Source organism: Aquarana catesbeiana, linkage group LG01 (genome assembly GCF_042186555.1).
Source record: "Aquarana catesbeiana isolate 2022-GZ linkage group LG01, ASM4218655v1, whole genome shotgun sequence".
In the NCBI taxonomy this organism is placed as follows: domain Eukaryota; kingdom Metazoa; phylum Chordata; class Amphibia; order Anura; family Ranidae; genus Aquarana; species Aquarana catesbeiana.
In genome coordinates this window covers 691,129,232-691,417,589 of record NC_133324.1, presented here as the reverse complement: position 1 = coordinate 691,417,589, position 288,358 = coordinate 691,129,232, and positions in this window count along the sequence as shown.

The following is a 288,358-nucleotide window of genomic DNA, read 5'->3' as shown; positions in this document are numbered from 1 at the left end:
TACCTTTTTGGTTACAGCAGACGTAAGTTCGCTGTACACCATCATTAGCCATAAGGACGCTATGTCTTCTGTAGAATGGGCTCATGGTGTTTTATATCCAATATATTCACACGTATAGTAGTATTCCTAGATCTATTTCCGTTGATTCATTTTGCCTCATATGGGGACACTTCCAGGATTGTATCCCTGTATAGTGTTCGCCGTCCATGGTTTATTTACAATTGCCATGGTAACTTACCTAGTATAAGGCGCGGGTGCCCACGTCATTTCCTCATCTACTGAAGAAGTCCCCGCCGACTGGGACGCAACGCTTCCAGAACGAGGAAGCGTCGTGACGTCACCCGCGGCCATCACGCATCCTTCACTGCTTACACACAATTTTTTCTGCTATTTTACCCGGCACTGGAGAAGTGCCTTACTTGTAAGTGTATTATCTGTTTTTATTCAATAAATTACATTATACAGAGAGCACTATTCTGTACCCTTTTCTGTTCCATATCAATTATAAACGCCCGGAAAGTGCCTTGATTCACCCTTCTGTGCCCTGCTACCTGACCGAAGTGACGGATGTTTATCTGCTGTGCTCCATCCTTAGTTGACCCGTAAGGGAACGCTTTTGTGACCCTCTATAATCAAAGGGTCCCTGTTATAAGGTGAGAGGCCATCCTTTGTACTGGTGGAGGGTTCACCAAAAAGTCACTGATGTCAGCATGCAGCTTCACCGCACCTGAGTGATTGGATTCACTGAATGTTCTATGGACTTTCTGTGTTGTTTTATTTAGCCTCACTGTACCTGAGTGATTGAATTCACTGAATGCTCTATGGACTATTTGTGTTGTTTTATTTAGCGCTGCACCATTTGCATATTTATTTATTTTAGGGATTTGATTGTTGACCCTGGTGTTCAGCTGCTGTGTTTTTTATATACTTATCTGCGCTGATTTATTCTCTTTTAGGTTAATAGGTAGGGCTACACATTTAGATTGATTTACTCCCAGACCCGTAAGTTGGTGAAATGTGGCTAAGGTAGAAAGTAGATTGGGGAGGGAGATTAAAGGATCTGAGAGGAATAGGAGGACATCATCCACGTACAAGCTCAGTTTATATTCTTGGCTAATCTTCATGTATCCTTTGATGTTGGGGTTAGAGTCGATTGAACGGGCCAGTGGTTTGATTGTGAAGGCGAACAACAGGGGGGAGATGGGACAGCCCTGTATAGTCCCTCTACCTAACGTGAAGTATTCCGAATTGCACCCAGGGAGCTTGATATGGGTTCGGGGCTTATGATAAAGTGTCTTAAAGCCATGGATAAACTTCCCAGTAATGCCAAATTTGGCCAAAATGAAGTCTAAATAAGGCCATAGGACGCTGTTGAAGGCCTTATTAATGTCCAAGCTAAGTAACAAGACCTTGTGGGAGTTAACGTCATTATCCTGGGTCACATTGGTGGCTAGCCGTATGTTGTCTGTAATTTGGCTACTGGGGATGAAATCTGTTTGGTCTGGGGAGACCAGGGAAGTGATAACCGATGCCAGACAATCCGCTAGTATACAGCCGAAAATCTTTAAGTCATTATTAATGACCGATATTGGGTGAAAGTTCTGTGGGAGGTTGTGATCCTTTGCAGACTTCGGCATTAAGGACATGTTTGCTAGTAACATGTCCTCGGGGAATGAGTCTCTGCCCAGGATACCGTTATATAGCTTGACCAGCTTAGGAACCAATAGGCCGGCAATTTTTTTGTAGTATGGCACAATATAGTCATCCGGGCCAGGGGATTTGGACCATTTTAGGGAGGAAATCATAGTGGCTATTTCTTCCTCTCTGCAAGGAGCATTGAGAGTTTGCAGCTGTTCTTCAGTGAGTTAAGGTAGCTAACCAAGTCTGAGGGGTGGGGGAGGATTGGGGAGGTGGGGATGACAGAGGTGGTATTGGTAGTAGGAGGAAAAAAATCTTTAAAATGTCTTTCGAGTGGGTGGTGAGGTTGCCATTACTATTTTTTTATTTGTATGAATGCTTGGGTTGGATGGATTGTTTCAACTTCCTGGCAAACATAGCCGAAGCTGAATTGCTGTGCAAGAGGAATCTGGCTTTAGACCAGCAAAGGGATTTTTCGGTGTGCTCTGAGAGTAAGGTGTCTAGGGCATTTCTCTTGCTGTTAATTTGATTCAGCAATTCCTGAGAGGGTGTTTGGCTGTGTCTGTGGTAAAGTTTCTCAAGATCCATCGTTAGTGAGCGAATATCTTCATGTTTTTGGCATTTTCTAGTAGTGGCTATTTCAATCAGATGACCTCTCATCACAGCCTTATGGGCCACCCATAAAGTCATGGGGGAAATCCCGTCAATGTCATTTTGGAGGAAATATTCAGTGAGGCATTCAGATAGTTGGCTAACTATGCTGGGGTCTGTGAGTAAGGGGTCCTTGAGGCGCCATGACCCTGTTGCTTTAGGGAGTCCCATGCATGAGAGGCTACATGACACTATGTGGTGATCTGACCAGGGGCATATGTGTATATTGGCAGATGTGGAGTTTGTGATTAGAATAGGGGAGCAAAATATGTAGTCTAGTCGGGAATAACTATCGTGAGGGTGGGAGTAAAACGTGTATCCTCAGGATCCCACATTATGGGCTCTCCAGGAGTCTAGGAGTCAGTTGGAGTGATCTGAGAGAATGTTGAGGGGTTTTAGGGAATGCATTATTTATGGGGCCTAGCCGACTTCTATCCAATTTGGAATGGGCCACTAAATTAAAATCCCCCCCCTATGAGGAGCTGAGGCGAGTGATAGCTGTCTAACACCTGGAAGAAAGATTTAAAGAAGGAAGCTTGGGATGTGTTCGGGGCATACACTGAGGCTAAGGTGACCATCTTACCCTGAAGTGATCCTCTGACTATTACAAATCTGCTATCCGGTTCTTTATAAGTCTTGTGTACATAGCCGAATTGTTAATCAGTATAGCCGCCCTTCTAGACCTGGACTTGTATGTGGTAAAGTAGCCCTGTTTAAAGGACTTGTCTAGGTAGGATGGGTGGTTGTGGGTGGAAAAATGCATTTCCTGAAGCAGTAGAATATCTTCCCCCAAGGTTTTATAGAGTCTGAATGCTTTTTTCCATTTGTGCGGGGAGTTCAAACCGTTAAGGTTATGGGAGATCACTTTAAGACCCATATCCTACTAGGGGGGGTGTAGCTAAGGAGTCCATAGGAGTCCAGGTCAAGGAGTAGGCCCATAAAACAGCTGACAGTGCATTTCTAAATAGATCAGACTGAGGAAATTAGAAAAAAATAAAAAGTCCATGAACCATAAAAACAAGCAAAAAAATTGCAAAAAATTAGTTAGTGGGGTCGGGGGGGAAAGGTACTCACCCCGACCAAGAGAACAACCTCAATTCGGACCAAAGGGTCCATTAATCTGATAAAGTGTAGCTGTGGAAAAAATTGTTCCAAGGAACTGAGTTTTCCAGATAACTGTAGGGGTCCTCCGGGACAGGATCTCCTGATCCACGGTGGAGCCCACAGGTAGGGACTGAATTAGAGTAGGGGGACAGTCAAACGAGCGCAACCGGACCTCAGCATTGCCAGTAGAGTGATCAGTGGTTAATGAGCATGCCTGCTTCATTTGGTCATCCATAACCTTAAGAGAGAGAAAGGGGGAGAAGAGAAAAAAAACAACAAGGGAGGAGGAGAAGCAAGTGTTAATGTTGGCTCAGACGATCCCAACTTGGAGATGGAGTGGCCCAGATGGGAACTGAGCATGGAGGGTAGCCTAGGAAGCACAGCTGTGTCGAGGAGGCCCAACTTCACCAAGAGCTCTTTCCCCTCTGGAACCGTGGTAACTGTGTATGTCGTGCCATTGTGGGGAACCTGTAGCTTGAATGGAAATCCCCAGCGATACTGTATCCTGGCGGATTGGAGAACAGAAGTGACCTCTTTCATCTTCCTGCATTTATCCAGGGTGGTAGGTGAAATGTCAGGGTATATTTGTATAGAGATGCCCTCAAGTTGTATGTTTGGAGTATTGCGAGAGGCCCTGAGGATTTCTTCCTTAATCAGGAAATCCTTATGGCAGAGCACAATATCCCTTGGGGGTTTTTCAGAGGGGGGGTTAGGCCGCAGGGCTCTGAGAATCCTGTCGCAGGTAAACGCAGACAAGGGAGAGTCAGGGAGCAGAGCATTGAACAGTTTTTGTACTGCAGGAAGCAGATCCAGTATAGTCTCTGGGACCCCTCGCACCCTGAGGTTGCTACGTCTATTCCTATTGACCAGGTTTTCCAGGTGGGCTTGGAGCTGTATCATAGTTTCAGAAAGGGACTTGTGGTCTTTCCTGAGATCAGTGTAGGCTAGGCTGAGCTCATCGTGTTTTGTTTCTAATAAGTCAGTCCTGGTGCCTAATGCTGTTATCTCCAGAGATAGGGTGTTAGTGGATTTGTGCAGCTCAGATTGGAACTTCTGTGCTATCTTGTCGTACATGACAGTAAGGCTTTCATCCAAATCAGCTTTAGTGAGTTGTACAATATACTCACTCTCATGCTCTCTACTCACTCTCATACTCTCCCATGCAGTGGAGTGCCTCTGCAGCATGAGAGCGTGGCTGTGTCTCCTCCGGCCGGGCGCCATCGTGGGACATGCTGCTCTGCTCCCTCACCCGAAGCAGGTAGTTAGTTAGGGATCTTTGAGCCGGTTTGTTACAGCAATTTCTGGATCCAGGCTTGCGCTGATCGTTCCGCCAGGGGTGCGGGCTACAATAATTGTAAAAGGGTGTCTGAAGCGCCGACAGTCTCCACTGTTCACAGAGCTCCTAGCCTCTGCTTCCTTCCTGCTTCGTGCCTCGCATGTGCCCAAAGGAAAAATCTTTCAATGGTGATACCTGTTCTGGTAACAAATATACGGCTAGGGCTACATGGGCAATTAAACCTTTTTGTTACTGAAAGATTAAACCACTTGTTGGCAGTCATTTCATTTTCAGTACATTGAAATCAATGTGATTCTAGATAACTGTCAAACAGCACTACCAAACCCAAGAACACAAAATGTAATATACTGCAGCTTACTAAACCTTATGCCCCATACACACGACCGGTTTAGCCATCGGAATAAACTCTGAAGGTTTCTCCGACGGAACTCCGACGGAATTCCATTCAAGAGGTCTTGCCTACACACGGTCAATCCAAAGTCCGACCAAAGTGCGACCGTCCAGAATGCGATGACGTACAGCACGTACAACGGGACTAGAAAAAGGAAGTTCAATAGCCAGTAGCCTATAGCTTCCGTCTCGTACTTGCTTCAGAGCAAGCGTAGTTTTTGGTCCTTCGGAACAGCATACAGACGAGCGGTTTTCCTGATAGGAATTGGTTCCGTCGGAAATATTTAGAGCATGTTCTATTTCTAGGTCCATCAGAATTTTCGAAAAAAGAGTCTGGTGAGGCATACACACGATCGGAATATACGATGAAAAGCTTTCGTCTGACTTTTTCTGTCGGACATTCCGCTCGTGTGTACGCGGCTTTAGATGTTCTGGTTGCATTTGTTTTCTTTTTTCAAGCTAAAAACATTACAGCAAGTATAGAAAATATCTGTTGACTCTTTCAGAAATCTTGTGCCCTTGTCACTTCCCATAAGTTGCACTAAAGAAAAAAGTTATATTTTTTTTTCTGTAAACTACTAATCCCATCAGCCACCATGTAACAGAGATACAAATGAAGGCATCTTAGTCTAGCCTGGGTGGCATTTATGACTCCCTCCCTCCATAGAAACAGTAAAGGAGTAAGTGTAGCCAGGAAGACAGGAAGTGTTTTATTCATACTAAGAGAAAATAAAGAGGATAGCCTGAAAAAAAGGAAATGAATGCAACAAACTCATCGAAGGACTGGAACGTTGCGATATATTACATTTTTGGTAATGGGTTTTAATAGGCTTTTAAGCAGCTAAGAGAATTATTCATCAGTGCATCCTCAGCCTAAGAAGGGATTTTCCCCTCACTGTAAAGATTTGTAGTGCAATTGGGACAGGAAGTGAAAGGAACTCTAACCAGTGAGACGTAGACAAACTAACATAAAATTTAACCATCCTATACTCTATCCAAAACTAAAAAAGTGTGGCTTTAGACATACTTTAAATAGAAAACGAGTTTCCAATTTAGCATTAATATACACTCACCAGCCACTTTATTAAGTATACCTTGCTAGTATTGGGTTGGACCCCCTTTTACCCTCAGGACTGCCTTAAGTCTTCATGGCATAGATTCAAAAAGGTGTTGGAAACATCCCCCAGAGATTTTGGTTCATATTGACATAGCATCACGTAGTTGCTGCAGATTTGTCAGCTGCACATTGATGATACCAATTTCCACCACATCTCAAAGGTACTCTATTGGATTGAGATCTGGTGACTGTGGAGCCAATTGGAGTACAGTGAACTCATTGTCATGTTCAAGAAACCAGTTTGAGATGATTTGAGCTTTTTGACATGGTGCATTATCCTGCTGGAAGTAGCCATCAGAAGGGATGGACATGGTCAACAACAATCAGGTTGGCCATGGTGTTTAAACAATGCTCAATTGATACTAAGGGGCCCAAAGTGTGCCAAGAAAATATCCCCCACACTATTACACCACCAGCCTGAACCGTTGATATAAGGCAGGGTGGATCTATGCTTTTATGTTGTTAATGCCAAATTCTGACCCTACCATCTGAGTGTTGCAGCTGAAGTTGAGACTCATCAGACCAGGCAACATTTTACCCTTGGTTGTAACTAATTGTAATTTGAGTTATTGCTGACTTTCTATCATCTCAAACCAGTTTGCCCAGTCTCCTCTGACCTCTGACATCAACAAGGTATTTTGTTCACACAACTGTCGCTCACTGGATATTTTCTTTTTTTCGGATCATTCTCTGTAAACCCTAGAGATGCCACGTTCAAAGTCACTTGAATCCCCTTTCTTCCCCATTCTGATGCTCAGTTTGAACTTAAGCAAGTAGTCTTTACCATGTCTAGATGCCTAAACGCATTGAGTTGCTGCCATGTGATTGGCTGATTAGCAATTTGTGCTACCAAGCACTTGAACAGGTGTACATAATAAAGTGGCCGGTGAGTGTAGATCAAACCTACATAATGCTGGATTATTGGAACACATACTGTATATCTTCTAAGGACTGGAGAGTCATCGAATGTGCCACTAAATTTTGTAAAGGGGAACTTCATGATCAACAGAGTAGAGTTGCTTTTAAAAATACACTAATGTCAAGTCATTGCATTAATTCTTTGCAGTTTTTTTTTTCAAATGGTAACAATATAACTTTCATTATATTACAGCCTTTAAAACACCACCAAGAGCATATTAAGTAACTATTTTTTAACATATTGTTAAGACACACCAGTAAATGGCAGTATTATTCCAGAGATAATAATCTCTGATGTATTTATCCCTAGTTTTCATTAGAAGGATTTAAAGCAGAGCATGATTTTTCAGTGAGTTTATTGCTCAAACTTCGGTCCAATGCCACAGATGTCAGCTCAATGCTTTGGCTGTTAATGATTCAGCCAGTGTTTACTCAAACCTTTATTGAGCATCAGGGAAGTCTCTCAACTTCTTACTGTTATGTGATCATGTTTTTAACATGTGAAATACATGTACAAAATGGAAAATGGTTTGTCCAGCTGCTGTATTTAACTGAAAAAAAATTCCAGAACGAAACGGAAATCCTTGCAAATATCCAGTAATTACAATTTTTTTGTTTTTTTTGCACGAGTCAATCACAATCATTATATTGCCTGTTTTACACACTGGTGAAATGCACACCACAGCTTAATTTGTTGTCAGTGTTTATCATCATTACAAACAAAGGCCAGATTCACATTTGTGCATTGTGGTAACGCAGACTAAACTGCATGTTTTACCATACTAACTGCCAGTGCCGGTCCAAGACATTCTGCTGCCTGGTACCAAGAATGAAATGCTGCCCCCCCAAAAAAAATCACACCCACCAAAATGCCCCCAAATCCATTATTTTATATCATGGTAACTAAAGTGGACCTGTCATGGCTCTATACATGTAAAGGAGTATAAAGAGGACATGTAAAAATACAAAGGTGATCAAATACCACCAAAAGAAAGCTCTATTTGTTTGTAAAAAAGGACGTAAATTTTGTTTGGGTGCAACATCGCATGGCCGCGCAATTGTCAGTTAAAGCGATGCAGTGCCGTATCGCAAAAAAAAAGATTGAAGTGCAATATTTCTATTATTACATTGTTATATAAAATAAAATAGTTCAACTCACCATAGTGCAGAATCAGTGGGAGCCCTAAGCATGTCACTTTTCAACGTCACCTGCCTTCAGTTGCAGATTGTCACTTGCCACGACGCCACCTACCACACATTGCGGATTGTCACTTGCCACAACGCCACCTGCCACACATTGCGGATTGTCACTTGCCACAACGCCACCCGCCACACATTGCATATTGCCACGACACCACCTGCCACACATTGCGGATTGCCACAACGCCACCTTCCACACATTGCGGATTGCAACGACGCCACCTGCCACACATTGCGGATTGTCACTTGCCATGACTCCACCTGCCACACATTGCGGATTGTCACTTGCCACATGTACCGGATTGTTGCTTGGCACGTCACCTGCCACACATACCAGATTGTCGCTTGCCACGTCACCTGCCACATGTACCGGATTGTCGCTTGCCACGTCACCTGCCACACGTACTGGATTGTCGCTTGCCATGTCACCTGCCACACGTACCGGATTGTAACTTGCCACGTCACCTGCCACACATTGTGGATTGTCACTTGCCACTGCTGCTGATCCCACTGTGAGGAGCCGATGTTCTGCTGAAAAAGGTCCCCCATCGGATAGTGTCTGCCCTGTACTGCGCTTGAGCAGTACGGAGGACAAAGGAGATGCCGAAAGTCTCCGAACATCATCAGCGGGAGCGTGTGGCACAATGTACTCTGAAGTGCAGGCGCCGTGTAGAGCTCATGAACAGCTGTTCATGTTCAGAGACTTTCGGCATCTCCTTTGTCCTCCATACGCCTGCGCAGTACAGGGCGGATAGTATCTGATGGAGCGGGCAGCGGGCAGCCAGCGGAGCGGGCAGAACAGGCTGGCTGGTTTGCCGCCCCCCTGAATGTGCCGCCTGGAACCATGGCTCCATCGGGTCCCATGGTAGGGCCGGCCCTGCTAACTGCAGTGCATTTTGATGTCATTTAATGTGGTAATGCATGAACGTATTGCTAGCATGGTCATTTAGCGAAAACATATTCTAAAAAGTAACACTTGTTCTGTAATTAGATTTTTTTTAAAACACATTTTGTTGATTGATTGAAAATGTTTCCTTTACAGACAAATAAATTACAAATTAAAAAAAGAGACTACAGGGATAGATTTACTAAAGCTGGAGCACGCAGAATGTGGTGCAGCTGTGCATGTTAGCCAATCAGCTTCCAACTTCAGCTTGTTTAGTTAATCGTTGACAATAAAACCTGCAAGCTGATTGGTTTCTATGCAGAGCTGCACCAGATTTTGCACTCTCCAGTTTTCGTAATTAACCCCCACAGTATCTATACTACAATTATACCTCCAGTACCAATATATCAATCATGGAATAGTATATAAAATTATATTATATAAAAAAAAGAGAAAGAAAAAAAATAGGAAGCAGAAGAAGAAGGATTAAAAGTGGGGGGATTAATTGTATAAATTGTTAATGAATTATCCTGATCTTTTACTGATCCATCTCTCTAAAACCCATCACCAAATTCTTTCCACAAAATTCTGATATATTTCCTTTACCATTATTTTCTTCTCGCAACTCTGTTATGCCATAAAAACATTTTTCAAAGGTATAGAAATCCAGAATCTAAAATATACACTATAAAGTCTTAGAGAGAGAAAAATATCATATTCTAGAATTACAACTTATATACACCCAAGTAAGTGATAACATATCCTTTTCCTGTGCTGTTAAAATTTTTTCCATATATAATGCCCAACGTTGATACATTTGTCTTTGAGTATTGCTCCCCCCATCGCCTATTTTGATTAATAGATTTTCTTAATACAGCAAGTTTTTTTATATCTTTCTGTACCATTTCTAGAGTTGGCAGAAATGGATTAGGCCATTATCTAAGTATACATCTTCTTGTTGTTATTAAATATATATGAAGCCATTCTATATTGCATTTCTCTGGCACCTTCTCCCAGTAGGTAAACAAAACTAGCATTGGGTCATGGTCAGGGCCGGACTGAGAATAAAAACCTGCCCTGGAAAAAATGTCATACCAGCCCATAGCATTATTATAGCAGCCCAGCATCATAACCATTATAACGTCATTACTTCCTTGTTCATGAAAAGGAAAACCATTTGAAGAGTGTAATATATATATATATATATATATATATATATATATATATATATATATATATATATATATTCCAGTTAAAAGTGGCCACCCCAGGAACGTGGGGGAGGGGGACTCCAGAGACTACCTTCCGCAGAAAGAATGGGGGGGGAGTTATTGATATAAGGGGGAAACCTTTATATCAGTGCCCCCTTATATTATTGTATTCACTCCCCCCTTATATCAGTGACCCCCCCACAGACTTGCCTGGCAGCGCTGTCACTGACCTCCTCTCGCGTGCACTGTGCAGGGCTCAGTTAGATGGCTCCAGGTTGGTGGTTCTGGTTTTATTCTATAGTCTCCTCTCCACAGTCACATCTGACTTCTCCAATGACCCCCATCCTGGCAGCACTCCCACTCTTAACTCCTCTCCAGACTCCCCCTCAGAGACTGCAGACATGATATAAGACAAGAGATGGTCAGAGGTTGTGGACATGGTACAAGAGATGGTTAGAGACTGAGGACATGATACAAGTGATGTTTAGAGACTGAGGACAGAATACAAGAGATGGCTAGAGACTGAGGACATGATACAAGGGATGGCTAGAGACTGAGGACATGATACAAGAGATGGTTAGAGGCTGCGGACATGATACAAGAGATGGTCAGAGGTTGCAGGCATGATACAGTAGATGTCAGAGGCTGCAGACATAATACAGGAGGTGTCAGAGGCTGCGGGCATGGTACAGGAGATAGTCAGAGGCTGCAGGCATGATATAGTAGATGTCAGAGGCTGCAGACATAATACAGGAGGTGTCAGAGGCTGCGGGCATGGTACAGGAGATGGTCAGAGGCTGCAGGCATGATACATTAGATGTCAGAGGCAGCAAACATGATACAGGAGGTGTCAGAGGCTACGGGCATGGTACAGGAGATGGTTAGAGACTGAGGACATCATACTAAAGATGGTCAGAGACTGCAGACATGATACAAGAGATCAATGCAGCCTCACTGTGCCAATCAATGCAGCCTCACTGTACCCATCATTGCAGCCTCACTGTGCCCATCATTTCAGCCTCACTGTGCCCATCAATGCACTCTCACTGTGCCCATCAATGCAGCCTCACCATGCCCATCAATGCAGCCTCGCCGTGTCCACCAATGCAGCCTCACTGTGCCCATCATTGCAGCCTCACTATTCCCATCACTGCAGCCTCAAGGTGCCCATCAAATGCAGCTTTACAGTGCCCATGAATGCAGTCTTACTGTGCCCACCAAATGCAGCCTCCCTGTGCCCACCAATGCAGCCTCCCTGTGCCCACCAATGCAGCCTCCCTGTACCCATCAATGCAGCCTCCCAGTACCCATTGATGCAGCCTCCCTGCACCCATCAGTGCAGCCTCACTGTGCCCATCATTGCAGCCTCACTGTGCCCATCATTGCAGCCTCATAGTGCCCATCAATGCAGCCTCTCTGTGCCCATCATTGCGTCCTCTCTGTGCCCATCATTGCAGCCTCACTGTGCCCATCAATGCAGTCTCACTGTGCCCACCAATGCACTCTCACTGTGCCCATGAATGCAGGCTCACCATGCCCATCAATGCAGCCTCGCAGTGTCCACCAATGCAGCCTCACTGTGCCCATCATTGCAGCCTCACTATTCCCATCACTGCAGCCTCAAGGTGCCCATCAAATGCAGCTTTACAGTGTCCATGAATGCAGTCTTACTGTGCCCACCAAATGCAGCCTCCCTGTGCCCACCAATGCAGCCTCCCTGTGCCCACCAATGCAGCCTCCCTGTGCCCACCAATACAGCCTCCCTGTACCCATCAATGCAGCCTCCCTGTACCCATTAATGCAGCCTCCCTGCACCCAGCAGTGCAGCCTCACTGTGCCCATCATTGCAGCCTCACTGTGCCCATCATTGCAGCCTCACAGTGCCCATCAATGCAGCCTCTCTGTGCCCATCATTGCATCCTCTCTGTGCCCATCATTGCAGCCTCACTGTGCCCATCAGTGCAGTCTCACTGTGCCCACCAATGCAGCCTCGCTGTGCCCACCAATGCAGCTTCACTGTGCCCACCAATGCAGCTTCTCTGTGCCCATTAATGCAGGCTCACTGTGCCTACAAATTGCAGCCTCTCTGTGCCCACCAATTGCAGCCTCTCTGTGCCCACCAATTGCAGCCTCACCATGCCCATCAATGCAGCCTCGCTGTGCCCATCAATGCAGCCTCAACGTGCCCACCAATGCAGCCTCACTCTGCCCATCATTGCAGCCTCACTGTGCCCATCATTGTAGCCTCACTGTGTCCATCATTGCAGCCTCACTGTGCCCATCAAATGCAGCTTTACGGTGCCCATGAATGCAGTCTCACTGCACCCACCAATTCAGCCTCCCTGTGCCCACCAATGCAGCCTCCCTGTGCCCACCAATGCAGCCTCACCATGCCCATCATTGCAGCCTCACTGTGACCATCATTGTAGCTTCATTGTGCCCATCAATGCAGCTTCTCTGTGCCCATCATTGCAGCCTCTCTGTGCCCATCATTGCAGCCTCATTGTGCCCATCAATGCAGCCTCACTGTGCCCACCAATGCAGCCTCTCTGTGCCCACCACTGCAGCCTCACTGTGCCCACCAATGCAGCTCCACTGTGCCTGCCAATGCAGCTTCACTTCATTGCAGCCTCACTGTGCCCATCAATGCAGCCTCACTGTGCCCACCAATGCAGCCTCTCTGTGCCCACCAATGAAGCCTTGCTGTGCCCACCAATGCAGCTTCACTGTGCCCACCAATGCAGCTTCTCTGTGCCCATGAATGCAGCCTCACTGTGCCCACCAATTGCAGCCTCTATGTGCCCACCAATCACAGCCTCTGTGTGCCCACCAATTGCAGCCTCTCTGCCCACCAATTGCAGCCTCTCTGTGCCCACCAATTGCAGCCTCTGTGTGCCCACCAATTGCAGCCTCTGTGTGCCCACCAATTGCAGCCTCTGTGTGCCCACCAATTGCAGCCTTTTTGCACACCACCACCAATTGCAGCCTCTCTATGCCCACCAATTGCAGCCTCTCTGTGTACACCAATTGCAGCCTCTGTGTGCCCACCAATTGCAGCCTATGTGTGCCCACCAATTGCAGCCTCTGTGCCCACCAATTTCAGCCCCTGTGTGCCCACCAATTGCAGCTTCTGTGCCCACTAATTGCAGCCACTGTGCCCACCAATTGCAGCCTCTGTGTGCCCACCAATTGCAGCCTCTGTGCCCACTAATTGCAGCCTCTGTGCCCACCAATTGCAGCCTCTGTGTGCCCACCAGTTGCAGCCTCTGCGCCCACTAATTGCAGCCTCTGTGTCCACCAATTGAAGCCTCTGTGTCCACCAATTGCAGCCTCTGTGCCCACTAATTGCAGCCTCTGTGCCCACTAATGTCAGCCTCACCATTTCCTGGATAACACACAGCGCTCCCCTCCCTCTGTCCTCCGGCGCTCGTATGTCACGGATCTGGGTCTGTGTGCAAGGTCCCGCCCCCCTAGCTAGACCGGCTCGTGTAATAGGCGAAACACTGATTTAATCAGTGTTCCTTCTAGAAGACTATCACATGAGCTGGTCTAGGGGGGCGAAACTTTGCACACACAGACCCAGCTCCGTGACATATGAGCGCCGGAGGACAGAGGGAGGAGAGTGCAGCAGTCGCCACTCAAAGCGCCCCCAGGTCAGGTGGCCTACCGGGAAATTTCCCTGTACCCAGGTAGGACAGTCCGGCCCTGGTCTTGGTATACTATAACCACAAATCTTAGATGCATAAGCTAATACTTGCTTCCAAAGCATATTAACTAAGGGACAATACCAAAAAATAGTGTGCTAATATGGTCTTTTTTTGTCACACTTTGGGCATCTATGGTCAAATCCTATCTGTGGGTCATGGCATTGAATTGGTAAATATGCGTAATGCATTATCTTGTATTGAGTCTAATGCCATGCTTCATTTATTATAATTTTGCAGACCCTTCTGTATCTATCAGAAGAGGTACTTACCGAGGCCGAAATGCTGAGAGCGGTTCACCCTTGCGACTAAGCGCAGTCCACCCCCTGGAGATGTGGCAGGGAATGAATGCACAAAGAGGCACAGGCTACCCAGGAAACAGGTGGTTGCTGGCGTGAAGTCCTTGTCAGAGAGGAGTAGCTGTGCAGCGACTGGCAAGTGGAGTATCACCAGAGCGGGTACAAGAGAAAGTGCAGAACCAGGCTGAGGGTCAAACACACAGGTTAGACTATCCAAAAACAGGCTGAGGTGTTGCGGCAGGTAGATACAAGAGAGGTCCAGGATACAGGCAATGGTTCAAGGGCAAGGAGACAGCAGGCAGGTCCAGGTCACAGGCAAAGGGTCAAACACTGGAGAAGGGCGGAATCCGTTAAACAAGCCAAGGGTCTGGTGCAGGAGACAAGCAGAGTAGGCGAGGTTAATCCGGGTCAAAAGCAGGTAATCAGGTAACAATCAGGAAGCAGAGATACACAGGAAGCTGAAGACAAACCAGCAAAGATACTGTGTGCCAAAGTCCTTTTTATAGGCAGCCTAAGGGTCACATGGGATGTGTGCTAGTGAGCATGTGCGTGCGCTGGATTGCCGGACCGCGAATGCGCATGAGCCAGAGCGCCGTTCCGCCGCACATACGCGCATACGCGCAGGAACACGGCTTTGATGCCTGGGAACACTATTTCCCTGACAGTGCCCCCCCCCCCCCCGAGGGCTGGCTTCCGGACACCCAAACTGGTCATCAATTCAGGATGTTCCTGATGAAAGATCTGGACTAAACGGAAGGCATGCACATTTTTAGAAGGTTCCCAGGAATTGTTTTCAGGGGGATACCCCTTTCACTTGATTAAGTACTTGAGCTGTCTTCCCTTCTTCCTGCAACTTAGTATGCTTTCTACTTCAAATTCGTCTTCACTGTCCACTTGGACCAGTGGAGGAGGTGTTTCTTCTCTGCCCAGGAAAGGACTAGGGACCCTAGGTTTCAGAAGAGATGTGTGAAAAACTGGGTGTATCTTGTACGAATTGGGCAGGGCCAATTCAAAAGCTACAGGATTGATCATCCTTTTGATCTTGAAGGGCCCTATGAATTTTGGTCCTAATTTCCGTGCTGGAACTGGCAATCTAAGGTTAACAGCTGACAGCCACACTTCTTCACCCACCTTGAAGACTGGATTCTCCTTCCTACCTCTGTTATAATACTTGCTGTAGTCCTCTTGGGCCTTTTGCATGGCTTCCTGGATCTTCCGAAAATTCAGCTGAATGGAGCTTACACGATCTTGTACCACAGGAACAGATGTTTCTGAAAGAGAACTCGAGAGAAATGAAGGATGAAAACTGAAATTAGACCAGAAAGGTGTTTGATTAGTGGCAGAATGAATGGAATTATTATACACAAACTCAGCGTATGGTAAGAGGGAGGACCAGTCATCTTGGGAGTTGGAACAAAAGCAGCGGAGATACTGCTCCAGAGTTTGGTTTGTTCTTTCCGTCTGTCCATTACTCTGTGGGTGATATGCGGAGGAGAGGCAACTTTTCATTTCTAAAGATTTACAGAGTTCCTTCCAAAACTTAGATGTGAACTGGACCCCTCTGTCAGAGGTGACACTGACAGGAACACCATGGAGCCTAACAACTTCTTTGAAAAAAATATCAGCTGTGGCTGAAGCAGAGGGAGTGCCCACCATGGGCAGGAAGTGTGCCATTTTGGAGAGACGGTCAATGATGACCAGGATAGTGGTGAACCCTCCTGAGGGTGGTAGATCCACAATGAAGTCCATGGAAATGTCTGCCCATGGACGTTCAGGAATGGGCGGTGGTCTTAACAAACCCCATGACTTCATATTCGGTCCTTTACTACGCTGACATGGGATACAGGAAGCCACATAGTCCTTACAATCTTGTCTCCAGCCAGGCCACCAGAAGGAACGGGATACTAATTCTACAGTCTTTAGTGTTCCAAAGTGGCCTGCCAGTTTATGGTCGTGACATGTCTTCAGAATTAGAGGTCTTGTCTCTGGTGGGACAAAGATCTTCCCCCGAGTCCAGAGAAGGTCATCTTTTTTCTGTAAAAAAGGCATTTTAGGGTCAGAAAAGTGACTGGATGCAATTTTAATCGTGGTCACCAGATCAGTCTGCGTGATCATACAAAAATTTTGTGGAGATAAAATGGTGCTGGCTTCAATTTCTTGGGTGGTTTCATGGAACATTCGAGACAGCGCATCTGCTTTACCGTTCTTCGAACCGGGCCTGTATACGATGTGGAAATTAAGTCTCGAGAAAAAGAGAGCCCACCGAGCTTGTCTGGGTCTTAAACGCTTGGCAGTTCTGAGGTGCTCCAAGTTTTTATGGTCTGTAAAAATCATGACAGGATGGGAAGCTCCCTCTAGTAGATACCTCCATTCTTCCAGAGCAAATTTAATGGCTTACAATTCTCTATCCCCAACATCGTAGTTTCTCTCTGGTGCACTTAACTTCCGGGAAGCAAAAGCTACAGGGTGCAGGAGGGCCTCGGGACCTTGCCTTTGGGAGAGAATGGCTCCAGTGGCTGTTTCAGAGGCGTCAACTTCGAGTACGAAGGGCAGGAGAGGATCAGGATGCCGTAGAAGAGAACAAGGTCTTCAGTTTGGTAAAAGCTTCCTGCGCTTCCGAGGACCACAGAAACTGGCTATGTTGGCGTGTGAGCTGGGTAATGGGTGCTACAATTGTTGAAAAGCCAGCGATAAATCTTCGGTAGAAGTTTGCAAATCCAATGAAACGCTGTATCCCTTTTTTATCCGTGGGGGCCGGCCATTCCTGAATCGCCTTGACCTTCTGAGAGTCCATAGCAACCCCATTGGTGAAGATGATGAATCCCAAGAACTGAACCGTTGTTTTCTCAAACTCACACTTTTCCGCTTTGAGGTACAACTTGTGTTTCCTAAGGATGGCAAGGACCAGCTTAACATGGACTTGGTGCAGCTCATTAGTGGCAGAGAAGATGAGAATATCATCTAAATACACGACTAGAAATTCATCAAGGTATTCCCGGAAAATGTAATTTACCAGGTGCTGGAAGGTCGCCGGGGCATTGCAGAGCCCAAACGGCATCACTAAATACTCATAATGCCCGAACCTGGATCTGAAGGCAGTCTTCCACTCATCGCCTGCCTGGATCCGGATGAGATTATAGGCCCCGCGAAGATCCAACTTGGAAAAGACCCTGGCGGACCGGAAGCGCTGAAACAATTCTGGGATAAGAGGGAGCAGGTACCGGTTTTTGATGGTAACTTTATTTAACTCTATGTAGTCAATGCAAGGTCTGAGGGAGCCGTATTTCTTTTCTACAAAGAAGATGCCGGCTCCGGCCGGTGATGAGGAATGACGAATAAATCTTTTCTCTAGGTTTTCGTCGATGTAAGCCTTAAGAGCCTTTAGTTCAGTTTCAGATAGTGGGAAGATGCGCCCAAACAGAATTTCAGAGCCTGGTAGAAGATCAATAGGGCAGTCATAGAACCGGTGGGGTGGTAGATGGTTAGCCTGTTGTTTATCGAAGACATCCCTATATTCCAGGTAGGCTGCAGGTACATGCTGAGGGCTGTCAGGTGCTGGTACAACAGTGGAACAAGAGGCTGGAACTGAGAGAAAACAGTGCTGAGAACAATATTCGGAGGAAAAGGAGACTTCCTTCTTTTTCCAAATGATTTGGGGTTCATGTGCTTGTAGCCAAGGAAGGCCCAAGATGATAGGGAACATAGATGACGGAATAATGTTGAAGCGCAGGAACTCCTGGTGGCCGGAGTCCGTGGTGACAAGTATGGGACTTGTTTCTTTGGTGATAAGTCCGGAACGGGGAAGAGACCCATCAGCCAGGTGTACCCGGAAACTTTGTTTCTTGGTTAGCAGAGGAATATGTAAGTTAGCAGCCAATGTGGCATCCAAGAAGCAGCTGCATTCTCCTGAGTCAATGATGGCTGGAAGGCTGGTTACCTCTTCCGTTAGCTGTAGGGAGATAGAGAGGTTTACATAAGTCTGTGAAAAACCAGAGGATTAAAAGTTCATAATAGCTGGTGAATAGGACTTACTGGGTCTCACAGGGCAGGTGCGGAGAAAATGGCCGACCCTCCACAGTAGAGGCACAGGTTGGCCTGACGCCTGCGCAGTCTTTCTTCAGAGGAAAGTGGTGCCCGGACCAGCTGGGAAAGCAGTACAAGGTGGGTGGATGGGCATTGGTTTAGGAAGCATCCAGCTGGGACGAGAAACCTGGAAGTGTTCTGAACGCCTTTCTCGCATGCGCCTGTCCAGCTTGGTGGCAGTTTGGATTAAGTCCTCTAAAGTTGCAGGAGTCTCCATTCTGGCCAGTTCATCTTTAAGGATTTCAGACAGCCCTTGGCGGAATTGATACTTAAGGGCCGACTCATTCCAACCGGTATCAGATGACCATTTTCGAAATTCGACGGTATAGTCTTCAACAGGTCTGCGCCCTTGGAACAAATTGTGTAAAGTGGCTTCAGCTGTAGCCATGCGTTGGGGGTCATTGTAGAGTTGCCCCATACTGTCAAAGAAAGAGTCTATGGTGTTTAATATTGGATTCCTTTGTTCCATCAAACTGTGGGCCCAGGCTTGTGGTTCATCAGTTAAAAGGGAGATGACAAAGCCTACTTTTACTACCTCAGAGGAGAAAGTCCTGGGCTGCAAGGCCAAGTACAAAGAGCAAGCATTTTTGAAGGCTCGGAATTTTTTGCGATCGCCAGAAAATCGCTCAGGTATGGGGACCCTGGGTTCAGGAGTAGCCATGACCACTGTAGGATTAGAAGCCACTTGAGAGGAGGACCCGCTGGTGGGTGCAGGAGCTGAAATAGGAGCTGCGGAAGGGCCAGCAAGTTGTTGAAGCCGACCATCTATCTGGGTGTAGCCATCTTGCAACTTTTGCACTGCATCCATAAGTGCTGATACTTGCTGACAGAGGATCTCAAGGGGTGAACGTGCTCTGTCGGCCTCAGACATGGCTGGTTTGTACTATCAGAAGAGGTACTTACCGAGGCCAAAATGCTGAGAGCGGTTCACCCTTGTGACTAAGCGCAGTCCACCTCCTGGAGATGTGACAGGGAATGAATGCACAAAGAGGCACAAGCTACCCAGGAAACAGGTGGTTGCTGGCGTGAAGTCCTTGTCAGAGAGGAGTAGCTGTGCAGCGACTGGCAAGTGGAGTATCACCAGAGCGGGTACAAGAGAAAGTCCAGAACCAGGCTGAGGGTCAAACACACAGGTTAGACTATCCAAAAACAGGCTGAGGTGTTGCGGCAGGTAGATACAAGAGAAATCCAGGATACAGGCAATGGTTCAAGGGCAAGGAGACAGCAGGCAGGTCCGGGTCACAGGCAGAGGGTCAAACACTGGAGAAGGGCGGAATCCGTTAAACCAGCCAAGGGTCTGGTGCAGGAGACAAGCAAAGTAGTCGAGGTCAATCCGGGTCAAAAGCAGGTGATCAGGTAACAATCAGGAAGCAGAGATACACAGGAAGCTGAAGACAAACCAGCAAAGATACTGTGTGCCAAAGTCCTTTTTATAGGCAGCCTAAGGGTCACATGGGACGTGTGCTAGTGCGCATGTGCGTGCGCTGGACCGCGAATGCGCATGCGCCGGAGCGCCGTTCCGCTGCGCATGCGTGCAGGAACACGGCTTTGATGCCTGGGAACACTATTTCCCTGACAGTATCCCTGGAGTATTTTAGATGTGTTAGATCTTTACATTTGTTCTATAAACAATATGATGCATAAGCAAACTATGATTTAAACTAAAAACTAAAACTAAAGCTATTGCTTGAACCTGTTCTTTAAATTCCTGACATCTGGCACTGTGAACAGGATTGTACCTTAAAAACCTCAAGTGGATCTGTGGACATGCTACCGACATGCAAATATGGGTATGTTCTTAACAAGCAGCATTTGAGCTTTACAAAAAGCTCTTACTGAGTTCTGTAGCTGAGGGCACTGTAAAGAAATTCATCCTCAAATTTTACAGCAGAAACACCTAAGTCATCTTGCTTGTGCTCTACCCATAGGCGTGCGCACAGGGTGTGCCAGGTGTGCCCAGGCACACCCTAATCACCCTGTGCAGCATAGATTCCCCCTACTGACCTAGCTCCCTCCCCCTTCCCCCCCCCCCCCCGCAAAGCTGCTTGCTTCCCTCCTCTCCTCTCCTGGTTGCTGATGCTGCAAGAATGTTTTAGGATGAACAGGGGAAGGGGCCAGTAAATATGTAATTTACTGACCCCTTCCCTTTCTGAATGAACACAGTGGGCGATCGGTAGTGTGTGTTTGAGCTTTGGGGTGCACACCCTAATGCAATAGGCTGCGCACACCTATGGCTCTACCTGTAGCTCAGCTCCCCCTGCTCTCCACTCCCAGCAAAGACTAATATTTTTTTATCTCTAAGGTAAATACAAAATTGTCTGGAAAGTAGAACAGAGTAAGCTCAACTGCTATAAGCATGTTATTACATCTGCTGTGAGTTTTTAGAAATAATTGCTCCACAGTGACTGCTGCTTCGGAGGTCATTGAGCACTTGTTTTAAAGCTCATTTACTTAGTAATATTTACTGTACATACTTGAAAGCCCAAGGCCTCACCATAGGTTCACTTTTGAGCCATTACATAAAAAGTGAGCCGATATCATCTTTGGCATATTCGCTTCTACAATGGTCCTCCAAGGCTGGTGGCTTTTATTTGTAAGATCTTTATTTTAAACATCATTTTCATGTTTTCCATACATTCAGAAAGAAAACACAAATGTGTTATAGTTACAACATTTGTATGGATATATATATATATATATATATATATATATATATATATATATATATATATATATATATATATATATATATAGTCATAATAACTACACCATATAAGGGGGCTGGAGATTAGGGTAAGAAAAGGAGGAAGAGAGGAGACACATAAATACGTGAACTCCATTTACCTGAGATATGTTTCCCTGCAATCTTTATGCCCTGTACACACGGTCGGATTTACTGACGGAAAATGTGCGATCAGAGCTTGTTGTCGGAAATTTCGACCGTGTGTGTGCTCCATCGGACTTTATCCATCGGATTTTCCGACACACAAAGTTTGAGAGCAGGCTATAAAATTTTCCGACAACAAAATCCGATCACGTCAATTCCGACCGTGTGTGGACAATTCCGACACACAAAGGTGTGTGGACAATTCCGACACACAAAGTGCCACGCATGCTCAGAAGAAATTCCGAGACGGAACTGCTCGGTCTGGTAAAATTAGCGTGCAGAATGGATATAGCACTTTCGTCAGGCTGCAATGTTTTAAATTGTTTAATGCAGCGCACTCTGTTCTTCTTTATAATGCTAGAAGAATGACGTTGTTTTGCTGCTCATATTCACACAGACTTCTCACAAACTTCTTTCTTTATTATTTATCGTGATTTCATCAATATAATATTTTTATTTGTCACATCTACCGAAAAAAAAAAAAAATTTAATGTTTTAAGATTACATTTTTTTTTTTTTTTTTAAAGCCTGATCTTGTGATTAATTTTTATTTTTTTTAACTCCAGAATAGTTTTGGGTGTGTTTTGTGTGTCAAGTTACCACAACACCATTATTATCTTGTATTATTTAATCTCAAGAAGATTGCTTGGTGTTGGTGTCTCTTGTTAATTTCACATTGTAGTTTTGAAATGTACCTGCCTCCTCACAAACAAACTGTCCTTTTAGAAGGAAAACACACGTATAATAAATCAAACCAAAAATGTATTAAGGGGTCATAACCAAAGAAAGAGGGAGGCAACGCTGGAGAAACAGCAGAAATTGTCAAAGCCTTTGGTCCCCAGAGCACACAACAACTATTTTAATGCAAAATTGGTGGCCTGAGGAGTCCATATATAAGGGAGTACAATCAGGTCCAGAAGTCCAAGAGATCATGAACAGCTGCAGATGACATGTATGTCCCCAGGCTGTGGTCATACTAGAGCCTGCATCTTTTGTCAGACCAGACTGAACCCAGGGCCATCACTCTCTTGTCTTCCTTCCACGCTTCCTTCCACGCTGTGTCTGTGGTGGTGGAGTTGTGGCAGGAGGAGGAGGAGGAGGAGGAGGATGGTCCAACTCAAACAGGTGGGTTTTGGGTGTGATTTCGTCCTTCACCCCCTTAGTTAATGTTTTATAAAGGATTTCCTCACACATGAGGCGTTGGCCCTCCTGCATGTCCTGCAGTTTTGTGGCAGCCATGCAAGCAAAGTCCTCTTCACGAGTGGGGGTGGCTCTGAGGGACACAGAAGCCTCCTGAATCAGCCTGAGTGCTGAATCCTGCACGTTACTCCCCTTCCTGGGTCTTTTGTTTGGAAGGAGGAAGGGAGGAACCTGGGATTCTGTGAAGCTCCTACTGGGCCCGGCCTTCTCCTGGCTGCCACTTACCCCAGCCTCCTCCTGGCTGCCACTAACCCCTGCCTCCTCCTGGCTGCCACATTCCACAGCCTCCTCCTGTGTGGCACATTCCACAGTCTCCTCCTGGCTGAGGTCTTCCTGTGTAGGAAAAAGGGACATAGTTTTATTTTTTTCTTCATCAACCACACTCAATTTTCATCTCATGACTGTTGCAAATTGAATGTGAAAAAATATAACAGACTATCATTCTGAGCCCAGCAGTTTTCATTCTTGTCCCAATTATTTTTGCCCACTACTGTCTATTGATATGTCAAACACTTTATTAAATCAGCAATTAGTGATCAATAATAACATCTAGTAAACATCATTTATTTATTGACCAGAAATCTGTAGAAGAATGCTACACCTGACTCCAGCTGGGCTCCTCCACTTCTTCCTGGCTGGAAGTCCCAGATTGGACATCGGAAGCCTCAGCTGGGGTGGAAGATAGGGTGGAAGGAAGAGTGGAAGGAAGAGTGGAGAGGGATTCCCTGACTTCAGTCTGGTCTGACAGAAAACGAAGTCTCTCATAGTACCAGAGCCTGGGGACATAAACGTCATCTGCTGCAGCTCCGGATCTCTGGCAATCCTGGACCTTCTTGTGCTCCCTAAGATAAGTGCTCCTCAGGCCACCAATTTTGGCTTTTAAATAGGGGGTGGTTGCCGTGGGGACCACCGGCTTCACCAACTCCAGCAGTTTCTCCAGCACTGCCTGCCTCTTTTGTTTATGATTATAATGCGGGTGTTTCACCTGCCGCAGACAGGGCGGCTCCCTGTATTTGTCTATGAACAGGGGGAGGAAGTTGTGGTCATTGAAGCCATCCATTTTATCTGCAATACACAAGACAAACCCTAATGTCAGGCTAAAGTCTCCTAATCTTGTCCCAATATAGGCCTCAATCTCTAAGCAGTATAGGCCCAGGTTTAAATGTTACCTTCGTTATCACGATCGGCGCTTCTGATACTCCTTCCTCTGCTCATAGATCGTACGTACTACGCACGCGAGTTACGCTTTATATACACTGCGCATGCGTGAAACTATGCCTGCCCCTGACGTTCTCTCTAGTCTATTCCCCGCCCCTTCTCGTTCGGCGCAGTGGGGAAGAGCATATGGTGGAGACAAAGCAGGTGTGTGCTAATTACACCAACGAGGAGGAGAAAAGCCCGGAGACAGAAACGTCACAATCCCGAGGGAGACGATTTAAGGCATCAAATATGGCCTTTGTTGAGATGGTGGAGATGATCGACATACTGAAGAGGGCCGACTATGACGGGAAGTATGGACCTTACCCCAACCCCAATGTCAGAAAGGCCAAGATCATGGCGAAAGTTGTGAAGAGTCTGCAGAAGAATTTTGGGGTACGGCGATCCAAGGATCAACTGAGGAAGCAGTGGTCGGACCTCAAAATCAGGGAGCACGATCAGTATAGAAGGATCAGGAGAGTGCTGCAAAAAAGCATTTAGTTGTGCTGTGTTCCTATTCGTTATTTTTAGAACGTTCGTGCTGCTCCATGTGCTTTTCTTTACTGTTGTATAGTTTAAAATGGCAACTTTCATGTTCATGGACACATTATTCGTTCGTAGGAAACATTGTTCGTTCGGCCAATAAAACACCATGTTTTGTCCAGATGCATTTGAATACATTTTTTATGGCCTACTTCTCTTAAAATAATTTTGGTGTCTAGATGGGTTTGTAACTAGAATGAAATGCAAACTAGATTCTGTGTAAGGAGAGGACACTCAGCAACTGTTTACACATCTGGACACTGGAGCACTAGTGTGGGACATAAGAACACCCTTTTTATTAGGGGGCCCATACAGGGGCTCCAATGGATAATATAGGGGTGACTCCATCTGTGAAGCTTGTACAAAAGAGGTAAGTATTCAAGCTAGACAAAGTGAAAAAATATTTCTTCATCTTGGAACTCTGCCAAAACAGACAATTGTACCTCACTTCCAAGCAATGTTTCATATTCCTATTTCTGAGATCAAATATCTGTGCTAAGTATACCTATTTTTTTTGACATAGGGGAGAAAAGACTCGGAGGACACCACTTATCAGAGGAGACAACGGACCCCCCACCTTATGAAGAAGTGGAAATCCCACAAACACAAGAGGAGGAGGAGAGAGACGTGGTGGAAATAGTCAGCACAACAGGTGAGTGTCTGCAACCACAGGCTCAGGTAAGAGAAGGATGACGGCATATTTATAATACATGGTGTGTGTGTTTTTTTCTATATTTTTAGGTGATCGTGATGCTGTGGATGAAGGTCATTTCATCAGTGAAAGTGCCCAGATCCTGATCAGGGAGATCATGGGGTGTAATAGGGACTTGAAAAACATCAAGCAAAACATCAATGATGTTCAAAACAAAATGAAGAACATCATTGATGGTTTAGGGAGAGTTTAAAACCCCTCGAAATCCCTAATTATTTCTGCTGTTTTTTTCCTGAAAATATTTTATACATTTTTTGACATATTCTCAAAAAGCCAAATTTTGAAGATGGACACAGTGTGTCAACATGTGCTATCTGCCATCACGGGAGATCAATGTACGTGTTTTGGGGGTGCAACCCCTTCCTCAATAGTAAAGTAGCTGAGAGGAAGGAGTTGCACCCACAAAACACGTCCATTGATCCCCCATGATGGCAGCTAGCACATGTTGACATTCAGTAATTTGTGTGCATCTTCAAAATTTGGCTTTTCCAGGGGTGACTTCACCCCATCTGCTGAACGCAATATCAAACACAGTTTATAAATACTTATGTCTGATATTGCCTTCAATTTCTACAAAAGTTGAACTTTGTAAGTTCCAGAGTTGTGTATTTCTTGTTGGTTTTAAACATGCATGTTTTACCTTAAAAGGAAATTTCTACTTTTTAATGTGACCTAAAAATTTGTTATACAACAAACATGTTGGTTTGTTTTAAAAACCTTTTATAAATGCACATGTAATTGTGCTTGGATTAAAAAGATTGATAATCAACAATGTGTGGCTTCTTATTTCAATGTTCAAAAGCATTTTTTGTTGTAAAATTGGTGTTTTCAGTGACAATGTGGGTTATTTACTAAAGGCAAATCCACTTTGCACTACAAGTGCAGTTTCTGTGCAGTCTCAAGTGCACTTGTAGTGCAAAGTGTATTTTCCTTTAGTAAATAACACCCACAGTGCTTTCTAATTTTACACAATCACGCCATTTTCAGGACTCCCCAAATTTCAGTCAGGGTCAGCTAAAAGAAAGACAAGCAGTAAATCTAAGCAAATATTTTTTCAGTTTAAATTTTTTTTTAATTTAAAAAATGTCTCAGACATTGTCTGGCATATTGATGGCCCCCCTACCCGCAAAGTATTCCATATATCTTGGACGGACCTCGCGGGCACTCTGGGGGGGCAAGCCAGGAGGGCCAGCTTCAGCAAGCCAGGATGATGTGATTGAGTTTATATTCCGCCATGTGTATCGGTGTAAGAAATAGGTGGAACCGGCTGGCCATTATTCCCAACGTGTTCTCCACCACTCTTCTGGCTCTGGCCAGCCGGTAATTAAAAACCCTCTGGTCTGGGGTGAGGGTCCTCATAGGGAATGGCCGCATAAGATGGTCCCCCAGCGCAAACACTTCATCTGCAACGAAGACGAATGGGAGTACATCCGCATTGTCTTATGGAGGTGGCATGTCCAAGCTGCCATTCTGGAGACGCCTGTAGAACTCCGTGTGGGTGATGACTCCACCATCTGACATCTGGCCATTCTTCCCCAGGTCCACATACAGGAACTCGTAAGTAGCCGACACCACCGCCAACATCACAATACTATTGAACCCCTTGTAGTTGTAACAGTATGACCCCGAGTTGGTTGGTGGGACGATGTGGATGTGTTTCCCATCAATTGCCCCTCCGCAGTTAGGAAAGTCCCACCGCTGGGCAAAGTGGGATGCCACAGTCTGCCATTCCTGTGGGTTGGAAGGAAACTGTGGAGTCAAACAAGAAAAATCAATTAATCATTTTGCACATAAACATGGAAAGCAGATTAGACACAAACATTCTTGGCCAACATCAGTATAACATTTATTTTAGGGAGTATTTAAAGACAAAGGTATAAGGTCCACCTATCAGATTCCCCCCCCCCCCCTGGGCCATTTTATAAATTTTAGAGGGGGGGAGATGTTTTGGACATGTAACCCTCCCCACTTCATTGAGAGATGAATGCCTAAATAATGTGTATTACTTTGGCCAGCCCCTCCTTACTTACACTATTGGCAGTCCACTGGACAGGTAAGAAGTGTCATAATACAAAAATACATACACATTGTACACATTTTTGCACATTTGGACATTCTGATAATAATAATTATTATTCTGATAATAATAGGATACAAAAACTTTAAACAGTACCATTTGAAAGTATTCCGGCAGGCCCTTGCACTACATGCTTTGGGAAATTCATCCATAAATCTGACCACAAAAGAGGTAGTTATATTGTGTATGGGTTTGGCAAAGTCAGCAGATAGAGGATTGGTAGCAGCTGAGTTAGAAGTTGGGGGGAGGGTTCCAAATGATTTTGGGACCCAAAAAAAAGCCTCACATTTTTACGCATTAACCAGCACAGGTTGTTTAGGGTAAAGCACTACTATGGAGCTGACAAAATACATTGTTAAGTGACACAACAGTGACCAGAACATGCGAACAGGAAAAAAGTTTGTTCGAACAGGCGAACATCGTTAAAGTCTATGGGACACGAACATGAATAATCAAAAGTGCTAATTTTAAAGGCTTATATGCAAGTTATTGTCATAAAAAGTGTTTGGGGACCTGGGTCCTGCCCCAGGGGACATGGATCAATGCAAAAAAAAGTTTTAAAACGGCCGTTTTTTCAGGAGCAGTGATTTTAATAATGCTTAAAGTGAAACAATAAAAGTGTAATATCCCTTTAAACTTCGTACCTGGGGGGTGTCTATAGTATTCCTGTAAAGGGGCGCATGTTTCCCGTGTTTAGAACAGTCTGACAGCAAAATGACATTTCAAAAGAAAAAAGTCATTTAAAACTACTCGCGGCTATTAATGCATTGCCGGTCCGACAATACACATAGAAGTTCATTGATAAAAACAGCATTGGAATTCCCCACAGGGGAACCCCGAACCAAAATTTAAAAAAAAAAATTACGTGGGGATCCCCCTAAATTCCATACCAGGCCCTTCAGGTCTGGTATGGATTTTAAGGGGAACCCCATGCATAAATTTAAAAAAAAAAAGGCGTGGGGTCCCCCCAAAAATCCATACCAGACCCTTATTCGAGCAGGAAAAGAGGGGGGACGAGAGAGCGCCCCCCCTCCTGAACCGTACCAGGCCACATGCCCTCAACATTGGGAGGGTGCTTTGGGGTAGCCCTCAAAACACCTTGTCCCCATGTTGATGAGGACAAGGGCCTCATCCCCACAACCCTGGCCGGTGGTTGTGGGGGTCTGCGGCCGGGGGGCTTATCGGAATCTGGAAGCCCCCTTTAACAAGGGGACCCCCAGATCCCGGCCCTCCCCCCTGTGTCAAATGGTAAGGGCCTACCATTTCACTAAAAAACTGTCAAAAATGTTAAAAATGACAAGAGACAGTTTTTGACAATTTCTTTATTTAAATGCTTCTTCTTTCTTCTTTCTTATATCTTCCTTCATCTTCTTCTTCTTCTGGTTCTGCTGGTTCTTCCTCCGGTGTTCTCGTCCAGCATCTCCTCCGCGGCGTCTTCTTCCCTTCTTCTCCTCGGGCCGCTCCGCATCCATGGCATGGAGGGAGGCTCCCACTCTTCTCTTCATCTTCTTCTTTTCTTCATCTTCTTCTCTTCTTCATCTTCTTCTCTTCTTCATCTTCTTCTCCAGGCAGCTCCGCATCTATGGCATGGAGGGTGGCTCCCGCTGTGTGACGCTTCTGCTCTTCTGACGGTTCATAAATAACGGGGGGTGGGGCCACCCGGTGACACCGCCCCCCTCTGACGCACGGTGATTTGACGGGACTTACCTGTGACGTCACGGGGAATGCCACAGGGAAGTCCCGTCATGTCCCATGCGTCAGACCCCGCCCCCCATTATTTAAAAACCGTCAGAAGAGGAGAAGCGTCACACAGCGGGAGCCTCCCTCCATGCCATGGATGTGGAGCGGCCCGGAGAAGAAGATGAAGAAGAGAAGAAGATGAAGAAGAGAAGAAGATGAAGAGCGGGAGCCTCCCTCCATGCCATGGATGCGGAGCGGCCCGAGGAGAAGAAGGGAAGAAGACGCCACGGAGGAGATGCTGGACGAGAACACCGGAGGAAGAACCAGAAGAACCAGAAGAAGAAGAAGAAGATGAAGAAAGATAGAAGAAAGAAGAAGCATTTAAATAAAGGAATTTATTTACTGTCTCTTGTCATTTTTAACATTTTTGACAGTTTTTTAGTGAAATGGTAGGGGTACTTTTGTACCCCCTTACCATTTCACACAGGGGGGAGGGCTGGGATCTGGGGGTCCCCTTGTTAAAAGGGGCTTCCAGATTCCGATAAGCCCCCCGCCCGCAGACCCCCACAACCACCGGCCAGGGTTGTGGGGATGAGGCCCTTGTCCTCATCAATATGGGGACAAGGTGTTTTGGGGGGCTACCCCAAAGCACCCTCCCAATGTTGAGGGCATGTGGCCTGGTACGGTTCAGGAGGGGGCGCGCTCTCTCGTCCCCCCCTCTTTTCCTGCGGTCTGCCAGGTTGCGTGCTTGGATAAGGGTCTGGTATGTATTTTTCGGGGGACCCCACGCCGTTTTTTTTTTTAATTTTTGCGCGGGGTTCCCCTTACTATCCATACCAGACCTGAAGGGTCTGGTATGGAATTTAGGGGGACCCCCACGTCATTTTTTTTTTTTAACTTTGGCCGGGGTTCCCCTTAATATCCATACCAGACCTGAAGGGCCTGGTATGGAATTTAGGGGGAACCCCCACGTCATTTTTTTTTTTTTAATTTTGGCCGTGGTTCCCCTTAATATCCATACCAGACCTGAAGGGCCTGGTATGGAATTTAGGGGGACCCCCCCACGTCATTTTTTTTTTTTTTAATTTTGGTTTGGGGTTCCCCTGTGGGGAATTCCCATGCCATTTTTATCAATGAACTTCTATGTGTATTTTTGGACCGGCAATGCATTAATAGCCGCGAGTAGTTTAAAATGTTTTTCTTTGAAATGTCACTTTGCTGTCAGACTGTTCTAAACACGGGAAACATGCGCCCCTTTACAGACATACTATAGACACCACCCAGCTATGAAATTTAAAGGGATATTACACTTTTATTGTTTCACTTTAAGCATTATTAAAATCACTGCTCCCGAAAAAAACGGCCGTTTTTAAAACTTTTTTTGCATTAATCCATGTCCCCTGGGGCAGGTCCCCAAACACTTTTTATGATAATACCATGCATATAAGCCTTTAAAATTAGCACTTTTGATTTCTGCCATAGACTTTTAAAGGGTGTTCCGTGGCATTCAAATTTGCCGCGAACACCCCAAATTGTTCGCTGTTGGGCGAACTAGCGAACAGCCGATGTTCGAGTCGAACATGAGTTCAACTCAAACTCGAAGCTCATCCCTAGAGGTGAATATAGGCCCAGGAGAGCATGCTGGGGAGGTAAGTGGAGGCAAATATGTATGAAGGACAAAAAAAAATTACATAAAAAACCAGCATGCATGAGGACAAAGGGGACATTCACAGCATATTACAATCATGGTAATTAGGGAATGAGGAAAGAAATACAATATATTAACAAACATTAAATGCAATAAAATGTGATGTAAAAGGACAAATCTTACCTTCATATACTCCTTCTGCAGGACCTGGATGATGGCAGAACAGGTCTCCGGGATAATGTTCCCCAGAGCCTGGGGGGAGATGCCTGTCGAGAACTTGAGGTCCTGCAGGCTTCTCCCCATTGCCAAGTACTGCAGGGTGGCGACTAGCCTCTGCTCCGGAGTGATGGCTTGCTTTATGCAGGTATCCTGCCTGCTAATATAAGGGGTCAGCAAAGCCAACAAATGGTGAAATACGGGGTCCGTCATCCGGAGAAAGTTCCTGAAATCGTCAGGATTATTCTCACGGATCTCACGGAGCAAAGGCATGTGACAGAACTGGTCACGCTGGAGCAACCAATTCTTGGTCCATGAACTCCTTCTTGTCCTGTTCATGGACTGGGCTTGTGTCAAACTAAGGACCCCAACACCAAGGCCCTGCACAGCATGAACTCTACAATGAGTATATACACGCAACATGGCTAGAAAATGGTCAGCTGCTCAGAACGAAGTAACAGAACGCACTGAAGAACAGCAAGGCCTGTGAAGAGCGACCTGAAAATCAGTAATGAACAAACAAGAACACAATGACAAAGTCAATGGTAACTCGTTGCACGCACCGAAGACCAGATACAAACCCACAAGCACAAACTGAACACCAGAAATACGATCTGAAAACCACGAGCCTGAAAAAGCATGAATCGTCTCTCACCCAACTTTTACTAACATGAGAATAGCAAAAGGAGCCCAAAGGGTGCCGCGCTTGGTACTGAACTGCCCTTTTATAGTCTCATCGTACGTGGTGTGCGTCACCGCGTTCTTGGCATTCAGAAATTCCGACAACTTTGTGCGACCGTGTGTATGCAAAACAAGTTTGAGTCAACATCCGTCTGAAAAAATCCATGGATTTTGTTGTCAGAATGTCCGATCAATGTCCAACCATGTGTACGGGGCATCAGAGTATATAAAATAGAGCAGCACATCTACCGTCAGCCTGGAAACTTTTATGGACATTTTATCCCACAAGTGATAAGAAGGGCACAGCTTGCCACATGACGGCCCTTCCCAACATGACAAAACTGTGCCTGAGGGCAGCTGTCACTTCTGCCCACCCCTTGACTCGGCCCAGTTCTCCTGTTATTTGCCATATTTGTGGTACACTATTAAGTCCTATGACACCATGGAATATATGAATATATACAATCTAACCAGGAATAGACTGCAGAGGTTCCCTGAGAAAATACATATATTTAATGCTACTGTTCGACATAAATTTTTCATGTTTCATATACACATTGGTGAAAAAAGGTATTTGATCCCCTGCAGATTTTGTAAGTTTGCCCATTTACAAAGAAATGAAGGGTCTATCTTTTTTTATAGGTGTATTTTAAATGATAGAGACGGAATATCAACCAAAAATCCAGAAAAAAACACATGATGTAACTGTTATAAATTTAGTTGCAGTTCAGTGAGTAAAATAAGTATTTGATCCCCAAGCAAAACATGTTTTGCTACTTGGTGGAGAAACCCTTGTTGGCAAGCAAAGAGGAAAGACATAGACGTATTTGGTTACCAGGTTTGCCCACATCTCAGAAGGGATTTTGGTTCACTCTTCTTCACAGATCTTCTCTAAATACTTCAGGTTTCTTGGCTGTTGCTTGGTAACTCCGAGTTTCAGCTCCCCCTATAAATTTTCCACAGAATTAAGTCTGGAGACTGGCTAGCCCACTCTTTGTCTTAGGCTTCTTCTTGAGCCACTCCTTTGTTGCCTTAGTGGTATGTTTTTGGTCATTGTCATTCTGGAAGACCTATCCACGATCCATCTTCAGTGTTCTGGCTGAGGGAAGAAGGTTCTCATCCAAGATTATAAAATATCTCTCAATGCGGCAAAGTCGGCCTATACTTTTAGCAGAAAACCAGCCTGAAAGCATAATGTTTCCACCTCCATGCTTGACTGTAATGCCCCGTACACATGATCGGACATTGATCGGACATTCCAACAACAAAATCCATGGATTTTTTCGGACAGATGTTGGCTCAAACTTGTCTTGCATACACACGGTTGCACAAAGTTGTCGGAATTTCCGATCGCCAAGAACGTGGTGACGTACACCACATATGATGAGACTAGAAAAAGGCAGTTCTGAACCAAGTGCGGCACCCTTTGGGCTCCTTTTGCTAATCTTGTGTTAGTAAAAGTTTGGTGAGAGACGATTCACGCTTTTTCAGACTCGTTCAGACACATTTTCTGCTGTTCAGTTTGTGCTTGTGGGTTTGTATCTGCTCTTCAGTGTGTGCAGTCAGTTCGTATTGGATTATTCTGTGCGATCTTGTCCGCTCGTTGCTGTTTTTCAGGTCGCTCTTCACAGGCTTTGCTGTTCTTCAGTGCGTTCTGTTACTTCGTTCTGAGCAGCCATGTTGCGTATACATACTCCTCATAGAGTTTGTGCTGTGTGGAGGCTTGGTGTTGGGGTCCTTACATTGGCACAAGCCCAGTCCATGAACAGGGTGGGGAGGAGTTCATGGACCAAGAATTGGATGCTTCAGCGTGACCAGTTCTGTCATATGCCTTTTCTCCGTGAGATCCGTGAGAATAATCCTGATGATTTCAGGAACTTTCTCCGGATGACAGACCCCATATTTCACTGTTTGTTGGCTTTGCTGACCCCTTATATTAGCAGGCAGGATACCTGCATGAGGCAAGCCATCACTCCGGAGCAGAGGCTTGTCACCACGTTTCGTTATTTGGTGACGGGGAGAAGCCTGCAGGACTTGAAGTTCTTGACAGGCATCTCCCCCCAGGCTCTGGGGATCATTATCCTGGAGACCTGTTCTGCCATCATTCAGGTCCTGCAGAAGGAGTATATTAAGGTAAGATCTTTAATATCACATTTTATTGTATTTAATGTTTGATAATATATTGTATTTCTTTCCTCATTCCCTAATTACCATGATTGTAATATGCTGTGAATGTCCCCTTTGTCCTCATGCATGCTGGTTTTTTATGTAATTATTTTTTTTTGTCCTTCATACATATTTGCCTTCACTTACCTCCCCAGCATGCTCTCCTGGCCTATATTCACCTCATGTAGTAACTTAACAGTGTATTTTGTTAGCTCCATAGTAGTGCTTTACCCTAAACAACCTGTGCTAGTTAATGTGTAAAAATGTGATTTGTGTTTGAAATTCTGGCAGAGTGCCAGAGGCTTTTTTTTGGGTCCCAAAATCATTTGGAACCCTCCCTTCCCCCAACTGCTAAGTCAGCTGATACCAATTCTCTATCTATCCTCAATCATCTATCTGCTGACTTTGCCAAACCCATACAAACTATACCCATCTCTTTTGTGGTCAGATGTATGGATGAATTCCCCAAAGCATGTAATGCAAGGGCCTGCCTGTATACTTTCAAATGGTACTGTTTAAAGTTTTTGTATACTATTATTATCTTGATAGGTAATAGCAGAATGTTCAAATGTGCTAAAATGTGTACAATGTGTATTTATATTTTTGTATTATGACACTTCTTACCTGTCCAGTGGGCTGCCAATAGTGTAAAGTAAGGAGGGGCTGGCCAAAGTAATACACATTATTTAGGCATTCATCTCTCAATGAAGTGGAGAGGGTTACCTGTCCAAAAGATCTTCCCCCCCCCCAAAATGTTAGAAATGGCCCATGGGGGGGAGGGGGAATCTGATAGGTGGACCTTATACCTTGTTCTTTCAAAACTCCCTAAAATAAATGTTATACTGATGTTGGGCAAGAATGTTTGTGTCTAATCTGCTTTCCCTGTTTAGGTGCAAAATGATTAATTTTTTTTCTTGTTTGACTCCACAGTTTCCTTCCAACCCACAGGAATGGCAGACTGTGGCCTCCCACTTTGCCCAGCAGTGGGACTTTCCAAACTGCGGAGGGACAGTTGATGGGAAACATGTCCACATCGTCCCACCACCCAACTCGGGCTCATAATATTATAATTATAAGGGGTTCAATAGTATTGTGATGTTGGCAGTGGTGTTGGCTACTTACGAGTTCCTGTATGTGGACGTGGGGAAGAATGGCCGGATGTCCAATGGTGGAGTCATCACCCAGACGGAGTTCTACAGGCGTCTCCAGAATGGCAGCTTGGACTTGCCACCTCCAGAAGACAATGTGGAAGGACCCCCATTTGTCTTCGTTGCTGATGAAGCATTTGCTCTGGGGGACCATCTTATGTGGCCATTCCCGATGAGGACCCTCACCCCAGACCAGAGGGTTTTTAATTACCAGCTGGCCAGAGCCAGAAGAGTGGTGGAGAACACATTTGGAATCATGGCCAGCCGGTTCCGCCTATTTCTTACACCCATACACATGGCGGAGTACAAACTGAATCATATAATCCTGGCGTGCTGTGTTCTACACAACTTTTTAAGGCAAAATTCTGCCAACTATGCTGCCTCAGTTGGGCCTGAGGCCGGAATTCAAACAAATGAACCAACCCTGACAGCGCTTGAAAGTGGCCGTCCTGGCTTGCCCCCCCTGAGTGCCCATGAGGTCCGTCTTAGATACCTTGATTACTTTGCGGGTAGGGGGGCCATCAATATGCCAGACAATGTCTGAAACATTTTTAAAATAAAAAAATCATTTTAACTATTAAAATCTTTGGTGACATTTACTGCTTTTATTCCTTTTAACTGACCCTGACAGAAATGTGGTGAGTCCTGAAAAAGGCGTGATTGTGTAACATTACAAAGCACTGTTGGGTGTTATTTACTAAAGGCAAAAACACTTTGCACTACAAGTGCAGTTGAAACTGCACTTGTAGTGCAAAGTGGATTTTCCCTTAGGAAATAACCCCCATTGTCACAGAAAACACCAATTTGAGCACAACAAAAGTTTTGGAGTGTTGAAACAATAATCCACACATTCTTGATCAATCTTTTTAATACCAGCACAATCACATGTGCATTTATAAAAGGTTTTTAAAACAAACAAACATGTTTGTTGTATAACAATTTTTTGGGTCACATTACTAAAAGTAGAAATGTCCATTTAAGGTAAAACAGGCATGTTTAAAACCAAAAAGAAAGACACAAATCTTGAACTTACAAAGTTCAAAGAAATTGAAGGCAATATCAGACATGAGTATTTCTAAACTGTGTTTGATATTGCGTTTAGATGGGGTGAAGTAACCCCTGGAAAAGCCAAATTTTGAAGATGCACACAAATTGCCGAATGTCAACATGTGCGACCTGCCATCACGGGGGATCAAGGGACGTGTTTTGGGGGTGCAACCCCTTCCTCCCATCTACTTTATTATTGCGGAAGGGGTTGCACCCCCAAAACGCATACATTGATCTCCCGTGATGGCAGATAGCACATGTTGAATATGTCAAAAAATGTTCGAAATTTTTAGATCCCAAAAAGCACAAAAAAGGGAAGGGATTTGGAGGTGTTTTAAACTCTCCCTAAAACATCAATAATGTTCTTAATTTTTTTTTTGAACATCATTGATGTTTTTCTGGATGTTTTCCAAGTCCCTATTACACCCCATGATCTCCCCGATCAGGATCTGTGCACTTTCAGAGGTGAAATGCCCTGGATCCACAACATCACGATCACCTAAAAAGATAGAAACAAAAACACACCATGTATTATAAATATGCCGGCATCCATCTCTTACCTGAGTCTATGGTCGCAGACACTCACCTGTTGTGGTGACAATTTCCACCACGTCTCCTTCCTCCTCCTCCTCCTGTTGTCTTTGGTGGGTCTCCACTTCTTCCTGAGGTGGGGGGTCTGTGGTCTCCTCGGATGAGGGGTGTCCCCCGAGTCTTTTATCCCCTATGTAAAAAAAAGGTATACTTAGCACACAGATATTTGATGGCAGAAATTGGAATATGAAACATTTCTTGGAAGTGGGGTACAATTGTCTGTTTGGTCAGAGTTCCAAGATGAAGAAATATTTTTGTCCTTTGTCAAGCTTGAATACTTACCTATTTTGTACAAGCTTCACAGATGGAGACACCCCTATAGTATACACTGGAGCACCTGTGTGGGGCCCCCTAATAAAAAGGGTGTTCTTGGGTCCCACACTAGTGCTCCAGCGTCCAGATGTGAAAACTGCTGCTGAGTGTCCTCTCCTTACACAGAATCTAGTTTGCATTTCATTCTAGTTACAAACCCATCTAAACAACCAAATTATTTTAAGAGAAGTAGGCCATAAAAAATGTATTCAAATGCATATGGTCAAAACAATGGTGTTTTCTAGGCCGAACGAACAATGTTTCATACGAACAAATAATGTGTCCATGAACATGAAAGTTGCCATTTTAAACTGTACAACAGTTAAGAAAAGCACATGGAGCAGCATGAACATAATAAAAATAAAGAATAGGAACACAGCACAACTACTTACTTTTTTGCAGCACTCTCCTGATCCTTCTGTACTGCTCGTGCTCCCTTAATTTGAGGTCCGACCACCGCTTCCTGAGCTGATCTTTCAATCGTCATACCCCGAAATTATTCTGCAGACTTTTGACCACTTTCGCCATGATCTTAGCCTTTCTGACATTGGGGTTGTGGTAAGGTCCATACTTCAACTCCAACATCTTCCCAAAGGACATATTTGATGCCTTAAATCGTCTCCTTCTGGATCGGGACGTTTCTGGCTCCGGGCTTTCCTCCACCTCCTCCTCGTTACTGTAATTAGCATGCACCTGTTGTGTCTCCGCCATGTGCTCTTCCCCCACTGTGCCGAACGAGAAGGGGCAGGAAATAGACTAGAAAGACTGTCAGGGGCGGGCGGAGTTTCACGCATGCGCAGTGTATATAAAGCGTAACACGCGTGCAAAGTACGTACGATCTGTGAGCGTAGGAAGGAGTATTGGAGGCGCCGATCGTGATAACGAAGGTAAGATCTAAACTTTGCCCTATACTGCTTCTAGATTGAGGACTATATTGTAACAAGATTAGGAGAGTTTCGCATGACATTAGGGTTTGTCTTGTGTTGTGTCTTGCAGATAAAATGGATGGCTTCAATGACCACAACTTCCTCCCCCTTTTCATAGATAAATACAGGGAGCTGCCCTGTCTGTGGCAGGTCAAACACCCGCATTATAATCATAAACAAAAGAGGCAGACAGCACTTGAGAAACTGCTGGAATTGGTGAAGCCGGTGGTCCCCACAGCAACCATCCCCTATTTAAAAGCCAAAATTGGTGGCCTGAGGAGCACTTATCTTAGGGAGCGCAAGAAGGTTTGTTTGCTGTTTGTTTGTTTTCTGTTTGTTTGTTTGCTGTTTGTTTGTTTGCTGTTTCCTTGCTGTTTGTTTGCTGTTTGTTTGTTTGCTGTTTGTTTGCTGGGTTGCATTTTTGGGGCTTTTCCTTTTAGTTTTTAATTTGCCTTTTGCTGTCACTTTTTAAATAGCTTTTTTTTTTTTTCTCTGGTTCCATCAATCTATCAATTAAGGGGGTGGTTAATTGCTCACAGGTGCCTATTTAACTGGTTGTAGGACTCAATCTGAGCGTGCTCAGTCTGAGGCTGTGGAACTTGGTGTAAGTGGAGCTGGTATAAGTGGGAGTTAAAAACAAGAGTTAGAGTGTACAAGTCTTGCTGTTTGTTTGCTGTTTGTTTGTTTGCTGTTTGTTTGTTTGCTGTTTGCTGTTTGCTGTTTGCTGTTTGTTTGTTTGCTGTTTGTTTGCTGTTTGTTTGTTTGCTGTTTGTTTGTTTGCTGTTTGTTTGCTGTTTGTTTGTTTGCTGTTTGTTTGTTTGCTGTTTGCTGGCTGTTTGTTTGTTTGCTGTTTGTTTGCTGCTTGTTTGTTTGCTGTTTGTTTGCTGGGTTGCATTTTTGGGGCTTTTCCTTTTAGTTTTTAATTTGCCTTTTGCTGTCACTTTTTAAATAGCTTTTTTTTTTTTTTCTCTGGTTCCATCAATCTATCAATTAAGGGGGGTGGTTAATTGCTCACAGGTGCCTATTTAACTGGTTGTAGGACTCAGTCTGAGCGTGCTCAGTCTGAGGCTGTGGAACTTGGTGTAAGTGGAACTGGTATAAGTGGGAGTTAAAAACCAGAGTTTAAAACAGGAGGTTATAACAGGGGTCATAGTACCTGTGTAGTGTGAGTATCTGAGTGTTGTCTGAGTAGTGTGTGTGGATCGTTAGTACTTGTGTATTGTGTACTGTATACTTGTGTATTGTGAGTGCATGTAGGTCTGTGAGTACCTGTGTATTGTCTTGTTGTGTACCTGTGTATTGTCTTGAGTATTAGTGCCAGGAAGCTAGCTGTTAGGTAATTTGGACAGGGTAAAATCCCCAAATCCTCACTAAATTTAATAGGTACGATGCCCGGCGGGTGTGGAGAGGCGACTCTTTGTACATCTTGCCGCATGTATGCGTTCCTTGATCATGCGATCGAGGGCGAATACTGCTGTGCAAAATGTAAGCACATTGTTTCCCTGGAAGCCCAGGTTCTGAATCTGGGGAAGCAACTGTCAGCACTGAGAAGTCCCTCCATACTAAAGGTGAGCCAGGAACGTACACGGCAGGTGCTGGCAGGGGCCAGCACAGAGGCGGGTGGAGACAAAGAGGTGCAGGCACTAGCAAAGAGTAGATGGGTGACAGTCAGGAGGGGTAGAGGGGGAAGTGCCAGAGAGGCCGATCCAGGACTGGAGCATCCCAATAAGTACGCTCCATTGAGTGACATTGGTGAAACCAGTCAGGGACCAGCACTGCTGGAGATGAGGGACTCTCCTAGCTGCCAGGGGAAGAACTCCTCCAGTGGGAGTGGGGGGGCAGCAAAGGGAAAGGAAAGACAGATTCTGGTGGTAGGGGACTCAATTCTTAGAAGGACAGAGAGGGCAATCTGTAACCAAGACCTGAAGCGCCGAACAGTATGTTGTCTACCGGGCGCTCGGGTTCGGCACATCACGGATCTTGTGGACAGATTACTGGGAGGGGCTGGGGAAGACCCGGCTGTCATGGTGCACGTTGGCACCAATGACAAAGTCAGAGACAGATGGAGTGTCCTAAAGAACTATTTTAGGGACTTAGGTGCTAAATTGAGGAAAAGGACCTCCAAGGTAGTGTTCTCAGGAATACTACCAGTACATCGAGCCACACCAGAAAGGCAGAGGGAGATTAGGGAAGTAAACAAGTGGCTGAAGAGCTGGTGTAGTAAGGAGGGGTTTGGGTTCCTGGAGGACTGGGCCGACTTCTCAGTCGGTAACCGGTACTATAGAAGGGACGGACTGCACCTAAATGAGGAGGGTGCAGATCTGCTGGGAATGAAGATGGCCAAAAAGTTAGAGGGGTTTTTAAACTAGGCGATGGGGGGGAGGGTCCAGAGACAGTGATAGCCAGCGCGGAAGATATTCCAGAGGGTAGTATTGGGGGCATTAGTGGTAGGTTAACCAAAGCACAAAAACACAAGGTGAGTATAGTAGCTATAAGTCCTAGTTGCAATCTTGAAACACCCAATACGAGGACAATATGCGACCGGTCTAAACTATGTGGCATGTTCACCAATGCCAGGAGCATGGCAGACAAGATGGGTGAACTAGAGATACTGTTGTACAAGGAGGATTTGGATTTTGTGGGAATTTCAGAGACCTGGTTCAACAGCTCTCATGATTGGCTGGCAAACATTCAAGGGTATACCCTATACCGCAAGGATAGAGAGGGTAAAAAAGGGGGAGGGGTATGCCTATATATCAAGAATAATGTACAAGTGAATGTGAGAGATGACATCACTGAGGGAGCTAGGGAGGAGGTGGAATCCTTATGGGTAGAGCTCCAAAGGGATGAAGCTAAGGAAAATAATACTGGGAGTATGCTATAGGCCCCCTAACCTGAGGGAGGAAGTGGAGACGGATCTCCTATCACAAATTGGATTAGCAGCAAGGATGGGAAGTGTTATCATAATGGGGGATTTTAATTATCCAGACATAGACTGGGCGGAGGGAACCGCGCATTCATTTAAGGCTCGCCAGTTCCTTAATGTCTTGCAGGACAATTTTATGGGTCAGATGGTAGACGCACCAACTAGAAATAAAACATTACTGGATCTACTGATTACCAACAATACAGACCTGATCACAGATGTGGAAATACGGGGCAATTTAGGTAACAGCGATCACAGGTCGATTAGTTTCAGTATAAATCACACAAATAGGAGACATGAAGGGAACACAAAGACACTGAATTTCAAAAGAGCCAACTTTCCTAAACTACAAACCTTGCTAAAAGGCATAAATTGGGATAAAATATTAGGAACAAAGAATACGGAGGAGAGATGGGTTTGCTTTAAGAGCATATTAAATAAGGGCATTAGCCAATGTATCCCATTGGGTAATAAATTTAAAAGAGCGAACAAAAATCCTGGATGGCTTAACTCCAATGTAAAAATGCATATAAAAGCAAAGGAGAAGGCCTTCAAAAAAATACAAGGTTGAGGGATCATCCTCAGCATTCAGACTTTATAAAGAATGCAATAAGAAATGTAAGGGTGCAATTAGGACGGTTAAGATAGAACATGAAAGACACATAGCGGAGGAGAGCAAAAAAAATCCCAAGAAATTCTTTAAGTATGTAAACAGTAAAAAAGGGAGGACAGACCATATTGGCCCCATAAAGAATGAGGAAGGACATCTGGTTACAAAGGATGGGGAGATGGCAAAGGTATTGAATTTATTCTTCTCCTCAGTATTCACGAGTAAATCGGGGGGCTTCAGTAACCAAAACTGCAGTGTTTATCCTCATGACACAACACAGGAAGCACCTACATGGTTAACAGAGGACGGAATAAAAATTAGACTTGAGAAACTTAACATTAATAAATCACCGGGACCAGATGGCTTGCATCCGAGGGTACTTAGGGAACTCAGTCAGGTGATTGCCAGACCGTTGTTCCTAATTTTTACAGACAGTCTATTGACTGGAATGGTACCAGCTGATTGGAGAAAAGCCAATGTAGCACCAATATTTAAAAAGGGCCCAAAAAACATCCCTAGGAATTACAGACCAGTTAGCCTAACATCAATAGTATGTAAACTCTTGGAGGGGATGATAAGGGACTATATACAAGATTTTAGTAATAAGAATGATATCATTAGCAGTAATCAGCATGGATTCATGAAGAATCGTTCTTGCCAAACCAATCTATTAACCTTCTATGAGGAGGTGAGTTGCCATCTAGATAAAGGAAGGCCCGTAGACGTGGTGTATCTGGATTTTGCAAAAGTATTTGACACAGTTCCCCATAAAAAGTTTACTGTACAAAATAAGGTGCGTTGGCATGGACCATAGGGTGAGTACATGGATTGAAAACTGGCTACAAGGGCGTGTTCAGAGGGTGGTGATAAATGGGGAGTACTCAGAATGGTCAGGGGTGGGTAGTGGGGTTCCCCAGGGTTCTGTGCTGGGACCAATCCTATTTAATTTGTTCATAAACGATCTGGAGGATGGGACAAACAGTTCAATCTCTGTATTTGCAGACGATACTAAGCTAAGCAGGGCAATAACTTCTCCGCAGGATGTGGAAATCTTGCAAAAAGACCTGAACAAATTAATGGGGTGGGCGACTACATGGCAAATGAGGTTCAATGTAGAAAAATGTAAAATAATGCATTTGGGTGGCAAAAATATGAATGCAATCTATACACTGGGGGGAGAACCTCTGGGGGTATCTAGGATGGAAAAGGACCTGGGGGTCCTAGTAGATGATAGGCTCAGCAATAGCATGCAATGCCAAGCTGCTGCTAATAAAGCAAACAGAATATTGGCATGCATTAAAAGGGGGATCAACTCCAGAGATAAAACGATAATTCTCCCGCTCTACAAGACTCTGGTCCGGCCGCACCTGGAGTATGCTGTCCAGTTCTGGGCACCAGTCCTCAGGAGGGATGTACTGGAAATGGAGCGAGTACAAAGAAGGGCAACAAAGCTAATAAAGGGTCTGGAGGATCTTAGTTATGAGGAAAGGTTGCGAGTTCTGAACTTATTCTCTCTGGAGAAGAGACGCTTGAGAGGGGATATGATTTCAATTTACAAATACTGTACTGGTGACCCCACAATAGGGATAAAACTTTTTCGCAGAAGAGAGTTTAATAAGACTCGTGGCCACTCATTACAATTAGAAGAAAAGAGGTTTAACCTTAAACTACGTAGAGGGTTTTTTACTGTAAGAGCGGCAAGGATGTGGAATTCCCTTCCACAGGCGGTGGTCTCAGCGGGGAGCATTGATAGCTTCAAGAAACTATTAGATAATCACCTGAATGACCGCAACATACAGGGATATGTAATGAAATACTGACACATAATCACACACATAGGTTGGATTTGATGGACTTGTGTCTTTTTTCAACCTCACCTACTATGTAACTATGTAACTATGTAAGGTCACGGATTCCCAGAGATCCGGAGCTGCAGCAGATGACGTTTATGTCCCCAGACTGTGGTACTATGAGAGACTGCGATTTCTGTCAGACCAGACTGAAGTCAGGGAATCCCTCTCCACTCTTCCTTCCACTCTTCCTTCCACCCCAGCTGAGGCTTCCGATGTCCAACCTGGGACTTCCAGCCAGGAAGAAGTGGAGGAGCCCAGCTGGAGTCAGGTATAGCATTCTTCTACAGATTTCTAGTCAATACATAAATGATGTTTACTAGATGTTATTATTGATCACTAATTGCTGATTTAATAAAGTGTTTGACATATCAATAGACAGTAGTGGGCAAAGATAATTGGGACAAGAAAAATGCTGGGCTCAGAATGATAGTCTGTTATATTTGTTAACATTCAGTTTGCAACAATCATGAGGTGAAAATTGTGTGTGATTGATGAATAAAAAATTCAAACTATGTCCCTTTTTCATACACAGGAAGACCGCAGCAAAGAGGAGGAGGCTGTGGAATGTGGTACACAGGAGGAGGCTGTGGAATGTGGCAGCCAGGAGGAGGGGGGGGTTAGTGGCAGCCAGGAGGAGGAGGGGCTAAGTGGCAGCCAGGAGAAGGCCGGGCCCAGTAGGAGCCTGACAGAATCGCAGGTTCCTCCCCTCCGCCTTCCAACCAACAGACCCAGGAAGGGGGGTCACGTGCAGGATTCAGCTGATTCAGCTGATTCAGGAGGCTTCTGCGTCCCTCAGAGCCACCCCCACTCCTGAAGAGGCCTTTGCCTGCATGGCTGCCACCAAACTGCAGGGCATGCAGCAGGGCCAACGCCTCCTGTGTGAGGACCTTATTTATAAAGTCTTAACTAAGGGGGTGAGGGGCGAAATCACACACAAAACCCACCTGAGTGAGTTGGATAATCCTCCTCCTCCTCCTCCTCCTCCTGCCACAACTCCACCACCAGAGCCACAGCGTGGAAGGAAGCGTGGAAGGAAGACCAGAGAGTGATGACCTGGGTTCAGTCTGATCTGGCAAAAGATGCAGGCTGTTGTATGACCACCACCTGGGGACACAGATGTCATCTGTTGCTGTTCAGGATGTCTGGGACTTCTGGACCAGACTGTACTCCCTTAGATATGGACTCATCAGGCCACCAATTTTGCAGTAAAATAATTGATGTCTGCCCTGGGGGCCAAAGGCTTCGCCAATTTTTGCTGTTTCTCCAGCATTGCCTCCCTCTTTGTTTGGTTCTGAGCCCTTAATAAAGGATTTTTTGTTTCGATTAGACTCGCCTATGTGTGTTTTCTTTCAAAAAGGACAGTTTGTTTGTGAGGAGGCAGGTACATTTGTAAACTACAATGTGAAATTAACAAGAGACACCAACACCAAGCAATCTCCTTGAGATTAAATAATACAAGATAATAATGGTGTTATGGTAACTTGACACACAAAACACACACAAAAATATTCAGGACGTAAAATAAAAAAATAAAAATAATTAACAACAAGATCAGGCGTGAAAACAATACAAACCAAAAAAAATAAATAAATAAATTCAGGCTTGAAAAAAATACAAACCAAAAAAAAAATAATATATATATTTTTTGTCAGATGTGACAAATCAAAATATATTGATAAAATGACGAGAAATAATAAAGAAAGAAGTTTGTGAGAAGTCTGTGTGAATATGAGCAGCAAAACTACTACTACTACTAGCATTATAAAGAAGAAGAGAGTGCGCTGCATTAAACTATTTTAAACATTGCAGCCTGACGAAAATGCTCTATCCATTCCGAACACTAATTTTACCAGACCGAGCTGTTCCGTCTCGGAATTTCTTCTGAGCATGCGTGGCACTTTGTGCGTCGGGACTGTCCACACACGGTCAGAATTGACGCGATCGGATTTTGTTGTCGGAAAATTTTATAGCCTGCTCTCAAACTTTGTGTGTCGGAAAATCCGATGGAAAATGTCCAATGGAGCCCACACACGGTCGGAATTTCCGACAACAAGCTCCAATCGCACATTTTCCGTCGGAAAGTCCAACCGTGTGTACAGGGCATTCGGATGGTGTTCTTAGAGTCATAGTCAGCATTTTTCTTCCTCCAAACACAACAAGTTGAGTCAATGCTAAAGAACTCAATTTTGGTCTCATCTGACCACAGCACTTTCTCCCAATCCTTCTCTGAATCATTTAGATGTTCATTGGCAAACTTCAGATGGGCCTGTACATGTGCCTTATTGAGGAGAGGGACCTTACGGGTGCTGCAGGATTTCAATTCATGGCGGCGTATTGTGTTACCAATGGTTTGTTTTGTGATTGTAGTCCCAAATACCCTGAAATCATTCACAAGCTCCTCCTGTTTAGTTCTGGGCTGATCTCTCACTTTTCTCATGGTCATCCTTACACCATGAGGTGAAACCTTGCATGGAGCTCCAGACCGAGGGCGATTCATGGTTATTTTGAATTTCTTCCATTTGCGAATAATCGCTCCAACAGTTGTCTCCTTCTCACCAAGCTTCTTGCTGATGGTCTTGTAGCCCATTCCAGCCTTGTGTAGGTCTACAATCTTGTCCCTGATGTCCTTTGACAGCTCTTAAGATTTGCCCATGATGGTGAGGTTTGAATGGAAAAAAGAGATTCTGTGGACAGGTGTCTTTTATACACATAACGAGTTGTCATTAGGAGCACCTTCCTAAATTGACAGGATTAATCTGTGTACCACATGAGCACATACTGTAGCCAGTCTGTGGAAGCCAGAATTATTGTTGGTTGGCAGGGGATTTAATACTTATTTTACTGCAACTCAATTTATACCATTTGTATCATGTCTTTTTTCAGAATTTTTGGTTGATATTCTGTCTCTATCATTTAAAATACACCTATGATAAAAACTATAGACCCTTAATATCTTTGTAAGTGGACAAACTTAAAAAATCTGCAGGGGATCAAATAATTGTTTTCCCCACTGTTTTGATGAGACACAAGCTAAGGAAGACGGGCATGTGCCTCGTCAAAACTTCAAAATAAAATCTTCATTGCGCATTTACCTCTCAAGACCCGTTAGTGCCACTCTTTCTTTTGGAATATATGAAATATATACAGTTTATATAATATATATATATATATATATATATATGTGTGTGTAGCATGTACCTCTTCAGGCTGATTGAATCCATGAGGGGAGAGCTGCCTGCTAGCAGCTGCATGGGCTTTTTCACCCCCCACTTCCTCTTTTCTTACACGAAGAAAGACACACAGATTTGCTTGCTCTGTAGCCTCCCTATTGGAAGAGACTGACAGCCAATCACCAGTAAACAGCAGCAAAGCATTGTGGGAGATGTAGTTTGGAGGAGGAAATGACTCTGTTAGCTGGATCAGCCCTGGACTACAAGACAGACAACGCAGAGAGCACAGAACTGCCTGCTGGGAGGAGTGATAAAAGGACAGGCACGGCCTGCTTTCAGTCTCTCTGGATGCCATTCAACACCTGCCAGCAAGAGGTCTGTGTATGACCGGGAGTGAGAGACTGCGGCCTATACAGCGGAGAGCCGGGTTGCCCGCCTCTGAGGGGTCTTGGAAGACAGCCCTGCTATTCTAGCAAGCGGACCAGCCTGCTCCTCAGAGCAACTGGAAACCACATGCACTTCAGTCCATTAGGTGCTACAGCATAACGTGGCGGCGCCATCTTCACCAGACAGAGACACCTGGAGGGGATTCCAGACGGAGCCTCATAGCCCTTGTAGTCTATTGGGGGGGGGGCACCTGCCCATTTCAGTAGAGATTACAGTATTGCTGAGTGAGTTCTTTTTACAGACTGCTGGTGAGACTTGTAGTTCCACGGAGGTGAATCTATTTTTCCACAGGCGTTATATAGCTGGGTTTGGTACTTTGTCTTTTTCCCCTGCGCTGTAAGGTCTGTACTGTATTGCACTCACATGTAAAGAAGAATCTACAAGTGGTGATATTTCTTCAGTTAAGCCATCATCAGCACATCTTTTGTTCTACAGTCATTTCTTTCCATTTGTCTCTGTGGATTATAAATACTGCAGTTTAAACATCAGGCTAGCTGAAGATATCCGGAGTTGAAAGAACTTTCACAATCTTCCTCTTTTACTAAGCATTGCTGCTTCACTCATAAGTTGACCTCTGAATTATAGCCTAGGGGGAGCCATTGGGTATATGTTAGACTTTACACCGTGTTTCAGAATGTAAAGATTATATGCTACAATTGGGTCTGTGTGTTGAGGCCTCAGTGGGAAGGTATTTAATATATGTTTTGAAGATACTGAGTACCTATCCCTTTGTGCACCTGTTCACATATACTCCTTAAAGCGGGAGTCCGGTGAAAATTTTTTTTTTAGATGTCAGCAGCTGCAAATACTGCAGCTGCTGACTTTTAAAATAAGGTCACTCACCTGTCCCGGGATCCAGCGATGTCGGCACCCAAGACCGAACCGTCCCTCGATCCTCGGGTGCTGGCGCCGCCATTCTCAGTGAGAGAATCAGGAAGTGAAGCGTTGCGGCTTCACTTCCCGATTCCCTACTGCGCATGCGCGAGTCGCGCTGCGCGTTCTCAATGGTCCCCGCTATCTCCTGGGACCTGTGTCTTTCCCAGGAGACAGCGGGGGGGTGCGGGAGGGGGCGTGACTCCCGCGGGAGTCTATTCACGGAAGTGGGTGCAGATACCTGTCTTAGACAGGTATCTGCACCCCCCTCCCCCCTGAAAGGTGCCAATTGTGACACCGGAGGGGGGGAGGAAGCTGATGAGCGGAAGTTCCACTTTTGGGTGGAACTCCGCTTTAAGGTAACCTTAAGGTTATAAGTTCTGTATATGTGCATTAAGTGATAACCGTTGTCAATCATAACTTGTGTTCATTCATGCTCTTTATTGTGTTCTATTACTTATCTCAGTAAACTTTTCTGAGTGGTTCAGTGATATTGTGTGAGATTCTTATTGTTAACATCACATTGCAGAATGGAACCTAAGGTGTCAGAGGTAAGAGAGGATCTGCAAAATGTATTTTGTTCCAAATAAACTTAGAGAATCGTGTTGTGTATTATTATCATGTTATTCCATTAACCATCTTGCTAGGTGTGCCAGAGGGGCTAGGACAGTTCTTTGGGGTTGAGAAGCAGAGTAACGGGCTGAACCAATAAAAGCAGCTCCTTCGAGGGTGCTGAGGTGCTGATATATATATATATATATATATATATATATATATATATATATATATATATATACAGTATCTCACAAAAGTGAGTATACCCCTCACATTTTTGTAAATATTTTATTAGATCTTTTCATGTGACAACACTGAAGAAATTACAGTTTGCTACAATGTAAAGTAGTGAGCGTACAGTGTACATTTGTACATTTGAACAGTGTAAATTTGAAGTCTAAACTGCTGGCAACAAAAGTGAGTACACCCCTAAGTGAAAATGTCGAAATTGGGCCCAATTAGCCATTTTCCCTCTCCGGTGTCATGTGCATCATTCGTGTTACAAGGTCTCAGGTGTGAATGGGGAGCAGGTGTGTTAAATTTGGTGTTATCGCTCTCACTCTCTCATACTGGTCACTGGAAGTTCAACATGGCACCTCATGGCAAAGAACTCTCTGAGGACCTGAAAAAAATAATTGTTGCTCTACATAAAGATGGCCTAGGCTATAAGAAGATTGCCAAGACCCTGAAACTGAGCTGCAGCACGCTGGCCAAGACTATACAGCGGTTTAACAGGACAGGTTCCACTCAGAACAGACCTCGCCATGGTCGACCAAAGAAGTTGAGTGCACATGCTCAGCGTCATATCCAGAGGTTGTCTTTGGGAAATAGACATATGAGTGCTGCCAGCATTCCTGCAGAGGTTGAAGGGGTGGGTTAGCCTGTAAGTGCTTAGACCATACGCCGCATGCTGCATCAAATTGGTCTACATGGCTGTCGTCCCAGAAGGAAGCCTCCTCTAAAGATGATGCACAAGAAAGCACACAAACAGTTTGCTGAAGACAAGCAGACTAAGGACATGGATTACTGGAACCATGTCCTGTGGTCTGATGAGACCAAGACAAATGTATTTGGTTCAGATGGTGTCAAGCGTGTGTGGCAGCAACCAGGTGAGGAGTACAAAGAAAAGTGTGTCTTGCCTACAGTCAAGCATGATGGTGGGAGCATCATGGTCTGGGGCTGCATGAGTGCTGCCGGCGCTGGGGAGCTACAGTTTATTGAGGGAACCATGAATGCCAACATATACTGTGACATACTGAAGCAGAGTGTAATCCCTTCCCTTCAGAGACTGGGCCACAGAGCAGTACATCAATATGATAATGACCCCAAATACACCTCCAAGATGACCACTGCCTTGCTAAAGAAGCTGAGGGTAAAGGCGATGGACTGGCCAAGCATGTCTCCAGACCTAAACCCTATTGAGCATCTGTGGCGCGTCCTCAAACGGAAGGTGGAGCAAGGTCTCTAACATGCACCAGCTCTGTGATGTCATCATGGAGGAGTGGAAGAGGACTTCAGTGGCAACCTGTGAAGCTCTGGTGAACTCCATGCTCAACAGGGTTAAGGTAGTGCTGGAAAATAATGGTGCACCACACAAAATATTGACACTTTGGGCCCAATTTGGACATTTTCACTTAGGGGTGTACTCACTTTTGTTGCCAGTGGTTTAGACATTAATGGCTGTGTGTTGAGTTATTTTGAAGGGACAGCAAATTTACACCGTTATACAAGCTGTACACTCACTACTTTACATTGTAGCAAAGTATCATTTCTTCAGTGTTGTCACATGAAAAGATATAATAAAATATTTACAAAAATGTGAGGGGTGTACTCACTTTTGTGAGATACTGTGTGTATATATATATATATATATATATATATATATATATATATATATATATATATATATATATAAATATATGAAAAAAAAGAGGAAAGAAATAAAACTAGGCTCACTTATCTCCTTCCAACCCAGCGCAATGAGTTTCCAAACAGATTAACACATGCTGGCACTGTGATTAATCACAATAAGAGAAATATAAAATCTGGCTGCCACTTAAACTAAAAAATAAATGAATGAATATGAGATACAACAGTCTGTCACATTAAACAAACAAATGTGAAAAGACACATAATATCAAAGCGGCGCTCCTGTCAAATTGCTCAGAATTGACACAATTGCATATAGGGTAAATGCACATAAAGTCGCTAAACATTGAATCGCAGATCTGACAAGTGCTGAAAATTGACACAATTGCGTGGATTTCCAAGCCGGCCCAGCAGTAAATCAGTGGGAGATCGTGAATGCTTATTATCTGCAACTTTGTGGTGAGTTTGAACCCCAGAGGGGAGTGTGGAGCACGGGTTTGAATATGGTGATTGGTGCACTATCCGACCATCTCCACTTCTTTATTCACTTATGAAGCTAGCCACGAGCTTTACCTTCACGTTTATCCACTTGTCAGATCTGCGATTTAATGTTTAGCGACTTTATGTGCATTTATCCTATATGTAATTGTGTCAATTCTCAGCACTTATCAGATCTGCGATTTAATGTTTAGCAACTTTATGTGCATTTACCCTATATGCAATTGTGTCAATTTTAAGCACTTGTCAGATCTGCGATTCAATGTTTAGCGACTTTATTTGCATTTACCCTATATGCAATTGTGTCAATTCTCAGCAATTTGACAGGAGCGCTGCTTTGATATTATGTGTCTTTTCACATTTGTTTGTCTAATGTGACAGACTGTTGTATCTCATATTCATTCATATATATATATATATATATATATATATATATATATATATATATATATATATATATACAGATAATGCAAACAAGGATAGGTTAATCTCTTTAAATGGCTATTACATTAGTATATAAACCAAAGAGTATTACAAAGCACAACCCGTGCCTTTGGCATTAAGGTATTTCTCAGTTAAGGAACTTTACAGTAAGCAAAGAAAGTGATCAAAATATTGACATTGGCCTCTAGCAATCTTTTTATTAGATAAAATCCTAATATCCTTCATCTAGCTTTTCAAACTACAAGCATTTGTTCAGGCAATAGCAGATTCTGACATTCAGCATATGTATATAGCATTTTTTATTAGTGTATTTCTTCCCAAGGGCATGAACCAAGGTCTCTTGATTAAACATGTTTCTTTGAAGCGCACGCATTAGGAAACAGATTCTTCTTGGCTTTATTTGCCTACATACATTTTGCTTCTTTACCTTAGTTTACACGATCAATTTCATTACAGTTTAAGATTTGTAAATTGTGAAACAGGTGGCCCTATCATGGGGGCATGCTTTCTCCTGTTTAATTGTAAAAAAAAAAAAAGAAAGAAAAATGCAATCAATGCAGTAAACAAAAGACAAACTTCACTCTTTCTGCTCATCCATTCACTAAAAAATACATACTTTCAGAAAAAAATGTACAATGTGCAATTACTGCCCTGTATTTAGTGTACTATTTTTGCAAACTCCACCCCCCCCCCCCCCCCCCCCCTGTTTTGTAAAGATATCCAGCATTCAGTGAACAATATCTGATGTAGCCTTGGTACAAAACTATACAATTATCTTTTCATACTGAAATTCAGCACAATGAGGCTTCTGTCAGGGCCATGGCTATCTGTGATAGGGCATCATAACAAATCCAGCAGTGTATTTTTTGTTTAGGTATCATTGCTTTGATAGGAAATTCATAATTGTATGGCTTTCAATGGAAAAGGGGGTGAGGAGAAGTCTTCCAATGTTCTGGAGACAGCTGTATAGGTGAGGCTTTTTCTGGAGAGTTTATTCTAACTTTAGAAACATAGAAGAATGAGAGCAGGTAAAGACCAAGTTGTTCATTGAGTCTGTCCTCATTGTTATCCCAAACATATTTAAATTAATTTTTCATTTACGTCTGCCAGTTGACTGTTCTAAGCATCTACTACTCTTTCAGTAGAATAATACTTGCTAAAGTTAGTTTTGAACTTTCCTTCTGCTGGTTTGTTGTCATGCCCCTGTGCTCTTGTCCCTGTGATCTTACCTTCATACGGAATACAGCCTCCTGAGCCTTATTCACACCCTTAACGTGGCATTAAAGGTTCAGATTTTTTTTAAAAACCATAACAAACATGTTATACATATCTTCTTGAATCCCTCACCGGCACTCCTGGCTTCTCCCCCTCGACCAGTGCCCCCAATAGCAAGCTGCTTGCTATCAGTGCAATGGTGTGTGCTCACTCTTGAGTCTGGCTCTGGTGTCCTTTTATGAAACTGAGATCAGCGGCGATCCCGAGTCTCACCGCTGATCTCAGCTCATTACCAGTTTATGAAACTGAGATAATCAGTGGAGAACATGTTCTCCGCTGATTATCTCAGCACAGTGAGAATTTGTAACTGACTTCACAGAAACGGTCAGTTTATGAAGGTGCGATCTCAGCACCTCACTGGCGATCTGTGACAGAATTCTCACTTTCTGATTCTTCATTTCAGAAGTGGAGATAGTGTGTATATATATATATATATGTATATATATATATATATATATATATATATATATATATGTGTGTATATATATGTGTGTATATATATGTGTGTATATATATATATACGTATATATAGAGATATATATATAGATATAGATATATATATCTATATCTATATATATAGATAGATAAATAGATATTTATTGATATGTATAGACTATATCTATCTATAGATATATCTATATATAGATACATCTATTATATATATTTTTACATATATATATATATATATATATATATATATATATAATATATATAGATAGATATAGATAGCTATATAGCTCTATATACAGTATATATATATATATATATATATATATATATATATATATATATATATATATATATAGATATATATAGATATATGTATATATTTTATTTTTAGATGTTCACGTCTCTGGCTGGGTTCACACTTGTGCGATGCGTGAACCAGCGTGATTCCTAAGTGGGTTTTCACATCGCACCTACATTGACATCTGCGCACCACTGCGGGTGTCAATGTAAAGTTAATGACACCCCCAGATCATTTCACAGATCGCAGTGCGAACTATGTAATGGTGCAGGAATCGGATCGCATGGGTGTTCACACTGCAGTGCAGTGCAGTGCAAAATCACATCCGATCTCTGTGCATACAGATAGTATTGCTAAATTTGCATTGCACTCGGACCAAACTCTTACAGGACCCTTTTTTTGGTCCACAGCAGAATCGGATCGCATGGGTGTTCACACCCATGCGATTCGATTACTGTCCGAGTTTGCAGATCACACTGCGATATGCGAACTGATTTGGGGGTGTTAACTTTTAGGCCCAGTTCACACTTGTGCGATGCCGGACATCGCACAGGCATCGCATGTAATTCGCAGCACACTGCCATTCACATTACATGCGATGTCTGTGCGTTGCGATATCAGCTGTACAGGTAGTATGGCTGATATCGCACTGCATTCGGTGCAAACACGCACAGGACCCTTTTTTCTGTTCGGACCAGAATCGGATCGAATGTCCGGACTGTCAGTTCGCAGTGCGATATGCAAGCTGAACTGGGGGTGTCCTTAACAATGTATTGACACTCCCCAGCGATTCGCATATGGCAGTGTGAACTGACATGCGAGTCGGTGCGATGCGGGAACCCGCAGTGGATTCGCAGTGTTCTCGCATTGCACCAGTTTATCAATTTTTATGTTTATCAATTATGAAATATATTTTAATTTATTAATAAATATTTATACTTGTATACTTTATTAAAATTATTTTTTTAATGATTATAAATGTATTTTGCATTTATATGAATGGTGTATAGCTGCATTACATATGTGCATTACATTCATTTACTATACACCATTCACATTTAAATAGGGACATGTATGATCTTTAAATATTGATAAAAACAATGTTTTTTTTATAATTAGGTTAATGTATATTGTGTAGGGGGAATTTAACTTTATTATTTTATTAATATGTTGGGGAATAATGTGTGCTGATTTGTGTTACACTTTGTATTTTATGGTTCCTCATACTGTAATCCCGCTATATCACGCGAGATTACAGTGAGAGGAGCCATTCTCAGGAGTTCTCGGCGTTTGTAGATCGCTCCTCAACTCAACTTGAGAAGCGATCTACACACTTTCATAAACAGGCACTCAGAGGAGAGCGATCTCCTCTGAGAATGCCTGAGAACTGAAAAGCGGTATTTTACCGCACTTTCATAAAAGGACACCTCAGTGCATCCAGAAGACACAAAGAGCCGTGGCTCAGGCCCCGCCCCTCACTCTTTCCTCACTGGCTCACTTGCTGTGATTGACTGTAGCAGGAGCCAATGGCACCAACTGTTGTCTCAGCCAGTGGGGAGAGGGAGTCCCAGTACAACCCAATCTCTTCTGCACCTCGCTTGATCGAGAAGGGGGCTCAGGTGACTATTAGGGGAGGCTGTGGGGGAAGCAGCACACAGAAGGTTTTTTTATGTTTATGCTTAGAATACAACCACTTTAATTTATCAATTTCAGGTTTCTGTCATGTCCCCCCTTTCCCGTCTTTCCCCAAGGCTGTTCATGTTAAAGTGACTTTGTCATGAGATAAGTTTTATGGCTGCCATTGCAGTCTTCCGTCTTAAAATGCTAGCTGTCTGCCTGTCTAACTTAGGCCATTTTCAGTCACAGTCCCAAAGCAAGCATGCTGTAAATAAGTTTTAGAAAAGTGTCATGACTACTGATCTCTATACTTGAACTGAGACAGCAATAACAGTCAGGGAAACTAGTATTCTCAAAGAAGTGTTCAGTAATGGCAGCCTCCACTAATCTTTCATGATAGTGTCTTTTGAGTTGCTCCAGTCTCTTGTAATGTTTTTATCCCTTAGACCCCACACCATTTTTGTTTCATGACTCTGGACAAGTTCTATCTTATCTTGGTTCTTGTCTATGTACTTTACATAAGTTAATAATTGTATCTGTTATCTTTATCAGTCCTAACAACTTAGTGATCCTAATAATATATGCATTTCCCTTCTCATAATATTGTAGGTCTGGGACTTTGTATGAGGCAATGAAAAATCGATTATTTTCGTTGAACTTCTATGAATGGATGAGTGTCCTTTTGTAACTACAATGCTTATTATGTTTTACAGTATCTTACTCTGTATAACTATTACATATTCATGCCAATGTATTACATTACATTGTGTCCTGTATTACAGATTGACACTCTCTATAATGTGATTTGTTATTAGTAAATACATTTATAAATGATTTGAATAAGGTATGCATTTCAGTGACTTAAAAAGCCTCATACAAAGTCCCATTTTTTTCCTTCTTTTGTTGTATACATATCAGGGATGGAGGCTTGTCATTATTACAATTAGGTTGTGTTAGGTCGCATTCATAATATTGTAGGTCTGTTTGTAATCCATAAACAGGTGGTGTAAATTGATATTGTATTCATCAAATTTTCCAGCATCATGTGTAACAAGAAAATTTGATCTGTGGTTGACTTGTTTTTCCCAAAAATTTTGCATTCTTTTAGAATTTGTTCCTCCTTCCATGCCACGATTTTCAGTTCATATTTACTTCTGCAAAGCTTGGCTTCCTTATACTTATACCAATCTCCTCTGGTTCTTTATTCTGTATTTGTTTAATGGCTATTTCTAATTGATTATATGATGTGACTTCCAATTGTATTACTGGACCATGAAAAAGCAGTTTGTATTTGCAGTCTGTACTTTTTTGATTAATAGTTCTTCAAAGTATTCAGCCCAGCATTTTAACATCTCCCTTTATTCCCAATAAGTCTTTATTTTTTTTCTCTAAACATCATCATCCATGGTTAAAATCCTTCTTAGCTTTACTAAGCTATTTGAACATATTTTTAACGTCTTTCTTTTCTGACAACTGTTTTCTTCTTTGGAACTTTTACCATTCGCTTTCCATATTATTTCTTGGGCAGGTTGGCTCTCTATTTGCCTTGGTGCCTACTATCAGAATTTGCTGCTGGTAATGCTATGTAGACTTCAGTAAAGATTTCTCTGACACCAAGACAGCAGCACTGCAAGTAGAGAGGACAACGGTTTCTGAATAAACTTTGCAAAGTGCATCACTTTGTCTTCGCCCAAATGTGGTTTTGACCCTAGCACTATGTTAAACATATGTATTCACCACATGTTTTGTACCAGTGTTTCATTATGTATTTTTATTTTTTTAGAGTATACATTCAAGCTCCTGAGGAAGTGCTTTGCCGCAAAACATGTTGAACTTCAATAAGCTACGTCTATACACGCCAATTCTTCCTGGATAGTAACAACCTTAGTTCCCTTTGGCTGAGATGAGTACACCTGTGTGTGATTTTTGTGGATCTTGTGACCATTAGTAGCTTATTTTGTATATATGTGTTTTTTGTGACAGGAGTCACTTTGGGCGGGGGGGGGGGGGGGCTTGTGGAACCCAGCTTACCTTGGAGAGCACTGGAATCTCCTTGTTCAGCTCCCCCGACCCCTCCTATGTATAAGTAACCCTGTGCCTATTAGGGGCACAGGGTGACAGAGAACCCCAGTCTCATCTGCACTAGTCAGACTAACTGTACAACCACACTGGAATATTGTATATATATATATATATATATATATATATATATATATATATATATATATATTGTCTCATATACTGTTCTAGACTCTTTACTAGATCCTTTGAGGTGTGGCTGTATCCCATTGGTCTATTGTTTGTGTCTGCCTTGGGAGCAACCTATTATGGGATATATATGTCTCTGTGGATTAGCTGTCAGGGGGGGGGGGTTTCTCCAGCAGTCCCTACCAAAGACAGTCTACTGATGAGAAGTTTGAATACACCTGTGTCATGCTACTGGTGGAGGTAAAGTCTACCCCGTCCTGTTTCATTATGCAAAGAAGGGGGGATTGTCCCCTGAGTATTTATCAGTATTTGTTCAAATAAGCATGTTCCAGCTTTACAGCCAAAACGAGTCCTGCCTTGTTCTTGGTTGTAATATGCGGCTATAATATCTATATTCAGACTGAAGGAAGCGGTATATGACGGAAGCACTCAAGTGGAGTGTGGGAAGCGGTTCTGTGACATTTTACTTATAAGATTTTATGATAATTTTTTGACTTAATAATTTTTTATTTTATTTTACATAACCGTAGTTGTGTTGGCGCCTATATAGTCCATGGTCTATGCATTCGATTGCATAGTCAGCTATGGACTTTTATCATTTTGTTCAGGTAATACACAACTTACTAAAGTTAAAACCATGGTCTACAATAGAGATAAATCCTCTGACTTCTCTTTTCTCTCCCTAAAGTTTGGTGATAATTAGTGACGAGCCAAACACACCTGCATTCAGGGCAGGTTCGTGAACGTTACTGGAGTTTAGGTGCTGAATCTGAACCCCTTTGGGGGGGTAAAAATCTATTTGGAAGCAGTGATTTTAACAATGATTAAAGAGCAAGATTAACGTGCAAAATGTACTTAAAGTGGTTGTAAACCCACTAACACCTGCAAGACAAAGGCATAATTAACTAGCCTGCCCATTAAGCCCTACAGGTGACATGCACAAAGGGGCAGAGATGCTTATGACATCATTGACCTAATATGAGACATGACCATATAAGCTCAAAGTCAATGACCTAATTTAAAGTGGTTGTAAACCCTTACACACCACTTTTACCTAAAGGTAAGTCTAATAAGGCTTACCTGTAGGTAGTGGAAATATCTCCTAAACCTGCATGGTTTAGGAGATATTTACTATATAATCTTGTGCCAATGTCATGGCATTGCGCACTAAAGAAAGGGCACGATCGTGCCATTTTTATAGGGCCCATGCCATGACCGTCGGCTCCTGTGTGCATGCGCGGAAGTGACGTAAAGCGACTCTGGCCAATGACAGAGCTGGAGTCCAAAGCCCCGGAAGGAAGAGGGGTGAATATGGATCGGCCACCAGCAGGGACATCACTGACATCCCGGGCTTCGTTTGCAGGTAAGTGCAACATAATGGATGCATACTAGCGATGCACACTAGCCCTTTATGCTTTTACTTAGCAGGGGAACAAAAAGGAAGTAAAACCCATCAGTTTTTACTTCCGCTTTAACTACCCAATACTATAGACTTTTGTTGCACTTTGCTGCTTATCAATTACTGCTAACAATGCTTGGATCAGTCACAATGCTAACATACATCAGATAATGTATAGCTCTCCTAAAAAAATGCATGTGTAGGCAAAAGGAACAAAACCTGACAAAGCTGGAAACAGACAGTGAATTGAAGAACAACTTCACAGCTAGGTCCCATAGCAATCTTCATTCACATCTCAAAATATGACAGGAATCAGGAAATATTACTTCAGGTTGCATGCTTCTGTCCTGGCCTATCAAACACACAGAGTAGTAATAGCAAATTACTGGAAACTGCACTTTGAACTTAGCCACTGGCAGGTATCCCAGTTAAACAAAATGTAAAGATTTCTTTCCTCTATGGGGCCTCCTGCACGGGGGTGTCCCTATAGACTCTCTATAGCTGGTTGCAACAGGTTGGAATGAGGCCCCAGGTCAGGAAAACAAGCCTTGACTAGCATTATTTCCTACAGATTATGTTGTTTATTAAAAAGAGACCTTTTGGCATGTCTGTTTTTGCTGGTTTGTGCAATGAAATTACAGCAGATTGTGCACATCGAGGAATACCGTCTCTGCAACACAAACTGCATTTATTTCAGTATTTAAAGTGGATACTCTGTATTTGTATGTGTTTCATTTTGTGTATGTGTTTTTCCACATAACTCTTGCACATGGTTCTAATAAATTACAACTGAAGGAGCCGGCATGGTAGGCTGGTAACGCTGCTGCTACTTAGCATTGTCAGCCTGCAATAGGAACTGTTGTTACTGGCAGGATCTCCAGGCAAGAAACTTTGCAATAGATGTAAAAAATATTTAAGGAAGCAATATACAGTTAGAAATGATGCAACATACTGAAAAATCTTAAAAAATATTTATGGTTTCCATATACTTTGAAGCAGATCTAAAGTCAAGTCTGATAACATTTAACATGGTGATATAATTTAAAAAGTAATTTTCAATCTTATCAAATCTAAAGCTTATATTAAAATAATATCATGTGATCCTCCCATGAAGGTCCATCTTCATTCACTTCTTGTTATAGGTGACAACTGTCTCCTAATTGTGCTGCTGTGTTGTCACACTGTTACACTGTGTCTAGTTGAGACTTTAAATGACTTTGCTGTCACACATTATGCAATTATGATTTACCCTTGTCATTATTAGGACCGAAGCAATGATGTGCAGCCAGCTGAAGCTGTAGCTGTACTATTTTCTAAAAGAAAAAGCTTGACCAATTATGATATACAGTGTGTCTGCAAGCTAAATGTAACCCAGTTAGGGTTTGCATGTATTCTAATACAGGGTACATCTACAACACTTTTACAGTATGTAGAACTTCCTAATAAAAATGCCTACTCACTTGTCAACTGCTCTGTTGTAAATAGACAGTTGTTTACAGAGCACAAACAGATCAAGCTGTAGTTAGCTCAAGCAAGCTCAATGGAGTGACTCATCCCTTATCAGATAGTTATTTTTGAGGGAAATCCAACAAACTATGCCTCCAGGCAGGACATTTCTGCTTGGTTGGCTCTTTAGCAAACCCATAGTATTTGGGGAATCCTTTGTACTGTACAGTTCTATTTCAATACCCAAGTTATATAACAAAAAATAGAAAATATATTTTAAAACATATAAATTAAACAATTTTTTAAACCCATTATAGCTTCCCAGCAGGGAGCGTGGATAAGGGGGGTCAGGGGTGTTCAACCACCCCCCCCACACACACACACAGAGTATCCTGGCAAAATTCGCAGACAGTGTCCCTGCTGTTTAGCCTTAGCATCAGCACAGTAAAAGCAATTAGAGTTTCGGAGTGCGGCAGCCAGCCCCCCTTCTATTGTGCCCCATCCCCTCAGTTTAATAAGAGGTCCCCCTGAAAAGCGTGAAATTACTGTGAAGTCTTAGACGCCAGCAATTGACAGTGCACTGTTGAGGGAACTCCTACACTCCTCCTCGAGGTATCATATCACACAGCCGAAGGAAGACTGGGGATGCAGGAGTTTTCCTACTCCTTTTTTCCATGCTGAATCTGAGGTATGGTAAGTGGGGAGGCATGAATGTTCTGTTTTGGGAAGGAAGAAGTGAATTCCAGCCTGGGGGAGTTTCTTTTGGTGGGGGGTTAAGGAAAGAGGGGTGGGTTCGCTTTTGGAGAAGGGGGGGTTTCTTGTAGAGAAGTTTACAAGGGGTGGTTAATGGCAGGGATTTGCTTCTGAGAGGGAGTTTGATTGGATGAAGGTAGATTATCTTAATAATTAGGAATATTTGCTGGGGTAGAGGGTGTTGACTGAGGGAGATATTTTTGCTTTGGGGGGTCGGTTTAGAGACATTTTAATTTTTGGAGGTATATTTGAGGGAGGGAGATATTTTACAGTGCGAATCTTTGCTTGGGGAGGGTTCTTAGGAGGGAGAGGGGTTTTTTTTCCTTTAAAAGAGATGTTTTTTTTAAAATTATACTTACCTAGGTGGATGGAGCATCGATCCAATGTTGCATCTGTCCCCAGCTGCTTCTAAGATCAACAACAGAGAGATTAAAGACTGCTGATCACTCAGTTCTCAGCCTTCAGTGAGCAAAGAGTGGTGACTGTCAGTCCCTGGCTCTGCCCCCTCCCCCCACGCTCACTGGAATGCCAGGCTGTGGAGGGGGCAGGAGCGGCTGTGGAGGGGTCCTTGCGGTTCACCGAGAGGCTGAGTGAGCAGGTCCAGGCATCTGGGTGAATCCTGACTTTAAAGTTAGGATCTTTCCACAGCCTGGAGCTGTTGAGCGATGTCAGCTGACAGCGAGCTATAGATGGCTGTTGGCTAAAAATGGGTCACAAAATTACAGAACGACTTGCACTCCTCCCCAGGAGAAGTACAACCAAGCGGTATGCTATCCGTACTTCCATCCAGATCGCATGCATCGGTGATATCACTGGCTGCTTTCCATGTGAATATCTCCTAAACACCACATGTTTAGGAGATATTCACTGTACCTACAGATAAGCATTATTACTTGTAAGTACAAGTTCAAAAGCTGGGTTTACTACATTAAGACTGAACAAAAAAACAACCATATTGACCAGGTGCAAAGGGCACCATCCTGTGGTAGACAGTGCACAATATTTTTTTTTTTGATCTCTTAAAACATTTCATAAAATTTCTTAGGACACAGTTTTTTAAGGTTTAAATAAATCACTGAATTTACTGCCTACACCAATATGTTGTCCCTTGCACCTGCTCAACTTTCAACGTAAGATTAGCTCAAATCCAGTCTTGGGTCTCATTCATACATCCTACATGACCGTGGTGCAGCAAGTATACTGCAAATACCTGTACCCGGGATCTCAGATGTTTCAATCTCTTTTCAGCCTATCACTCAGGTGAACAAGCTGAGCAGCTGACAAAAAAAAATAATCTGGGATCCTGGCTGTAGGTATTCATGGAATATTTCCCATTCCATGTGCATTTAGAATATGAATGATATCTAAAGCCTGGTTCACACAGTAAGTTTTTTTTAGTTAAACCCAGCGGGCTGAACGGAAAAAAAATAGGGAGCTTAGGAGGAGATTGCTGTACTAATGAGTACCGCACCACAACTGCGTGCATTGGGTTCTATTCAGTTGAATGGGGATCATTTTTGCTGCGCTGCATTGCAAAGCCTTATGGCCCCACTCTGCTGTCACATGTTTTTACTGTACCTCCCCCAACATAAAAGTGTAAATGATGCCTTTAAGTTTGAAAGACCTGAACCCCCCCCCCCAGGAAAAAAAAATATCTACGGAGTGCTTTAAAAGCTTGCATACTTTACAGAGATTGAAAAAAATACAGATATTCTGAAACATGGTTGAATGTAAACAAATTCTATTCCAGAGGGTTGATACAAGAGGATTGGTCAAGATGTGGTGATATACATGGTAAAGGGTGGAACTCATAACCAAAGTTTGGGAAATACGCAACTACAGTGCAACTACCATGCTCTATTTTCTTTGGTGCTCATTGAGAAAAGGTCCTCCAACTGTAATCTGTGGCTCTTATACAGTATATACTATATTCAGGAACAGAAAGATCAGCTTTCAGGTCTTTTGTCAAAGCTTAATTGAACAAGCTAAAGCTTTCCTTGTCAAATTTATTTATTGAAGTTTAACAAATTGCATAGATAAATACAAATGTGTACAAATGTGGTAGCAGAAAAATAACATATGAAGTTACAATAGGTTATTGTAGTTTCGAAGTTTAACTGGAGATGGCATATAACTTAACCTAATCAAACGTTTAATGCAAGGATATGCAATTAGCGTACCTCCAGCTGTTGCAAAACTACAAGTCCCATCATGCCTCTGCCTCTGGGTGTCACGCTTGTGGCTGTCAGAGTCTTGCTATGCCTCATGAGACTTGTAGTTCTGCAACAGCTGGAGGTCCGCTAATTGCATATCCCTGGTCTAATGTCTTAAGGAACACTTTTATATTTTATTCAATTCAGAAGAGGTTAAAATCAAATATGAGCAAGAAAAAATATAACACAGCCTCAGTTTAAGTATTAGTATTAATTATCAAAAAGTTTAACTTTAGACGAGCGTAGGAATACCATCTATATCTTAAAACTTATTGAAGCTCATATTAATAATACAGTGTAACTAAAGTAAGTAAATAAAGGTTCTACCACCTGAGTCAGACAAGAAGAAAGAAGGGAAAGGGTAATTGAGTTTAAAAATAGAAAGGGAATCGTGAGAAGGGAGGAGAAAGAGGAAAGAAGAAAGGGGGAAGGAAAGTAAAGATCCCCGGGGTAATGTGTGATCCCAGTCACACGGTATGCTTATAAATAATGAGAACACAAAATTACCAAGGCATTAGTAGGAACTCATCAAAATTAGGAGGCAAAACGTGTGTCATCCAAGGTCGCCATATTGTCTCAAAATTAGATACTTTATCACAAGTAATAGTCCCTATTTTGGCATGAATCATTGCTTGATTGATTCCTTTGCTTGGTTTCGACTAATATCAGGGTTGGGGATTTCCAGGCTTGGCAATTGTTTGCTTTGCAGCTGTAGTGATCTGCAGTAAGAGCTTAAATTGATAGAGGGAAAGAGAAGCCGGTTTTAAGTTTAAAAGTGCTATTGTAGGGAGAGATAGGTGATTCAAATAATGTTGAAATTAAATCTTTACAAAATTTTTTGACTACCAGACATTCCTACCAGGTATGGAGGTGTGATCCAAGATCAGTACAGCCTTGAAAGCAAGTCCTTTAGCATGAGGGTCACGTTTGCACATATCTTCAAAGCGTGATAGTTTATCAAGCTTATTTCCCTCTTGGGTATAGGGCATAAAAAAGTTTTTTACCTGGAGATACCGGAATAGTGCCGAATTGGGGAGCCGTGGTTTTTGCATAAGTCAGGGAACATTTTGAATGAAGTAGAAGATGTTAGATCGTATAGTCTTGTCAGATTAAAAGAGGTCCATGCTCTAAAAGAATTAGGAGAAGCCCAGGCAGGATAAAAAAAAAGATTTTTAAGAAATGATAAAAGTGGGACATGTGGAGATTGTAAACCATTTACCATTTTAAACCTGTGCCAGATGGCGAGAGAGTGCTTAGTAATTGGATTATTGAGTTTTTTACCGTCAGAGGAACGCATACATAGGAGATTAGCTATGGAAAATGGGTCACAATCTATAGATTCCAGTGCTACCCAAAGTGGGATTTCGTGAATTGTATGATATTTAGATATTTGTGCCAAATGTGCCACATGGTATTAGATGGAAAAATTAGGAAATCCAAGGCCGCCTTTGGATTTCAGAAGATAAAGGGTATGTTTAGGTAAACGGGGCCTTAAGGAGCCCCAAACAAAAGCTGATACTTTACGTTGTAAAATTCTCAAAAAGTATGCTGGAACAGAGATAGGGAGGACTCGGAAAAGATAGAGGATGTTAGGTAATATAGCCAATTTTATTATATTTATTTTACCTATCCATGATTATGGGGGGAGGACCATTGTGTTAATAGATTGGTTATTTGACATAAAATTGGTGGGGAGATTGCCAGTGAAAATTGCAGAAAGGTTGGGTGTAAGAGTGATGCCTAGGTAGGAGAGGTGAGCAGAGGACCATGAAAAAGGGAGAGATGCTTGTACTTGTTGTACTATGGGGGGGTAAAGATATATTTAATGTCATGGATTTTTGAGGATTAATGGTTAGACCAGAGATGTGGGCAAAGTGATCAAGTATACTAATAAGGTTAGGAGCAGAAATGTGTGGAGAGGACATAAAGATTAGGATGTCATCGGCGAATAGACAAAGCTTATGATGGTGGCCGGATAATTCAAGACCTTTAATGGATGGGTCAGAGTGAATTGATTGGGCAAGGGGCTCAATAAGTAGGTCAAATAAGAGAGGGGGAAGTGGGCAACCCTGGAGAGTGCCTTTACAAATATCAAATGGGCTTGATTTATAACCTGCATATTTTACATAAGCTCTAGGTTTATAATATATTGAAGAAATCCATCTAAGAAAATCCCCAGCATTATAGAACATACCGTATTTATCGATATATAACATGCGCCGGCGTATAACACGCACCCCAAGTTTAGGAGGGAATTTTAAGGAAAAAAAGTTTTAGGAGGGAAGTTTAGGGAAAAAAACTTATAATTAAATGCCCATCAATGCAGCCTTGTCTGTGTCCATCTATAGCCAGTGTCAGTGTAGCCAGTGTCCATCTGTAGCCAGTGTCCATCTGTAGCCTGTGTCCATCTGTAGCCTGTGTCCATCTGTAGCCTGTGTCAGTGTAGTCAGTGTCCATCTGTAGCCTTGTCCCTGTGTCATTTTCAAACTTGTCGTTTAAAAATGGCGCTGCCGTTCTCGGCGGCTTTCGGACACACTCGGTGTCTTTCGGCCGCTCTCGGCAGCTTTCGGATGCAGCGGGACTGCGAGAGCCGCCGAAAGCTGCCAAGAATGGCCGAAAGCGGCCGAGAGCCGCCAAGAATGGCCGAAAGCGGCCGAGAGTCGCCGAGAATGGCCAAAAGCCGCCGAGAACGACCAAAAGGGTCACAATCGGCGGGGGATCGGCGTATAACACACACCCATGATTTTCCCCTGATTTTAAGGGGAAAAAAGTGCGTGTTATACATGGATAAATACGGTAATTCAGGTAGGGTCATGAAACTGTATCAAAGCCTTTTTTGATATCTAGGGATAGGAGACATAAAGGTATTTGTTGTAATTTATTATCGGCATGGATCAATAGGGTAGTCCTACGTACATTATCTTCCGCCTGGCGCAGGGGGATGAAACCAACATGGTCCCTATGTAATAAAGAACCTATTATGTGGTTTAGGCAGGTTGCTAAAACTTTTTCTAAAACTTTAATGTCAAGGTAAGGTAATGAGATAGGTCTATAACCGGAGCAAGATGTATTATCTGAGTCGGCTTTGGAGATCATTGAGATTATTGCTGTTAAAGTTTCAGGTTGAAAAGAATGTCCATTAAGGAGGGAGTTAAGGGCATTGGTTAATAGTGGAGCAAGAATATGGGCAAATTTCTTAAAATATAGGGCTGAAAAGCCGTCTGGGCCTGGACGTTTACTCAATTTAAGGGAGTTAATAGCTATCATAATTTAATTAGAGCTAATGGGATTTTCAAGACAATCGTGTTGTGCTAAGGGAATAGTTGGAAGTGTTATATGTGAGAAAAAGGAATCTGCCGAAGCTTTATCTAAAGGGCCTTCCTTTTTGTATAGGGAAGCAAGATGTCTTTGGAAGGTGTGGAGGATCTTTACAGGATTACTAGTGTATGAATCAAGAGATCATTTCAGTCGTATCGGTTTAGAAGGGTGATTTAACTTTTTAAGGTCTCAAGCTAGAAGCGTGTCAGGTTTGTTGTCTTTGAGGTAAAATGTATGTCTAGATTTACATAACATTTTCTCTGCAGATTCTGTCAAGGTCAAGACGTGCTTTATCAAGTTGAAGTTTAGTCGCAGGGGTAGAATTGAATTGAAATTTTTCTTTTTACTTTTGCTGTAGCTGATATTTTTCTTTTTTGAGAAAGGAGGCTTGTCTAATACATCCACTTCAGAGTACAAGTTTATGTGCTTCCCAAAGGGTCAATGGGGAAATATCAGGAGTTGTGTTGTTGGCCACATAATCTTTTAGAGCTAATTCTAGATCTGGAGAATGGAATGGATGGGATAGCACAGAATCATTAATATGCCAAGTGGGGTCATGCATTTTAGGAATTAAAGAGGTAAAAGTAGTTAGTACAGCACAATGGTCAGTCCATGTAAAAGGAATAATAGATGAGGAAATGAGTTCAGGAGTTATGCCTATAGTGATCAGAATATGATCTATTTAGGAGAGTGATTTATGAGGATGAGAATAATAAGTTAAGTGGCATTTCACAGGGTTTGTTTCCTGCCAAGAGTTTAACAAGGAGTATTTCTGAAGTAACTGTTGGAATGTACAATTACGAGGACTATAAGCACTGGGAATTGGGGATTTGTCCAAAAAAGCATAAAGGACTTATTTTGAATCCCCACAAATTAAAAGTGTGCCCTTTTTATGAGTGTCAACCATCTGTAGTAAATGGGAAAGGAAACAGGTTGGAATTTTATTTGGGACATAATAAGACATAACTGTAATTAGTGTATCAAATAAATACCCCGTGAGTAAGAGATATCGTCCTTCATGGTCCTTTATCTCTGTCAGAAGGGAAAATAGCGTAGTACGATGGATTGCTATCAACACTCCTCTCTGTTTGGTATTAGCAGAGGCTGTAAAAACCTGAGGGTATAAGAAGCCAAAGTATTTAGGTGTCGCTGTTGTAGTAAAATGGGTTTCTTGCAGGCATACAACATGCACTTTAGTTGATGCCAAGGAGCGAAAAACTTTGGAACGCTTTTAGTGTAAGTACATTCAAGGGGGCCATAGGTACATTATGAAGAAAATATGATTATATATTGCATTCATGGATGTTGTAGCCATAGATACCCCAGGGAGGGGCAGGGACCAAAGGAGGAGTAGAGAAAAAGTTAAGAGAAGAAGGAAAAAAGCAAGAATCATGTAGATGATCAACACTAGATAGATTGCACAAATAGGAATAAAAAAAGAAAAGAAAAGTGGCGTGCTGAGTGCATGAAAAACATGAGCTCAGAGGTCAAGTAATTATCCGAGGAGGCCCTCCAAGAAAAAGATTGGAGGAGAATCCAAGGATAGAAAAAAAAAATGGGGGGGGGAGATTGACAAACCCTCAAGACTACAGCGGCTTTGGATTAAATATGGAGAGAGTGATGTACTTGGACACCCGAGATTGGTGATAAAATATAGTGAGTAGGGGGGAGGGGGGAAAAATAAAAACAAAAACAGCTTCCATTTGTGAGCTAGATAAACAGTCTTAATAGTAAACAGATAGAATAAATATAAACCATTGGAAGTTCCATATTTAAAAGAGCTTCTGGAACAACCACAAAAGTATATAGATGTAAATTAAGTAATTAGGGTTGCTATCAAGTTCACTAGTAACAATAACATGAAATGGATAAAGACTCCCGATAGCGTCAAAAACAGAACATGACGCATGAGAAAATAATATTGGGCACCATGGGCCTAATGGGCTTATCAGTCCAAAAAAAAAAATTAAGAGGGAGAGGGAGGTGTATAGGTAAAACACAGAGTGTAAATATCCTGTATAGCTGTGTTAAATGGATTAAAGAATAAAATAAAACCCTGGTAAACAGTAGCAGCCCGGTTAAGTGCAAACAAGATGTAGTGAGAGCAGTTGTTATTAAGTAGTCAAAGAAAGTCATGACATTAATGAAGTAAAAAGAAAAAACTTCAAGCGGAGTGATAGGCAATCAATCCATAGTGTCCACAGCAGTGTTAATTTTATCAACTAAAACATTTTCGTCAAAGATTTCGTCAGCGGCATTTTTACAATGACAAAAACGGAACAAAAAGTACAGCACATTTTCGTCCACTGCCGAAAACTATGACAAAAACTTGATCCGTTTTTGTTATCGGATGAAAACGAGGCGAAAATTGCAAGGAGGGCCGTTTACCAACTTCCGCTTTTTTACGGAGCTCCGCCTACTTACGCAATCTGTGACAAGTCCGACACCATTGTGAGTGAAGCGAGAGGAGAGCAGGACAGTCTGTGAGAGAGAGCCTTCCCGTTCCGAGTCCCGACGAGTCAGACTCCTCCTGATGCCGGGCCCGCCACCCAGAGGCAGAGAGAACTTCAGCTGAGACTGAGGGCAGACATCAGCAGAACTAGTCTTCTTAGTGTAGTACTTTGCACTGTGACTGCAGTACATAATTGTGGTACGAACACAACAGCCAGGCCTAAGGCCTCCCCCCTCCTACCTATGCATTTTTTCTTCTAATGCTTTTTTCTTCTAATGCCTTTTCCATTGAAATCAATTAGCCCTCACTGCCCTTAGATGACCTGCAACAGTGTGCAACAGTGCAACTGTATGTGCAGGGCAGGCCTCCTCTGACAGTGGCATCCAGGGCCAGGCCTTTTTGCAAATGTACTGTCGATTATTATAGGCCATCCCCTCAGACCACCATCCAGGCTCCAGACCAGCACCTTGTGTACTGTACTCACTGCATGCCATTTATTTCCTAATTTCACAGACCTACTCTACTCAGACCACTGTCGGTAGCAGCAGTCCCACTCCCGAGTCCAACTCCTCATGACGCCGGCACCGTGCCCGCCGCCCAGAGGTGAAGGAGCTTACTGGGAGGCTGAGAGCAGACTGAGCAGACATCAGCAATACAATAATTGTGGTACGTACAACAGGCCTAAGGCCAGGCCTCCCCCCTCCCCTCACTGCCCTTAGACGACCACCATCTGTGACCCTTCCAGAGCACACTGTGCAACTGTGCAAGTGCTGGCATCCAGGGCCAGGCCTTTTTGCAAATGCACTGTCAATTATTATAGGCCATCCCCTCAGACCACCATCCAGGCTCCAGCACCTTGTGTACTGTACTCACTGCATGCCATTTATTTCCTAATTTCACAGGCCTACTCTACTCAGACCTCCGTAGAGAGCACTGCAGCATACAGGCTTCCAGTTCCTCCCCACCGTACATCCAAGACTCCAAAGTCCAAACTATACCGGAAATGTCGGCTTCTGTGATTGTCACTGGTAGAAAGAGAAGAGAAGATCTATGGATGTATTTTATATTTGATGTTAAGGACAGCAAGACTCTTTGCAAACCATGTGGAGCGACACTTGCTGGTAAGAATACAACAAACTTAAAGCGTCATTTGCGGACAACTCATCCTGAAATTCATAAAAAGGTAAGCACAGCAACACGTGACAATGTAAAAATAAATAAAATGAATAAGAAAATTTCTTTTTTTTTAAAGCGTCGCCTATAGAGATTTTTAGGTACCGTACCGTACTTTGTCGCCATTCCACGAGTGACATGTTGGTTGGGTATCTATTTACTCAGCGTAACATTACCTTTCACATTATACAAAAAAATTGGGCTAAGTTTACTGTTTAGTTTTTTTTAATTCATGAAAGTGTATTTTTTCCTAAAAAAATGCGCTTGAAAGACAGCTGCCCAAATACAGTGTGACATAAACTATTGCAACGACTGCCATGCCATGTTAGGTTCTCTGCTAAATATATATATATAATGTTTGGGGGTTCTAAGTCATTTTCTAGCAAAAAATACGGATTTTAACTTGCAAGCAACAAATGTCAGAAATGAAAGTGGAAAGTGGCTGTGGAACTCGGTGTAAGTGGAGCTGGTATAAGTGGGAGTTAAAAACCAGAGTTAGAGTGTACAAGTCTTGCTGTTTGTTTGCTGTTTGTTTGCTGTTTGTTTGCTGTTTGTTTGCTGGGTTGTATTTTTGGGGCTTTTCCTTTTAGTTTTTCATTTGCTTTTTTCTGTCACTTTTTAAATAGCTTTTTTTTTTTTTTTTTTTTCCTCTGGTACCTTCAGACTATCAATTAAGGGGGGTGGTTAATTGCTCACAGGTGCCTATTTAACTGGGTGTAGAACTCAGTCTGAGCGTGCTCAGTCTGAGGCTGTGGAACTCGGTGTAAGTGGAGCTGGTATAAGTGGGAGTTAAAAACCAGAGTTTAAAACAGGAGGTTATAACAGGGGTCATAGTACCTGTGTAGTGTGAGTATCTGAGTGTTGTCTGAGTAGTGTGTGTGGATCGTTAGTACTTGTGTATTGTGTACTGTATACTTGAGTATTGCGAGTGCACGTAGGTCTGTGACTGTTCTGCGATTGCACGTAGGTCTGTGAGTACCTGTGTATTGTCTTGTTGTGTACCTGTGTATTGTCTTGAGTATTAGTGCCAGGAAGCTAGCTGTTAGGTAATTTGGACAGGGTAAAATCCCCAAATCCTCAATAAATTTAATAGGTACGATGCCCGGCGGGTGTGGAGAGGCGACTCTTTGTACATCTTGCCGCATGTATGCGTTCCTTGATCATCCAATCAAGGGCGAATACTGCTGTGCAAAATGTAAGCACATTGTTTCCCTGGAAGCCCAGGTTCTGAATCTGGGGAAGCAACTGTCAGCACTGAGAAGTCCCTCCATACTAAAGGTGAGCCAGGAACGTACACGGCAGGTGCTGGCAGGGGCCAGCACAGAGGCGGGTGGAGACAAAGAGGTGCAGGCACTAGCAAAGAGTAGATGGGTGACAGTCAGGAGGGGTAGAGGGGGAAGTGCCAGAGAGGCCGATCCAGGACTGGAGCATCCCAATAAGTACGCTCCATTGAGTGACATTGGTGAAACCAGTCAGGGACCAGCACTGCTGGAGATGAGGGACTCTCCTAGCTGCCAGGGGAAGAACTCCTCCAGTGAGAGTGGGGGGGGCAGCAAAGGGAAAGGAAAGACAGATTCTGGTGGTAGGGGACTCAATTCTTAGAAGGACAGAGGGGGCAATCTGTAACCAAGACCTGAAGCGCCGAACAGTATGTTGTCTACCGGGCGCTCGGGTTCGGCACATCACGGATCTTGTGGACAGATTACTGGGAGGGGCTGGGGAAGACCCGGCTGTCATGGTGCACGTTGGCACCAATGACAAAGTCAGAGGCAGATGGAGTGTCCTAAAGAACGATTTTAGGGACTTAGGTGCTAAATTGAGGAAAAGGACCTCCAAGGTAGTGTTCTCAGGAATACTACCGGTACATCGAGCCACACCAGAAAGGCAGAGGGAGATTAGGGAAGTAAACAAGTGGCTGAAGAGCTGGTGTAGTAAGGAGGGGTTTGGGTTCCTGGAGGACTGGGCCGACTTCTCAGTCGGTAACCGGTACTATAGAAGGGACGGACTGCACCTAAATGAGGAGGGTGCAGATCTGCTGGGAATGAAGATGGTCAAAAAGTTAGAGGGGTTTTTAAACTAGGCGATGGGGGGGAGGGTCCAGAGACAGTGATAGCCAGCGCGGAAGATATTCCAGAGGGTAGTATTGGGGGCATTAGTGGTAGATTAACCAAAGCACAAAAACACAAGGTGAGTATAGTAGCAAGTCCTAGTTGCAATCTTGAAACACCCAATAGGAGGACAATATGCGACCGGTCTAAACTATGTGGCATGTTCACCAATGCCAGGAGCATGGCGGACAAGATGGGTGAACTAGAGATACTGTTGTACAAGGATTTGGATTTTGTAGGAATTTCAGAGACCTGGTTCAACAGCTCTCATGATTGGCTGGCAAACATTCAAGGGTATACCCTATACCGCAAGGATAGAGAGGGTAAAAAAGGGGGAGGGGTATGCCTATATATCAAGAATAATGCACAAGTGAATGTGAGAGATGACATCACTGAGGGAGCTAGTGAGGAGGTGGAATCCTTATGGGTAGAGCTCCAAAGGGATGAAGCTAAGGGGAAAATAATACTGGGAGTATGCTATAGGCCCCCTAACCTGAGGGAGGAAGTGGAGATGGATCTCCTATCACAAATTGGATTAGCAGCACGGATGGGAATCATGGTGTTATCATAATGGGGGATTTTAATTATCCAGACATAGACTGGGCGGAGGGAAACGCGCATTCATTTAAGGCTTGCCAGTTCCTTAATGTCTTGCAGGACAATTTTATGGGTCAGATGGTAGACGCACCAACTAGAAATAAAACATTACTGGATCTACTGATTACCAACAATACAGACCTGATCACAGATGTGGAAATACGGGGCAATTTAGGTAACAGCGATCACAGGTCAATTAGTTTCAGTATAAATCACACAAATAGGAAACATGAAGGGAACACAAAGACACTGAATTTCAAAAGAGCCAACTTCCCTAAACTACAAACCTTGCTAAAAGGCATAAATTGGGATAAAATATTAGGAACAAAGAATACGGAGGAGAGATGGGTTTGCTTTAAGAGCAAATAAATAAGGGCATTAGCCAATGTATCCCATTGGGTAATACATTTAAAAGAGCGAACAAAAATCCTGGATGGCTTAACTCCAATGTAAAAATGCATATAAAAGCAAAGGAGAAGGCCTTCAAAAAATACAGGGTGGAGGGATCATCCTCAGCATTCAGACTTTATAAAGAATGCAATAAGAAATGTAAGGGTGCAATTAGGATGGCTAAGATAGAACATGAAAGACACATAGCGGAGGAGAGAAAAAAAAATCCCAAGAAATTCTTTAAGTATGTAAACAGTAAAAAAGGGAGGACAGACCATATTGGCCCCATAAAGAATGAGGAAGGACATCTGGTTACAAAGGATGGGGAGATGGCAAAGGTATTGAATTTATTCTTCTCCTCAGTCTTCACGAGTGAATCGGGGTGCTTCAGTAACCAAAACTGCAGTGTTTATCCTCATGACACAACACAGGAAGCACCTACATGGTTAACAGAGGACGGAATTAAAATTAGACTTGAGAAACTTAACATTAATAAATCACCGGGACCAGATGGCTTGCATCCGAGGGTACTTAGGGAACTCAGTCAGGTGATTGCCAGACCGTTGTTCCTAATTTTTACAGACAGTCTATTGACTGGAATAGTGCCAGCTGATTGGAGAAAAGCCAATGTAGCACCAATATTTAAAAAGGGCCCAAAAAACATCCCTGGGAATTACAGACCAGTTAGCCTAACATCAATAGTATGTAAACTCTTGGAGGGGATGATAAAGGACTATATACAAGATTTTAGTAATAAGAACGATATCATTAGCAGTAATCAGCATGGATTCATGAAGAATCGTTCTTGCCAAACCAATCTATTAACCTTCTATGAGGAGGTGAGTTGCCATCTAGATAAAGGAAGGCCCGTAGATGTGGTGTATCTGGATTTTGCAAAGCATTTGACACAGTTCCCCATAAACGTTTACTGTACAAAATAAGGTCCGTTGGCATGGACCATAGGGTGAGTACATGGATTGAAAACTGGCTACAAGGGCGTGTTCAGAGGGTGGTGATAAATGGGGAGTACTCAGAATGGTCAGGGGTGGGTAGTGGGGTTCCCCAGGGTTCTGTGCTGGGACCAATCCTATTTAATTTGTTTATAAACGACCTGGAGGGTCCTAGTAGATGGGGGAATCTAGGATGGAAAAGGACCTGGGGGTCCTAGTAGATGATAGGCTCAGCAATGGCATGCAATGCCAAGCTGCTGCTAATAAAGCAAACAGAATATTGGCATGCATTAAAAGGGGGATGAACTCCAGAGATAAAACGATAATTCTCCCGCTCTACAAGACTCTGGTCCGGCCGCACCTGGAGTATGCTGTCCAGTTCTGGGCACCAGTCCTCAGGAGGGATGTACTGGAAACTTTTTTTTTTTTTTTTTGGCACTTTTTAGGGAACCATGTATCAGATCCACACAATCAGCTTGGTTGGTTCCCCTTCAGGAACCTTCCTTTTGTTAACATATCATTTATCTGTTTTTTACTTTATGTCAGCATTTATGTGTCCTAACCTGTGGTTAGGTCTTTTGTCGCCCCAAATGCTAAATTCTCTATTGGATGTTCCTGTTTATGTTTCTGCATAATATAATGTCTTGTATAAAGAGATCATTCTGCCTGTTATACCACCAATCCTAATGTACATTTTATTAATATACTGTTTAACATTCGATTCTGCCTGCCCTCTCTTGCAAAAGAATCGACACTTTGTGACATGTCCCAGTCCTCTCTCCTCATATTTTCATCTAAGCCACTCTGATTATATTATTCATTTTTACTTTCTCATGCCCCCCCTTTTTCGATTGTGTTATTCCTACCTCACCTATTAGGTGTACATTCCCATATGCTTTTCTTTTTTTTGGCCAATTCTCCCACTTCCCGGCCCCCCCCCGAGGCGTGTGTGGCCAGAGCGGCTGCCCGGCACGGAAAGCCGCCCCAGAAATTTTTCCTGGGTCGGCGTTTAGGGAGGTTGTTGGGCGTTGTTCCACCTCACGCCCACCGCCTCCATGTTGCCACTCCGGCGAGCATGCTCAGTTCGCCGGATGGGCACTTCCGTGTCGGTGGGGCGGGTGTGCGCGACGTCGCTCCAACGTCATTGCGCTCGCGCATGCGCGGTGGGGGCGGCGCCGCGCACCCTCGCTTCGGGAGGTTTTTAATTAGGCGCCCCAGCTGACGGTCTCTACTATACAGCTGTGCGTCATTCTGACGCCAGCTGATTGGAGCCCGTCCTATACTTAAACCGGCCCCACTCATCCCCTGCCAAGGCGTTTTACATGCCGGATGCCGGATTGCGTGGTCGGCCGTGCTCACATTTTTTGTCCTCCCAAGGTATGTCTATTTACTTCTTTCTCTTCCTTCTCCTTCCCAAGGATCAGTATTATAAATGCATTATACTTTCTTCTTTAGTATTCATTTATTTTCAGCTATATGGTTGCATTGTTTTGGCCCTTTTTACCACTTCCTAACCTGCCATGGCTTCTATTCCATTTCCTGCAGGCTATGGGGAACTTATACATATGGCTTCTTTAGCACCACATTTGCCTTTTACATACTGGCTATATACTACTATGCCAAACTTTTCTATATTACTCCAGCTTTTTAACCATAAAATTCTTTACGATTTATGTACTTACTCCTGGACATATATTTCCAATATATATTTCTAGTTATTAATTTTTTTTATAATGCACACATCTGCTTTACAATTATGACACATATATATATACTCTTATTACCCCAGTTTTCTGTAAGTTATATCTTTTTTGAACTTATATTCAGTGCCTTTCCTGTTGCACTGTTTTAACCAGCATGTTACTTATATGTAAAAATTTGACAACAGGCACTTTATTGTAATATATATTTTTTTCATACTAATTTTGGTTTGTCATTTTTGCATCCATTCACATACATTGAACTCCTTTTAAGGTACCTTAATTTTTCATTTTATAGGGGCGCCTTCCTGTGACCTCAGCATATCGCTCTGGCTTGCCCACGCCCGGGTCGGGCGGGATGGGCACAGTGTCATACTCCTTTATGGAGATTGCTGCCTACCTTCTTGCAGCTTGTACCATCTAAGAATTAGCACCTATTTCTGTTACATCATAACTGCCCACCTCCACACCCTGCTCTTTCTCATTGGTTTTTCGTTTTAGACTCCCTTCCATAAGCAGTTATTGAAAATTCTTCCAGATGAACCCCTCTTTTCAACTATGCCCCTGAAGAAGGACCCTAGAAATATTAAATACCCCGAAACGCATTGGGCTTGATAAGAGTCTTCTGGTTCCTTTTCATCATTGCTTACTGCTTGATTGTACATTATGTTTACTAAGTAGTACTGCTTTGTTACCCATGATATCCACTTTGTTTTTAATATTTGTATTTTCCAATTGAATAAAATATATATTCTTTTATTATGTACTATAGTCTTTACTTCTATTTTTTCTTTTTTATGCAAGTGCCGGTAAAGTCCACCTAGGGGAACTCTTTTCTTGTGTTTATGTACTTTTGGACGTGGCACGGCTTTCCTCCTAAACAAGTTGGTCTCCCCTTTCTCTGTCCGATGTACTGGAAATGGAGCGAGTAAAGAAGGGCAACAAAGCTAATAAAGGGTCTGGAGGATCTTAGTTATGAGGAAAGGTTGCGAGCACTGAACTTATTCTCTCTGGAGAAGAGACGCTTGAGAGGGGATATGATTTCAATTTACAAATACTGTACTGGTGACCCCACAATAGGGATAAAACTTTTTCACAGAAGAGAGTTTAATAAGACTCGTGGCCACTCATTACAATTAGAAGAAAAGAGGTTTAACCTTAAACTACGTAGAGGGTTCTTTACTGTAAGAGCGGCAAGGATGTGGAATTCCCTTCCACAGGCGGTGGTCTCAACGGGGAGCATTGATAGCTTCAAGAAACTATTAGATAATCACCTGAATGACAGCAACATACAGGGATATGTAATGAAATACTGACACATAATCACACACATAGGTTGGACTTGATGGACTTGTGTCTTTTTTCAACCTCACCTACTATGTAACTATGAAAGGGTTATTCTTAACTAAAAGCTGTTTTGTTGTTTGTCTGTCTATGTTGTGCACTTTAGTCACTGAATTTTAATGGGAGCGCGTAATTTGATTTCACAATATCTATCAGCTGCTCTTTTCCCCGAATTTAAGTATCTCACCAAAATATATGTAGAAGGATGTGGTCAGTGGTCAATGTCACTGGAAGGGGCTGGGGCACTGTCAATTTTGGCACAGCACAAGCACCTGAAGCCCTAAGGCCGGCCCTGGCCTATACACATAGTATATTATAAAGAGACTGCTTGATGCTGACAGAACGTAAAATGAGAATAACGTTAATTTTCCCCCCTAATTCAACCCCACAGATGCAAAAAACATCAAATGATAGACCAAGTCAAGCCAGTGGCAGTGCACAACCACAGCAATCTATTTGCACTGCTCTTTTAAGTACTTAAAAATATAAATTTGACTTAAAAATATAAATAAATATGTGAATATGTAAATATGTGAAATAATATGACTCTAAGGAACAACATGCCAGGGAGGAGGCCATAGCAAGATGGATTGGGCGCAGCCGATTACCAGTCAGAATGATTGAAGATGAGGACTTTGTTGGCATGATGGAGATAGTAGAATAAGCAATCTGATTGACAAACAGTATGAAGATGAAAAACAAAAATTCAAAAAGAGACTGGATGCTGCTCGGAGAGTATCTATTTGCACTGATTTGTGGACCAAGAAGGACTCTCAGCTTCATTCCTTGCCATAAGTGGATGCTACTTTTGTGTTGAACAACATAAACCTGAACACATATTGTTGGCCCTTGAACAAGTAGCCTACCCACACACTGCACAGTCAATCAAATCATGTGTGGACAAATGCTTGCAAGAGTGGGACATACCAAAGAGGAAGATCCTTACAGTGACGACAGACAATGGGAGCAATATCGTGGCAGCATTTAAACAAACCACAGCAGCAGTAGAAGAACCACCCAGCTCTAGTGAGGAAGACTCCCCCATGACGGAAAGTGACTCTGAGGCTGAGACTGAAATTGATGATCTACGGTGAGTGAGCCATTTTTATTACAGTTGACACAGTGACAACAGACAATTATCACAATGGCTATGAGATGATTGATATGGGGGCGCTATCTGCTCAGCTCTACTCTGTGGGGTGCACTTTTGTTTTTTTCCACTTTATTTGTAGTCCTGTGTATTGTAAAAGTTTTAATAGAATGGAACAGAAACCTTTTATATATACTTTATGCTTATTGGGCTGTGTGTGTTCCACTTGTTAGATACCAACAGATCGACATGGACCTGTCACCATGTGTGGTGCATACGTTGCAACTTGTGGTCCACATGATGCATAAGGAGGCAAGTGTGAGATCAATAGTGATCCTCTTCCGCAAGTCTTCAATTACAACACAGAAGCTATTGGAGCATTGTGGCCTTATTCTTTTAAATGTCTGCCTCACACACTGGTCAAGTACATTCAACATGATCGCAAGACTCCTCAAACTGAAAGAGTCAGTCTGCCAAATCGCAAACAACATGGGATGGGACAGCTTGCTCCCTAGTGAATGGCAATATCTCACATCATTGCATGACCTACTGCTGCCTTTTGCAGAAAATACTAAAACCCTCCAGAGTGACACCATGACTGACGAAATGTTCTCTCCACTTGCAGCAAGCTGCTTGTTTTGTCAACCCTATTGTCTGTGAAACCCTTGTTGATATGGCGGATGAGAATATTCAGGAACTGCTTAAAAAGGCAGAGGAGTATGTCGCAAGAAAATCCATACTGCCACACGCACAACTTGAGGAATTGTCTGAAGAAGATGATGTAGTAGAACTATCGCAGGAAGTGGAAGAAGCACTGGCGCCACCGGCATCCACATCTAAGCAGCCACAGCCAGTCTTTCGGTTTCTTTCTAAATGCCGCAGAAGACCCAGGCAGAGGATCTCCCCAAACAGCATGGAGCAGCAGATCAGAAAAAATAAGGAAGAGCTTTTGCACCAAGTTACACTTGCCATCAGTGAGGACTCAGTCTCGGAGTACACCGCAACAGAATTTTGGCTGTCAAAGAGTGACACTTTTTATCACCAGCTAAAACCTTTTGCATTAGACCTGCTGGTTATGCCAGCTTCTCAAACATTTGCAGAGAGGGTATTCAGTGTTACAGAAGACCTCTCTAGAGGTTGGCGGAATAGAGCAAAGGTCATGTTCTCACAAAGTGCTTTCCTTAAAATGAATGAAAACAAATAGGAGAGTTTTGTAACGAGCCCCTGCTCGCTCGGTCCCACTCTCCCGACACTCCTCTGCGGCTATTCAATCAGATTGCAGATTGCAATGTCTGATGGTTCGGTCATCCGATGCTCCGGGATTCGAACTACAGCTATGTGCCGTTCGAATCCAGTTGTGATAGCTCAGAACAAACACCAGGCAGGCTGTATGTAAGTTCAAACAGGAATCTCAATTTTTTTGGATGCACACAACACACTTTTATACATAGCAGTTTGAACACCCCGCCCCAACAATCAATTTCCTACTGGTCAATTGTAAAGTACACTAGTCCTCACTCAGGTCCTCTTGGCCATGCAAATGAGGACTTGAAACAGGGTCAGCAGGGATTGGTCCGATAGCTTGAATAGGAGGACTGATATGTGTAATGACTAGAGACCTTCAAAATGTGGCATTTATTTTTACAAAATGTGGCACTAAAAATGTGGCAATATGGCACTTATTTTGGCCAAATGTGGCATTTATTTTGGCCAAATGTGGCATTTATTTTTCAATTTTCCACCCTCCCTTCCCATCGTAAAAGGGATATTAAATCGTACAACTTGAATCATATTAACTACTTTATTACTATTTATAGGTATTTACAACCATTTTAGTTTTAATTATAGTATAATTTTACATGAGGGACTATGCTCTCCATAGAAAAATTGAGGCGACGGTCGCTGAGGATGTACTTTAATTTTGAAAAAGTCCTCCCTATGTCGGCTGATGTTCCAGGCGCGTATTTCATTGCCAGCACGTCTGCAGCGTCCCAATCTTCTTTCAGCGGGGATTCCTTTCCTTCGAGGTTCGTAGCCACGCTCCTGAGTTCCTCCCAGCCACAATTCCTGGTCAGGGCGGCCTGTACTTTGGCCTTAATCCTCTTTCTAATGGCTCCTGGGTAATCTGTGTTGGCAATTTCCTCCATCTTTGCCACAGAGGTCGTCAGGAGAATCTTCTGAGACTGAAGCTGCTCGATGACTTCTGGAATTAACTTGAAATTGTCCTCCAAAAAGAGAAGCTGCGGGAAGAGGGTCGGGTCGTCTATGAGGTCTTTTTCCTTTTTCACCGCACCAGAATCATCTTCCAGCTCCTTCACCGTGGTTTTGAAACCTTCAAAATGCTTCACATACCTCGATACTGCAGACAACCAGGTGCCCCACCTAGTGAAAACAGGCTCGGGAGGTAGTGGCATGCCAAGCATATGTTTCCTGAATGCCTCGACCCTCTTTGGTGCCTTCAGGAATATTTTTTTCCCTGCCGAGATGAGTTTATTGACTTTGGGGTGTTCTTCCTGTATGCAACACGATGTAGTCCATGTGCCAGACAGGTCTCGTGGATAATTTTTGGGTGGATAACCTTAAGGGTCCTCCCCGCGCTCAGCATGTAAGCCACACTATCCATGACAAGTAGTAGCAAGCGTCCTGCCGTGTTGGGGGCTCCTTGCCACAGCAGTCCTGAAACAAATAAATAAATGAAATATTAGCATGCTGTATGTAAGCACTAAAAATGGCACAGTGACAGACAAAAGCTAAAACTATAGCCTGAAGGGTGCTGGTTTAGTAGTAGTAGTAGTGTAGGAAAAAAAGGCACTTACTCAGGGATTCCTGGACAGTTTGGACGATGGTTGAAGCATTGGTTTTTTCCAACTGAGCCACGTGGATAAGATGACCTTTTTGGGCATTGTCTGATTCAATTTTCCCACAACGACGTTGGCGATGTAACATCCAAGTGCGTCCGTTGCTTCGTCTACGCTGAGCCAGATCCTTGAGTCACCAATGTCCTTGCGAATTTCCTCCAAGTTCTAAGAAAGAAAAATATATACACGTATACAGTCGGCACCATTTAAAACATGAACATTTGTTTTTTTTCATACCTACACGTAAACATGTTTGTAAATTTTTATTCATTGATCTTAATTTTTGCAGAAGGTATTGTTGCTCAACCAAAAGTACCTTTGCGTGATTTGAACATAAACTATCATTGAACGTTGCTTACCTTTTCACACAATTAAGGTACCATTCGTCTTAGGGTGCTCACGCTTGGTAATTTGACGCTACAGTACTTGTCAAAAATGTCACGCAGGGGACCCTTTTCCAGTTTGTGTAAAGGAATGCCTTCTTTAAGGAAAGCCATGGTGACGTCTCTGGAAAATTCCTGGACCTCAAGCCGAATTTCCCATGACACCACATCTCTAAGGAGCTGCTGCTGCTTCCTATCAGTACTCTGAGCTTTGTCCCTTGCCAGGTGCTGTTCGCTTTTCTTGTGCACGTCGAATGGCCACTTCTTCTTAAACTCATACTGTAAATTAAATATAAGAAAAAGTTTTGTATTCAGTACCGGTAAAAATTCTCCAGTAAAAGTACGTTTCCTACACAGGCCAGAATAGATCAGTTTCGAAACGGGACTAAGGTGAGGACAGAAAACAGTTTTCAACTATAGAAAATTTTGACACTTGAGTAGCATTTCAAGGCTACTTGGGGTGCAAGGCTGTTGGGTACCATAAAACGAACGTTAGTGGCCATAACTTCAAAATATACAGTTCTTGTGGAAGTAAAAGAAAAAGATGACATTCTCTCGAAAAATGGAAAAAGTGAGAGAAATGAGAATGATATAGGTATAAGAAGAGTTCTCAAAGAAAACTGAATAAAAACTTACAGATTTCGTGCACAACTTGCAGAATATCTTCCCACCTTCCACGGGGAAATTGCTGTCACCATTAATCCACTTCTTGAAAAGGGTTACGTTTGAACTAGCAACTTTAGGCATATTGAATTAGGAAAACACGAAAATGTAAAACACGAGCGATGACTTCAGTAATACACTTCAGCTTGGTATGAAGGACATGGGAAAGGGAGCTGATATACTGTATATACGCGTTTCCCTACGGTTCTCCCCCCAGCTAATGGATTTTTACATACAGTGTACAACAAGATATACACTGTGGGACAATCCCCCCTCCCCCTTAGCAGCCAATCCACATACACATATACATCCCATAATAAGTTTATCTTAAGGTAGACAGAACAATGTGAGGTCATTAACATTTAACAATGAGACAGGCACAATCCACATTTCCTCCCAATACACAAACAATAGGGAAGTCTGCCAATGACAGTCTGTGTGTCTCTCTCACAGACAAGCACATGGAATACACTGTGTAAGGTGGTATTAAATCTTCAGATTTCTATATGAAGACATTGCTGACAAATATTACTGTCCCACTTGAAGAATATTAGAATATTTTTATTTTTTCTTGGCCCAAATAAGGCAAAATATGGCACAAAATGTGACATTTTCCCGAAAATCTGTGAATGTGGCATTTCACCGAAAAATGGGCAAAATGTGGCATTTTAGTATGGCTCCTTGGCAATGTGGCATTTGAAGGTCTCTGGTAATGACACAGAGAAGCCCCAGGGGCTAATTAAAGTACATAAACAAATGGTCAAACACAGAACAATGCCTTCCTTCCAGACCATGGAGACGTCTAGAGGGGGTTAGCCTTAAGACAAGGCGGAAGACCCCCCCCACTGTGTAATAGAATCAAAGGAGCAATACTTCAGTATTCCAAGGTTCATGACAAGTTTTATTATTCTCTTCAAGTATTTCTATTTCTAACATAAGAAGCATACTTGTGGGTTGTGCTTATTGCATAATACTTGTGGGTTGTGCTTATTGCGACAGGAAGAATCAATAGTTCAACAGTTTTAATTGTCAGCTAAATTCATAGGAAAAATGCACAGGCTGAGGCTCAGGCTACAAATGCTATTAGTATGTGGATTCTGGAACTATAACAAGTCAACCACCACTTTTTATTAACTTGTTGACTGTCTCTCTCTTAGCTTTGACAAATGTGACAATATAGGTAAATATCACACTAATGAAAAAGAAAAATAGATCAGTAACGGTAAAGGACAGTCAAATAGGACAGCCTTTGAGCCTTACCTTGCACTGGGGTCCTGCCCCAGTAGTCTTTTAGTCTGATATTTACTTCTATTATTGTCATTGTGAATGCTGAGAGAGAGAGAGGAGTTGATAAAAAGTGGTGACTGTTATAATTCAGTAAATCCACACACTAATGGCATTATTGTAGACTGTGCACTTTTTCTTTGAATGTATCTGAGAATTAGAACTGTTGAAATAATAAAATGACAGTAAACTTATTCTTATTGTAGAAATGGGCATTACCCTCAAGTATTGGTTTATTATGCTGTGCCTGTGCGAGACAGGCAGTAACAGTGCCTGTGCAGTCACTGCAGTGTGCTGCTGTCTGTTTGTGCTGTACTTGGCCATGTACATGTACATCTATGGCCAAAATGACGCCAATATTAATTTTGACAATGTCTGCCAGTGCTGCTTCAGTGTTTTTAGATCTTTTTGTGTCAGATGTATCAAGTATACGTGATCTGACATTTGTGTCAGATCATTGTATCCGGACAGTATAGCATTGCATAAGTGTCAAATGCTTTTATTAACAATTATATTAAGTTTATACAAAGAGTCAATATTTGCACTGTTGAGTTGAGTTGACCCTTCTTTTTCAAGACCTCTGCTGCAATTTGTCCTGGGCCTGACATTCGTGGTATCACTGGCATGTTGTCATTGTCAATCAGCTTCTGTGCTACTGCTAGTGCCACATCCTGTTTCCTGACTGATCTGGCACTGGCAGTGGCACTGCCCATTCATGCATAATCAATGCTAGCAGCTTGTCAGAATTTGTGGGGGTTTTTTTGGTTCCCTCACCCTCACCAGTCTCTTGAGGTCAGATTGACCATGACCACCAGTCAGGTTAGGAGAAGTTGTTCTCGGAGCCTGAGGAAGTTTTTGTACCATTTATTCATGGCTGTGTTCTTCTTAGGCAAAATCGTGAGTGGGCCCACCACTCCCTTGGCTGAGAAGCAGCCAACCGCACACATGAATGGTCTCAGGATGCTTTACTGTTGGCATGACAGTCACGCAAAGTGTTCCTATTTTTGGGGGGGGTTTGGTATTTTTTCCTTACCCTTTTGTAAAAACAGCAATATTCTTGACGAAACGGTTTTACTTAACTAAAGACGTTATATAACGACTAAATCTGTGTCTGTAGTGCATGTTCATCAAACCTAACCATTAAAAACAACATATTTGATTTTTCACCCCAGCAGCAGTATATAATGAGTCTGGAAATTGTAGAGAAATGCTTAAATAATGCATTACAATTTAACTACACCCATTGGATTTTAGACAACTAAAATGAGTTTTAGTCGACTAAAATTAGTTTTAATCGACTTAAAGTCGACTAAAATGAACTAGAGATTTAGTCGACTAAATACGACTAAAACTAAAACACTTGCAGAAGACTAAAATAGGACTAAAACTAAAATGCCATTTTAGTCCTAAGACTAATGCTCCGTACACACGGTCGGATTTTCCGATGGAAAATGTCCGATCGGAGCGTGTTGTCGGAAATTCCGACCGTGTGTGTTCTCCATCGGACATTTTCCATCGGATTTTCCGACACACAAAGTTGGAGAGCAGGAGATAAAATTTTCCGACAACAAAATCCGTTGTCGGAATTTCCGATCATGTGTACACAAATCCGACGGACAAAGTGCCACGCATGCTCAGAATAAATAAAGAGATGAAAGCTATTGGCCACTGCCCCGTTTATAGTCCCGACGTACGTGTTTTACGTCACCGCGTTCAGAACGATCGGATTTTCCGACAAATTTGTGTGACCGTGTGTATGCAAGACAAGTTTGAGCCAACATCCGTCGGAAAAAATCCTAGGATTTTGTTGTCGGAATGTCCGAACAAAGTCCGACCGTGTGTACGGGGCATAAGACTAAAACTAAATCAAAATTTGCTGCCAAAATTAACACTGGTCCACAGGTCCTTTATCAGGAGAACTAAAGCATCCTCGCTTAAAGGAACCTTGTCGGCCTCTGTCATTTTTGGTGTTGGAGGATGCCTGTGGAGAGCAAGAGGCAGTGCGTCGACGAGCACCAGTAGAAGGTCTCTCCATGAGATGTAAATCCTGTAAGGTGTTTTGCAATTCATCTGAAGATTGGCAGGTATATTTGGTACCATGGTAGGTAAACCGCACCGAAAACGGAAATCCCCATTGATAGGGTATCTGATGTTGCTGTCAAATTTGAAGAAAGGGTTTCAAAGCATACCATTTGGCCACTGTAATTGGGAAAAGACCAGCGAAGAGCTGGTAGGGGTGCCCTTGAAAAATGAGAGAATCCTTTCCTCACGCTGCAGCCAAAAGTTGCTGTTTGGTGCGAAAAAAATGATTAGATCACGAGGTGGACCTTCAGATTTGTGTACTGCTAAAGCTCTGTGGATCCTATCCATGTCCAAACGTTCAATTGGGATTGACAGCTGTAATTCCTGGAACAAGGCAGTCATAGTGGCCTGAAGATCTACAATTACCTCAGGAATCCCAAGGATGGGGATATTAGAGCGACATGCTCTTTTTTCAAAGTCCTCTAAATGCGTTTGCAGTATATTTTCTTCTTTGAGATTCTCCAATTCACTAACATGGGATTGTACATTCATTTCTATGTCATCTACTCTGTTTTCTAGGTCAGAAGTGCGCTGGCCTAGCTCACAGATTTCTCTAGTAAGACTTTCTGTGATATGATCAGATGTCTGCCTCAGGGCTTTCTGTAACATCCTTTCAATTTGTTTAATTATATTTGGATGTAAGGAGTCAACTTGTTTCACCTGAGAGGTGGTGCTGTATTCACTGTCAGACTCCTCATATTTTACCTCAGGCAGCTGTCTATGCATATATCAGTACAGGAGGAGCCTGTGTGAGGAGAAGTAGGCGGCGCCATTTTATGTGAAACCCTGGGCTGGACGTCTTTGGAATTTTTAGCACTATTTTTATAGTGGGCAGCACCGTGGACCCTTGTGCGGTTTACCAGGGGCTCTGTAAAAGGTAATCGGTGCAGGCAGGTCAGCTTACCGAGCCGTGTGGGTGCCGTGTGGGGCCACAAAGTCCCGGGAACCATGGAGGTTCAGTGGGACGTGTCAGTCTCCGCTGGCTCCGCGCATGCCCCCTACTAATTGGTTTCTATGTACAACTGCACCAGATTTTGCACTCTCCAGTTTTAGCAAATCAACCACAGTGAACGTAGGTGCAAATATTCTTGGAAAAAAATTGCAAGATGAAAAAGTGGTGAATTTTGCATGTACCTGAACCTAATTTCAAAGACAATATAAAGGCTGGTACACACGGGCCGAATATTGGTCAGTATCAGCCGGTTCAACAGAAACCTTTGAACATTCGGCCCGTGTGTGAGGCCAAACGGCCGGCTGCTGTCGAATGGGCATACTGGAAAACATGCATCTGATCAGCATCCGATCTGCACTTGCAACCAATGGCTGTGAGCCCTGACCAGTGTGCTGACAAGGGTGAAGTCCCCCTGCCAAAACATAATAACTCATTGGAGCAGTTGCTGTACTTCCTTTGGATAGTTAGTACATTGAGCTCCTTCCAAGCTCCTCAGTTTTTTTTTGTTCAGCCCGCTGGGTTGAACAAAAAAAAACTGATAGTGTGTACTAGGCATAAGAGTAATAGGTTTTTCAACAAACCAAGGAATTTGTCGTCTAACAGTGGTATTACTACTGCCTTAAAATGACAGATCCCTCCAGCTTCTGTTTGAAAAAAAAGGGGCTGGGGATCCTGGGTGAAATTGTTAACCAAATATGGTCATGACTTTGATTTGTTAATGATGTCTCCCAGCATTGTCTATCCTGTGTTCACATTTCAGTGGCACCAAAGATTTGTCATTTGCAATGGGAGTAGTCAGGATTATCGTGTTGGCAGTTCAGTTCCCCTTGCAAGGTATCCTCCCAATGTTGTAGAGTCCACAAGCAGGGCACATACTTGCTCCCTCTCTCTTTCATTGCCAGCCATGCTGCATGCTTGGAACAGTGTCTTTTATGAAGCTTTAATGGACACTATGCTGTTTTTTGAATGGTGTGACTTCCCTTTAAGATAAAAAAAACAGCAAGCCTGGCTGACTAAGAAAAGGGGGGGGGGGGGGCAGCAATCTTGGAGTCACCTGCCTCAATATTGGGCGGGTACCTTGTGGGGGGGGCTAGCAAAGCCTTCCCCCTGCAAGGCACTTTGTGCCCATATTTGGTACAAGAGCCACATCTCCACACCCTGCTTCCCACATCTGTCACCCCCCATATTTGGCCAATGAGATAATCTAGGATCCCCGCCATTGATTTTACATTACATCAGTGCTGGGCATCTATCATTTGTGTAGAGTAGCAGCGGATGAAGATCGTCGGGTGCTACAGATTGTTGGGTTGGTGGTTCAACATCATTGGGCATCACTTTATATGATTAACATTGATCTACATCACTGGATGATGTGATTGACCTTGGGTTTACACTGATGGAAAATGTTTAGTTTTTTAAACTGAAGGACTTTTTCAACAGTGTGCATGTTTTTTTCTTTCGTTTCATTTTTTTTTTCTATTTTATTTTTTTTGAGTGAGGAAAAAAGAGTGCTATGTGTTTATTCACCTGGGGGAAGGGATTTCTGGGGGCCTACTTATTCTAAAGGGGGCTTTCAGAATCTGATAAGTCCCCTGCTGCAGACTCGAACATCCCTTTTAGGGGAAAGGATGTAGGGATGAAGACATTGTTCTCATTAATATAAGGACAAGGTGCCTTGCAAGGAGGGGCTTCAAAGCTTTTTAAAGTACTCTCCCAATGTTGAGCCCGTATTGCCTGGTATGACTTATATGGTGAATATGTTTGCTGCCATCCCCACTTTACTGGCCACTCAGGCTGTGTAGCCAGTTTGTTTGCCTGTTCACCAAACTGCTATCTGGCTGGGTTTGGACCAAACTCATTTTTAACCCAAACCCATAGCTCATGCTTAGGAATCATTAGAGTAAAATGGTACAGAACACAAACTGCTATTTGTGATTATAATGCTGGAGTACTCTGGTAGCAATTGGGAAGGGTCTGCCCACAGTAGCTAGGTATTCCAGAGAAGCTGTATGGTATTATGCTCCTGCCCAGCTGTTCGCACTTCAGCTATGACAGTGGAGCTTCAAGAACCTATATTTGCAAAATAACATGGCACTCATCACTCAGGAAATGGTTTGCCTATACTGACTATTAATCAGCTTGTAGAAAATATTTAAAAAACTCTGAAACAGAAATGTCCTTATTAAAATGGGCACACATGTATCAATATGATAACTGAATTGACTATTCAATGCGACCAAAATGATCACAATGAAAAGGATCGTAAACCAAAAACTCTTGTTTCAATTGATTTAGTGAACTTTCAATCAACTTCAACGCTGGCAATTTGATCATCCATGGAGGAGTTGTATCAATAATTGTTGAAGCATCATACAAATATCTGCATGTGTGTCAGACAACCAATCATAATACAGAATAGTTAAAGGGTAACTCCACTTTCGTGGGGGAAAAAAAAATAGCATATAAAGAAAAAATAATATAGCGCATATGATTGCGACACTAGTCATTTTGTAATTGAATGTTATTAAAAATTACCTTTCCTTTTTAATCTGCAGCCAATGGAATTTTCTGAGAATACATTGCAATATGGCTACCTGGAGTTTTCTGTATAGAGAGTGTGTACTGACCACTTCCCATAAACACAATTTTCCTGCTTGTGTGATTGGCTCACCAATTTTCCCAGAAGTCTGCCTAAGATACAAGTCAGATTTCAGGCATCCCTTGCAATAAAAATGTCATTTTTTGAAAGATACTTTCAATAGGAACCCGTTTAAAGGCGTGCAGGCCCAGAAGATTTTCTCATTAATGCCCTGTAGCTCCACACCTGACAGATAATTATGAAACCACTCCCATTAGACCTACTCAGAACATCGACACAAACACACATGGATTTTTTAAGAATAACAAAAGGTAGGAATCTGCAACAAAGTTTGGTATAATCCTTGCAATGTGCAATGATCACCCTGAGGGGAATGTTTTTTTCTCAACAAAAGTGAAGTTACACTTTAAATGATCATTTTTAATAGATCATATTTTCACTTTACACTGTAAGTGTTGCATCATTTGATATTTTAATCAAAACCCCTAATTCTTTGTATTTGGGTACAAGGTATATACTGTGTCCCCTTTTTTCACAGATCCCCACTTTATGTATTTTACTCACTTTTTCTTGATCTGTTGGTCACAACCCCCTTTTCTTTCCCTTCCCTTCTCTTCTCTTTTTCCCTCTCTTTTTTTCCCCCTCCCTTCTCCCACCTTCTCCTCCCCCCCTTTTCCTTCTTCTTACCCCTTCCTTCTTTACCCCCCCTTTTCTTCCCTCTCCCTCTCCCCCCCTCCTTGTCCAGTAGCTCCCCTTACCACACAAATATACAACAATTTTTAATTTTAACTTTTATTTTTTATACACCTTCAATTTTTATATTTTTTTCTGTGTTCGTTTCAATTTTCCACATTTAATTAATTAGTTTTCAAAACCTTTACTCACTTTTTAAATCTCACTCATTGTCCCAATCTTCACAGTCACATCCTTTTACTTGCAGTTTCTAATTCAACCACCCCAGTCACATCCCCTTAGTTTCCTCAAAGTACATAGTTTACCCATTTCATCTGTCTTATTCCATTCAGATTCCAGCCCATTGTTTTGCTAGTCCCCCCTGGTCGCTGGAAGAGACCCCCCCTTTTGGTGACCCCTTTGCCCTGTGCCTGCCAGGATGTGGGTAAGTAGCCTCGCTCTTGCCCCTTCACATACAAATATATTGTTTACCTGACATATTGTATTAAATATTGTTACTATTTATGTCTTTGGTCAATTATATTGTCATTGATCATTTGTCAATAAAATTACAGATACCCTCCTGATGAAGTGGCATTAGCCCACAAAACTAGTTGAGATGTTATCCGTGATCAACTATCCCACTGGGATCTTCCCCGTTTGGGGATCATTATCTTGGTGATACACATGGACTGTTACCATGCTTTTAACCTGTAACTGATTATTTGTTATGCGTTATTAATTCTGTATTAATAAACTTTTCTGTTATTTTATACATCTGCTTACATACTTGAACTCACCCACTTTTCTACTGTACCGAGATAGTCCAATTGCCCTTCTCCTTTGGGGAGGCCTGGTTGGGGACCAAGCTCCCGATCCCTTTATCTCTAAGTTTCTGGATGATGGTACAACTGTTTATGTATTCTTTATTATTATCATTGACTATAGAGGCTATCCCTATTTTTTGATATTTTATTCAGTGATGAATTTATAATTTGTGATCACTCATACCTAGACTGATTGCAAATGAATACGTGTATGGACATATAGAAAGTGCATGTGGTTAAAAAACTTTTCTGTGCTTATATAGTTTGCTGAGATATCCCTTTAAATCATTAACTCATGTGAATGTAGAATATATATATACAGTATCTCACAAAAGTGAGTATACCCCTCACATTTTTGTAAATATTTTATTATATCTTTTCATGTGACAACACTGAAGAAATGACACTTTGCTACAATGTAAAGTAGTGAGTGTACAGCTTGTATAACAGTGTAAATTTGCTGTCCCCTCAAAATAACTCAACATACAGCCATTAATGTCTAAACCGCTGTCAACAAAAGTGAGTACACCCCAAGTGAAAATGTCCAAATTGGGCCCAATTAGCCATGGATTACTGGAACCATGTCCTGTGGTCTGATGAGACCAAGATAAACCTAAAGGAGAAGTCCAGCATGAGATTTTTAGGCTGGGCTTCTCCTAAGGGTCAAAGGAGTGCAATTCGCTTTCCGCTGAGGTTACTGCCATCAGTCCAGGCAGCACGTCATCCCGACTTCCCAAGTCTGGATCCGCCAGCTGCCTTGATTGATGGCAGTCTCAGCGTCTCAGCATCACTCTGCTCAGGGAGGAGTGAGAACGGAGCCATCGGCAGTGTTCAGTGGCTCGGTTCTCAGTGCAGAGACGCCGGGGAACAGCTGCAGCATTGGTCTGATGCTCCATCCACCAAGGTAAGTATGATTAGGGGAAAAAAAAGACCAATACTTCTCTTTTAATTGGTTCAGATGGTGTCAAGCATGTGTGGTGGCAACCAAGGGAGGAGTACAAAGACAAGTTTATCTTGCCTACAGTCAAGCATGGTGGTGGGAGTGACATGGTCTAGGGCTGCATGAGTGCTGCTGGCACAGGGAAGCTATAGTTTATTGAGGAAACCATGAATGCCAACATGTACTGTGACATACTGAAGCAGAGCATAATCCCCTCCCTTTGTAGACTGGGCTGCAGTGCAGTCTTCCAACATGATAATGACCCCAAACACACCTCCAAGATGACCACTGCCTTGCTAAAGAAGCTGAAGGTAAAGGTGATTGACTGGCCAAGCATGTCTCCAGACCTAAACCCCATTGAACATCTGAGGGGCATCCTCAAATGGAAGGTGGAGGAGCGCAAGGTCTCTAATATCCACCAGCTCCGTGATGTCGTCATGGAGGAATGGAAGAGGACTCCAGTGGCAACCTGCAATGCTCTGGTGAACTCCATGCCCAATGGGGTTAAGGCATTGCTGGAAAATAATGGTGGCCACACTAAATATTGACACTTTGGGCCCAATTTAGACATTTTCACTTAGGGGTGTACTCACTTTTTTTTGTCAGCGGTTTAGACATTAACGGCTGTGTGTTGAGTTATTTTGAGGGGACAGCAAATTTACACTGTTAAACAAGCTGTACACTCACTACTTTACATTGTAGCAGTGTAATTTCTTCAGCGTTGTCACATATAAATGTAATAAAATATTTACAAAAATGTGAGGGGTGTACTCACTCTTGTGAGATACTGTATATATATATATATATATATATATATATATATATATATATATATATATATATATATATATATATATGTATGAAATGTAAAGCTCTGTGTAAAATTGACTGCGCTATTTAAGTACCTGTAATAAATTAATTAAAAAAACTTAAATGCTTGCAGGGCTGCAAATGTATTAAAGAATGGAGATCTTCGGGGGCGTGTCCGGATGTGAAGCAAGGCAGACGTGCAGTAGCTGATCTCCGCTTCTACCTAATCCTTTTCGTTATTCTGCCATCACGGTCAGCGTATCAAACCTCATATACGGGTGTCCAAAAGGTGCCTTTCCGGTTCTCCTTTACTCCTGACGTCCTAGATGGCTCCGGGGAAGAGAAAATACGGCAAACACACAGCGTCCCAGGCCCGATCTCCCACATCGGCTGCCATCTTGACCACGCGCTCTGCCCCCTCCTCCTCATCCTGTGTAAAGGCACTCTGACAGCTTCTACAAGCATGGGAGACACAGATCCTTCATCAGCAGACCTGATGGCTGCTATCACCTCACTAAAGGAGACGCTTAATGCCAAGATCGACACGGTGTCCACGGAGGTGAGTCTAATCAGGCATGACATGGACAAGTTCCGGTCCTGCATGTCTGAGGTGGAATCCCATATATCCCAGGTGGAAGACAGGGTGCACGAGGACTCCATGGAACTGAGAATCCTACAAAAACAGGTACAATCCTTAAATGAAAAGACTGTGGACATGGAGAACAGACTCCGACGCAATAATCTGTGGGTGGTGGGGCTCCCTAAACGTGTCAGGGTGCCAGACCCGCTGAATTTGCTGAGGGGTTCCTTGCCATGCTGCTAGGTGTCACAGATCTCCCACCCACGTTTGTAGTGGAGCGGGCCCATAGGGTCCCCACTACCCCATCTATCCCTGGAGACCCACCTAGACCCTTCCTGATTAAAATTCTCAACTACCGAGACAGGGATAGATTGCAGACAGCCGCCAGAACTGTCACGGAGCTCTCATTTGAAAACTCCAATATCTCCCTGTACCCCGACTACTCACTTGAAGTGCAACAACGACGTCGCTCCTTCACGGAGATCTGCAAGTGCCTCTGGAAGAACATTCTGAAATACAATCTCCTGTACCCCAGCAAGCTTAAGGTGGTGGATGGCAGTTCCACCCGCTACTTTGAAACCCCTGCTGCAGCTGTTTCTTGGATCCCGCTGATCCTTTCAAGACCTCCCCACAGGATTACAATTCTGCCAGTTGCAGCTATTCAGGGAGGCTGGAATCCTGCCATGCTGGAGAAGCGGAGCACCCCGTCTACATGGCACACTGCTGAAGTTGACCCCAGTTTTCCCTCACTCGCCTTGCGTCTAGAACTCACCCAGGTACTGTCAGTAGTTTCCTTGGGGTGTGCTCCATCTGCACCAGCCCTGTGTGCAAGGCTTCAAGGGGTCCCAGAGACCTGAAGTTTTTACCTTGTCAAGTTATGGGAACAAACCCTGCATCGTTTTTTTTTTCTTTTTGGCCCCTGTTTTTGGCCGTGGTATTTTGTTTTCATGGAGTCAGGGTAGTGAGTTTTTTTTGGGGGGGGGGAGAGGAGGGTATACAGGCATAACTTACCTTTAAGTACACAATGGGGTTTATTTACTAAAGGTGGAAAGTGCAAAATCAGGCTCACTTCTGCATATAAACCAATGAGCTTCCAGGTTTTATTACCAAAGCTTAATTGAACAAGTTGGGGTTAGAAGCTCATTGGTTTCTATGCAGCAGTGAGCCTAATTTTGCACTTTCCAGCTTTAGTAAATGAACTCCATTGTGTACTTAAAAGTGGGGTATGCCTGTATGTTTTAAAGATTTGCATGTATGTACTGTTGCTCAAACATGTTTTACTCTTAAGACTCACGCAGACAATGCTCTTTTCTATGATAACCTCAATGCGGAGTGGCTTGCTGACCCCATCCTGGTCCTGTGCCAACCTGGCATTCCATGATGGCCAATTCCAATAAAGAGTCCTTGACTATCTTGTCATGAAATGTCAGGGGGCTCAATTCCAAGTACAAGCGGTCGCTGCTGTTTCAATACTTAAAAATACACAATACCCACATAGTATTAAAAAAACGGTGGTGCAAAAAGCATTCCACGCGACCTACTCCACATACTCCCGTGGGGTGTCTATCCTGATCAGTAAATGAATACTGTGTACAATTCATCATCTAGACCAGATATATGCAATTAGTGGACCTCCAGCTGTTGCAGAACTACAAGTCCCATGAGGCATAGCAAGACTCTGACAGCCGCAAGCATAACACCCAGAGGCAGAGGCATGATGGGACTTGTAGTTTTGCAACAGCTGGAGGTCCATTAATTGCCTATCCCTAATCTAGACCCTCATGGCAAATATGTCATGTTGGTGTTTATCATATATAACAGGAAATATATTATTGTCAATGTGAAACTGCCCCCTTCTAGTCAGGTGCAGTTCTTGTACACCTTATATGAGAGGCTGGCTCCGCATTACCCTGCCCAAATTCTGTTCATGGGTGATTCCAACACCACCCTATCATGAGAATTAGATAGGCCCTCACCTCCAACTAATTTCAACTCAGACCTGAGCACCTGGGCACATGCCATGGACTTTACAGAGGTATGGAGATGGTTACATTCAAAACAGAATCTACTCCTGTTTCTCTACCACCTTGACGATCACATCACGTATAGACCTGGTATTTGCAAACACAGCCCTCCTCAGGGAGATCCAAGAGGTATGTTATCTTCCCTCTGGCCTCTCAGATCATAATCCTCTGAAATTGACCATTATGCCGCGTACACACGACCGGACTTTACGGCATACTTGGTTTGGCAGACCGGAGTCCGCCGCACAATCCGATCGTGTGTAGGCTCCCGCGGACTTTTTTTCCCCAAAAGTCCGCCGGACCTAGAAATGAAACATGTTTCAAATCTTTCCGTCGTAAGTCCGCCGCACTCAGTTCCTGACGGAAAGCCTGTTCATCTGTATGCTGGTCCGATGGACCAGATACGATGCAAGGGCAGGGTACTGCATCTCGCGCTCACTGCAATAGGAAAAAACTATTTTCCTATTGTGGCGAGCGCGGGGCATACCAGGCCCTTGGGTCTGGTATGGATTTTAAGGGGAACCCCGTACGCCGAAAAACGGCGTTTGGGTCCCCCAAAATTCATACCAGACCCTTATCCGAGCACGCAGCCCGGCCGGTCAGGAAAGGGGGTGGGGACAAGCAAGCACTCCCTCCTCCTGAACCGTACCAGGCCGCATGCCCTCAACATGGGGGGTGGGTGCTTTGGGGAAGGGGGGCCCTGCGGCCCCCCCTCCCCCAAAGCACCTTGTCCCCATGTTGATGAGGACAAGGGCCTCTTCCCGACAACCCTGGCCGTTGGTTGTCAGGGTCTACGGGCAGGGGGCTTATCGGAACCCGGGAGCCCCCTTTAATAAGGGGGCCCCCAGATCCCAGCCCCCCCACCCTATGTGAATGAGTATGGGGTACATGGTACCCCAACCCATTCACCTGGGGGAAAAAGTGTCAATAAAAAAAACACACTACACACTACACAGGTTTTTAAAGTAATGTATTAGACAGCTCCGGGGTCTTCTTCCAGCTTCGGGGGTCTTCTTCCGGCTTCGGGGGTCTCTCCGGTTCTTCTCCGCGCTCTCCGGGTCTTCTGCCGGGCTCCTCCACTATCTTCTGCTCTTTTGCCGCTCTTTTGCTAGCAGGGGCCCGGACTTCTGCCTTCTGCCTTCTTATTTTCTTCTCTTCTTGCGATGTTGACACGATGCTCTCTCTGGCTGGAATGTTCTCTGAGCGCTCCGATGTGATTTATATAGGCGGTGACCCCGCCCCCTTATGCCGTCACAGTCCCTGGGCATGCTGGGACTGTGATGGCATAAGGGGGCAGGATCACCGGGTGATGTTGACCACGCCCCCCTAAAACATCACAGTCCCAGCATGCCCAGAGACTGTGACGGCATAAGTATCAACATCGCAAGAAGAGAAGAAGAGAAGAAGGCAGAAGGCAGAAGTCCGGGCCCCTGCTAGCAAAAGAGCGGCAAAAGAGGAGAAGATAGCGGAGGAGCCTGGCAGAAGACCCGGAGAGTGCGGAGAAGAACCGGAGAGACCCCTGAAGCCAGAAGAAGACCCCCGAAGCTGGAAGAAGACCCCCGGAGCTGTCTAATAAATTACTTTAAAAACCTGTGTAGTGTGTTTTTTTTATTGACACTTTTCCCCCAGGTGAATGGGTAGGGGTACCATGTAACCCATACTTATTCACATAGGGTAGGGGGGCCGGGATCTGGGGGACCCCTTATTAAAGGGGGTTTCCGGATTCCGATAAGCCCCCCGCCCGCAGACCCCGACCAACCAACCAACGGCCAGGGTTGTCGGGAAGAGGCCCTTGTCCTCATCAACATGGGGACAAGGTGCTTTGGGGTGGGGGGGCCGCACCCCCTACGTCATTTTTTTGGCGTAGGGGGTTCCCCTTAAAATCCATACCAGACCTAAGGGCCTGGTATGCCCCGCGATGGGGCTCGCAAGGTGTCAATCTCGCCTATAAAAGTGGCGAGATTGACTTCCTTTTCTAGTCCCGTCGTACCCGAGTCACATTCAAAATGAATGCACTTGGCCGTGTATAGGCAAGTCTGTTCATTCTGAAAGTCCGCCATAACTCCGGCGAAAGTCCGTCGGGAAGACCGGCGGACCTAGTCCGCCGGAAAGTCCGATCGTGTGTAGGCAAGTCTATCCGTTCAGAAAGTCCGGTGGTAGTCTGCCGGAAGTCCAGCGGGAAGAACGTCAGAACTACTTTCCCAGAAAGTCCGGTTGTGTGTATGTGGCATTAGGACTCCAAAGTCGCGCAACCAAGCCCTGTGGAGGCTACAATCTCATTGGACTAACCACGAGCCAGTTCATGGCAGAGTTCCCCCTCAATTGCAGGAATATTGGGCAATAAATGCGGAGTCGGACTCCCCAGAGTTGACCTGGGGTGCGTTCAAGTCTCACAGCAGGGAACAGTATATCTCTGCTGTGGCTGCTGTGAAGGCGGAGCAAGGTGATGTGGTCTGTTCACTGGAACACAATGTTGATAGGGCCTTAGGTCAGTACTCTGCATCACTCACTGCCCCAAACTTTGAACATCTCTCCTCACTTAGGAGGGAATTGCATCTTCATGTTTCTTAAGTCACCAGACTTGGCATACAGGCTGTTAGGCAGGAGTATTTTGAGTATGGGGACAAAAACAACAGATTACTGGCGCTACTGGCACAGCAAGATAGACCCCTTGCAGTAGTCCCAGAAATCCTCACAGCAGATGGCACAACAGCTTTCTCACAGGAGGACATTCTAACTGAATTCACTAGATTTTACACTACACTGTACACTTCCTCCTTGCCGGATGCTTTTGACCCTGCATACAAGACCTACAGAGGATACTCTGGCGCTAGGCTGGCTCTCTGATTCTGAGAGGAATCTTCTAGTTGCAGACATCACCCCAGAAGAAATCAAACTTGCCATACAGTCTTTCCTGGTGGGTAAGGCCCCGGGCCCTGATGCTTAACACATAGAATTTCATAGAACCCACATCAAATTGCTTGCCCCAAGACTGGCCGAGTTGTTTAAATCCTGTTTACTAGCAGGCTCTTTACCCCCACTCCATGAAGGAAGCCCATGCTATTTTAATACCTAAGCCCAATAAGGAGCCCAAGCTGTGTGCGCCTCCTAGCGACCAATTGCACGTCTCAATTGTCTGAAGATCCTTACCAAGTTGCTTGCCACCAGACTAAATATTATAAAATCCCTTATAGACCCAGATCAAATGGGCTTTATGCCCGGTAGGTCCACCGATATTAACATACGCGGATTATTCTCCAATATCCATACCCCCCATATGAATTGGGGTACTAGAACGATTGCCACCCTAGACATGGAAAAGGCATTTGATACTGTGGAATGGGCATATCTATGGGAGGTAATGAGAAGGATGGGATTCCCACTAAAATTTATTGATTGGGTATGTACACTCTACACCGGGCCCCTGGCAAGCATAAGGCTTAATGGCTTGCTGTCTGCCCCCTTTTCCCTGCAGAGGGGCACCAGACAGGGATGCCCTCTCTCACCAGCCCTCTTAGCCAGCCATGGAACCCATTGCTGAAGCCCTCAGAATTTCACCCAAGATTCGCAGCCTTTGGGTGGGGTGGCTGGAGGAGAGAGTGGCTTTCTACGCTGATGAATTTACCACTCTTCTTGAATGATGCTGGGGCCTCTCTGCAGGGTTCCCTTAGAATTATGAACACCTTCTCAGCCTTCATGGGTTTACGGGTGAATTGGCACAAATCCCAGCTGTTTCCAGTAGATGAGGAGGCTAGATCTTCCTCACCCCCCTCTCTCCCACTACAGTGGGTTGACCACTTTACCTATTTTGGAATTGTGATATCCAGACATAGTAGGGACTTTGTGAAGCTCAACCTGGACCCTGTGCTGGCCGGGGTTAAGAATAAACTGAAGGCATTGAGCAATCCACTAATTGGACGCATAAACCTCTTAAAAATGAAGGTCCTCCTTAAATTCACGTTTATTTTTAGAAACTCTCCTCAGTGGCTTTCAAAAAAACTCTTCAACTCCATCAAACAACTATTCACGTCCTTTATCTGGGGATCAAAACCACCCAGATATAAATATACCACCTTGACCAGGCCTGTGGATTGGGGGGGGGGGGTGGCCCTTCCTGATTGTTATAAATATTTCCTGACTGTCCAGCTGGTGACTGCCCATTGGTGGCTACAGCCTGATCTAACCAACTCTGCTATAGTGCTTGAGGCAGCAATTGTCAAATCTATGGAGGCCTTACAGGGACTGTTTTTAGGGGGGAAAAGTCCCCACACCACCTCACTCCTTCCATGTGCACCACCATACAAGTGTGGAAATGAGTGAAGCTCTGCAGATGTCCCAGCCAAATTCTTTTTCTCCACATACACCATTTTGGTTGAATCCCAATCTCCCGCACTTCTACACCATCCCAGATCCACAGGCTTGGGCCAAACATAAAATTGTGAAGCTGGAATATATTATCACTAACACCGAGCTGTCCTTTTTTCATACTCTACAGCCAAAATGTAATGTACCTGCTCATGCATATTTTAGATACCTCATATTTTAGATTGCCCATGCCTTCCGGTGCCAATTTCTGGGTCAACCGGTAACTTTATCATACTCAGAATTGGAATCTACCCTCCGAGTGAAGGACCTGAACCCACGTCCCAACTTTATGGCTACCTACTCGTGGCTGCTAGTCCTGAGTTGTCCTCCCTCTGCAGGAGATGGGAGGGGGACATCCTGGAACTGGATGAGGATAACTGGGGGGAGATTTGGGATTTTCCCTTCTCCCCCGTGGTCTCTGCCAGGGATAAGATGGTTCAATATAAAATTTTGCACAGAGCATACTATACACTCCTCAGGATGTCTGTGGCATATTCCCCATTGTGTTGGCGATGCACGCACCAGCCTGGATAGTTTTTCCATATTTTTTGGAGCTGTCCAGCAATACAACAATACTGGCAAGAGGTCCTTCAAGTGATTAAATGTTTAAACCAAAATCCATATACCATGTGGCTCAAGATATTGTTTGCTAGGATTGGTTGAACAACTGTCAGTGACCATGGCTAGAAGAATACTCATTAATCTATTACTGTTTTACGCTCGTAAAGCCATCACAATGAATTTGAAACACCCATGCCCTCCTTCTGTCAAATTCTGGAAAGGTCTGATAAACGCCAGTCTACCCTTATATAGCGCCACCTATGCGAACAGGGATTGCCCCAACAAATTTAATAAGGTTTGGGCATGTTGGTTTGATTATTTCACTACAGCAGGCGGCGATCAGGCCTGTGATAGTTAAGCATACTCTCTGACCGCACACTTCGTCCTGAGGTAACTACCTTAATTTATCCTGATTTCCCAGGTTTAAGCATAGTTACCCCTCGCCCCACATTGGGGCAGTAGTTTAGTAGATGTTTTTGTTTGTTTAGTTCTTAAGAAACATGTTGCTGTACGACACTCTGACCTGTTGGTCTTGCCCCTGAGTGGGCTATAGCTGTATGTACAATCTGGAATTTAATAAAAAAGATTAAAAAAAGAAAAAAAAAGAATGGAGATTTGTGCTGGGGGGGAGATTTCATCAGTGGGACGGATTTGACCTGGGAGGAGGGGACATTTATGCTTAAGGGGTACTCATGCCGATTAGTGCCCAATTTTTTTGCTAATACATAATGCTCATACATCTTGGGGTGGGGTTTGGCATGTTTGTCCTAGGTTCTAGTCCAGCACCGATTAACCATTGCCAGGTACATTTGTTTATGTTTGTCTTTTGTCTGTTTTTTGCTATTTTCCCTTTGCCTCAGAGATTGTGTTTTTTTGTTTTGTTTTGTTTTTTTAATATTCTTCTAAAAAACTTTTGTGAATCAGTACTGCTTGGACCTTGAAGAAGGGGACATACCCTGAAAGCTTGGCCCTAAAAATTGTATGTTAGTGCAAATAAAAAAAAGTATCACGGACAGTACTCAATTGTCTCTTCCTTTTAATTAATATACTGTGTGTGTTACATTGGAAATTCTACCCTGAATTCTGACATCCGAAGGCCTATTAGCTCATTTAGTATTTCTTTTGTTATTTATTTATTTATTACAGGTATTTAGTCAGGTGGTGATGCTGCAGCATCCTTGAACAAAACAGCATTGTCACTGTTTGCACCAAGTGTACTGGCTGAAATTACTGGGCGATGCAGTGATGTCTGCCTTATCCCACTCAGCATTGCCTAGCCTGTCTCAACTTTATGCAAATAAAGAAAAGAATGATGGGTCATGTAGTTTACCTAGGGCTTTCCGGTACAATGAGGATACCCTTAAGCTGGCTACACATTATACAATACTCTTGTACAATTTTCCTTTAGATTTATTAAAACCATATTATGTGAGGTCAAACCTAAACACTTTCATGTTGTATGCAATCGGGTAGGCCCTTGCACTACATAGTTGAAGGTAAATCTAAAGAAAATTGAAGAAAAATATTGTATAATGTGTAGCCAGCTTTAGACTGGTGTTGGGGTTAGGAGAACGGGTGGCCACATTAAGCTTTGATTTAATAATAATTTTAATAATATTTGTCAATAATTATGCAGTACTTGAGGCATATGATTAAGTATTAGCAATGGTTACTTAAGCCTTTTAGGTGTACTTAAAGAAGTAAGGTAGGTAAGGGTCCACTCGAAACTAAGTTCCAAGTTATAAGTGGATTTTTCCATTCAAAATAAAAAATGAATGCCTAAAACCATTCTCTTTTTTCTATGTGGGGTCATAGCAAATATGACAGTACACTGGGCCAGCTTGTTACTACTGTGAGCTTAGCTCTCCATTTGCAGAAGTAGGTGCTGCATGCTGTCTTTCATTATGAAAACAAAGGGCAAGCAGAAGACAGATGGAAGCAAAGGTTAGACAGCTGAAAAAACAATGTTTTATTTATGCAGTAACACAGGTGATCCAGAGGAGGAAGTACTAAATTCTGGCATTCAGATGCCGCCACTGATGGTGGAGGAGTATGCCCAGGAGGAATGTGCTGGGGGAGGACAGCTGGCTTTGGAATCATCAACTTATCCATAAGGGAATTTTTTCAAAGAATCTCAGGGGTATTTTAATGATCATTGAACTTCCTACTACAAATCTTTTTTGTGCTTGTTGGTATTCCAGACATACCTTACCCTTTCACCCCATGGTGATCTTTTAATCCCCTATGTGTATGGGGAGTTTTTCCTGCACTTAAAGTGTTAATTAAGCTTCCATATGTATTCAGTCATTGAAGCAACCAGAGCATTAGGTGCTTTGCTTTTACTGCACTTGGTGGTGCAGAATGTTATTTCAGGCGTGAAGAACATGTGACAAAGAATTTACTAACAGCACTCTGAACAGTGATTTTTACCAAGAGTCTGTTGGACTAATAGAGCAGTGAAAAAGGGCAATGATTAGTACAGTGGCCGATAGCAACCAATCTGAAATCATAGTAATGATTTACTAAAGACAAACAGGCTGTTCACTTTGCAAGGGAAGTTGCAATTTGCAAGGGGATTTTGCCAGGGGATTTTACCCAGAGCTTAGTAAATGTGGTAATATTAGACTTTGCAAAGAATAACCAATCACCTGCAAGGGAAAAAAAAACAGCATTTTGCTTGAACATGACTGGGTGTTGAAAGTCAGCTTAGCTTCACTTCATTCACTAAGCGAAGGGGAATTTCCTTTGCAAAGTGCAACTTCTCTTGCTAAGTGAACTGTCTATTTGCCTTTAGTAAAATAACTCCCACATTTCACCCTCTGGACTTAAGTCGATTATTGCTCTTCATACTCGAATAGGGCTGAATACCTTCTTTTACAGCTTGATATAAGTACCTGAAATAAATAAATAAATAAATATTCTAATGGGGTTTTCTCTGGTAGAATGTATAACTTTATTGTTCCTGTGTCGTTAGCTCATGATAATAATGTTCAACAAAGGATGGCACATCTTTATTATGTCTTGTGTCATGCTTAAAGGCACACTAATGAAAAGTCAGTGCATTGATTGTAAGCTCCTTGCAGGCAGGCACTGATGTGAATGTATAATATATATGTAAAGCACTGCGTAAATTGACGGCGCTAAGTAAGTACTGTAATAAATAAATAATACATTTAGCACCAAGAGCCATATGCTGTTTTTGGCAAAAAAACCATACCCCCAAAAATCTCACTAACCTTTCAAACCCCTAATCTGAACCAGTGGTGGCTGCTCCATTAGGGGTGCAGGGGTGCCACCCCCCTAATCCATGCACCGGGGCCCTAATCTACATGCAGGGTACCAGACGCATTGATTTCAATGTTTTTGTTTTTTTTAAGCATATGATTGGAGCCCAAGGCTCTAATTGGCTTAAAAAAAGGGTGGGCTTGGGGCGCAGAGCACTGCGCCCTGAGCCTGCTAAGTTATGTCACAATAGCAAATGAATATTTGCTATTGCCTTCCTGCTTCTCCTCTCGGCCAATCAGGAAGCGGGTCTTAAGATCCGATAAACTTAAAGCGGACCTCCACTGAACAAATTTCTTTAGCCCAGTTGTTCTCCCAATGTCATCATTAAGTATGTTCCTAATTTCCCTCAGGATAGCTACCTCTGGTCTGAGGTGACATCTGCTGAAGTCTCAGTGGCTACTGTCTCCCTTCGTGTAGCCCCTGCTGGCCCCAGCAAAAGACTAAATCTAGTAGCTGATGAGAGGTTTTTAACAGATGCTCAACAAGAGGCAGCCAATTGGAGCCGTATAACAATGAATATATAAGGAAAGATATTAATAACATAAATATATTTATAATACAATGTCCAGACCTGTACATCATCTGAATAGGCCTGCAGACGTAAATAACAACTAGCTGCTAACAAATCTCTGCCAGGATTCTATGGGCTTGTGGCTGTAGATAAAGTTATTCAACTATCACCTCACTAACCATCACAGTCATTACAGACCTTGTAACTGTAATCCAGCAGGGACAAATAGGTCGTTGCAAACTGAGGTTCCACATTGTCTGTTATCACTAATTACTACTCATTTTCTTAGATTAGATGAAATATGCGTCATCTCTCATAAGATCCAAAATTTGAGTTGTAGACAGATGGTAGTTTTTATTTCAGATAGTATGCATCATGAGCTGCATGTGGATGCAAATGGTATGTCTTGGCTGAATATAATCACCTAGGGGCCATATCTATGGCAGTAGGACCCATTTTGACCTGCTGTGTGCTAGTGTTGATAATCCTGACTCTGATTTAACCATCAGAAACGGCTGGTCCATATAACCCACAGCTACTTCAAGAGGCAAGAATTTTCCCCAAGCCAGGCAAGGTACCACCTAAAAAGGTTACTAGCCATAGAGAAAGAGTCCATCCCACAGCTTTCCTATAGATTAAGTAGCATAAACATGGTAATTTGTCTGGAGCATGTCTGAAAACATCGTGGTTACTGGATCACCTGTATGCTCCCATAAACAGGATAAAAGAGTACCCTTAATCAGTAAAGTTTTTTCAGTTTTTATTCCCTTTTATTTACCAGCAAATAGCCAATGTTTCTTTATGTCATTTTCTTTCATGTCTGCTACATAACCCTTGGAGTACACCAGATTGTGTGAAAGATGTGTATCTGCCTGTGTGTCTAGCCAGTTAGATTTTGGGTGAGTCTCCCTCTAATAATGGCTGGCAGTATTGCAGACTGTAATAACTGTTTCATAGCCTTGTTTTACATTCCCAAGGCAAGCCCTCTCCTCATTGTACCACAGACTGCTTTTCAGGGGGCCGGCAAGCACTACCGCATGTGTAAACCTAACCTTAGGGTGTCTCCACTTGAGGAGCAACAGAGAAGCATTAATGTCCTGGTTGGAAGCACTTCCAACTTTATTATCAAACCCACCCTTCTATATAGCCAAGGTTCCAGCTCTCTTATTTACCTACAGGTTTAGGCAATATCCTGTTTGGAGAGGGCAATTTCACATATCCCCGCTTCCTCATAAGAGGGCTACACTTGTTAATCAGCAACTGGCCACACCTATTCCAGCCCATTGCTTTCCTGTTTCTAAAACCCCTGCCCACTGTTTCCTGTGTTGCTGGAACCCTCCCACTGTGATCTGCAGTGTCTGGGAGGGGGAGCATGTGAGGCGTAAATAAATGAGGATTTGGATCAGCTAGGGAAGATAAAAGAAGACTTTCCTTTACTTTATTAGGCTTGTACATCACATAGTAAGTGGACTTGGGATTTCTTTAGACTATCATACAGGAACCTTTATTTGTACTTTAAAAGTTACCTTTGGTGTACTTTGCATTTATAATCAAGCAACCTTCATTCTTATTCCCCTCCCTAGTTTTATACTTACCTGTCTCTGATCCAGCAGTCCAATATCTACCTGGCCAGGTCAGCGTATTCACTCTGCAATCCTATTGATGCCTATGGCCTTGAAAGCCCATAGAAAGGGATTTCAGAGTGCTTCTGTGAGCCTACCCGAAAATATTTTGGGCATGCAGCAAACATAAACCACAGGTAAATATGTCACTATAAGTGCCTGATCACACTCTCTTATGTAACGTGTAAGCACTACATAAATGTAGGCACTAAAAAAAATATATAAAATAAGGTATACTTGTACATTATTTTTCTTGCTAGACTTGCAGTTCTAAACATATTTGGGCTGTACACTCAAAAATAATGGTCCACAGCTTAAATAAAGAATTTACCCAAAATATTCCATCTACTTTTCTATTCAAGAGCAATATACACAGCATAAAATACATAAACATGCGGTACCGCAGTAACTTATAAAATTACCTATGGTCATATGCTCCATTAAGAACATACTTAGACATTTATGTACTGCTAATTAATAAAAATAAAAAGGCACTTATGTGTGAATTACAGTTAATTTAGCATGCGGTGCAATGTAAAGGTCAGACACAATGAACCCATATCTCGGGTTTTCACCATTAAATTACTTTGGCACTGTTACTTTGCTTCCTTTATAGTAAGAGTGGGTACAAGGCTGGAGCTACACAGTGGCCTAATTATTTTGGTGAGCGGAAGACTGAAAGCATTCACTGATGGCTCTACTCCTCTGTGCATGACTTGGAAACATATCAAGCCCTGAAACAGGGAAAGATGATGCAGAGGCAGGAAATGATGATTAGCAATGGGAGCCTTTTTAGAACGTTAAAGTTTGTATTGGGTAATTAGAAAAAAGTCAGGAAATAATCATCTGTTAGAGCCCCAATTAAGAATGTAACACAATCTGACCCGTAACTACTAACTGGATGAGGTTTATGGTGTGTTCTTCAACTGCAGTGGTTGCAAAATAAATAGGGGCTTATTTTGGAGGCCCATCTGGCAAGTCAATGGTTAAGGTCAAAAGCGCGTTTTTTAAATTAAGCTTTCAATCACCGTTTCTTTGCACTGAAATGACATTCTGGAAATGCAGGCATGCTCTTAGACTAAATAATGTCCTACTGCATTTGGAAATTTGAGTTGTTTGCACAGGAACAATGCTCTGTGTAATAGAGTAGTGGAATGCTTCCTGTAGATCTGAAGGTAAGATTGTATTAGAGCACTGGCTCTCAACTTTTGTAGCTGCTTGAAACCTGTCTTACAACAAATTTCTTATCTATTTTTACGTTTTGTTTTTTGTTTTGTTTTTTAACATACATACTTTGATACACTATTATACATCTTGCATGCATGATCAGTAACTGTGCTTCAAAAGAATCATGCAATTAATTTGTGCAAACTAAATTTCACCGATTAGTTACCTTCACAAATTGATATAAATAAATTAATGTCTTGTTGATGTTGGCCTTGCATGGCAAAGCTGGTTCTATCCTTCTGTGGAGAACAGCAGATGACGGAATTGTCAGGGGGGTACTTTACTGGTGAATAGCAAACATAATCCCATAACAACTCTAGCCTGACCCAAATAATGTCATGGAAACAAATTCAATTGAAAATGGGAAAGACCAGCTCTTTAAAGCGGAAGTAAACCCTGGTGGGTTTTACTTTCTCTTTATTCCCCTGCAAAGTAAAAGCATAATGGGCTAGTATGCATTGCATACTAGCCCATTATGTGGCACTTACCTGCAAACAAAGCCCGCAATGTCCGTGATGTCCCCGCTGGTGGAAGCATCCATCTTCGCCCCTGTTCCTTCCGGGCTGCAGACTCTGGCTCTGCGACTGGCCAGTGCCGCATGACATCAAGGCACACGCTGGGGAAGTAATGGCACGGAGGGCCATTTCTTCACTGCGCATGCGCCAATTACCTCATCAGCGCACTACAAGGTAAATATGCACCGTTTAGGAAATATTTTCAGTATATATAGGTAAGCCTTATTTTAGGCTTAACTATATGTAAAAATGTCTCAGGGGGGTTTACAACCACTTTAACTCTTTTGTGACCAGAGGTCAATCATGCCTAAATGCTCAGGCCAAATTTGCCACAACATTATGTGTTAATTACCCTGTTATTATCAACACTATGACTAATTTAATTGCCTGAATAAATGTAATATTTTTTTAAAAAAAACATAAAATGCTTTAATTTAATTTAAAAAAAAAACCAGCAAAAATTAAAAAAAAAAGTTTTTTACATTTTTTTACTTTTAAATTATGTTGCTATTATTTTATTAGTGCAGCTGATTCTGATAGATGAGTAACAGTATTAATTTGCAGGCTGAAGGTTTTACTTATTATGACTGAAGCCTCCAGCCTGCGTTTGATCACTTTGTCAGAGCTGACATAGTGATCACATGATCAAGATCCACTCTAAGTGGTTTCTGATCATCTTGCTGTCAATGACAGCAGAGATTGAGAGTGAGCAGCCACATAAAGTGTTGGCTACATGCTCTCAAAGGGGAGGACATTTATTAAGGCATCCTCGGCATAGGGCATAGTGCTGAAGAACATTATTAAAGATAAAAAATATTGTGGACAGGCAGGGGTTAGAAACAATTGCCATTAAAAATATGCCAAATCTCCAGTAACTTTATAAAATATTTTACGAACATTTTACGAATCTAAGATCTGCATAGCCCTTAGTGCCAATGTTCCCACCAATCAATGATCCCTTTCATTAATGTTCAAAGAGCCATCAGTGATCTTTGTGAGTGGTAATAAATACCTGCAATGCACTAATAGACTACACCTGACATCACAAAATAGGGAATGTGCTGGGATTCAGTTCGTAGAATCCTGTTTGAAATCCACAAAACCCAAACATGGTATTGCATCTCTTTAGGGTCTCTGGTGGGCAAATCTTGCTGTTTTGTAACCTGCATGGTTTTAAAGTGGTTGTAAACGATCACCTCTTAAAACAACCCATCTAATTTAAAATAGAAATGAAAGGCAACACATTTTTGTATAGATATAAAAAAAACATTATAAATACCACTTTACTTTTTTTTTAAGTGATCACATTCACTCTGTTCTCTCTGTTCTCAGCTGCATTAGAGATGGGGGGAGGAGAAGCAGCAGGACACTGAGCCTCCCAGTGAATGGCTGTGCAGCGGGGCGTGTCAGGACAATTCTGATCATTGGAGGAGAGCAGGCTGAGTTTTCAGTACAGCTAGAGAACTGACCATGGTGTGCTCTCCCGCTTAGCGTGGTCAGTTTTTAATAGGAAAGCAAGGCAACTGGAAGGAACCGGGGATTTCACATAAAGGAAGCAACACAAAGAGAACAGGATACTTTCTCATATAAGTACATGGAACAGCAGGCACATATCAGGAATATGAAATGTTGAGGTAACAAACACTTTAAAGGACATTCTTTTTTATAGCATATTTTGACTAGAGAAGTGCAGGCAACAATCTACTTTCATTTTTATTAATATCTTGAGGTGATGTGTTCTGTAGGCTGGGAGGCAGAGTAGTTATAGTGTGAAAATGAAAAGGTAAGTCTTCCATAAAACACATGCAAGCTTCTGATTATCTCATAACAGGAACAGGAACCGCAACTAACTTGTGAGAGCATAGAGAAAATGATACATGTAACAACTGGGAATAGTGACATCTACAGGCCATCATGAACACCACTTAATCCCCTCATAGTAAAAATAGTCTTTTTCCTCAGTATTTAAAAATACAGACAACAATAATGTAAAGAATTATGTCACAAAACAATACTGTGCATTTTAATAACTTAACCACCGGAAGGTTTTACCCCCTTCATAACCAGGGCATTTTTTGCTTTCATGCAACAATGTACCCAAATGAAATTTATACAAATTTTTCACACAAATAGAGATTTATTTTGGTGATATTTAATCACCACTGGGTTTTTATTTTTGCTATATAAATGAAACAATGCCAAACATTTTGTAAACACATTTTTCTTAGTTTCTGTTATGAAATTTTGCAAACAAATAATCTTTCTTCATAAATTTGGGCCACAATGTAGTCTGCTACATTTCTTTGGTAAAAAATAGCCCAAATCAGTGTATATTATTTTCTCTGTGTGAAAGTTATAGAGTCTACAAACTATGGAATATATACAGTATTTGAAAATGGATCAATCCTGATGTACTGACTGCCTATTTTATTTCTTGAGACCCACACATGCCAGGACAGAACAAACACCCCTCAAATAACCCTTTTTTGGAAAGTAGACAGTCCAAGATATTTAATAAGAGGCATGACAAGTTTTTGTCACAATTTTTACAGACAATATAGACCCCAACTAAGGACAATTCATGTCTAATCCTGTAGTAAGGTCATAGAACAGGGCCCAATTTATTTTCGGAGTTTGACCATTTGCTTTTATAGAATGTCCCGTAATTGTACTTGTACTTGGCATGCAGGACAAGCATGTTTAAACTCAGATACCGTAGCAGCATTTATATTAGTAAGTGCAGAATCTTCAACATCCTCATACTGTGTCCTAGGCACTCCGAATAACGGTACCGGTAAAGGGGTGGGGGGGGTGTAGGCAGGCACCTACTTTTGGGGTGCACACTCTGTCATGTTGTTGTATTGCACTCTATTGTATTTAAAATCTATGTTAATGAGTTCTATGCACCAGGCTGCCCAGGGAGGTAGGAAGGGGTTAAGGTTGCTAACTCCCAGGGGGTTCATGGTCCTGCCCCTGGTGACCCATATATATAAGGTGAGGTAACTTTTAGAAAGGGGCTCTTCCACATGGGAACTATCAGGAAGCCCTGCTGCAAAATGTAGCTCCTCTAGGAACACGTGGCCACCCTTTTAGGGTACCCAGTCAGGGTACTGAAGCCAGAACATGGACTCTATTAGAGCGATCCTCCTTGCTTAAGAGGTATGACACAGGCCGCCTGAAGTAGCCTGAATCAGCCTGAGTTAGTTAGAATGAAATGGAACTGTGTCTGCTATGTACTTATTAGTAAGATCTGTTAACCCTGTACTTGCAAGAACCATCAATAAATGTTCCTAAGTTACTAAGTGCCTGGTCTGAAGTCTCTCTAAAGGGGTGCATGTAAGGCAGGTGTATCAAAAGAACAGGGCTTACAACATAGGAATTGGAGAATGCTACAAGAAACTCTAATTGTCATTGTCAGTGTGTTCAGTGTGACTAGCAAGGATGATGGTGTGCTCTGATAGTGAGGGGGTTTCTGTGTGCAACTCCCTCCCTAGCATCCAGTGCTCCTGTGTATCTGGGACTGGACGTGTCAGGGAGCCCCTATGTATCTCACTGCCTGTCAAAGGGAAGAAGTGTGAAGAGCATCCTCAAGACAAGAGTCAGTTTGATTCTAGTAGCATGTCGCTTGGAGTGAGGTGACATCAAAGCTCGGCTGGAGAGTGGGATACAGGCTCCACAGTATCCCATCAAAAGTGCTGCACCATAGAAGGAAGTCTGTGTACAGTTAGTCAGGGCCAGTGCTACCACAAGGCAAACTAGGCAGCCGCCTAAGGCGCACTGCTGCCTATGGCGCCTGGCCACTGGTGTTCCTACTCTCTTCTCTCTGCAGCAAGCAACTAAGTCTCAGCGTCAGCAGGCAGCCGCCGCTTCATTCGCACATAGTGTCAGAGGCACAGCAGCCTGTGTCTGTGTCCTGACTCCCGAATGAATGGAAGCAAGCAAACATTCATTGATGGGCACTGGTAGGCTACATTGATAGGTGCTGGTTGGCTGCATTTGATGGGCGCTGATGAGGCTGCATATGATGGGCGCTGGTAAGGCTACATTTGATGGGCGCTGGTGAGGCTGCATTTATGGGCGCTGGTGAGGCTGCATTTGATGGGTGATGGTGAGGCTGCATTTGATGGGCGCTGGTGAGGCTGCATTTGATGGGCGCTGGTGAAGCTGCATTAGATGGGCGCTGGAGAGGCTGCATTTCATGGGTGATGGTGAGGCTGCATTTGATGGGCGCCGGTAAGGCTACATTTCATGAGCACTGGTGAGGCTGCATTTTTGGGCGCTGGTGAGGCTGAATTTGATGGGTGATGGTGAGGCTGCATTTGATGGGCGCTGGTGAGGCTGCAAAGAATCTAGTGGTCCCATTTAGGGTGCCATAACCCCGCCTACAATCCCTTGCAGTTTAATATCTGGATTTGGAAGCATTTGGTACACACAAAGTGGATTTATACCCTTTGTGACTTTTGATAAATATATTTGAGCTTTGTTCACAGCAGCCTATGCACAAAATCGTCCCTTTGTGTACCAGTGGTGAGGGAAGGTGTGAAACACCTTTTTCAGCACATTACACTGTTTACTTTTTCTTTTTTTTCTTTATTGAAGTATCACAAACTGACATTCTGTGAAAGTGTATGTGCCACAGCTGAGCTGTGGAGGAGATACAAGTGTTGACAAGTACAATGTCTGTATTTCTCCATATAGCACAACACATCACCACACATAGGGGTTGAGTTACTAAAACTGAAGCACTCCAAATATGGTGCAGCTGTGCATGGTAGCCAATCAGTTTCTAAATTCAGCTTGTTCAATTAAGCTTTGACAATAAAACCTGAAGCTGTACAAGATTTTGCACTCTCCAGTTTTAGGCTGGGTTCACACTGGTGCGACACGACAGCCGTCCTACTTTGGATCCGACTTTGCCCTGCGACATGAAGCCGGCATGTGTCCGACTTTCAATGAACGGGGATCCGACTTGGATCCCCGCCAATGCCGGCACTGTGTTTGGTATGAATCTTTAGGGGGGAACTCCGCGCCAAATTTTAAATAAAAAACCGGCATGGGTTCCCCCTCCAGAGGCATACCAGGCCCTTGGGTCTGGTATGGACCTTGAGGGGAACCCCCTACGCCGAAAAAACGGCGTGGGGGGTCGCCCCCAATCCATACCAGACCCTTATCCGAGCACGCAGCCCGGCCGGACAGGAATGGGGGTGGGGACGAGCGAGCGCCCCCCCCCTCCTGAACCGTACCAGGCCGCATGCCCTCAACATGGGGGGTGATGCCTTGGGGGAGGGGGGCGCGCTGCGGCCCCCCCACCCCAAAGCACCTTGTCCCCATGTCGATGAGGACAAGGGCCTCTTCCCGACAACCCTGGCCGTTGGTTGTCGGGGTCTGCGGGCGGGGGGCTTATCGGAATCCGGGAGCCCCCTTTAATAAGGGAGCCCCCAGATCCCGGCCCCCCACCCTATGTGAATGAGTATAGGGTACAGCGTACCCCTACCCATTCACCTAGGAAAAAAGTGTCAATTTAAAAAAAAAACACTACACAGATTTTTAAAGCATTTTATTAGACAGCTCCGGGGGTCTTCTTCCGACTTCGGGGGTCTCTCCGGTTCTTCTCCACGCTCTCCGGATCTTCTGCCGGGCTCCTCCGCTCTCTTCTGCTCTTTTGCCGCTCTTTTGCTAAAGCGGAGGAGCCCGGTCTTCAATCTTCTGCCTTCTGCCTTCTGCCTTCTGCCTTCTGCCTTCTGCCCTCTTCTCCTGATGTTGACACGACGCTCTCTGGGGCTAGAATGCTCTCTGTGCGCTCTGCTCTGACTTATATAGGCGGTGACCCCGCCCCCTTATGCCGTCACAGTCCCTGGGCATGCTGGGACTGTGACGTTTTAGGGGGCGTGGTCATCACCCGAGGGCCTGGTATGCTCTTGGAGGGGGAACCCATGCCGGTTTTTTATTTAAAATTTGGCGCGGAGTTCCCCCTCAAGAACATCTGAGCACAAGTCGCGTGCCAAAGTCGGATCATGCAAGACGGCAATCCGACTTTGATCCGACTTCAATGATAGTCAATAGACTGAAGTAGGATCAAAGTCGGACCAAAGTAGTACAGGGAGCATTTCTAAAGTCGGAACGACTTGTGTCGGACCAGTTAGGACGGCTCCCATAGGGAAACATTAAATTTCACACGTCATGCGACATGAGCTCCCAATGTCGGAGCGTTTGTCGGACCAGTGTGAACCCAGCCTGAGTAAATCAACCCCATTGAGATGTGAAATAAGCACATAGAAAATAATTGTTTTCTCAGTGCCCTAGTGGGGACCTGCATTGTTCTTATGCAGAAAAATGAAGGTCAACGCATATAATGTGAATAAGCCCTTATAGGAGTACTAAAGCCACAGTCATTACATTACATTTTAATAAAGAGTATTATTCAGTGACGCAAAACACTGTATTAAAGTGTATGTAAACGATCGCCCATTCAGTTCAAAATAGAAATGAAAGTCAAAACATTTGTGTATAGATATAAAAAAAAAATTCTAAACACTTTTTTCCCTTTTTTTATAAGTGATCACATTCCCTCTGTTCTCAGCTGCATAAGAGCTTGGGGAGGAGAAACAACAGGACACCAAGCTTCCAGTGAATGGCTGTGGAGGAGGGGGGTGCCAGAACAAGTCTTATTGTTGGAGGGGAGCAAACTGAGTTCCCAGCACAGCTAGGGAACTGACCACAGTGTGTTCTTATGCCCAGTGTGGTTATTTTTTTTATAGCAAAGCAGAGGGACTAGGATTTCACACAAAGGAACCTGTATTGTTAGTTCTGCTTCCAGGTCAGTTAGGACCCTTGCACCTGATACTCCTGCTTGAGCATCTACTTTTTCTGACGTAATTTCAAGCATTTTTTTTAAAACTATTTTTGCGCATTGTCGCATATATGCATTTGCGCATTTTCGTGTATATGCGCTCGCGCATTTTCGTGCACAGGTATTCTCGTGTTCTCGCTCTGCACAATATGCAAATGGGCATTCACGCGCATTTGTGCGCAAATGCGCGGATTTGCATGCATTTGCACACACGAGGCATAAATTACTGACCAAAATGCAGATTTTGATATTTATTTATTTTTAACTGAACAATGCATGGTGCATGTTTGCGTGCCTATGTGCAAAGGCACATTACAATTAATGGGCTGCATTTTAGCTCAGTAAAAAAAAAAAACTGTGCTGCGCTTTTTCAAGCTACAGCGTGCAAGAGGCCATAAAATGCAAAACCTTTATATTCCACACAAATGTATCTTTAAATATTTGCAAAGAAAATTCTGAATGTGCCAAACTAACAATAAACATTTCTACATATCAAAATTTAACACAGCATTTTTTGTGTTGCTGTTTTTTTTATTACAAATGGAAATACAGTCACCTTCAACGAGTTACAAAATTGCAGCAATTACTGTGCATGTATTATGCCTTTTAGAAGTAAATGTTTTCCGTGCCTTTGGCATGCAATAATTATAATCAAAAAGCTGCATAGCTAAGGTTAATAAGTGACTCCTAGAGGAAGTTAGTTCACGTAATGGCAGCAATTTCTGTGCACTAAACACCAGTGCTGGGCCCTGAGTATGATGAAAAGGACATGGTAACATTTTGCAAGCTGAGCTGTGTTTCCTGGTAACTAAGCCATAGAGGACAGAAGGATGGTATTCTGACTTGAGGGCTGGAGACCTAAACACTGTACATGTAGAATGTGTAGCAAACCTTTATTTTTTCAAGTAACTTAATTGTGTCATGCCATAGGAAATTATAATTGCCCACTATATAAAAACACATATAGCAAATTCAGTGAGACCGCCTGAAATGGAGCACATGATTTCACAAGCCTTTATTGTAATGATGGATAATCTTCAAAGCCCTGGTACCCAAAGAGCCCTGTCAGGGCTGGTCTCAGCCCTTCCATCTCAGAGCTGGCCGCTCAGCTGCCAGCTAATCACCAGCTCCTAGCTCTCCACAGTTAGTCAGCTGTTGATGATATCCTGCTCGTCACTCCTGTCTACTTAAGCTGTTCAGCCCAGTGGATCTCTGCCTTTGCCTTGGTCAACATCACACAAACTATCACCTGCGATCCTGTTCAAGACTTGCTTTGCTGACATCCCTTCTGGCTCCAGATCCTGCTTGCTGTTCCACTACATTTATCCCTGACTTCTGGCTTGGCTGACTATCTGTTCCGGTTACTGAATTTTGGCTATGTTTTGACTACGTTTGTTCTTTTTACTGTTATTAATAAACAAGTGTGATTTAACTGTACTTCTGTCCAGGCCTGATTTCATGGTTTCTGACAAGCCCTTGGTACTTTGTAAGTAGCTACTAGTATGTCGCAACCTTTACTTATATATATAAAACATCCAGTTTGGAATAGTTGTTAATTAGCAATATGCAGAAGAAACAACAGCAGGGCACCGGAGTTAGTACATCAAAAAGGCATCACTTTATTGTAAAGAGCACACTTACATCTAAAAAGCTCTATTCCTGTTCCAGAGGCAGTGAGTGATGGAAGGCAACACAAAGCGACAGTCTAGTTTGCCTCATAGGCAGCTACTGCGCATGAGAAAAGACCTGCCAGAGGAGTGGATAGCCGGTGCTGTCTGTGACTGTAACTCACGCCACTAATAGGAGACTGAGCACCGCCAGTTAGAGGGTTGGGCTGTTAAGCGTTTCAGGGGCTCCATCCCCTTTGTCAAGCCAGCCCGCAAAAGGGAACAATTGTCTTTTATGCTTCAGAATGGAATGGGAAAGAAGGGGAAGGAGTAGTTAATGAGCAGCACAGTAGCTGGAAGATTCAATGGAGCAAAGGGAAGGACTACAATAACCAGCATACAAGGATACAAATAGAGAGCAATATACATTTGCAACAATTAATCATTTTTAAAAACATAAGAACAACACTGGCAAAAAATATTTCAATATACTAAATGAATAATGTCAACAGGATGCCATTAAAACTTGTTTATGAGAATACATTTAGATTAATGTTAAATATATCAAACATATCATGTGATTCCTAAATCAATACCAATATAAATAGTTAAATTAATGGATGAAATAAACAAATAAAACCAAGATAAATAATAAAATGAATGGTTGAAATGCTGCTGAAAGATCCTTTCCAGAACTTCACACAAGCTGCAGCAGAAACATTTTTGATTGATCCTATACCCCCTTTCACCTTTTTATGGACTTTATGGACTAATAACTTTGGTCTTTGGAGTGCTGAGTTTGGTATGTACTTTTCCTGTGCATAGTATTGGTTCTTTCTTGTTAATTTATTAACAATGCCGGCCTTTACACCTGCCTTAATGTTTGCATATAATAAGTTCGATTTTTGAAGCCTTATTGAAATCTTATGCCTTTATCTTTTTTTTATAGTCCTTTACTCCTGCATGTTAAATGTTGTGACTGATTCCTTTTTTCTAGCAAATGCCTTTGAAAATATAGCTTTCATATATAGCTTGCTGGGAGGGAAGCAGTTAACATTTATCAAATATGTTTGTGAAATGTATGCAGCTTCTGGGGGTTTTTAGTGTGGAATAGGTTATTTATTTGCATTATATCTCTGCATTATGTGTATGCCACTTGTAGTCTCCATCAGAAGCTCATATGTCATAAGTAAAGTGACAATGCAGTTTATAACCGAGAGCACTGTCACCCTATAAAAGAAAGCACCCAAACAAGGAACTTAAAAGACAAAACAAACTATGTCAGGGCTCAGTGGGTAATATTAGGTGGACATAGCACTGGCAGGAACCATGAATGGCAGGCAATGGGTTAAATAAAATATTCCTTATGGATAATGCTAGTGGATTAGGACAAGTTTAATGAATAATCATCATGACATTAAAAAACAGACAAAAAATCTGCATACATGTAATATATGTCAGAGTGCCGGACCGTTCTCTACAAGGCAGCTCGCTATGCAGGCTGACAGGCAGAGGGATGTGGAGGGGAAAGACGCGGACCGTCGGCACTGATGAGACACTCTCCCTAGATGGATCTACAGCAAGCCAGTCGAAGTGTCAGGGGTGTGTGGTGGAGCAGGGAGTCGCTGCAATCTCGAGCCATTAAAAACTAAATAAACCAAATAAAAAACCAAATGACCAAAAATTAAATTAAAATAAAAATAAATGTAAAAATAAAAAATAATAATAATACACATAGAAAAAAAACAGAAAAACAACCAAAAACAATCATGATAAACCATAAGCATTAAAAAATCTCCACTGATAATATATTAAAGAACTGGTGTCTCAATAGGTAATTGACACGACTATTGGTGTTATAGTGGAAGAGAAGCTAAAAATTAGTTACCATGTATGTATGCAAATATGGGTCCATCCAGAGGGCGGACAGTGGACACACATATCACAACAAGTGTTTACACTTGTTGGCCCTCCATGGAAAAATGGATAGATGGGGTTGAATACTGGAAAGGCTAAATAAAACTACATGTTTCCAGTTCCTCGTTTAACCCTTTCGGAGCGAGGGATCAAGCATATAGATCCAGAATACTTCTCTTCTACATAGGAGAGAGAAACTCTCGTTTGCTATCAAGGTCCCTTTGGGGATGGTCTCTATACAAACACTTCTGGGCACTTTATGTCATCGCTATGCACACGGTGAAAGTGCCATGGTACACTGTGTTCATCACATCCTTTTTTGATGAACCTGCGGTGATCCCCAATTCTTGTACACAGGGCGCGTATAGTGCGTCCCACATACAAGAGACCGCAGGGACAATGTAGGCTGTAGATAACAAACTCTGTCAAACATGTAATGAATTGTTTGAGTACGTTTTTCCTTTATTAGTGGTGATTTTATTACTGCCATGGGTGATGAATTGGCATGTCAGACATCCTCTTTTTTTACATTGAAAAATGCCTGTTCTATTATTGAAATACATTCTAAAGTCAAACGGAGATCTAGTGTTTTCTTTCTGTATTTTACTAGGTGCAAGTATATTTTTCATAGTGCGGGCCTTTCTGAAGGTTACTTGCGGGGTGGCTAGGCCGGTAACACCAGGGCTAAACGCTGATCTAACATTAAAATATTGTAATGCTTTTTTATAATTTCAGAGACTGACCTATATTTGTCGTTGAAAGTTGAGATAAATCTCAATGTATAATTGTTGTCCCCTTCAGCTGTCCGTTTCTCTCTCGAAGGGAGGTTCATGTGTGAAAGGAATGCCTCTTGGACTAGTTCCAAAGGGTATCCTTTTTCCTCAAAATTCATTTTCATGGACTCCCCTTGTGAAACATATGCCCCGTACACACGGTCGGACTTTGTTTGGACATTCCGACAACAAAATCCTAGGATTTTTTCCGACGGATGTTGGCTCAAACTTGTCTTGCATACACACGGTCACACAAAGTTGTCGGAAAATCCGATCGTTCTGAACGCGGTGACGTAAAACACGTATGTCGGGACTATAAACGGGGCAGTGGCCAATAGCTTTCATCTCTTTATTTATTCTGAGCATGCGGATTTTGTTGTCGGAAAATTTTATATCCTGCTCTCAAACTTTGTGTGTCGGAAAATCCAATGGAAAATGTGTGATGGAGCCTACACACGGTCGGAATTTCCTACAACAAGGTCCTATCACACATTTTCCATCAGAAAATCCGACCGTGTGTAAGGGGCATTAGTCTTCCACTCTTGAAAAATTTCTCCTTAATCTATTGAATTGTCCCTTGGGAATATTCTTTTTCAATGTAGGGTGGTGGCAACTCTTGAATGAAGGTAAGAGTTCCCACTGGTGGGCTTGACATGTTCTTTTGTGAGGATCCTGCCCTCTTGGTGGGATAGGACAAGGTTCAGGAACACCAACACGGTTGAGTCAAGTACATGTGTAAAGGATAAACCAAAAGGATTAGCATTAGAATGGGCCACAAAGGAGGGGAACACATCTGGGCCACCACTCCAGATGAGCAAAATGTCATCAATGTATCTTCCAAAAAACAAAATGTGCCTGACAACCGGGTTGTTGGCCCAGATGTATTCCTCCTCTCAGTAGCCCATAGTGAGGTTGGCATATACGGCAGCAAAAATTTGCCCCTATAGCAGTGCCCCTACATTGTAAATAAAACTGTTTAAGAAATGTAAAATAATTATGCCTCAAGCAGAAATCCATAGATTTCATCAAGAAATCAGATTGTAACAAATTAGTGTCTCCATTTTGAGTGAGAAAGTGTTATATGGCTATAAGGCCTACCTCGTTGGGAATAGATGTATAAAGGGAGTCCACATCAAGTGAGGCCCACATGTATCCATCTTCCCAGGAATAGTGTTGAAGGGCCTCAATGACTTGGCTCGAATCCCTAATGTACGGGAGTTGACATACCAAGGGTTGGAGGAATAAATAGATATACACTGATGGGCCACTAGTGAAGCTATTGGTGCTTGCCACTATTGGTCAAAATGACTTTTGACATTAGAATATGGGTAGTATTTATCTAAAGTCAAACTTTTTTTTTTTCATTTTAGAGTAAGTAGAGGGTTAAAACCATTGTCAGTTTTTTATTATTTTTTTGCCATTTGTCCTGCTGGGGAGATTTGCCTTCACTTCCATCCTAAAAATAATGTGATTGCATATGTTAGTTATATGTACAGTATCTCACAAAAGTGAGTACACCCTCACATTTTTGTGAATATTTTATCATACCTTTTAATGTGACAACACTAAAGAAATGACACTTTGCTCCAACGTAAAGTAGTGAGGGTACAGCTTGTATAAAAGTGTAAATTTGCTGTCCCCTCAAAATAACTCAACACACAGCCATTAATGTCTAAACCGCTGGCAACAAAAGTGAGTACACCCCTAAGTGAAAATGTCCTAATTGGGCCCATTTTCCCTCCCCGGTGTCATGTGACTTGTTAGGGGTACAAGGTCTCAGGTGTGAATGGGGAGCAGGTGTGTTAAATATGGTGTTATCGCTCCCACTCGATCATACTGGTCACTGGAAGTTCAACGTGGCATCTCGTGGCAAAGAACTCTCTGAGGATAGGAAAAAAAAGAATTTTTGCTGTACATAAAGATGGCCTAGGCTATAAGAAGATTGCTAAGACCCTGAAACTGAGCTGCAGCACGGTGGCCAAGACCATACAGCGGTTTAATAGGACAGGTTCCACTCAGAACAGGCCTCTCCATGGTCAACCAAAGAAGTTGAGTGCACATGCTCAGCGTCATATCTAGAGGTTGCCTTTGGAAAATAGATGTATGAGTGCTGCCAACATTGTGGCAGAAGTTGAAGGGGTGGGGGGTCAGCCTGTCAGTGCTCAGACCATACGCTGCATACTGCATCAAATTGGTCTGCATGGCTGTCGTCCCAGAATGAAGCCTCTTCTAAATATGATGCACAAGAAAGCCTGCAAACAGTTTGCTGAAGACAAGCAGACTAAGGACATAGTTACATAGTTACATAGTTGGTGAGGTTGAAAAAAGACTCCATCAAGTCCAACCTATGTGTGTGCTTTTATGTCAGTATTACATTGTATATCCCTGTATGTTAAGGTCATTTAGGTGCCTATCTAATAGTTTTTTTTTAAAACTATCTATGCTCCCTGCTAAAACCACTGCTTGTGGAAGAGAATTCCACATTCTTTACCGCTCTTACAGTAAAGAACCCTCTACGCAGTTTTAGGTTAAACGGCTTCTCTTCTAATTTTAGTGAATGGCCGTGTGTCTTTTTAATTTCCCTTTTGCGCAAATGTTTTATCCCTATTGTGGGGTTACCAGTACGGTATTTGTACATTAAAATCATGTCCCCGCTCAAGCGTCTCTTCTCCAGAGAGAATGTGTTAAATGCTCGTAATCTTTCCTCATAACTAAGGTCCTCCAGTCCCATTTTTAGCTTTGTTGCCCTTCTCTGGACTCTCTCCAGTTACAGCACATCCCTCCTGAGGACTGGTGCCCAGAACTGAACGGCATACTCCAGGTGCGGCCAGACCAGAGTCTTGTAGAGAGGGGTCCTGTGGTCTAATGAGACCAAGATAAACTTATTTGGTTCAGATGGTGTCGAGTGTGTGTGGCGGCAACCAGGTGAGGAGTACAAAGACAAGTGTGTCTTGCCTACAGTCAAGCATAGTGGTGGGAGTGTCATGGTCTGGGGCTGCATGAGCGTTGCCGGACCCTGGGGAGGTACATTTCACTGAGGGAACCATGAATGCCAACATGTACTGTGACAAACTGAAGCAGAGCATGATCCCCTCCCTTCAGAGACTGGGCCACAGGGCAGTATTCCAACATGATAACGTTCTCAAACACACCTCCAAGACAACCACTGCCTTGCTAAAGAAGCTGAGGGTAAAAGTAATGGACTGGCCAAGCATGTCTCCAGACCTAAACCCTATTGAGCATCTGTGGGGCATCCTCAAGCAGAAGTTGGAGGAGCTCAAGGTTTCCAACATACACCAGCTCCGTGATGTGGTCATGGAGGAGTGGAAGAGGACTCCAGTGGCAACCTGTGAAGGTCTGGTGAACTTGATGGCCAAGAGGGTTAAGGCAGTGCTGGAAAATAATGGTGACCACGCAAAATATTGACACTTTGGACCCAATTTGGACATTATGACTTAGGGGTGTACTCACTTTTGTTGCCTGCGGTTTAGACATTAATGGCTGTGTGGTGAGTTATTTTGAGGGGACAGCAAATTTACACTGTTATACAAGCTGTACACTCACTACTTTACACTGTAGCAAAGTGTCATTTCTTCAGGGTTGTCACTTGAAAAGATAGAATAAAATATTTACAAAAGTGTGAGGGGTGTACTCACTTTTGTGAAATACTGTATGTGTTTGTTGTGTGTTAATAGTATATAGTGTCTTTTTTTGTACAGTATAATATATATAGTATGCAGGGCCAGCACCAGGATAAGGCAGCCCAGGCGGCCGCCTGAAGGCACCAGGAGAGGGAGGGCACCAAAGCCAAGGGTTCCCCACGAGGTGCTTATCCTAGTGCCGGTGGCTGGCCCTGCTCACACCTGTACCCAGTTCACCATACTGACAGGTGGCGCAACACAGCCCTGGCTGGGTGCCTTAACTTCATCCATTTTCCTCTCCTGACTCGAGTCTCCGTGCAGCTACTGCACTCCTCCTCCTCTGCTGGAGGGCAAAGAGAGACACCCTCAGCTGGAAGACACGACACCACCCCACCCCTTCAGCCCTCGGGGCGTGGATCGCTGGATCAGCTGCAGTAGCAGAAAGAGGGTCAGAAACGCCTCCTGTTTAGAAGCGCACACAGACCATCGCTGAACTGGAAAGCATGTGAGATGAAAGGGAGCCTGGGGAGAAGCCTGGAGCAGAGTGAGACCAGGGGAAGGGGCTAAGGCCAGCAGAGGGCCCACAAGAAGTGTGAGTGGCACAGGTACTACCACATATGAAGATCTCACCATACCATCTCTGTGGAAGGTAGAGCAAGTAAACTGCTTCTAGCTTTATGGTGTCAGAATCTGGCTGTGAATAATTATTGTACCAGTCCTGCCCTTGTGCCATGCCCATACTCTCTGACCAACCATCTCTTGTGCATTGCCCACAGTCTCTACCCATCTCTTGTGTCATGCCCAGAGTTTCAGCCCATCTCTTGTGCCATGCCCGCAGTCTCTGCCCACCTCTTGTGCCATGCCCGCGGTCTCTGTCCATCTCTTGTATCATGTATGCAGTCTCTGACCATCTCTTGTGTCATGCCCAGAGTTTCTGCCCATCTCTTGTGCCATGCCCGCAGTCTCTGCCCACCTCTTGTGCCATGCCTGCAGTCTCTGTCCATCTCTTGTGCCATGCCCATGGTCTCTGCCCATCTCTTTCACCATGTATGCAGTCTCTGCCCATCTCTTGTGCCATGCTCACATTCTCTGCCCATCTCTTTTGCCATGCCCGTAGTCTCTGCCCATCTTTTGTGCCATGCAGATAGTCTCTGCCCATTTCTTCTGCCATGCCCACAGTCTCTGACCAACCATCTCTTGTGCATTGCCCACAGTCTCTACATATTTCTTGTGTCATGCCCACAGTTTCTGCTCATCTCTTGTGCCATGCCTGCAGTCTCTGTCCATCTCTTGTGCCATGCCCACAGTCTCTGCCCATCTCTTTCACCATGTATGCAGTCTCTGCCCATCTCTTGTGCCATGCTCGCATTCTCTGCCCATCTCTTTTGCCATGCCCGTAGTCTCTGCCCATCTTTTGTGCCATGCAGATAGTCTCCGCCCATCTCTTCTGCCATGCCCATAGTCTCTGACAAACCATCTCTTGTGCATTGCCCACAGTCTCTACATATTTCTTGTGTCATGCCCACAGTCTCTGACCAACCATCTCTTGTGCATTGCCCACAGTCTCTACATATTTCTTGTGTCATGCCCACAGTTTCTGCTCATCTCTTGTGCCATGCCTGCAGTCTCTGCCCATCTCTTGTGCCATGCCCACAGTCTCTGCCCATCTCTTTCACCATGTATGCAGTCTCTGCCCATCTCTTGTGCCATGTCCACAGTCTATGCACATCTCTTGTGCCATGCTCGCAGTCTCTGCCCATCTCTTTTTCCATGCCCATAGTCTCTGCCCATCTTTTGTGCCATGCTGATAGTCTTTGCCCATCTCTTGTGCCATGCCCGCAGTCTCTGCCCATCTCTTGTGTCATGCTCACAGTCTCTGCCCATCTCTTTTGCCATGCCCGCAGTCTTAGCCCATCTTTTGTGCCGTGCCCACAGTCTCTGCGTATCTCTTGTGCCATGTGTGCAGTCTCTGATCATCTCTTGTATCATGTATGCAGTCTCTGACCATCTCCTGTACCATGTATGCAGTCTCTGATCATCTCTTGTGCCATGCCCGTAGTCTCTGTCCATCTCTTGCACCATGTATGCAGTCTCTGCCCATCTCTTGTGCCATGTCCATGGTCTATGCTCATCTCTTGTGCCATGCTCGCAGTCTCTGCCCATCTCTTTTGCCATGCCCGTAGTCTCTGCCCATCTTTTGTGCCATGCCCGCAGTCTCTGCCCATCTCTTGTGTCATGCCAACAGTCTCTGCCCATCTCTTGTGTTATGCCCACAATCTCTGCCAATCTCTTGTGTCATGCCCGCAGTATCTGTCCATCTCTTGTACCATGTATGCAGTCTCTGCCCATCTCTTGTGCCATGACTGCAGGCTCTAACCATCTCTTGTGCCATGTATGCGGTCTCTGCCCATGTCTTGTGCCATGAATGCAGTCTCTGCCCGTCTCTTGTGCCATGCCCACAGTCTCTGCCCATCTCTTGTGCCATGTATGCAGTCTCTGATCATCTCTTGTGCCATGGCTGCAGACTCTAACCATCTCTTGTGCCATGTATGCGGTCTCTGCCCATGTCTTGTGCCACGTATGTAGTCTCTGCCCATCTCTTGTGCCATGCCCACAATCTCTGCCCATCTCTTGTGCCATGACTGCAGTCTTTGACCCTCTCTTGTGCCATGACTGCAGTCTCTGACCATCTCTTGTGCCATGACTGCAGTCTCTGACCATCTCTTGTGCCATGTATGCAGTCTCTGACCATCTCTTGTGCCATGTATGTAGTCTCTGACCATCCCTTGTGCCATGTATGCAGTCTCTGACAATATCTTGTGCCATTTATACAGTTGCTGACCATCTCTTGTGCCATGTATGCAGTCTCTGCCCTTCTCATGTGCTATGCCCCGCAGTCTCGGCCCATCTCTTGTGCCATGTATGCAGTATCTGATCATTTCTTGTGCCATGTATGCAGTCTATGCGTATCTCTTGTGCCCTGACTGCAATCTCTGACCATCTCGTGTGCCATGTATGTAGTCTCTGACCATTTCTTGTGCCATGTATGCAGTCTCTGACCATCCTTTGTGCCATGTATGCAGTCTATAACAATCTCTTGTGCCATGTATGCAGTCTCTAACCATCTCTTGTGCCATGTATGCGGTCTCTGATCATCTCTTGTAGCATGTATGCAGTCTCTGCCCATGTCTTGTGACATGTATGTAGTCTCTGCCCGTCTCTTGTGCCATACCCACAGTCTATGCCCATCTCTTGTGCCATGTATGCTGTCTCTGCCCATCTCTTGCACCATGTATGCAGTTTCTGTCCATCTCTTGTGCCATGCCCACGGTCTATGCTCATCTCTTGTGCCATGCTTGCAGTCTCTGCCCATCTCTTTTGCCATGCCCACAGTCTCTGCCCATCTTTTGTGCCATGCCCGCAGTCCCAACCCATGTCTTTTGCCATGCCCGCAGTCTCTGCCCATTTCTTGTGTCATGCCCGCAGTCTCTGCCAATCTCTTGTGCCATGCCCGCAGTATCTGCCCATCTCTTGTGTCATGCTCACAGTCTCAGCCCATCTCTTTTGCCATGCCCGCAGTCTCGGCCCATCTCTTGTGCCGTGTATGCAGTATCTGATCATTTCTTGTGCCACGTATGCAGTCTCTGCCCGTCTCTTGTGCCATGCCCGCAGTCTCTGCCCATCTCTTGTGCCATGTATGCAGTCTCTGACCAACTCTTGTGCCATGACTGCAGTCTCTGACCCTCTCTTGTGCCATGACTGCAGTCTCTGACCATCTCTTGTGCCATGACTGCAGTCTCTGACCATCTCTTGTGCCATGTATGCAGTCTCTGACCATCTCTTGTGCCATGTATGTAGTCTCTGACCATCCCTTGTGCCATGTATGCAGTCTCTGACAATATCTTGTGCCATTTATACAGTTGCTGACCATCTCTTGTGCCATGTATGCAGTCTCTGCCCTTCTCTTGTGCTATGTATGCAGTCTCTACCCATCTCTTGTGCCCTGACTGCAGTCTCTGACCATCTTGTGTGCCGTGTATGTAGTCTCTGGCCATTTTTTGTGCCATGTATGCAGTCCCTGACCATCCCTTGTGCCATGTATGCAGTCTCTAACCATCTGTTGTGCCATGTATGTGGTCTCTGATCATCTCTTGTAGCATGTATGCAGTCTCTGCCCATGTCTTGTGACATGTATGTAGTCTCTGCCCATCTCTTGTGCCACACCAACAGTCTCTGCCCATCTCTTGTGCCATGTATGCTGTCTCTGCCCATCTCTTGCACCATGTATGCAGTCTCTGCCCAGCTCTTGTGCCATGCCCACGTTCTATGCTCATCTCTTGTGCCATGCTCGCAGTCTCTGCCCATCTCTTTTGCCATGCCCGCAGTCTCTGCCCATCTTTTGTGCCATGCCCTTAGTCTCTGCCCATGTCTTTTGCCATGCCCGCAGTCTCTGCCCATCTCTTATGTCATGCCCACAGTCTCTGCCCATCTATTGTGTCATGCCTGCAGTCTCTGCCAATCTCTTGTGCCATGCCCGCAGTATCTGCCCATCTCTTGTGCCATGTACTAACCAATCTACTAACCTTCTATGAGGAGGTGAGTTGCCATCTAGATAAAGGAAGGCCCGTAGGCGTGGTGTATCTGGATTTTGGAAAAGCATTTGACACAGTTCCCCATAAACGTTTACTGTACAAAATAAGGTCCGTTGGCATGGACCATAGGGTGAGTACATGGATTGAAAACTGGCTACAAGGGCGAGTTCAGAGGATGGTGATAAATGGGGAGTACTCGGAATGTTCAGGGGTGGGTAGTGGGGTTCCCCAGGGTTCTGTGCTGGGACCAATCCTATTTAATTTGTTCATAAACGACCTGGAGGATGGGATAAACAGTTCAATCTCTGTATTTGCAGACGATACTAAGCTAAGCAGGGCAATAACTTCTCCGCAGGATGTGGAAACCTTGCAAAAGGATCTGAACAAATTAATGGGGTGGGCAACTACATGGCAAATGAGGTTCAATGTAGAAAAATGTAAAATAATGCATTTGGGTGGCAAAAATATGAATGCAATCTATACACTGGGGGGAGAACCTCTGGGGGAATCTAGGATGGAAAAGGACCTGGGGGTCCTAATAGATGATAGGTTCAGCAATGGCATGCAATGCCAAGCTGCTACTAACAAAGCAAACAGAATATTGGCATGCATTAAAAAGGGGATAAACTCCAGAGATAAAACAATAATTCTCCCACTCTACAAGACTCTGGTCCGGCCGCACCTAGAGTATGCTATCCAGTTCTGGGCACCAGTCCTCAGGAAGGATGTACTGGAAATGGAGCGAATACAAAGAAGGGCAACAAAGCTAATAAAGGTTCTGGAGGATCTTAGTTATGAGGAAAGGTTGCGAGCACTGAACTTATTCTCTCTTGAGAAGAGAAACTTGAGAGGGGATATGATTTCAATAAACAAATACCATACTGGTGACCCTACAATAGAAATAAAACTTTTTTGCAGAAGAGAGTTTAACAAGACTCGCGGCCATTCATTAAAATTAGAAGAAAAGAGGTTTAACCTTAAACTACGTAGAGGGTTCTTTACTGTAAGAGCTGTAAGGATGTGGAATTCCCTTCCACAGGCGGTGGTCTCAGCGGGGAGCATCGATAGCTCCAAGAAACTATTAGATAAGCACCTGAATGACCACAACATACAGGGATATTCAATGTAATACTGACACATAATCACACACATAGGTTGGACTTGATGCACTTGTGTCTTTTTTCAACCTCACCTACTATGTAACTATGTAACTATGTATGCAGTCTCTGCCCATCTCATGTGCCATGACTGCAGGCTCTAACCATCTCTTGTGCCATGTATGCAGTTTCTGACCATCTCTTGTGCCATGACTGCAGTCTCTAACCATCTCTTGTGCCATGTATGCAGTCTCTGACCATCCCTTTTGCCATGACTGCGGTCTCTGACCATCTCTTGTGCCATGACTGCAGTCTCTGACCATCTCTTGTGCCATGACTGCAGTTTCTGACCATCTCTTGTGCCATGTATGCAGTCTCTGACCATCTCTTGTGCCATGTACGTAGTCTCTGACCATCTCTTGTGCCATGTATGCAGGCTCTGGCCATCCCTTGTGCCATGTGTGCAGTCTTTGACAATCTTGTGCCATTTATACAGTTGCTGACCATCTCTTGTGACATGACTGCACTCTCTGACCGTCTCTTGTGCCATGTATGCAGTCTCTAACCATCTCTTGTGCCATGTATGCATTCTACGATCATCTCTTGTATCATGTATGCAGTCTCTGCCCATGTCTTGTGCCATGTATGCAGTTTCTGCCCTTCTCTTGTGCAATGCCCGCAGTCTCTGCCCATCTCTTGTGCCATGCATGCAGTATCTGATCATTTCTTGTGCCATGTATGCAGTCTCTGCCCATCTCTTACGCCATGCCCGCAGTCTCTGCCCATATCTTGTGCCATGCCCACAGTCTCTGCCCATCTCTTCTGCCATGTATGCAGTCTCTGCCCATCTCTTGTGCCATGTATGTAGTTTCTGACCATCTCTTGTGCCATGTATGCAGTCTCTGACCATCTCTTGTGCCATGTATGTAGTTTCTGACCATATCTTGTGCCATGTATGCAGTCTCAGACAATCTCTTGTACCATTTATACAGTCGCTGCCCATCTCTTGTGCCATGCCCGCAGTCTCTGCTCATCTCTTGTGCCATGCCTGCAGTCTCTGCCCATCTCTTGTGCCATGCCCACAGTCTCTGTCAATCCCATGTGCCATGCCCGCAGTCTCTGCCCATCTCTTGCACCATGTATGCAGTCTCTGCCCATCTCTTGTGCCATGCCCGCAGTCTATGCCCTTCTCTTGTGCCATGCTTGCAGTCTCTGCCCATCTCTTTTGCCATGCCCGCAGTCTCTGCCCATCTTTTGTGCCATGCCTATTTTTTCTGCCCATCTCTTGTGCCATGCCCGCATTCTCTGCCCATCTCTTGTGTCATGCTCACATGCTCAGCCCATCTCTTTTGCCATGCCCACAGTCTGTGCCCATCTTTTGTGCCATGTATGCAGTCTCTGACCCTCTCTTGTGCCATGACTGCAGTCTCTGACCATCTCTTGTGCCATGACTGCAGTCTCTGACCATCTCTTGTGCCATGTATGCAGTCTCTGACCATCTCTTTTGCCATGTATGTAGTCTCTGACCATCCCTTGTGCCATGTATGTAGTCTCTGACAATATCTTGTGCCATTTATACAGTTGTGGACCATCTATTGTGCCATGTATGCAGTCTCTGCCCTTCTCTTGTGCCATGCCCGCAGTCTCGGCCCATCTCTTGTGCCATGTATGCAGTATCTGATCATTTCTTGTGCCATGTATACAGTCTCTGCCCATCTCTTGTGCCCTGACTGCAGTCTCTGACCATCTCGTGTGCCATGTATGTAGTCTCTGACCATTTCTTGTGCCATGTATGCAGTCTCTGACCATCCCTTGTGCCATGTATGCAGTCTCTGACAATCTCTTGTGCCCTGTATGCAGTCTCTAACCATCTCTTGTGCCATGTATGCAGTCTCTGATCATCTCTTGTAGCATGTATGCAGTCTCTGCCCATGTCTTGTGACATGTATGTAGTTCCTGCCCATCTCTTGTGCAATACCCACAGTCTCTGCCCATCTCTTGTGCCATGTATGCAGTCTCTGCCCATCTCTTGTGCCAAGCCCACGGTCTATGCTCATCTCTTGTGCTATGCTCGCAGTCTCTGACCATCTCTTTTGCCATGCCCGCAGTCTCTGCCCATTTTTTGTGCCATGCCCATAGTCTCTGGCCATGTCTTTTGCCATGCCCGCAGTCTCTGCCCATCTCTTATGTTATGCCCACAGTCTCTGCCCATTTCTTGTGTCATGCCCGCAGTCTCTGCCAATCTCTTGTGCCATGCCCGCAGTATCTGCCCATCTCTTGTGCCATGTATGCAGTCTCTGCCCATCTCTTGTGCCATGACTGCAGGCTCTAACCATCTCTTGTGCCATGTATGCAGTTTCTGACCATCTCTTGTGCCATGACTGCAGTCTCTAACCATATCTTGTGCCATGTATGCAGTCTCTGACCATCTCTTGTGCCATGACTGCAGTCTCTGACCATCTCTTGTGCCATGACTGCAGTTTCTGACCATCTCTTGTGCCATGTATGCAGTCTCTGACCATCTCTTGTGCCATGTATGCAGGCTCTGACCATCCCTTGTGCCATGTGTGCAGTCTTTGACAATCTTGTGCCATTTATACAGTTGCTGACCATCTCTTGTGCCATGACTGCGGTCTCTGACCATCTCTTGTGCCATGTATGCATTCTACGATCATCTCTTGTATCATGTATGCATTCTACGATCATCTCTTGTGCCATGCCCGCAGTTTCTGCCCATCTCTTGTGCCATGTATGCAGTATCTGATCATTTCTTGTGCCATGTATGCAGTCTCTGCCCATCTCTTGCACCATGCCCGCAGCCTATGCCCATCTTTTGTGCCATGCCCACAGTCTCTGCCCATCTCTTGTGCAATGCCCACAGTCTCTGCCCATCTCTTGTGCCATGTATGCAGTCTCTGCCCATCTCTTGTGCCCTGACAGCAGTCTCTGACCATCTTGTGTGCCATGTATGTAGTCTCTGACCATTTCTTGTGCCATGCATGCAGTCTCTGACCATCCTTTGTGCCATGTATGCAGTCTCTGACAATCTCTTGTGTCATGTATACAGTCGCTGACCATCTCTTGTGCCATGACTGCAGTCTCTGACCATCTCTTGTGCCATGTATGTAGTCTCTGACCATCTCTTGGGGCATGTATGCAGTCTCTGACCATGTCTTGTGCCATGTATGCAGTCTCAGACAATCTCTTGTACCATTTATACAGTCGCTGCCCATCTCTTGTGCCATGCCCGCAGTCTCTGCTCATCTCTTGTGCCATGCCTGCAGTCTCTGCCCATCTCTTGTGCCATGCCCACAGTCTCTGTCAATCTCATGTGCCATGCCCGCAGTCTATGCCCATCTCTTGTGCCATGCTTGCAGTCTCTGCCCGTCTTTTGTGCCATGCCTATAGTCTCTGCCCATCTCTTGTGCCATGCCCGCATTCTCTGCCCATCTCTTGTGTCATGCTCACATGCTCGGCCCATCTCTTTTGCCATGCCCACAGTCTGTGCCCATCTTTTGTGCCATGTATGCAGTCTCTGACCATCTCTTGTGCCATGTATGCAGTCTCTGACCATCTCTTGTGCCATGTATATAGTCTCTGACCATCTCTTGTGCCATGTATGTAGTCTCTGACCATCTCTTGCGCCATGTATGTAATCTCTGACCATCCCTTGTGCCATGTATGCAGTCTCTGACAATCTCTTGTGCCATTTATAGTCGCAGACCATCTCTTGTGCATGACTGCAGTCTCTGACCATCTCTTTTGCCATGTATGCAGTCTCTAACCATCTCTTGTGCCATTTATGCAGTCTCTGATTATCTCTTGTATCATGTATGCAGTCTCTGCCAATGGCTTGTGCCATGTATGCAGTCTCTGCCCTTCTCTTGTGCCATGCCCACAGACTTTGCCCATCTCTTGTGCCATGTATGCAGTCTCTGACAATCTCCTGTGCCATGTATACAGTCGCTGACCATCTCTTGTGCCATGACTGCAGTCTCTGACCATCTCTTGTGCCATGTATGTAGTCTCTGACCATCCCTTATATCATGTATGCAGTCTCTGACAATATCTTGTACCATTGATACAGTCGCTGCCCATCTCTTGTGCCATGCCTGCAGTCTCTGCCCATCTCTTGTGCCATACCTGCAGTCTCTGCCCATCTCTTGTGCCATGCCCACAGTCTCTTTCCATCTCTTGTGCCATGCCCACAGTCTCTGCCCATCTCTTACACCATGCATGCAGTCTCTGCCCATCTCTTGCGCCATGCCCGCAGTCTATGCCCTTCTCTTGTGCCATGCTTGCAGTCTCTGCCCATCTCTTTTGTCATGCCCACAGTCTCTGCCCATCTTTTGTGCCATGCCCATAGTCTCTGCCCATCTCTTGTGCCATGCCCGCAGTCTCTGCCCATCTCTTGTGTCATGCTCACAGTCTCAGCCCATCTCTTTTGCCATGCCCGCAGTCTGTGCCCATCTTTTGTGCCATGCCCACAGTCTCTGCCCATCTCTTGTGCCATGTATGCAGTCTCTAACCATATATTGTGCCATGTATTTAGTCTCTGACCATCTCTTGTGCCATGTATGTAGTCTCTGACCATCTCTTGTGCCATGTATGTAATCTCTGACCATCCCTTGTGCCATGTATGCAGTCTCTGACAATCTCTTGTGCCATTCATACAGTCGCTGACCATCTCTTGTGCCATGATTGCAGTCTCTGACCATCTCTTGTGCCATGTATGCAGTCTCTAACCATCTCTTGTGCCATGTATGCAGCCTCTGATCATCTCTTGCATCATGTATGCAGTCTCTGCCATTGGCTTGTGCCATGTATGCAGTCTCTGCCCTTCTCTTGTGTCATGCATGCAGTCCTTGCCCATATCTTGTGCCATGTATGCAGTCTCTGCCCTTCTCTTGTGCCATGACCCCCAGTCTCTGCCCATCTGTTGTGCCATGTATGCAGTCTCTGCCCATCTCTTGTGCCCTGACTGCAGTCTCTGACCATCTTGTGTCTCTGATCATCTCTTGTATCATGTGTGCAGTCTCTGCCAATGGCTTGTGCCATGTATGCAGTCTCTGCCCTTCTTTTGTGCCATGCCTGCAGACTTTGCCCATCTTTTGTGCCATGTATGCAGTCTCTGACAATCTCTTGTGCCATGTATACAGTCGCTGACCATCTCTTGTGCCATGACTGCAGTCTCTGACCATCTCTTGTGCCGTGTATGTAGTCTCTGACCATCTCTTGTGCCATGTATGTAGTCTCTGACCATCTCTTGTGCCATGTATGCAGGCTCTGACCATCCCTTGTGCCATGTATGCAGGCTCTGACCATCCCTTGTACCATTTATACAGTCACTGACAATCTCTTGTGCCATGACTGCAGTCTCTGACCATCTCTTGTGCCATGTATGCAGTCTCTGACCATCTCTTGTGCCATGACTGCAGTCTCTGATCATCTCTTGTGCCATGTGCGGTGGGGGTTTGCATTGTGGGGAAAGTGGGTGGCAGGAGAACGGTTGGTGTGGGGGAGGCACTAAAGTGCACCTTCGCCTAAGTAGACAATAATCCTTGCATTGGTCCTGATAGTATGTATAGTATTTATAGTGTATATAGTGTATGTGCTTATGCATGTTTTTCCAAAATGTATCATTTTCTCATTACATTTGATGTTTCAAATTTTTGGAAACTGGTCAGACCTTTGCTTCTCTGCATCACTATTTCTTAGGTGTGAGTACGGTGACCAAGGTGACTCAAGAAACTTGTCTAGGTAAATGGTGTCGTCTCAATATGGATTTACATTGTTTTGTGAACCCACAACCCAAAAATACTAAAAGACAAAAAAATCACTCACAAGGAGTGTAGATCCTCTAATGGGACTTTAAATTGGTTCACTAACAACTTGATGTAGATACAAGAGTAGAAAGGAGTATAAAAAATATATTGTATTTATTAGGAATAATATAAAAAATATAGGTCACTATGACATATGACAATTATACATATCTAAAATGGATGCACACAGGCAGTTGTTGGATGTAAACATAGGACAATAACCAATTCTATTGAAAAATACAATAATAGAAATAACCCAACGTTTTGAGGTTTTTAAGGGTGAACCTCTTCTTCAGGGGTAGCAAGTTTGGTCGCGATGAATTTTAAGAAACTTGTCTGACCTTATGAGAGGATCAATATTATTTGGCAATGCCAAAGCCCACTGAGGAGCTTTAGGAAGAGTTGACCATCCACTTCTGGGAAAAGACGTAGTTTTTGCAACTGAATTGGAGTCCTGGGCAGAAAGCATGTGAGGGTAAAGATGCCAATAAACTCAGGCATAATTTGATGGTACTTCTCAATCAACCTTCTAATTCAGATGCCCACCTATGTTTTGTATCTATTGATGTTGGGGTATGCAGGAGTTCAAAAGATTTCCGCATATTCCTGGAGTCTGAAATGGGGCAGAGGCTGATTGAGGGATGCTCAAGGATGTCATCAAGGAGGACTACTATATGTGATTGTGGCAGATGAGGCTTTACGACAGGCAGAGAACCTGATGCACCCTTACAGTGGGCATAGACTTAACAATAAACTACCATCTGAGCTGGTGGGGTGCATATTTGTAGTCTGCACCTCTAATTTGCGTATTCTTCTGTTCACAATCCATCTGGACATGGAGAACATGATCAGAGTGGTGATTGCTTGCTGCATACTCCACAATTTTGTGATGGAATGGGTAAGAATGCTATCAGATCATGTACCCCAGAATGCTGCTCAAGATGTGCAGCTCATCAACTTGGAGGCAAGTGCTGCTTGGCCAACAATTTTCCACCCAGCTCCTTCAGTTTTTCAATCGAAGGATGTCGGCAGCAGGGCCACCTACTAAGCAAATTTAGGCCAGTTCATCAGGAACCAGATCAAATTCAGTGTACTGTATAGACAGCTTTAGTCTAGGCAAGTTAATGAAATCCTATGCTGTACCTAATTTTACACAGTTGCACTATTTTGTTTATTATCAGAACAATGATGGGGGAAGCCTTACTAATTGCTATAGGCAGCCCTTTGTATTTTGATGATTTTTTTTTACATAAATCTCCCACCATAGAATGCTGAATGTATATTTTGGGCCGAGCAGGAAAGTCCCAAAAGTTTTTGGCTATGAAAGGGTTGGATTTGTACATTAGACATAGATTACCAAGGTCTGCTGCACATCAGACTTATCACAGTATGTAATTTATGGAAACTATACTTAACATGTCAGGAAAGGGTCTTGTGATGCTAGAATCACAATATTTACAGAAAATAACCTACAGTATAATTGTACACTAAAATAAGTGCTTTAGTCTCTATGTATTTATATTTACAATGTCAGAAATGTTCATGCAAATTGTATTCTCTCCTATGGTTAACATTACTGTCTGTATTCTTATTTTCTAGATGTTACTAACAGATTGTGTTTTTTTTGCCCTTGTACATCTTTCTGCTCTGCTCATTACTTTCTCGTTGTCTCATACCTACAGCGGGTATAGAAAGTAATCACCCCCTTTGGAATAATTAGAATTTGTTGCTTGCCAGAGGCGTCTTAAAGATCCGACGTACAGCTACGACAGCTCGCGCAGGGGAGCCAACCTGCTGCAGTATAACTGCAGCGGCTGGTCCGGATGCGGTTAAAAAACTGTCCCTGATTTCAAGGGACTGTCCCTGATTTAGAAGAAAGTCCCTCTGTCCCTCTTTCCTCCTCATATGTCCCTCATTTTGGTCTGATCTATTTTTTTTCTGCAATCATTTTTATTAATTTTTAAACATTTCTTTTCCAATACAAACAATCATAAAATCCAATCTTTCAGTTACAATCAAATGTCAATATAATTATAAACCTTCCAGAAATGTAATTATCCAAATAACATCTTAAATCATTCTTAGGCCGGGTTCACACTGGTGCGACATGACAGCCGTTCTACTTTGGATCCGACTTTGCCCTGCGACTTGAAGCCGACATATGTCCGACATTCAATGAACGGGGATCCAACCTGCATGGGTTCCCCCTCCAAGAGCATACCAGGCCCTTTGGTCTGGTATGGATTTTAAGGGGCACCCCCTACGCCGAAAAAAACAGCGTGGAGGTCCCCCCAAAATCCATACCAGACCCTTATCCGAGCATGCAGCCCCCCTCCTGAACCATGCCAGGCCGTATGCCCTCAACATGGGGGGGTGGGTGCTTTGGGGCAGGGGGGCACCCTGCGGCCCCCCCACCCCACAGCACCTTGTCCCCATGTTGATGAGGACAAGGGCCTCTTCCCGACAACCCTGGCCAATGGTTGTCGGGGTCTGCGGGTGGGGGGCTTATCGGAATCCGGGAGCCCCCTTAAATAAGGAGGCCCCCGGATCCTAGCCCCCCACCCTATGTGAATGAGTATGGGGTACATCGTACCCCTACCCATTCACCTAGGAAAAAAAGTGTCAATAAAAAAACACACTAGACAGGTTTTTAAAGTAATTTATTAGGCAGCTCCAGGGGTTTTCTTCCGACTTCGGGGGTCTCTTCCTTCTTCTCCGCGGTCTCTTCCTCCTTCTCCGTGCTCTCCAGTCTCTTCTCCGCGCTCTCCGGTTCTTCTCCCGCTCTCTGGTATCTTCTGCTGGGCTCCTCCGCTATCTTCTGCTCTTTTGCCCGCTCTTTTGCTAGCAGTGGCCCGGTCTTCTCCGCCGTCTTCTTCCCTCTTCTCTTCTTTCGATGTTGACACAACGCTCTCTCCCGCTGTAATGCCCTGTGCGCAAAGACCCGGGGCATGATGGGACTATGATGTCATAAGGGGTGGGGTCACCTGGTGACATCACCCGGTGACCACGCCCCATCCCTATATAAGTCGTTGCGCACCGCACACACGGCATTATAGTTGGAGAGAGCGTCGTGTCAACATCGGAAGAAGAGAAGAGGGAAGAAGACGGCGGAGAAGACCAGGCCACCACTAGCAAAAGAGAGGGCAAAAGAGCAGAAGATAGCGGAGGAGCCCGGCAGAAGATACCGGAGAGCGGGAGAAGAACCGGAGAGCACGGAGAAGAGGCCAGAGAGCATGGAGAAGAGGCCAGAGAGCGCGGAGAAGTCGGAAGAAGACCGCCGGAGCTGCCTAATAAATTACTTTAAAACCTGTCTAGTGTGTTTTTTTTATTGACACTTTTTTCCCTAGGTGAATGGGTAGGGGTACGATGTACCCCATACTCATTCACATAGGGTGGGGGGCCAGGATCTGGGGGGCCCCCTTATTAAAGGGGGCTCCCGGATTCCGGTAAGCCCCCCACCCGCAGACCCCGACAACCAATGGCCAGGGTTGTCGGGAAGAGGCCCTTGTCCTCATCAACATGGGAACAAGGTGCTTTGGGGTGGGGGGGCCGCAGGGCTCCCCCAGCCCCAAAGCACCCCCCCATGTTGAGGGCATGCGGCCTGGTATGGTTCAGGAGGGGGGGCGCTCGCTCGTCCCCACCCCCTTTCCTGACTGGCCGGGCTGCATGCTCGGATAAGGGTCTGGTATGGATTTGGGGGGAGCCCCCACGCCATTTTTTTGGCGTAGGGGGTTCCCCTTAAAATCCATACCAGACCCAAGGGCCTGGTATTCTCTTGGAGGGGGAACCCATGGCAGTTTTTTATTTAAAATTTGGTGCAGAGTTCCCCCTCAAGATCATCTAAGCACCAGTCGCATGCCAAAGTTGGATCATGCAAGACGGCAATCGAATTTGATCCGACTTCAATGATAGTCAATGGGCTGAAGTAGGATCAAAGTCGGACCAAAGTAGTACAGGGAGCATTTCCAAAGTCGGACCGACTTGTGTCGGACCAGTTAGGACGGCTCCCATATGGAAACATTGATTTTCACACGTCATGCGACATGAGCTCCCAATTTCGGAGCGTTTGTCGCACTGGTGTGAACCCAGCCTCAAGATCATCTAAGCACAAGTCGCATGCCAAAACCCGATCATGCAAGACGGCGATCGACTTTGATCCGACTTCAATGATAGCCATGGGCTGAAGTAGGATCAAGGTCGGACCAAAGTAGTAGAGGGAGCATTTTCAAAGTCGGACCGACTTGTGTCAGACCAGTTAGGACAGCTCCCATAGGGAAACATTGATTTTCACACGTCATGCGACATGAGCTCCCAATGTCGGAGCGTTTGTCGCACTAGTGTGAACCCGGTCTTATACAAGAACAAAGAAAAAATCCAATATAAATATACTAAATACTAAAACAAAACAAAAAAAAAAAAATCACATTGCAGGTCAGGTCCATGCTTTGGCCAATCATTAGACATCAATGCACTGCGATCTCGCAGTGCATTATGGCGCCTTCCGTGGGCACTCAAATTTCCTGCAAACGCCCCATAATGTTTGGAATTTGGCAATTGGGGGAACACCCAATGTTCGAGTCCAACTTACGTTTGACTCGAACCGTGGGTTCATCCCCCTATCCCTCAGTGCCTTTCAGTGTGATCTCCATGTCTCCAGTGTTCCCAGTGCAACTTCCAGGTGCCTTCCAGTGTGACTTCCATACCTCCAGTGTTCCCAGTGTGATCCAGCATATCCCCATAGATACTCTGTGTGTACCTGCCTGAAACCTAAATCCCAGCACTTGTCACCCTCTGAGCACTCCAGCATACTTATACCTCTGACTTTTGTACCTAAGCCAGCTTCCAACCTTTCTGCACTCCTGTGATCTCCTGTGTGTTCCAGCCTGTCATTCATTACCAGCACCTATTAAGTCTGAAGCCTGCTTCAGTGTTTATTTGCACACTTCTAACCTGCCTCCTGCTCTGTGTCCTCATGCAATCCAGCCTGCCACACTCCCATGCGACACCATGTAATCCTACCCAGTCCCAGTGCCTCTGTATGTTTTCATGCTCAAGAAGGTTTCTTATTTTCACAACCATTCTTCTTTTCCTTTTTTTCTTATTTTCACAGAGCTGGTCACACTCTGAGGATGGCAGTGGCTTCTGTTGCATTTTACATTTTATAAACTATTAGGAACAGTATACACCCTTTGGACCCTTAGAGACTTTTTAAAGAACTTATAGGCTGGGCTTTATGCCCTCTATACAAGATAACTTCTTCAATTGCCTTGGAACTACACAAACCAACTGGGTACACACCCTCTATGTGCCAAAATATCCTGATCCCTTTAATGTTTTCATGCTTTCCTGCCAGCTTGGGCTGTACTACCTACTGGCTGGGTGGAACAGCCAATAAAACCAATGAAGCCAATTAATTTACCACTGTATATGCCTACATTTTTTATGTTTGCTTTCATTAAAAAAAAATTAAGAAAGTTTTTATTTTCTTCATCTGGCTTATTTCCATCAAATACTGTATTTCCATGTCTACATATGCAGAAACAAGTTATTTTGTATATACTACATTACCAGGTAACTTTTAATTGCTCATCTAAAAAGAACAAAGTCCTGACAAATGTATTTTTTTTTTTTTTAAATAACTACTCTGCTGATTAATCTAAATCCATAGACAGTATTTCTAAACATAGAGCTTTTAGACAGAATGTCATTGCAGCATTCGGCTCTTAACAGAAATTAGGTTTAAAGTTTTTAAAATACACTTTTTTTTTCTGTCACACTGAACCTTGCTGAATTGCCAGTGGTTGAACCAAAACCAGCAAGATTTATTCCACTCTGAAAACCCTTAAGTAGATTAAGCTAGGAGTTAAATGCTGTTACCCAGACAATGGCATGCAGAGAGAATCCTTCCTTCCTTCTGCATGATCTGCCTGGCTAACCAAATTGAATGGACTTGACTCTCCTGTTGCAGCAAGTAGACTTGACCATAGTTAAAACCAACAAATGTCATTTCTGCTGGGTGCTTCTTAAATGCTGGACATTGAATCAACAAGCAGACTTAATTTAAATGTAAATTGAGCTATGTACGCAACACCTTACTTGCCCTTTTCTACCCTCTGCCACTGGAATCCAGTTTGGCACTGTTTCCCCAGCTGTATTTTGTGGGGGTGAGGGCAATGTAGATAGCTCTTGTGGGGAATGAAAACTGTAGAACGGCACCACAATTATTTTACCCTATCAATAAAAATTGTATTTTTTTTATTTATTGAGGAATTCTGATGGAGTGAGGTTACAGCTTAAAGCAGAACTAAACTCGCCTCCCCTTCAGCAATGCAACATCCACAATCCCCGTCCCCAGCACTGACATCTTCTCTCTGACCTCTTCCAGGTTCAGGATCTTCGCTCTCTTCATTGGCCTGGCTGGGATAACACAACGCCAGGATTGTACACTGACCTGCAGTTTAAGAAGTTTGCAAAGGGTAAGGTAAGAATCCTTTATTGCGAAGAGAAATAGTATGTCTCATTTGCAAAATAAACAAAAAAGTTCTTAATTTAATCTAATTCCTATTTTACTCCTAAAGTTCTGTCTTATCATGATTAATACAGCAGAAACTGAAGGCATAGGGTTAGGTTCACACTAGAATGCGGTGCGGGAAACCCATGATCTGTGCATGTTTCCTGCTTCGCATTCAGAACACACTGCAATTGTGATGTGCAGCAAGTGTCAATGTTAGGGTAAGGACTCCCCAAATGCAGGTGACAAACACAGCGCATTTCCTGATGTGGTTCCACTGCACATCCCCTGCTGATGACCCCTAACGGGACATACTCATCAAGCCTGTTTGACCCTTCATAATAAAGAGTCCAGGCTCTCTGGTAAGAGTCCAACCTATTGTGGTAGTGGCGTGTTCACTTGGTGAAGGGATTGGATAACTTTATCCACTGTTGAATCATGGAGTTTGCCATTTGACCATTATGGTCCATTTGAGAGACTGATTTTTCTGAACTATTTATTTATCTATAATTGTTTTTTCATTATTTTTTAATATCAATCATTGCAGCGCAACACACCTTTATTTTGTGTCTTGTTTTTTGTGGTAATATCTCACATTTTTAGTGCTGCTTTCTTTCACAGTAAATAATCTTTTCACATACGCAGTATTATTTTTGTATTTAAACACAGCGCATTTGCCTGCACAAGATTGTATGGTATAAATGTACCATGCAATCCAGTTGCAGTGCATTTCCAAAAGTTGTGCATGCACTACTTTTTGTGTGATGCAGTGCGGTTTGATCGCATTCCGGTGCGATTCATGGTGTGAACCAAGCGTAATACTGCTGAAACAAACAATGTAAGAAGTCATCATAAATTAGTATAGTATATGTTACATTTTTACTTCAGCTTTCTGTATTAGATTTTGTACTGGCACCAAGGAACCATCACCATTAAAATAAGAAATATCCCTGTGCTATGTGTAACAAACTACTATTGGGCTGCTGCTGTGTTAAAGGATAAGTTCACCTTTGGGAACATGTTAAAAATGGGTGGAACATGTAATAGGCTCCCATTGCTGCAGCCACCACCCGCTGCTCGTTTTCCCTGTGATAGCAGTATAGGGCAGTGATGGCGAACCTTGGCACCCCAGATGTTTTGGAACTACATTTCCCATGATGCTCAACTACACTGCAGAGTGCATGAGCATCATGGGAAATGTAGTTCCAAAACATCTGGGGTGCCAAGGTTCGCCATCACTGGTATAGGGAGAAGCTCCCTGTACTAGCTGTCACTTTTTGAAAGCAGCACGGCCATGCGGGGCTCTGCCCACATGGCTACGTCATTCATACACGCAGCTCTGTGTATGAATGAATTACAAGTCCCGACATCCTTTGCGGCTGTCGGCTTGTCGTTTTCAATGAGCTATCACGGTCCTGTGAGCGCGGTAGTTACATAGTTACATAGTAGGTCAGGTTAAAAAAAGACACAAGTCCAACCTATGTGTGTGATTATATGTCAGTATTATATTGTATATCCCTGAATGTTGTGGTCGTTCAGGTGCTTATCTAATAGTTTTTTGAAACTATCGATGCTCCTTACTGAGACTGCCGCCCGTGGAAGGGAATTCCACATCCTTGTCGCTCTTACAGTAAAGAACCCTCTACGTGGATTAAGGTTAAACATCTTTTCTTCTAATTTTAATGAGTGGCCACGTGTCTTTCCCTTCCGCGAAAAAGTTTTATCCCTATTGTGGGGTCACCAGTACGGTATTTATAAATTGAAATCATATCCCCTCTCAAGCATCTTTTCTGCAGAGAGAGAATAAGTTCATTGCTCGCAACCTTTCCTCATAACTAATATCCTCCAGACCCTTTATTAGCTTTGTTGCCCTTCTTTGTACTCGCTCCATTTCCAGTACATCCTTCCTGAGGACTGGTGCCCAGAATTGGACAGCATATTCTAGGTGCGGCCGCATCAGAGTCTTGTAGAGCGGGAGAATTATCGCTTTATCTCTGGAGTTGATCCCCTTTTTAATGCATGCCAATATTCTGTTTGCTTTGTTAGCGGCAGCTTGGCATTGAATGCCATTGCTGAGCCTATCATCTACTAGGACCCCCAGGGTTCCATTCTAGATTCCCCCAGAGGTTCTCCCCCCTATATAGATTGCATTCATATTTTTTCCACCCAAATGCATTATTTTACATCTTTCTACATTAAGCCTCGTTTCCCATGTAGTTGCCCATCCCATTAATTTGTCCAGATCTTTTTGCAATGTTTCCACATCCTGCGGAGAAGTTATTGCCCTGCTTAGCTTAATATCGTCCTCAAATACAGAGACTGAACATCCTCCAGGTCATTTATGAACAAATTAAATAGGATTGGTCCCAGCACAGAACCCTGAGGGACCCCACTACCCACCGCTGACCATTCCGAGTATTCTCCAATTATCACCACCCTCTGAACTCACCCTTGTAGCCAGTTTTCAATCCATGTACTCACCCTGTGGTCCATGCCAATGGACCTTATTTTGTATAGTAAACGTTTATGGAGAACTATGTCAAATGCTTTTGCAAAATCCAGATATACAACGTCTACGGGCCTTCCCTTATCTAGATGGCAACTCACCTCCTCATAGAAGGTTAATAGATTGGTTTGGCAAGAACGATTCTTCGTGAATCCATGCTGATTACTGCTAAGGATACCGTTCTCATTACTAAAATCTTGTATATAGTCCCTTATCATCCCCTCCAAGATCTTGCATACTATTGATGTTAGGCTAACTGGTCTGTAATTTCCATGGATGTATTTTGGGCCCTTTTTAAATATAGGTGCTACATTGGCTTTTCTCCAATCAGCTGGTACCATTCCAATCAGTAGACTGTCAGTAAAAATTAGGAACAATGGTCCGGCAATTACTTGATTAAGTTCCCCAAGTACCCTTGGATGCAAGTCATCTGGTCCCGGTGATTTATTAATGTTAATTTTCCCAATTCTAATTTTAATTCTGTCCTCTGTTAACCATAGAGGTGCTTCCTGTGATGTGTCATGAGGATAAACACTGAAGTTTTGGTTACTGAAGCCCCCCGATTCCCTCATGAAGACTGAGGAGAAGAATAAATTCAATACCTTCGCCATCTCCCCATCCTTTGTAACCAAATGTCCTTCCTTATTCTTTATGGGGCCAACATGGTCTGTCCTCCCTTTTTTACTGTTTACATACTTAAAGAATTTCTTGGGATTTTTTTTGTTCTCCTCCGTTATCTGTCTTTCGTGCTCTATCTTAGCCACCCTAATTGCACCCTTACATTTCTTGTTGTATTTTTTATAAAGTCTGAATGCTGATGATGATCCCTCAAACTTGTATTTTTTGAAGGCCTTCTCCTTTGCTTTTATATACATTTTTACATTAGAGTTAAGCCATCCTGGACTTTTGTTCACTCTTTTAAATTTATTACCCAATGGGATGCATTGGCGAATGCCCTTATTTAATATGCTCTTAAAGCAAACCCATGTCTCCTCCGTGTTCTTTGTTCCTAAGATTTTATCCCAATTCATGCCTTCTAGCAAGGTTCATAGTTTAGGGAAGTTGACTCTTTTGAAATTCAGTGTCTTTGTATTCCCCTTATGTTTCCTATGTGTGTGATTTATACTGAAGCCAATTGACCTGTGATCGCTGTTTCCTAAATTGCCTAGTATTTCCACATCCACATTCCAGATCCAGTAACGCTTTGTTTCTAGTTGGTGCGTCTACTATTTGAACTATGAAATTGTCCCGCAAGACATTTAGGAACTGGCAAGCCTTAGGCTAATGCGGGGTTCCCTCCCAGTCTATGTCTGGATAATTAAAATCCCCCTTGCTGCTTATCCAACTTGTGATAGGAGATCCATCTCCCTCCACTCCCGCAGGTTAGGGGGCCTATAGCATACTCCCAGTATTATTTTCCCCTTAGCTTCATCCCTCTGGAGCTCTACCAATAAGGATTCCACTTCCTCCCTAGCTCCCTTAGTGATGTCATCTCTCACATTCACTTATACATTATTCTTAATATATAGGCATACCCCTCCTCCTTTTTTGCCCTCTATATCCCTGCAATAAAGGGTATACCATTGAATGGTTGCCAGCCAATCATGAGAGCTGTTGAACCAGGTCTCTGAAATTCCTACAAAATCCAAATCCTCCTCATACAACAGTATCTCTAGTTCACCCATCTTGTCCACCAGGCTCCTTGCATTGGTGAACATGCCACGTACAGTAGTTTAGAATAGTCACATACTATTGTCTTATTGGGTGTTCCGAGATTGCAACTAGGACTTGTTACTATACTTACCTTGGGTTTATGTGCTTTAGTCAACCTACCACTAATGCCCCCAATACTACCCTCTGGAATATGTTCCGCGCTGACTATCTCCTAGTAGTAGTTCATTAATTCTTCCTGCCAGAATGTATCAGCTTCCTAGTACGAGGTACTAGCAAGCATATACACTGACAGGTCTGCAGGAGACCTGCATGGCATCAAAGATCTGCTTATTGCTGGTGTAATGCTTTACAGGCTCCAGAAACAAAAAATAATAAATGCACATTTTTTTACCTGCAAAAAAATGTGTATTTATAATTTTTCTTTTTAAGTAAATTTATCTTTATTTGTAGTCTGATACTTAGATGACATGGGGTCACTGGAGTATTTTATGCAGTTAGAAATTGCATCCCTCTACCAATATTATCATCCTCATGTACCCCTATCTCCCCTTATAAGCTTTCCTCTGGGTTCCCCTCCTGAATCCCCTACAGTCCTTTTAGATACATACAGTACCTACACACACTTCCTTTATCTGTGCTTCTGTAGTTCTCCTCTGGCTGACCAGTCCCCTCTCCTGTCAATTAGGGGACTGAGCAATGCATACTGCACCTGACTCGCAGCTGCTCCAATACTACCCACAAGCTGTTCTATAAAGTAGCAGGAGGATTGCAAAAAACTGAATAAACACTAACTTGGGTAGATTTTTTGCTTTGACACGTTTGCAGCTTTTCCTGGATAGAATTAGCAATACACTGACTTAAGATTAAGGGGGTCTAAAAAAATTAACTGTGTCTGAACATTTGCACAGCCATCATGAATAACTGCCGTAATTTGTCTAATATATATAATGTCAATGACTAGCAGCGACCGTACGCAGATATGCATACTCGGCTTTCCGGGGTTATACCGGGATGATGCCTGCAGCTGCAGGCATCATCCCGGTACCGTTGTTTACAGCGGGCGATCGGCTACCCGAGTATAACAACTGATGTGCTCGGTTGTTATACCGGAGGAGCGGGAGGGGACATCCCCCCCTCCCGCCGCTGTTACCGGGCCTCCTGTGCGATCGGGAGGCCCGGTGTCTGATCCTGTGCCTTCGGCGGCTGGGGGCGGGCTGGAATGAAGCTGTGGGCGGCTTCGTTCCAGCCTTCTCGTTGTAAACGCGGAAGCGACGTCATAACGTCACTTCCCGTTTACTCGGCTGCCAATGGCGCCGAATTTTAAAAAGTATACAGTATTCAGAATCGCCGTTTTCGGCGATCTGAATACTTTGACGTGTAAAGGAGGGATGGGGGGTCTTTTAGACCCCCCATCCCTCCATAAAGAGTACCTGTCACCACCTATTACTGTCACAAGGGATGTTTACATTCCTTGTGACAGCAATAAAAGTAAAAAAAAAAATTTTTTTTTTAAAACACAATTTATAAAGTAAAAAAATTAATAAAATAAATAAAAAAAAAAAAAATGTTTTTAACGTGCCCCTGTCCCCGCGAGCTCGCTCAGCGAAGAAAACGCATACGGAAGTCGCGCCCGCATATGTAAACGGTGTTCAGATCACACATGTGAGGTATCACCGCGATCGTCAGAGCGAGAGCAATAATTCTAGCCCTAGACCTCCTCTGTAACTCAAACCTGGTAACCGTAAAAAAATTTTAAAGCGTCGCCTATGGAAATTCATAGGTACCGTAGTTTGTTGCCATTCCACGAGTGCGTGCAATTATAAAGGGTGACATGTTTGGTATCTATTTACTCGGCATAACATCATCTTTCACATTATACAAAAAAATTGGGGTAACTTTACTGTTTGGATTTTTTAAAATTCATGAAAGTGTCCCTTTTCCAAAAATTTGTGTTTAAAACACCGCTGCACAAATACCGTGTGATAAAAAACATTGCAACAATCGCCATTTTATTCTCTAGATTCTCTGCTAAAAATATATATATAATGTTTGGGAACTCTAAGTAATTTTCTAGCAAAAAATACGGATTTTAACTTGTAAACACCAAATTTCAAAAATAGGCTGTCATGAAAGGGTTAATCTAGGGTCTTTAATGCAGTATTTTCCTGAAATACCTCAGTTAGGACAATACTGCCTTATGGCCACTAGATGGAGCTGCTGGTCATATGAAATAATAGGATTTTTTACTTACCATAAAATCAGTTTCTCTGAGTTCATTGACAGACACAGCCTTCTTTATTCAGAACGGTAGGGTTATATCATCTCCGCGGGAGTAGGGCTAGGCAGAACGAAAAAAAAACCCTGGCTACGCCCATGGGTTGTCCTCCGACAGTATATAACACCCTCCCTGCTCTAGGTATTCAGTTTAGTAGCAAGCAGTAGTAGAAGTATAAAAAAAAAACTCCATAGAGGGGTGGGTGCTGTGTCTGTCAATGAACTCAGAGAAACGGATTTTACGGTAAGTAAAAAATCCTACTTTCTCATTCGTTCATTGACAGACACAGCCTTCTTTATTCAGAATGGTAGGGGCGTCACAAAGCAGTGCTGAACATGAGGGGTGGGACAACGAAAAATCCCAAGGCTAACACAAAAGCCAACCAGGTAACAGCAGTTTCACACAGGACAAGCTGGAACCCAACCTGAACGATACCCCTTCAAGAGGGATTAGACCCTCTTAACAGCAGCCTGCAAAAAGCTTGCGGCCAAAAAAGGAACCCGCAGATGCCAACCCATCCACTTAGTAGAACTTGTGAAAAATGCGCCACGAATGCCTGAAGACAGAAGGCCCAAGACACACTAAACGCCCGAGAAGAATGCGCCGTAACAGGGAAAGCAGGAACCCGATTCCTGACAGAATAGCTCAGAGTCATCATCTGTCTGATCAATCCACACGAAGGTCGCAGAAGAAGCAGACAGCCCCTTTCTTGGCCTGTCCGTGAGTACAGAGGGCCTGACCTCCAAAAGACTCAGTGGCTGGCAAATACAACTGAATCCCCCAAACCACATCCCGGGCAGATAAGGAAAATTCCTTGGGATGTGTTGCTAGAGACACAAGAAAGGAAACACAATGTCCTTGTTCAAATGGAAACTCAGGGATGGAACTATAGAAGAGGGCGAACCACCTCCTAAACCTGGGTAAGGTGAATAAGAAGATAAAGCCACCCTTTTCAACACCCTGTGAGCAGAGGTGAAAGCCACCAAGAGGCCACCTTCTGAGACAGAGTAAGCAGTGGAATCTCCCGATATTTTGAGAGAGGGAGAGAGAGAGCGGCTCCTGGAGAACCAAAAACACCAAGTTCAGATCCCACGGCGGTAGAAAAAAAACGCAATGGTGGAAACAGAAATCTAACCCCTTGAATAAAGGTACGCACCAGGGAGCGCGAGACCAGGGGATGCTGAAGACGACCACCAAGGCTGCCACCTGGCCCTCGATAGTACTCGAGGCGCATTCCTGCTAAACCCCCCATAAATGGGGGTCAGAATTGGAGCCACCTAGAAAGAACAAGGATGAATGCCCGGTGATTCACACCAGGATATAAGCGCTCTCCACACCCGGAGGTTAAAACCTCCTAAATATGGACTCCATAGCCATCAACAGTGTCGGAACTGCCGCACCTGGCTCAACACAGCCAATCTGTTAAAACCAGTGACTCTAAGGCAGGATGGAAGAATGGCCCTGGGACCATAGATCCTTCCTGAGAGGCAGTCTGGCGCACCTTGTTGGCGTACCCAGACTGACTGGACCCATCCAGAGATAATAGAATGACCGGAACCCCTGCAGCCGTGATCCTGCGTAAAAACCACAACAGAAGCTGGAGAGGAGGAAAGGCATAGGGAAACGTCACTGGCCCCATGGGCCACCAGAGCTGCCAGAGCAACCCATGACCTTACCAGAAACCTTGGTACCGTCCAGTTGAACCAGGACACGAAGAGAACTACCTCATGAGTGTCCCAGCGGGAACAAACCCGAAGAAACACTGCCCGGTGAAGGGCCCATCCGTGGTCCAACCCTCGCCAACTGAGGTATCCGTCTGTCGGCATTCCACTCCTGGAATGTATACACCGGTAGAGGGCCGGACGAAACGCTCTGCCCACTGGGCAATACTGGCAACAGCCAGAGACCCGCCACAGCCTGTATGACCCGCCCTGGCGAAGGGCATAGACCATCATGGTTGCCTTGTCCCACTAGAACCGTACCGGGAGCCCCCAAAGTCGATCCATCCATGATCCAAACTTAGCCTGATCGCTTGAAGTTCCAGGATATTACCTGGTAGTCCGGATTCCACCAGCGTACAATGACCCTGTGCAGAGCTCAGTTCCAGGACATCCTACCAATACAAAGGGAGAAAGGATTTATCCCGCCGAAGAACCGGAGAGCAAGCCACCACCTGGTTTCCTAACTCAGCCGAATCTGATTGTCCCAAGACCTTGGGCATACGTCTCATGCCAGGATCTCCCCGAAGGGAGCTTGTATAGAACTGAGCAAATGGAATAGTTTCAAAAAGTTAGTAACTCTCAGACCCAATACCCACACGCAGGTCCACAGAGGGCCTACCTGCCGGACAGAAAAAAAAAAAGATGCAGCCATCCATATGACTTCTGCTTTCCAGCTGTGTCATTGTAATGGGACATGGCTCGTCCATCTCAGGTAGCTAGGAAACGTTCGCCTCTCCACCTGGTGATGAGTGCCGTCTACGCGCTCACTCAATTAGCCACCTCACATGGCGTTAGAGGTGTATGGCACCTTTTTTGGGGGTTATAAGTGGGAGGATTAACATGGGGGTTTCCTTTTTTCCCATTGCCTCTTCACTTCACACATGGAGGACATACTGGTGAGCAATATATATCCCATTTGTTGGGATACTCCTATGCACACGTTCACATTTTGCACTTTAGGTAATGCTTTATGGGTTTTCTCCATGGCAAAGGTCTTTTATTGGCATCACTTTTATGCCTTTCCTTGCACTCACAGCACGCCCCGTCATATAAGTCCACAGCATTGAGGGTTTGCGCTGCACAATATGTAAATTTATCGATTACTATTTTACAGTATAATTAGATATTTATATTTACACTGCAGTTGTTCAGGCTCGGCATAATATTTGGATTTATTCAATACTATTTTATAGTCTGCTACGGCAGGATCTATCTGAATACTTAGATAGATATATATTTACACTTATATTGCAGTTGTCCCTGCTCTGCAATATGTAGATTATCCATTACTACTTTACAGCCTGCTAAAGCAGGACTTATCAGAACAATCTGAGATATAGTTATTTATATTTACATTGCAGTGGTTTATCCTGAATACTGAGATACATCAGTGGACACACTTTCTACCCTTGAGCCATGCCTTCCCCCCGCATGTTCCCCCGGTGGTTTGCTGGCGGCTCCATCCCTTCAGCTCCCGGGCCAGATTTGCTCCCTGGCCGCCTCCTGGGAGATCACTTTCTGTAAACTTGCCTTCGCCGATTTGTAAGTATGGGGCTCTTTGGGGCCTATATTCGCAAAAGATATTTTTTGTGACATATATTTTCATTTGATACTTTGTCTTTTTAGATATACTGCATACAAAGACCTACTCCTGAAGAAGCCAGCAGTGGCTCACGAAACGCGTTGAGTTTTAGATGCTTGTATATTCCACATATTTTTTACAATAACATATGTGTATGTTTTTAAGCATTTATCACCATGCTACCTTTTTGCTTGGCTTTCATGTCTATGTATTTACTCATGTTTCAAAATAAACCATATTATGTTTACCCTACTTTGTTGGCCCCCATGCTCACCTAATTTAAAGTCCCATGGGCTATTTTCTTCTTTTCACGCTCTCAATCATAAACATTTTTTGCTGATGGCATTAAAAGTTGGCACAACGCTAGGAAAAATGCATAGCGAAGGAAGGTGACTATGCAGAAAAACGATGTCATTTGTTATTGAAATTTTTAATAAATAGAGTTAAAAAAAAGCATGGAAACTTTTTGAAGAACCCTCGTATATACTGTATATTGTTTTATTACACTCACAAAGTTCCCGTAAGTATATCTGTTTAACAAACACCATGTCCACAACAAGAAATATGGTTGGAAACAGTTTTGGTTTTTGATACATGTTCAAAGCTTTTCATCTTTTTTTTCCAAACAGTAGTTCTTAAAACAAACACCAGACAAATGTGAATCTTTTAACTTACATGCACAACTCTAAAGAATTAGTAGATACACAGGTAACCTAGTAGGTATTATATAGCAGGATTTTGGAAAGGATAAACCAAATAACTACCTTGGGCCAACCATCATATCTCTTTTGCTTGCTGTTTCCTAAATAATGGTATTATCTAACTATTCAAGTAACCCTTTCTGCTACTATATATAGTAATTGTCCGACATGTTAGTACAAGGCACTTCAAAGTACAGCTTTTATCAGTCAGCTTACCATAGGAAAAATTCATGATGAGAGGTTAGCTAATGACAAGTCTCTTACAAGAGGGAGGAGGTGGGATGCTGGCATAGTTAATCACTACAATTGCCATGTAAGTAAACATTATCATTCTACAATGACAAAGTGAACAAAATACTGGGGATCTAGAAAGAAAAGAAAGAACAAGGAAAATTACATGGTCAATTCCATCCATTTTACTAGCTGTATCTGTGTTTCTTAAGGTACCCATGAACATAAGAGGACGGTCACCAATTAACATTCTATCAATTATGGCAGGATAAGCAACATCCTAATATTTATCAGCGCTTACAGATCTAAACAGACAACCAGGATCATTCTTGGGACTTGACAGTCCCAGCCTTTCATTTACGTTTAAGACTGAGTTGGTGTATGGGAAGAATAAATGTTCATGTGAAATAAGTGTGTTTCCATGCAAATATATGTTAAAAACCTAAGTTGACCAGTCAGATGGCTAATGCCAACTGCCAACTGTCTAAGAGCAGCTGTATTCTACCTGAACATTTTAAAGAAATTGATTTAAAAGAAAAATTGAAATGGTACCCTTTACAATTGATTTGTACCCATTAGATGATGCAGCTCTATTTAACAACCCTACAAAAATAGATGAAACCATTATCTATTGATCTTGGTTATTCTACAATGTTTACTGAGCTTCATGCCATATGTTCTCCACCACAACTTCTGACAATATTAATATTATTATATTAATAAAATCATTTTTTTCAGTAAAAAGGGAAAGGGATAGAACTATCAGGATTGGTTTATTATAACTGTCTGTGTCTTCTTGTCCCATGGATAACTGCTCCCCTCATTTCTAGTCTAGCAGCAAGTAAGGCGAACCAGAAATGGGGTAGTAGACAGAAGTAAAACTTTAACAGAAGTATTAATTCTTTCAAAATTTGTAAAAAAAAATGCTGGAGTTGTGGCGGGAGGTAGTGGTGTTCTAATATGTGTAACAATAGTGTTGTGCTACTACAATTAAATAAATACAGTAATAACAAGTGTCATATTACCTAAAAAATAATTAACTGCACCAAGGTTGACAAATGTGAAACAATTAATAACAAATAAGTGAAACAAAAGTGGAACAGACTTCCCATTGCAGGTGGATGCTCGTGAGGTGTACACAATGTACGTCCAATATATATTATACTTAAATGCCATGTCAGAGATGTCTCTGCCACCAGCACTAACACACCAAAGCCATTAGCTCCGGTAAGCTGAGGAGGGCACTGGAGCGTGGTGGGAGGGGGGCCTCTATCTCTGCATTATGTGTGTGCCACTTGTAGTCTCCATCAGAAGCTCATATGTCAAGGTGACAATGCAGTTTACAACCCAAGAGCACTGTCACCCTATAAAAGAAAGTGCCCAAACAAGGAACTTCATAACAGGATCACCAAGTATTATTTTAATGAGAGCTGCAGATATTTAAAATCTTGTAAATGAAAATTACTTTTGACATTAGATTATGGGTACTATGTATGTAAAGTCAAACATTTTTTTTTCATTTTAGCCATTAATGTCTAAACCGTTGGCAACAAAACTGAGTACACCCCTAAATAAAAATGTCCAAATTTGGCCCAATTCCTGGTGTCATAGCAGGAATTTTAACAGGACAGGTTCCACTCAGAACAGGCCTCACCATGATCAACCAAATTGGTCTGCATGGCTGTCTTTCCAGAAGAAAGCCTCTTCTAAAGTTGAAGCACAAGAAAACCCACAAACTGAAGACAAGCAGACTAAAGACGTGGATTACTGAAACCATATCCTGCAGTCTGATGAGACCAAGATAAACTTATTTGGTTCAGATGGTGTCAAGCGTGTGTAGCAGCAACCAGACAACTGTGTCTTGCCTACGGTCAAGCATGGTGGTGGGAGTGTCAGTCTATTTTAAAATTCTTTTTACGATACCTTTCTTAAATAATGTTATATATATTCTTTTCATGTAAATTTCAATCCTTGATCCTATTGGTTGTTTTCATACAATTCCAGTAAGTATATAGTAAACAATATAGTTGTAAAAATAGTAAATAGTACATAGCGAAGTATGATAAATATAATTGTAGGTTTAAAATTAGAAGCCACGTTCATTTCCTGTTATACAAGCACACCTCTATTTTTAGCCATTATATACATAAGTTCCTTTTTTAAATAATCCTCTAGCATACATAAAAATCAAGTTATTAATATCAATCTCATCAACTACTTGTATCTATAATACCGCTCGGTCTCTCCCTCCTCCCCTCCCTCCCCTTCTTTTGCCCCTTCACGCCTTCCATACTTTCTCCTTAATACAAACATCATTGCCACACTGTGTTTACCTTGTCACCATATATACAGTATACCCCCCACACACACACACTTTTTTATTTTTGAGGTATGGGTGGGGATCCTGGGTGAGTTCCCACACTTTTTCCCCAGGACTTGACCCCTGGATACAAAACTAGTCAGTAGTTTAAATTGTAACTCCACTTTTGTTGAGAAAAAAAAAATTTCCTCTGGGTGATCAATGTACATTGCAAAATGATAACAAATTGTGTAGCACAGTCTTACTCTTTTCTGTTTTGAAGAAAAATCTGTTTCAGACTTATTCCTGAATGTGAGGGTATGTGTTTATTATAACCTTCTGGTGCACTTTCGGTGCAATAATGAAGAAAGGTGCAGTGTCTACATCCCTGTAGAAGTGGTTAACTCTTAGGAAGCATCTTTTCAAATTTTAAATTCCTGTTCCAGGGGATGCCAAGGTTGCAAGGTTGCCATGCTGCATTGGATTTTTTGATTTTTTTTTAAATCACAACAACTACAGATTAAAATGGAAATGTTAATACAATTACAAATTACAATTACAATTACAAAATGGCTTGTCTTTCAATGTATATGCCATACTGTATTAATATTTTTTTATGAAAATGGAGTTCTTCTTTAAAGTCTTTTGTGCTGCTGTAGAATACTAATAAAAAAAACCAGGTCTTATGAGCTAATACTCCTGGTCTTCCTGAGATCACTTCATTTACGGTCCGTTTGAAGTCCACATTTTAAGTTCATTCTGAGTCCACATTTTACATTTTGAGTCCAGTAAGCAAAGTCTTTTGAGCTGTAAAACATTACCATGCATAACATGACTATACCTCTGCAAGCAATGAGCAATGGATCCTTTCTCCTGGTGCTAAAATGGATGTGCTGTATCAATTTTGTGCCTTATACAATGCAATGCTTGGTCTCAGCATTGCAGGATCTCATTATCGCTCATATATTCTATGGGTAACCATAGATTTAAAACTAATTATTGCTATGTCTTTGTGTATTAGTGGTGATACCAAGTAAGCCTGGCAAAAACATATTTAATTTCCCTTGTGATAGAAAACCACATATAGTAAAGTAAGCATGACTTTGTAGCAATAAATATCTTTTTACTTTAAATGAGTGGTTCACAGGGATTTATATTATTCTTGGATTCTTGGAAATACACGCAGGGAAGGCCAAGGTCCATTACCATAAATATGTACTCTGCAATTTCTAAGGAACCTCCCTTATTTGAGCAGTAAGAATGTAAAAAAAATAAGATAACCTAGGAAATGGAAACCATTTATCAAGAAAGCATATCAACAAATAGATTAGCACAATAGAAAGTAACAGTCTATTGAATCTGGGTTCTGCCTTATGCGTGAGATAATTCTTTCTGTGCTGAAAATAACTATGAACTTCAACATAAGGTTTTCCACACAAAGCACAGTTATTCTATAAGGTAATATGTTTGCCCATGAGAATAACAGATCCACAGTTGGGTATACTTAGCACATCTGTTTTTTTTTTTATGCTAAATTGCACTAATAGGAGAGGCCTAAAGAGTGTAGGTAAACAAAACCTGGGCCTACTTCCCCTATACTCAGTACATATGCAAATATGTTTTATGACTGTGCCACAACCAAGAGTGTAACAGACATACACAAACTTCAGCACACTCATTTTAATAAAATAAAACTATTGTAGCAATAACTCTCGGCGGAGCTGCTGGTTTAAGCGGGCTTGTTACCTTCACTCTCCTTCCCTCTGTTTCACCGGCACCGGGTCTAGGGTTCCGTTGAGTTTATCTCTGGACGATACAGGCACCAACACTTGAGTACGTTTTCAATGCTTTATTGAACAATTAACGAAGGAAGTAGCAGGAAAGAGGCAGAAGGGAAACTGTAGGGAAGCTCAAATACCTCTTTGTAGGATTCTTGACAAATGTCCTTTGGGGTTGAATATTACAGTAGAATGCGCTCCCCTTGTGGGACACACTCCTTGCTGACCTGGATAGGCCTCTCTCACTTGCCTAGCAGGCAGTACGTAGCACGAACAAAAGTCTCTGCCACAGACTTGCTTGGGATGAACCCGTACGATCCTCTGCCACACGATGTATTGGTTTTGCGGTGAATGTCAGTCACAGTGCTTGAACCTTTAAGCCAAACCCGGCAACACTATGCTGTAAAGTTACTTTAGGATACGTCCTCCAACCGAGTCACCAGGCCCCTCTTCAGACCAGCACTCTGCATGATCCTTCCATGACGGGTCCCCCCCTGGGATCTCCTCAGTTGTCCAGCTTCTTCACTCTGGATAGACAGCTCAGGACCATTCCTCGGCTGCTGTGGTAGTCCCCAGACATGCTTCTCCCACCCATGGGCCGCAGCGATGCGGGCCTCCAGAACGGAGGACCACAAGGTAGCACTCTAACGCATACCTGTCGGCCAGCAGGTGGCTGTAAAATGAACCCTAAAACATGGTGTCTTCCCATAAATTCCCTCTCCCAGAATGCAACTCGGAGGACCACCTCCACCGAGTTGTCTCCGGGACAGAACAGCATCCATACGCTTTGGCACGTTGCCTTTCCAACACTAGCCGATAGTAACAACAACACCCACTGGCCCAGTATGGAAACACATGCAACGTCAGCCAAGCTGGAACAGAGGCAAATCTAACTCCCCAACGAGCAATTTACTAAATTTACCTATCAGATGGTAGATCGCAAATCTACCAGCACTACACTATTCCATTGCATGTTTTTCTACACAGTTAAAGGAGAACTTCAGGAGTAATCTATTAACAAAATAATGCTGTTTTGATACATTTCTAAAGTGTCTACAGTGCAGGGGTCAGGGGTGCGGGACCCACGACCACTTTACAGAGTATAGTCAAAATTATCCCCTCTTCCCAGTACAGATCATCCCCCATCCCCAAGCCCATATTCTATATAGCACAGATTTCCTCGAACATCACTAAATCCCCCCTCCTAGCTTACCCCCTTATTACAGAGCTCCCCCTATCACCGACCCCCAGTACAGATACCTCTCCCAGCGCAGACCAACCCCCCCAACAAAGACCCCTCAGTACAGAAGGACCCCTCCAGCACAGACTTGCCTCCCTCTAACATAGACCCCTCAACACAGAGTGACCCCCCACTGATAGAGTCCATTTGGTACAGACCAACTTCCCACAGGACAGACCCCCTAGCAGTAGCACAGATCAACCCCCTACAGCACAGACCCTTAAGTACAGACTGAGTTCCCTAGCATTCCTAAATTCCCACAGTACAGACCCCTCAGCACAGAAACCCCCCTCCTTAGTAAAGACCGCTCAGCACAGACATCCTCCCTTACCAGTCCAGATACCTTAGCACAGATTCCCCCCCCCCATACCCCCATAGCACAGACACCTCTGTACAGACACAAACCCCCTTCCCAGTACAGACCCCTCAGAATAGACCATCCCTCTGTCAGGGCTGGGCTCAGCCATTCCTTCTCTGAGCTGGCCGCTCAGCTGTTGGCTAATTGCCAGCTCCTATCTCTCCACAATGACTCACATGTTGATGATATCCTGCTTGTCAGTCTTGCCTACTTAAGCCGTCCAGTCCAGATGATCTCTGCCTTTGCTTGGTCACATCTCTAGAGATGCTCTCCTGTGTTCCTGTTAAAGACTTGCCTGCCTGACATTCCTTCTGGCTCCAGATCCTGCTTGCTGTTCTACTACGCTCTTCTCTGGCTCCCTGACATTTTGGCTTGTCTGACTATCCGTTCCGGTTCCTGAACTCTGGCTATGTTTTGACTACATTTATTCTGTTTAACTTTTTCTATTATTATTAAACAAGTGTGATTTAACTGTACTTCTGTCTCAGTCTGATTCCTGGTTTCTGACACCCTCCCCCCCAGAACAGACCCCTAAGTACAGATTAAGTGGCCTAACATTCCTAAATTCCCACAGTACAGACCCCTCAGCACAGACACCCCCCTCCGCAGTACAAACCCCTCAGTACAGACATCTCCCTTCCCAGTACAGACACCTCAGCACAGATTCCCCCCCCCCACGACACCTCTGTACAGACCCCCGTTTTAGGGCCGTTTACATTGCTGTGCTGTCCGACATCGCATGTGAATCGCACCACACTGCAGTGCAGACATGCGATGTCTGTGCGATGCAATCGCATTTGGACCAAACAGGCACAGGACCCTTTTTTTGGTCCACAGCAGAATTGGATCGCATGGGTGTTCACACTCATACGATCCGATTCCTGTCCGAACTGTTAATTCGTACTGCGATATGTGAACTGATTTGGGGGTGTCATTAGCTTTCTATTGACACTTCCAGCAGTTTGCATATGGCAGTGTGAACTGCCTGCGAGTTGTATGCGATGCTGCAACCCACACTGGATTTGCAGGGTTCCCGCATCATTGCAGTGTGAACCGGCCCTTAAGCACCAGAATAGGCCCCTCAGTACAAACATCCCTCTCCCACAGGATAAACATCCCCATCCCCTCCTTCCCCCTCAAGTACAGAACCTTTAGTATAGATACCCCCCCATCCCCCTACAGAACACTCAGTACTGATCCCCCCTCCCTAAGCTCACTCACTGACCACTGAGTGAGGGGAAGTCCTCCTTATGGTTCTGTCATATGGGCAGAGCAGGGAAGGAGACGGCAGTCTGACATTTTTCTTTTTGTGTTTCATGGCACTATGGTCAATCTTATCAGTGGTAACTTTACATCTGAAAACACTGCCAAAAAAAACCTGTAGGTGCTCTGAATAGCTGCAATGCTTAACTTCTCTTGTTTGCTTCCTTTAGGTCTGTAAAATATATATTTACTTATATATATATATATATATATATATATATATATATATATATATATATATATATATATATATATATTTAAAGCGTTTTCTTAAATCAGTTTGATAAATCCAAAAAAATACCAGTTGATACAGTCAAAAATCCAGTGAGCTCGTAAGTTACTATACACTCTGCAGTGTTATCTCAAACAATGGTATCAGCCCTGCCCAGGTCACCTTTGTGAACTACAGAACACCTCTCCCTCAGTTATGAAGGGTGACAGTGCTTTTACTCCATATAGTGAGTGCCCCCCCCCAAAAAAAAAAAATATACCATGCCACCAGACACCACTGCATCCTAGTCTGAACCAACCTGAACTATCCTGCCACAGAGCTGTCACTGTACAGAGCCAATCATAAACAGCCAAGGTATTCACCACCCCACAGCAGCACTTATACACACCATGGCCGCCTTTAAGGCAGGGCAAAAGGGGCAGCTACCCTGGGCCCTGTCATTGTTGTGGGGCCCAAAGCAGCTGCCTCATACTTGCCAACTATCCCAGTTTAAATTCCCTTGTCCCTTGAAGTTTTAGTCCTGTGCTGTGTCCTAATAGCTCAGTGTGAAGTGCTGCTTCTAATGCTGCCCAGCCCTGCCCTATTGTTGTGTACAGATGACTCACCTGCAGACCCTGTGTTTACATGTAAATAACCGTCATTGATATGTAAATAGCCGCAACATGCATATGTAAATAGCCTTGACCGGCAGCACTGATATGTAAATAAAGGCAGCATTCATATGTATATCATGCCCCCCGAGGTCATATCCACCATCACCTATACTGAATGCTACCCACTAGGGAGGTGAAGGGGCATGCTTGAAAGTCCTGCCTGCAACTGTGGTCATTAAGCCTACCATCAGCCTGTTCTACAAAGGTAAGCAAATTGGTGGGGGGAGGGTAGTGTGGGGTGTGCAGAGGTAGGCAGAGATGGATTTACAGTTTGGGGTACACAGGTGAGCAAGGAGGAGGATGTATAGAGGTAAGGAAGGTGGATGCAAAGATGAGCAGAGGAGGCAAGTAGAGTTAAAGGGGGTGGGGTGGGTTGGAGTGTAGAGGATGGGGAGGTTTGCAGTGCAGAGGTTAGCAGGGATTTTAGGATGCAAAGGTGTACTGACAGGGTGAATAAAGATGTAGGTTGCATGTAGGGCAGCCCATTCATTTCAATGGGCTGCTCTATGCGCTAGAAATGCGGAAGAAAAGTCCAAACCCTTTTTCAAAATCACACGTTGCCACAGCACATGTCAGCAGATGCGTGTGGGTGTCATTACCAATTGATGACACTGCTGTGTATCTGCTAAAGGGCAGCACATTTCTGTGGTGTCAGGAAAGTGATTTTGCATGCGTTCCCGACACACACAAATGTGAACCTAGGCTAAATGTCTCAGTTACATTGGTGGTCAATGTAAATCTTCTCATTACATTGGGGCTTGGCGTAGATTTCTTTCATTCACATTAGTGGCCAGTGTGAAGGTCCCACTTACTTTAGTGGTCAGTGTAAATCTCTCCTTACATTGGTGGTTATTGTAACTGCTCCTATTACATTAGTGGTCAGTGTAAATCCCCTATTTTATTGGTGGCCAGTGTTGAAACTCCGCTTTATATTGGTAGTTGGTAAAAAAATCTGCATTGTCATTGATCACACCTCACCTCCCCTTCACCCAGCAGTGCCACTGATCCCAGGAGTTCTAGGATCCATAGGAGTTTTCTATCTATTGATGGGTCCGCTCGCCTCCCCAGTCCATTGTGTGCAGACAGTGAAGAGATGATGTGCTGTAACCTCTAGCAACCAATCAGTGAGCAGTAATCTCGAGCAACCAATCAGTGAGCAGTATTGATGTACAGTAATCTCTAGCAACCAATCAACAAGCAGAAATCATGTGCTGTAACCTCTAGCAACTAATCAGTGAGCTGTAATGTGTGCTGTAACTTATAGCAACCAGTTAGTAAGTAGTAATGATATGCTGTAAAGTCTGGCAACCAATCGCTGTCTGATCTGATTCAGTAACCTGATTTTGAGTCTAGCTGCTATTTTTTGTATGTCTCAGAGCAGGTGGAGAGCGAAATTTGTGTGGGAGGGGGGCCCAAGAAAATGTTTGCCCAGGGTCCAATCAATATTAAAGACGGCCCTGATACACACCCTTTGTATATGTGGGGCTGCATAGCGGGATATATCTCAGCCACTTAATTGCTCTGTACAGTGACAGCTTCAATTGGGTTCGGACTAGGATCTGAAAACATCTGAACTCATTCCTACTCATTCCTCCCATCTTCAGGTTTCCAGATGATGACAAGAGTAGATCATGTTCAGCAGGGTGACAAAGCAGGAAAGCAATTAGCAGACCCTGTCTAAACATAGACCTTCATGAGAGGATCACCAGGTGTTATTTTAATGAAAGCTGTAGATTTAATGATATAAAGAAAATAATTAAAAAATAATAAAACATTTTTTTTTTAATTACAATACCATGCTAACCTTGTGGACAGCCTTCCCAGAAGAGTTAAAGCTGTTATAGGGTGGGCCAACTCAATATTGAACCCTACGGACTAAGACTGGGATGCCATTAAAGTTCATGTGCGTGTAAAGGCAGGTGTGCCAATACTTTTGGTAATATAGTGTATATGATGAAGCTTGTATTTAGGGTGTCAAGCGGGTCATAGACTATGCCATGAAGCCAACACTAAGGACAGAGTTATCCTATATTGCTACACAGTGGCACATTCTGTGGAAGTGTTTGACCCCAGGAGGGGGTGAAGGATCTGGTGAGTGCAGTCACAATAGGAGCATGAATAAGGCACGTACAGAGTGTTGTGTCACTGGAAAGCCCACCAGAGTATTAAACAGATCCCTTCACTGGCACAAAAGCACCTTATAATTTATTTTGTTATATAGTAGCTGTTTATATACACCAGCACTTTATATTAGCATCTTATTGATATATTTTGCACTATTTATATTATGGTTATTGCAATATTATACACACATGGTATTGATTCATTATTTATTGCGCTTTAGATTATTTATTTATTTTGCACAGCATTTGCATATTGTAGTATTGTTATACACAGTAAATCTATCTGTGGTTTCTGACACATTGCACTTTAGATTGTGTCAGGTGCACAGCATCTATACACAACGGACCACCAGTTCACTTAGTCCTCATGCACATGGACGTTTTAAAAAACGAGCTGTAAAGCTAGGTTCAATGCCTGGAAAAACCGGCGTTAAAAACGCGATTTTTACTGCATTTGCATTAGCGTTTTTGCGCGTTTTTGCGCGTTTTTGCGTGTTTTTTAGCGTTAGCGCTAAGCAGCGTTTTTTAATGAAAAACACATCTCTCAGCTATATACACTCCCAAATTTCCCACAATGCCACAGAAACCAAAGAAAATATGTTAATGAGCATGTGTCAGTGCCATTTTGGTAGGAGAGAGAGAGAGGAGAGAGTGTTTCAGAGTCTGTTTGAGTTTTGTGTATTTTTCTGAGAAATATGGATCCTGTCATCCAGAAGATCGATGAGGCAATCCTTCTGATTGTTTTGCGGAGGCTGCGGAGAAGGAGACAGGAGGAGGAGAGAAGCAGCAGATGTCAATTTTGGGTGCATCCAATGGTATCCAATCGGTTTTCTACGGGGTACTTTGGCAATATTTATTCCCAACTGCGCTCATATCCGACAAAATTCTTTAACTTTACAAGGATGTCAGTGCCGCTCTTTGATGACCTGTTGGAGAGGCTCAGGCCAAGGCTCACAAGGATGGACACTAGAGCTGCACAATTAATCGTTAAAAAATCGTGATCTCGATTCACCTCCCCTGACGATCTCTCCTGCTGAGTTTGACGATTCTTTCATATAAACAAGTGGAGAGATTATCTGCTCACTCAGCTGTCAAAAGAAAACATCCAGGCATTCTGCCAAGTTTAGAACTTGAAACATTGTATCTAACTTCCTTCTTAGATCAAAGGGATAGAACTTCTCTGTGTAAACAAATAACCTGGGCAATCTGCCAAGCTTTAAACAACGTGTAAATGCAGGAAGTTTAACCACTTAAAGTCTAAATCTTTTTCTGACACTTCTTTCTTAAGTTAAAATCAATATTTTTGCTAAAAAAAATTACTTGGAACCCCCAAACATTAGAGATAATATATATATATAAATATATATATATATATATATATATATATATATATATATATATATATATATATATATATATTTATTTATTTATTATAATATTTTATAATATGGAATAAAATGGCAATTGCTGCAATATTTTATGTCGCACTGTATTTGCCCAGCAGTCTTTCAAATGCAATTTTTTGGGAAAAAATACACTTCAATAAATAAAAAAAAAGAAACAGTAAAGTTAGCGCAATTTTTTTTGTTTTAATGTGAAAGATGATGTTACGCCGCGAGAATCGTGAGAGAATCGTGATCTATCCTCTAAGCAAAAAAATCGTGATTCTCATTTTAGCCAGAATCGTGCAGCTCTAATGGACACTGTGATGCGTAGCTCTGTGTCACCTGAGGAACGGATGCTAGTGACACTCAGGTAAGTGAATACACATATGGGAATAGGGTTAGGGTTAGGAGACAGTGTTAGGGTTAGGGGTTAGGGTTAGGAGTAGGGATGAGCTTTGAGTTCGAGTCGAACTCATGTTCGACTCGAACATTGGCTGTTCGCAAGTTCGCCGAACAGCGAACAATTTGGGGTGTTCGCGGCAAATTCGAATGCCGCGGAACACCCTTTAAAAGTCTATGGGAAAAATCAAAAGTGCTAATTTTAAAGGCTAATATGCAAGTTATTGTCATAAAAAGTGTTTGGGGACCCAGGTCCTGCCCCAGGGGACATGGATCAATGCAAAAAAAAGTTTTAAAAACGGCCGTTTTTTCAGGAGCAGAGATTTTAATAATGCTTAAAGTCAAACAATAAAAGTGTAATATCCCTTTAAATTTCGTACCTGGGGGGTGTCTATAGTATGCCTGTAAAGGGGCGCATGTTTCCTGTGTTTAGAACAATCTGACAGCAAAATTACATTTTGAAGGAAAAAACTCATTTAAAACTACCCGCGGCTATTAATGCATTGCCGACAATACACATAGAAGTTCATTGATAAAAACGGCATGGGAATTCCCCAAAGGGGAACCCCAAACCAAAATTTAAAAAAAAAATGACGTGGGAGTCCCCCTAAATTCCATACCAGGCCCTTCAGGTCTGGTATGGATATTAAGGGGAACCCCGGCCAAAATTAAAAAAAAAAATGACGTGGGGTTTCCCCTAAATTCCATACCAGACCCTTCAGGTCTGGTATGGATTTTAAGGGGAACCCCGCGCCAAAAAAAAACAAAAAACGGCGTGGGGTCCCCCCAAAAATCCATACCAGACCCTTATCCGAGCACGCAACCTGGCAGGCCGCAGGAAAAGAGGGGGGACGAGAGTGCGGCCCCCCCCCCTCCTGAACCGTACCAGGCCACATGCCCTCAACATTGGGAGGGTGCTTTGGGGTAGCCGCCCAAAACACCTTGTCCCCATGTTGATGAGGACAAGGGCCTCATCCCCACAACCCTGGCCGTTGGTTGTGGGGGTCTGCGGGCGGGGGGCTTATCGGAATCTGGAAGCCCCCTTTAACAAGGGGACCCCCAGATCCCGGCCCCCCCCTGTGTGAAATGGTAAGGGGGTACAAAAGTACCCCTACCATTTCACTAAAAAACTGTCAAAAATGTTAAAAATGACGAGACAGTTTTTGACAATTCCTTTATTTAAATACTTCTTCTTTCTTCTATCTTCCTTCATCTTCTGGTTCTTCTGGTTCTTCTGGCTCTTCTGGTTCTTCCTCCGGCGTTCTCGTCCAGCATCTCCTCCGCGGCGTCTTCTATCTTCTTCTCCTCGGGCCGCTCCGCACCCATGGCATGGGGGGAGGCTCCCGCTCTTCTCTTCTTCTTCATCTTCTTCTCTTCTTCTCTTCTTCTTTTCTTCTCTTCTTCATTTTCTTCTCCAGGTCGCTCCGCACCCATGCTGGCATGGAGGGAGGCTCCCGCTGTGTGACGGTGCTCCTCGTCTGACAGTTCTTAAATAATGGAGGCGGGGCCACCCGGTGACCCCGCCCCCCTCTGACGCAGGGTGACTTGATGGGACTTCCCTGTGACGTCACGGGGAATGCCACAGGGAAGTCCCGTCATGTCCCGTGCGTCAGAGGGGGGCGGGGTCACCAGGTGGCCCCGCCTCCGTTATTTAAGAACTGTCAGACGAGGAGCGCCGTCACACAGCGGGAGCCTCCCTCCATGCCAGCATGGGTGCGGAGCGGCCCAGAGAAGAAAATGAAGAAGAGAAGAAGAGAAGAAGAGAAGAAAAGAAGAAGAGAAAAAGATGAAGAAGATGAAGAGAAGAGCGGGAGCCTCCCCCCATGCCATGGGTGCGGAGCGGCCCGAGGAGAAGAAGATAGAAGACGCCGCGGAGGAGATGCTGGACGAGAACGCCGGAGGAAGAACCAGAAGAGCCAGAAGAACCAGAAAATGAAGGAAGATAGAAGAAAGAAGAAGTATTTAAATAAAGGAATTGTCAAAAACTGTCTCTTGTCATTTTTAACATTTTTGACAGTTTTTTAGTGAAATGGTAGGGGTACTTTTGTACCCCCTTACCATTTCACACGGGGGGGGTCGGAATCTGGGGGTCCCCTTGTTAAAGGGGGCTTCCAGATTCCGATAAGCCCCCCACCCGCAGACCCCCACAACCACCGGCCAGGGTTGTGGGGATGAGGCCCTTGTCCTCATCAACATGGGGACAAGGTGTTTTGGGGGGCTACCCCAAAGCACCCTCCCAATGTTGAGGGCATGTGGCCTGGTACAGTTCAGGAGGGGGGTGCCGCACTCTCGTCCCCCCTCTTTTCCTGCGGCCTGCCAGGTTGCGTGCTCGGATAAGGGTCTGGTATGGATTTTTGGAGGGACCCCACGCCGTTTTTTTTTTTTTTTTTTTTGGCGCGGGGTTCCCCTTAAAATCCATACCAGACCTGAAGGGTCTGGTATGGAATTTAGGGGGAACCCCACGTCATTTTTTTTTTTTTAATTTGGCCGGGGTTCCCCTTAATATCCATACCAGACCTGAAGGGCCTGGTATGGAATTTAGGGGGACTCCTACGTCATTTTTTTTTTTTAATTTTGGTTCGGGGTTCCCCTTTGGGGAATTCCCATGCAGGGGCGGATCCAGAGTCTAATCTCGGGAGGGGCACTGCCAAAAAATACCTTTTTTTTGCGGGCAATTTATCGGGGAAACAGCTGGTGTTGGCACTTCAATCATCACGGCACCATGGTTATTATGGTGTCAGGATGATTGAAGCGCATTATTTCTATTCTTACATTGTAATATAAAATTAAATAGTTCAACTTACCATAATGCAGAATCAGTGGGAGCCCTGGGTGTGTCACTTTCCACGTCGCCTGCCACCAAATGCGGATTGTCACTTCCAACGTCACCTGTCACCAGATGCGGATTGTCACTTGCCGCATCACCTGCCACAAGTTGTGAATTGTCACTTGCCACGTCTCCTGCCACACGTTGTGGATTGTCACTTGCCACGTCACCTGCCACACGTTGTGGATTGTCACTTGCCACGTCACCTGCCACACATTGTGGATTGTCACTTGCCACGTCTCCTGCCACACGTTGTGGATTGTCACTTGCCACGTCTCCTGCCACACGCTGTGGATTGTCACTTGCCATGTCACCTGCCACACGTTGCGGATTGTCACTTGCCACGTCGCCTGCCACCAGATGCGGATTGTCACCTGCCATGTCACACTTTCCTGCTAAGGTGGTCTCTTGCTATGTCCCAGCGTCAGGCAGCAGAGAGATGATGTAATCTCTCTGCTGCACACAGCTGCCTTCACAGTGAGGGCGGAACTGCAGGGATGCAGGGCGGGCGCAGGGTGGTGAGAGATGTGATCTCTCTGCTCCCGTGCCCGCCGGCTCCCTGATTGGCCAGCAGACCACTCACAGTCACATGGAGCTGCCCAGCTACCCCCCCTCACCCGCCCACTCACCGACTCACTCACTGACCGAGCCGCCCGCACTGTGGAGCCGCCCGCACTGTCAGCCACGGTGGAGCCGCCCGCACTGTCAGCCGCGGCGGAGGCTGAGACTCGAGTCTGAACTCCGCTCCGACGTGACGGTGACTCACTCACTGTGACTGACGTCACTCGTTGCTAACGCCTGGGCCGTCTGGCGTCTAGCAACGAGTGCAGGGAAGAGGCTCCACCCACCTCCTCCTGGTATGTATCCAGCTTCAGTGTGAGTGACTGCTGCTGCCCGTACTACACACATAGACGCGAGTCTCTCTCTCGGCGCTGCTGATCGGCACATGTGAGAGAGAGACTCGGGCCGGCAGTGGCAGGAGACAATTTCAGACGGTGCTATTATTTCGGGGGGGGCAATTGCCCTGTTGCCCCCCCCCTGGATCCGCCCCTGTTCCCATGCCGTTTTTATCAATGAACTTATATGTGTATTGTCGGCAATGCAATAGCCGCGGGTAGTTTTAAATGAGTTTTTTCCTTCAAAATGTCATTTTGCTGTCAGACTGTTCTAAACACAGGAAACATGCGCCCCTTTACAGGCATACTATAGACACCCCCCAGGTACGAAATTTAAAGGGATGTTACACTTTTATTGTTTGACTTTAAGCATTATTAAAATCACTGCTCCTGAAAAAACGTCCGTTTTTAAAACTTTTTTTTGCATTGATCCATGTCCCCTGGGGCAGGACCAAGGTCCCCAAACACTTTTTATGACAATAACTTGCATATTAGCCTTTAAAATTAGCACTTTTGATTATTCATGTTCGTGTCCCATAGACTTTAACGGTGTTCGCGTGTTCGAACGAACTTTTTTCCTGTTCGCATGTTCTGGTGAGAACCGAATAGGGGGGTGTTCGGCTCATCCCTAGTTAGGAGATAGGGTTAGGGGTTAGGGTTAGGAGATAGGGTTAGGGTTAAGGGTTAGGAGATAGGGTTAGGGGATAGGGTTAAGGTTAGGGGTTAGGGTTAGGAGATAGGGTTAGGAGATAGGGTTAGGGGTTAGGGTTAGGGTTAGGGGTTAGGGTTAGGAGATAGGGTTAGGGGATAGGGTTAGGGTTAGGGGTTAGGGTTAGGAGATAAGGTTAGGGTTAGGGTTAGGGGATAGGGTTAGGGTTAGGAGATAGGGTTAGGGGATAGGGTTAGGGTTAGGAGATAGGGTTAGGGGATAGGGTTAGGGTTAGGAGATAGGGTTAGGGGTTAGGGTTAGGAGATAGGGTTAGGGGATAGGGTTAGGGTTAGGGGTTATGGTTAGGGGTTAGGGTTAGGAGATAGGGTTAGGGGTTAGGGTTAGGAGATAGGGTTAGGGTTAGGGGATAGGGTTAGGGGTTAGGAGATAGGGTTAGGGGATAGGGTTAGGGGTTAGGAGATAGTGTTAGGGGTTAGGGTTAGGGGATAGGGTTAGAGGTTAGGAGATAGGGTTAGGGTATAGGGTTAGGGGTTAGGGTTAGGAGATAGGGTTAGGGGATGGGGTTAGGGGTTAGGAGATAGGGTTAGGTGATAGGGTTAGGTGATAGGGTTAGGGGATAGGGTTAGGGGTTAGGGTTAGGAGATAGGGTTAGGGGAAAGGGTTAGGGTTAGGAGATAGGGTTAGGGGATAGGGTTAGGGGTTAGGGTTAGGAGATAGGGTTAGGGTTAGGGGTTAGGGTTAGGAGATAGGGTTAGGGGATAGGGTTAGGGTTAGGAGATAGGGTTAGGGGATAGGGTTAGGAGATAGGGTTAGGAGATAGGGTTAGGGTTAGGGGTTAGGGTTAGGAGATAGGGTTAGGGTTAGGGGATAGGGTTAGGAGATAGGGTTAGGGGATAGGGTTAGGGTTAGAAGATAGGGTTAGGGGATAGGGTTAGGAGATAGGGTTAGGAGATAGGGTTAGGGGTTAGGGTTAGGAGATAGGGTTAGGGGATAGGGTTAGGGTTAGGGGATAGGGTTAGGGGATAGGGGATAGGGTTAGGAGATAGGGTTAGGGGATAGGGTTAGGGTTAGGGGTTAGGGTTAGGAGATAGGGTTAGGGTTAGGGGTTAGGGTTAGGAGATAGGGTTAGGGGATAGGGTTAGGGGATAGGGTTAGGGGTTAGGGTTAGGAGATAGGGTTAGGGGATAGGGTTAGGGTTAGGAGATAGGGTTAGGGGTTAGGGTTAGGAGATAGGGTTAGGGGATAGGGTTAGGGTTAGGGGATAGGGTTAGGGGATAGGGGATAGGGTTAGGGGTTAGGAGATAGGGTTAGGGGATAGGGTTAGGGTTAGGGGTTAGGGTTAGGAGATAGGGTTAGGGTTAGGAGATAGGGTTAGGAGATAGGGTTAGGTTTAAGGGTAGGGTTAGGACTTAGGGTTAGGGTTAGTTATGTTTATATTTTTCTCTTTCAATAACTAAATTTATTATGTTATCTTAGGTTCCTTGCCACGGGACAAAGTTATGCTTCCTTGCATCATTACTTCCTCCTTGGCCTCTCAACGGTGTCAAAAATAATAAAGGAAACATGTGTGGCAATATGGGAGGAATTGCATAACATTGTAATGCCAGAGCCAACAGAAGACATCTGGGAATCAGTTGTGGACACTTTTTGGGAAAAAACTCAGTTCCCAAATTGTATAGGAGCCCTTGATGGGAAACACATCAGGGTGAAGAAACCTCCCCACTCTGGATCGTCATATTTTAATTATAAAAAATATTTTTCGGTGGTCCTCCTGGCATTGTCCGATGCACACCTTAAATTTCTTTTTGTTGATGTGGGAGCATATGGAAGCCAAGGTGACGCCCGCATATTCCGCGAGTCAGCCTTCGGACGTCGTCTACATGAGGGACGACTCAATATTCCTGAAAGCAGGCCTCTACCCTGCACTGAAGAACCCAGCTTACCATTAGTCATGGTGGCAGATGAGGCCTTTGGACTGGCTGAAAATCTTATGAGGCCATACAGTGGCAATGGTCTCAGCCGATGACAAAAAATCTACAATTATCGGCTCAGCCGTGCACGCCGTGTTGTTGAATGTGCATTCGGGGTGTGCACGGCCAAATGGCGAGTTTTGCTGACAAGTATGCAATTGGATGTTGACAACGCCATTAAAGTCGTCCTGGCATGCTGCATTCTGCACAATTTTCTGCGGGACAGTGACAGAAATAATGTTGAACAGGAGCCCATTAACCAACTTCAGAGGGTTCAATTTATGGACTTGCGTTCAACTGCACGTGTCATGAGCATTCGAAACCAATTTGCAGAATTTTTTGAATCCCCTGATGGAGAGTAACTTTTTTTTGCATTGATCCATGTCCCCTGGGGCAGGACCAAGGTCCCCAAACACTTTTTATGACAATAACTTGCATATTAGCCTTTAAAATTAGCACTTTTGATTATTCATGTTCGTGTCCCATAGACTTTAACGGTGTTCGCGTGTTCGAACGAACTTTTTTCCTGTTCGCATGTTCTGGTGCGAACCGAACAGGGGGGTGTTCGGCTCATCCCTAGTTAGGAGATAGGGTTAGGGGTTAGGGTTAGGAGATAGGGTTAGGGTTAAGGGTTAGGAGATAGGGTTAGGGGATAGGGTTAGGGGTTAGGGTTAGGGGTTAGGGTTAGGAGATAGGGTTAGGAGATAGGGTTAGGGGTTAGGGTTAGGGGTTAGGGTTAGGAGATAGGGTTAGGGTTAGGGCCATTTGCAGCTCAAAAACGTCTAGGTGGGCATGAATCCATAGACTAACATAGACAGGCGTTTTTAAGCTGTAAAAAACGCTCAAAAACGCGGCTGTAAAAACATCCATGTGCATGAGGACTTACATTTAAATCTAAGGGCTTATGCACACTGGGTTCCACGTCAATGAGTACACACCCAGTCTTTATAATAAATGTTCAAATTAAACTGTGCATATATATTTGGTTATGATTCACCCAATTGCTATTCACTAATAATCACCTATCATTGTACATTATTCCTCCTTTCTCCCCAAATCCCTTCTCCTACCTCAATTTCTTCTCCTATCAAAGGGAGCAGTACACACATTTGATTTTTAAAGCTTTTGATAGCAACAGAACGGCGCCATATCTACTTCGTTTTCCTTTTAATTTTATTTACTCCACCTAGTGGAAGTAATTGGTAGAGGCAGGAAGGTTGGGACTTTGAGTAAGGTGGGCAAATGAGGCCAGCGGGTCAGTCACCGTAAAATCAAGCCATTTTATTTGTACATAGTAACATAGTGACATGGTAATAGTCCCAATAAGGGTTTGACTGTCAAGTCATATACAAATACATCCTGATTGGTACATTGTAAACATTGATGACAAGCCCCTAAAACAAGTGCAGGGCAGATAGTCTAAAAGGTGAAACATCCATAAAATGCATAAAAAAAGTAAATAAGTAAAGACTTGTTGGTTTGTGGACCCAGTAAAAAGGGGTAATCGTAAGGTGCATATTGTAAGTCCGACGCGTTTCGTGTATCAAAACACTCTTATATAATATAATGTATTTGTATATGTCTTGACAGTCAAACCCATATTGGGACTATTACCATCTCACTATGTTACTATGTACAAATAAAATGGCTTGATTTTACGGTGACTGACCCACTGGCCTCATTTGCCCACCGCACTCAAAGTCCCAACCTTTCTGTTTCCTGTATGCATAGGGATGGAGACTCGCGTCTCACTCAACGTCCCAACTTTTCGCCTCTTCAAACATAACATAATTCTATTACCTGTTGATCTTGCTAGCAAGTCTTTTATTTTTCACCTTCTTTTAACAGTGTTAAGACAAACCATTTAGGACTGACAGGGGTGCTTATAATGATCACCTTTTATTTATTTATGTACAACTTTTATCCCCAAAGGAAAAAAAAATGTTTTTGTAGCTGCTTAAAATGTGTTAGATGGAGTTAGGCTTTAATTTGTTTGTCACTTATGTAAAGTCCATCCTAATCTACTAGTCTATTTAAGACTCTTCTGCTGGTTGAAAATGTTGCTGTCCAAGGGTAGCTATGTTGCTCCCCTATAAATACAGTGGAGGAATGAGTGTAGTGACCCTAGGACAAAAAGTGTGTTACAGACCAGATCACCTGGTGGAAATAAAGGAAAAAAGCCACCACGTATACACTCACTGGCCACTTTATTAGGTACACCTTGCTACTACTACGGGGGTAGACACAGTTTTGGCTTTAGAACTGCCTTAATACTTTGTGGTATAGGTTTAACAAGGTGTTGGAAATATTCCTCAGAGATTTTGGTCCATATTGACATGATAGTACCACGCAGTTGCTGCAGATTTGTCGGCTGCACACCCATGATGCCAATCTCCCGTTCCACCATATCCCGAAGGTGCTCTATTGGATTGAGATCTGGTGACTGTGGAGGCCTCTGGAGTACAGTGAACTCATTGTCCTGTTCAAGAAACCAGTTTGAGGGGATTTGAGCTTTGCGACATGGTGCATTATCCTGCTGGAAGTAGCCATCAAAAGATGGGTACACTGTAGTCATAAAGGGATGGACATGGTCAGCAACATTACTAAATGATGCTCAATTGGTACTAAGGGGCCCAAAGTGTGCCAAGAAAATATCCCCCACACCATTACACTACCACCACCAGCCTGAACCGTTGATACAAGGCAGGATGGATCCATGCTTTCATGTTGTTTATGATAAATTCTGATCTTACCATCTGAATGTCACAGCTGAAATCAAGACTCATCAGACCAGGCAACATTCTTCCAATCTTCTATTGTCCAATTTTGGTAAAGCTGTTTGAATTGTACCCTCAGTTTCATGTTCTTAGCTGACAGAAGTGGCACCCGGTGTGGTCTTCTGCTGCTGTAGCCCATCTGCTTCAAGGTTCCATGTGTTGTGCGTTCAGAGATGCTATTCTAGAGATTTACACAGCTCTGTCACACTGCAAAGACCGAAGGTTGAGACCACTTTCTCTGTTACAGGTAAAGAATGCAGTGGTCACTCAGGGCCGGGGGCGTGACCGGATGGATGGGTGTGTGCGGCGCTGTGTGATGGAGTGAGCAGGGACGCTGTGTTGCTCTCCCCACCCCCTGCCTCGCTCCTCCGTATAGCTGCATAGCTTTGTGCCAGCCGTGTCGGTGCGTCCTGGCTTGGATGAAGACCAGCGGAGACCTCGGGCACCCGGCTGTCTCCCTCTCCCTTCCTTAACTCTCCTTAACTCTCCGCACTGCTGGCAGGCGGTGCGGGGGGAGGACGTTTGCCCTCCGGTCGCAGGTGGAGAGCTCGGCACTACCCGGAGCTGCGGAGGGGGGATGTGAGAGGCGTCCGGTTATACTTGGAACCACGCAAGTCATACCAGCTGATCATCACAGCAGATTAATATCCGGTGAATCACAGGTGGAGGGGTACAGTAAGTGGACTGGAATATATGAACATATGCTGCATAGCAGGTAACATTTAGGCCAATAGGTGAAACCCGGAAGTAAATGCCAGCGGTACTGTTTTATATTTTTTACTACATTCTATATAAAGTTAAGAGGACGGTATTGTTATGTTTACAGGAGGGGAAAAGGACTCTGCACTAAGCTATATGGCCCAGTGAGGGGCTCGGTGGACTGTGAGGTTGCGGATATCCTTGGAGGGTGATTGGAGGGGTGTTCAGCAGTACCGGTACGCTAGTAGGCCCTGTCCATCAGGGTGAAAGTACCCCCCATTTAATATCCTGAGTCCATGCTGACTAGGAAGCCCTGTATCCCTATAGACCCCCCTCAGGGGACTTATTTACATCAAAGCTATAATGCTTAATGAAGGATCGGCAGACTGAGGGTCAGCAGATGGACACGGCGAGTTGCTTAGTGGTTTAGTATCAACGGGGTCAACAGAGCACCCTATCTATTAGGCAAAAGATACCTTTTCACTGCAATCCTCCAGTGTTCGTGTTAACTGGGGAGTAAACTGCTTGGCGGTATCTTTATCGGAGATACTGTCTCACTGAGCAGAGGGCATATTGTGTGTGTCCCCATCTGGTGTAAATAGCGGAGCATATTGAGGAAACAACATATAACATATAATACATATAGCACTGGCATTTTTGTCTCTTATCTCCTCCTCTAAATAAGCGCGGGGTGGGTGCTTAGGCACACGGTTAAGAAACGCACAACTGATGCAACCCTACCCTCAGAGAAAGAACCAACAATTAAGGATGTTTTTATGGCAGTAGGGGTGTGTAACTCCTCGCTTAAGGAACTCTGTGACCAGATGAGGAGAGTAAAAGCGGACCTATTATTGGTCAGGCAAGACCTTCAGAAAACCGCTGAGAGAACAACAGCCCTGGAAGAAAGAGTAGGCCTGCTGGAGGACGATGTACCCCCCGATCAAAGAAATGAAATTACTGAAGGAGCAGTTATCCAGACAAGCTTCCAAATTAGATGAAATGGAGAACAGGAGCCGGAGGGATAATGTGAGATTGGTGGAACTCCCGGAAAAAAGTGAGGGTTCTGACCCGCCTGAATTTATTGAAAGGTGGCTGGTGGATTTATTTGGGAGAGAATCATTTTCCGCTTCTTTTTCAGTTATAAGGGCCCATAGGGTGCCCTTCAGAGCTCCTCCGGCAGGGGGATTTCCCAGACCCCTGCTCATAAGGCTTCTTAACTATAGAGACAAAGTAGTGCTGCTCCGAAAAATTAGAGAGGCAGGGTCTGTTTTTTTCAAGGAGGCCAGAGTTTCTTTTTATGCCGACTTTTCACCGGACTTGCAGAAAAGAAGGGCAGAATTCATCCAATCAAAACGCACCTTACAAAATTTAATCTCCCTTACGCCCTTCTGTATCCGCCTTGGGGGGAACTTTGTTTTTTGATTCCCCTCTTGGGGTGGAGAAGTGGCTGGTGGAGAATAGAGAAAAATGTATAAATCCAGTGTAAGGGGTTTGAGAGTCATAGATGGTTTAGGAAGGAGGAGGGCTGCACAGGCGGTGGAGAGGAGAAGTGAATGGGGAAGGAGCATGGGATGAAGTGGATAGTAGTAGTTGGAGCTAGATGGGTAATGGTCACAGTTAACCCCCAGGGGGTTCACGATTATATTAAGCTGGATTTATTATGGTTTTTGTTTGTTTTTTTGGTTTTTATATGTGGTACGCACAGTGCAAAACACACTTAAAAGTAATTAAGTTAAGTCCTGTCAGCAGGATTTGTATGGGTTACTTCCGGCTTCTCCACCATATCTCCTTAAATAGTGTCAGATGCAGGCTGAAATGGTGAAAGTTGGTTCCTGGAATGTTAGAGGATTAGGGACCCCCCTTAAAAAATTGGCGGTGCTCTCTGTGCTGGAGAGCTATGGGGTGGACCTGGTTTGCCTGCAGGAAACCCACCTCACCAGAGATACAATACAATTTTTACAGATGCATAAATTTCAACACCAATATCATGCGGTTCACTCTTCTTATAGTAGAGGGGTGAGTATTTTGGTGAGAACTGGGGTTAAATTCTCCTGCAGGCAAGTCAGGATTGATGAAATGGGTCGATACATATTTTTATTTTGCTCTATCAATAGCGTCATGTATGTACTGGCAAACATATATATCCCCCCCCTTTTAATTTAGATGTCATGCTTAAGTTGAATGAATTCCTGTTAGATAAAAAGGAAGTCCCTATCATAGTAATGGGAGACTTTAATGAGGTTCTAGACAGACAGTTGAACCGCTTCCCGATGAGAACCTTTTCGGAATATACCGCTAAGAGTCGTCTGAGTCAGTTCATAGACGAAGTGGGGCTGGTGGACCTATGGCGGGTGCGGAACCCGGGGGTGCTTCAATACTTATGTAGCTCAGCGTCACACTTAACCCTCTTGAGGATAGACATGGCCCTGGGGAATGATAGAACACTTCAGCTAATAAGTAAGATTTTGTATGGGCCAAGAGGGGTCTCAGACCATTCTCCCATAGTAATTTCACTGAAGGTAGGGGGACATAGTCCACGGAAGGAATGGAGAATAAGCCCGCATTGGTTTGAGGTAATTAGGAAGGGGAATGGAATCATATCTGCACTGAGGGAATTTGTAGGCTTCAACCAGGGAACAGCGACACCTGTTGTACTCTGGGATACTTGCAAGGCCTTCCTTAGGGGGGTTTTAATACAGCAGATGGCCAAATTTAACAAAGAAGAGAAGCGGGAGGTAGAGAATTCATTAAGGAATGCAATGGAGGCTGAAAATAACTTTATAAGAGATCCAACTCCTGAAAAGGAAAAGACTTGGCAAGAGAAACAACGGGGTAACAAACAGATCACTATGCAGAAGGCTGAGACCAGGCAGCTCCTCCAGTGTCAGGTATCCTTGGTGGAGGGTGAGAGAGTGGGAAGAGTGTTAGCTCAGTTGGTGAAATCCAATAAGGCCCCATCAACTTTCCTCGCTATCAGAGCGCAAGATGGAGAGATCCTTTCAAGCTCCCCAAAAATAGTGCAAACTTTTAGAGGCTACTATAAAAAGCTGTATACTTCTCAGGAAAAAAGTAAAGAGATAGGGATGGAGGACTTCTTGGGGAAGCTATCAATTCCGACCCTATCGCAGGAGGAAAGGGATTGGTTGGAATCCCCAATAACAATTACAGAATTACAACAAGCAATTAAAAGCATGGCGTGCCTTAAATCGCCAGGCCCCAATGGGATACCAACCGAGGCCTACAGGCACTTTGGGGAGGTGCTAGTCCCTGAATTGCTGAAGGCTCTGGGGGATGCGCAGGAGAGGGGGCGTCTGCCTGCATCAATGCTGGAAGCAACAATCATAGTCCTGCAGAAAGAGGGGAAAGACCCCTTCGACATGTCTGCTTATAGGCCAATCTCCCTAATTTGTACAGATGCTAAAATTCTGGCCAAGGTCCTGGCTGCCAGATTGAGCAGAGTCATACATACTTAATACATGAGGACCAGGCGGGATTTATGGCTAATAGATCTACAAGCCTAAATATCAGACGGGCCTTCTTGAACTTACAGTCTCCTATGGAGAATGAGAGTTCAAGAGCCTTGTTGACTGTCACGGAACGTCCCACACTCCGCTTGAGTGCTTCCGTCATATACCACTTCCTCCCAGTCTGTATACAGATATCCCAACCTCTCTGAGCACAACACAAGGCGACACTTGCTTGTTGCTACCAAGAACTTCCTTTATTCAGAACCAGAATACAGTCTTATATACACAGGAGAAGATTACTCTAACAATACAAATGTAACCTAATTAACATGAGCTAATTATCTAATCCTTTATACAGCCTAGGTGACTGAGACATGACCTTTCGCCCAGACTTGTGGGCACCGAGTTTCACATAGTTATATCAACACAATAGCAGTCGTCCCGTCTCCTACATTGTATAGAGGACAATGTCATCAGCTCATTCAATTAACATAAACACAGGTTGATGACACCAGCATCTCCTCACAGGATGTGTCCCAACAGAATGAATCCATTGAAAATCCAGGGCCCATAATCAAAAGGCAACAGGCTTGCATACAGTCCTCTCCAACAGCCTCTGTTCTGGCTAGGTCTGTGACATTGACTCTAGATATTTCCAAAGCTTTCGATAGTGTGGAGTGGGATTACATGTGGTATGCGTTGGGAAAGTTTGGTTATGGTCCATAATTTATCGGATGGATTAAGATGCTTTATAACAGCCCTAAGGCAAGAGTAAAAATAAACAATGAGTTCTCAGAATGGTTTGTGTTAGAGAGGGGGACAAGACAGGGGTGTCCATTGTCCCCTTTGCTTTTTGCTCTGATAATGGAGCCCCTGGCTATGTCCATTAGAGTGAGCCAAGAGATAAAGGGATTCCAAAGGTGGCCGATTGAGGAAAGAATTGCGCTGTACGCAGACGATATTCTGTTATTTTTAGACGATAGTAAGAGTTCAGTGGCAGGCGTAATGAGAATAGTGGAGGAATTTGGCAGCTTTTCCGGTTTGGAAATAAATTGGGAGAAATCTGAGTTTCTACCGCTAGACCCCTTAGGAGCACCAACTGTACCTGGACTACCCCAGGTGGCAATTGTGGAAGCACTGAAGTACTTGGGAATTGTCCTAACGAAGGACCCCAACCAATATACTAGTAAGAATTTAGTACCTCTCCTGATTAAATTTAAACAAAAGATAAGCATTTGGAGACGCCTTCCCTTACCAGTAGCAGGAAGATGCAGCCTGATAAAAATGATCTGGATGCCTCAACTGCTATACATACTGCATAACTCCCCAGTTTGGATCAGTAAGAACTGGTTTAGGAAAATAGAGACTCTTTTTAGAGACTTGATATGGAAAGGTGGGCAGGTTAGGATACGGCTGCAAGTTCTCCAGCTTCCCACTAAAGAGGGGGGATTTGCTCTCCCCCACCCGGAGCGTTATTTCCTCGCATCCCAACTACAGCACTTAATGGGTTGTGGAACCCCAGAGGGTGGCACTCTGAATGGCAGGTTAATTCTGTTAAGTGCTCGGCACAATACGCTTATTGAGGCACTGGAGGCGGATATGTTTCACCATGAATTCCCGACAATTAGGTTACTAATCAAGCTTTGGAGGTCTGTTAAGAAATTAATGGGGTATGAGGGATTCACAGATTACACCCCTATCTGGAATAATCGAAATCTACAGGAAATTCTAAAAATTGGAAAGAATAGAGGGTGGAAGGCCAGTGGTATTAAAAAGTTAAGACAGCTCTACTCAGGTAATACTCTTAAAAAATTTCCCGAGTTGATTAGGGAATTTGGGATTCCTCAGAGCTCCTTGTTCATCTACCGGCAGATAGAACATGCCCTTAGGGCTCAATTTGGTGATCAGCCCCCGGGTTGGGTGGAAATGCCCCTCGTTCGTCAGTAACTACAAGTGGTACCCACTAGGGGGCTAATAACAAACATTTATTATCAACTAAGCAACTCAGAGAATAGAATGGGGATACTTCAGAAGGTAAGAGCTAAATGGGAAGAGGAACTGGGGGCAATTTCTGAGGAACAATGGAGGAGAATATTTGAGATGGCGCCCCTGGTGTCAGTATTCCCTTCGCAGAAGATATCTCACCTGATGTTACTTAATAGGGCCTATTATACTCCAAAATGGCTCTTTAGGTTTGGTAGAAGGCCTAATGACAGTTGCCCTAGGTGCCAGGAGTCTGGGGATCTCATCCACCTACTTTGGAGATGCCCCAGGCTTTTCCGATACTGGGAGGGAGTGGCTAGCAGTCTGGGAGATATCTACTGCACGTCAGTAAAGAGGGAGGCGGTGGAATGTATATTGGGATTCAGAAGGGTAGAGGGGGAGAGGTGTATCACTCAGGCAATCCTGAGAGGTTTATTTCAGGCTAGGAAAATGATAATGCTAAGGTGGCAATCAAAGGACCCCCCGACAGTGAATGACTGGATAGGTAAACTTGATGCCTCTATTAGCAGGGAGAGACTGGAGTATATAAAGAGGGGGAATCTTCAGGAATTCGACAAAATGTGGAAGCCATGGATAGATAAGGTGGCCTGCTTAAGGGGAAAGCTTGGAGTGTAAGGGATTAGGTTAATAGCCCAGATTTATATGCACTAGAGAAATATAGTTTTGGTTGACTACACGAAGGAATTTTAGGGTGGTTGGTGTATTGATTTAGGTAGGTAATAATAGAAAATATTAAATTCTGTGTGCCGGTAGGATTTTGTATAGAAAGGGTATGGGAAGGGAGGGGGGTAGGAGTAGGGGAATGGGAAGGAGGGGGGGGGTTAGTATAAATATCTAAGAGCTCACTATTGGCCCTAATAGAAGGCTATGGGTGTGGGGACCCCATTAGCCCAGCTTCTTATAGGTGGTCTTCTCCTAGTTCTCTTCTTTGGGTTTCTTTTTTTATTTTTTATATTTATGTGTTACTTGTAAAAAAAAAAAAAAAAAAAGAGATGGTATTCTGCATACCTTGGTTGTAATCAGTGGTTATTTGAGTTACTGTTGCCTTTCTATCATCCCGAACCAGTCTGCCCATTCTCTTCTGACCTCTAACATCAAGACATTTTTGTTCACACAACTGCCGCTCACTGGATATTTTCTCTTTTTCTGACCATTCTCTGTAAACCCTAGAGATGAGAGTGCGTGAAAACTCCAGTAGATTAGCAGTTTTTTAAATACTCAGACCAGCCCGTCTGGCAACAACAAACATGCCACAATGAAGGTCAGTTAAATCCCCTTTCTTCCCCGTTCTGATGCTTGGTTTGCACTTCAGCAAGTCGTCTTCACCACATCTAGGTACCTAAAAGCATTGAGTTTCTGCTATGTGATTGGCTGATTAGCAAATTGTGTTACCAAGCAATTGAACCTGTGTACCTAATAAAGTGGACAGTGAGTGCAAGTAAGTAGATATAATAGGTTTGCTTCCAAAAAAAATTGTTTAAATGAATCTTGAAAAAAATGAACAAACAAGACTTTATAGTAAGGATAACAAAATGTGAATCTCATCCACGTGCTGTGAAGCAAATCAGGAAAAGTTCAGATAAAGTGAAACTTTCAACTCTTCACCCTTCAAGTAAATGAATCTTGAATGGACGACCAAATACCATGTGCCCTCCACCACAAGAAACAATGGCCTCTTACCAAATATAAATGACCCCTATGACAGAAATCAAATCAGCATGTTTGTATCAAGCTTTCAGGCATCCATCAATAATCACAGTGAGTCACCAGTGTGAACTTCAATGACTTCATGGCCGAGCAGCATCCATACTCATAAAGAGGAACAGAGGCCAAATATACTGTAAAACTGTTTACATACACTTTTATTGAAAATAGACAGGTACTTACAAAGGCAGGATAAAAACAGCATGTAACCACATCAAGCAGTTCCTCACCAGCTTCCACTCAACAAGTGTAATGGCGTCACTGTTCAAGACCCTCCCAATGTGTTTCGTCATCAAACAGCATCTTCAGGGGAATGGAGCACCTGTACTGCACCACCTCAAATAAGGACTGCAAAGCTGCAATATACTAAATTTCTGTTTTTGTTTTGGGATTTAGATGCACTAATAGGGCAAGTTTCTCCACTTTCTAAGCCTGCCTGTTGGTCTTGGATGTACCTGAAGTTCAGGTGTGCATAAATTTGGCATCATCAAGTTACAGTGGATATACAAAGTCTACACACCCCTGTTAAAATGCCAGGTTTCTGTGATGTAAAAAAATGAGACAAAGATAAAACATTTCAGAACTTTTTCCACCTTTAATGTGACCTATAAATTGTACAACTCAGTTGAACAACAAACTGAAATCTTTTAGGTGGAGGGAAGTAAAAATAAAAAATAAAATAATATGGTTGCATAAGTGTGCACACCCTTAAACTAATACTTTGTTGAAGCACCTTTTTATTTTATTACAGCACTCAGTCTTATTGGGTTTGAGTCTATCAGCATGGCACATCTTGACTTGGCAATATTTACCCACCCTTCTTTGCAAAAACACTCCGACACTGTCAGATTGCGAGGACATCTCCTGTGTACAGCCCTATTCAGATCACCCCACAGATTTTCAATCGGATTCAGATCTGGGCTCTGGTTGGGCAAATCCAAAACTTTAATCTTCTTCTGGTGAAGCCATTCCTTTGTTGATTTGGATGTATGCTTTGGGTCATTGTCATGCTGAAAGATGAAGTTCCTCTTCATGTTCAGCTTTCTAGCAGAAGCCTGAAGGTTTTGTGCCAATAGTGACTGGTATTTGGAACTGTTCATAATTCCCTCTAACTTAACTAAGGCCCCTGTTCCAGCTGAAGAAAAGCAGCCCCAACGCATGATGCTGCCACCACCATGCTTCACTGTGAGTATGGTGTTCTTTTAGTGATGTTCAGTGTTTTGTGCCACATCACTAAAAGAACACCATAACATATACCACGTTTTCCCACATGCTTTTGGGATACTTCAGATGTGTTTTTGCAAAATTTACCCGGGCTTGAATGTTATTCTTTGTAAGAAAAGGCTTCCGTCTTGTCACTCTACCCCATAGCCCAGACATATGAAGAATACGGGAGATTGTTGTCACATGTACTACACAGCCAGTTCTTGCCAGATATTCCTGCAGCAACTTTATTATTGCTGTAGGCCTCTTGGCAGCCTCTCTGACAAGTTTTCTTCTCATCTTTTCATTAATTTTGGAGAGACATCCAGTTCTTGGTAATGTCACTGTTGTGCCATATTTTCTCCACTTGATGACTGTCTTCACTGTGTTCCATTGTATATCTAATACCTTGGAAATTCTTTTGTACCCTTCTACTGACTGATACCTTTTAACAATGAGATCCCTCTGATGCTTTGGAAGCTCTCTGCAGACTATGGCTTTTGCTGTAGGATGCGGCTAAGAAAATGTCAGGAAAGACCTACTAGAACAGCTGAACTTTATTTGGGGTTAATCAGAGGCACTTTTAATGATGGCAGGTGTGTACTGACTCCTATTTAACATGAGTTTGAATTTGATTGCTTAATTCTGAACACAGTTACATCCCCAGTTATATAAGGGTGTGCACACTTATGCTACCACATTATTTTAGTTTTTATTTTTACTCCCCCCTAAAAGATTTCAGTTTGTTTTTCAATTGCGTTGTACAGTTTATAGGTCACATTAAAGGTGTAAAAGGTTCTGAAATGATTTATCTTTGTCTCATTTTTTTACATCACAGAAACCTGACATTTTAACAGGGGTGTGTAGACTTTTTATATTCACTGTGCACGAACAGAAAAAATACCAACCTACGACTTACAACAAGGGAAAAATTGCCATACTGGGTATCACAGGAGGTAGCAGTATTGTTTTGCAACCATTGTGACACAACAGTCTTGTCCCACTGTCCTTTGTCGATGATCTATTCACTATGACTGCAGACATGCACATGTAGGGCCTCTAATGGGGTCAATGAACTTTATTTTTTGGCCTGTTTAGCTTATTACCACCACTCAGTGAATGAAGCTCTGTACAAACAGATGTACAACCTTTGTAAAGTGGATATGCTCACTATACTCAGTACCACTTATAGTGCCGCTCAAGGTGCTCCGGTAGATCAGGTGTCTGACATGTAAGAGTGCAGGTTGTCTTATGCTTAATCCAGAAAGCAGGGAAGTATGAGCGGATGAGAGACGCCGCACACCACTAGCTCAATAGGTGAAAGGAAATGCCTCCTGAGCCCCATCTCTGTTGTATTTCACCCTACCCATCAGGGTTTAATCATGAAGAACACGATGGGCAGGGCAAACTGCATCAGAGATGGGGTTCAGGAGGAGCTCAAGGCTGAGGCCGTTCACATTTCTTTCCAGTTTCCACCTTTTGAGCTACTGATGTGTGGCATCTCTCATCCCCTCATACTTTGTTAAGTAGAGTTGTGAACCTTTCATACAGTTCAAAAATAGTCACACATTTTATAAATGACACATTTTGGCCATAATTTATACTTTAACCATTTTGCATTTTAATTTATGCGTTAATCATTTAATTTACACTTTAATTCAATTGACACTTTTTTATATTTTTACAATTTTTATAATTTAATTCAAATTACACTTTAACCACATTTAATACACCAGATACAGTAGATGCAGATTCTAAGCACGGCAGTTAAAAAACAGATATGTGAAAATAGTTCTGCTTCATTTGCACTACTACTGTGTTGTAAATAAATGGTCAGGCAGCAGGAGGATGTAGAGTATGATAACAGATTATTGACATTGTGATACAAATGTTTGCCGTACACAGGTGATAAGCTTTCATGTTTTGCACAGGAGGCATTAAAACAAATATTTTTTTAATAAGGCTTTAAATTCTTTATATAATAGGGAGAGCTTGTTCACACTATGTGCAGTGACCAGCATGTGATGTGCTTCGCGGTGCAGTGTGGGAAAATGCAGCATTCTCAGGATCACACTAGATGGCACCGCATGTAACCGCATGTCATTGCACTTCGTACTGCAGTGCAGTGACATGAATGTCACTATGTGACACTTCAAATAAAATTGCGCAAAAAAATCAAGCAGTGCGATGCGTTGCATTGCGCATCACACAGCATCCCGCTGAAGCTAGAACTACACAAGCCTGTGTCGTAAAAAGCTGCATTTTACTATGCAGAATAGTGTGAATCTAGCCAAAGACTGGTTGTACACACATAGATTTCTTTCATTCAGCCTTCATCCAGCTCCTGATAGGATTCTTGACATAAACAAGACTTCATTTTATGCACTATGCATAAATCTATGTCAACACTCACTTCTCAAACTCTCAGACTGAAGATAATATGATAAATTAAAGCGGGGTTCCACCCAAATTTTGAACAATATCTGTATGTATTCTCTTCCTTGCCTAGATGCTGACATGCCGTTTAAAAAAATTTAAATCGCCGTAATTACCTTTTATTTTTCTATTCTTCTTTGCACTTCCTGTTTCTCCTCCCGTGGGAGTAGGCGTGTTTCTAGCCTCTCCCAGACTCCGCACAGCCTCCTGGGAGCTAGTCTCAGGCTTCCCAGGATGCCACTGAGCATGTGCGGGAATGAGCGGTGAATGCTGGGAGCACAGCATTCACCGCATCCAGGAAATAAATGCTTGTGGGCTTCAAATGCCCACAATGAAGATGGAAACCGCCTGCAGTGAATAATATAAGTTATTCTTTCCGACGAAATCTGACACAGGTGGACATATTACACACAATATGTGAGTATGTAATGCTGAGAAGAAAAGTTTGTGAATGAACTCAAAAAAAAAAAAAAAACGATAGATAGGTGGACCCCCGCTTTAACCCCACTATGTTCTTTAATTACAATTAGCATTCTGAGAAATAAAAAAAAATCACCAACATTAACTTCTGTTCACTATAAATACCCAATCTTGGGCAATGAAAAAAAAAGTATTATCTATTATTAGTTATTTAAAGGTAACTAGAACTAGAAGAGGGTGTGCCTCCCTACGCACCAAAAGGCTACTTATCTAAAACGTAACCTTTATTTTAAATCATAGAAGGTATGTAGATGACCATAACAGATATCCCTATAGGGTGAGGTCAATGCCACTATATATGAACCAAAGTTCTACCACTATGTGGTAATATTTACACCTACCAAGTTTAATTGGTGAAACTTCTCTTGATATACACATACAGACAATATGAGGGTAATTATATCCGCTTACATTCAATAAAAAGGCTCCAGACTATTTAGCCACATATAAAAAATGAGATAAACAACAAAAAGAAAAAGTATACTAGTAAATACTATCTTACTGAAAATATGGGCTTCTGCCCTATGGAAATATCTATCTTTCAGATATGTTATATGGGTACATTCATTCATGTGGACACAAACCACCACTAATGGACGAGCCCCATTTATAGCCATAGCCACAAAAAAGCTTCTTTATTAATCAAGACTGCATTAACACAAGGCATCTCACCCCACAAAAATGAAGGGGGGGGAGAGAGAGAACGTGTCAGGACAAAAATTGAAACATGAAAATAAAGTCAGAAGGTGCTCCCAAAATGTATGCTTTTGTATATTTGTTATTCAAAGTTAACATAATGTCACCTTAAAGCAGAACTTCACTCAAATAGGGAAATTCTGCTTCTTTGCATCTTCACCCCCTTCTCTTTAATAATTGGCACTTTTTGGGGGGCAGGGGTACCTGGTGGCCATCAGAATGGAAGTTCAGCCCCCCCTCCTTTCCCTCCAGCCTTCTGGGACACAAGGTGTTTGACGAAGGTGAGGATAACGCTGGATCCCTGGATTGGTAAGTGTCCTTGTATTAAAATTTTAATACATTTTTTCTGGGAGAGACTGGAGCTCCTCTTTATTTACTAATATGCACTTGAAGCAGCTTCTAGTAAATTTAAGTATAACTAAAGGCAAAACTTTTTTTTAGTTTTGGACAGAGTGGAGAAGGATTAGAACACATGTCAAGTTTTTTTTTTTGCTCTCTGAGGTTCACCCTCTCTATTTGTCCTGTTTACTGTTATCACTGAAAGTGAAAGTAAAAGAAAATCACAAATTTTGGGTTGTCCCCAGGACAAGAGGGGAATTCTTCCAATAGGGGGACTAGTTCTGATGACAACCAAGGATTCCCTCACTTTGGAGGGATTTCCTCTCACTTCCTGTTTTGGCTATAGGACAGGATGTGAAGGGAAATCTCCCCAAAGTGAGGGAATCCTTGGAGGTTAATCAGGCACATATGGCTAAAAAACCCAAAAGGAGTTACAACCCTCCATTATGCAATCCAAAATGGAAAATAAAGTTATACAAGTATACAAATAAAGAATTGCAATTTTACTCTAACATTCCTGACCTGCTTATTTGTTTTGGCTTAGTGATACGGAAAGTTTTGAAGTCAGCATAATAGCCAGGCAAACAGCATTTTACAGAAGGCAATGGTAGCACCCGTGGCTCTTTCTGGAAAGATTTACTTGAAGAAAATCCATGGAGCTTTGTTTATATCCTTACTAGGATTCCAGATTGGATTGTTGACATGACATGTACCGACAAATACATACAACTTTATACTACAGGTTCTCGTCAGTACAAAGTATGGCTGTATGCTTTCTTTGGGGAGGAAAATTGAAAACTGCTGTAATGGCTGTAAAACTATGAACCTACAGCCAAAAGGTATTATTAAAATTATATTATGATACTATAATAATATTATTAATTATTTATTATTAACAGATATTCCTACGAGAGGGAGCATTTACATTTCTGTTATGAAACAGTCCTGCAACACTGACTAGAAACACAAAGGGGCTTATTTGTTTTTTCAATGAATAAATTGCACTTACTTACTTAAGTGCACTTAAGTGTACTTAAATGCAGAATAAAAGTAAATACAATGCAAAAACAGAGTTTTGCCTTTTTTTTCAAAATCCAAACCACAGTATATCAAGAAGGGAGACGGTAATCAACAAAAGAGAGGAATGGGGTAAAGTAAGAGGTTGCAGTTTTTTTAAGAAACATATTGGCAACCTGTCAGACAGAAGTTAGATCAAAAACCTGAATCCTTTGATTCCTAAAGACAAACTTAGGGCAGAAATGTTATCTTATATTTGGATAGGTTGTTTCTTACCTACAAGTAATGTATTTCAGTGCAGTCTACCGCCCACTGATAAATCCCAACTTGAATCATGCATTATAGGGGGTCATTTTCCTTTCTTTCCATCTAATAAGACCGGTTTCATGTTACACCCTTAATATGGGTGTAATGTGTAACATGTTCCAAACATGAACTTACACTTTAACAATAGATAAGTATACATATATTTTTTTCTAGATTAGACAGGAAAGGTAGAAGGGGTACAAACATTTTTAAGACTAGTTAGACTTAAGCTTTTCTTCCATTTTATCTTCAGATCAAATGAAGATTCAATCTAAAGAATTATTACAGATAAATGCAGACAGCACAATTTACAAAATTTTTCAGTGAGGATCCACATAAGCTAAATAAACTGAACCTAACATTTGCCAAGAGTTGTTCATAAAGTTGGTAATACACAGTTTAAGTTGAAGCAGTGTATAGCAGTAATAATAAGTAATTATAATATCCTATGTACTGATTATTTATATATGTCCCTAACCAGACTATAAAACTCTGAGATGCAGTTCCCCAGCACCGAGTCTGTTAGTTATTTAGTGAAATAATAAAACAGTGTTTGTTTTCAAAATCACACATTGCTAGAAATTCTGAGAATACCACATAAAGGAAAAAATAACAAAGCAAACTTACCCCCAACAAAAAAGGGATAGTTTTAAAGGCCTTCTAATAATAACAAGACACATCTAAAGTTATATAGCCATTTCTTCAAAGCGTTCTTAAAATACCAAGTGTTTGGTGTTTTTACAGTAAATAGCACATTCTAGAAAACAGAGACATGCTATTTTTACAAGAACAATGGAACATAAAACAAAAGTGAAGGAAGAAATGTAACTAATAACAGTTTCTGAAAATACTTTGTAAATCGTTTATTCATATTTGGGCTGTTAATAATATTTACGTTATAGATAAATGTCTTAAAATGTATTTTTTAGTATAGGTATAAAAATATAGTATGTATGCATTTATTTTTTAGTGACTCTGTAGCTAAAGAAAAAGTGGCTACGCTGTCAAATGGAACCATGTCTCCTCAAGAAACTGACACTTATGCCGCGTACACACGAGCAGACTTTCCGGCAGAAAAGGTCAGATGGAACAAATCTGTCGGACATTCCAATCGTGTGTGGGCTTCATCAGACCTTTTCTGTCGAAAATCTGATGGACTTTAGAAATAGAACAAGTTTCAAATCTTTCCGACGGACTCGATTCCTATTGAAAAAAAGCGTTCGTCTGTATGCTAGTCCGACGGACCGAAAACGACGCAAGGGCAGCTATTGGCTACTAGCTATTGAACTTCCTTTTCTAGTCCGGTCGTACATCATCACGTTTGAAACAATCGGACTTTGGTGGGATCGTGTGTAGGCAAGTCCGTTTCATCGGAACTCCGCTGAAAAGTCCTTCAGAGTTCAGTCCGACGAGAAATCCGCTCGTGTGTAAGCGGCATTAGGCTGGTTTCACATGTGCTGTCCAATTAGGTCTGCCTGTCAGATTTTCAGGCAGACCTGATTGTACCATCCATAGCTCTCTATAGAGCAGTGGATGTTAGCAGACATGTGTCTGCTGACACCCGCTGGCATCCGATCCTGTCCCCTAAAAACAGCAGATCAGTTTGGATGACAATTGAATATAAATGGATAGGAGGTCTGTATCCATCTGACAACCCCATAGAGAACAGCTGGGCTGTGTCCGTGTCTGCAAAGTGGAGCGGACACGGACCTGTCATCCGCCTGCTCAGCGGGGTGATCGCCTGCTGGACAGGCGGATGCAGACTACGGAGATCGCCTATGTGAAACCAACCACAGCTGAATCACATTCTGCGTGGTCCAGTTTTAGTCAATCTCCTGGTCGCCTGGTTTCTCCCGCTGACACAGTAATGAAGCACATTAAGCCTCAAGTTTTTTTAAAGTGTGCATGATACACTGGAGTACTTGTTATAAAAGATATAGGTGGCTCTAAGAGAAATGTATTATTTCCAAGTTTTGGGCTTTTGTTTTTTTGTTTTTTTTCAAAAATAAAAAAAAACAGAGCGTCGATACATGAATGGTTCCTAAAGAACGCCTACACTGTAAAAATTCAGATCAGGTAACAACCAAAAACTATTGCAATATGAACTTTCACATTTCCAAAAGCTAGATCTGCTTTTTTCTTAAAGTACAAAACCTGTTAGAAATGAAATGGTTAAAGTCCTAGTCTAAGTTAGCTGTTGAAAATATGGATATATTCCTTTATCTGTCTTTACATGGTGTCAGGCCTATAGAAGTCTAAAAAGAGTGTCTACACTGGGGCGGCCAAAACACAGGACAGCAAGTCCAGAAGGTGGCGCAGAAATCAACAGCGAAGACGCTGAGTGTGATTTGATCATGACTTTAAGCCAAACCTTACCCAATACTCCACCATCCCATAGTGGACTTTTCCTTTAAAAAGTGCATCTGTGATCAGAAAATCTAACCTGTATTCAAGTTAATCATTTAAAAGCTCTGTGAATAGCCTGTTTTATTTTCTTGTTCACAGTTCCAAGACTAATTTGAATGAATGTCATGTATCTCTAAATTACCTAAATCCAGACAAATTTAAGAAAGAAGTCTCACTTTAGGGTCAGAGATCGAGCTAAAGAAAGCACGAAGCTTAAATGAAGGAAAAAAGGAGAACAATGCGTAGTACATAAAATGGTTGTGGCTCTCTTTTAAAATGCATCACCAGTGTCACACTGTCCCTTGTAGCATACTTCATTCTAATTAATTAAACAGATTAAATAAAATCTTTTTTATTGTGCAGCACTTTGTATGCTCTTGGAATGAAGAAGTAACAAAGCCATTCACAAACACATGGTTTGAGTTCCTCGTGATATCCTGTACACATTTGTTTTCAATTTGTCTAAAAATAATGGAAGAAAACACAGCTGAGGGGCCTAGTGTGATTTTTAAGAAAGGCTCAAGGCTAACCCCTTCCTTTTTTTCAGATCAGATAAGTTTACAAGTACATATGTTTGAAATCACTCCCATTCGAAAGACCAGAATGGAAGAATTCAAAAAAACTATCAACCATGTTTGTGGGAATGTAAGCAGCACATATTAAACCATTGAAATAAAAACAACTAAAGTAAAAAGTACAAACAATTCTATTTAGTGGTTGTAATTTAACATTTTTATTGGTGTTGATCAAATAAAATACCACATGCTTTGATTTAAGTTTAATGAAACATAACCAATTATTAATAAAAAAGTTTGTTTAGCTTAGCCACTAAATCCTGAGCCAATCCAAATAAGGAACAATAAACATCCAAAAGTCCCCAATTGCCAACAACCCAGTCTGTGGCCAACTCAACACAGGACTGAACATCAAGATTACGATTATCAAAACCTACATCAGAAAGGTGGACACTATTACCTTGGTACAAAACCGGCAAGTTTCCTTCTAAATTGATGTGATGAAATGGTAAACAACTCACATAAATCATACATTTTGAAATAGCTCTATTAAGTAGCTTGAGGATTTTTTTTAAAGGAAAGAGGAAAATTAAATCATGCCAAACAGGGAAGAAAGTCTAACTTTATAACGATCCTGTTTCATTCGTAAACAAATCTAAAGCTGTAAGTTTTCCAAAATCATTACCTCCTGAATGCATGATTAGAATATCTGGAGCCAACCAGATCTAAAAGTGGTAAACCATATCCATCAACAAGTCCCCCTAATGTATTCCCCACTTGACAAGCCGATAAATTTGTCAGGAGAAAGACCAAGATTTTCAGTTCAAATTCTTCTACTGGCTCTGTGACTCGACCAGGAAATGCAAGAATGGACAGTTATCCAATAACAAACTTGTTGATTTAACACAAACAAAGTTATAGACATAGACTGGATGGGATATAAGACTTGAAATAGCCAGACTTCCAGACTAGCCAGACTAGCACCAATGCAGAAAGAGAGAAACAATATTTTAAAGTATTGTAAACTAAAGACCAATAAATATTTCTTTGAGGACCAAATTAACTTGGTAAATAGTTAGTGGGCAACCATTCAGGTGGTCAAAAAAGTTTTAGAATCCAATGAACAGTGCTGTAAATCTATCTACCCCTATCCAAATTACTTTTTTTTTTTACCTCTTCTAAACTCTAAAGCACGGGTGTCAAACTGTCGGCCCTCCAGTTGTTGCAGAACTACAAGTCCCATGAGGCATTGCAAGGCTGATAGTTACAAGCATGACTCCCAAAAGCAGAAGCATAATGGGACTTATAGTTCTGCAACAGCTGGAGGGCCGGTAGTTTGACATCCCTGTTGCAAAGGATTCCTACTCCTAGAAAGCTGTTCAGAGATTCTAAATGCTCCAGAAAAGAATAGAATAAAGGCTGAGCAAAATAGGAGCGATTTGAATTCTGAGGAACTCTGAAAAAAAAAAGTCGCTAAACAAAGTTTCTTCAGAATATCACAGGTAATGGCATGCCTATCATTGGGCTTAAAGGGCTAGTTCCCTTTTCTGCACTTTTTCCAAAAAATACGCCATGTTTTCTGTCACCCCAGCACCTTGTAAAGCACTGTTCAAATTTTAAAAAGGTGCCCCTTTCCCATTGCGTGCCTTTATATCCTGCAGAGCCTGTCTCCAAAAAGTCTCAGGTAGATGACTTCCCTCCATAGGTGTGTGCAACCTATAGCATTAGGGTGTCCACCCCAAAGCTCAAACACATATGCCTTTCTCTGCAGACTCAGCTGCATGGGGCAGTGAATGAATGGTAAGTGTTCTGTGCTGAGAGGCTGCCTGTTCATTCAAAACTGAAGCATAGGAAACATAGTAGAGCACACAGATTTCCTCGAGTGGTGATGTCCCAGCGTGAGTAGCCTGTATGTCAGATCTTGTCCATGGGATCTTGTCCATGTCTTGGTTGGATATTCTTAAAAACAATATGACAATGACCTACTGAAAACTAAGCTAGGGAAATTTCGGCGTGATCTTAATGATTACATGAATAATAGTCTTCACATGGATGATCAAATCCTGAATACCTCACCCACCCAATTTGCATCCACGTCATGGACCTCAACCTCAATCTCAGAACATTTCCAATATCCCATCTCTATTCTCATTGCCCATATCTCAAAACACTTCCAACATTCCATCTCTCCTCTCACTGCCCATATCCACTGCATCTCACCCCTCTTCTTGTCCCTCGTCACACATCTCCAAGCCGCATTGCCTAAAGAAATCACAAAAGTTGAGATCCAATACTCCTTACAATACGACCACCAAAAAAGGTCATCATGAGAATAAATTACAGGGGGATACCAATACGGGACAGAGCAAACTATGTAGGGATTTATTAAAATTCTACAATAGAAATAGAGTGACTACCCCATCCCTTATTTCATCCAGTACATCTGAGATTCAGGAATCCCAACATATTCACTATACCACTTTGTCGAATAAAAACTCAGCGATTGTTTCCTATCCCGATATAGCATTAATATCACAGCCTCCACCATGTGTGGAACCTGTTAACAACAGAGCTAGTGCTCCTTCCTCTTCAATAGAAGTTACAGCCATCTTTAGATCCAACTCTACACCCTCCACTCAACACAAGATCCATCCTACACTCTCTTGCTCTATTGCCAATCACAATCTCCTCAGTTTTGGATCTCAATTACCGGTAGATATGGGTCACTACCCTTTGGCTAGTGATCCTTCTTTTTTAGTGATGAACCCCTCTCCAGCAGCTCCGCAAAAAAGAAAACACGACGGAGAGGCTGTAGAGGGGAAGACACAAGCAGAGGAATAAATCAACCCAAACTTCGAAAACTATAAAGATTTTATTTTTTTCAATCTCTCTAAACATGTTCTTTCCCCTGCAGAAACTACATTACTTAGTAGGGGCCTTAATTTTGCCCCCACTTCTTCCCCAAAGCCAGACCCATATGTGTTATTCAAAGATCTGAATAAATACATAAGACATCTTACACTCAAAAGATTCTTTGATATTCAAAAGACTAAACAACCTGAGGCCACCAAGACCCTCTATACTGATGTATCCACCTCACCACTGACTACATCTGTTGAGTTCAGATTTGACACTGATATGATGGAACAACTTGAAGAATTTAATCTAGATAGTACCATTTCTAATCTGGATCTTTATACACAACATTTATCCACATCACCACCAGTGCAACATTCCTCTTTAAAACCCAAATCCATTTTTTATCCATATCAGTCTAAAGGTCCACACATAATAACATTTTACAACATGGTATTTGCTGACATGAAAAAACTATGCTCCCATCCATCTCCATATAATCATAATCTAGGGCAACTTACTCCCCCAGAATACCAAGCCCTAAAATCCTTTGCTGACAATGAGAATCTAATTGTCAAGACAGCAGACTAGGGAGGAGGGGTTGTCATTATGGACCGAGACAATTACATCAAAGAAGCGTATCGTCTTCTAGCGGACACCTCCACCTACAGGAAACTAACTAAGGATCCCCTCCCTGAGTACAAATTGGAAATAAACCTCTTAATAGAAAGGGCAACAAAATCCCACATCTTGGAAAAATCTGAAGCTTCATTCCTAATCAAAGATTTTTACCGCACCCCGTATTTCTACCACATCCCCAAGGTCCATAAAAGCCTGGTCAATCCTCCGGGTAGGCCCATAATAGCAGCCATGGATAGCCTAACTTCAGGACTTTCCAAATACATAGACCACTACCTCCAGCCATTGGCTCGGGGCCTCCAGTCCTATATCAGGGATGGTACCCACCTTTTGGAGTTACTTGACCCATACTCCTGGAATGCTGATTACACCTGGTTGTCATTGGAAATCAGCTCCTTGTACACATCCATCCCACATAATTTTGGACTTGCAGCTCTCCGTCATTTTCTGTTCCAAGATCAGTATATGAATGATAAACAAGCTGCATTCATTTTGGACTGTACTGAATTTCGTCTCGAACATAATTATTTTGTCTTTGACAATCAATTTTATGTTCAAGTTCAAGGCACCACGATGGGAGCCAATTTTGCCCCCTCATATGCTAATCTGGCAATGGATCTTTGGAACACCAGTATATATGGGACAACAATCCCTATTCTAGGTACCTTGTATACTATGGTAGATACATAGATGATATTATTATCATCTGGAGTGGTTCCTCTCAGGATACATTAGAATTTGTCAATCTTTGCAACAATAATCCCCATGATGACGACACCATACACGCCAGAAATTACTCTAAACCCACTACCACAAGTGGAAGAATGATATTCCAAGAGGGCAATTTTGTCGCCTTAAACGCAACTGTACAAACCACTTAGATTTCATCAAGGAAAGTAGTGTGCTCAGTGCCAAATTGAGGGATAAGGGATATCCCGAATCACTCATCCTAGATGCATACATGTATTATCTATCAGATACTCCCGTACAGAGTAAAAAAGAAGCCACTAATCAGTCGGTTCACTTCATCACCAGATTCCATTGTGATCACAAAAAAATGGAAACTATATTCAAGAAGCATTGGCCAATACTTCTAGAGGATCCTCACCTAAAGACTCTTTTACTCAAATTCTCTACAGTAACCTACAGGAGAGCACCGAATGTAAAAAATAAAATTGCCCCTAGCAAGCTGAAACCCTTCACACAGTCTAGTCCACGCTTATGTTTACTTCCACTACATGGCATGTTTCAGTGCAGAAAAGCTTTGTGCAAAACTTGTGACTTTGTAGAACATGGCCAGAAACATTTCTCTACCAAGGGCAAGACCTATGACATCAATGAGTTTTATAACTGCTCATCTGATTTCGTAGTCTATTGCCTCTATTGTCCTTGTCACCTACTATATTAGGCCGTACCATTCGCCCCTTAAGAAAAAGATTTGGCGAACATCACAGGAAGATCGAGGAAGGGAAAGATAAACATAGTGTCCCTCGCCATTTTTCAAAATGTCAAAAATGTTCTATCCATGGCCTGAAAGTATGGGTCTTAGAACAAATGCCGAAAAATCTCTCTTAAGCAGAAAGGTTTTTCAGGCTGTGTGAATGGGAAACATAATGCATATATTCCCTCGATACTCTGTCACCTGGGGGAATCAAAGAGACTCTGGAGTTATCTACGATCCTATCATGACTCATGATTGTTTTTTTTGTTTTTTCTTCCCTTGTATTCCCCTTTCCTCTATCCCGAGTGTTTAGTGTTATTAGAAAACTATATATATATATATATATATATATATATATATATATATATATATATATATATATATATATATATATATGCTTTTTGTCTTTAGTTTTACTAACAATTTAGTTAATGCAATACTTTTAAATGTACACACATATATATAGGAAATTCAGTTCTTGATAGATTTATATCTATCTTGTCTTTCCTCTTTCCTTTCCTCCCCATTTTTATTCCACAATCAGTTATTTTTTTCCTGATGACGCATTCTATGATGCGAAACGCGTAGAGGCTGCTGGGAGTTTTTTCACATCAGGTGACCGGACGTGAACGGGAACGAGGCTTGGAGCGCAAGCCGAGCGTGGAGGCCGCAATACAACACCAGGCGGACCATGCAAACAGCCCAGTACCCGTCCATAACTGCTGGATAAGCTTTGTGCCAGCTCAAGGGCACTTTTAAATGTGAGTTGATACTTTTCCTGTAATTTTAAATAAATAGTTCAAGCATATTGCGCTATGATCGTTTTTTATCCCTTATGCTCTCCAATGAGGAACATTGGAGTCCAAGTTTAGCCGGTGAGGAGTGTTACATAGGTGGAGTGGTTATCCCTTGAATGAACCAAAGGCGCATCTTTATTAAACATCTGGTGAGTGGCCAATCTGAATGGTGGAGGTTTTTCACTCAGTCACATATGATCACTGAAGGAACATAGGAGCACGCCAGTCACAATTAATTACCAAAGGACTTTTTTGGCAGCACGTTTGAAGGATTTTTTATGTACTGGACAATATATGGTTATTTTTTTTGTTTGCTATAAGATTATGCATATGATTTTGTATTCTATTTTATGTAAGTGATTCCTTCGGATTAAGAGGAAGAGAACAAGTGGTGGTTACTATAGGGGTAGCGCATTCACACACACTGAATCAGTTATTTTTAATGTTCACTGTCCAGTTTTTAAAAAATATCCCCCTTTTATATTTTTTGATGACCAAGTCATGAGATTCTTTCATACTGATTCTACTAAAAAAATGCTTTTTCATTTGTTTTTTCATTTATTTTGTAATGTTCTTGATCTATTGCTTTTATAATTATATTTATTTTGATCATACCTTTTTTAGTTCCAAAAGACAATGAATATACCGTCATCTGCATACAATAGTTCCACAGATGACAGTATATATATATATATATATATATATATATATATATATATATATAATATTTTTTTTTATTTTTATTTTTTTTTCCATTAGATCTTTATTTGCTTTTCATTTTCATAGCCCCTTTGCATTTGAATTTTTTAATCTTTGTTGTTTGGAGCCTTTCTATTCAGGTTGTGTTGTAGTATGCAATCTCCACTAGATGGCTCCATTTTTGAGCACATATAAGGTTCCCATGAGCCTTCATCCTCTATGCTTGAGGAAGGCGCGCGCCTGTAATACACAGTGCGAATGCGCCGAAACATCGTCGCACTGCTTGTGACGTCACTGCGTTAGAGGCCTGCGTGCGTTACACAGCTCATCCGAGCCAAGCCTCGTTTTCATCCCTAGGACAGAGCTCACACATCCTGCTGGACGGGACTGTCTCTCCTCTCTCCCATGGACAAGATCTGACATACAGGCTACTCACGCTGGGACATCACCACTCGAGGAAATCTGTGCTCTACTTGCCTTTTATCTATGTAAGTGGACATATTTGTTTTGTATAACAAAGTCTTTTAACTGATCCTGATCCGGAGGCACTTCTCTTTTGCTTATTTCTTTCATGTCTGGAGCCTGCTTCACGCTTCCCCGGAAAGCTTGCCCTGGATCACAGACTGTTTTAAGCCCATGCAAAAGGTTTTTGTTCATTTTTCTTTCAAATCACACTGTGTCATTGTCCACTAGTTCCCTATTCCCCCAGAGGACACTTGTATTTTAATCATTCTTAACCAGCAACAGCACTACTTACCTATGTTTTTGCTATGTACATTTAGAAAAGGAAGGTGCTGGTAAATGACATATTTACTAGCCCCTTCCTCCCACTCTCCATCATGAAAAATCCCCTGCAGCAACTGGGGGGAGAGAAGCCAGCAGCACTACTTGGCAGGGGGGGGACAACACAGGGGGAAGCGCAGGCAGTATGGGCATCGCACATAGTGATTAGGGTGTGCCCAGGCACACCTGGCACACCCCTGCGCACGCCTATGCTTCCCTCTGTCTTAGCTAAATGGCAGGCTGGGCTGAATGTTAGACCTGCACCCTAATGCCCGTACACACGTTCAGATTTTCTGATGGAAAAGGTTCGATGGGAGCTTGTCAGAAATTCTGTGTGTGTGTAGGCTCCATCGGACATTTTCCATCGGAATTCCCCTCATACAAAATTTGAGAGCTGGCTCTCAAATTTTCCAACAACAAAATCCGTTGTCGTAAATTCCGATCGTGTGTACACAATTCCGACACATAAAGTTCCACGCATGCTCTGAATCAAGCAGAAGAACTGCACTGGCTATTGAACTTAATTTTTCTCGTCTCGTCGTACATGTTGAACATCACTGCGTTCTTGACATTTGGAATTTCCGACAAGATTTGTGTGACCGTGTGTATGCAAGACAAGTTTGAGCCAACATCCGTCTGAAAAAATCCATGGATTTTGTTGTCGGAATGTCAGATCGTGTGTACGTGGCATTAGCGTCTGCATCAGCTTCAAACTTCACCCACGTGCAGCATGTCTTTCTCCCTCTAGCAGCAGCAGATGAGCTCAGTTAACACTAATGCCCTGTACACACGATCGGACATTGATCGGACATTCCGACAACAAAATCCATGAATTTTTTCCGACGGATGTTGGCTCAAACTTGTCTTGCATACACACGGTCGCACAAGTTGTTGGAAAATCTGATCGTTCTGAACGCGGCGACTTAAAACACGTACGTCGGGACTATAAACGGGGCAGTAGCCAATAGCTTTCGTCTCTTAATTTATTCTGAGCATGCGTGTCACTTTGTGACTTTGTGTACACACAATCGGATTTTGTTGTCGGAAAATTTTATATCCTGCTCTCAAACTTTGTGTGTCGGAAAATCCTGACGGAAAAAGTCCGATGGAGCCCACACACGATCGGAATTTCCGACAACACAATCCGATAGCACTTTTTCCCTCAGAAAATCCGACCGTGTGTACAGGGCATAACTCTAACCCTCCCTACAGCCTTAATATTAACCCTCACACTAACCTTTTCTTTCATACCTAACACTAACCCTCCCTGTTACCTAACAATATGCCTCCCTGTTTCCCTATCCCTTCCAGTAATCTAAGCACTAACCCTCCTCTATCAGTTACAGTAACCCTAGCACTAATCCTCCCTGCAACCCTAACCCTCACACTAACTCTACCTATTGTACACATAACCCCTTGCTCACATTCTTCTCCTACAATGTGATTTTCTGCAAAAGGGAATAACCTTCCTGTGCCAAAAGATGTGAGTGCTGAAATTCTGTAATAAAATGTAACCTATTGGACGTACAGTAACTGAATGCAAACCGCAGAAAAAAACAGCAGCTTTATAAAATATTCTCCCGTAAAACGTATTTCTAATAGTCCCCTATCTTGCATGCTGTGTAGTTTTTCTGTTCATGCCAAAGTTCTTCCTGTAATGTGGAGCCGTTAACATTTCCAGTGACTGGCAAAGTAGATTTTTTTTTAGCATTGTCTTTCAGTGGCAATAAGCATGTGGATTTCCTGTCATTTGCACCTATTTAAATTGTCCATATGCATTTGCTACAGTGAATGACTTTCAGCTTACTCCGAACAGGAAGGTGTACACAGGCAATTACTCCACTTCAGTATGGCCTTTATTGTGAACCAGCTAGCAACATAAAACTTAAGAGTCACACAAAGCATGGACATCATTAGTGAGTGCAGGGTGATTGCAATAGATTATTTTAGTTAGCTGAAAGTGCTCGTACACATTGGGTCATAAAACATCTCTTTTCCTGTACACATTGTTCTATTATTGGATTATTTGCTTATTTCTTGAGATTTTGTCTCACTTCTCTGGGGAGCCTTTTTCAAGATGATGTTAGGTCATGGTCATCCAGCACAATACAATGCAACCTGGAAAGTACTGATTGTACAATAAATCCTGTCTCCTCCTATAGGCTTGTTCAGCAGTAGTACAAAAGATGAAAATGTAAAACAAAAGTATATATGGTGTTCAGTGTTGGCTCATTAGGGGCTGGCAAAATAATTGTGTTTTTTTCACCTCTAAATCTCTAAAATGTAGATACAGCTATATTTTTTTAAATATTTTTAAATATTTTTAAAAACCTGGCAAAATGTACCAAAAACAAAAAAGTATTGAGGGAAGTTCCTTCCAATCCTTCCCTCCACTTTAAATAATGTAATATGCCTGCTTTAGGGTGGAGCAACCTTATAACAAGGTTAAGATGCTGCATTTAAAGCGGTAGTAAACCCAGCCATAAAACAGTTTAATTTCCGGCATGTGCCGGAAATGCAGCACTCCCATTGGTTGTGCTCTCAACCAAACTGTCAAACCATCCAATGGCTGGTGTCATAATTGATCACATGTGCAGCATCATGGCAGTTGTAGATTAAACAGAGGCAAAGATGGCAGCTTCCTTGGCTGAAAACAACAGGACGGTTTACTTACACTTTGATATCAATTGTTGCATATAAAAAAAGTTAAATAGCCACTATGAATGTTTACAAAATGCCCGTGCAATACTGTGAGTGCAAATAAATCAGCAAAGAACTTTTAGTGAAGTTGTCCTTTAAATCGAAATGCTGTCCAGGTGTAGATATGGCTGAACAAGCACGAGTTTAACGATAGTGCACAGGTTCAGGCCTTAGGCTGGATTCACACCTATGCATTTTTAGTGCTTTTTGCATTTTGCAGATTTGCACTACAGTCAATTTAACATGGTTTCCTATGGAACACGTTCTGTAGTACAAATCTGCAAAATGCAAAAAGCACTAAAAATGCATAGGTGTGAATCCAGCCTTAGAGGATAATCTGCATGGTGGTTTCTAAATCACCTGACTGAGGGATGTGAATTTATAGTATTCAGATGATGCCACACTGCAGACAGCCTTACAACTCCCACACAAACTTCAGTGAAACTGTCATAGAAAAGTTACTGTAAAGGTACTAAGATTGTCATTCTGTGGTAGATTGGAAAATATGTCTCACATGCACCACAGAGCATGCATTTGGTAAGGGCACTAGGGCAGTAGATCTACTGATTTCATTGTCAAAAATAAGTCATGTATTTTGGTTATCCATATGTAAGTTGCTCAGCAATGCTTCTGTGTCCACTTGAAAATACTCTGCAATAAAGTGACATCTGCTGTCTTCCCTGATTGCTTGTGTGGTTCCTGGGATAAGGGGGGCACGGTAGAGGCGAGCTCAGCCTGGATCTCCAAATCAATCAGCCATAACATTCACATAGGGGATTCAACTAGTAAGGCCATGTTCACACTGTTCCGACATGGAAGTTGGACAACTTCCGATCTGACTTTGCCTTACGACTTCATGTCCGACTTCCATGTGACTTCAATGAACAGGATCCAACTTTGATCTGACCATAGATCAGGCTCTTTGAGTCTGTTATGAATCTTTGAGTCCGGTATGAACCCCCCAAAATCCATACCAGACTCTTATCCGAGCATACAGGTCAGGAAAGGGGGGATGAACGAGCGCCCCCCCCATCTTGGACCATACCAGGCCACATGCCCTCAACATGGGGTTGTGGGTGCTTTGGGGTGGGGGGCTCTGCCGCTCCCACCCCAAAGCACCTTGTCCCTATTTTGATGGGGGTGAGGGCCTCTTCCCGACGACCCTGGGTAGTGGTTGTGGGGGTCTGCGGGCAGGGGGCTTATCGGAATCTGGAAGATCCAGATCCTGCCCCCCCATGTGAATGAGTATGGGGTACATTGTACCCCTGCTGATTCACCTTAAAAAAGTGTCAAAAATAAATAAAAACAGTACACAGGTTTTTGACAAAGTCCTTTATTAAAAATGAAGAATGTTCTCTGTCATAGCTCCAACATGTCTTCTTCCTCCGGTTCGACTCCCTCCACTGATGTCTTCTTCCTCTGGTTCTTCTGCAGGTTCTTCTCCCTCTGCTGATGTCTTATTCCTCTGGTTCTTCTGCCAGTTCTTCTTCCTCTGCTGATGTCTTCTTTCGATACTAGCTCCTGCTGTCTGCCATTTCTTATATAACCATGGGGCGTGACCATCTGGTGTAATCATCCAGAGACCATGCCCCCTTTTGACATCAGAGAAGAACTGGCAGAGGAACTAGAGGAAGAAGACATCAGTGGAGTGGGAAGAACCAGAGCAAGAAGACATCAGCAGATGGAGGAGAACCGGAGGCAGAACCCCTCTAGATTCTAATAAGCCCCCTGCCCGCAGACCCCCACAACCACCGCCCAGGGTTGTCGGGAAGAGGCCCCATGGGGACAAGGTGCTTTGGGGTGGAGGGCGCAGAGCCCCCACTGCCCTAAAGCACCCACCCCCCCATGTTGAGGGTATGTGGCCTGGTATGGTCCAGGCAGGGGCCTGCTCACTCGTTCCCCCATACCAGACCCTTATCCGGCTTCATGCTTGGATAAGGATGGAGTATAGATCTTAGGGGGACCCCACACGTTTTTTTTTTTCATTTTGGCGTGGAGTTCCCTCTCAAGATCCATACCAGACTCAAAGAGCCTGGTATGGAATTGGGGGGGAAACCCCACGCTGTTTTTTTTTTTTAATTTTGGGTTCCCCTTCAAGATCCTCAGAGTACATTTTGCATACCACAAGTCATATCAGTTAAGAAGATGATCCGACTTGGATGCAACTTACATTCAAATCAATGGGTTGAAATCGTGCCCAAGTCGGACCAAAGTAGTGCGGGAATATTTTTCAAAGTTGAGACGGCTCTCACAGGGAACTATTGATTTATACATGTCATGCGACATGTGCTCCCAAAGTCGGAGCGTATGTCGCACCAGTGTGAACCGGGCCTAAGTAACACAAGTGTGTCATCCCTATTATAGTTTATTAATGACACTGATGACAAATTGTGAAGCAGCACTGTTATTAGACTGTTAGCTTGTATTTTAATTTAAAAACTGTAGATCACCACAATGTAAAGCCATGTACACACGAGCGGAATGCCCGACAGAAAAAGTCAGACGGAAGCTTTTCATCATCTATTCCGATCGTGTGTATGCCTCATCGGACTTTTTTTTTTAGAAAATTCTGACGGACCTAGAAATGGAACATGTTCTAAATTTTTCTGACGGAACCAATTCCTATCGGGAAAACCGCTCATCTGTATGCTGTTCCGACAGACCAAAAACGACGCATGCTCTGAAGCACGTACAAGACGGAAGCTATTGGCTACTTGTTATTGAACTTCCTTTTTCTAGTCCCGTTGTACATGTTGTACTTCTCCTCGTTCTGGACGGTCGGACTTTGGTGTGACTGTGTGTATGCAAGACCGCTTGAGCGGAATTCCGTCTGAATTCCGTCGGAGAAACCTTCAAAAACCGGTCGTGTGTACGCGGCATAAGAATTATGGCTCCCATGCGGGACTTTAAAATTATAGTAGATTAAACAGCACGGGGTAAATGTAAAGTTAACTGCATTGTTCATACTCTCTGCCTTGAATTTAAGCATATTAGAAGCAGGTAAAGCATACATAATATGCCCAAGCTTCCAAAGTACCAAACTCCAAGAAGGCAGACTGATCTGCTGCCATCTGCTAAAGATGACAACAAAGATACCCATAGATAGGACCACCACGTATGATGGATCCAGAAAGGAAACACAGTATAAATTAAAGCATAACTTTTTCTTTAGTGGAGAAGGATTAGAACACCTATCAAGTTTTTATTGCTGTCTGTGCCCCCTGTTAGACAGCCCATAGATACATAGTACAGTTTTTTTTTATACGCAAGAGGGTGGAAGGAAAAAAAACTGACTCTCGATGTGGATGGGGGAATCCTCCCTGCTGAGTCTTTGTATTCTGGAGACCTCCCTGACATCAGCACTGATCGAGTAGGTAAAATCTGACAGAGTGGTTGTACAGAAGTTGATTGGTAGATTCCCACTGAACCATCTGAATTTCAATATATGTATAGTTGGTTTTAGGGAGAGTCACACTTTGTATTTGTTCGGTTTACTGTTATCATCAAAGGTGAAAGTGAAAGAAAATTCCAAATTTTGAGTTGTCCCCAGAACAGGAATAAAGGGAAAATCTTCCAATGGGAACAGTAGTTCAGGAGCCCTTGGTGACAACCAGGTATTCCCTCACTTTGGAGGAAAGTCCTCTCACTTTCTGTGTAGGCTATGGAACAGGAATAGAAGGGAACACAGATGGAAAAAAATAACCCAATAGGGGTTATAGGCCTCCTTTACTCTATCCAAAATGAAAAAAATGCTATTTTTAATAAGCATTCAAAACTCTGATAAATGTTGTAAACATTTTAATTAATCCAATCTCTTGCTTATCAACTGTGCCACACAAAACTGTCCACTGTAAACCTGAATGTTTAAGAGAGTTTAAAAGAGCAAACAGCAATTTTACCTGACATTGTACAAGCCACACAATATAATAATATTCATAGCTGTGTCTATTACTTGGTTATGCTCACATTGATCTATCCAATATATCAAATTGTGTGCCCAAAATAAAACATCAGCCCCACTATAGCTGTTCCAAGCGTTAGCTAAGTTATTAGCTCAGAGATAGGAGGATCATGCAGTGCATCCCCATCGCAGTATCAGTCAAGTTCCTGCACTGACCCTTTGTGGAGATAATGAGGCTGATTTACTAAAGGAGCCGAGAATGTTCACTCAAAAGAAGAGTGACGAGATGAAATAAAAAAGAAGGGATTTGCTTTGCACATGATTGGATAATTGAAGTTAGTCTTCACTCTCAGCTCTCAGTTGAGAATCTTAACACAATTGAGTGAATATTCACTTCAATTATCCAATCATGCAAAAAAACAATTCCTGTTGAGTTGGCTTTACACGCTGAAATAATTGAAACACATATTTATACTTTTTGTTTGTGTGAAGATTCTCATCTCCTTTCGTAAATCGGCCTCATTGTATTATGAAAACATCATGGCAATTCCTTCATACATTGAAGCCTCACTAAAGCACCATTCTATAATTCATTAATCACTCAGAGATCCAGACTAATAGTGCTATTCTGCTGGGAGTGATTCTATTTGAAAGAACATCAAAACATCACACCTCTGGCAGCAAGGGGGCTAAATGGGTTAAAGTAGCAGGTCGGATGAGTGTGGTAGCTGTAATTGTTCCGAGCCAAAGAGCACTGACCCTCTGTAGGAGCATAAAAGGGAAAGGAAGGTTTGAAATGTCACCAGTCATTCCAACAAAGGCAGGTCATTCCTGACATCTCCAAAGAAAATGGTAATGTGGAGAGCATTTCCCATGACGTCTCTGGGTGACTAAAAAACAGAATTTCAACCCCAGCTCAGCTTGTCTGCAATTAATGATGTATTTACTGAAGTATCTGATTTCTTCCTGCTTTTTTTAATAAGGGTATCCATTGGTAAAGAATGTCTGCCTTACACCAGTGGTATTTAAAATAAATATTATGTTTTACTAGTCTCTTTATCTGCTAGCTTGCTCTGTTGTTAACTGTTAGCTGCCAGTTGAACTAGTTTTGGCAAATGAGACTTTAAGTTTGTTTTTCTTTGACTTTAACAATAGGTATAACACTTCAAACCTTATAGAACAAAAGGACTGTAAGAAAGCCAGCCATGTATTCTGTCCAAATATCCTTTACTATATATGGATCAGGTTCTTGGTATGTAATAATCACTGATTATGCTCAGCAAAAGCATGGCAAATATGTAGAAGACATGAAGATGGTATATAACATTTTCCCAAGTGAAAATATGTCACTTGTGATGGTATTGACCAACATTAATATATTGTGTTCAAGATTAATATTACTGCCTAATATCTTTGGTCTTCAAAATCTTACATTTTCATGCACATCACTTTTTTTCCTTGTTTAGTGAAGGCCTCGTCATTCTCCTGGCAGTATGCAATGAAATTTCCCTATAGACTTCACAGATTTTCAAGACTTGTTATCTCAACAAAGAAGATAATCCCTATTGAGATAAAAATTGGTTAGGTCACTTGAAAATTATTTGTTGGTTTATAAGTATCCATAAAAATAAATTATCCTGTTATGCTTTTTCCAAAGTTTATTTCCATACTCAGTTTCTAGGATCGTAAATAAAAAGCTTACTAAAAACATATTAGTAACTAAATTCATTTTGGAAACGTATATTTAAAGATCTTATCACTTTTAATTTAAACTTAAATTATGTATTTTTGTGTACCGCTATGTATATCAGTGTAGGTTATTGTGTTTCCCTATATACTGTACATATCACTGAAGGTTATAATGTATACCTATGTATATAATTGTAGGTTAGCTCTATCTATTTTTAATTATTCCTTAAAAGACGTATTCTTTAATTATCAGTTAAAAAGCACACATTTGAAAAACATATATTTTTATACTGGACAGTATCATAATTCTATGATTGATGCATCTTGTGTATTAACATTAGCTCAGAGGGTGTTGATAAGCATTCAAGGTCAAACTTTCCAGATAAAAATCTGTGAGTCTGGAATCTGACATTAGGAAGTATCAAGTGTCCCATTGTGGTTGATTCCAGGAATGTAAAGAATAGAATTCCACAGGAGGTTCTTGTTCATAAAGCCTGGGAGGATATATTTAACCCTTTATAGCCAATGCTCAAAGTCAGCTAGGTATTCTTGGCTTGCTAGCTCCTCGAGGTGCTTATTCCGAACTGTACACTGATTTATAATCAGGTTATGCACAACACACAAATAACTCTTAAGACTAAAAGATATTCACTTATATAAGGTATTCAGAACCCAAAGATGATTTTATTTGAATACCACCCAGAAAGATCTCAAACTATTAAGGCACCATACAGATAACTATTTGTACTTTTAAAACATATATTTTTTTTTAATAATATGTCATTTAAAATAGCTACTTTCAATAATATCAATATCAATTCAATAAAAGTACATGATATACAATTTTTGTTAGATTTTTTTTTTTTTAATCCAAAAACGTTTTTATTGAAAAACGAACACATACAGTCCACAGATCCTCATGTATGGCATACATAATAAGTGAGTACATTTCCTTAAATGGTGAAGACATAACATAATACATTTTGATATTGATATAGTCCCCATCACCATACAATATGTATTCTATGTCAAGTTCCACAACGCTCCCCACCCACTGTCTATAGCAACCTAACCCATCCTCCTCAATCCGGTGCTAATTCAGAATGCATAATGTATTTAGCCACTGTTAATTCTCAATAGTCTGTCCATGACTTGGTCATTTGGGGCAAGCCCAGGCGTACCCAGCCATGGCTCCCAAAGCATTTCAACATTTTTTGAGCTTCCCCTATGCTGGTATATGATTTTTTTCATTCTCAGTATATTGCCTAGTGCAGTGATCCAATACTTAATCGAGGGAGGTACTTCAGACTTTCAGTGCATCATTATCAGCTTGCGAGCCACAAAAAGGGGCCTGGTGAGGGCTTCTCTGACGTGAGGGTCCCATTCCAGTTCATCTAACAAATTCAAAATGCAGTATCTAGGGTCCAATGGGATTGACACCCAAAACACTGCCCCAAGCGTATCACCCCTTTCCAATATACATGTAATTTGGGGCAACGCCAGAGCATATGTAATAAATCCCCGTGGTCCCTTTTACATCTAGTACATGTGGGTGTGGATAACAGTCCCATACTATGCAATCTGTGGGGTGTATAATATATTCTCAGGAGTGTGTACAATTGTGTCAGCTTTTGCGTCACATTCAGGGAACATATGGAAACTGACTGTAGTGCTTCCTCCCACTGATCCTCATCCAGGGGTCCTACATCCATTTCCCATTTTCTTTTCACTGTCAGGGGATGTTTTGTAAGGTATTTATGAAGTAATGTGCTATAGCTCTGGGAAATAAATCCTTTAGAAGTCTCTGCTGCCTTAAGCTGAGCAACAAGGGGAGTCGAGTCCACATGCCATTCAGAGGTTTTTGATTGGGCTATAAATGCATGTCTGAGTTGCATATAGTAGAAATGCATATGTGCTGGCAACCTATAAATCTCCCTCAGAGAGTCAAAAGGGTACAATTTACCATTACTTATTACTTGTGTTAGGTAGATAACACCAAACCACTTCCACCTCTCCGCGTGTTGCAATTTGGCCAACTCCGGGTAGGAGTCATTTGCCCATATGGGGCTAAACTCGCTAATACCTGTCGCTCCCTGCAAATACTTGGTTTTGTTCCATACTTTCTGTATTAGGGTATATGTGGGGAAACTTTTGTGAGGTTTTCCAAAAGCTAATGCCTCAAGGGCGGTTGGAACAGATTTTCCACCTACCATATGGAGCATTATAGTTTCTGAAGCACTGGGGGTTCTATCTGCAGGGTCTCCCTCCAGAACCATGGTACCTATCAGATGTGGCAGTTGCAAGTAGTAAAGCCATGGATTCGGCAATGCAAGACCACCTTCGTCTTTGGGACGTTGGAGATTTTCTAATTTTATCCTAGGAGGTCGATTTTTCCATATCAGATCACGAAAAATGGCATTCACTATCCTAAAGGTCTTTAATGGGATCACTACAGGGGAATTGTGTAATATGTATAGCAGTTGAGGCATAAGAATAATTTTAACTAGATTCACCTTGCCTGCAACTGACAAACATAGAGCATTCCAAGTCTTAACTCGTGAGCGAAATCTGACCAACAGCGGGGAAATATTTATCTGGCTGTATTCCCTGATTTTTGGTGATACCTGTATCCCTAGATATCTAAAGGAGGTGGCTATAGGGATATCACCCACCCGCTCTTCATTTTGTAATTGTATGTCATCTATTGGCATTAGGGCTGATTTGGTCCAGTTTACTTTTAGGCCTGAGAATTCCCCAAAACGAACCACTGTATCCATCGTTTTACTCAGGGATTGATCTGTATTGCCCAGTAAAATCATTGTATCATCAACATAGAGCATCACCTTCTCCTGTCTATCTCCATAGCAGAAGCCGGTGATATCCTTGTAATCTCTGATCCGGATCGCCAATGGTTCTATTGCCAGGGCAAACAGCAGGGGGGACAAAGGGCACCCCTGCCGCGTGCCCCGGCCTAAAGCAAAAGTTAGCAACATTCTGCCCGCCTCTCTAATGATTGCCTGAGGGCAATGATACAGTAGACGCACCCAGGAGATGTACATTTCACCAAAACTGAATCGCTCCATTACCTCCCACAGATATGGCCAATCTACACTGTCAAAGGCTTTCATAGCATCTAGTGACAGAAGAGCCCTCTTACCCTTATTGTCAGCCTGAGATTGCATGTTAGGAAATAATCTTCTAAGGTTTATTGCCGTGGATTTGTTGGGCATAAATCCCGCCTGATCAGGATGTATGATTGAGGTAATTGCCCTGTTTAACTGGAGAGCCAGAGCTTTTGCCAATATTTTTATATCGGACTGTAGTAGCGAGATCGGTCTGTATGAGGCCGGGTCCACTGGGTCCTTGCCTGGTTTTAGGATTAGCACAATGTGGGCCTTAGACATAGAGGGTGGTAGGGTATTGTGTTCCCTTGCAGCCTTAAAAACCTCCAGTAACTTAGGTAGTAGTATCTCAGAGTAGTTTTTGTAGATCTTCATAGGGATGCCATCTCCCCCTGGAGCTTTACAATTAGGAAACTCTGCCACCGCTGCCTGTAACTCCTCCAAAGTTAAAGGGGCATCCAGTTCCTTTCTCTGAGATATTGAGAGAGTCGGGAAAGCAATTTCATCCAGGTAACTAGAAAATTCCCCAGAACTATACCTTGGGGTCGAACGGTATTATGTTTCATAGAAAGCTGCCAGCGTTTGCAGTATCAGATCTGGGGAATGCACCAGCCGCCCCCCAGCAGTCTTTATGGTTCCAATTACTGGGGACCTCTGTTCAGAGTAAGCTATTGTAGACAGGAGGCGGCCTGTCGTCTCACCCTCCTCAAAGAAGGCAGTTTTAGAAAAGAACCTCTTTTTGTCCGCTGAAGAGGCCAGCAGGTGCTTGTACGCTGATTGAGCCTCCAAAGAATAGACCTGCAATTCCAATGCTTCCCGTAGTGCCTCAGAATGTTTTTTAACCTTGGTAACCTCAGTACTAAGTACTCGTCTAAAATGAGTTTTAAAAGCTTCCCACTCAGTAAGGACGGACAATGAGTCCGGCTGATAAGTAAAAACTTTCGGATGCTCCCCTCTATTTCCTCAGGGGAAGCGAATAGCTGCAGCCAAAAGGTGTTGAATTTCGAGGGTGCTTTTGGGAGTGCAGATCGTTGAGTTACAATAAGATTTATCACCATATAAGAGTGTTCGGATACACAACGAGGTTTGTAGGAAATATCTGAAACCGAGGGGAGCATAGCTGAGTTTCCCACTGCTAAGTCTATCCTAGATAGTGACCCATGTGTTTTTGAGAAACAGGAGAATTGTTTAGCAGTAGGGTTTCAGTGTCTCCATATATCTAACCAACCCACCTCCTGTAACAATCTAGCCATAGGCGTTACCCTGCGGGGAATAGGTGAACTCGGGGCCGGGTGTTTGTCCAGGTCCGGATCAAGCCAGCTATTGAAATCCCCCACTAGCAGCAACGGGAGGTCCGGTTTCCCCTCCAAAAATTCCAGAAGGAGCCGGAGTACTCGAGCATCAAATGGGGGAGGTATATAGACACAAGCTAAAACATATTTCAGAATGCCAGTGCGACAATGCAAAAACACAAACCTTCCCTCTTGGTCTATTTCAGACTCATATTTGTGATAATCCAGGGACCTGTGTATCACCACACTCACACCCCGGGAAAAGGAGGTGTGGGTGAAGTGATACGCCCACCCTATCCATGTATATTTCAGGCAACTTTTAGTATCGGATGTTAAATGTGTTTCCTGTAAACATATCACAGCAGGATAAAACTTTTTTAGACATGAAAAAATCATAGTGCGCTTAAGGGGGGAGTTTATGCCCCTGACATTCCAGGAGATCACAGAGGAGCCTGCCATTTCAAGGGCAAAGTCAGCATCGGGGTGGGGTTATTGAGCGATCTCCCTGTAAAGAGTCTACTAGGGACTTGGCTGATGGAGTGATGGTGGACTTTTGTGGCATCAGGGTTCCATGCGATCAATGGAAAGAAGTTTCCTGGACTGCAGGATAGATTATGCTGTAAACAACAACAGGGCACAACGGTGCCAACAACATTAGTGCAACTGTGATTAGGAAGTTCCATATTCGACTCAACACTCTTACTTTAGTGAGTGTCAGTGCAGAACTGAAAAGTACGGTCATCCAGATTAGCTTTGCCAACAGGGCAAATCCTCTTACTGCAACACGGCCTAATAGTAGGCCAACTAGTTGTTCATGTATTTCAAATTAAACAAAGATTGGAAAGGGGTAATTGAAGAAAAAGTCACAGTTCGTTTCCTTGCACTGAGAGATATGTAACGTTCCCCGGCATATAAGTAAAGTAGAAAGAGCCGGATATGATGAAGGGTTATAAAAAAGGCAAAAAAAAAAGAACAAAGTTAGAACGCCTGCACTTCAACCGAAGGAGTGTGGGAGTGTGGCAGCCAGACAAGTAATCATGAATATTGTTACCAATACAGTATCTGGGTCAGTCACCTTCTGCATCCGCTCGGTGATGGCGTAGGGCCTGTTCGTTGTGGTCCAGCCAGGCAGCTGCTTCTCTAGCCGACTTAAAAAATTGTACATGCCCATCCACTGTCACTCACAGTTTCGCTGGGTAGAGCATGGCGTATGGTAGTTGCAGGGCCCTCAGGCGTTTCTTCACATCACTGAACTTAGCTCTACTTCTCTGTACCTCTGCAGAAAAATCCGGATAAAAAGACACTCTGACTCCATTGAACTTAACCACTTCAATACAGGGCTTTTATACACCCTTCTTTCCCAGACCAATTTTTAGCTTTCAGCGCTCTCACACTTTGAATGACAATTACTCAGTCATGCTACACTGTACCCAAACCAAATTTTTATCATTTTTTTCTCACAAACATAGCTTTCTTTTGGTGGTATTTAATCACTGCTGTTTTTTTTATTTTTTGCAATATAAGCGAAAAAAGAGAGAAATGTTTGAAAAAAAAAAACACTTTTTTTAGTTTCTATTGTAAAATTTTGCAAATAAGTAATTTTTCTTAATAAATTTGGGCCAAAATGTATACTGCTACATATCTTTAGTAAAAATAACCCAAATCAATGTATATTATTTGGTCTCTGTGAAAGTTATAGAGTCTACAAGCTATGGTGCAAATCATTGAAAAATGATCACATCTGGTCACACCTGATGTACCGAAGGCCTATCTCATTTCTTGAGGCCCTAACAAGCCAGGAAAGTACAAATACCCCCCAAATTACCCCTTTTTTGGAAAGCAGACATTCCAAGGTATTTAGTAAGAGGCATGGTGAGTTTTTTGAAGTTGTAATTTTTTTCCCACAATTCTTGGAAAAAAATTTTTTTTTTTGCACAAAATTGTCATAATAACAAGTTATTTCTCTCACACAGCACATGCATACTTGCAATGACACCCCAAAATACATTCTGCTACTCCTCCTGAGTATAGTGATACCACATGTGTGAGACATTTACACAGCCTGGCCACATACAGAGGTCTAACATTCAACTAGCACCGTCAGCCGTTTTACGAGCATAAATTGCACATCTCATTTGATGACAACCTATCGCACTTTTGAAGGCCCTGGAGCACCAGGTCAATGGAAACGCCCACAAAAGCTAACACCCCAACGTATAATCTATGAGGCATAATGAGTCTTTTGAACGGTTCGTTTTTCTCCAGTAGTTTTTGGAATATGTGGAAAAAAATGAAAACGCATTTTTTTAATACAAAGTTGTCCATTTATAAGATATTTCCAACACATAGCATGTACATGGCAAAACTGACACCCCAAAATACATTCTGCTACTCCTCCCGAGTATGGCGATACCAATGTGTGAGACTTTTACACAGCCTGGCCACATACAGAGGCCCAACGTTGAAGTAGCACCTTCAGGCGTTCTACATGCATAAATTACACATCTCATTTCTCAACCACCTATTACAGTTTTGAAGACCCTGGAGCACCAGGACAATGGAAACGCCCACAAAATGACCCCATTTTGGAAAGCTAACATGCCAATGTATAATCTTGAGGCATAATGAGTCTTTTGAATGGTTCATTTTTTTCCAGAAGTTTTTGGAAACTGTGGAAAAAAAATTAAAACGCATTTTTATAAACACAAAGTTGTCCATTCATAAGATATTTCCAACACATAGCATGTACATAGCAAAAATGACACCCCAAAATACATTCTGCTACTCCTCCTGAGTATGGTGATACCAAATGTGTGAGACTTTTACACAGCCTGGCCACATACAGAGGCCCAACATTGAAATAGCAGCTTCAGGCATTCTAGGAGCATAAATTACACATCTTATTTCTCAACCACCTATTACAATTTTGAAGACCCTGGAGCACCAGGACAATGGAAACGCCCACAAAATGACCCCATTTTGGAAAGCTAACACCCCAATGTATAATCTATGAGGCATAATTAGTCTTTTGAATGGTTAATTTTTTCCCCGAAGTTTTTGGAATATGTGGAAAAAAAATGAAAAATGCATTTTTTTTATACAAAGTTGTCCATTTATAAGATATTACCAACACATAGCATGTACATAGCAAAACTGACACCCCAAAATACATTCTGCTACTCCTCCCGAGTATGGCAATACCACATGTGTGAGACTTTTACACAGCCTGGCCACATACAGAGGCCCAACATCCAAGTAGCACCGTCAGGCATTCTACAAGCATAAATTACACATCTCATTTCTCAACCACCTATTACAATTTTGAAGGCCCTGGAGCACCAGGACAATGGAAACACCCACAAAATGACCCCATTTTGGAAAGCTAACACCCCAACATATAATCTATGAGGCATAATTAGTCTTTTGAATGGTTCATTTTTTTCCCGAAGTTTTTGGAATATGTGGAAAAAAAATGAAAACGCATTTTTTTTATACAAAGTTGTCCATTTATAAGATATGTCCAACACACAGCATGTAGATAGCAAAATGGACACCCCAAAATACATTCTGCTACTCCTCCTGAGTATGGCGATACCACATATTTGAGACTTTTACATAGCCTGGCCACATACAGAGGCCCAACATCCAAGTAGCACTGTCAGTTATTCTAGGAGCATACATTACACACAGAAATTCCTGCCAACCTATCACATTGTTGAAGACCCTTCATATTTCTAACACATAGCATGTACTGTACATACGAATTACAAACCAAAATACATTCTGCTTAGTAAAGGGTAAAGAAAAGATTACCTGCGGTTTTAGTAGTGCAGTGGTCCACAGAGAAGAGCATCGGTCCAGGCAGCAGGCAGGAACGTGGACAGCAACAGCAAAACAGGCAGCAGGCAGGAATAGTCAGTACAGGTAGAGATGTCAGCACAGCCAAAGCATTGGTCCAGATAGCAGGCAGGGATGTGGTCAGCAGCAACAAGGATCAAAGGATCGTCCATGCAGCAGGCAGGAATACTGTCCATAGTTAGTACATGCAGCAGGCAGAGGTATGGTCAGCACAGCCAGAGTTTTTGTCCAGGGAGCAGGCAGTACCATCAAGCTTAGGGCATCGGTCAGGAAAGAATGGGGACAGGGGTAGAGGCTTCTCCCACCCAAATCGCTTTGAAGCCTCCGGGCAACCAGACCCTGTTCTGGGAACACAGAAAACCAAAAACTGTTTTTCTGAACTCAGAACACTATTAAGGAGCCCCTTACATACGTGAGACCCCTGTGTAGCAGGGTGAAAGATCAATCCAAGAGGCAAGCAAAAACATTGTCAACAGGCCAAGGTCAGTGCAGGTAAAAGGCAGAAATAGACGGTAGGCAGAGGCATAGTCAATACAGTCCAGGGTCAGTTCACATGAAAGGTAAAAACATGGCGGAAAAACAATGCAGACGGTAGGCAGAGGCATAGTCGAGAAACAGGCCAGGGTCATTTCACATAGAAGACAATGATATGTTTGGTTGAGGAAGGGAAATATTCAGGACAGAAATTGAAAACGGGGAAATGGCAGTATTAGAAATATGAGCTAATAGTTTTCCAGAGGGTGATATTGCTTGAAGCATTCTCCAATGCAAAGGCCAGGTTGGGAGGGACAGTCGGGACAATGGAAGCTGGTATCTCTCCTAATTCCTCTTTTGGTGCCTGACATTTTTTTTGGCGTTGTCTTCCAGATCCTGTTGGTGGAATATGGTCCGGGAAATGGCGCTCGTGTAGTCTGCTGACACAATCGGAACAAATGCTTTCTGGGGGGGATACTTGCTGATAGATCAGGGCAGTGACAATGTCTTCAATAAACTTTATGAAGGTGGTGGGGATTTCCGTTGATTTTTGGTAGATGATGAAAGAATTTAAAAGGGCCAAATGAAAAAAGTAAATTGCGACTTTTTTGTACTTTTTTGTACTTATTGTACTCATTGATACAGGAAGGTAAATATGTGTAAAAAGAGATACTGCTCTATAGGGTGTACAAAGAGATGAGCTGCAACTAAAAAGTGTTATACGACACTAAACAGATAAACAGAGCAAAAAGTCGCGCTAAATAGTGAAATGATGAAATGACATATGCTACCTAATGCTAGGTGCCAAGAAGCCACACTAGGTGACACAAATGGAGGTTATAGGGAACCCAAAACAAAAGTGCAAAATTGGGTGCATCAAACTGTATGTAAACAAAATATGAATACAAATATGTGATAATCAAAAAATGCAAATGAGTAAATAAAGAGATCTAATTATAAAAAATTATCCAATGACTAAGTGAAAAATGAAAAAAACAAAACGAAAAATCAATCCATACTGAAAAAGAATAAATCCATATCATAAAAAGTCCAAAAATGGTGTTGATCCTAAAGTGATGTATCGTGAAATTCCACACTGAAGTGACAAGTGAAAAATATCCTCCACCACAGAAAAGGCTGCCGCTTACCAGAAATCAGTGGTCCCTTATTACAGGGGACCACACTGGGCGAGTGGCTGTAACCCCAGCCCGGGATCTCACTGGCAAGTACTGGACTCCTCAGCGTCAGCAGGAATGGTCAACGGATGGATCAGTGGGTGGGCAGTAAATTCACCAAAAAAGACAGAAAAGCTCCACATAGCGTAAATCCTTAACATTTATTAAGATATAACATGTGTCCTTTTTATATCTTTTTTTATGTCCTTTTTATAACATTTGTCCTTATTAATTAGGGGGCGAACTTTATATAGTTTGTCAAAGTTTGGGTGATTTCAGGGGGGGGCACTGTGAGTTGTCACTGAAATGCAGGAAGCGCATTATAATTTCTTATCGGGACCTGGACATGGCCGATGAAAAAATTGACATATGATGGATGGGTTTGGTCGACCAATACTTATGCATTTCATTTTTTTTTGGTAAGCCCCATGTTGAGCGTTAGGCCTAAAAACAATTGAAGCTCCACCACTGTTAGGGGTCTCCATTCAAAAGGGCGGGCATAGCTGAAGCTGGGGTTGGTTGCAATGAATTGTTGGCAAAGAGATTGGTTTGGTCCACGATGCCTTGAATCAATTAGTCGGGGAAAAATAAATTTTAAAAATCCATTTGGGAAAAACCTGCAGTGTTGACCTGCACACCTGGCTGTGCTGTAAAAGGGGGGATCGTGGCTGACCCTGTGGTAGAAGGCAGCCACAATGGGTTTGCCAAGGCATCTGGAAGCTGAGTTTGGGCCCTAATTCTTTGGCATGCACTTGTACTGGGCCTTTCCTCCTGGGGTCTAGCAGCGCTTGTACTGGGCCCCTCCTCCTGGGGTCTACCGCCGTTGGCACTGCTGGTAGCTGCCTGGTGTTCAGACCGTCGTTTTTTTGGACGGACTGCTTCCTCTTCTGATTCGGATCCTGATGTGCTGCTTCGGGGGGCTCATATTCCGAACCAGAATCGGAATCCCCGTTGCTCTCATCGGTCACACTGAGTATTTGGTATGCCTCTTCTGGGGTGTACACCTTTCTGGACATAGTGGCTGACTGGCTGTATGTACTCTGGTGGCAGGTACTCTGGTGGCAGGTGGTGAGGTGGCAGGTACTTTGGTGAGGTGACAGGTACTCTGGTGGCAGGTACTCTGGTGGCAGGTGGTGAGATGAGGTGGTGGGTACTCTGGTGGCAGGTACTCTGGTGGCAGGTGGTGAGGTGGTGGGTACTCTGGTGAGGTGGCGGGTACTCTGGTGGCAGGTGGTGAGGTGGCGGGTACTCTGGTGAGGTGGCAGGTACTCTGGTGGCAGGTACTCTGGTGGCCGGTGGTGAGGTGGCAGGTACTCTAGTGGCAGGTACTCTGGTGGCCGGTGGTGAGGTGGCAGGTACTCTGGTGGCAGGGGGTGAGGTGGCGGGTACTCTAGTGGCAGGTACTCTGGTGGCCGGTGGTGAGGTGGCAGGTACTCTAGTGGCAGGTACTCTGGTGGCCGGTGGTGAGGTGGCAGGTACTCTGGTGGCACGGGGTGAGGTGGTGGGTACTCTGGTGGCAGGTACTCTGGTGGCAGGTACTCTGGTGGCAGGTGGTGAGGTGGAAGGTACTCTGGTGGCAGGTGATGAGGTGGCGGGTACTCTGGTGGCAGGTGATGAGGTGGCGGGTACTCTGGTGGCAGGTACTCTGGTGGCAGGTTATGAGGTGGCGGGTACTCTGGTGGCAGGTACTCTGGTGGCAGGTGGTGAGGTGGCAGGTACTCTGGTGGTAGGTACTCTGGTGGCAGGTGGTGAGGTGGCGGGTACTCCTGATGGACAGGTACTCCTGATGACAGGTACTCTAGATGACAGGTACTCCTGATGACAGGTACTCTAGATGACAGGTACTCTTTTTTTAGGGGGGGCAATCTGGGCACAGTAGTACATATGTGTATAGTACAATGTGTAACTCACTGTTAGCTGATATCCTCCTCACACTGGATCGGTGTGTGAAGAGGAGAACCCAGCAACAGCAGTTACACGCAGTTTTTTGTTTACATTAGTGACCGGCTGTGATTGGACTCAGCCGGTCACCTGGTAAAGAGCCATTTCATTATAGAAACATGGAAAAAGTTGGGGAGGGGATACCCCAGTACCATAGTTACTAGCACGTGGTCTCGGGTTAACCTGAACTATACCAGAAATATCCACATACACGGAAGTTCCACGCCTAAGTATGTACTGTATAATACTTTGTACTTATTTGACCCTTGTTTAATGTTTGCAACAAAGTGCTTTTTGTTTATGTCTCTGTATCGGGGCCCCCACACCTGTTTGGAGTTGAATAAACTTGATATTTGAAAAAAAAAAAAAAGAGCCATTTCATTGGCTACACTGATCGGGGCTGAGCTGTATCCAAGGGAAAAGCCTCAGCCCCGATCACCGCTCTGCGTGCCACCGGAGGCACGCGCGGGCACCGTGCACGCCGCTTCCCAACACCGCTCTGTATTGTGACAGGTCCGCCGCTCCCGAAGCTCTGCCCATCGGGGAACGGCTGTGTCGCAGTAGCGCCGGACAGCCGAGGCCATCATATGACGCCCACCCAGCATGGGAGATCCCATCTATGGGTGTCATTTGACTATGGCTGGGTATTGAAGCGGTTAATATTAGCTTGCTCTCGCGCACAGTGTAACACTGCCTCTCTGTCGTGGTAATGTAGTAGTTTGGCTAGCATTGACCTGGGAGGAGCTCCCTGTGGAGGAGGCCGGCACTCTGTGGGTCCTCTCCACTGTAAAAAATAGGGAAAAAGGCTTCACGGCCAAAAATCTCAACCAGCCAGTTCTCCACAAACGTTGTGGGGTCCTTGCCCTCAGACTTCTCTGGGAGACCAACAATACGCACATTGTTTCTGCACAAGCGATTTTCAGTGTCCTATGCTCTGTTGTATGTGTCTTGGGCTATGCGATGCGCTGCCCTGGCTTCTCGTGCAAGCGGAGGTAACTTCTCCTCTATATCACACACTCTGCTCTCAACTGCTGTCGCTCTTTCTCTAACCTTTTGAAGGTCTTGTCTAAGTAGAGACACCTCTTCTCTTAGGCCCCCAAACTGCTCCTTCATATCAGTGACTGTAGCTGTGCACATATGAACAGCCTTCAGTATGTCAGCTAATGTGGGCTGCTCCAGAGTCTCTAATATATCATCCGAGGGGGGGAGAGGGAGGATGAGCAGCATCTTCCAGAACGTAGCCGGGATTGCTGTCTGTGTCATGGCTCCAGTCAGCCTGTGTAAACAGATCTGCCTCCTCCCATCTGCTTGCCGCCCCCCCCCCACATCATTATCCACAGGGCCCTGTAATTTTTGAGTATAATACAGTATGTCTCTGTATTGCTCCTTACCCGGTGGCTTCAGTGGTTTTCTGCTGGTGCCATCCCTGGGTTTGTCAGCTGTTCGTGGCGTGCGCTGTGCTTTGGCCACTGCTGAGGCGGCGCCATCCTGGGAGTCTGGTCCCGCCATCTCCAACGGGCCTCGGCGGGTCTTCCCCCATGTACAGAGGGCCGGTGGTGGGTCCGGGTGATGGAGGGTCTCAGTAGCCAGCTGGGGAGCCGAAGAGAGTAGGATCAGGGATGCCGGGGAAGGATCAAACAACAGATCAGGCAGGAGCTGTGAGAAATGCGTCCTCTCACATGCCGGTCTTGGCCACACCCCCATTGTTAGATATTTTAACCAAAGTTGTGCCTCCACCACCCTAACTTCTTAATACCAACAACAATTGTATCTCATGTCCCTAAGAAATTTTTTTGAAAATATTTGTTTTAAATGACATATTAATTTATAAAACTGTATGTTTTAAGAGCATGAGCATTATAGAAATGTTTTTATTTGGCAGCAAAAGCCTATATGAATAATTTGAAAACATTTATATAATGTGTACAAATAGCCTAGCCATGAAGCTTACCTAATGTTGACAGCAGCCACGTGCTCCACTAAGGGACCGCCAGGTTTCCCCATAGAAAAGTTATTGAAGGGGACAAAAGGATGGAAAGTATGACAGTGAGTGCTTGCCACTGCATAATACAATCATCATGACTCTCTAGCACAGCAGAAACAGCCCAAAAATTGCAATAGGTACTCAGAATTTGGAACTTGCTTTTATCGAACACTCTATGACCAACCTTGTTGAGTATGGCTAAGTGGCCTTCTTTTGTGTTAAGGAACAAATGCATGTTTGTGCCTAAAATAAACAAATAGCAGTTATGTTTTTCCTTACAGCTCCATATATATTTCACAATTTAAATTATTTGTATATATTGTAACTATAATTACTTCTATAATCTATGTTTTCTCTAGAATTCACAGCAAACAGCGACTTTAAATTTGATAGAGCCAGAGCATGTAATTTCTGCTTTTGTGTTAAATACCTTTGGGTACTGCTCATTCCTGCACTAGATTGAAGCCCGGGAGCTTTCATATCTATAGGGGTGCAGGTGGACTAACCTTTTAAAGGATAAGTGCACCTTCAGAAAAATGAACACTTCCCTGTTTCCCACATAAAATAATAATTCTGTCTGCAAGAAAACTACATTACAACTAATGCAGCATACACACGGTCGGACGGACGCCGACGGACCAAATCCGGCGGACAATCCGATCGTGTGCGGGCTTCACCGTACCTTCAGCGGACTTTTCCAGTCGCAAATCTGAGGGACTTTAGATTTGGAACATGCTTCAAATCTTTACGTCGTAACTCCACCGGACCCAGAAATCATTTCATCTGTATGCTAGTCCAACGGACAAAAACCGACGCTAGGGCAGCTATTGGCTACTGGCTATCAACTTCCTTATTTTAGTCCGGTGTATATCATCACGTACGAATCCGTCCGACTTTGGTGTGATCGTGTGTAGGCAAGTCAGTTCGTTAAAAATTCCATCGGAAGTCCGTCAAAAGTCCGTCGAAAGTCCGCTGGAAAGTCTGCCGGACCAGTCCGGTCGAAAAGTCTGACCGTGTGTACGCGGCATAAGTTACCTGGCCATGGATAGCGTCTCAACTGTTCTGTAATTTTTTTTGTTTTAAATTGGGTTAAAAAGAGTGCCTACTTAAATCTAGATTTTATTGCTGTTATTTTGCCTCTCCAATCTAAGCATTGAAGGTGTGATCTCTATAACTGATCCAGTTGTAGCAAAATAGCTGTAACTTACAGTCTCCGTAGAATTGGCAGGCAATGACTAAATCCAAATGACATCTTGCAGTTTGTAGAACGCTTTAATCCACAACTTCGGCAGATCTTGACAGATGAATATCAGGTCAAAAAAATATATTATCTATATCTATATATTACAAAAATATTTCTATCTCCAGCAATTACGTTTGCTCTAAATAGAAATTAAAAACACATTGAAGGAGTGTGGTACTAATTGTACAGAGCATCCCCTAGCTACGGAGTGAGGTTGGGACAGAATTATTTAAAGGCAAACAACATGATACTCCCCAAGCATTACAAGTGAAAAATCTATTCCAGGAACACATGAAAGATAAAAAAGGGGAGAACAAGAGAATAATAATTAAAGCGTGAAAATAAAATTTGTAAAGTCATTACTTGTGTCTGTAAATTGGCACAGAAGAGTATCCAAGAGTCTACCTTCAGACAGCAACCTGCACCAGTCCTTTCCTTTTTGAATCAAGTTATTGATATGGAAGACAAATCCTTCTCAATGGTGGGAGGTCCTTTGCAGATGTACCATCTAGGACACCTTTCATGGTCCTCAGTATTGATTGTGAAATGATCAACAGCATGGACAAGTCGTTAGACAGCTCTCATAATGGTGAGAGCTAAGCCTTGTTATCACAGAGGTGTTGACATCACAGGGGCTCTAAATTTCTTGTCAGACTCAGGACCAACAAGTTCAAATGTATAATCAGTGAAAATTGTCATATGGCCATCGATCAAGAAGTCAGGTGTGGATCACCATAAAATGTTCAGAAATGCAGAGGCTGATGCCGAAGAAGTGCCGCTATCACCTGGGTTGAGACCCATATGCATAAAATGTCATTGATTGGGCTTGAACTTCTACTCTGTTACTGACATACACGTAGAACTGTTTTGTTTGGTTGTGTATGTATCCCAACACTATCTTGCTGTATGTGTGAAAGTAAAAAGAGTCTGTTTCACGTTTTATATGCTCAACCATTTTAACGGCTAACACGGCTGAACAGTGTTCAAGCCTTGGAATTGTACATGCTGGTTTTGTTTCAGCCTGGCCTTACCAAGGACAAAATGCACACTTACTTTGTCTCTTGGATATATCATTTTGAGGTAGGCTACCGGAGCTATTATTTCAATGGAAGCATAAGAGAAAACATGGATCTCCTTTCTGCTGGCATTCATTAGAGATGCAGGATTTTAAGACAGTGATATCTAAAGTTGTTCTAGTGCTTTTGATGAATCTTTCTGTGATTCGAATCTTTGTAACCCTTTGTTACTCCCTGGGTAATGGGATGTCCTAATCTGTGTTTTTCAGAAGTAAGCTGCCTTTAGAAGTATCCTACCCTGAAAGGCAAAGGGTGCTATGAAACCCAGAGGATAATAAAAGCTGTTCGCAGTCGACAAAACTCCTCATTTCATCAAGGACTTGTCACAAGTTGATACTTGAAACTCAAATGTGTCTTGTTTAATATCCCAAAGCAATCTGAGACTATGTTTCATAAGGGGAAGATCTGTTCCTAGCTCCAATCCCTTTACACTAAGGCCCCTTTCACACTGGGGCGGTGGGGGCGTCGGCGGTACAACAGCGCTATTTTTAGCGCTGCTGTACCGTCGTTCTTGCAGCTGTATTCGGCTGCTAGCGGTGCGGTTTTAACCCCCGCTGGTGGCCGAAAAAGGGTTAAAATCACTCGTACAGCGCGGCTATAGCCGCGGTATAGCCGCGCTGTCCCATTGATTTCAATGGGCAGGAGCGGTTTAGGAGCGGTGAATACACCGCTCCTTCACCGCTCCAAAGAAGCGGTTTGCTGGACTTTTTTCACCGTCCTGCCAGCGCACCCTTCAGTGTGAAAGCCCTCGGGCTTTCACACTGAACAAACAGCGGAGGCTGTTTAGGGGCGGTTTGCAGGTGGTATTTTTAGCGCAATACCGCCTGCAAACCGCCCCAGTGTGAAAGGGGTCTAACATAGCAGTCAGAGGAAAAGAGTTTCATTACCCTGTAACTTTTAGAGACGATTTTGCAAAGCCTGAGGTTAGCAGTGGCAAGCATATCCTGAGTTCTCTTGAGAAGTTCAATTGCTTCTTTTTCTGTAGGAAGAGATTTGAGCCTGTTCTATGTAGAAAGTATTTTCAATAAATTCATGTGTGTCAGATCTGAATTCTTTTTCACCTTCATGAGCTGACCTTCTCAGCCCATAAATTGCTACAGCAGAAGGGTTGTTACCAAAAACATGTACTTTCATTCAGTAGTCTATGACTTTCGCTAGCATTGTTATTGCGATACCATCAGAAACTGAGGAAGTTTCTGTTGTCTTCTCGAATGATGAAACAGTGGAACATTTGGTGAATGTCAACCATAACTGAAACTGAAAAAGCAAAGAAAAAGTCCTATAAGATTGCTGTTCAGATTAAGCCTAGTGAGAAGGAAGTATTTGAGGGAAACACCTTCATATCAAGCACTTGAGTGGAAGACCAACCTGATCTGCTCTGGCATGTAAGGATGGTGCACACCAAAGCATGGAAGATACCAACATTCCTTTCCTTCTTTGAGAGTTGGTGGTGGCTCAGCATGATCTCTCTCAAACACCTCCTGCATAAAGTGAACAAAGTGTTTTTTCATCTCAAGTTTTCTGTTCAGAGAGCATTATAAACAAGTAAATTGTGCTTCTGTATACTGGCACAAAATGGTAGTGATACCACCCAGATGTTGGAATTGTCCTGATAGAACTAATTACTCATAGTTTTGAGGAACTGTCTTCCATTGTGGCTGCCATTGTCTTTAGTTGTTACATCGAACATTGTGGTGCCAACATTATCATCCCAGAAATGAAGGGCTTTATTATCGCCTTGTGTGAAAAGCTGTTGAATGCCTTTACTGCAAAGGCTTTCCTTGACATGATAGTGATGTGGGCTCTGTTCGAAACAAGCAATGGGGCCATTTGGCAAGATGTGTTTTGAAAGAAGAAACTGTAGAAGACCTCTTGACATTACCCAGACAGACTCTGCCTATAATGGCCCAGCCTAGGTCCAAGCATTGGGCACATGGTGTGTCTTGTGGCCCGTTAATTTGTTGACGAGCCTTTTGTATCCTTGGGTTGTCTCTCCCTAGAAACATATCAGCATTTCTTTCAAGACCTTGTATGTGGTCAGTTATGCCTCTTAAGTGAGTGTGGTGAGAGGCAGCTGCAGGAGTAGGGATTTCCTCTTGGTGGGTTTGGACCTGGTTGCACTCACTGAGAGTTTGCAATGGTATTTCTACACTGCCATTCAGGGGAGCTACTACAAGACCAGTGGTTCCACTGCCTGAAACTTCTGTAATGCCCACACAGGTGCCCACAATGTATGGTAAGGCATTTCCTGTTATGTTAAACAGGTCAAAAAGCTTTGATCTTGCAGAAGACCTGTTACTCTGATCATCTAAAATAGTATATAGTCTTACAGCCTTTTCAGGTTGACCTTTGGGGTATATACGAACTAAGCATATTTTGGCACAGGATTTGTCACAGAGTCCTTCTGAAGGACTTCAGAAATCTGTACATCTGGAGTATGAGGTGCTGTTTGGTCTGTGCTTTTCCCCTCCATGCTTTGCCTTGGGCTGTGAACAGAATGGGACCATATTGAAATGGATAAAGCGCATGCACATGATCATCACTGTCTGTGTTTCCAGACTTTGGATGCACTGCTGCATGTGGAACAAAGTTAGTTTCATTGGCCAGTGTGCTGAGATTAAGCAACTTTGGGAGGTATGGTGGTACAAAGGCGTTTATACCTGACACTGGCTTAGAGTTGATTATCAAGTTGAGTTGTGATCATAGAGGAATATATTTGGTAGGAGGTAATTGACTAGCCCCATAGTAAAGTGTATTGTTGTCACTTTTACCCCCAACTCAGGTGGTCAAACACTATAGCTAGCTTCTGTGTTGTTCACCTATAGAAGCCCCCTTTTCCATAAGGCAAGCAGACCTACTGGTACTCAGTTGCCCCCAGGTTTGAGAAATCAGAATACCATGTAGTATTTCAGGCGTACATGTATAATAAACAACTGACTTGTATAACAGTCCCATTAGGCAAGCATTGTAGTATTGTTATTGTACACTGTAAGATGTTGTGCTGTGATTAGCTTGCAGGCATATACAGGCTTGTATAACAATGGCTGCACTGTCCTAAGCTGTGTATATCCAGGTTCCAGATCACATTTTACAGTATATTCCAGAGCTATAGATGATTTTTGACTGGAGCTAAATGATGTTTTGACTGTTCTGCCTCTACAATCTAAGCACTGAACGTATGATCTGTATAACTAATTCAATTGTGGCAAGGTGGATGTAACATGAAGTCTCCTTAGAACTGGCAGACAGTGACTCGATCCAAATGACATCTTGCAGATCGTAGAAAACTTTAATACAAAACTTGTGCAGATCTTAACAGATGAACATCAGATAGGTCAAAAAATTATAATATTTCTAGCTCTGGCAATTACATATGCTCCAATAAGAAACTAAAGACACACTGAGGAAGAGCAGGATTAATTGTACAGAGTATTCCCTAGCTACAGAGTGAGGTAGGGACAAAATTATTTAAAGGCAAACAAACAACAATGCATGTGTAATGTGATAGCTGTCTGCGACCCTATTGGAGAGATTCCAACTTATTCTATTCCTGTGACAGCAGGATAAGAAATGAGATGAGCAGTGTTCACTGGAACAAAAAGACAGGCAGTAATAGCAACTTTACAGAGTTTGTAATAATTTGCCATTTTACTAAAGTAAATGTGTTTTGTTGTGGTCTGTATCCACATTGGAGATATTTCCCATTACCTCCTGTCTTCCCCTATCCCCTGTCAGGGCCACAGGCTGCACAAAAAAAAAAAAAAAAATACAAATAGTTTAACAGTCCTGTTGCATCCTGTAAGAAAACAGTAACTGGGTGTCTGTAAAAAGAAAACTGGAATACCTCTGGTTGCACTTGACCGACCTATGCTGGTTTAAAGGATTATTCCTGCAACAGAGACAATGATTGGCCAGTTCTAGTTAAATATCCATTCCCCAAAAGCCCACATGACTAAGGCATCTGCATTGATCATCTGACCATCTCACCATCCTTCTTTTGTTGATTTCATTGCAAAAGGAAAATGAGTCTTTCAGATCCTCAGTTACCATTTTCTTATATGGTGTGTTGTTTAAAAAGGTCAATTTTTTTTTGTGTACAGGTCTGCTTTAACTAAAACCTGTCCTCAATATCCATTTAAAGCAAGCATGTTTTCACAGTTTGCTAGGTGTTAAAAACTTGAAAATAGATTAACTAATATCTTAAGGAACTGGAAACCAAAAAGGAGAGGTCTGTGCTGTTGACTTCTCTGAGGCTCCTTATGACTGCTCGGCAGCCTCTCCTTCCTATCCATGGCATGCATTAGAAAGTGTCATTGCATATAGCAGGATGAGCCAATAAAAGACAGAGAAGGAAGCTAGACAAATTCCATGTGTCATTAATGTAGTGCAAGCAACTACTGGAAACACAACTTTTATTTTGTTCAGTACAGTATTTATACAGCAGTCAATCGTACATTTAAAGCTACAAGATTGCAAGATTGCTAACAAAATTAAAATTATTACTTTTTTTAATATATATGTATATATATATATATATATATATATATATATATATATATATACACACACACACACAGTGAGGGAAAAAAGTATTTGATCCCTTGCTGATTTTGTACGTTTGCCCACTGACAAAGAAATAATCAGTCTATAGTTTCAAGGAGCGCCTGGCTCCTCCTCTTCATCGGGTGCCCCCACGGAGAGCCGCTTTCCATGGGGGCACCGTGTGGGCACGCTCACAAGTCCCACTGCTGCATCCATTGACACAGACAGCAGGACTTGGCCACGCCTCCGGCTCCCGTGTCACTGGATTTGATTAACAGCAGTGGGAACCAATGGCTTCCGCTGCTATCAATCTATCCAATGAGGACCGACACAGCGGCTGGAGCTGCTGGGCTCCTGCTCTTTGCTGGAATGATCGGGTTTAGGTAAGAAGAAAGGGGGGTCTTGGGGACAGCTGAAGTACAGAAGGTTTTTTACCTTAATGTATATGTGGCGCTGGTAGATTTTTAATCTGCCGCTGATAGGTAAATCTTGTGGGTTGCTTGTTAGGTGAAGTTAGATTTGCCTCTGTTCCAGCTTGGCTGAGTTGCGTGTAGTTCCACACTGCGCCGGTGGGTGTTGTTGTCACCATGGGCTGATGTTGGAAAGGCAATGTGTTGAAGCGTATGAGTGCTCCTCTGTCCCGGAGACAACTCGGTGGAGGTGGTCCTCCGAGTTGCATTCTGGGAGAGGGTATTTATGGGACAGACGCCATGTTTAGGGGTTCGTTTTTTAGCCACCTGCTAGCCCTCCTGGCGGACAGGTATGCATTAAGAGTACCACCTCGTGGTCCTCTGGTCCGGAGGCCCACGTCGCTGCGGCGTGTAGGTGGGCTCAGAAGCCTGTCTGGGGCCTACCACAGCAGCAGAGGAATGGTCCTGAGCTGTCTATCCTGAGTGAAGAAGCTGGACAACCGAGGAGATCCCAGGGGAGGACCCGTCATGGAAGGATCATGCAGATTGCTGGTCTGGAGAGGGGCCTGGTGACTCGGTTGGAGGACGTATCCTGAAGTAATCTTACTGCATAGTACTGCTGGGTTGGCTTAAAGGTTCAAGTACTGTGTCTGACATTCATCGCAAATCAATACAACCTGTGGCAGACGATCGTACGGGTTTTATTCCAAACAAGTCTGTGGCAGAGACTTTTGTTCGTGCTTTGTACTGGCTGCTAGGCAAGTGAGAGAGGCCTATCCAGGCGGGCAAAGATTGAATCCCACAAGGGGAGTGCATTCAACTACAAGTGTTCAATTCCAAAGAATGTTCTAAAGAATACTAAGGAAAGGTATTTGAGCTTCCCTGCAACTTTCCTTCTGCCTCTTTCCTGCTACTTCCTTTATTACTTGTTTATTAAAGCATTGGAAAATGTACTCAAGTGTTTGGTGCTTATATCGTCCAGAGGTAAACTCAACGGGACCCTAGACCCGGTGCCGTTGAAACAGAGGTATGGAGAGTGAAGGTAACAGCCCGCTTTAAATTAGCAGCTCCACCGAGAGTTAGTACTACATATAGAATGCACTAAGGTGAAAAACCATGAGACTTTACAACCCCTTTAAGGTTTTGAGGCTGGCGTTTGGTAACTCGAACCTTCAGCTCCCTCTACATATTTCTATTGGATTAAGGTCTGGAGACTGCCTAGGCCACTCCAGGACCTTATTGTGCTTATTCTTGAGTCCCTCCTTTGTTGCCTTGGCTGTGTGTTTTGGGTCATTGTCATGCTAGAATACCCATCCACAACCCATTTTCAAGGGAAGGATTTTCTCACCCAAGATTTGACGGTACATGGATCTGTCCATCATCCCTTTGATGCGGTGAAGTTGTCCTCTCCTTAGCAGAAAAACACTCACAAAGGATAATGTTTCCACCTCAGTGGAGATGGTGTTCCTGGGGTCATAGACAGCATTCCTCCTCCTCCAAACACGGCGAGTTGAGTTGATGCCAAAGAGCTCGATTTTGGTCTCATCTGACCAAAACACTTTCACCCAGCTGTCCTCTGAATCATACAGATGTTCATTAGCAAACTGCAGATGGGTCTGTACATGTGATTTCTTGAACAGGGGGACCTTGCGGACACTGCAGGATTTCAGTCCTTTACAGCATGGTGTGTTACCAATTGTTTTCTTGGTGACTATTATTATTATTATACAGGATTTATATAGCGCAGACATTTTACGCAGTGCTTTACATCATTAAGGCAGACAATACAATTACAATACAATTCAATACAGGAGGAATCAGAGGGCCCTGCTCGTTAGAGCTTACAATCTAGAAGGGAGGGTCAACTTATACAAGAGGGTAACAGCTGTGGGGGGATGAGCTAATGGAAAAAACAGTGCAGTTGTTAGATGGAGGCAGGATAGGCTTCTCTGAGGAGGAAAGTTTTCAGGGATCACCTAAAGGTGGATAAATTTGGAGACAGTCTGACAGATTGGGGTAGGGAATTCCAGCGTATGGGCGAGGCTCGGGAGAAGTCCTGGAACTATGGTCCCAGCTGCCTTGAAATCATTGAGAAGATTCTCTTGTTTAGTTCTGGGCTGATTCCTCACTCACCGTTCTCACGATCATTGAAACTCAACGAGATGAGATCTTGCATGAAGCCCCAGACCGAGGGAGATTGACAGTTATTTTGTGTATCTTACATTTGCAAATGATCACACCAACTGTGGTCACCCTCTCACCAAGCTGCTTGGCGATGGTCTTGTAGCCCATTCCAGCCTTGGATAGCTCTTTGGTCTTGGCCATGGTGGACAGATTGGAATCTGATTGATTGAATTATTGCTTCTGTGGACAGGTGTCTTTTATACAGGTAACAAGCTGAGATTAGGAGCACTCCCTTTAAAAGAGTGCTCCTAATCTCAGCTTGTTACCTGTATAGATGACACTTGGGAGCCAGAAATCGTGCTGATTAATAGGGGTCAAATACTTTTTTCACATATTAAAATGCAAATCCATTTATAACTTTTTTGAAATCAGTTTTTCTGGATATTTTTGTTGGTATTCTGTCTCTCACTGTTAAAATCAACCTACCATTAACCCTTTCATGACTAAGCCTATTTTTGAAATTTGGTGTTTACAAGTTAAAATCCATATTTTTTGCTAGAAAATTACTTAGAACCCCCAAACATTATATATATTTTTTTTAGCAAAGAATCTAGAGAATAAAATAACGATTGTTGCAATATTTTTTATCACACGGTATTTGTGCAGCGGTGTTTTAAACGCAAATTTTTGGAAAAGTGACACTTTCATGAATTTTAAAAAATCCAAACAGTAAAGTTACCCCAATTTTTTTGTATAATGTGAAAGATGATGTTACGCCGAGTAAATAGATACCAAACATGTCATGCTTTATAATTGCACGCACTCGTGGAATGGCGACGAACTACGGTACCTTTGAATTTCCATAGGCGACGCTTTAAAAAAATTTTACGGTTACCAGGTTTGAGCTACAGAGGAGGTCTAGGGCTAGAATTATTGCTCTCGCTCTGACGATCGCGGCGATACCTCACATGTGTGGTTTGAACACCGTTTACATATGCGGGCGCGACTTCCGTATGCGTTTTCTTCGCTGCGCGAGCTCGCGGGGACAGGGGCACTTTAAAAATTTTTTTTTTTTTTTTTATTTAATTTATTTATTTTTGTACTTTATAAATTGTGTTAAAATTTTTTTTTTTTTTTACTTTTATTGCTGTCACAAGCAATGTAAACATCCCTTGTGACAGTAATATGTGGTGACAGGTACTCTTTATGGAGGGATGGGGGGTCTAAAAGACCCCCGATCCCTCCTTTACACTTCAAAGTATTCAGATCGCCGAAAACGGCGATTCTGAATACTGTGTACTTTTTTAAATTCGGCGCCATTGGCAGCCGAGTAAACGGGAAGTGACGTCATGACGTCGCTTCCGCATTTACAAGAAGAAGGCTGGAACGAAGCCGCTCGCAGCTTCGTTCCAGTCCGCCCACAGCCGCCGAAGGCAGCGGACTGGACACCGGGCCTCCCGATCGCACGGGAGGCCCGGTAACAGCGGCGGGAGGCGGCGGGAGGGGGGGATGTCCCCTCCCGCTCCTCCGGTATAACAACCGAGCGGCTTTTAGCCGCATCGGTTGTTATATACGGGTAGCCGATCGCCCGCTGAAAACAACGGTACCGGGATGCAGCTGCGGGCATCATCCCGGTATAACCCCGGAAAGCCGAGGACGCATATATGCGTTCGGTCGGCGGGAAGGGGTTAAAATTATATAATTTCTTTGTCAGTGGGCAAACATACAAAATCAGCAGGGGATCAAATACTTTTTTCCCTCACTGTATATATATATATATATATATATATATATATATATATATATATATATATATATATATATACTGTATATATATATATATATATATATATATACTTTTATATTAAACATCTATAAAGTACTTTTGGGATACAGAGCTGTTATCACTCTTCTTAAAGTGGAGTTCCGCCTTGGGGAAAAATACTGTACCTGCTCACTTTTATCATATGGATGGACACTTACCCGTACAGGGAGTCTTTGGATCGACTGTCAGGTGCAGCCGCCGCTATTCCAGGTAAAGGAACCCGGTAGTGAGGCCTTTCGGCTTCACGGCCGGTTCCCTACTGCACATGTGTAAAGCACGCTGCGCCTTCTGATTGGCCCGGCGGCGGTGGAAGGAGGAGGGGGCCGAAATTCCAAGAGATCAGCCCCCCCCCCGAAAGGTGCAAAAGTACCTAAGTAATTAAGCGGAAGTTCCACTTTTGGCTGTAAGACGCAATTAGTAGCCAGTAAATACCATGTGCAAAATATAAATGCAAACTTTTTTAACTTCAAGCGGAGTTCCGCTTGGGTAAAAAAAAAACAACAAATACAATACAAATACTGCAGCTGCCGACTTTTAATATATGGACACGTACCTGTCCAGGGAGCCCGGGATGACGGCACTTGAAGCCAACCCGTCACTCGGCTCCAGGTGCAGGTGACGGCATCCTTAATAAGGGAAACAGGAAGTGAAGCCTTACCGCTTCACCGCCTGTTTCCTACTGCGCATGCGCGAGTCACGCTGTGCTTTCTGAATGATCCCTGCTGTCTTCTGGGACCTGTGTGTCACCCAGAAGGCAGCAGGGGGAAGGAGGAGGGGCTTGACATTGTGTAGATCGCCGCACAAGATTGCTGCGATCCTTTCCTGGAAGATACGTGGATTTGACGGTATCCGCTCCACCCCCCGAAAGGTGACAAATGTGGCACTGGAGGGGGGGAGGATCCGATCCATCCAGAAGTTCAATTTCTGGGTGGAACTCTGCTTTAAGCTGAACTCCATTAATTATTGGTAATGCATAGTTACATTGGTCCCTCTTGGCACAATGCAAATATGCATATTTCATACCAGATGGGCCACTGGGAAGCTGAAAATCACGGCAATAATCAGTGCTACTACAGTGGTAGTCCCGATCCTCCGGTTCTACTTGGGTTCTTGGGAGCAGCTACCCCTGTGCACACTGGCCACAGGGGGTAGTTTGCCCAGCACTGTCACAATTCATAGAATGCCTTATAATTTGCCTTGAATACAAGGCTTTCTCTGATTGGATGAGGTGTAGGGGAAGAGCAGTGATGTCATGATCAAAGTACGCCTTGGATTCAGTGAAAAAGATACAAAGCATTTAATGAATGGTGCCAGTGCCTAGAAACCCCCCTGTGGTCAGAGTGCAAAGGGAAGCAGCTCATGCACAACCTGTTAGATAACGGCTATCATGGCAGTAGCAATGACTACTACCAGTGGCGTCGCTAGGGGGTGGCTTTTAGGGCTATAGCCCCGAATCTGGGGCCCATAGCCCGAGTCTCTGCAGGGGTCCCCAAGGGGAGGGGAGGCTCTCTAAGGACCCTGATGTAAGTGGGGGGCTCTCTGGGGGACCCTGATTTAAGGGGGGGCTCTCTGGGGACCCTAATGCAAGGGGGAGGCTCTCTGGGGACCCTGATGTAAGGGTGGGCTCTATGGGGATATATATATACACACATGTATGTTATATACATGTGTATGCCTGCCCAAGCGTATGACTTTCTTACTGTGCTGCTATGGGCTCTAGCCCCAGATCTTTTGTAGACCTAGCAACGCCCCTGACTACTACAGTGATTTTTCACTTCCCTAGCAGCCCATCGGGTGTGAGATATGCAAACATCTATTGTGCCAAGCTAGACCAATGTTAGTATGCAATACAAGTAACTCTTAGGGGTTGGTTTACTAAAGGCAAAAGGACTGTGCACTTTGTAAAGAACAGTTGCACTCTGCAAGAGCAGTTACTCCAGAGCTTAGTAAATGAGCAGAAGCTCTGCTGAATTCCATCATCCAATTATGTGCAAACAAAAATGCTGTTTTTTTAATTTTCCTTGCACGTGAATGAGTACTCTTTGCAAAGTCAAGCTTTACCTCATTTACTAAGCTCGGGAGCAACTGCACTTGCAGAGTGCACAGCCTATTTGCCTTTAGTAAATCAACCCCTTAGAGTTTAGCTGTAAAAAAATATATATATATATTTCAATATTTAAATTTGCAAATGTCCAAAATCCTCAGTATAATAAGCAAGATGAAAATATATTTACTAAATTCTCAATAATCTATGGAATCTATGGAATAGTTAAGATAAAAAATAGTAACTAAGCTGTGTTAGATGTAAATGTGCTTATCACTGCAAATGTATCTTAAATTTTCCAATATATAATGATTTAAAGACACTGTTCTAAACATTCAAAGCTAACAAACTGAAGTTTGCAAAAATCTGTCAATTTGCTATTTCGGTGCCCTGGCCTAAGTTACAGTCTGTAACATTATCATATAAAAATTAGCTCCAGTTCAACCTTATCGGGCACCAATGCCATTTGCCATATGACCCAGCTACATCCTGCAGTGAAAAAGCTGCAATAAAATGCCTCTAAGTGCTGGAAGTCTGGAAAAACATCTATATGTATAATAAAATAGCAGCTGCGCTATATAAGAATTGAAAAATACTTTACACACAAAGAAACCGTTTACAGATGGCCGATCAGAGAAGAAGAAAAAAAAAACCTTTGGCACCATGCAGAAATCTTCCTCCGATATTTAACCAGTTTAAATGCTGAAAAGGAAAGAAAATGGTATTTGGAGAAGAACTAGGCATTCTTATATAACAGAGATTCTCCCAGCCCCCTCTTATCCCAAAAGAGGCCTTTGCTGTACTAAAAATTTCGCAAAGCCTTGCATTGTTCTGACACTGGATCAGCAAGCACATAAAAAAGCAACTGGCAGCTCAAAAGCAATCCAGTGATAGAGCCTGGTGCTATCTAATCAAGGCCAAAAGGTCACTTCCGAACAACTGGGCAATAAAAGATTATGTCTAACCTCAGAACAGAAAGGTCTAGAGGTGGCTGGAAGGGGAGGGGAATGGTGGGTAAAAGAAGCCCCCCTTTCGTCCCCTCTGTGGGAGGAAGTGCATTGAATAAAGCCAGCAGACAGGAACCATCTGGCTCTGTGAGTGGCCTGCCCTTAAGAAGAGAGAAAAGCCTTCACAGTGGGCTAGTCACTTTGCACAGATTTCATTGCCACCAAACATCTGAGAACACATAAGGGGGAAAAAATTACAATAAAGGTAAATGCAAAATAAAAAAAAAAGAAAAGAAAAAACTGTTTACGAAATTTCACTTCAGCGGAATTCCATAAAAAAACCCTTCAATTTAAGCCAAACAAGTTACTATATATAAAATGTGCTGCTCATAACAGCCATAAATGGAATAAAAATCTTTCCGCACCTGCAGAGAAAATTACATTTTTCACATAGTATATAAATTTGCTTTGCAGCTTATTGCCTATTTTAGCTGCCATCTTAAGCTTAAAGAGATTAAATACCCAATAATTTTCAGTTAGCATTCTGAGATTTAGTTGTAAAGTATTTTTATGTTTTATGCCTAAAAACGTAGAAGACTGACAATGGAAAAAGTCCAAAAGTCCACTAAGTCTTTTTTTATATGTTTGTGTTTTTTTAACATGTTTATCTGAGGACAGATATTCCAAGCATGCTTAAAGAGTAACTCCACTTTTGTTGAGAAAAAAACATTCCCCTCTGGGTAATCTATGTACATTGCAAGGATTTTAACAGACTTTGTTGCAGATTCCTACCTCTTGTTATTCTGAAGAAATATCTGTTTGTTTGTTTGTCTGTGTCCATGTGAGTGAATCTGTATGGGAATGGTTTTATAATTATCAGTCAGCTGCTGCACCTGCAAGGTTCTAATGAGGAAAGCTGCTGGGTCTGTAGCCCTTTAGACGTGATTTCCCTTTGAGAAAATCACACGAAAAATGAAATTTTTGTTGCAGGGAATGCTCAAAATCTGGTTTGTATCTTAGTGCAGACTTCTAGGAAAATCATTGAGTCAATCACACAAGCAGAAAATTACATTTTTAGGGGATGTTCTGTATACCATTTGTGTAAAGAACTCCTCCAGGTTTTGCATTGAATTTTGCATTGAATATTGCATTGAATTTTACAGAAAATTACAGAGCTGCAGATTGAAAAGAAAATGTATTTTTTAATAACATTCAATTACAATATGACTTGTGTCACAATTGTATATGCTATATTATTTTTTTATTGCTATTTTTTTCCCATGAAAGTGGAATTATCCTTTAACCACCTCCCACCCGGCCACTGCTCATATTTTTATGCTTGAACTAGATGTCTTTTTTCAACCTGACTAACTATGTAAACTAGTTTAACCACTTCAGCCCCGGAAGATTTTACCCCCTTCCTGACCAGAGCACTTATTGCGATTCGGCACTGTGTCGCTTTAACCGACAATTGCGCAGTCGTGCGACGCTGCTCCCAAACAAAATTGACATCCTTTTTTCCCACAAATAGAGCTTTCTTTTGGTAGTATTTGATGGCCTCTGCGGTTTTTATTTTTTGCGCTATAAACAAAATAAGAGCGACAATTTTGAAATAAACGCATTATTTTTTACATTTTGCTATAATAAATATCCCCCAAAAATATATAAAAAAACATTTTTTTTCCTCAGTTTAGGCCAATATGTATTCTTCTACATATTTTTGGTAAAAAAAAATCGCAATAAGCATTTATTGATTGGTTTGCACAAAAGTTATAGTGTTTACAAAATAGGGCATAGTTTTATGCCATTTTTATTAATTTTTTTTTTTTTACCAGTAATGGTGGCGATCAGCGATTTTTATCGTGACTGCACCATTATGGCGGACACATCAGAAATTTTTGACACATTTTTGGGACCATTGTCATTTATACAGCAATCAGTGCTATAAAAATGCACTGATTCCTGTGTAAATGACACTGGCAGTGAAGGGGTTAACCACTAGGGGGCGGGGAGGGGTTATGTCAGTACTGGGGAATGATTCTAACTGTAGGGGGGATGGGCTAGCTGTGACACGTCACTGATCTCTGCTCCCGATCACAGGGAGCAGAGATCAGTGACACTGTCACTAGGCAGAACGTCCTCTCCGTGAGGCGATCACGGGTATCCCCATGGCAATCAAGTCCGCGGGACCCGCGACCCCACTCACGGAGCTCCCGGCCGGCGCGCCCACGATGGCATGGCGGCAAATTCAAAAGGACATACCTGTACGCCCATTTGCCCAGCCGTGACATTCTGCCGACGTACATGCGCCGGTCGGGAAGCGGTTAAAAAGATTAACATACAGTTAGGGAAAAATGTATTTGATCCCCTGCTGATTTTGTACGTTTGCCCACTGACAAACAAATGATCAGTCTATAATTTTAATGGTAGGTTTATTTTAACAGTGAGAGACAGAATAACAACAAAAAAATCCAGAAAAATGCATTTCAAAAAAGTTATAAATTGATTTGCATTTTAATGAGTGAAATAAGTATTTGACCCCTTGGTAAAACATGATTTAGTACTTGGTAGCAAAACTCTTTTTGGCAATCACAGAGGTCAGATGCAGTGGCTGCTGGTGTTTTTTTTTAGGGGGGCAGCAAACAATCCACCAGTAACCACCCCCGGCCGGTGTTGGGTCACGGACGGCATCCAACAACCAACTCTCCCCCCCGGTCGGTCTTTCGGCAGTGTCATGGGCGGCACCCCCCCCGGGTCGGTCAGTCAGTAGTAGCCCTACACTTATCCCAACTCGCGGGCAGCTTCTCCCTGGGCTGTTCCCTCCTCCTCCTCCTGGCGACCAATCCAATCAGATCTCCTTTTCGGCCAATCGGGTGATGGGTCTGTGCCCCGAGCCCACCTTTTTTTGAAGCCTATTAGAGCCTATTAGAGCCTCTAGTTCTAATCACGTGCTTTAAAAAAAAAAAAAAAAAACCCGATTGGAATCAATGCGTCTGGCGCCCTGCATGTAGTTCAGGGGGCCAGATGCATGGATGGGGGGGCCCCTAATGGACTGGTCAGACATTTCTTGTAGTTGGCCACCAGGTTTGCATATATCTCAGGAGGGATTTTGTCCTACTCCTCTTTGCAGATCCTCTCCAAGTCATTAAGGTTTTGAGGCTGACGTTTGGTCACTCGAAGCTTCAGCTCCCGCCGCATATTTCTATGGGTTTAAGGTCTGGAAACTGGCTAAGCCACTCCAGGACCTTAATGTGCTTCTTCTTGAGCCACTCCTTTGTTGCCTTGGCCATGTGTTTTGGGTCATTGGAATACCCATTCACGACCCATTTTCAATGCCCTGGCTGAGGGAAGGATTTTCTCACCCAAGATTTGACGGTACATGGCCCTGTCCATCATCCCTTTGATGCTGTGAAGTTGTCCTGGCCCCTTAGTAGAAAAACACCCACAAAGGATAATGTTTCCACCTCCATGTTTGACAGTGGGGATGGTGTTTTTGGTGTCATAGGCAGCATTCTTCCTCCTCCAAACACGGCGAGTTGAGTTGATGCCAAAGAGCTTGATTTTGGATGCATCTGACCACAGCACTTTCACCCAGTTCTCCTCTGAATCATTCAGATGTTCATTAGCAATCTTCAGACGGGCTTGTACATGTGCTTTCTTGAGCAGGGGGACCTTGCGGGCGCTGCAGGATTTCAGTCCTTCACTGCGTAGTGTGTTACCAATTGTTTTCTTGGTGACTATGGTCCCAGCTGCCTTGAGATCATTGACAAGATTCTCCCGTGTAGTTCTGGGCTGTTTCCTCACCGTTTCCATGATCATTGAAACTCAACAAGGGGAGATCTTGCATGGAGCCCCAGACCAAAGGAAATTTACAGTTATTTTGTGTTTCTTCCATTTGCAAATAATCGCACCAAACTGTTGTCACCCTCTCGCCAATCTGCTTGGCGATGGTCTTGTAGCCCATTCCAGCTTTGTGTAGGTCTACAATCTTGCCCCTGATATCCTTGGACAGCTCTTTGGTCTTGGCCATGGTGGAGAGATTGGAATCTAAATGATTGCTTCTGTGGACAGATGTCTTTATACAGGAAACAAGCTGAGATTAGGAGCACTTCCTTTAAGAGAGTGCTCCTAATCTCAGCTCGTTACCTGTATAGAAGAAACCTGGATGCCAGAAATCTTGCTGATTGATAGGGGATCTAATACTTATTTCACTCATTAAAATGCAAATCAATTTATAACTTTTTTGAAATGCATTTTTCTGGATATTTTTGTTGTTATTTTGTCTCTCACTGTTAAAATAAACCTACCATTAAAATTATAGACTGATAATTTCTTTGTCAGTGGGCAAACGTACAAAATCAGCAGGGGATCAAATATAGTTTTTCCTCACTGTATAGAGAACACAGGGTAGTCCAAGTACAAGAATTAGGATCCTTTCACACGGGCTTGTCCATGTATGGACTCTGCTTTGCTCAGCAGGGATCGATTTATTGATCCCCGCTGAGCAGGCATATGACAGATCCATCTCCGCTCACTGTGCGGAGTTGGACCTGTCAAAGTACGACTGTTTTCTATGTAAAACGGATGAAAACGGACCACCTGTCCATTTTCATCCAATCCTATCCGATATCGTCCGTGGACATGTCAGCGCTGACATCTGCCGCTCCATAGGGCTGAATGGAGCGTCTGATAGGGTCCGCCTGAAAAACTGACAGGCGGACCTGATCGGAAAGCTTGTGTAAAAGGGGCCTTAGTATAAACATTGTAACATTTTATTGAAAAACAAATATCCACACTTACATAAAAGGTAATAGAAGTGCTGCTTGAGCGAGGAAGGGAAACACAATGGGGTTGATTTACTAAAGCAAACAGATTGTGCACTCTGCTAGAGCAGTTGCTCCAGAGCTTAGTACATTTTTTATTTACCTTGCATGTGATTGGGTATTCTTTGCAAAGTGAAGCTTTACCTCATTTACTAAGCTCTGGAGCAACTGCCATTGCAGAGTGCAACTGTCTATTTCCATTTAGTAAATCAACCCCAGTGTGTATCTGGATGGAAAGCAAGGACTGCAGATACCTGAAAAAGGAGGCGGGGCCTCTTAAACGCATTGTACATGCCCCCTCTTTCACTCCTGGTGCTTGCCCGATTTGTTGAGGACAGCCACAGACACCAACATTGTTCCATCTCTGCAGTGCGTCTGGCTTCATATGTGTGACATCTGCTGTCGCTCTGCAGTCTTTGCTCTCCATCCAGATACACGTTGTGTTTTCTCTCTGCGCTCAATCAAGCAGCACTTTGATGTAAGTGTGGATATATATTTTTCAATAAAATGTTACATTTTTACTAATTCCTATGCTTTGGCTAGCCTGTGTTCTCTACATGTTGCTGAGGAGCCTTCCCTGATCTGATGTGCCTAGCTACGGAAAATCTCTCATCCATCTATCCATCCATTCTGGAAGATCTGATGCAGAAATCTCCCACCCATCCATCTATCTATTTATCCATCTATCCCTGATTTGAGGTGCCCAGCTGTGGATATCTCCCATCCATTCATCCATCCCTGATCTTAACTTTACATTGGCTACCACCCAGGTTGCCGTTTTGTTCGACTCATCACCCTCAGCTACCATCACGCTCCAACAGCTTTGGAGCTCCATTTCCCGGAATAAGTACTATTGACCTTTTGTTACCTCATTTATCTCTTGAGGATCTCCCCTGTTTTCTTTGCCACTAATTTCACCTTGAAAAGGTTTTTGGGACCTTACTGTGAGAGCTGAGAGACCTTTATTGTTTAAAAAATTAACATACCTTGTATGATCAAGTTATTTACAAAAACCTGATCACATGCACCTTATGGCCCCATTCACACCTGAGCGTAGCAATTTCAGGCAGAAAGCAATGCGATTTTGCTGCGTTTTTACCACGTTTTGCTGCGATTTTGTACAAATCAAAAGGTCACCAATGTAAAAAGCAGAAAAACACCCAAATCTGCCTAAAAAAAAAGTTCCAGAACTTGTTTGAGCTTCAGGCATTTTGGAGCTTCTGGCTTCAGGCGTTTTGGAGTGGAGATGTAAACCATCTCCATAGAGAATAATTGATTTTTTCTCCTCCAGCCTTTTGTAGCTTGAGATTTCAAGCTACAAAACGCTCAGGTGTGAATGGGGCCTTAGGCCTCATGCACATGGGCAAGTGGAGTCATACAATGTAAATTGCAGGCATATTTCCTCACCTCGTATACATAGCTGTTGCAACAAGTCTACCATAGAAATAAATTTCTCTATGAGGGTTTTACAACAAATGAGAATGCATACAGACATACAACAAAATTAGGGCATTAGCCAGTGCATCCCATTGGGGAATAGATTTAAAAGAGCGAACAAAAGTCCTGGATGGCTTAACCCTAATGTAAAAATGCATATAAAAGCAAAGGAGAAGGCCTTCAAAAAATACAAGGCTTCAAATCCAGCAGATCTTACTAGGCAAACACTAAACATGTGGGATCGCATGATACCCATTTATAGAATATCAAAACGATTGAGCCCTATGACCCCCTTCTTTGGAACACTGGATTTTTTACCAGCCTTTCATTCAACTATGCTCTGATGAAGCTTGGCAGCAAGTGAAACGCGTAAGCGTCTAACCAACGCACTGGTGGGACATCGGACTCCACATACAGATGAGGAATTACCTCTAACCATACTGGATCACTCTATCTGATTCTAAACCGCCAAGGTGAACTGTACAGCCATTGTAGGGATAGAGCTCTCCCTCCAGTCACCAGACACGTTAAACGTCTGGAAGAGTTGGACCTCAAGGTGTACCGTACACCCTGACCGGAAGACAGCACTCACTGTCAGCAACAGATGAACACGCTGTATGATCGCTTCTCTACCCTGATCTAGTGCGGCCATCGGGACCACTTGCGGGCTCTGGCATCCATTTGAAAAGACGTCAAATGGTGAGCTGTTAGAACTTCATCATATAGGAGGTATAACCATCGCTCTCTACTGTTTGTTTCCTTGATAAGATGCAAGCCCGCTGTTTGAATTCTGCTGATGGCATGTAGAAACTAGGATGTCCATTTAAACACACTGGTCGTTTTGGAGTTAGCCTCTCTCCCAGGTGATATTCTGATGGAACTTTTCATAAATCACTAGCACTTGCACCTTGTTTAATGTATGCCGATGGGACAGTAACCTATTAATCTTTAGCCCAATCAGGGAATTGAATTAATATATGTTAGACCCGGGTCTCGGACATTGGGCAACAGATGTATAAGGATATGAGTAATTGATGTGCATGGAGTGAACCGGTGGCCACCAGTGCTTTATAGGACTATTGTTCTAGTTTTAATTCATGGTTTGGAGATAGTTATATTTTCTGTTTATTTGGGATAATCAATAAAGATATTTAGGTATATATCGAATTGTCCTTGATTTGAACTGTCTTTTGGAGATCTACCCTCCCCCCTCTTTTCTTTCATTCAACTGTGTTTGGCCCCTGGTATAAACAGGAACACAGAAGAATTGTTCAGGTCCTCGAGTCGGATCTATTAATAACGGTAGCCTCTTCATCTACGATGCTTTCCTATAATCCCACGTAATGGCTATAGGGGCATCAAGCTTTGTCTTATATACGATCTATCCCATCAAAACAAGACATTTATGCGAAACCAACTACCTTCGAATCTTTGTTGTTGCAAGATGAGCCACTATCACATTCGGTCTCCACACTAATCTCTATTCTTTTGATATCAATCCATCCAGATTTTCCCCCATATACACGGAAATGAGAAAAAGACCTCCAACAGACTTTAAATACATCGGAATGGCAAAAAAGTTTTATTTTGACTCATAAAATGTCAATAGCTACGAAAACTCAAGAAAAGGGATGTAAATTGGTGACTAGATGGTATAGGTGTCCCTCTACCCTCCACCAATTTAACCAGGATATTTCTGATATCTGTTGGCGTTGTCATGATTCAAAGAGAAATATGATCCACATCTGGTGGGACTGTCCCCCGGTGAGAAAGTTTTTGAAACATATCTTTGATTTATATGGTAAACTAGTGGATACAACTATCCACGCATCACCCAGAGTGGCTCTCTTAACTATGATTCCAGGATCTTTAAAGACAGCGAAGGAGGATGTGCTTAGACACTTTCTCGCTGCAGCTAGAGCAGTCATTCCAGGACATTAGAAATCAACAACGGTACCCTCCCTGGGCAAATGGGCAACTGAATTAGACTATATTAGAGATCTAGAAGGTCTGTTGTCCTGGGAAATGGGAAGAGAAGAACAGTTTTCACATACTTGGTCCATTTGGTCTAAGTTTCGACATTCATCTGAGCTTCTAAATTGGGTTAAAGGAAATTCTACCATTGTTTAGCTATGCTGGAGTGAGTATAATTGTTTCTGTTTTCATAACTTAGCTCCCCCCACTCCTTTTTTTTGGAATTGTTTATACTATAATCACAACATCCGATCTCTTTTATTGAGCACTTTTTTTTTTACTCTAGATAGAGAAGATATGGGATTAAAGGAAGGTATACATTGTACTCTGAAAGTATATGTAGATGTTTCCATATATACACCTATTTAGTATAGGGTAAATTCTTGTAATACTTATATATAAACGAATAAATTAATATTTAAACAAAAAAATACAAGGCTGTGGTATCATCATCAGCATTCAGACTTTACAAAGATTGTAACAAGATATGTAAGGGTGCAATTAGGACGGCTAAGATAGAACATGAAAGACACATAGCGGAGGAGAGAAAAGGAAAATCCCCAAAAATTCTTTAAGTATATAAACAGTAAAAAAGGAAGGACAGACCATATTGGCCCCATAAAGAATGAGGAAGGACATCTGGTTACAAAGGATGGGGAGATGGCAAAGCTATTGAATTTATTCTTCTCCTCAGTCCTCACGAGGGACTCGGGGGGCTTCATTAACCAAAATTGCAGTGTTTGTCCTCATGACACATCACAGGAAGCACCCTCGTGGCTAACAGAGGACAGAATTAGAAATAGACTTGGGAAACTTAACATTAATAAATCACCACGACCAGATGGCTTGCACCCGAGGGTACTTAGGGATCTCAGTCAAGTAATTGCCAGACCATTGTTCCTAATCTTTACTGACAGTCTACTGATTGTAACGGTACCAGCTGATTGGAGAAAAGCCAACGTAGCACCAATATTTAAAAATGGAGGGGACGATATAGAAGATTTTAGTAATGAAAATGGTATCATTAGCAGTAATCAGTATGGATTCATGAAGAATCGTTCTTGCCAAAACAATCTATTAACCTTCTATGAGGAGGTGAGCTGCCATCTAGATAAAGGAAGGCCCGTAGACATCGTGTATGTGAATTTTACAAAAGCATTTGCCACAGTTCCCCATAAACGCTTACTGTACAAAGTAAGCTCCGTTGACATGGACCATAGGGTGAGTACATTGAAAACTGGCTACAAGGGCAAGTTCAGAGGGTGGAATACTCGGAATGGTCAGGGGTGGGAAGTGGAGTCCCCCAGGGTTCTATGCTGGGACCAATCCTGTTTAATGTGTTCATGAACGACCTGGAGGATGGGGTAAACAGCTCAATCTCTGTCTAAGTTAAGCAGGGCAATAACTTCTCCGCAGGATGTGGAAACCTTGCAAGCAGATCTGAACAAATTAATGGGGTGGGCAACTACATGGCAAGTGAGGTTTAATGTAGAAAAATGTAAAATAATGCATTTGGGTGGCAAAAATATGAATGTATTCTACTCACTAGGGGGTGAACCTCTGGGGGAATCTAGGATGGAAAAGCACCTGGGGGTCCAAGTAGATGATAGGCTTAGCAATAGCATGCAATGCCAAGCTGCTTCTAACAAAGCAAACAGAATTTAATTACACCCATTCGATTTTAGACAACTAAAATTAGTTTTAGTCGACTAAAATGTACTGGAGATTTTAGTCGACTAAAAAGTAGGACATTTTAGTCAACTTAAATGTACTGGAGATTTAGTCGACTAAATACGACTAAAACTAAAACAATTGCAGAAGACTAAAATAGGACTAAAACTAAAATGCCATTTTAGTCCTAAGACTAAAGCTAAATTGAAATTTGCTGTCAAAATTAACACTGGTCCTCAGGAAGGATGTACTGGAAATGGAGCGAGTACAAAGAAGGGCAACAAACCTAATAAAGGGTCTGGAGGATATTTGTTATGAAGAAAGGTTGCAAGCGCTGAACTTATTCTCTCTGGAGAAGAGACGCTTGAGAGGGGATATGATTGCAATTTACAAATACCATACTAGTGACCCCACAATAGGGATAAAACTTTTTTGTGGAAGGGAGTTTAATAAGAAACATGGCCACTCACTAAAATTAGAAGAAAAGAGGTTTAACCTTAAACTGCATAGAGGGTTCCTTCCTGTAAGAGCGGCAAGGATGTGGAATTCCCTTCCACAGGTGGTGGTTTCTGCGGGGGGCATCGATAGTTTCAAAATACTATTAGATAAGCACTTGAACGACCGCAACATACAGAGATATACAATGTAATACTGACCTAAAATCACACACATAGGTTGGACTTGTGTCTTTTTTCAACCTCACCTACTATGTAACTATGTAACTATGTAACCCTCAAACAGCCACAAACATTACTATGGTTGGCTGTATGTGGCAGTTGTGAACTTATGGTGCATAAATATGCCTGCGATTTATGTTATACAATCTCATACACCCACATATATACAATATAATCTTGTAAATGTGTGTGCAGAGCAGCCATCAGAAATGTTGGGACCCCTTACACAGCTTTAGGCCTGGCCCCCCCCCCGGGCATGACCACTAACATTCCCCAGGGCCCGCCCACTGGCCATACCACTGAGTCCTTCAGTGCACCCACTTTTGTTTTAACACTCTTACAACTTACTATATGAAAATTAATCCAATCCATTAAAAGAGACATCCCCATATATTCAACAAAAAGATGGCCCAACCCAGTAAAGAGACATCCCAATCCAGCCAAGAGACAGACCCATATATTCAGCAAAGAGACAGTCCAATCCAGCAAACAGAAATTTCAATCAGGCAAAGATACATCCCAACCCAGCATAGAGACATCCACATAAATTCAACAAAGATACATCCAATCCAGCAAAGAGATGACCACATATATTCAGCAAAGAGACATCCCAATCCAGCAAAGATACATCCCCATATATTCAGCAAAGAGATATCTCAATCCAGCAGAGAGACCCATATATTCAGAAATGAGACATCCCCATCCAGCAAAGAGACCTCCCCAATATATTCAAGAAAAGAGACCTCTCAGCAAAGGGATATCCCAATCCAGAAAAGAGGTAGTCCAATCTAACAGAGACATCCCCATATAGCAAGGAGTCTCCCCATATAGCAAAGAGACAGTCCAATCCAACAAAGAGACAGCCACAGAACAGGCCCACATCCAGCAACATTGTCAATCAATTTACCATTGTGATGTCTAATAACTTGTCTCCAGACCAGTCCACAGTGAGCACTGAGCAGTCCTGTAGGCTACATGCAGTGCAGCTCTTCAACACGACTGAACTGCAACTGGCGTGGCGCCCAAACCAGCATTTGGTCTGCAGGGAGTGGCGGCGTGCAGATGATATCACTCTACCTTCCCCCTGCAGCTGGACCTAAGTGAGCTGCATCAGCTCACTCGGTGGCCACCCTGCTTTAGCAATTGCTAGTTACTACAGCAGCAAAACTCATTGGTTGGGGCCCAGGCACCTGGGCCCCTCGGGGACAGCCGGGCCCATTACACGTGTATGGGCTGTCCCTCCCTGGTGGCTGCCCTCGTTGCCAGTATTTTCTTCTAAAATCAGCTGTGTGGAGGAAAATATTGCTTGGTATCTGTCTTAAGCCTCGTACAAACTTGTAGTTTTTTTTTTTCATTCAACCCAGCAGGGCTGACCGCACAGGAGGAGCCGCTGTACTAACTATCTGATGTTAGTACTGTGATCTCCCCTGCTGTTCTATTGTGTTATGACAGAGGGATGGCCTTCCCCACCAGAACACTCCAGTCAGCGCTCTCAGCCATTGGCTGAGAGCACTGATCAGGAGCCGATCGGCAGACCTTATTCGGTCATGCCCCTTCGAAAGAAGCCGGCTGAACGGCCGGCTTCTGTCGAACTGACTCCAATGCACGAGGGCCGAATGTTGCCTTGCCCCCCGACATTTAGCCCGTGTATACTAGGCTTTAAAGTATAACTAAAGGCAAAACTCGTTTTTAGTTATGGATAGAGTGGAGAGGGATTAGAACACTTGTCAGGTTTTATTGCTGTTTGTGTCCCCATTAGAGAGATTCACCCTCTCTATTTGTCTCATGTACCATTATCATTGAAAGTGAAAGTAAAAGAAAATCCCCAAATTTTGGTTGTCCTTAGAAAAGTAATAGAGGCAAAATCTTCCAATGGGGGCACTAGTTCTGGTGATCTGGGGGCACCCAAGGGATTCCCTTAATTTGCAGTGATGTCTTCTCACTTCCTGTTTTGGCTATGGGACAGGAAGTGAAGGTCAATCTTTCCATTGGGACGTAGATGGCAAAAACAAACCTTACAGGGGTTATAACCCTCCCCTGCTCTATCCAAAATGAAAAAAAAGAAATTTTGCCTATAGTTCTACTTTAAGTTATAAATAAGGACAATGCAAGACAATTAGAGCCAAGCATAAGCTGTGTGCAGTGAAAACTCAGTCTGGACCCAGTTCGACAGAACTCATAGGAAACTGTGACATGATCCCATCCCCGTCAGCTATGGCCAAGGCATTCCCCTCGCTGCTGCTTCATGTACAAAAAGGGGTCATGTCATTGACCTCATATGGCACATTTTACTAAATTGATGACCTTACATAACAACCAAAATAATCAGTCATTTATATTCAGGTTATAGCTACCTGGTGATTTTTCCAGTTTTAAATATATAATCCAGAACTTCCAAAATTAAAATTTAAAGCTGAACTTCATGCAGATATCAAAATCTCTGGGTCAATCAGTTGTCTTCTGTGCACATGCTGACAGGATAAGAGAGCAGAGAGATCACCTTAACAGTCTGTTGCTGCTACTTCTGTGTCTATTCTGTGTCTATTCTGTGAGGCAAAATGATGACCTAACTGTGTTTCTTATCTGCAGGAGAAAAAAGTCAGGTCACCAGGCTGGCTGCACTGTGTGTGTGTAAATCTCAGGTCTGAATGGACTGAAATACACACAGCTCCCATTTATATACTCCAGCAATATATTTAGTTATTCATTTGGAGGCCAAACCTAGGGTTCGTTTAAACGCGTGGTAGCCCTCGGAATAGCGATCACTTTTTAGAGTGTGTTTAACAGGCAGTGAAGAGGTATTATGTTGCCTCCTCATTGCCTGTTTTAACTCTTAAAAGCCCTTACCACCACACCATAACCAAGGGCATTGTACACTGTTGCATGGTGATTGTGGCGCTATCATAGTCTCTTGAATGTGTACTTCCCTGCCCACTGCCTTTGCAGCATAAGGGGGAGCAGTCATGTGTTTTGATCGACCTCCAACTGAAAGTCGAAAAACCCATAAAATTTCAAGACCCCCAGTTTCATGCTGCTATACCTTTTATCGACCCTGAATTTGGGTGGGTCTACTTTTGTCTCAAATCAGCAAATCAGTCTCCAGTGAATGTTCCTGAATATACACAGAATCATTATATTACAGGCAAGTTTGTATTGTTATAGCATACCAAAAAGCTAATATGGATCCTTAGCATTTCTGCCAAGCAGCAAAAAAATTAAAAATCACAGACACAGTAAAGCAGCTGTTGTTTTTTTCCTATGCGGTAATATGGTGTTTTGCCTCTAGTTCTCATTTATGTCTTTTGCATGCTCGTCGTTCCCTATAAACACACTATTAACATATTATGCTCGCCACACTTAGAATGATGAATCAGCCTGACTCACAGTTCTTATCAATGCTTCTTAAATAATTAGGGAGACCTCAACATAACACATAATTACCTTGTGTGCCATCAAAGCTTAATACAGTGCTAAACGTGTTTTTTGTTGATCTGAAGAGGTTTTTTGATCTGTAAAAATGAGTTTAATCAAGCAGATGAAGTGTTTATCTAAATTACTCATCTTATTTCTTTTAGTGGAGTAATTAGGCATATGATTTTAAAATTGTGAAATCATATATAATATATATATATATATATATATATATATATATATATATATATATATATATATATATATATATATATTGTCAGAAGTCAGGATTTAAACACACCTAAGCAGCACTGACAGATCCAAACTGTAAAAAACAGGCTTTATTTTAAAACTTAGATTAAAATTCTTGAATTTTCACATTACCTATTGCATAAGCATGTCATGTCACATCAAGCATAACGTGACATAAGATTTATTATACTTGATGTGATATGACATACTTGGATCTCTGTACCTATTGTATAATAGTGCTTATGTGCTGAATATAACTTTACTGTAAAAGCATTCTCTGTATGTGGTGTGCTTACTCTATACATTTCAAATTATAAAATGGGGGTTTTCCATTGTACATGGGGCAAGGTCATATATGGATGCATATTTCTATAGCTCCATTTTTTGGATGGATTACAACACACAAAGCAGGTACTTTTTTTCTAAATAATTTTAAAGTTGTGCAATTATCAAGATACTGTGCCATGTAAAAGTTTTTGCACCTCTAGATACTTGAACTTTACACCTATCAGCAGGTGTGTTGTTTAGGTATGGTGACAGAGTTGCTTGAGTTTTTTTGTATAGTTATAGTTTTAGGTGGCGTCTGAATATGGTATGAAGTATCAAAACCTTCAGTATAGCATTTAAAATGGACTTCCAGCTTACACGTAACTAGCTTTCAAACTGTTCTGTTCCCCCCTCCTAACACCCATTCTGATTAACCTGTAAGATGTATATGCTTACCTACTTTGAGGCCGCTCTGGTCTGGTCACTTGATCCGGTTCCCCTGTGTCAGTCAGTACGGCTTCAGGGAAGAGGAAGGAGAGGCAACAACAGATGGGGCATTGAAGACTATGGGTGATGTCATCACTCTAGGCTTTACTAGCCATTGTCAGAGCACTCTCCTCTGCAGCCACTGATGGCTGACACAGGGGAGATCATGTGACCAGACTGGGGTACCTGAAAATAGGTCAATTTAAAAAAAATATAGAGTTTTGCCCATGGGACTTTAGATGAAGGGTGACACATCCAGTAAAAACAAAGTAGAAGTTTATTGCATGTAGTACTTATAAGGTCATCTGAAAAAAAGTTCCATATTGCCAAACAAATTGGCCCAACTATACATGTACAATCCATAGTGATATACAACATTTCACAGTAAATCCATAGGAAATTTAACATAGCATCTTGAGTGACCCTTATTGATGGAGACATAAAGGCAGGAGAGAGAGGGGGAGAACTGGGGGTATAATTAGAGTTTGTTCCTATTTTTTTTTTTTTTTTTTTTAGGGGATGGGGGTGGGAGGTAAACAATACGTGAATTTTTACAAGGATTGTTCAGAGTTTTATGGATCTTCTTTGCTATTACTGTATTTATTGGCGTATAACACTCACTTTTTCACCATGAAAATCGGGTGCAAATAGCGTGTGCGTGTTATACGCCAATACTTGAATTTTAGCTGGCTCGGAGGGGACAGGGAGGGGGGCGGGACGAGCGCCGTCAGATTACATACAGCGAGAATCTCCTGTTTACTTGGCAGCCTCTGTAATAGGAAGTCCCATCTCCTGGGCCGCCATTGGACCACTGTTCTGTCTATCATAGGAGATGTATGTAATCTGTCGGCGCTCGTCCCGCCCCCCCCCGTCCCCTCTAGGCTGCAGATGGGCATTGATCAGGCTGCACTGATGGCAATGGTGAGGCTGCTGCAATGAAGGCAATGGTGAGATTGCAGATGGGCATTGATCAGGCTGCATTGATGAGGCTGCAGATGGGCACTGACCCTTATTTTGCTTCAAAGTTCCTTATTTAAAATTTAAGGGTTTTTTACTGAAACTTCCAAACTTCCCTCTTAAAATGAATGTGCGTGTTATATGCCTGTGCGTGTTATACGCAGATAAATACGGTATATATTTTGTATTGATATAAAATAAAATAAAAAATATAAAAAAAAATTAAAAATAGCATCTTGAGTGACCCGATGCTTTTCGTGAGTATGTTCTCAATTCTTCAGGGGTTGATATATACGCATATCTAAAGGGTAAAATAATTAAAAAATGTATAACATGGATATAAGGAAGTATTTTAAATGTATTCACAATTGTGCCATCTTTGTTTGTAACAGGTTATGTTTGCTACTTTTTATTTTGTACACTATTATTATACACACACACTTTTCTCTCTAGTCACCACCATAGAGGCTTTGTTGGATTGCCCTGATGGCCCTGAATTATACTCTGTCCTGCTTGCACTGATGGTCCCCTCTGGATCTTTACCCACAGCTCCCGGGTAAGATGTCCCTGGCGGCTGCCTTAGGGTTATGCATGCAATATCATGCAATTTCAAAAGTATAGATCCCCAAACTTGATCCCCACATTTGTATACATATACCATACTTCCTAATATCCATGTTATACATTTTTTAATTATTTTACCCTTTAGATATGTGTATATGCATCAACCCCTGAAGAAGTGAGAACATACTCACGAAACGCGTTGGGTCACTCAAGATGCTATGTTACAATTACTATGGATTTACATGTATAGTTGGGCCAATTTGGCAACATGAAACCTTTTTTCAGATTACCTTATTTGTACTACATGCAATAAATTTCTACTTTGTTTTTACTGGCTGTGTCGCGCTTCATCTAAAGTCCCACAGGGAAAACTCTGTATTTCTGTATGCATAACAGGGATGGAGGCGCCTCACAGGGTACATTCAGACTCATTTTGTTTTTAGGTAAATATATTCATCTTTATAACACAGATTAGTTATCATTGGTGTTAGGAGAGTGGAGTGGACAGTTTTAAGGCTAGTTAGGTGTAAGGTGGGATTTCACGTTAATCAGACTTTAATACACTGAGCTATGACTTGGAAAAGTTCAACAAATAAGGACTTCTGATTTTTAGCTAAACTGCAAACTTGTTCTGGGCCACTGACTCCCAGTGTACTGGAACCTGTGGTTCAGGATAACAGCCAAAACAAAAGCATGGTCAGTTTGTTGCCAGAACACTACACTATGTCAAAGACATATCCAGAACATGTAAAAAAAAAAAAAATAAATAAATAAATAAAGTGATCTCTTACCCAGTCCTTTTGGTAAAACAATTTATTGAGGCAACTAGAACTAGTTTTAACAGATCACCCCTATTGCAGTAAAGGCCCCCACTAAAAGAACAGTAAATATTTATGTCTTTTTACAATATCCTGCTGTAATTATAAAGCTCATCTTCTGATCCTGATCCCTACAGTATTCTTTACTATTCATGATTCAATGTTTAAAATCCTTTCAGCGGTACCCAGCCATCACCTATCTGTACTTAGTGGGCATCATGTATTTCTGAGGCTATCTCAGGCAGCCTTTATTGCACCACAGCAAATTCTACTATTCTCCTATATTAGAAGAAATGCATGTGTTTGGTTTCTGTTGGTCAACAACTGTCCAAGACAATTCTTCTTTCAAATAATTTCATAATGGAAACAAATTGTGCTATCCTGTTTACCCAGTTCTCACTAAGCTGTACTCTTTGGTACAAAGTATCTCATAACCATTACCCAATCCGCACTACTGTTATGTGATGCCATTATTATCCTCTTGCCCTTCTCCCAAGTAGAACAAATATACTACAGTTGAAGCAATCCCTGGCGCCACATAATGGCATGGATCAATAGTACTTTACATTGGGTGGTTTCCATTGATCCTGGCTTATTTTGGTTGGCTCCGAGGAGTAGAAGGGGACGCTTGGGAGCTTTACCTATTTGTTGCCATTACACTACTATTTTTTTGAGGGCATATCTAGAACTTGCGTAGTGTATCAATGCAAGAAGACTGTAAATCTATGCACAAAAAAAAAAAAAAAAAATTACAGCTGATGCACTGGCAAGCTTCAAGGTTGCATTGCTGCAAGGCTGGGTACAATTTTACTCCCGATGGCCTATGTAGTTTAATATGTAGTGCCATTAAGGTATTTTGTATAAGGTTATTGCCACGTTTCATCATGATTCATTTTTTAATATCTGTGAGTTATTTAATTTCCTTTTAGTTAGGTAAACCTTAGTAAAGCATAAGATGTGTCAATATTTCTCTAGAGTTGAAAAACACTTAGGGATCTCCTGTCAAGGTTTGCTGGTGGAAAAACCCTTTGAAAATGTAACTCTGTCTGTTGACGATATACCAGAAAAAGTCAGATCTGTTACTGCAAGTGTTCTCTTTGTTCTTAAATGTTTCCTCTAGTTCTATTTTAAAGCAAAGGAAAAAAACACACCACTGGCATGTTATCTGGCATCCTCTGAAAGTGACTAAACCAGATTAAATCACAATGTGAACAAAAATACCGAACAGGAAACAGTGATGTCAGAAGCACAGACTCAGAATTTGCGTTGAACGTATGTGGCTCATGCTTTCCTTTTTCTCCCTCTATTTCCACTCTCCTACTACTACTATTTTTAGATGCACCAACGCAAGAAGACCCTATTAGGAAATAGAAAATTTCTGAAACATGGGTTTTTTTTGGTTATGCTGGGTGATATACTGTATTTTAGAGACTATCCTCACCGAGAACATGTATTTATTTTTGGTGTGCTGAGATATACAGTGGTTAATCTCTTTTGTCTAAACATGTTACCTGGCTCATTTTTATATTGATCATTTGCTTTTAAAGCAGAACTGTATTGGGGGGTGACCATGGCAGTATTTGCCTTAATGTGCAATTATGCACAGCCCTCTTCCAGTGATACCAGAAGGTACGCACTCCTTGCACCGGTCTGTCCACACTGTTGCCATCTTCTTGTTTCTTTCTTCTGGTTCTGGCATTTTATTTCTTCAGCCATTGGGCTAAATCATGGGTGCTCAACCTGTGGCCCTCCAGCTGTTTCAGAACTACAACTCCCATCATGCCTCTGCCTTTGGGAATCATGATTGTAACTGTCAGCAGCTTGCAATTCCTCATGGGATTTGTATTTCCTCAACAGCTGGAGGGCCACAGGTTACATTATTCCACCACATGGCTCCATTCTTACAGGTGCCTTCAACTGACTCTGCATTGTGCAAGTGCTAAAGTCAGTGTACAGACAAAAACAAATTGCGAGAAGACAGGCAAAATTATTTTTTTTGCCAGAAGAGACATATAAAATCTCACTACCAAAAATTTTTACCCGTTAGCACTTCAAACTGCTATCACCAAACTGTATCTGTTTTAAAATTTTGATAGAGTTTGAAAGGTTACAACCTCTGCTAAGTTTTTATTGCTGTTTAGGTATCTGCAGTGTCACCGGCTCAAAACATGATGGAAAAATCCAAAATTCTGTAGCTGTCACCTAACAGGGAGAATGTTATAATAGGGAAATATGTTCCAGTGACAACAGTCTAAGGAAGGATTTCCCTTACTCCAGAGAGATTTCCACTACTTCCTGTTATGTCTCTAAAAAAGGAAGTGAAATTAAATCTGTCAACAGGATACAAACAGCAGGAAAAAAAACAGGGTGGTCTCAGCCATTCCCTTCCCTATCCAGAACAAAACAAAAGTTTTGGTCTTAGGCATCCCAGAAGCACACAGGTAAGAGAGTTTACACTTTATGCTTTGAGTCACTTACCTGAAACACGTATGCAGATTTGGTGTTCTGACTGCTGATATGTTCTGGGTCAGTGACCCAGAAAGTATCAATGATACAGGATCAGCATGACTGCCAGAGCATTTTCATCGGAGAATGATAAAGGCAGCCCCTGTGTGGGCTCAATTTACACACCATGATAGGTATCCTAATTTTCAAAAAAAGTGACAGTAATTTTCAGTTGAGTACAAAAAAATTGAAAATTACTAAATTATGTGGCTTAGACTGCTGTCAAAGCTTTGCAAATCAAGCTTTATGTCACTTAGTACAGGTTTACATTGAAATAACTGGTTACATACTGTATATTGATTGTTACCTAGACAGGGCTGGTGCAAGGATTTTTGATACCCTAGGCGAAACCTCATTTTGCCACCCCCCGGCTCCACCCCTGACTCCACCCCCTTTGCCCTGCCCATGTATACCCCACCTTTTTAATGAAGTGCCCATTAAATGCAGCCCACCAGTGCCCATCAAATGCAGCCCACCAGCACCCATCAAATGCAGCCTCACCAGCTCCCATCAAATGCAGCCCACCAGCGCCCATCAAATGCAGCCTCACCAGTGCCTATCAAATGTGGCCTCACCAGTGCCCATCAAATGTGGCCTCACCAGTGCCCATCAAATGCAGCCTCACCAGTGCCCATCAAATGTGGCCTCACCAGTGCCCATCAAATGCAGCCTCACCAGTGCCCATCAAATGTGGCCTCACCAGCACCCATCAAATGCAGCTTACCAGTGCCCATCAATGCAGCCTACCAGTGCTCATCAATGAATGTTTGCTTTCCATGCATTCAGGAGTCGGGACACAGACACAGTCCTCCGCCACCGCTGCACCTCTGACACTAGGTGCGAACGGAGTGGCAGCTGATGCTGAGATTTAGTTGCTTGCTGCAGAGATTAGAGAGAAGGAACACCAGTGGCTGGGTGCCCTAGGCAGCAATGCGCCCTAGGCAGCTGCCTAGTTTGCCTAGTTGTAGCACCGACCCTGTACCTAGATGAAAAACAACATGGTGTGGTGATCCATGATTGTTACAGTGGCTAAATACTTTGCAGTTTTTGCAAGCAATATAACAGATCAGAAAATAAGATAATCAGGTAGTATAAGTGTTGAGCAATCAGTAACACAACCATTTCAGAAGCAACAAAGATCTATAGCAAAGATTTTTTTGTATAATCTATTAAGCAAAGCAGCACTACTGAGAAGTGTTGCATAATCCAAGATTTGAAATGGTAGCTTTGAAACCATTAATCACACATTGTTTACCTATAAACTTTGACCACTAGGTTCTCCAGTCATGATAACTAACATTTTTATATGCAACAATGATAAAACTATAAGAATAGATTATGCCTCTGGAACACCCCATGCCCTCTGTCCCCCCACCTTTCCTTACCCTTATTTTCTTTCTTTCTTTTTTCTTCTCCTTATTTCTCTCTTATTATCATTTCATAAGGTACCTAACAGTTACAGGTGATATTGAATATGTTTAAAATATCACACTCAATAGTTTGATACATATACTTTAATCAAATGGTTAACACACATAAGAACTCAGACACAAATAGACCTAATTTTCTTTCATTAACTTATAATGATCCTTTAAATATTAATGTAAGCTAATATTGAAACAGTCTGAAAACTCTATCATTTTGATAAAAAAGGGAACTTATCTAACATTAATTTTACCATCTGTGTTTTATATTAATACAATGCTGTAACCTGCTTCTTTATTTTACATGTAACTACTAAAATACCTTTAATTGATACATTATACTTGTTACCATATGTTGATCTTTCAATAAAAACCTTTTGAACGAGAAATGGTAGCTTTGGCATTTGTGGTGAAAACAGCCCTTCTTGGTTCTTTCATTACACCTGAATAAAGACCTGTCACACACAGTTAGCTTTAACTCACATCCAGGTTTTGTTCGAATTGTCACAAAAGGTTATGTAATGTTTAAACAATATCATATTCATATTTTCTCAGGTGTATTAGGATTACGAAAAGGATTTTGAAATAAAAGTTTTAATATCATTCATGGATGAATATAGACACATTTTTGGAAATGATCAAAAGAGAACATATCTACACTTAGGATGGTACAATGGGAAGCAGTATTTTCCAGCACATAGCTGATTTTGTGTCTAGTTATGCCACAAAAATATATCAACCAACTGTCATCAAGCAGCCTCCGCAAGCATAACAAGGCAGGTGGTAATGAGCGATAAGCAACCCTAAAAATGCACATTACTATTTTCTAAGGCTGGATCACACCTATGCATTTTTAGTGCTTTTTGCATTTTGCAGATTTGCACTACAGTCCATTTACCATGGTTTCCTATGGAACACGTTCTGTATTGCAAATCTGCAAAATGCAAAAAGCATTAAAAATGCAAAGGTGTGAATCCAGCCTAAGGCTGGATTCACACCTATGCAGTTTTAGTGCTTTTTGCATTTTGCAGATTTGCACTACAGAACGTGTTCCATAGGAAACCATGTCAAATGGACTGTAGTGCAAATCTGCAAAATGCACAAAGCACTAAAACTGCATAGGTGTGAATCCAGCCTAAGAAGGTGTAGGGCAGGGGTGTCGCTAATATCTAAGATCTCATTCACAACTGCACATTTGAGGTGCATTGTGGGTGCAGTACATTACAAATTCCTGCTTGCTACTGTATATCTTTGGTACAGTTTCCAGCAAAATTCCAGTAACATATAATACAATGGAAACATATGTAAAACACATGTAAAATAGACCTAAAATGTGCATACAACAGCTAGTACATAGAAAGTGCAGATAGATGTGACTGGCTCCTAAAACAGTTGAGCTACTGCAGATAATGGGGTAGGGAGTAGTACATTTGTTTCCTGTGGCAAATAAAGAACGTGGCCAAAATACAGGTTTAGATGTAGGGACATAGTTAGATGGAAAGCTCTTATTCCCATGACATGCCTATATATGGTTTATCATTCACCCATGGCAGGCAACATTTAAAGCACTCTTTCTCCTCCTTTAGCCATTATCCCACTTGGTAAGCCATTGCTTAACAAGTAACCCTTTTCAGTCATCATTCTAACTATTCAACAATTGCCCACTTTGTACACCCAACACCCCCTTTTTACTGTTGCACTGTGCTGCAGGCACACATCTTACTGTTCACCACATCCCGGTAGGCAGTTTCAGGGAGAAGATGAGCTCCAGGCATTGTAGGAAAGATATTTGGTGATGTGCTGATATCAAAACACATCATGAATTCATACAGCAACAGTATATGGATGGCATTGGGCATAAAAAAAGGGCAAGAGCAACAACAATTTACCAGATCTAAATAATAAAAAAACCAAACCAAAGACACCCAATATAACATCTAAGGAACATGCCACAGGTGTCTGCGTCTAGTGCAGCCTCTGTGTGCTTATAACATACACAATTGGCACTGTTGTTAGGAGTCCATTTACATAATTGTATTTACTTTTTTTAATTTAGTCTTTAGTTTGACAGAGCTGAGTTACAGCAAAGTCAGCCTTTGAAGTAAAAATAATGGTCATTAAGAGTATTTGTTAGTTCATTAATAGGTATTGCTTCTTTTAATATAAACGTGATATTTGGTTCCCTGTTGCCCTCCACATCAAACTTCCTAATTTTAGTGCGGACCTAAGATGCAGACAATGCATGCTCCCACTGCCTCCTAATGTTAGCATCCTCTACAGCTGTTGTTGCCTGTAATGTAGATGCATATGCATCAGTTATGGTCATAACAAAAAATGGCCATCTGGTCTCTAGCTCAGCAAATACACCTGGGATGAATATTATCCTCTATACTTATCACAGTACAGCAAATCTTTTAAAAAATCATCTGGCCATTAAAGAAATCTCCATTGTTTTGAACACACATGCATTACTTCAATCATAGAATAAATGTAGTTGTCCTCTTACAAAATTACATAGAATACCATTAACACACACCCCAAACATTGTAGTAGACTGCAATTTAGCTATGTAGCCCATTGACAAAACTTTTATTTTCTTGTGATAAGTGGTGGTTACTGGTTAGCAGTGTGTTTTACATTACCAATGTGTTGTGAACTAATAGTTGTATCATATATATTATATATTATGATATGATTATATATGATGTTGTGTTGTTATTGAGATAACAACACAACAATTTGGTCAAGTACCAAGTCCATCAATGGAAACAAATTAAAGGCAATAATTATGGTTGAGGATCACCACCAGAATTTCAAAGGAGCTCAGTTCTACACACGTATCATCAACAATTTAAAAATGACCTAATGTTTTTATTGGCCAAGATGTTTTTCAGGAATATCTAAAGATCATTGTGAGTCAGACCTACGTCCCTCTTGTAGCCACTACACCATTCATCGATCCATAAATTCATACATCCAACCATCTTTTCATACTCTCCCCTCCCACCCCTGCCTACACCCCCATCACTCTTTCCATCTGTGCCTTTATTATCTATTCCTCCCTCTTTGCATTCTTCTTCTTCTATCCTTACCTCCATCCATCCCTACCATTCTCTATTTCTACCTCTATCCAGCCTCTTTACTTTCTCTACCTCATCCTCATTTTAATTCATCTCTAAGTGTGCACAATATGTTGGCATTGACTAAATAAAATAAATAAATTGAATAAAAGTTCTACCTATAGAAAGTTAGAGAGGCATGTGTGTTTCTTACACCTTTTGTAGAAACATAATACTCAGTAATGATCATATTAATTTAAGAAATGTACATAAGGGTGGCTTCACACTGCCCTGCTGTGCTTTTGCTAAAACCCAGCTAACCTGCTATTTTTGTACAGGTTAGCTGTGTTTTTCTATAGACTTCTTTAAGGTCCTGTGGTTTTGGTGCCTTTCAGAATGGGAATAAAAACTTCTGCATGCTGCACTTTTTGTGCGATTTCTGAAACCACACCAAAACCACGGGACATCATAGAAGTCTATAGTAAAGCACCACTAACCTGCACAAAACCTGCAAGATTGCACCAGGGCAGTGTGAAGCCAACCTAACCATAGCCTAGCCCACAGTGCTGTTCAAAAATCAGAATACATAGAATCAATCTGTGACCCATGTCCAGGGTAATTTGCATAGCATGCTAGTGCACCCACCCACAATCTCAAACCAGGTTAAATGAAAACCAATTCAAATGGACCTGTTTTTAAATATTTAAGCTAAGGTAATGGTCTGACTAGTATGGATAAAGAGTAATAGAAAGCCTGAAATACGATGGGGCTGCAACCAGCACCAAGAGACAATAATAGCCAACAATAAAATAGTAATAAAGAAAACACTTTAATGGTTTTAAAAGATCACTATAACATTCTTGAAATTGAAAGAATAAAATAAAACAGAACAATGCCTACATCATAAAACTCATGTAACAGCCTATAAAATATCAAGCAAAACCAGATCTTCCCCACAAAAACCTCACAAAATGCCACAATCTATAAATTTCAGGGAGGGGAGGTTGGAAGCTCAATAGGGTGTGAGCACAAGGCAGACAATTCTAGAAGTATGTGACACCTGTCTGTCTGCCCATGGAATTAGAGAGGTAGGTACCACCTAAGCAGAGCAGCCTTTACCACTCTAGGTTGGTTCACCCTTGCCTACACTAACCACCAGGAGTATATCCAACTTGTTGATTTTTTTTATAGTAATCCCAAAAAAATATTGGCGATAGCATAACCACATATGTTGCATAAATCTGTTAATTGCATTAAAAAGTGGTAAGATGAAAGGCTACAAAACCTTTGGTTTTAATGCATACACTGGTTATGCCATCACCCATATGCTGTAGAAGATAAAGGAGAAGGTGGGGGGAGGGGGGGGTCCCATGGAGTGAACAATAACACAATAACCTATTCACTCCTGCTGAGAATGCAACCCCAGATCCCTTCATGTGCTATTCATACGACCAAATCCTTAGGTATTTATTCACATGATCTTGGTTGAAAGGGAGGATATTAGTTCTAATAGGGTAATTCTAAGAGATAGAAGGTTCTGTTTTTCATGCTCCTCAGGGGTTGTGTCTACAGTTGTATTTAACTCTGCTTTTGCATTATCCCCATCAAGGTTCTCTTCTAGAATCATATTTTTTCAGTCTGTGAGATAAATGGGAGTTTTGTAAGAAGAGTGAGATATACTAATAATGGGAGCATCAAATAGACAGAGCTAAACTTGGGTACATAGGCAATGTCTCCAGACCAGCTGGGGGAAAGAAGAAACTAGTGAATGATTCAATTTGGTCTATTAGATTGTAAGCTCCCAGGAGCATGGCTTTCCTAACCCTCTTGTATTAAATTGTATTGTTACTGTATTGTCTTCCTGTGCAAACTGTTGGCACTATATAAATCCTGCAAATAATAATAACCTGGCAATCTCCACCCAAATTAAATGACTGGTACTGACCAATTATCAATATTCATAGTTCGCATTTTTTATCAATAGGGGAGAGTTACTAAAACTGGTGCACACAGAATCTGGTGCAGCTGTGCATAGTAACCAATCAGCTTTTAACTTCAACTTGTTCAATCAAAGCAGTAGTAACCCCCGCTTGGTCATTTTTACCTACAGGTAAGCCTATAATAACGCTTACCTGTAGGTAAAATTAATATTTGCTAAACGTGCACCATTTAGGAGATATTCACCCTGCATGCAGAGAGTGACATCACTGGCGCATGCGCTCTGAAGGTCCAACATACCTTGCCAGAACTTCAGAGCTTTGTGCCGGAAACAGGGGCTCTTGCGCGCATTCACAGGAGTGACATCACCGCAGCTTCGGCCACTCACAAAATCAGAGCGCCCGAACCCGGAAGACAGACTGAAGGAACATGTCAGCCTTCTCAGCTGTGACAGTACAGCGATGGAGGGCTTCGTTCCAAGCTGAGTATTTCATAATGTGCTAGTATGCGATTTCAGGTGGTTTTTTTTTTTGTTTTTGTTTTTTTTACAAAATCCATGGTTTACAACCGCTTTAAGCTTTGACAGTAAAACCTAGAAGCTGATTGGTTACTTTGCATAGTAACCAATCAGCTTCTAACGTCAGCTTTTTCAATTAGGCTTTGACAATAAAACCTAGAAGCTGACTGGTTACTATGCACGACTGTACCAGATTCCGTGTGCACCAGTTTTAGTAAATCTCCTCCAAAGTTTTTCCACTACTATTACTACTAATGCCCCGTACACACGGTCGGACTTTGTTCGGACATTCCGACAACAAAATCCGAGGATTTTTTCCGACGGATGTTGGCTCAAACTTGTCTTGCATACACACGGTCACACAAAGTTGTCGGAAAATCCGATCGTTCTAAACGCGGTGACGTAAAACATGAACGTCGGGACTATAAACGGGGCAGTGGCCAATAGCTTTCATCTCTTTATTTATTCTGAGCATGCGTGGCACTTTGTCCGTCGGATTTGTGTACACACGATCGGAATTTCCGACAACGGATTTTGTTGTCGGAAAATTTTATCTCCTGCTCTCCAACTTTGTGTGTCGGAAAATCCGATGAAAAATGTCCGATGGAGCCCACACACGGTCGGAATTTCCGACAACACGCTCCGATCGGACATTTTCCATCGGAAAATCCGACCGTGTGTACGGGGCATTAGTCTTACTATTAGTAATGGGTTTAGAACGAGTACCAAAATAGCCAGCACTTGGATTTCATCAGAAAAAATTTATTCAAAGCTTTAAAAAGATGACATTTAAAGAGGCTGACACGTATTGACAGTGGAGTAATATGCGTTTCATGTCTGTAGGAGAACACAATAACAATTTAGCTTTTAACAGTCACTGGTGCCATTACATGTCATCCGCTCTTGTAAATGAATGCTTCCTCAGAAAATAAGACACATTTGTCTGCCTCTACCAGAACGTCTCTCACAAATACAATTTCCACACTGTGACTCAACACTGGAAACTATTTCTATCAGTTGTTATGCAGCAAACATCTGTTGTTAGAAATTAAAAGCTGTCAGCCCGGGAACTAAATCAATTTGCACTCTTATCAAACCTTGTTTTCATATATTCAGATGGCCAAAACAGTCCTTTAACCCCCTTCCCACCACAAAGATGACACCGATATAAGCAATAAGAGCCTTTTGTTCCCAGTGTCCTATGTATACTTAATAGAAATGCTGAACTACGTCTAATAGTTAACATTTTATGACATGAATAAAAGTTGATCACTTGAGATAAGTTTGGAATGAACAGGTGGTTCCTGGTGTTCAGATTGCACAGTCTAGGAAAATATTTAACTGTCTTATATAAATGTCAACAAATAATAAATGCAGATGCAGGATCCAACGCCACAAGTTCTGAACTCGTGAACTAGTAGCATTGTCACACAGTCACAAAGTTAGTCAGGTTGAAAAAAAGACAGTCCCATCTGGTTCAATCAATATAATTTTTTTTGGGGGGGCGGCAAAACCTCCCTCACCCGATCGCTGTCTTACCCCATCTAGGTGGCGGGCATCGGCAGCGGGATCAGCATCTCCTCTATTCCTCCATCTCAGTGGCTGTGCGTCTCCCCCCCTCCTCCTAAGCATCCAATAGGATCGCCTGTCCTTTAAGCCAATCGGTGACGGGTCTCAAAACCCACTTCCTGATCGGCTGGGAGGAGGATCAATGTTACAAACAGTGAATACTCATTCGATGTTGTAACACACCATTCGCATTCTCTGCTCCCCGAGCCCACCCTATTTTGAAGCCTATTAGAGCCTCTGGCTCTAATCAGGTGCTTCAAAAAAAAAAACACTCGCATTGGAATCCATGCATCCGGCGTCCTGAAAAGGGCCAGATGCATGGATGGGGGGGTGGTCGTGGATAAGGGGGGCGGACCCCGTGCACCCTTAATGGATGGGCCACCCCTGCCAACAGTTAATCCAGATGAAGGAAAATAAAAAACAATAAAGTATTATTCAATTTGCTCCAGGGGGGAAAAAACTCCTTCCTGATCCTCCAGGAGGCAAGAGCGTATTCCCTGGATTAAATACTGCTGTTGTTATTACCAATAAATGTTAGTATCCAGTTACATTTTGTGCACTTAGGAAGGCATCCAGATCGTTTTAAAAATAATCTACTGAGCTGGCCAGAACTAGTACTTGAGGGAAACTATTCAACATTTTCACAGCTCTTACTGTGAAGAAGCCTTTCTGTATGAGGAGGTTAAATCTCTTTTCCTCCAGATGTAAAGAGTGCCCCTTTGTCCTCTGTAATGACCTGAAAGTTAATAACTCAACACCAAGTTCACTATATGGACCACTTATGTATTTAAACATGGTGATTATATCGCCCCTTAACCACTTGCCGACCACTTCACGCAGATATACTGCGGCAGAATGGCACTGGCAGGCAGAATCACGTACCTGTACGTGATTTGCCTCCAGCGGGCAGGGGGTCCGATCGGACCCCCCCCCCCGGTGCCCGAGGCGGTCGGCATTTGTCCCCCGGCGATCGGAGGTGAGGGGGAGGCCATCAATTCGAGGCCCCCCCTCCAGATCGCTCCCAGCCAATGGGATCATTCCTCTGCTGCTGTATGGTAAACAGCAGCAGAGGAAATGATGTCATCTCTCCTCGGCTCGGTATTTTCCGTTCCGACGCCGAGGAGAGAAGACATCGATGTGAGTGCACAAACACACACACATACAGTAGAACATGCCAGGCACACAATACACCCCTGATCCCCCCCGATCCCCTCCTGATCACCCCCTAATCAACCCCCGTCACACTGACACCAACCAGTTTTTTGGTTTTTTTCCTGATTACTGTATTGGTGACAGTTAGTGTGTTAGGGCAGTTAGTGTTAGCCCCCTTTAGGTCTAGGGTACCCCCCTAACCCCCCTAATAATGTTTTAACCCCTTGATCACCCCCCGTTGCCAGTGTCACTAAGCGATCGTTTTTCTGATTGCTGTATTAGTGTCACTGGTGACGCTAGTTAGGGAGCTAAATATTTAGGTTCGCCGTCAGCGTTTTATAGCGTCAGGGACCCCCATATACTACCTAATAAAGATTTTAACCCCTTCATTGCCCCCTAGTTAACCCTTTCACCAGTGATCACCGTATACCTGTTACGGGTGACGCTGGTTAGTTCGTTTATTTTTTATAGTGTCAGGGCACCTGCTGTTTATTACCGAATAAAGGTTTAGCCCCCTGATCGCCCAGCGGTGATATGCGTCGCCCCAGGCAGTGTCAGGTTAGCGCCAGTACCGCTAACACCCACGCACGCAGCATACACCTCCCTTAGTGGTATAGTATCTGAACGGATCAATATCTGATCCGATCAGATCTATATTAGCGTCCTCAGCAGTTTAGGGTTCCCAAAAATGCAGTGTTAGCGGGATCAGCCCAGATACCTGCTAGCACCTGCGTTTTGCCCCTCCGCCCGGCCCAGCCCAGCCCACCCAAGTGCAGTATCGATCGATCACTGTCACTTACAAAACACTAAACGCATAACTGCAGCATTCGCAGAGTCAGGCGAGATCCCTGCGATCGCTAACAGTTTTTTTGGTAGCGTTTTGGTGAACTGGCAAGCACCAGCGGCCTAGTACACCCTGGTCGTAGTCAAACCAGCACTGCAGTAACACTTGGTGACGTGGCGAGTCCCATAAGTGCAGTTCAAGCTGGTGAGGTGCCAAGCACAAGTAGTGTCCCGCTGCGACCAAGAAGAAGACAAACAGGCCCGTCGTGCCCATAGTGCCCTTCCTGCAGCATTCGCCAATCCTAATTGGGAACCCACCAATTCTGCAGCACCCGTACTTCCCTCATTCACATCCCCAACCAAATGCAGTCGGCTGCATGAGAGGCATTTTCTTTATGTCCTCCCGGGTACCCCTACCCAACAAACCCCCCAAAAAAAGATGTCGTGTCTGCAGCAAGTGCGGATATAGGCATGACACCCGCTATTATTGTCCCTCCTGTCCTGACAATCCTGGTCTTTGCATTGGTGAATGTTTTGAATGCTACCATTCACTAGTTGAGTATTAGCGTAGGGTACAGCATTGTACAGACTAGGACACACTTTCACAGGGTCTCCCAAGATGCCATCGCATTTTGAGAGACCCGAAACTGGAACCGGTTACAGTTATAAAAGTTAGTTACAAAAAAAGTGTAAAAAAAAAAAAAAAAACACACAAAAAAATATATAAAATTTAAAAAAAATAGTTGTCATTTTATTTGTATAAATTATTCCTGCGCTACCTTGGAAAACAGTGGTGCACATGGACAGCTGCAAACACTGAGTGGGATCAAACAAAGCCCATGGGTAGTGTAAAAAATATAAATCAAAAGTGCTGCGCTGGTCCAGTAAAGTGTAACTATGTGATAGTGTGCGGTAAGACAAAATATAAAGAAAAAATGTAAAGAAAAAAATTGGAGGGGTGTACGGGTAGTATGTCTGTCTGCACAGTATCCTGTGAAAAAAATCCAGCGATGTAAAAGGGTGAATATCTATCCTGTATCGGTGCAGTGTGTGCAGGGAACCAATAGGTATAATCCTCTTGCACACCTAGTGCTAATAAAGCTTGTGCAGATGAACCTTAAAGTGCTATTAGTGTCACTGTGCAACCCGTATCACTAAAATGTAATCGTAAAACATGTGTAACAAATAATAAATATCACAGAAATAACATATGCAAAAAATAAAAATAAAATATATGGATAAAAAGAGTGCAAATTCTGCAAGGTGAATATATATAGACACAAAGTGAAAAACTATACAGAATAAATATTGTGCAAAAAACTGTGCAAAAAACGCATCAGTGCAACATAGGTGTGTGGCATCACTCTATATGACCCAAGTAGAAAATGCCACTAGAAATATAGCTGCGTGAAGTCCAGACCAAATTATTTTGCAAGTACAATGAAGCATATGTGCCAGTGCAGACTCAAAGGAGATATTCAGTGATCCTTTTAAAATCCAAATGTGCAACAAATAATCGGTGGGGTGCCGAAAGAGAGAGGGTGTTTATCCTCTTCGTGCTCAAACACACGCAGATAGGTAGTGGCCCCTTACCTTGCGTGACGTCACCCAATCACGTGACTTCATCAGGGGATGATCCCCTGATGAAGTCACGTGATTGGGTGACGTCACGCGTAGGGACGGGATAGGCACTGACACAGATCGGGTTTGACGAGCTCGCCGCTCGTAGGATATACATGTGATGTACATCTGCTCCATGTGAGTACATGCTGTTGACTTGAATAAAAGTATCATCTTGCTCAAAATACTACACTATCTGGCATCCCCTTTTTTGTTCCTCCATATGCTGACTCTGCTATTGTTGATGCTGGTACTGAGGGATTAAAGCGCAGGGACCATCGGCTCCGGCCCCGGGGACCCCAAAGAGAGACCATCTCCTCCATTTACAGTTTATGCGGTTGTCCCATTGCCGCAAGGTAAGGGGCCATTACCTATCTGCGTGTGTTTGAGCACGAAGAGGATAAACACCCTCTCTCTTTCGGCACCCCACCGATTATTTGTTGCACATTTGGATTTTAAAAGGATCACTGAATATCTCCTTTGAGTCTGCACTGGCACATATGCTTCATTGTACTTGCAAAATAATTTGGTCTGGACTTCACGCAGCTATATTTCTAGTGTCATTTTATTGTTCTCTCTCTCGCTATTCCCTCTCTATTGTTCTGCTCTTTTTTTACTGTATTCTATTCTGCAATGTTTTATTGTTATTATGTTTTATCATGTTTGCTTTTCAGGTATGTAATTTTTTATACTTTATCGTTTACTGTGTTTTATTGTTAACCATTTTTTTGTCTTCAGGTACACCATTCACGACTTTGAGTGGTTATACCAGAATGATGCCTACAGGTTTAGGTATCATCTTGGTATCATTCTTTTCAGCCAGCGGTTGGCTTCCATGTAAAAGCAATCCTAGCGGCTAATTAGCCTCTAGACTGCTTTTACAAGCAGTGGGAGGGAATGCCCCCCCCCCACCGTCTTCCATGTTTTTCTCTGGCTCTCCTGTCCCAACAGGGAACCTGAGAATGCAGCCGGTGATTCAGCCAGCTGACCATAGAGCTGATCAGAGACCAGAATGGCTCCAAACATCTCTATGGCCTAAGAAACCGGAAGCTACAAACATTTCATGACTTAGATTTCGCCGGATGTAAACAGCGCCATTGGGAAATTGGTAGGGTTGTCCCGATACCGATACTAGTATCGGTATCGGCACCGATACCGAGCATTTGCCCAAGTACTTGTACTCGGGCAAATGCTCCCGATGCTTCCGCCGATACTATGACAGTCAGCGGTGATCGGCGCGTGGGGGAGTTACAAGCTTCCCCCCCCATGGCTTTCAGCGGCTTTCAGTGACATACAGCGGTAAACGGTGCTTGTAACTCCCCCACGCGCGATTACTGCTGACTGTCACTGCATCCTCCATGGCATGCCCCCTCCGTTCCTCTGTCCCTCTCCGCTGTCCCCCTCAGTTCCGCTGTCCCCCTCTCCTTCTCTGTCCCCCTCCGTTCTGCTGTCCCTCTCTGCTCTCCCCCTCCGTTGTGCTGTCCTACTCCTCCTTCCTTTGTGAATGGACAGAGTCAGCTGACTCTGTCTATTCACATAACTGAAACATTGTAATCTCCTCCTGTGATTACGATGTGTCAGTTTATGAATGGAGAGGAGCCGCTGTCTTCTCTCCATTCATTCTCAGTGCAGCTGAGGCTGCAGAGAAAGGGACTGGGGAATCTCTATCCTCGGTCTCTTTCTCAAGGGGGAGATATCAGAGGTCTGTTAAGACCCCTGATATCTCACCAAAGCCCCCCAACAGGGCTGATTAAAAAAAAAAAGTATTGCAATAAAGAATAAAAAAAATATTATTGTAAAAAATAAAAATTGTAAATAATAAAAAAAAAAACACACAGACACCGTTCACCCCTCCCCCCCCCCCGAAAAAAGAGAGAGCATTGTTTAAAAAAAAACACTGTCACGTGACATTAAAAAAAAAAGTATCGGTAATCGGTATCGGCGAGTACTTGAAAAAAAGTATCGGTACTTGTACTCGGTCCTAAAAAAGTGGTATCGGGACAACCCTAGAAATTGGGAAAGCATTTTATCACACCGATCTTGGTGTGGTCAGATGCTTTGAGGGCAGAGGAGAGATCTAGGGTCTAATAGACCCCAATTTTTTCAAAAAAGAGTACCTGTCACTACCTATTGCTATCATAGGGGATATTTACATTCCCTGAGATAACAATAAAAATGATTAAAAAAAAATGAAAGGAACAGTTTAAAAATAAGATAAAAAAGCAAAAAAACAATAAAGAAAAAAAAAGAAAAAAAAAAAAAAGCACCCCTGCTCTCGCGCTAAGGCGAACGCAAGCGTCGGTCTCGCGTCAAATGTAAACAGCAATTGCACCATGCATGTGAGGTATCACCGCGAAGGTCAGATCGAGGGCAGTAATTTTAGCAGTAGATCTCCTCTGTAAATCTAAAGTGGTAACCTGTAAAGGCTTTTAAAGATGTATTTATTTTGTTGCCACTGCACGTTTGTGCGCAATTTTAAAGCATGTCATGTTTGGTATCCATGTACTCGGCCTAAGATCATCTTTTTTACTTCATCAAACATTTGGGCAATATAGTGTGTTTTAGTGCATTAAAATTTAAAAAAGTGTGTTTTTTCCCCAAAAAATGCACTTGAAAAATCGCTGCGCAAATACTGTGTGAAAAAAAAATGAAACACTCACCATTTTAATCTGTAGGGCATTTGCTTTAAAAAATATATATATATATTATGTTTGGGGTTTCAAAGTAATTTTCTTGCAAAAAAAAATAATTTTTTCATGTAAACAATAAGTGTCAGAAAGGGCTTTGTCTTCAAGTGGTTAGAAGAGTGGGTGATGTGTGACATAAGCTTCTAAATGTTGTGCATAAAATGCCAGGACAGTTCAAACCCCCCCCCAAATGATCCCATTTTGGAAAGTAGACACCCCAAGCTATTTGCTGAGAGGCATGTCGAGTCCATGGAATATTTTATATTGTGACACAAGTTGCGGGAAAGAGACAAATTTTTTTTTTTTTTTTGCACAAAGTTGTCACTAAATGATATATTGCTCAAACATGCCATGGTAATATGTGAAATTACACCCCAAAATACATTCTGTTGCTTCTCCTGAGTACGGGGATACCACATGTGTGAGACTTTTTGGGAGCTTAGCCACGTATGGGACCCCGAAAACCAAGCAAAGCCTTCAGGCATTCTAAGGGCGTAAATTTTTGATTTCACTCTTCACTGCCTATCACAGTTTCGGAGGCCATGGAATGCCCAGGTGGCACAAAACCCCCCCAAATGACCCTATTTTGGAAAGTAGACACCCCAAGCTATTTGCTGAGAGGTATAGTGAGTATTTTGCAGACCTCACTTTTTGTCACAAAGTTTTGAAAATTGAAAAAAGAGAAAAAAAATTTTTTTTCTTGTCTTTCTTCATTTTCAAAAACAAATGAGAGCTGCAAAATACTCACCATGCCTCTCAGCAAATAGCTTGGGATGTCTACTTTCCAAAATGGGGTCATTTGGGGGGGGTTTGTGCCACCTGGGCATTCCATGGCCTCCGAAACTGTGATAGGTAGTGAGGAGTGAAATCAAAAATTTACGCCCTTAGAAATCCTGAAGGCGGTGATTGGTTATCGGGGCCCCGTATGCGGCTAGGCTCCCAAAAAGTCCCACACATGTGGTATCCCCATACTCAGGAGAAGCAGCTGAATGTATTTTGGGGTGCAATTCCACATATGTCCATGGCCTGTGTGAGCAATATATCATTTAGTGACAACTTTGTGCAAAAAAAAAAAAAAAAAAATTGTCACTTTCCCGCAGCTTGTGTCAAAATATAAAATATTCCATGGACTCGACATGCCTCTCAGCAAATAGCTTGGGGTGTCTACTTTCCAAAATGGGGTCATTTGGGGGAGTTTTGTGCCATCTGGGCATTTTATGGCCTTCAAAACTGTGATAGGTAGTGAGGAGTGAAATCAAAAATTTACGCCCTTAGAAATCCTGAAGGCGGTGATTGGTTATTGGGGCCCCGTATGCGGCTAGGCTCCCAAAAAGTCCCACACATGTGGTATCCCCATACTCAGGAGAAGCAGCTGAATGTATTTTGGGGTGCAATTTCACATATGCCCATGGCCTGTGTGAGCAAAATATCATTTAGTGACAACTTTTTGTAATTTTTTTTTTTGTCATTATTCAATCACTTGGGACAAAAAAAATAATATTCAACGGGCTCAACATGCCTCTCAGCAATTTCCTTGGGGTGTGTACTTTCCAAAATGGGGTCATTTGGGGGGGGTTTGTACTGCCCTGCCATTTTAGCACCTCAAGAAATGACATAGGCAGTCATCAACTAAAAGCTGTGTAAATTCCAGAAAATGTACCCTAGTTTGTAGACGGTATAACTTTTGCGCAAACCAATAAATATACGCTTATTGACATTTTTTTTACCAAACACATGTGGCCTAAATGTATGATTAAAATTGAGTTTATTGGATTTTTTTATAACAAAAAGTAGAAAATATCATTTTTTTTCAATATTTTAGGTCTTTTTCCGTTTATAGCGCAAAGAAAAACGCAGAGGTGAGCAAATATTATCAAAAGAAAGCTTTATTTGTGGGAACAACAGTACGCAAATTTTGTTTGGGTACAGCATTGCATGACCGCGCAATTAGCAGTTAAAGCGACGCAGTGCCAAATTGTAAAAAGTGCTCTGGTCAGGAAGGGGGTAAATCCTTCCGGGGCTGAAGTGGTTAAAGTGTTACTAAACCTAAAAACGTTTTCTACCTTAATGCATTGTTTGCATTAAGGTAAAAAAAAAATTCAATTTACCTGTGCCCCCCCGTTCCCCTCCCTGTGTGAAGACTAGAGTAAGAGAGGGGAGAATAGATCAGGGCTGTGCACAGCTGCATCTATTCTCCCCTTACTTCCTCTTCACACAGCATTCGAGAAACAGCAGAAGCCATTGGCCATTGTAAAGAGGAAGTGGGGGCGGGCCCGCTGTGTAAGTCTATGGAGCGTGGCTCCATAGACACACAGGTTGGGAGAACACAGACTACATTTCTCCCCATAGCAAGCGGCTGGCTATGGTTGCCCTAAAAAGAAGAGGAGGAGCCAAGATCGCTGCCAGGGACCCCAGAAGAGGAGGATCGGGGCCACTCCGTGCAATACCACTGCACAGAGCAGGTAAGTATGATATATTTTTTTAAATTAAAATAACAAGCATATCTGACTTTAGTAACACGTTAATTGCCTTTTCTCAAGAGAGAATAAATTCAGTTCCACTAATATTTCCTTATAGCTGAGCTCCTGTATGCCTCTCATTAGTTTGTTGTCTCTGATATCCTTTTTGTGAACAGGTACCCAAAACTGAACTGCATTTTCCAGATGAGGTCTTACTAATGATTTGTACAGGGGCAAAACTATGTGGTTAATTTACTAAAACTAGAAAGTGGAAAAATCTGGTGCAACTGTGCATGCTAGCCGATCAGCTTCTAACTGACGTCTAACTAACTTCTAACTGACAAAAAAAAACCTGAAAGCTGATTGGTTTCTATGCAGATCTGCACCGGATTTTCCACTCTCCAGTTTTAGTAAATCAACTCCTGTGTCTCTCTTTCTGGAGACTATACCATTTATACAAGAAAGTATTTTGCTTGCCTTTACCCTATTGCATCCCAACCCAATTTTCTGATACACGTCATGTTGAAAATGCATATTATCATAGCTTGTTCATATATAGAAGAAAGAGCTTTACTGGTTAGCTAGAACTAAATAATTACCTTTACAATTTGACCTAAACAATCTAAGTATTATATTCCTATAAGACTAATGTCATATGGTACAGCGTTCTCATTCTCCAATGTTGCTGGGCTGTCATATTGCTACATTAAATGTGCATTCCTCTAGTTGGTAGTTAAAGGGGTTGTAAAGCTTCTTGTTTTTTCACCTTAATGCATCCTATGCATCCTATGCATCCTATGCATTAAGGTGAAGTATTACCTTGCACTCTCCTCCCTCCCCCGAGCCCCCGTTTTACTTACCTGAGCCCCGAATCTCTGTGGGCACGATCCCGCGTTGCTTTCCCCCAGCTCCTGTGGGCTCTTCATTGGATGATTGATAGCAGCGCAGCCATTGGCTCCCGCTGCTGTCAATCAAATCAATGACGCGGCGCGCCGGGCGGGGCCGAGTGATACACACGGGAGTGCGTCCGCAAGCTAACCCCCTTGGGAGAGCGCTTCGCAGAGGGGGGTTTGCTCTTGCGGGGTGGAGCCGAGACAGCCGCCGAGGGACCCCAGAAGATGAGGATCGGGGCTACTCTGTGCAAAATGAACTGCACAGTGGAGGTAAGTATGACATGTTTGTTATTTAAAAAAAAAAAAATCTATACAACCCCTTTAACACTGTATTTAGTGAATTGCTCATGTTGCCACCTAATGATCTGGAGTAATACTTTTACTTTGTTACAAAGTAAATTTTGTATATACAGTGCTACAACAAAGGGGTTGAATTACTAAAGGCAAATAGACTGTGCAGTTGCTCCAGAGCTTAGTAAACGAGGAAGAGCTCTGTTAACTTTCATTATCCAATCATTTGCAAGAAACATTGCTGTTTTTATTGCTATATTTTCTTTGCACGTGATTGGGTGTTCCTTGTGAAGTGAAGCTTTACCTCATTTACTAAGCTCTGGAGCAACTGCACTTGCAAAAGTGCACAGTCTATTTGCCTTTAGTAAATCAACCCCATAGTGTATGTTTTTTAAGAGTTAAAAGGCAAGAGTGCTAACCACTTAGCCATTATGTTGCCCAAGCAAGAATCTGGTGGTGTTTTAAAATAACTTCATTTCTATCTATTAAAAAATTTAAATAGCAAAATAATGGCATAGAAACATAAAACATAAACATATGCTGTATATGTGCAAAAAGCTTGACACGTTCCTCATTACCCTTTATCTTACATTCCTCCCATTCTTTTTTTTTTTAATCTCTATTAATAGTTATTAATTATTAATTAATTAATAATACTATCTATTAACTCTAGTAATTAGGCTGTAGATTAATGAATAAAATAGCAAATATTTCATAGACAGACACACATTATTTTAAAATATTAGGCTTCAATAGCCGAAAGACAAAACTGTGCACCACAAATTACAAAGAGTTGAAAATAACTAAAGAAGAACATAAACAGTAAATGATTGCAAAAAATGTTAAATCGGGGTGCACAAAAAAAAATTCAAGAAAATGTAAAACTATAACCATACATTCCTCACACCCCTCCCATCACTGTATCCCTAGTTAATTCTATTTAAAGTGGAGTCCCGCCCAAAAAAAAAAATTAAAAGCCAGCAGCTACACATATTGCAGCTACTGGCTTTTAATAATAGGACACTTACCTGTCCTGGAGTTCAGCGATGTCGGCATCGCAGCTGATGTTTCCATCAGCTGTCGGGTGCTGCCGCCGTCATTGCGGGTAAGGGAACCCGACAGTGTAGCCTTACGGCTTCACACTGGGAACACTACTGCGCATGCACCAGGCCCCGCTCCTCTCTCCTACTGGCCCGGCGACAGGGGAGGAGGAGGTAGGAGGAGGGAGCCCCGCAGTGACATCATGGGCCGCCATTCAGACTCACGGAAGTGGGAACAGGATATCTGCCAAAGACAGGTATCCTGTCCCCCCTCCCCCGAAAGGTGCCAATTGTGGCACCAGAGGTGGAACTCCGCTTTAAGTCAAAATATACACTTGGTAGAAATCGGCTAGTGTCAGGACAGTACACAAATACTTGAATAGGCTGCAAATAGAAAGAGACAAGGCAGGTTTTATTTTGCAATAAAAATTAGAGTGCATTATCTGAGAGACAGTAGCCACAAATATTGTTCAGTGGCTGGATAGTTTGTAAGCATATTGGTTAGGCTGCAATATCAGAGGAAGAGATAAGTTCAACTTTGTTTGAGAGAGGGTAGTCACAAATATTGTTTAGTAGCTGGACAATATATAAGGAGCATGGTAAGGCTGCAATGTAGGAGATAGAAACAAGCAGAATTTATGTTGTAAGACCCCTTTCACACTGGGGTGGGGATCCATTAGCAGTAAAGCCCCGCTAGTTTTTGCAGCACTTTACCATAGTTTTAGCGGCATTTTTGCCCACTAGCAGGGTGCTTTTAACCACCACTAGGGGCTGAAGAAAGGGTTAAAAGCGCTTGTGTGGCAGCGCTGCTGATGCGCATTGCAGGTGCTTTGGCAGTGCTGCCCATTCACTTCAATGGGTAAGGCATTTTGGGAGCAGTGTATACACTGCCCCCAAACTGCCCCAGAGATGCTGCTTGCAGGACTTTTTTTTATCATCACGCAAGCGCACTGTCCCAATGTGAAAGCACTCGGGCACTTTCCAGGCACTATTTTTAGTGCTAAAACACCTGAAAAGCGGCTCAGTGTGAAAGGGGTCTAATAAACAGTAAACTGTGCTATTTGAGACAACAGCCACAAATATCGTTCACTCTTTTGTATGAGCGTTAACTGAAACAGGCTGCTACAGAATCCTAAAACTACAGATCATTAGTCAAGGCACCCAACTTTGTTCAAGTGCTCCCCTGTTGGTCATCATTAGGTGGGCTAGAACATTGTTATTCATGAGTAGTCAAAGTAATGGCAAGATAGTTGGCACCTTACCCACTGCTCATACTATGACCAATATTTCCAGCTTTTTCTCAAAAGAGCTAAGACTTTGGCCTCTCCCTCCCACCACATTCGGCACATTAAACATTTTTGAGGAAGCGGATATCTAGTTTTGTTAGGTACCCGCTCACATTTCCACTCAGATTGCCTAGGCGATCCAAGCGGAGGTTCGCACTCCCCTCCCCTTTGTCCGCGGCCTTCTAGAACACATCACAGATCCCAGTAGGCTGCAGGACCATTCACAAAGAATAGAACAGCCTGTGCATGCGCAGTGGGAAGCCATCTCTGAAGCTGCTACGAGTCACAGCTGGCTTCCCACAGTAAACATGCCAGAGTTGGGGACCCAAAGACCAGCAAAGAACCGACCCATGTGAGGACAGCGTTGGATCTATGGAAAGGTAGGTGACCTTTTATTCAAAGTCAGCACCTACAGTATTTGTAGCTACTGACTTTTAATTATTTTCTCTGTAGGGTGAAGATCCTATTTTATTTCTACTTTTGCATTCACATTTGAGAAAACGCCACTATTTGTAATCTCTAATGAGCTGGGCCCTCTGATTCCTTCTGTATTGAATTGCATTGTAACTGTACTGTCTGCCCTAAAGTTATAAAGAGCTGCACATACTGTTGGCTCTATATACACCCTGTATAACAATAATAATTGATTGTTATGTGTTTCCATTCACACAACATAGTTAAAAAAAAGTTTTAAAAAATATAGAAAAAATAGAAGGTGACATGACAGAATACAATTATGACAAGTTCAGAGTGAGTTATTCCCAATAGAAAGGTATACAGTGCCTTGAAAAAGTAAATGTATTTTATTGGGATTTTATGTGATAGACCAACACAAAGTGGCACATAATTGTTAAGTGGAAGGAAAATGATAAATGGTTTTCATTTTTTTTACAAATAAATATGTGAGGAGTGCGGCGTGCATTTGTATTTAATCCGCTTTACTCTGATACAACTAACTAAAATCTAGTGGAACCAATAGGGTTGCTACCTCATCCCTTTAAAATTGAACACATATTAATTACACAGGTTCTGAGGCTGATTAAGGTGGTAATGAAACTCACTTGGTAACTCATCTGCTTTAAATTAGCCTCAGAATCTGTGAAATTCATATGTGTTCGGGTTTAAAGGGATGAGGTGACAACCCTAGGAACCAATTGCCTTCAGAAGTCACCTAACTAGTAAATAGAGTCCACCTGTGAGTAATTTAATCTCAGTATAAATACAGCTGTTCTGTAAATTTCTCAAAAGTTTGTTAGAGAAGCTTAGTGAACAAACAGCATCATGAAGGCCAAGGAACACATCAGACAGGTCAGGGATAAAGTTGTGGGGAGGTTTAAAGCAGGGTTAGGTTATAAAAAAATATCCCAAGCTCTGAACATCTCACAGAGCACTGTTCAATCCATCATCTGAAAATGAAAAGAGTATGGCACAACTGCAAACCTACCAACCTGGCCGTCTACCTAAACTGACAGGCTGGACAAGGAGAGCATTATACAGAGAAGCAGCCAAGAGGCTCTTGGGAACTCTGGAGGAGCTGACGAGATCCAAAGCTCAGGTGGGAGAATCTGTCCACGGGACAACTATTAGTCATGCACTCCACAAATCTGGCTTTTACGGAAGAGTGGCAAGAAGAAAGCCATTGTTGAAAGAAAGCCATAAGAAGTCCCATTTGCAGTTTGTGAGAAGCCATGTGGAGGACACAGCAAACATGAGGAAGAAGGTGCTCTGGTCAGATGAGACCAAAATTGAACTTTTAAAAGCAAAACGACATGTGTGGCGTAAAACTAACACTGCACATCACCCTGAACACACCATCCTCACCGTGAAACATGGTGGTGGCAGCATCATGTTGTGGGGGTGCTTTTCTTCAGCAGGGACATGGAAGCTGGTCAGAGTTGATGGGAAGACCTGTTAGAGTCTGCAAAAGACTTGAGACTGTGGCAGAGGATCACCTTCCAGCAGGACAACGACCCTAAACATACAGCCAGAGCTACAGTGGAATGGTTTATATCAAAGCATATTCATGTATTATAATGGCCCAGTCCAAGTCCAGACCTAAATCCAATTGAGAATCTGTGGCAAGACTTGGAAATGGCTGTTCACAGATGATCTGACAGAGCTTGAGCTATTTTGCAAAGAAGAATTGGCAAAATATTTCACTCTCTAGATGTGCAAAGCTGGTAGAGACATCCCCAAAAAGACTTGCAGCTTACAAAATGTGGAAAATTTTAAGGGGTATGAATACTTTTTCAAGGCACTGTAGGACAGACTGAGTTTCCTCTCACTAACACACTAACATACAAGGAAGTAGCCCAGCTTCTAAATCTTTGACCATTTGTTAGGACAGACAGGGGTTGATTTACTAAAGGCAAACAGACTGTTCACTTTGCAATTGCAATTGCACTCTGCAAGAACATTGTTCCCAGAGCTTGGTGAAGGATATGATGCCGTGGGCATGATGGGTGGACCTAAACGCCCAGCCACCACATTTATTTATCAGATATGAGGCATGCTCCTTCAGCATACTCAGAACTGTGTCTAAGCTGTCACCAACAGCTCATGGAAAACGATCAAAAGCTGGTAAGCAGAGCCTCGGTGACATCAGCACTGTGTAGCCATTCACACTGGGGCAAGGTAAATAGTCCTACCTTCTAATGTCATGGCCCACCTAAAGTACCAGCTCTAGCTGGCATAAAATGGTTCAGCAAAGTGATCCCTTATAAAACTCTCTAAGGCCCCTTTCACATGGGCTTTCCGATCAGGTCCGCCTGTCAGTATTTCAGGCGAACCTGATTGGAGCCTCCATTCACCTCTATGAAGTGGCGGATGCCAGTCCACTGATATCCGCCGATATCCGATCTGATCCTGTCCCTGAAATCCAGACGGATGGTGACCCTATTTTCCATCTGTCTCATGGATCGGATTAAAACGGACAGGCGGTCTGTTTTCATCCGATCTCCCCATAGAGGCACAGTGAACCAAGACGAACCTGTCATCCGCCTGCTCAGCGGGGATCAGCAGATTGATCCCCCGCTGAGCAAAGCAGAGTCCGTCGGGCGAACCACTTGTGTGAAAGAGCTCTAACACTGTTCGAATCTGTTAAAGGATTTAACTTATTAGTTACAATAACCTAAATATTTTGTGCTGGCTGGACTCCGACTTTACTCTAGGCCTTGTCTATGTGGCCTGAGACCTGCTAAAAGAATCATAAAAAAAAAATGTATTCTATTAAATTGTATCTTATTTCTAAATTTTGGATTGCGTCAATGTGGGACCTCTACATTTGACACTCTAAAATTAAAGAGGATAATTACCCTGCCTGGGTCCAGCTGGTGCTGTTCATTTCTTCCCTGGTATGATTCCAACATTCTAAAATTTGTAACCCTACCTATTGTACCTAGATTTTGACATTACCATGGTCTAGCAAAGAACATTCATTTGTTTGAGAGTAAGCTCTTGTGTCATTACACACTTCACTTGTGTCATCATTCCAGTATATTAAAAAAACTATAAATAAAAGCTGTATTATGCTGCTCATACTCACTAAGCCACTATGAGATTCATTTTCTGTATTCTTCAAAAATATTGGTTGATCCTGCTGTTCCCTATCTCCCCCTTCTGTCCAAGTCCCCAATGCAGTTGGGGATTTTGCAGAGCAGTGTTGGCAGCTCTGCACATGCTCAGTTTTCAGTGTATTTACTATGCTGAGCATTTCCTTTCTATCACATCTGAGCAGCCCAGGTGACTATAGAGTCACACATGTGGGTGTATACACAAATGACAGCCCACTCCCTCCCTCCTCCTTAATGCCCACTAACCAGGTAAGCACGATAGGGAAGGACTTTACATGTAGATTGAAAGAGGCTTCACCTCTCTGTTATTCTAAGACACAGGCTGGAAGGGGGTGTGACACAGCCTGTGACTGGCAGAAATTCACCCACACCATGTTTTTGCACAAAAATAATAAAGTTTTGATTTCAAATATATACTTGTATGATGATTTAAAGCTGTTTCTTTTTTTTTTTTTTTTTTTAATTCTTTATTTTCCATTTTATAAACTGACAATACATATTCCTTTACAGGGCCATAGCTTCAACTTAACCCTAAGGAAAAAAAAAAAGACAAACATGATACAAAAAAAACACTATGTCTCCTCCCCCCCCCCCCCATCCCACCCTCCCCATAAGCCCCCCCCCCACCCCCCCCCTACAGGACCGTGCTAGTCAAAAAGGTACATGCGTCTGTGTGCTGTCAAATTATGGTAAGTCGACGATCTCCCTCAAATAATCCCACGTCTCTTTAAACTTGGTCCAGGCAGCCCATTTCCCTGATTGCTCCTTTCCCTCTTCCTCCCTGTCTAATTTTTCAATGTTGTAAATTTCGTTGAGACTGATCAGCCAGTCACGAGTGCTAGGCCTCGCGACTTTCGTCCAGTTCAAGGATATCTGCCTTTTGGCTTCGTCCAGCATAATGGGGACTAGGGAGGACCTATAGTTTTTTACAGAGTCCGAGGTTTTGTGGAAAAGACAGACCCATGGGTCCGCGTCAATTGCTATTCCAGTAGTTAATTTTATTAAGTTTAGTACTTTCTCCCAGAAGGTTTTTATAACAGGGCACCCCCACCAGATATGGGCCATTGTTCCTGGAACTAGGCATCCTCTCCAACAAGTGTTTGGTTTAGTCCCATCCATTTTACTGATCCTGTCTGGGGTGGCGTACCATCTCGCAAGACATTTATAATGGCCTTCTATTCTTCTAGTGTCTTTAGCTACATAGTGGGCCATCTTCAAGATCTTTTCTATCTCATCTTCGCTACTGAGAGACCCCAATTCCTGTTCCCACTTTTTAATGTAGGGGGGTATCTCCAGTTCCTCCCCAGTGCCCAAGATCCTATAAATTTGCGTTATTTCCCTTCCTGTTTGTTCCTTTGTACAAAGCTGCTCGAATGGTCTAAGTTCTTCCATACTTCTAAGGGGTTTAGGAAGTCTCTCTATGAAATGGGAGAGCTGGAGGTACCTCCATTCGTTCATTGTCCAAAGGTTAGATTCTGTACTTAATTCTAAACATGTGCGGATTTTCCCCTTGTGTAAAAAGTGTTTCAATTGCACCAAGTCATTCTTCAACCAACTCCCTCCCACCTCCCTCCTCCCTGGCTCAAAAAAAATATTGTCCTTCATGTGAATCAAAGGTGAGTTATATGACCATTTGTTCATACAGTGTATCCTATCCCAGTGTTTAAATGTGTTTTGCGTTAAATGTGATGTGTGAGTGCTCAGTGATCTAACTTTTGGGGGGTTCCAAAGTGCCTGTCCTAAATTTGTGTCGCTCAAAAAGTGTTCTATGTGCACCCAACGTCTATCTGTGTCTTTTTTGTTCCATTCTATGATCCTGGATAGCACTACAGCGCTATAGTATCTACTAAAATCCGGCAGGGCGATACCCCCTTTTTTCTTCCCCCTACTGAGTACTGTATAGGCAATGCGTGGTTTTTTACCCCTCCATACTACCCCGCTTATTAACCTCCTAAGAGCCTTCAAAAAGTACCCCGGTAAGGGAATAGGCAACATTTGAAATTTGAACAGGATCTTGGGTGTTAAACTCATTTTTATCGCATTGACTCGCCCGAACCACGAAAGAGGTCTGGTCTGGAGTCTTCTCGCTTCTCGTCTGATAGCATCTAACATAGGTAAAAAGTTTTTTACAAATAATCTGTTAAGGGAGTTGGCTAGTTTAATCCCTAGATAGTCCATCTCCTCTTTCCAAGGAAAGGGGAAAACTGCGGCTAAATGACGTTCTTCTTGCTTATTTATATTTATATTTAAACATTCAGACTTACTAGAATTAACTTTGAAATTCGAAACTTCTCCATATTTACCGATAATGTGGAGTAGGTTGGGGAGAGTTATTCTAGGGTTGGTAACAAAGAACACAATGTCGTCGGCGAAAGCCGCTAGTTTATGCTCCTCCGTTCCGACCCTTATTCCTCCACAGTCCACACTTTTGCGGATGGTGGCTAGCAGTGGTTCGAGGGTCAGGACGAACAAGAGAGGGGACAGGGGACAACCCTGTCTCGTTCCGTTGAGCATCTTGAAGGGCCTAGAAATAGTCCCGTTTACTCTCACCATCCCTGTCGGGCCACTATATAGAGCCCTGACCCAAGAGACAAACCTCTGGCCAAACCCTAGGGCCTCTAAGGTGTTCATCATGAACCCCCAGTCTACCCTGTCAAAAGCTTTTTCAGCATCAATTGACAGGAATAGAGCTGGGGGTCCACCTTGCTTACATACCTCTGATAGAAGCACCGCCCTAATACCATTGTCCCTACACTGTCTCCCTTTAACAAAACCTGTCTGGTCCGGGTGCACAAGATTTGTCATCTTCTCTTTAAGCCTATTTGCTAGGACTTTTGCGTATAGTTTGACGTCTGCATTCAGAAGGGAAATTGGTCTATAACTGGAGCACATCCTGACGTCTTTCCCTTCCTTCTGAATGAGTGTAATTGTAGCAGTCAGGGCCTCTGCTGTCAATTTACCTCCTGCTCCAAGCCCATTCCAAAAATGACAAAGCCTCGGGACCAAGATATGTTTCATTTTTTTTAAATAGAGAGTGGTGAAACCGTCCGGTCCTGGACTTTTCCCCTTCGGGGACTCCCTTAGTGCTGCCAAGATTTCCTCTTCTACCAGAGGTTTGTCCAGTAGTAAACTATCCTCTGCTGACAGACCCCTTAATCCCGCCTCTTTCAGGAAATCCTTACCCCTGTCTGAGTGGGATGGGTCTTCTGCTCCCCGATGCCCTATCGAATATAAATCCCTGTAGTACTTCTGGAATTCCTCTGCTATATCTCTGTTCGAAACTTTCACTACCCCATCTTTGCTAAGTATTTTCTCCACGTAGTTCCTGCTTTTTTTTTTCCTAATTATCCTGGCCAAATGTTTACTGGGCTTATTAGCCCAGAAGTAGTTGTTCCTAGTTATAGCATTTATGGCTCTCTTGGCCTCTAGATCCATCATGTCTCTTAACTCCTCCCTCTTGGCGACCAGTATAAGGTAACTATCTAAATCCCGTCCCTTAGTATTTTTATGTGTTTGTTCCAAGGAATGAATTTCCTCTATCAGTCTTCCCTTAGCTTCTCTTTTCCTTTTTTTCAGACCTGCCCCTATTGAGATTAGGATTCCCCTCATATAGGCTTTATGTGTGTCCCATAATAAAGCTGGTGGTACGTCCCCCGTGTCGTTTGCTTTAAAGAAAAAATCTGCTTCTCCTTGAAGTCTTTCCACTATCTCGGGATCTCTAAGGAGTTCCTCGTTCAATTTCCATGAGTAAGAGCGCCCTTGCCCGTCTGGTATTTTAATCTGCAACACAATCGGGGCATGATCTGATAGGGTCGAAACCTCTATTTTTGTTTCTTTTATCCAATCTAGTAGGTTATGATCTATAAAAAAATAGTCTAGTCTAGAGTATGTCCCATGCACAGGGGAGAAGAACGTATAGTCCCTCTCGTTGGGATGTTGGATTCTCCAAACATCCAATAACTGACTTTGGTGTAGCTTGCGCTTAATAACCCTGAGTGACGCCTTCCCTATCCCCTGTGCACGGGACGTACCATCCAGTTCTGGGTCCAGACAGAAATTTAAATCCCCTCCCAAGATCACCTCACCTTCTCCGAACTCAGACAGTTTTTTCAAGGTCTGCCCCAAAAAGACCGTAGGTTTCCTGTTGGGGCAATAGACATTTGCTAGGGTGATCATTTTAGGGCCAAGATTGCCTTTTAATAGAATAAAGCGGCCGTCAGGGTCTACCAGCCTGTCTTTTAGGGAGAAATTTATGTCCTTTGAAAACCCGATGGCGACTCCCCTCGACCCCTTATCGGGGGAGTCCCCATAGAACCACTGCGGGAACCTGGTTGAGAAAAGCCTAACTCTAGTATCTAGGGTCAGGTGAGTCTCTTGCAGGAAGATTATATCCCCCCTCAGTCGTTCCAGCTCTTTTAAAATTTTATGTCTTTTGCAGGGAGAGTTTAAGCCATTTACGTTGTATGAAACAATTTTAATTTCTAGCATAGGTGGGTGTTGGCTCGTCTAAGAAGTCCTCCCTCTATCCCAACACGACCTGCAGTACCCTCCCCCGTACCCCCCCCCCCCCACCGCCCCCCGAAGCCCCCCCCCTCCCCTACCACCCCCCCCCCCCCACCCGAGGTGAAGATATCACCCAGAGTCCACCAGATCGGAACTTTACGTGTTCCCATCTTCAGATACTCCCTCCTCTGGGTAGAGCTCCGGCGAGAGCTCCGGCTTCTATGCTCCCTCCCTATGGAAGGGAGCATATAAGAGGTGACTTGTCTCCATAATGCGATGGGTCCACCCCCCAACCCCCTCCACCCCCCCGTGCCCCCCCCCCAGTCAGCAGGTCACCACCTTCCTCGGCGCCCCACATTTCAACAATTTAATTTAGGGCCTGCGACCCCCCCCCTCCACCCCCGCACCAGTGCCCCACAGGAAAAACGGATCGGCCCAGGGCTAGGGCCAGGGGGGGGGGGGGGACACGGAGAGAAGCGAAAAGAAGGAAAGAAAAAAAAAAGAAAAAAAAAAAAAAAAAGAAACTAAAAAAAACTCTCCACTGTCTCACCGATCCCCCCCCCCCCTCCCCCCGGACCAACCACAGTCAAAACACCTCAATGTTTTTTGTCCTCTGAGTCTCTCAATCTGTCTTGACCTGAGACAAATCTGGGATGGGGATGCCCAGGTTGTCACAAAAGTCCCGGGCCTCTTCCAGATATCTCATCCTGTTTGATCTACCATTTTTTAGCACTATGAGGGATGTTGGGAACCCCCAACTATATTTAAGGTTTGCTTTCTTTAACTGCTCCAAGATTGGTCTCATCTGTCTCCTTCGGGCGAGAGTTCCTGCTGAAAGATCAGAAAATATCTGTAGCTCTTTGTCTTCAAAGGTTAAGGGAGGGGCTCCCTTCAGATTCTTCCATATTTTCTCCTTGTCCTCATATTGGTGAAATTTAATGATCACATCTCTAGGAGAGTCCTGTTTTGTATGAGGAGGTCTTCTTACTCTGTGTACCCGGTCTATCAAAATAGGCTCGTCTTCTCGCTTTCCCAATATAGGGTTGAAGATTTTCTTCAACTTTTCCCTCAGGTCCTCGCCTTGTTGCTCTGGGATTGACCTAATGCGTAGGTTTTGTCGCCGACTTTGATTCTCCTGTTCTTCCATTTGAAATGCCATGTTGCGGTTTTCTATCCGCAGTTTGTTAAGTTGGTCTTTTAATTCGGAGATTTCCCTAGTGTGGCGCCCTGAGTCCTCTTCCATCTCCTCCACTCGGCGCAGGAGGTGGCCCATATCCGCCCGGACATTGGATATTTCAGTTTTTATCACATTTTCTAACTTAGTGAACATTTCTATAAGGTCTGTTTTACTTGGCACAAGTGTCATTATCCTTTGTTCTTCCGCCAAACTCCAGACAGGTGCCCCCTCCAGGTCCAAATCATCACGGACTTTTTCTCCCTGAGCCCCTTTTAAAGCTGTTTCTTGATGTTAATTATTTATGTTTACTCTGTAGTCCAAAGGCTGTTTTTTATTTTGAACATGTGACCAGCAGCAGAGGACTAGAAGCCCCTCCTGCTTATGTTTCCCTGCAGACGTGCTGGAAAAGAGCTGGGTCATGTGACAACTGAATATCGATTAGAAAAAAGGTACTTAGACTTTTTTTTTTACTATTAAAATAATTACAGTGCCCTCATTCAAATACAGAAATAAAAGGGACAATGTAAATTAAACAGTGTTTGTGTTTCGTATCACTTTAAGTTCTGATGTAAAAGATGAAGGAATTTAAAAGCTACAGGTGAACATTGAGGAGTGCATTTCTAAAGGACAGCTAATTATGTGTTAACTTTTATAATAGAGTTTTGAGTAACATTCCTGTATAAATATGTAAAAGTTTAACAAGATTACCAGAGCTGAAAATTTAAAATGAAGTTGTGGAACAAGATTACTCAACTAACAGCAGACGAGTCATCCTACAGAAGGAAATTGCTAACTTTAACCACTTAAGGACCGAAAGGATTTGCCCCCTTAAGGACCGGGCCATTTTTTGCGATACGGCACTGCATTGATTTAACTGACAATTGCGCGGTCGTGCAAGGTTGTACCCAAACAAAATGAATGTCCTTTTTTTTTTCACAACTAGAGCTTTCTTTTGGTGGTATTTGATCACCTCTGCGGTTTTTATTTTTTGCGCTATCAACAAAAAAAAAGTGACAATTTAGAAAAAAAAACTATATTTTTTACTCTTTGCTATAATAAATATCCCCCCCCAAAAATTAAACAAAACAAATTCTTCATCAGTTTAGGCCAATATATATTCTTCTACATATTTTTGGTAAAAAAATTGCAATAAGCGTATATTGATTGGTTTGCGCAAAAGTTATAGTGTCTACAAAATAGGGGATAGATTTATGGCATTTTTATTATTATTTTTTTACTAGTAATGGCGGCGATCTGCGTTTTTTAGCAGGACTGCGACATTGTGGCGGACAGATCATACACTTTTGACACATTTTTGGGACCAACGACATTTATACAGTGATCAGTGCTATAAAAATGCACTGATTACTGTGTAAATGTCACTGGCAGGGAAGGGGTTAACACTAGGGGCGATCAAGGGGTTAAATGTGTTCCCTGGGAGGTGTTTCTAACTGTAGGGGGATGGGACTGATTGGAGGAGGAGAGAGATTGCTGTTCCTAATTGCTAGGAACAGCATATCTCTCTCTACTACCTGTCAGAAGAGGGGATCTGTCTGTTTACATTGACAGATCTCCATTCTGGCCCTCTGTGGAGCGATCGTGGGTGGCAGGCGGACATCGCGGCCGCCTTCCACGTGCATCGGCTCCAGCGTCGCGCCACGGGCACGTGCCCCCTATCGCTATTAAAGAGCCCAACGTACACCTATGGCGATTCACCCAGGAGAGCCAACCTACTGCAGTATAATGACGGTGGCTGGTCTTTAAGCAGTTAAAGAGTAACTCCAATTTTGTTGAGAAAAAAATATTCCCCTCTGGGTGATCTATGTACATTGCAAGGATTTTAACAAACTTTGTTGCTGATTCATACCTTTTGTTATTCTGAAGAAATAACTGTTTTCATGTGCAAGGTGAAGAAAAATGGACTGATTTTATAATTATTAATCAGCTGCTGTACTTGCGAGTGTCTAATAAAGAAAGTGGCAGGGTTTGCATTCTTTTAGAAGTGATTTCCCTTTGTAAAATGTAATTTTTGTTGCAGGAGATGCCCAAAATCTGACTTGTATCTGTGCAGATTTCATGGCAAAGTAGAAAGCCAGTCACAAAAGCAGGAAATTATATTTCTGGGGGTGTTCTATACACCATCTGTGTACAGAATGCCTCCAGGTTACCATATTGCATTGCATTTTACATTGTGAGCTTCTCACAGTGTGTATTAGAAGCTGCAATAAGTCAGATTGAGCCCGTCTCCAGCATCATCAAGGCCTTTCCTCCCCAGGCGTGTTCTCCCTGGCCCACCCCTTTCATTTTTTGGATTTCAGCTGTTTTAGTCATGAATAGAAAAGAATGCTCACTTACCCAGACTAATAATCAACCACCAAGGCATTTTGAAATTCACATAAATCCTCCGAAGGGCAACCCACTGCTTGCACCAGGACTGAGGGTTCTAGAAAGAAGTACAGAGGCAGGGTGTTGTGCTGTTTTCAGGAAGCTATGTACATCACCTTGCTGACCCCTCTAACAAGCCATGATCACTGGGTCTAAAATAAGGTATGTAATGAAAACAGCAAGGATGTAAACAAAATACATTTACATTAGCTTTAAGGTCAGGTTCACACCTATGCGAATTAGATGTGCCCTTGTCACATGACTGGAGGAAGAAAGAATTTTCCAGATGAAAGCTGGATTGGGTACAAACTTAAACTTAAGCATCCTGGCGTTTTATGTTTTGGACTTTATACTTGGGGAATACCCATATTTGCTCTAGACACCTTCCCAGACTGGACATCACACAATAGGTGCAATCGATGCTCAACACAGAAGGCCTTCTTACATATTTTTGGCCATTTTGAAAAGCGGTTCTCAAAATGTGCTCTACAAATTTAATTATACAACATTACACAGGTGGTTATAATGTGTCCCATTAATGATTGTGTCAGAAATAACATCGTAACACAGAAATTTCTTCCAATAAACAAAAGAGTCTACAAACTATGGTGCCAATCACTGAAAATTGATCACATCTGATCACACCTGATGTACTGAAGGCCTATCTAATTTCTTGAGACACTAAGGGTCGGTTCACACTGGGGCGACTTGGGATCCGACTTGTACGCCCTCAAGTCGCCCCAAGTCGCCCCAAGTCGCTTTGTATTTAGATTAACATGGTAGGCAATGGGAGCGTCTTAATTGACACTACTGAAGTCGCTCCGACTTCAGAAAAGGTTCCTGTACTACTTCTATCCGACTTGTAGGCGACTTGTACCCATTCAACTCAATGTAAGTCGCCTGCAAGTCGGATCTCTCTGTAAAGTCAAGCGACTTTGCAGAGAAAACCCCTCCCTCCCCCCCTCCCTCCCAGAGAGGTGATTGGCCACAGGCAAAGTCGCCTGTCATGGAGGCGACTTCAAGTCGCCTCGTAATTTGCCGAAGTCGCGCTGAAGTCGCGCTAAAGTCGCGCTGAAGCCGCGTTGAAGTCGCGGTACAAAGTCGCGCTAAAGTCGTGTTGCCCATGTGTGAACCGACCCTTAGAAGCCAGAAAAGTACAAATACCCCCCAAATGACCCTTTTTGGAAAGTAGACAGTCCAAGGTATTTACTAAGAGGCATGTACGCATCTTCTACGACCTGGTCCATAACTCTTGAAGATTTGATGACCTCATAAGTGGATACCGATGCAAGTCCCAGTTGCAAGTTTCAACTGTTTTGCGAGTTATGATCCTCTGTAGTGGGGGATCATGGCTTTCTGGTAACGAGTGACCCCTTCCATTCTTGGTGGTGACCTGCTTTTCACAGAGGAATATTTCATATTCACTTGGATGTTTTCTTCATATAGGTGTTTTTTTTTAGTTGCCACCATTTAAGACTATTATTTAGTTCACTTAGTTTTGGACTTTTAGGTTGCATGGGTGGTTAACCCTTGATGCCACCATATTTCTTAGCTTATTTATATTTCAGTTCATCTTGATTTGACACTGTTTTCACAGTCTCTATGCACTTTTTTGTAATTTATTAGCGCGATTCTATTTGTTTTTTATTTTTCAGTGCTATATGGGTGTCATATTGTCAGAATCGCTGCTTTTTCACTATGATATGCAATTGATTTATATCACATTATTTAGGTATTTCATTTAATAATTTATTATTTAGCGCAGTTTTTCCCCTTTGTTTTTTCTTCTCAAAAACACAAACCAGAAGGGTTTTTTCTGCCTCTAAATGCTAAACTTAAAATATGCCCCTAATCATCCCAATGTGCATGAGCATTGAGCTGCTTTTACAGGTAAAACACAAAACTCCTGTAGAAGCATCATTTTAAGCTTATAGTGCACGGCCCCTAAAGTTCCAGACAGATATAAAAGGTAAAAATGATTGCAGTTCTATAATCATTACACATCTTTAATTTTTTTTAATGCCAGCAGTGTAAGTACCTAAGTTTGTAAATGGATAGAAAACTGGCTAAAAGACCAAATTCAGAGAGTAGTGGTTAATGATTCTTACTCTGAATGGTGTAAGGTTATCAGTGGTGTACCCCAAGGTTCAGTGTTGGGACCCTTATTTAATACCTTTATAAATGATATAGGGTCTGGGATTAAAAGTACCATTTAAGTCTTTGCAGATGCCAGCTATGCAGTGAAATAACGTCCTTACAGGATGTCTCCAACTTACAAGCTGACCTCAATGCACTGTTTAATTGGGCGACTGTGTGGAAGATGAGGTTTAATGTTGATAAATGTAAAGTTATGCACTTGAGGGCTAAGAATATGCATGCATCATACATACTAGGAGGAGTACAACGGGGGGAATCCATAGTGGAGAAGGAGCTGTGGGTTTTGGTAGATCATAAGCTCAATAACAGCATGCAATGCCAAGCTGTGGTTTCCAAAGCGAGCAAAGTCATTTCTTGTATTAAGAGAGGTATGGACTCCAGAGAGAGAGAGATCGTTGTGCCCCTGTACAAATCATTAGTAAGACCTCATCTGAAATATGCAGTTCAGTTTTGGGCACCAGTTCTCAAAAAGGATATCGGGGAACTGGAGAAAGTGCAGAGAAGGGCAACCTAACTGATAAGAGACATGGAGGAGCTCAGCTATGAGGAAAGATTAGAGGAATTGAATTTATTCTCTCTTGAGAAGAGGAGATTAAGGGGGATATGATCTACATGTACAAATATACAATCAGGTCCATAAATATTAGGACATTGACACAATTCTAAACTTTTTGGCTCTATATACCACCACAATGGATTTGAAATGAAACAAACAAGATGCGCTTTAACTGCAGACTTTCAGCTTTAATTTGAGGGTATTTACATCCAAATCAGGTGAACGGTGTAGGAATTACAACAGTTTGTATATGTGACTCCCACTTTTTAAGGGACCAAAAGTAATGGGACAATTGGCTGCTCAGCTGTTCCAGGGCCAGGTGTGTGTTATTGCCTCATTATCCCATTTACAAGGAACAGATAAAAGGTCCAGAGTTCATTTCAAGTGTGCTATTTGCATTTGGAATCTGTTGCTGTCAACTCTCAATATGAGATCCAAAGAGCTGTCACTATCAGTGAAGCAAGCCTTCATTAGGCTGAAAAAAACAAAACAAACCCATCAGAGAGATAGCAATAACATTAGGTGTGGCCAAATCAACTGTTTGGAACATCCTTAAAAAGAAAGAACGCACCAGTGAGCTCAGCAACACCAAAAGACCCGGAAGACCACGGAAAACAACTGTGGTGGATGACCAAAGAATTCTTTCCCTGGTGAAGAAAACACCCTTCACAACAGTTGGCCAGATCAAGAACACTCTCCAGGAGGTAGGTGTATGTGTGTCAAAGTCAACAATCAAGAGAAGACTTCACCAGAGTGGTTCACCACAAGATGTAAACCATTGGTGAGCCTCAAAAACAGGAAGGCCAGATTAGAGTTTGCCAAACAACATCTAAAAAAGCCTTCACAGTTCTGGAACAACATCCTATGGACAGATGAGACCAAGAGAAGGAAAGGAACTGCTCATGATCCAAAGCATACCACCTCATCAGTGAAGCATGGTGGTGGTAGTGTCATGGCGTGGGCATGTATGGCTGCCAATGAAACTGGTTCTCTTGTATTTATTGATGATGTGACTGCTGACAGAAGCAGCAGGATGAATTCTGAAGTGTTTCGGGCAATACTATCTGCTCATATTCAGCAAAATGCTTCAGAACTCATTGGATGGCGCTTCACAGTGCAGATGGACAATGACCCGAAGCATACTGTGAAAGCAACCAAAGAGTTTTTTAAGGGAAAGAAGTGGAATGTTATGCAATGGCCAAGTCAATCGCCTGACCTGAATCTGATTGAGCATGCATTTCACTTGCTGAAGACAAAACTGAAGGGAAAATGCCCCAAGAACAAGCAGAAACTGAAGACAGTTCTAGTAGAGGCCTGGCAGAGCATCACCAGGGATGAAACCCAGCGTCTGGTGATGTCTATGCGTTCCAGACTTCAGGCAGGGCCAATGCTACCACTAGGCAAACTAGGCAGCCGCCTAGGGCACACTGCTGCCTAGGGCGCCCGGCCACTGGTGTTCCTACTCTCTTCTCTCTGCAGCAAGCAACTAACTCTCAGCATCAGCAGGCAGCCACCGCTCCGTTCACACATAGTACCAGAGGCACAGCAGCAGCGGAGGACTGTGTCTGTGTACCGACTCCCAAATGAATGGAAGAAAGTAAACATTCATTGATGGGCGCTGGTAGACTGCCTTTATAGGCGCTGGTAGGTTGCATTTGATGGACGCTGGTGAGGCTGCATTTGATGGGCGCTTCATTAAAACGGTGGGGTATACATAAAATGAGGTTTTGCCTAGGGTGTCAAAAATCCTTGCTCCAGCCCTGACTTCAGGCTGTAATTGACTGCAAAGGATTTGCAACCAAGCATTAAAAAGTGAAAGTTTGATGGATGATTGTTAATCTGTCCCATTACTTTTGGTCCCTTAAAAAGTGGGAGGCACATATACAAACTGTTGTAATTCCTACACCGTTCACCTGATTTGGATGT